Genomic DNA, 223,612 nt, shown 5'->3' on the forward strand with positions numbered 1-223,612 from the left:
CCTTTGGGCTAATAGATCTTATGTTCATGTATGCACAGGCTATTGTGGAATATTTTATGTGTGGAGCGGAGATAGTCTTTGGGTGGAGGAGGTTTCCTGGGGGAGTCCAAGATTTTTGGGTTGTCATCTTGGGCTTTGGAGGTAGTCTTTTTCCCCAGTTAGGGGGAATGCTTTCGTTGTTGGTCGGTGTGCAGGATAATAGATTTCTGGGGGACAGGTGTTTCCTGGATGGTTGTACTTGTCTGTAGGGTGCTGACAGTGTAGGGATTGGGGATATGTGGTATCCTGCTGTTTTCCAGTTTGTTAGGAGCAGGGAGAGCAGTTGCAGTAAGAGGATGAGCCTGTGTGTGTGGGTTGCCATTGTATTTAAGTAGGTAGCAGTTGTGTGAGAAGAGGTTCCTTACCTCTTGTTCTTGCTAGGCTGGAGCAGTGGCAATGCTCACTTGGTGGCAGTGTGCGGGACGGAGTTCCGAATGAACTGAAATAAATCAAATATTAAGCTCTTCATAAGAGATAGTAGAATATTAGATCCAGTGACGAAGAGACACGTAAAGCTTAGAACTATGAGAAATATTGAGTTCTGAGTGGTGGCGCTGAGGGTCTATAAAATGTTGTTATAGGTCGCTATACTAGCTATAAAAATCAATTCTAGCTAATTAGTGAGTTTGACCACTATGAAACAAAACATGCATCAAAGTTTTTGCAATTTAAAGGAGTGTTCAGATAAAATTGAATCTTTATGTCGTTGTCTGCGTTCTCAGCAAGACTAATTGACGAAAGCAAACTCAGAAAATGAAGCCTTAACCTTGCTAAGCTACAAGGTTGATTATGTGTTGGCTAAAAAAATAGAATTCCTATGAGCATTGGAGCAGTTACTGCCTCTGCTGACGCTAAAACCTACGCTACATGTTAGTAAAGGAGGGAGTTAGTTATTTCAGACCTTAAACAACAATTTCAGAAGCGATTTACTGATTTGGATGCCAATGCTAGGGAAATTAGATTGTTTCAAAATTCGTTTGATTGTAATGTTGCTGAAGTCCCGAGTCAAATTCACATGGAAATTACTGAGCTTCAAGCAAATGAACATTTGTGTTTTCTTCCTTGTATTTATCTTTATCAATTTTTGTACTCTGAACAGTTTCTAAATTTGAAGAAATTTGCTTGTAAATTTATCTCCATTTTTGGGACAACATATCTTTGCAAACAAACTTTTTCCTAAATGAAATATATCAAGTCAAGGATACAGGGCAAATTTATCTGATGAACATTTGAAGTTGCTACTGGTAATCAAAATTTGAACCTGTTTAATAAGATTTTAAAAACACAAAAACAGTTCCATCATTCACATTAATGGTTTTATTATAATTTGTGAAAAAAATATGAGAATTTGCTGGTAGTGTTTGTTGTCATTAATATATGATAATTTAATCTCGCATACTCTGTAATTAGTTTATAAAATTTTCTGCTTTCAATAAAACTCAAATGTTTAGAGTTATTTATCTTTTTTTTTTGTTTACTACAGCCTGCTGAAAATGCTGAAGTATCCAATGTGGCCCTCATGGCGAAAAGTTTGGAGACCCCTGTTCTAGAGGGATAAATGCTGGACTGGGATTTTGGCACTTTCTCTTCAGCCACTGAGCCAGTGTCCCACTTGGTCCAGCAGGAGGGGGAGGGGGAACAAGAAAGAGAGGAAGATTTTGCATCCTAGGCAGGCTGGGTGGGAGGGTATTATGGAAGGAGAGATACCAGATTGTAGGGGAGGGGGCACCTAATCAAAAGTTGGTTCAGGGTGCCAGATCCCTTGAGATGGCCCATTCTTGCTACACCCCTAGTTGACATGGTTGTAAATAAGATATTTTCCTACAATGGCTATAAAATTGAGATATGGCAAAGGGTGAAGCCTGGAGGCAGGACTGGGACATGTACTAAAATCTCTCCCTCAAAAATCGAGTTTCCTTGGCAACTGTCATTATGTGGAAATAAGGTTCAAGAATCAAGCTGCAAGTGATTCATGAAGTGATTTCAATAAGAGTATCTGACAAGCAGTGGCGTACCAAGGGGGGGGTGCGGTTTGCCCCAGGTACACGCTCCAAGGGGGTGCACAGCCAGCCACCCTCCCTATTCTGCTGCTGCTGCTTTCCTTAACCAGCAGCAGCGGCAGTAAACTTTAACTCAGAGGTGTCTGCGGCCCAACTTGTGCTCTCTCCAGCGAATGTTTCGCTTCAGGCCTGCTCCCCTGCAGCAGTGGTTTTTCCGTTTAAAGCTGCAACCATCAGCTCCTTGTGCGATCCACAGCTACGTCGGAAGCGTTCCCTCTGACATCATGACATCAGAGAGAAGGCTTCTGACGCTGCCGCAGATCACACGAGGTGTCGACGCCTGCGGCTTTGAATTGAAAACCAGCTGCAGCAAGGAACCGGCCAGAAATGCTGTTGCTGCACAGGGCAGTGAAGAGAAATGTTGCTGCTGCACAGGGAAGGGACCTAATTGGGGAGAGAGGGAAGGAGGGAGAAGGAAGACAAGGGAGAGGATCCAGAGTTGCGAAGTCCATGGGAAGGAGGGAAAGGAAAGAAGGAAAGGAAATACCAGACCATGGAGGGGGGAGACAGAGATGCCAGGGCATGGGGGGGGGGGGGGAAGGGAAGGAGACAGATGCAAGACCAGGGGAAAGGAAGGAAGAAGGGAGGGAGGAAAGGAAGAAGAGGGGATGCCAGATAATGAAGGGGGAGGGGGAGTTGGAAGGAGAGGAGAGAGATGCCAGACAATGATGTGGCGTGGGAAGGAAGGAAAGGAGAAGAGAGATGCCAAAGCATAGGGGAGAGGGTGAAGCTGAAATGAATCATGTACAAAGGAGAGAAGAAGCACAGGATATTGAAGGGACATAGAAAGAGGGAAGATGCCATATGGAAGAGAGTCGACAGTGGATGGAAGGGGCAAAGAGATTGAGGGCAGAAGCTGGGTGGAAGGGGCAAAGCGGGTGGTGCAGATGTTGCATGGAAGGAAGAGAGGACAAATGCTGTATTAGAAAGAAAAGAGTGAAGAAAAGATTAAAGCAGAAATGACAAAAGGTATAAAGATTTTTTTGTTGCTATACTTTCTTATTTCTCATTTATTTTATTTCTATTGTTAATTTGTAAAGTGGTGATTGTTATGTATCAGTTTTTTCAAATTTACATCTACTGGCTTTATATTTTGCACAGTATTAGGGGGACATGTGTCATTATTTCTGTGGTGTTGCATTGTATGTAGTCTGAATTCTTGGCTGTTCAGTTTAACTTTTGTCTTCATGTTTCTATTTTTAGTTTGTGATTATTCCATATTGGAGGAGGGTGTATCTCTGTTCTGTGTGTATGAAAAGAATATGGTTTTCTGTTGGTATTGACTGTACAGGATCAATTGACAGTGCAGGATCTAGCTTGTTTAGTTTTACAATGTATGTGTTGGTGCTCACTGCAGTGTTTAAGATGCTGCCTTTTCCTAGGTACACTCATATAGATGAGGGGGGTGTCAAAAAATGATGTGTCCCGGGTACGCCACTGCTGACAAGCTTTGGAGAGTTATCCTAGGTCTGACCTGATGAAAAGAAAATCCTTTTAAACCAACTTAATGTATCACCTGCAGATTGATTGTCGAACCTTATTTCCTTTTCAAATTTAAAATGTTTAAAAATTCACCAACGTAAATGAATTTGTATTCTACCCTCTAGAAATAATTACCCGAAGCATAATTTAAAAAATTTTACAAATCACAAGCAAGGAAGCTGTTAGCCCCTCCCCTTTCAGAAGAAACTCGCTTCAGCTCAGCTCAAGTAACGCTCTTCACACGCACGGTTTATTGGTACATGACGTCACGCCCCCAATGACGAGACCATCATGCTAGTCCCACAATGCAATGGGAAGACAGCTCCAGTAACGCCGGAGGGGGGTGGGGAGCGTGGAAATTTCCGCCTCCTCGGTGTGCTATAACTAGGTGGAAGCATCTCTTTTTCTCCCAGTCTCTTGGAGATGCGATTTTGGATTGTGGGAAGAAGTGTATGAGTAACGTGTACCTCTATATATTACGTTGATGTTTTGGAAAGTCCATATCTATAAGGAAGCGTAATACAAAGCAAAAGCGATTGTTGGAGAGCAAAGGACAGATCACCGTTAAACGTTGGCGCAGCAGTGTTATCAAGTAATATGGCCAATTACATCCATGTCCCGCCCGGCTCCCCTACTGTGCCCAGGCAGAACGTGACTGTGGAAGAGCAGGATTGCCGCGCAGGAGCGATGAGATTGCTCCAGGACCTGCGACCCCACTGGAAACCTGAAACAATAACCACGCAGGTATTGATTTGCCATTTTCCATTCACCCACGGATATTTAGCTTTGGGCATTTTCTAGTCGGGCACTTTTTGCCTTAATTCCCTATAGCTGGTGGTGTGGGAGGGGCCGGCTCTCTGCCTCGGAATCGGCTTTGAGAAAAAAAAAAAAGGTTTGGGTTGTGTGGTGTCTTATCAGTGCCTTTCTCGGCTGCTATTAGCGGGGCTGAGGGCTTAGTTGGGTAGAAAGGGACGACGAGCTGGTGCGGCGGCGCCACAAGCGTCAGAAAGCAGGAAAATAGGCGTGTCACACCCGGCTTCAGGCTGCTGACTGCGCCTTCCCTTCCTAGTCTGCGCGAGCGGAGCGAAGGGCTGAACTTCATGTGTTTCGTTTTACACGCTGTTTGGAAGCTGACGTTTCTCAATTCAGACGTGGTGTCTGTTATTTCGTTCTCGACTTTAGGGGCTCGAAATGTTCCGAATAGGTTCCGAGCTTTTCGTTTTCCTTAGTTTCCTTTGCTGTACATTGGTTAATCAAAATTTCGACTACTTTTCACTGGATTTGAAAATCTAAAATCGCCATTTTTATTCGTTTCTTGTACTGTATACCTTTTAAACTTGGGGCCTGGTTGGTAAAGGAAAGACTCACCCCCCCTCCTCAAATAGACAATAGCAGGCAAACTTGTATAAATCAGGCTTTTAGAAGAGAGGGTACTAAACATTGGATATAATAATCATAGTAACTTGGTTAGCCAGTATTATGAGGGAAGACTGTTATATGTTATGTATGCTAAATGTTTGTATTTAGGTGTGGTGTGTTTGTCTATACAAGAGTGTTATCCTGTTTTGTTTTTACACATAGTTCTATATTTGTGTACTGCTGTTTGCATTAAATAGTAACTTTGTGGCTGTAAAACTTCATAAAGGCAATAAACGAGTCCCAATCCCTTTCTTGAGGACAAGCAGGCTCTATGTTTTCACATGTGGGTGGTGATATGGAATCCTGGCATGGACAGACAAAGTGTACTTGTCACTTCAAATCTTTAAGAGCACCCATATTGTACTGGTGCCTTCCTACCCAATGTTGACTTGCGGGACCATCAGTTCTGCATGGATCCTGGAAGTGATTTGGGACGGTTATGCTCTGGAGTTTTCCTGACCTTTACCAGATCATTTCTTCTTTCCTTGTCAGGAAACTTGGAAGAAGAGGGCTTTTTGCCAGACACTGCTCAGGTCGCTGGACTTCAAAGCAGTAGTCTCGGTGCCTTCTCAGGAGATGCGTGCCGGCAGGTACTCCATTTACTTCGTGGTACCCAAGAAAGAGGGGTCTTTTCAGCCCATTTTCGATCTCAAAGGTGTCGGCTCTCCAAATTCCCTCTTTTTGTATGGAAATCCTGAAATCTGTAATTTTGGCGGTCCAGCCTGGGGAATTTCTGACTTCTCTTGACCTGACGGAGGCCTATCTGCATGTTCGATTCGGTCCTCCCATCAACGATTTCGCTTTGCGATCTCAAGAGAGCATTATCAGTTTTGTGTGCTTCCCTTTGGTCTGGCAATGGCGCTGCGAACCTTCAAGATTATGGTGGTGGTGGCCTTGCACAAGGAGGGCATTCTGGTACACCCCTATCTGGATGACTGGTTGATTCATACAAAGTCATTTCAGAAGAGCTCCTGGGTTACGTCTCGGGATGCGGAGTTTCTGCAGTCTCTAGGTTGAGTGGTCAACCTGTCCAAGAGCCATTTCGATTCTGTCTCGGCGCTTGGAGTATCTCGGTGTTCTGTTTGACACCAGTTTAGGGAGAGTGTTCCTTTCAGAAGCCAAGGTTTGCAACTTGCAGTCACAGATTCGCTTCCCTAATGGTTTGTCGCTGCCCTCTGATGGAGGACTTTCTGTAGGTCTTGGGGTTCTATGGCGGCCTCCCTGGAAGTGGTCAGGTGGGCAAGGGCTCACATACGTCTTCTTCAGTATGCACTTTTTCGGCGGTGGTCACCACAGAGTCACAATCAACTCTCCCGTTCCTCTTTGGGGGTTAGTTTGTCGCAGTCTGGGCTGGTGGCTATAGTCTTCTAATCTGATTCAGGGAGTGAACCTAGATCAGCCCCAGTGACAGTGCTTCTCATGGATACCAGTCACCTCAGTTGGAGGCCTCAATGTCTCGGTTGCTCGACTCAGGGCTGCTGGTTGCCAGTGGAGCCCTCCTAGTCAATTAATGTTCTGGAGACCAGAGCCATTCGGCTAGCATTGGTGGAATTCCAGCCCTTGCAGGAAGGCAAGTCAGTTTGAGTTCTCTCAGACAATGCCACAGCAGTGGCCTATGTCAGTCTTCAAGGGGGCACCAAGAGTCATCTAGTGGCGCTGGAGATCTCCTTCCTTCAAGGAATGGGCAGAGGCTCATCTTCTGGACATCTCGGCCTCCCACACTGTTGAAGTGGACAATGTCCAGGCAGACTTTCTCAGCCGTCATGCGCTGAATCCCGGCATGAGGTGATTCGGGCAGGAGGTCTTAGAGTTGATTGTTCAATCCTGGGGTTAGCTGATCATGGACCTCATCGCCATGAGTGTCAACGCCAAAGCACCAAAGTTCTTCAGTTGGCGCAGAGATTGCCAGGCCGAAGGGCTGGACACTGGTTCAGACTTGGCCTACGACAGGCCTGCTATAGTGGGAAGAGTTCTTCGGATTGCCTGGCACGCAGGCAGCGTGATCCTGGTGGCTCCGGATTAGCCCAGGGGCCCGTGGTACGCAAATCTGGTTTGTCTGCTAGTGGCAGATCTTCTCTCGTTGCCCCTATCATCTGATCTTCAGTCTCAGGGTCCCATTCAAATGTTTGATCCGGGTCCCTTCTGTCTTACAGCTTGGCTCTTGAAAGGGCTTTCCTGAGGAAGAAGAGATATTCGGATAAAGTGATCTCCACTCTATTAGGGTCTCTGTGATAGGCCAAATCTTTCAAAGGATCGTAAGTGATCAGGGGGAGGTCATTCTGGTTGCTCCAGACTGGCCATGCATACCGTGGTATGTGGATTTGGTGCATCTTCATATGAGTCCTGGTGCATCTAGACCTTCTTTCCTAGGGTCCAATATTCATAGAGGATCCGGATCGCTTTGTTCTTATGGCTTGACTCTTGAACATGGAGCATTAGTGCATAAGGAGTACTTGAAAGTGGTTGTTACCACTCTTCTCAAGTCTAAGAAGCCGACCACGGTTTTGGCCTATGCTAAGGCATGGCAGACTTTTCAGCAGTGGTGTGCCCAGGAAAAAGGTGGAGCTGTTTTCAGCTCCAGTTTCTGTGATGTTTGCTTGCTTCTTAGCTGGTCCTGACAAGAGACTTACGGTGGCTTCCCTTCGGGTCCAAGTTGCCAGTCTGTCTCGTTTTAGGGCTCGAGACTGAAGAAATACGCTGGTGTTTCATCCAGACATTTCCAGATTTTTGAAGGGTGCACTATGCATCAGACCACTGGTCAAAGGCCTCGTTCCTTTTGTGGAATCTTAATGTGGTTCTGTGGTACCTCGGCCAAGCTCTGAGCTGCTTGCTGAAGGATAGTTGATGGACTTGACGCTCAGGATAGTTTTTTTGATGGCTGTGAAGGCAAGACGGATCTCGGAATTTAAGGCTCGCTCTTGTAGGGAGCCTTTCCTTAAGATCTCTGATGCTGGAGTCTTTATGTACCATTCCTTCCTTCTTGCCGAAAGTGGTTTGGGCATTTCATGTAAATCAGGCAGTTCGATTGCCAGCATTCTAGTCCACAGGTTCCAGGAAACAACAGTTTTTAAAGAAGTTGGATGTTCTCCAATAACAAGTTTAAAGCTCTCTGACTATCTTTTTGAGCTGACTAGTCCAACTAAGCAAGGTATGCCAGCTTCTAAGGCCATGATTTCCAGGTTTCAAGTTTATTAAGTATTTGATTAATTGCTCCAAAGGGCCATTTTGTTAGCATACATTGTGGGATACAATCCCCTTTTCCATGAAGGCGCATTTGACCAGAAGTGTAGCTTCGTCATGGGCTGAAGCTAGGGCAGTCTCTCCAGTGGAGATTTGTAGGGCGGCGGATCAGCCCACTTTGCATACATTTGCTAAGTTTTACAAATTGGATGTGGCAGCAAGGGAGGACTCTGCCTTTGGCTCCTCAGTGCTACGTGCAGGAGCTGTCATGCTGCCCTAGATTTCTAGGACTGCTTTTGTACGTCCCACTTGTCCAGAATGACACAACTATTACACTGGAAAAAGATTATGTGCTTACCTTGCTAATATATTTTCCAGTAGATAAGTGTTTCATTCTGGACACCCTCCCTGTCATTTCGTTTCTGCGCCTGTCTACTGTCTCATTAGGAGCGTTCTTCTCCAGTTCTGTTCTTGGAGGCTAGTTAGCCCTGTGGGTCATGAAGAGTAGTCTATTACTAGTATACTTTGGGTTACTATTTGAGCTCCTTTAATGCTTCTGCTGGCATGTTTGTTGCTCTGTTTGAATGCTCATAGTTCTATTACTTTGAGCAGAACAGACTTGTTAGTTGGGGAAGTTTTCCCATATCTCTAGTTCAGTGTTTTTCAACCGCTGTTCCGCGGCACACTAGTGTGCCGCGAGATGTTGCCTGGTGTGCCGTACGGTGAAGACACTGATTAGGCCTCAGGCCGGGTCCCGCACACGCTCCCATGAGACTCCCCCGGTCCCCGCTGCTGTTCAGTTTCGATCTTCTGCTCTGACGCAACCGGAAACAGGAAGTTGCAGCAGAGCAGAAGATTGAACACTGAGCAGCCGCGCGTGCATGTCGCCGAAAAACAAAACCTACAAACTAAGGTGAGGCGAAGGGAGAGAGCTGGCTAAACAGTAGGATCGATTGGGCAGGCGAGTGGTGGCTGCAGGGACCGTGCGATCGCTCGTGTTCCCGGCTCAAATTGGAAGGAGGGAGTGAAAGGGAAAAGGATTCTGGCCCAAGGGGATGAAGACGGAAAGAAAAACCCACAGCAGGAAAGAAAGGGAAGGACAGGCAGGTGAGCCAGATGCTAGAAGCAGGGGGGGGGGAAGAAAGAGGGAAAACAGCTAGATGGGGTTGAAAAGAAGAGACACACTGGTATGGAAGAGGAAGATAGGGGAAATCTGGACACAGGAAGGTAACAGAAAGAGGGGAAATTATGTGCATGGGGCATAGGGACAGAGACATAAAGGGGACATGCCATGGGGATGGTATATGGACACAGGGGGGGGGGGCAATGACAGATACATAGGGGAGATATTAGAAATTGAGAAAATAGGAGCACAGAAGCGAGATGGTTTGTGGAGATGGGACAGGGACCGAGCTCACAGGCTCCAGTGGCTTGCACAAATTACATTGTAACGTGCCATGAAAATAAGAGGGAGGAAGTTAGATAGATAAGCCACGTGAGAGGAGCTGAAGGGTAGTAGAAAGGAACAGATGGTAAAGGAGGGAGGGAAGGGTGGTGGTGGAAAGGAATAGGACAGACATTGAAGGAGGGTGGAGAGGAACAGACCCCGAAGGGAAATGTGGAAGACAGAGTGGGAAGAAGACAGATGCCAGACTATGGGGGAGCGGAGGGAAGAAGATGGGTGCTAGACCAATTGGGGGGGGGGGGGTGAAGGGAGAGGCACAGTAACAGCAAATGGAAGACGTAGAGAGAAGACACACAGTGGATGGAAGGAATTGAATGAGAAGATGTGGAAAGCAGAAACCAGACAACAAAGGTAGAAAAAAAAATTATATTTATTTATTTATTTTTTGCTTTAGGATAAAATAGTATATTAGTTGTGTTGATAAAAATTTATAAACAAAGCCCTGCCAGCTGAACATCTCTTTCTCTAGTTCAGCAGCAGGAACGTTGATTTATAAGAAAGGAATAAGCTAAATATTACAGTACTAAGGCTTATATGGATGCAGTGGGGACGGTGACAGGGCGGTGAATGGGATGGCAGTGGCGGTGACGGGGCAGTGAAAGGGATGGCGGTGACGGTGACGGGGCGGTGAAGGGAACGGCTGTTGACGAAGAGCTACGTGTGTGTCTTTCTTCGATTCCAGCCAGAATATCAGCTTTGTGTTCAGCCAAACAGGCCCAGGTTTCGCACTGAATAAAGTATTTTATAATTTTTCACTATTCTGTTTACTTAATATTTCATAATAAAGTAATTATAAAATACTTTCTTTGTGTTTATTTGATTCCTATTCAAGAGAATTACTTTATATATAGTCAATATAGGCACAGAGTTAAATTTTTTAACATTTTCTAATGGTGGTGTGCCTCGTGATTTTTTTCATGAAACAAGTGTGCCTTTGCCCAAAAAAGGTTGAAAAACACTGCTCTAGTTCACCTAACTTGGATAGAGCTCTTGCTTGCTTGGGGCCTCACTGTAGGTGGCAGTAGAGCTCTCAGTGAAGTTGGAAGGATACAGAAAAAAATCCAGAATGGATTTCTTCTGCAAAGTCTCGCTGCTATGGGGAGATTGTACCAACTTGTTCAGAATGACACATCTATCTATTGAAAAAAATATTAGCAAGATAACCTAATCTCTTTATACTTTCGGAACACCTGTATTCCTACCATTTTTCAAATGACCTACTACAAACAAGAAAATACATAGTGCATTCCACTTTGATGCCTTTGACATTGTTTCTCACACATCAGCAGTGTCGATTTCCATGTGTAAGCAAGCATGGCTCAGAATCTCTGATATTGATGCCAATATACAAGATCGCCTTTCAAATATTCCCTGCGTAGGAGATGATTTATTTGGAGATCGTATGCTATGTTAAAACGATATTTCTATTCTGCCTTTACCTTTTTAGTTCAAGGATGGATTACAGAATCAAGAGACCGGTTTAGTAGGCCCAAGAATTGCATTGTTTACGATACTAATTTTCATGAGAGGTTGTGAGATTTGTTAAACATTAAGGTTTATGGGCTAATTTTGGGCTAATGTGGTGTTAGTCCATGGTAGTTCCAAGATTTAAAATGGCTAGTTTATAGGTAGTTTGGTTTGGTGTGTGGGTTTTTAAAAAAAAATTTCATAGCAAGGTTTGTATAGAGCAGGTGTGTCAAAGTCCCTCCTTGAGGGCCACAATCCAGTCGGGTTTTCAGGATTTCCCCAATGAATATGCATGAGATCTATTAGCATACAAAGAAAGCAGTGCATGCAAATAGATTTCATGCATATTTATTGTGGAAATCCAGAAAACCCAACTGGAATGTGGCCCTTGAGGAGGGACTTTGACACTCCTGGTATAGAGGAAGCAACATAAGATCAAGAAACATGAGGATTATATGACACCTTATCTTCCTCCAAATCAACCCAGTCAACTGCCAAGAAAATATTCCAATACTTGGCGTTCCATTTATTCCAAGCATATATATAGCCAACCTTCCTCATCCTCTAGCTTTTACTAAGAGGCATCCCAGGCAGCAAAGAATGGAAAAGTCTGTGACAGCCTCAGTCCAAGCAATAACAGGTTTTGGACTCCATACTAAAGAGCATTGTCAACATTTTCTTAATCCTTACCTCAGACCTTTCCCATAGGAGGTCGACTCGCTCACTGTTTTCATTGATGGTCCCTGATGACATCAGATCACAGGGTCCTCCAAGTGGTGAGTTGGGGCTGTGCCCTTCGTTTACAGAAAATGCCTCCAAATCATCAAAACTCCCATCAGAAAACCCTCCTCTAGCTTAGTGCCATAGAAGAAGTATCTCTGCAGGAGAGGGGCCAAGGGTTTTACTCAAAATATTTCATCATACCAAAGAAGTTCAGAGGAGTGCACCCAATTCTAGACCTTTGTGCATCTTGAACTAATTGCAGTGGCCAACAGACTCTGCCTTCCAGACTTGATCACTCTTGCAGAACAGTATGCTGTATAGGAGCTGACCAAGTCTGCAGTGAATGAAGAAGACAGATGGTGAAGTGCTGACATATTTGGAGTTGGCCAAGTTTCATATTTAAAAAAAAACATTTTTAAGACACAGTAAATTGTCAGTGCATTTGTGTGAGTAAGTAGGGAGTTAGACAGTAGTACAGGTATTAAGACAGTTGTTTTTTATGGTATGGGTTATGGAATATTTTTAATAATTTTGTATGTTTTGTAAACCACCCAGGTTTTTAGGCAGTGTATACTGTGACAGGGCTGGAAATCACTTAACACTGGCATTAGAGAAATAAATGAAAATAGTTTGTGACAAAATAATCTTTTTATTAGCAGTTATTGCATGGTTCCACTTGTATTAAGCCACATAGGCAACTGGCTAAGCCTGCTTTGATGTAGGCTGTCTCAGCCCTACAATCCAAAACAAAAGAAGGAAAAACCACAATAGTCCAAAACTGGCTTCTAGCCACTCAAAGTCCAGCTGCTCCCTTTGTCTCAGTCCATGCAGCTTTTGGGGTTCAAAATCTCTAAGTCTAGGAATCCCTGGGCACCCGGGTAGGCCCTAGTGGTCTCCCTGCACTGGCTTCACTCATTCTCTCTCTCCAAATACAGTAGTTATAGCATCTAACTCCATGCATAAGGTATTCCCCAAGGAAATGAGAAACCTAAATCCACCCTATTAAAGTTATTAAAGTAACAGAAGGGGTATATCCCGCTTGACTTACTGATATTATACTTACACCAGTACCAAAAGCAGTGGCCAGTATACCTTTGCGAGGAATAGCTGACTAGGAAAATTTGTCTTTAAAAAATATATATATATTTATTGAATTTTTCAATATCCATCAAGCAAAATATCAATCTTCAACTTGATATAGAAAACAGGGATTACTCAAGGTAATATCAATAGAATATAATTTCACAACATAATAAAAAAAGAAATATCCCTTAGTTCCCAAGATTCAGGAGAGAGTAAAAAAATAATCAGTGAGGGATAATAATACCATGCATACAAAATTCCAAAGGTATATGGAGTCAGCCTTTACATTTAAGTCCGAAATTCAGTGATTCTTTGTCACTATCAGCCTGAATTAGATATTTAACATCAAGAAAAAACTGAAGGTGTTTTGAGTCAAAAACCACATACCCTGTATTTCACATTTTTAATTCTCACTGGAAATCGAGGAAAAAATTAATTCTCACTGGAAATCGAGGAAAAAAGTGCCACTGTTTTGTAATACTCTGCTCTGGAGAGAAAGGAACTGCTTACGCCTTTCCTGTGTCTCCCTGGAAACATCCGGAGAACATCATACCTGTTGACCATAAAACATTTTAGCTGGTAGACAGAAATAGATTCTTCAGACTAATGGGGCCCACAAGTACAAGGGGGCACTCGGAGAAGCTGAAAGGGGACAGGTTTAGAACCAATGCTAGGAAGTTCTTTTTCACTCAGAGGGTAGTGGACACATGGAACACACTGCCGGAGGCTGTGATAGGACAGAGTACACTCCAGGGTTTTAAAGAAGGATTAGATAAATTCCTGAAAGATAGGGGGATTGAGAGATACAGATAGAGGTAGAGATGGGATATAGAGAGAGTTTAGATAGAGACCAAGGGGATTTAAGGGTTCAGACAATGATCATCGTACAGGTCATGGGCCTGATGGGCCACCGCAGGTGCGGACTGCTGGGCGCGATGGACCTCTGGTCTGACTCAGCAGAGGCAACTTCTTATGTTCTATTGATAATGATGGCCTTTATCCCTCCCTGGTTCCTATCTTCAGGTTACATAAACTGTTAGGGCTCCTTTAAGGTTTTTTTTTTTTAGGCACAGAGACTTGCCTTAGCCATCCCCCAACATACTTTCAAAGCAGAAAGGGATTCTGGCTGGCTTATAACTAGTTTCTCAGCCCCACAGTCATTCAAGAAACATTCTTAAGCACTATAATTTCTCACACATTTTGACCATCATGAATTGTTTGAAACTTTACAATAACTTCCCCACAGACTTTCATTCACTCATCCAGTTCTCATCCACACTTACAGTTTCAGGGTCCCAATCCATCTCAGGGTTGCTGAATGTATCGGAATAATCCTGCCCTGCTTCTATGGACAACTCCTCCCTTTCTGAGCAGATGGATCCCCCTTTGCATAAAGCAGATTCAAAATAATTCTGTCCAAGCTGTTTGCCTAACCCCCTCTATTCTTTGTTTTAGAGCAGGATTCCTAAGAGCTCTGGTGCAGCCTTTAATGGTGTGCTTGCGAGGTGCAGGGACTGGAGCATAGTTCCTTGTTGTCCATTGTCTGCCTTCCCTGAGGCATTCTCTGCTGTGGGTTCCTGATTGCCTCCTGCTGAGATCAGCTAAATTCAAATTATCCTGTTGGGGCGTCAGGCCTACTCTGTCTCCTGGGGACACTCTGGAGCTTCTCCCTCTCCTTTCTTTAACCCTTGCTGTCTCTTTCTGCCTGCAAAGGGCTTTTGCCTGAGTGTTGGTGTTAGCTTTTGGAAAGGAATTATAGGGAAGTGGATAGAAACTCCTGCCTTTCTCTACAGTGTCCCCCTTTATGTAACATAGAAACATAATGTGCAGGTTTCTCTCCTTGGGCACAGGCATGTTTTCTTTTCTGGTTTGGTTTAAACCAGTGACAGGGACTTCCCTGCTACAATACATTTTTAAATAAATACTGAAGGAGAAATGTTATATGGTCTCTCTGGGAAACCTTGTTACTATTGCTAGAGAAAAATGATTGGCTCTGCTCTCTAGACCTCAAGGAAGCCTACACACTTATTTCAATCTTCCAGCCCACAGGAAATATCTCCACTTTTGAGTGAGTTCATGTCACTTACAGTCAGAATGCTGCTGCTTGGGTTGGCATCAGCACCCAGAGTATTTACAAAGGCCCGGATTCTCTAAACGGTGCCTTTTATTTTTAGGTGCCCAAGCTCAGTAAAAACACAGTTTAAATGACTTTTTAAATTAAATTTCAAGGTTCCTACCGGTGCCGGAATTGTGCCTCCTTAAGCACTTTAAAGCTGCCTAACATCACTGTGGGTGTGGCTAACACCAGAAGTGGTGTTAGGTGGCCTAAAGCGTCTTTGGAGGTGCTTTTCACATCAAAGGTAGGTCCTGGAAAACCCTGGCCTACATTTCCGGTGCCTACTTTCCTGGAAGTGCGATTCTGTAACTGGTGCATTGCATAATTAACATGCAGTCAGCAGCTGCTTTTAAGGTGGCCACCGACAACGGCGCAAGTTAGAGAATCCGGGCCAAAATGCTTAGATTAAAAAATTTTTTTTTAAAAAAAGCTCCCCCTATTATGGGCTCCTTTTACAAAGGTGCGCTAGAATTTTTAGCGCATGACCCGGATTAGTGCGCGCACGCTACCTGAAAAACTACCATCTGCTCAAGAGGAGGCGGTAGCGGCTTGCGCGTGCTGCATTTTAGCGCGCGCTATTCCGCGCGTTAAGACCCAATGCACCTTTGTAAAAGGAGCCCTATGTCTTGAATTTGTCCAAAATTTGAATGCAGAACTAGCACAGTATAAAAAAAAATAGTTTTCCCAAAATATCAGATCCTTAGTTGCAATAATAAGTCATTGATCTAGACCTCTTGTTTTGCTGGGTGCTGGTAGCATCATGCATAGCAGTGAATAAAATGTCATTTTTAGTTGCTCATAAAGCTGACAATAATAATTGATGAAATATACTATTTTTTGGCAGTCCAGCATAACTTTTTATGGTAGTTTCAGTGATGCTAGTATGAGCATCATGGATGAAAAGCCCACTTAAAGTTTACTCAAAGTGTGCCTTATAAAACTTGTCGCAGTTTATCATGACAGTTTATCAGCTACTATAGCTCCAGAGCAAAAGTAGATACAGACTTCAGATTTTTATCCTTGTACTGGACACTACACTGTCAAATTTGCAGCAGTTCAGTATGAATAACTGTATCAGAACATTCCTTCAAATTTTGCACTATTGACACAAGGGATGAAAATTGTCAATTTTCAGGGTCAATTATAAAATAAAAAGTCTGCCTGAATCTTTTTCTAACTAGTACCATCTGAAAGAGGAAATATTACTCTACAAGATTTATATTTATTTGTTTTGTAATTGCAACCCTTATTGAAATAAATTTGCTTAAAAATATGGATTATTTTGTGTGCAAGGCCCATGATATACACATATCATAAGGCTAGAAAATGTATTTGAAATAGGTGTTGGGTTGATCCATGGTGGCTTTGCCACTACTTATTTCCAAATGAGCAAACCAGTATCCCCATTGCCATAGGGGCCATGCCCAGTAGCCATGCAACAACAACCATGGGTGGATTTCTTTTCCACAGATTCCCAAGCCTGTTTGTGTGTGTGTGTGTGGAGGGAGGGGGGGGGGGGGGGGCTCCCGCAGATTTACAAGCTTGCATTATCCGGACTACTTGAACTTTCACATGAGGCTTCACTAATCTGCAGCTGATTGATTTCAGGAAAACTATACTGCTGACCAGATAATGTCACTTGTGGAGCTGGAGTAACTGCATTGATATGTTGCTCTGGAGCCCAGCAGATATCACTTCTTGAAGGCCAGAGAAAGGAACTTGCTGGGCCATGCAGATGGATAAAGCTTATTAGGCATCTCACTGTTTAGTGGAGGTTTCACATATGTTTCTAATCCACCATTCTGTCATAAATACAAACAATATATTGACCTGGCTGAAGGTCTAATCTAATCTTCCATTTGTGAGTCGCACATACCTATACAGGCTCAAGGTGACAGATCAAAGAGGAAGGGGAAAGTAATAGGGGAAGGGTGGCATGGAGAAGCAAGAGGAGGGACCTAGAAGTAGGGAGTGCTATACAGAAACTAAGACAGTTAATTGTCAGAGGTGAGTCTTCAGGCTTTTTCTGAATCTAGTGTAGTTTGTCTCTTTCCTGATAGTATCTGGTAGGTCATTCCAGATTCTACCACACCCAGATAGGTTAGCATAGAGTGGAAAATTAGTTTGTAGTGGAGGTATTTTGTGGATGGTAGGTTTAGTTGGACTCTGTTAAGGATTCTTTTTGATGTCGACCAAACATTAGAGAATAATTGGATGAGAGGAGCTGCTGAGCTTCCATATAGGATCTGGTGTAGGATACATGATGATTTGAAGATTATTCAGGATGATATTGGGAGCCAATGTAGTTGCCTGATGAAGGTTGTGATTGAATCAAATTGATTTAATTTGTAGATTAGTCTAACGGCTGTGTTCTGGAGGAGTTGCAGTTTGTGGATAAGAGTAGTATTGATTCCAAGGTAGGTGGAGTTGCAATAGTTCAGTTGAGATAGGACCATCATCTGAACGATTAGGTCTTCTACTAGCATTCCTTTTTCACATTATCACTAATCTTTGCTAAAAATGATGTTGCATCATTTAAAACCCTGTTGACCTGAACTATCATTTCATTGATTGGCAAAAAATGATTATTTTTCTCTTGTTCTGCTAAGAGTGTGGCCATGATGGAATCTTTCCTCTTGCAACATTCTTTCTTGTTCAATTTGCTTTTTGCTGATGAAAACAAATTTAACTCCATGAATGCTTTCATTGCAAAAAAAAGATCTTTAAGGTGTGAGAATTTGGCATTCAAATGGACGCTGCAAGCTTGCTTATCAATTCTGAGTGTAAAAACTATTTTTAATACCTAGAAAATACAAATGGTATACATAGCAACCAACTGATAAATCTAGTGCTGCCTTTACTGGAGAATGAACAGCAAATGAATCACAAAATGTACCAATCACTAAATTCACCACCAGAAAAACACATATTACAATACTGTAGAAAAGGCATGTCCAACTTTGAGCAGATCTTTTTTCTGGCCAAAAGTTCCGGTGATCTACAGCCTCACCTCCTATGGTGTGCCCAACCAGTATCTGGCTACCCCTTCCTAAAAAAAAAGTCCAGAATGGCGATAGGAGCCACAATTGTTCACTGGCCTTGCATTGAAGTACACTGGTTTATTAGAGCCTAGACCGGGGTAAGGAACTCTGGTCCTCGAGAGCCGTATTCCAGTCGGGTTTTCAGGATTTCTCCAATGAATATGCATTGAAAGCAGTGCATGCAAATAGATCTCATGCATATTCATTGGGGGAATCCTGAAAACCCAACTGGAATACGGCTCTCGAGGAACGGAGTTCCCTACCCCTGGCCTAGACAGACAACTCATTATCCCTGTTATATGATGGTTGGTTCAAATCTCACTATAACCAACTCCATCTTTATGTGAAAGACTTGATGTATGCCAGTCATAACTAGGTAACCCTATCGAATTATATAACATTTATAGAGTCTAGGATTCAAGCTACCAATTCAAAGATCCCAGAAATATTTTTGCAACATGAAGAAAACTTTTGTCTACACGCTGTAGTAATTAGCCAACTTCAATTTTGTTGCAAAAAAAGTTTGAACCATGATACTGATTGTTTGAAATCTGATGGCATAAAAAAATCTGATTAAAGGCAATTTGCTCTTGTTTCAGCTGAAAAAGGTTTCAGTAGAAACATTTTTGTTTATGAAACTCTTAACCTTGCAGGTCTTTACAGATGGAATTACAAATAAGCTAATTGGATGCTATGTGGGCGATACAATGGACGATGTTGTCCTGGTGAGGATTTATGGAAATAAAACTGAATTGCTAGTGGATCGTGATGAGGAGTTGAAGAGCTTTCGGGTGCTACAGGCCCATGGATGTGCACCACAGCTCTACTGCACTTTCAACAATGGGTTTTGTTATGAATTCATGCAAGGAGCGGCTCTGGACCCAGAACATGTCTGCAACCCAACTATTTTCAGGTACTTCAGTGGCAAAATATACTTTCCTTCTATTTTTTAAATACATTTTAAAATTTTCATGCATTATAAAAATTTAAACTACTTAAAAAGAAATAAATACGAGCATATAACATCCAAAGCTAGGTAGTAACTTACCTGGGTAAATTGCTAATAAAAAGCAATCTTTATCTTAATTATAACTGTTACCCCCAACATTGCAAGGGACAGTCATTATTTGATTACTAAACATGAAATATTACCTCTTCCGGTTTCAAGCATATTACCTTCACTGTTGACAGGTGCATCGATTTACACTGCACCACTGTGTTTATTTTTAGTGCTATTTTTGAGTATTCTAAGCGGACTCAGTGTATGTTTTATATATTAGTTTGTTACGTTCTTTACACGCTTGCTACATTAGACTTCATGCAAGGTTTTGTGATATTTTTACTCTCCATGCCTTGATTCTTTGCACCATATTATACTTTTTTGTTACAATTTCATATGATTCATGCTTGGTCTAAGTTAGATCTTTACTGTTTTGCCATAATTTTGTGCTTTCATTATACAGTGGTACCTTGGATTACGAGCATAATCCGTTCCAGGAGCATGCTCGTAATCCAAAATGCTCGTTTATCAAAGCGAGTTTCCCCATAGGAAATAATGGAAACTCGCTTTGATGTGTTTTCCCCCCCCCCCCCCGAGAACCGGCATTGCTCCCCTCGAAGGCCCCCCCCCCCCGCGATCAGGCCCACCCCCCTGCCTCGAACCGGCACCCCCCCGCCACGATCCGAAAACCCCCCCCCCCCCCGACACAATTGGGCACCCCCAAGCTGCTTCTTACCCTCATCTGGGCACTCTTGAAAATCGGCCTTCTCCTCTGCTGGGCCTTGAGCATACTCAGATGCTCAAGGCCCAGCAGAGGAGGAAGCCGATTTTCAAGAGTGCCCAGATGAGGGTAAGAAGCAGCGGGGGGGTCGGATCGTGGCGGGGGGGTCGGATCGTGGAGGGGGGGTGCCCAATCGTGGTGGGGGTTGCCAGTTCGAGGCAGGGGGGGTGCCGGATTGCGGGGGGGGGGGAGTGCTCGTAAATCAAGCCATGCTTGGTTTCCGAGGTACTGATTTTGCAAATGTTTTGCTCGTCTTGCAAAACACTCGCAAACCGGTGCACTCGTAAACCGAGGTACCACTGTATATGCTTAAGAACATAAGAATTACTGCTGCTGGGTCAGACCAGTGGTCCATCGTGTCCAGCAGTCCGCTCATGCAGCGGCCCTTAGGTCAAAGACCAGTGCCCTAACAGACTAGACTTACCTGCTTACGTTCTGGTTCAGCAGAAACTTGTCTAACTTTGTCTTGAATCCCTGGAGGGTGTTTTCCGGAAGAGCGTTCCAGTTTTCTACCACTCTCTGGGTGAAGAACTTCCTTAAATTTGTACGGAATCTATCCCCTTTTAACTTTAGAGAGTGCCCTCTCGTTCTCTGTACCTTGGAGAGGGTGAACAATCTGTCTTTATCTACTAAGTCTGTTCCCTTCATTATCTTGAATGTTTCAATCATGTCCCCTCTGTCTCCTCTGTTCAAGGGAGAAGAGCCCCCAGTTTCTCTAATCTCTCACTGTACGGCAATTCCTCCAGCCCCTTAACCATTTTAGTCGCTACCTTTTCCAGTAGTACTGTCCTTCATGTACGGCGACCAGTGCTGGATGCAGTATTCCAGGTGAGGGCGTACCATGGCCTGGTACAATGGCATGATAACCTTCTCCGATCTGTTCATGATCCCCTTATTAATCATTCCTAGCATTCTGTTCGCCTCTGCCGCGCATTGCGCAGATGGCTTCATTGACTTGTCAACCAGTACTCCCAAGTCTCTTTCCTGAGGGGTCTCTCCAAGTACTGCACAGGACATTCTGTATTCGTGCATATGATTTTTGTTACCGACATGCATCACCTTACACTTATCCACGTTAAACCTCATTTGCCATGTCGCGGCCCATTTCTCGAGCGTGTTGTCACGTTTCAGGTCTTCGCAATCCTCCTGCGTCTTCACTACTCTGAATAACTTCGTGCTGTCTGCAAATTTAATCACCTCACTCGTACCAATTTCCAGATCGTTTATAAATGTTGAAGAGCACAGGTCGAAGCACCAAACCCTGCGGCACTCCACTGGTGACGCTTTTCCAGTCCGAGTATTATCCATTTATCCCCACTGTTTCCTAGCAACCAGCCAGATTTTAATCAACGTGAGTATTTCACCCTTTTCCATGGCATGCAATTTTCCGAAGTAGTTGCTCATGTGGAACTTTGTCAAATGCCTTCTGAAAATCCAGATATACAATGTCAACTGCGTCGCCTTTGTCTATCTGCCTGTTTACTCCCTCGAAGAAGTGCAGCAAGTTCGTCAGGCAAGATCTGCCTTTACTGAAACCGTGCTGGCTGGTCCTCATCAGATCGTGTCCGACAAGGTGATCAATGATGTGGTCCTTTATTAGCGCCGATGATATACAAATACTCCACCCCATAGATCCAATGACTCAAAAGCAATCCAAAACATCAACCAGAAACTGGAACAGATAAGCTGATGGTTCGACGAAAATGTTATCCTTAAACACATCCAAATAAAAAATAATGCTCTTTCCCTGTGAAGATAAACATTCCGTATCAACACCAGTATATCTCAAGTTAATACTTATGCAAACAGTCCGTACTGTAAAAATCTTAGGTGTAACATTCGATCAAAAATTGAGTTATCATAATCACATCAGTACTGTGGTGCAAAGTTGCTTCTATCGCTTATGAATGATATGCTCTATAGCAAATTTATTAGAAACCTGTTTACTAAATATCCTTATCTTCTCTCTCATCATATCTAGACTAGACTACTATAATGTGCTCTACAAGGGAATCGCTCAGAAAGAATTAAGAAGACTATAGATAGTACAAAACACGGCAATCAAACTATTAAATCAAAAAAAATCCGTAATGCCATTACTTATAATAGCCCACTGGTTACCAATTTCATGTCGAATCACTTACAAAATTATTTTACTAACATTTAAATCCAAAACCTCCAATAAACCAGAATTCATAAACAGATTAGTAATTCCTTGCACACCTAATAGAGTACTCTGATCTCAAAATCAACATCTACTAGTTGTACTATCACCACAGCAGATAATACATGACACTATACGTTCATCTATATTCTCCACTACAGCCTCTCAGTTATGGAACTTGGTACCTAATCACCTTCGGGAAGAATCCAACCTTGAAAGATTTAAATCAAACCTTAAGTCTTTTCTATTCAAAGATGCATTTGACCTATAACATCTGACAATCTGCTTCCATCCTCTACCTCAGATGTGAACTCCCCCTCCTACTTTTATTACCCTTCTACATCTTACATAGTAACATAGTAGATGATGGCAGATAAAGACCTGAATGGTCCATCTTGTCTGCCCAACCTGATTTAATGTAAAAATTTGTTGTTTTTTTTTGTTCTTAGCTATTTCTGGGCAAGAATCTGCCCGGTACTGTTCTTAGGTTCCAACTACTGAAGTCTCTGTCAAAGTTCACTCCAGCCCATCTACACCATCCCAGCCCATCGAAACCCTCCCCAGCCCATCTTCTACCAAATGGCCCTATACAGACACAGACTGTGCAAGTCTGCCCAGTACTGGCCTTAGTTCTTCAATATTTACTATTATTTTCAGATTTTAGATCCTCTGTGTTTATCCCATGCTTTTTTTTTTTTTTTTCCAGTTCAATAGTTTTTTATTGAGTATTTTTAGAAAATACAGGAAGCAGTTCAAATACATGAAGTCAAAATAAAGCTTTCTGTATAAAGAGCATATAAATCTATATTTAACTATAGAGGAACATAACATAACATGTCATCCCATGCTTTTTTGAACTCCGTCACTGTCTTCATCTCCACCCCTCTCCAGGCACCCACCACCCTCTCCTATCCTATTCATAATTGTATTTCTCCCTTTGTACCTCCTGTAATTATTGTAAGGCCGTAATGTCCATGTAAATTTATATATTTTGTTTAATGACGAATGTATATCCCCCATATTTAAAATTTTATTGTAAAACTGCTTAGAAATCTGATAAGCGGGATAACATATTTTAATAAAACTTGGACATAGCCTCTGACCAATGGCATGCTGATTTCAGAGATGACAATGTAGTGATGCTGCTGCCCATGTGCTCAATCTGAAAACCTTAAGCGCCAAATCAGATTTAAATTTATTTTTTTATTTTTTTAAATCAACATGGCGACTTGGTATCTGGGGGTTTGTGGAGCTCTGGTTTAAAGTATACAGATGGGGGTGGAGCTTTGGAGCCAAGAGTAGGAGGCAAGGGGTTAGAAAAGGAGTAAAATATAAGTCGTCATTTTTTAAAAAATAATTTATATTCCTCATATCCTACAATTCTATTCAGATTACAAATTATTCAAGTACTCAAGCATTTTCCCTAACTGTCCCGGTGGGCTCCCACTCTATCTAATGTACCTGAACTTGAAGTGGTCCAGAGGAAGGCAACGAAAATGGTAGAGGGTTTGAGCCAAAAGGCATACAAGAGACTGGAAGACCTGAATATGTATACTCTAGAGCAGTGTTCTTCAACCTTTTTACACCTATGGACCGGCGGAAATAAAATAATTATTTTGTGGACTGGCAAACTACTAGGACTGAAATTTAAAAACCCCGTTTCCGCCCCGTCCCCGTGAGCTCGGTCCCCGCAAACCATCTGATCTTATCCGCACAAGCCTCAGTTTTTATTTTATGTTGAATGTATTTTATTAAAGTATAAAAAGAAACAATATTCTGTATAATTGTCATTTTATAAATACAAATAATACAGAGCAAGGATCAACAAAACCCTGTTTCCCCTCCCCTTCACATTTATTTCCTCTACTATCAAGAAATCTGAATAAGCCAAATTATTACAGAATGCTACACAGAAATATCATGTTAACAGAATACCGCAGTCACACATGACAGGCATAGTATTAGGGGAGTGCAACTAGGGCAACTTCCCCCTGGTCAGAGAGAGCCCTAAGCCAGCTGGAAGCTAAAGAAGCACTGCCTGGGCTTTGCAGTCCCCAGTTATGTCTAACACCAGCTCTAGCAGGATATATATTTCAAATCTGATAGAATTAAAAAAAAAATTTCTACCTTTTGTCTCTGGTTTCTGCTTTCATCTTCTTTTCACTCTTTTCCTTCCAGCATCTGCCCTCTCTGTCTCTTCAATCCAGCATCTGCCATCAATCCATCCACTGTCTGCCCTCTCCCCCTTCCATATGGTATCTGTCTTCTTTCTATGTCCCTCTCCATCCAGCCTGTGCCCCCTCTCTCCTTTTTACATGATTCATTCCAGCTTCACTGCTGTCTTCATTTTTATCTCTCCTACACCAGATCTAGCATCTTTGTCCCTCTCTGCTTATTTCTCTGATGACCCCCTTCCCAGCATCAGTCTCTCTACTTTCTCATTCCTGTCTCTCCCCTTTCTGTCATCTGATCTCTTCATTCCACCCTGACCCTTCCCTTCCTCTAATCTCCCTGGCAGCTGTTTCCTTCCTTTTTTCCTTCTCCCTTCCCTCCGCCCCCTGTCCAGCATTAACTCTTCCCTTTCCCTCCTCCCCTCCCAGCAGCATCTCTTCTTCTCCTTCCCTCCAGGTCCAGTAGCCGCTGTCCCTTTATTTTCCCTTGTCCAGCAGCTTCCCAGCCTCCTTTCCCTCTTCCCCTCTCAGCAGCATCTCTCCTTCTCTCTCCCTCCAGGTCCAGTAGCAGCTGTCCCTTTATTTTCCCTTGTCCAGCAGCTTCCCAGCCTCCAACAGTGGCTTTCTCCCCTCCCAGCAGCTTTCGGTACTTGCTAGTGCAGCGATTCACTAAGATAGCCTTGGATCCTTTGATGGGTCGCACCGCCTCTGAGGAAAGAGGAACTTGCCTCTGAGGAAAGAGGCGACTCAGCAAAAGCCCCAAGGCTGCTGAAGTGAATCGCTGCGCTGGCAAGAATCGAGAGCTGCTGGGAGGGGAGAAAGCCACTGTCGGAGGTTCCCCATGATCTCGCCGGCCCTGTGCGGACCGGCAGGAATTTTCTGCGGACCGGCATCGGTCCACAGACCAGTGGTTGAAGAACACTGCTCTAGAGGAGAGGAGGGATAGGGATGATATGAGGGATAGGGATGATATGATAGACGTTTAAAATACTTGAAAGGTGTAAATAGAGAACCAAATCTTTTTCAGAGAAGGGAAAATGGTAAAACTAGAGGGCATAAATTGAGGTTGTGGGGTAGTAGATTTAGGAGTAATGCTATACCAGTGAAATGAAATTTATGGGTGAAATAAGCAGTTCACAATCCCCTGACAAAGCCATAAGTGAAATGGGTCCCCGTAGGTACAAGTTAAGTGCTTGCCTAAATTGCTTCACAGTTAATTTGTTTAGAGTTTTGTTTGAAATTGCCTTGCCTTGATCTAAAGATTGTTCTGTTTGATTGGAGATTTTTTGCCTATGATAGAAACCAGTCCTGTTTAGTGTTTGAAATTCAGTTATGCTGTCCACACTTGGGCTTTTGAGGCTTTTTCTTCCAATTTTTATATGAATGTGCTTTGACTTCCACCTTTTATTTTATGGTAGAACTTTCTTGGACATAAAATCTCTTAACTGATAATGAAATAGTCAGGTGTACCCAACCCATATTCCTCCTGAAGGACTGTAAAGGGTATTAATTATTTACCTATCTGTCCTAAAACGTGTAATCCTTATCTGGACCACTGATGAAAAATGGGAGTCAAGGTCCCTGGCAAAAATCCTAGAGCAAATTGTAAAGGAGTATTCTTAAAATAAAGCTGTCTGGGGAAAAAACTGCTTCCGCACCTCTACCCAAAGTCTTAAATGTACGGGCTATCCCTGATGGGCCCCCAACCCTTAAGCCTAAACTTCATCCAAAGCTAACTAGGGTAACGTGTAAAGAGAGCGGTCCCATCAATGCTTGTTCTAATTGCACCCATCGTTTATCAGGATGTGTCCCCCATTCCAAGAGTGCTTTAAGTTGAGCAGCCTGATAATTTCATAACATAAGAACATAAGAAACGCTTTCGCCGGATCAGACCTAGGTCCATCTAGTCCGGTGATCCGCACACACAGAGGCCCAGTTAAGTGCTCCTTATTGGAGACCCGGATTTCCCGTATCCCCCGATATGATTTGCAAGAAGGTGTGCATCCAACTTGCGCTTGAAACCCAGAACAGTAGTCTCTGCCACAACCTCCTCTGGGAGAGTATTCCAAGCACCCACCACTCGTTGTGTGAAACAGAACTTCCTGACATTTGTCCTGAACCTGCTGCCACTCAGTTTCAGGCTATGACCTCTTGTCTGTGTCACATCTGAAAATGTACTCAACCACTATATTAGGCAAAAAAGTCCTCGTGTGAAGAACAAATCCAACCAACGCATAGGAGGACTAAAACAGAGATCAATCCTTGCTGGTTATAATACCGCTCTCACACTGTAGTGTGAGGACAGTACAGGTCTCTGAGAGCGGTATTATAACCAACAAGGATTGATCTCTGTTTTAGTCGCATCTGAAAATGTCAATAATGCTGCTTCCTGGTCTATGTTGTCAAATCCTTTTAATATTTTAAGTCTCTATCAAATCTCCTCGCAGTCTTCTCTTTTCGAGGGTGAACAGTCCCAGTTTTCTGAGGCGTTCTTTGTAGCTCAAATTATCCATACCTCTGACAAGTTTCGTGGCTCGCCTCTGCACCCTCTCCAGCAGAGTTATATCCTTCTTAAGGTATGGAGACCAGTGTTGGACACAGTATTCTAAGTGTGGTCTGACCATTGCTCTGTAAAGTGGCATTATGACGTCTTCCGATCTACTCGTGATCCCCTTCTTAATCATGCCCAACATCCTGTTTGCTTTCCTCGCAGCCGCCACACATTGAGCCGATGGCTTTAGGGTTCTGTCTATCAGTATCCCCAAATCCCTTTCTTGTTCTCATTTGGCTAATGTCACACCCAATATCCTATATTCATGTTCTTTGTTTTTCTTTCCCAGATGCATTACCTTGCATTTGTCTGTGTTAAAATTCATCTGCCACTTTATCGCCCACTTTTCCAGCTGGTACAGATCCTTCTGAAGATCCTCTCAGTCCCTTTGAGAGCCAACCACCCGACATAGTTTTGTATCATCTGCAAACTTGATTATATTGCATGTTGTCTCCTCTTCCAGGTCATTTATAAAAATATTGAACAAGATGGGCCCAAGAATCGAGCCCTGGGGCATGCCGCTAGTCACCTTCTCCCAGTCCGAGAATTTCCCATTTATGCTTACTCTCTGCTTTCTGTTCTCTAGCCATTTGCCGATCCATCTGTGCACTTCTCCTCCTATTCCATGACTTAGTAATTTACTCATAAGCCTTGCGTGCGGGACCTTGTCAAACGCTTTCTGGAAGTCCAAGTAAATTATGTCCACTGGATGTCCACTATCCATGTGTTTGTTCACCTTCTCAAAGAATTGAAGTAAATTTGTCAAACATGACTTCCCTTTCCTGAAGCCGTGTTGACTAGCTCTTATTAGGTTGTGATCTTCCAGGTGTTGTACAATGTTATCTTTAATTATTGCTTCAATTATCTTCCCAGGAACCGATGTGAGACTCGCAGGTCTGTAGTTTCCTGGTTCACCTCTTGATCCTTTTTTGAAAATTGGGATGACATTTGCTATCCTCCAGTCATCTGGTATTTGCCCGGTTCTAATTGACATGTTAGCTAAGGATTGTAATAGTTCCCCAATTTCCACCTTAAGTTCCTTTAATACTCTCGAGTGAATTCCGTCCGGTCCAGGGGATTTGTCATTCTTTAGTTTGTCAATCTGAAAGTATATCATGTCCAACTCCACATTTACTGTTGCAAGGCTTTCCTCTATGCCTCCGGTGAATATCCTCCCTGTTTCTGGCATTGTTGCAGTGTCCTCATTTGTGAAGGCAGAGGCAAAGAATGAATTTAACCTATCGGCAACCTGTTTGTCTTCTTTAATTGACCCTTTCCTTCCTTGGTCGTCGAGAGGGCCCACTGTCTCTCTTGCTGGTTTCTTTCCTTTTATATATCTAAAAAAGGGCTTAAAGTTTTTGGCTTCTTTCGCTATCTTTTCTTCATAGACTTTTTTGGCGTCTCTTACCACTATATGACACTTTTTCTGGTCGATTTTGTGACAGTTCCAGGCCTCCATCGTTTTTTCTCGTTTCCATCTTTTAAATGATTTCCTCTTTTCCCGGACTGCATCCTTCACCTCTTTGGATAACCAAGCTGGTTCTCCTTTGACCTTTTTTCGCCTTCCTTTGGATATCTTCGGTATGTAAAGATTCTGTGCTTCTATGATGGTGTTTTTCAGAAGAGACCATGCTTGATCAACTGTTTGGATTTGTGCTTTCCCCTTCTTGAGCCGTTTTCTAACCATGGTTCTCATGCTGTCATAATTCCCTTTTTTGAAGTTAAAGGTTGTGGCTTTAGTCTTGATTGGTTTCCCTTTTCCGATGCCAATGGGAAAATTGATCATATTGTGATCACTTGTCTCCAGAGGGGCCGTAACCTCTACATCTGTTGTCCTTCCAGTAATGCCATTCATGACCAAGTCCAGGATTGCGTTTCCTCTTGTCGGTTCTCCCACCATTTGTTCAAGGAAGCAATCTCCTATCGTTTCCAGGAATTTTATCTCCCTGCCGCAGATTGACATTGCCAGTTTCCAGTTTATCCCCGGAAAGTTGAAGTCCCCCATGATCGTTACATTTCCTGATTTACATCCACGGTTAATTTCCTCCATCATTTCTTTGTTTCCTCAATCTGTCCCAGGGGTCGATAATAGAGGCCAATTTTTATGTCTGCTTCTTTTTGTCAGGGAATCTTTATCCAGAGGGACTCTAGTTTACCATTTGCTTCCGTCTCCCCTTCTCTAATAGACTCTATTTCTTCTTGGACGTACAGGGCAATACCTCCCCCTTTTTGCCCAATCCCATCTCTTCTGTATAGTTTATATCCTTTCAATGCCGTGCCCCATTCATTCTCTTCATTCCACCATGTTTCTGTTATTCCTATGATATCCAGTTGTTTTCTTTTTGCTAGCTCTTCCAGTTCGCCCATTTTGTTTCCTAAGCTTCTGGCATTCGTGTACATACATTTAAGATCCTTTTGTGCTAATTTCCTGGATTTAGTGGTCCTCGCATCCCTTTTTGTATCCATTTGATCTTTTTCATTGCCTCTTGTAGTTTCATCATGTTCTTGCCCTATATCTGTGCGGTTGCTTGAAGTTTCCTCCTCAGGATATCCTGGTGTCTGGGCCATCGACTAGTTGTCGACTGTCGGCTCTCCCCTGATCTTTAGTTTAAAGCCTTTTCAATGGACTTCTTCATTTTCTCAGCCAGGACTCTCGCTCCCTGTTTGGTGAGGTGTAAGCCTTCCTTTCTATAGTACCTGCTTCTTCCCCAGAACGTTGTCCAGTTTCGCACGAAGTAGAAGCCCTCTTCTTCGCACCATCGCCTCATCCATGAGCCCAATCTAGGTACATCCTGGATCTCTGCACCCATGGTGGTCTGTTTCCAAATATATCAAAACATTTTTTGTAATTGGAGTGGAAAGCATTTGGGAATAGGTAGAGGTAAACCAGCAAATAATTATAAGAATTTGGGGAGGACTATCATTTTAATAGCCTTGATGCAACCAAGCCATGAAATCCACAATCCCCACTGGTCCAAGTCTGCCAAAGCCAAAAGGGATGAATAATTTAAGAGAATAATTTTGATAAATCAGCAGGTATATTAACCCCCAGATATTTAATATACGTAGATTTCTGTTGAAACTGAAACTGTTTTTGCATTTCTCCGTCATAAGGTTAAAAAGTTCAAACTTAGACACATTTTGAGCTGGAAGCCCAAAACTTTACCAAAGGCTAACAGTCAGTAAAAGTTCTGACAAGGATATTTCTGGACTACCGTATTTTCGCGGATATAACGCGCACCATTGTAAAACGCGCACAGGGGTATAGCGCGCAGAAATCACGATGATATGTACAAAAACTTTTCTATACCGCGCTCAGGCATATAACGCGCATGCTGCCCGACTCTCCTTTCGCCCGCCCTGACTTTCCGTGCGCTGTCCCGACTCTCCGTTCACCCCCCCCCTGACTTCCGTGCACTGTCCTCCCTTGAAGTCCTGTCCCCCCTTGAAGGTCTGTCCCCATCCTGAAAGCCTGATGCCCCCCCGACGTCCGATACATCCCCCCCCCCGGCAGGACCACTCGCACCCTCACCCCGAAGGACCGCCGACTCCCCAACAATATCGGGCCAGGAGGGAGCCCAAACCCTCCTGGCCACGGCGACCCCCTAACCCCACCCCGCACTACATTACGGGCAGGAGGGATCCCAGGCCCTCCTGCCCTCGACGCAAACCCCCTCCCCCCAACGACCGCCCCCCCCCAAGAACCTCCGCCCGTCCCCCAGCCGACCCGCGACCCCCCTGGCCGACCCCCACGACACCCCCACCCGCCTTCCCCGTACCTTTGTGTAGTTGGGCCAGAAGGGAGCCCAAACCCTCCTGGCCACGGCGACCCCCTAACCCCACCCCGCACTACATTACGGGCAGGAGGGATCCCAGGCCCTCCTGCCCTCGACGCAAACCCCCCTCCCCCCTGGCCGACCCCCACGACCCCCCCACCCCCCTTCCCCGTACCTTTGGAAGTTGGCCGGACAGACGGGAGCCAAACCCGCCTGTCCGGCAGGCAGCCAACGAAGGAATGAGGCCGGATTGGCCCATCCGTCCTAAAGCTCCGCCTACTGGTGGGGCCTAAGGCGCGTGGGCCAATCAGAATAGGCCCTGGAGCCTTAGGTCCCACCTGGGGGCGCGGCCTGAGACACATGGTCGGGTTTGGCCCATGTGCCTCAGGCCGCGCCCCCAGGTGGGACCTAAGGCTCCAGGGCCTATTCTGATTGGCCCACGCGCCTTAGGCCCCACCAGTAGGCGGAGCTTTAGGACGGAGGGGCCAATCCGGCCTCATTCCTTCGTTGGCTGCCTGCCGGACAGGCGGGTTTGGCTCCCGTCTGTCCGGCCAACTTCCAAAGGTACGGGGAAGGGGGGTGGGGGGGTCGTGGGGGTCGGCCAGGGGGGTCGCGGGTCGGCTGGGGGGGGGGGGGGTTTGCGTCGAGGGCAGGAGGGCCTGGGATCCCTCCTGCCCGTAATGTAGTGCGGGGTGGGGTTAGGGGGTCGCCGTGGCCAGGAGGGTTTGGGCTCCCTTCTGGCCCAACTACACAAAGGTTCGGGGAAGGCGGGTGGGGGTGTCGTGGGGGTCGGCCAGGGGGGTCGCGGGTCGGCTGGGGGACGGGCGGAGGTTCTTGGGGGGGGGGCGGTCGTTGGAGGGAGGGGGGTTTGCGTCGAGGGCAGGAGGGCCTGGGATCCCTCCTGCCCGTAATGTAGTGCGGGGTGGGGTTAGGGGGTCGCCGTGGCCAGGAGGGTTTGGGCTCCCTCCTGGCCCGATATTGTTGGGGAGTCGGCGGTCCTTCGGGGTGAGGGTGCGAGTGGTCCTGCCGGGGGGGGGGATGTATCGGACGTCGGGGAGTCGGCCGGGCAAGAGGGCTTGGGCTCCCTCTTGCTCTGATCGTGGATGCGGGTGCGGGTGGGAGCGCGTGCGAGCGGTCGTTCGGGGTGGGGGTGCGAGCGGTCCTGCTGGGGGGGTGAATCGGGCGTCGGGCGGGGTGGGAACTATGTTTAAAAACTTTTGTATACCGCGCTCAGGCATATAACGCGCGAGGGGTATGCGCGGTACGTAAAATCACGTATAACGCGCGCGTTATATCCGCGAAAATACGGTAGTTACAACAAATAACGCATCGTCAGTGTATGGAAGTTGTTTGTGTTCCTGAGTCCTAACTACTACTCCTTGTATCTGTCTATTATCCCAAACATATTGGGCCAAGGATTCTTGAACCAAAGCAAAGATTAAAAGGGAAAGCAACATAAGAATAGCCTTACTGGGTCAGACCAATAGTCCAACAAGCCCAGTAGCCCGTTCTCACGGTGGCCAATCCAGATCACTAGTACTTAGCCAAAACCCAAGGCATAGCAATATTCCATGCTACCGATAATAGGGCAAGCAGTGGCTTTGGGAATTGGGAATAAGATTGTACATCCCCAGTTTATCTGAAGACTAACCACTGGTTCATTGTAAATGAATGACGGCCAAGTCCAAAAAATTTCCCTCAAAACCAAATTCATGCAATGTAGCTTTCATAAAGACTAGTATATGTCAACAAAGGCCTTCTCTGTATTGATAGTTAAAGCCACTGCCAGAGAAGACCCCCCCCCCATTGCACTGACCATATCAGTGTCAAAAGTCATCTTTAATATTATCTATCGGCTGTTGCCACAAAGCCAGACTGATCCCCATGCACCAGAACTGGCAAATATCAGCCCCCGATAGAGAGAGGTCTTTCTGAGGAACACTGAGTAGGATTCTTCTCAGGCTTCATCAAAAAAGTAATGTCAGCTTGTAGGAACGATAATGTTAGAGCTCCTTCATCAAGAAGGGTCTTAAACATGCATGCAAGTGGTTCTGCAATTAAAGAAGCAAATGTTGTATATTAATGATTTGGTTTTCTATGGAATATTGCTACTACAATAAAACCTTGGATTGCAAGTAACTTGGTTTGCAAGTGTTTTGCAAGACAAGCAAGACATTTTATTAAATTTTAACTTAAATTAATTATTAGAAAATCATGTAGGACTCTCTTATGACACTATATTATTTGGTACAGCAATGAGAGTTCAGAGTCCGATTTCTGCAAATAATAACAAGTTATTATTAATATTGACAGGGGTCGCCATGCAACAAATTACTCAAAATTGGAAAGATTATACTAAGTTAAATTATACATTTTGGTGGAATGCAGTTTGCCACATATATAAGATGGAAAAGATGATAGCGTTACAACAAGGAAATTTTCATAATTTAAAAAAAATATGGGGACCATTGACTATTTACTCTAATGATCAGATATCTTAAGCACATGGTTAGTTTATATTTGGGTTGGGATGGGGACTATGTATCATATGGTCATGGGAATATTGATAAAGGGGGGGAATCAGCTTGTCAAGGAACCAACAAGAGGAAATGCTACTCTTGACCTAATCCTCAACAGAATAGGGGGACCTGCAAAAGAAGTGGAAGTAGTAGGACCACTAGGAAACAGCGATCACAACATGATCCAGTACAAATTAGGAGTAGGTACAGCAAAAGGGAAGAGAACCACAGTGACAACGTTCAACTTCAAGAAAGGGAACTATGATGCTATGAGAGCAATGGTAAGGAAAAAACTCAGAAACAGCTCAAGGAAAACAGAAACTGTAGAGCAAGCCTGGTCTCTATTCAAGGGCACAGTGCAAGAAGCACAACATATGTACATCCCCAGATTTAGAAAAGGGTGCAAAAAAACCCCGAACAAAAGATAAACAATGAGGTGAAGAAAGCGATAGGAGACAAGAAAAAATCATTCCAGAAATGGAAAAAGGACCAAACTGGGGAAAACTGGAATGAACACAGGAAACGCCAAAGAGAATGTCATCAAGTGGTTAGGAGAGCGAAAAGAGAATACGAAGAGAGGCTGGCCAGGGAGGCAAAAACCTTCAAATCATTCTTCAGATATGTTAAGGGGAAGAAACCGGCGAGGGAGGAAGTAGGACCTTTGGATGATGGAGACAAAAAGGGAGTGATAAAGGAGCAAAAAGAGGTAGCAGACAGGTTAAACAAATTCTTCTCGTCAGTCTTCACAAGCGAGGACACATCCAGTGTACCAGAACCCGACGTGATCTTCCATGGTGGTCAAGAAGAAAAACTGTCAACAATAGAGGTAAGCCATGAGGATGTCCTCCAACAGATAGATAGATTGAAAAGCGACAAATCACCAGGCCCAGACGGAATCCACCCTAGGGTACTAAAAGAACTAAGAAATGAGATAGCGGGAATACTCCAACGAGTTTTCAACCTATCCTTGAAAACTGGAGAGATCCCAGAGGACTGCAAGATAGCAAATGTTACACCTATCTTTAAAAAGGGGTCAAGAGGAGACCCGGGAAACTATAGGCCGGTAAGTTTGACATCGGTTCCAGGCAAGATGGTAGAAGCACTGATAAAGGACAGCATCTGTGAGCAAATCGAAAAAAATGGGCTGATGAAAGTGAGCCAACATGGCTTCTGCAAGGGAAGATCGTGCCAAACAAGCTTACTGCACTTATTTGAGGGGGTGAACAGCCAGTTGGACAAAGGGGAACCCGTAGACATCATTGACTTCCAAAATGCCTTTGACAAGGTACCCCATGAGCGGCTACTTAGGAAGCTGTGGAACCACGGGGTGGAAGGGGACGTACACAGATGGGTCAAACACTGGTTGGCAGGCAGAAGACAGAAGGTTGGAGTGAAGGGTCACTACTCGGGCTGGAGGAAGGTCACGAGCGGAGTTCCGCAGGGGTCTGTACTCGGACCACTGCTGTTCAATGTATTTATTAATGACCTGGAAACGGGGACGAAATGTGAAGTTATAAAATTTGCGGATGACACTAAACTCTGTAGAAGGGTTAGAACTACGGAAGAGTGTGAAGACCTACAAAGGGACCTAAACAAACTGGAGGAGTGGGCGAATAAATGGCAGATGAACTTCAATGTAGGGAAATGCAAGGTCATGCATATAGGGAGAAAGAACCCGATGTTCAGCTACCAAATGGGGGGATTAGTATTAGAGGGAAGTAACCTTGAAAGAGATTTGGGTGTACTGGTGGATACAACAATGAAGTCAACGGCACAATGCGCAGCAGCCGCGAAAAAGGCAAACAGAATGTTGGGTATTATTAAGAAGGGTATTACGACCAGAACAAAAGAAGTCATCCTGCTGTTGTATCGGGCAATGGTGCGCCCGCACCTGGAGTACTGTGTTCAGTATTGGTCACCGTACCTTAAGAAGGATATGGCAATACTTGAGAGGGTCCAGAGGAGAGCGACACGAATGATTAAGGGCATGGAAAACCTTTCATATACTGAAAGATTGGAGAGGCTGGGGCTCTTCTCCCTGGAAAAGCGGAGACTCAGAGGAGACATGATAGAAACCTACAAGATCATGAAGGGCATAGAGAAAGTAGAGAGGGATAGATTCTTCAAACTTTCAAAACATAAGAACAAGAGGGCATTCGGAAAAATTGGAAGGGGATAGATTCAAAACAAATGCTAGGAAGTTTTTCTTTACCCAGCGTGTGGTGGACACCTGGAATGCACTTCCAGAGGACGTAATAGGACAGAGTACGGTACTGGAGTTAAAGAAAGGATTGGACAATTTCCTGCTGAAGAAAGGGATAGAGGGGTATAGATAAGGGGCTACTGCGCAGGTACTGGACCTGTTGGGCCGCCGCGTGAGCGGACTGCTGGGCACGATGGATCTCGGGTCTGACCCAGTGGAGGCATTGCTTATGTTCTTATATGATTGTAATTACAAGTGATTTGTGAAAATTGTTTTATTATTTATAATTCACTTGATGTAAGAATTAAAAATGAATAAAGATTTATAAAAAAAAAAATTTTAACTTGAGATACAAGCAAGGTCTTGCAATACAAGTACATACAGTATACACACATCTCAACTGAGCCAATGGTTCTTCTCTCCCTGGCTCTGCGGGAGTGTAGTGACTGTTCTAAACAAGCAAAGTCTTGCAATATGAGTACATACAGTATACATGTGTCAAATCATCACAACTGAGCCAATGGTTCTTCTCTCTCTGACGCGGGAGTATAGTGATTGTTCTAAATGAGTGAGGTCTTGCAATACAAGTATGCACAGTATTTTGTATTAAAGTTTTGGGGTTGTGTCTGAGTTTTCATTATTTCCTATGGGGAAATTTGCTTTGATATACGAGTGCTTTGGATTATAAGCATGCTTCTGGAATGAATTATTCTTGCAAACCAAGGTTTTACTGTATTTGGGTTTGTCTGGTTTTGTGACCTGGATTGGCCACTGTGGAAACAGGATACTGAGCTAGATGACTGGTCTACTAAGTATGTTCTTATGTTCTTACATTTGAAGTTGCATTAAAAAAATAAACGCCATTATGAATGAAAATAAAGCCAATATTAATGGAATTACTAGTAGTTCTGCAATATTTGATACTACTTATGTAACACAATTAAACATTTACATGTAAAAATTCTAACTTATGTACCTGTACTATGGACGAATTAGTAAAATATGTGGTAAGAAAAATAATTTTATTACTGTTCATTTCTATTTTACAGGCTTATTGCAAGGCAGCTTGCCAAAATCCATGCAATTCATGCACACAATGGCTGGATCCCAAAATCTAATCTGTGGTTCAAAATGGGGAAGTATTTCTCTCTTGTTCCTACAGAGTTTGAGGATCAGGAAGTGAATAGCAGGTAATGTGTGTTGTTTTTTCTTTTTATAGTAATGAACTGTTCTTTATATCGGGAGCAGTGGGTTTTTTGCGTCCTTAGCCACCAGGCACTTTAGAAAGCTTCAGATGATTGAAGTCTTAATTCCTTCCTCTGCTAGCATATCCTGGAGCATGCCCCTTGGACACCAGTTTTGCTTTCTACATTCCTAGCATGTAGGAGCTGATCTCTTCTGCTCGTGTTTTAGGTATTTCATTTGTGGTTTTCCCTCGTGCTGTGTACGTTCCCTGCGGGGCCATCCTTGCAGCGGGAGATCGCAGATGGTTGTAGAACATTTGCTTCTGGGGGGGTTCCCTGCGAGGCAGTAAACATCCTGGACTGCCTGCAGGACAGATCGGGGCTCTGGGATTGGGTGCTAGCTCACCCCAAGTTCGTCCGCTAGTGGATGTAGCACAGGTTGAGCGGTTCCGTGGAGGCACAACTGGGTTCGGAGCCAGACTATGTGCCTTCGCAAGGTGGTTGTGCGATGTATCCTAGGGTGGCGGAGGTCACCGGCAGTGGTGGTAAGGCTGGTGGGGCAGTCAGAAGACTTGAAATCCAGCTTTACAGCGGCGGATGGCTGTTGGAGGCGCAGCCGTGTTCCACGTGTGCTGCAGCTGCGAGGGGGGGGACAACATTTGCATGGATGCAGTACCTTTCTCCTCAGGGGAGACCCGCCTTGTGCCCCAATTTCCACGAAAATTGCGCCTGGGGGCTCTCGGGAGAGCACTGGCAGCATTTCAGTGAAACGCAAGGGCTCTCGCCACAGGAGACCTTTTCCCCCCAGAATTTGTGCATAGGCTCTCTCAGGCATACTTGGTCAAGAAGTCCATGCCTGTGGTCATCCCACTGACATCTGGGCCTTCCGTGGGGATGTCGCCGCCGCTCGGCCAGAGTCTTTCACTTGGTTCCCCGGTAGGAATCCTGGAGCGTAAAACGGCGATATCCGCCAGTGTTTCGGGCACTCTCGATCCCTCTGCTTTTGCAGGGAGGTTCGGCTGCAGCCACTGATGTGGAATGTTTGACAGAGCTCCGCGAACAGGCTCTGTGTGGGTCCCAGGACCTGGTTGACAATACCACAGCAAACAGGTTCTTCAAACCTGCTCGTCTGGAGGACCTCATCACAGAATCTCTAAAGGAATGGACACTGCAGCCAGATCAGCTGGTCCAGGAGGAATGTTATCTCATGAGTGATTAGAGGTTACTAACTGCCTCCTGTCCTGTCGGAGATTTGGGATAACTTGGAGGGTCCCCTGAAATGTGCTCGGGCCATGGCACAGCTTTGTCCCATGGTGGGCGGTTTTACCAAGCGCATTGCTTCTCCAAATATGGATTCAGCAGTGGCTCAGGTCACCAAACATACTTCCCTCCCTCCTGACGGAGGAGTGGTCCTGAAGGATGTTCAGGACAGGTACAGTGTTCCCTCGGTCACTCGTGGTCAGCGGTTCGCGGTATTTTCCAACCGCGATTGCCGACCAGAAGACAGCTGGAGAGGCAGGAGAGAGCAGCTGGAGCACCGGTGAGTGAAGGAAATCACTCGCTGTATGCTCCGACTGCCTCTTCCTGCACTAAAGTCGGGCCTTACCAATCAGGAGCTCAGAATAGTTTACATGAATTTATTCAGTACTCAAGTATTTTTCCCTGTCTGTCCTGACAAGCTCACAATCTATCTAATGTAGCTGGGGTAATGGGATTAAGTGACTTGCCCAGGGTCACAACGAGCTGCGTGAGTTGAACCCACAACCCCAGGGTGCTGAGGCTGTAGCTTTAACCACTGCACCACACACTCCCAAAGAGTACAAAGAGTTTTACTCCACTACCTGAAAGGACCAATGATTCTTGGCTTTTTGACCATCTTTTTGTTCTAACCAGTCAGTCAAGATGAGGCAAACCAGCATCCAAGGCTTTTATTGCCAGATGGATTTGTCTGGCAATTTTGTCAACATATATTGGCTGTGTAAACAGCCACCTATTTCTTTCAAAGCTCATTCGACTAGGTATGGCGTCTTCATGGGCAGAGTCCCGGGCACTTCCACCTGAAAAGATCTGCATATCTATAGAATAGATCTGCAGATCTACTCTCCATACCTTTACAAGGTTCTACAGAGTGGACATGGCAGCTTATGAATTCTCAGTTTTGCGGGTAGGCTCATTTGTTCCACCCTAGATGTCTGACACTGCTTTGGTACGTCACCTAACATACAGACCCCTGTAATTGTGTAACAGATTGAAGATTAGGTTCTTACCTAAATAATCTTCTTTCTGCAATTTGCTGGTTTTCTGCCTATGGTCTGGAACTGGAGTTCTTCGCCTGTCATTTGGATGAGCACATATGAATAAATTACTAATAAAGTACTGAGTTTGTTGAGCTTTGGAGCTTCTTATGTGTTAGTGCTAGTTGCACACAGCAGGTTGGTTTATGGATCTATGTTGCAAGTTCATACTAGTTGTTCCTTTTCATTAGTTATAGAGCAGAACAGAAATGTACAATAACTCTGGGGAAGTTCCCCGTGCCCCTCCTTCTCTCTTCTGTTACAGTAGAGATTGGTTGGTTTGAACTGAAGAGGGCACTGTACTCCACTGGTGAAGGAAGAGAAGCTCCTCCATAGCCCCAGGTACGTTAGATAGATTGTGAGCCCACCGGGACAGATAGGGATAATGCTTGAGTACCTGATTGTAAAAACCGCTTAGATAACCTTGATAGGCGGTATATAAAATCCTAATAAACTTGAAACTTGCTGCTCATCTTCTCACCTAAACCTGCCTCCTCACTTCTCCCATTCTCTGTCTCTGTGGATAACACTCTCATCCTCTGTAAATGCACTCAGCTGCCCCTCACAATCTCTCTTCACTTATTTCCCCCTATGTCTGTCCCCCCGCAAGCTCTGCTCAGCTGATAAGTACCTCCCATCTGTGCCCTTCTCTTCCTCTGCCAACAACAAAGGATTAACCCACTAGGGGACCCTAGGCAAACAAGCATGTTGGGCCCCCTTTGAAATATAAATATATTTTAAATCTTCAATAGACAGGGGCGCCTCTTGTTTCGGACTTCAGAAGACAACCAGCATAGGATGCAAGTAAGTAAGAAGTACTACTCTCTGATTTCTCCTGCTGACCAGAGGGCATTAAAACAAAGAGGGGAGACTAGACGGACCTCTATGGGCAAAGGTTGCTCTGCTTTCTCACCTGCAACTCTTCTTTCAGCCAGCAGCTGACATACCAGGGCAAAAATATACCTTGGGAGCTTTCGAATAAGCACATCTCAAAGGACCCCTCATAAACATCTGGTCCCTAGGCACATGTCTGGTTTGCCTGTGCTTTAATCCTGCCCTGTCTGCCAACTCGACTCCGTCCCTTCTAGTTTGCTGTTCTGTATTTTTGGAACAAGCTGCCTGAATTCCTACAGTGCGCTCTGTGTCTGGCAGTGTTCAAGACCCAGTTAAAAACCCACCTCTTTGAGACTGCCTTCAGCTCCTAACTCCCCTTGGGTTCTGCATCTTTAACTGTATTTGTCTGTCTGTCCAAGTTAGATTGTAAGCTCTTCTGAGAGGGAACTGTCTATTAAATGTTAAAAAATATACAGTGCTGCATATGCCATTCAGCATCATATAAGTGATAAATAGTAGTAGTAGTAGTAGTAGTAAAATAAGTAGTAATACTATTGGGGTCCATGGGGGCTCCCTGGAGGTTGTGCTGTGGGCCTCTACAGGAGTCCCTTCTGTCTCGCTGGTCCCCTCAGTGTCATCCCCTTCAGATGCCACTCCCATGGATGGAACCTATGTGGAGCAGCTTCTGCTGGTGGATTCAGGGAGATGCCCTAGAAGGGCATGCCCCTTCACATTACATACTGGATTACTCTCATGACCGATATCAGTCTTTCTGGCTGGGGTTTTCATTGTGGAGACTCCTCCATCCAGGGCCAGTGGACTGCTCATCAGAAGGCTTGGTTGATCAACCGTCTAGAGCTTTGAGCAATCTAGCTGGGATTGAGAGCTCTCCAGAGCACCCTGGAAGGGAAAGTGGTACAGTGGCATATATGAATCAACAGGTGTGTGTTTGTGTGCACCAGAAGTACTCACTTGAGTCTTGAAGCATGGATGCTATTCCAGTGGGTGGAGGTGCACCGTCTATCTCTCTCCACAACTCGCATGGCTGAAGTGGAAAATGTGCAAATAGACTTCCTCAGCCACCAAGCTCTAGACCCAGGAGAGTGATCTCTCTCGCAGAGGGCATTTTGTCTCATTGTGCAGGGCAGTCTGGAGAAATGACGGACGAGATTAAACGCAACTGCAAGGGAGGCAACACAGTTATCATGGGTGACTTCAATTATCTGGGGATAGACTGGAACCTAGGCACCTTCGGCAGTGATAGGGAGACCAAGTTCCTGGATGCTGTAGGCGATTGCTTCCTGGAACAACTTGTTAAGGAGAATACGAGAGGAAACACAATTCTGGACTTAATTCTAAATGGACTACGAGGACCGGCACAAGGTGTAGAAGTAGAGGGGACACTGGGAACCAGTGATCACAATATGATCCACTTCGACCTGGACACAAGGGTGAAACATCGATCCAGAATGACGGGCATGGTGCTGAACTTCCGAAAAGGGAATTACGAAGGGATGAGACTCATGGTGGGGAAGAAGATTAAGAAGAGGATAAGCACTGTAAAGACACTAGAACAAGCATGGTCCCTTTTTAAGGACACAGTCATCGAGGCACAAAATCTATATATACCACATATCGGCAAGGGATCCAAGAGGAAAAAGAACAAGGAACTGACGTGGCTCACTGTAATGGTGAAAGAAGCGATCAGAGACAAGAAGACATTTGTTTAAGGAATGGAAAAGGTCAAAAATGGATGAAAATTGGAAAAAGCACAAACAGCATCAAAGCAGGTGCCATAAGGCAGTAATAGGGGCCAAAAGACTACAAAGAAAAAATAGCCAAGGAGACGAAAAACTTCAAGCCATTCTTTCGATATATTAAGGGGAAACGACCTGCAAAGGAAGTGGTGGGGCTCTTGGTCTTGGATGACCATAGAATAAAGGGAGTGCTCAAGGAGGACAAAGCCATCGCCGACAAATTGAACACATTTTTTGCGTCTGTGTTTACCAAAGAGGATATACACAACATACCGGAAGCCGACAGGCTATACGCGGGAAATGAAGACGGGAAACTGACTGGGTTGATGGTCAGTCTAGAAGTATGCAAGCAGATTGATAGGCTTGAAAATGATAAATTCCTGGGACTGGATGGCATCCATCCGAGGGTAATCAAGGAATTGAAAGGGGCTATAGCTGAACTTCTTCAACTAATAGCCAATCTGTCAATCAAATTGGGAAGGATTCCGGAAGACTGGAAGGTGGTGAATGTTACGCCGATCTTCAAGAAAGGTTCAAGGGGTGATCCGGGAAACTACAGACGGTGAGTCTGACCTCGGTACCAGGAAAGATAGTAGAGGTGCTGATAAAGGACCGCATTATTGAGCACCTTGACGGACACAATCTGATGAGGACCAGCCAGCACGGCTTCAGCAAAGGAAGATCTTACTTGATGAACTTGCTGCACTTCGAGGGAGTAAACAGGCAGATAAAGGCCCGGTCGACATTGTATATCTGGATTTTCAGAAGGCGTTCAACAAGGTTCCGCATGAACGACTACTTTGAAAAATTATGAGCCTTGGAATCGAGGGTGAAATACTTGCGTGGATTAAAAACTGGCAGGGGGTAAATGTACAATACTCGGACTAGAAAAGTGTTACCAGTGGAGTGCCGCAGGGTTCAGTGCTTGGCCCAGTGTTCTTCAACATATTTATAAATGATCTGGAAATTGGTACGATGAGTGAGGTGATTAAATTTGCAGACTATACTAAGTTATTCAGAGTAGTGGAGACGCAGGAGGATTGCGAAGGTCTGCAATGTGATATAAACACACTTGAGAAATGGGCCACGACATGGCAAATGAGGTTCAACGTGGATAAGTGTAAGGTGATGCATGTCGGTAACAATCTTATACACTAATATAGGATGTCCGTGGTGGTACTTGGAGAGACTCCCCAGGAAAGAGACTTGGGAGTGCTGGTCGACAGGTCGACGAAGCCATCCGTGCAATGTTCGGTGGCAGCGAAAAGGGTGAATAGGATGCTAGGAATGATTAAGAAGGGGATTACGGATAGATCGGAGAATGTTATCATGCCGCTGTACAGGGTCATGGTACACCCTCACCTGGAATACTGCGTCCAGCACTGGCCGCCATACATGAAGAAGGACACGGTTCTACTCAAAAGGGTCCAGAGAAGAGCTACTAAAATGGTTAAGGAGCTGGAGGAGTTGCCTTGCAGCGAGAGATTAGAGAAGGCCTCTTCTCCCTTGAAAAAAGGAGACTGAGGGGGGAAATGATCTAAACGTTCAAGGTACTGAAGGGAATAGACTTAGTAGATAAAGACAGGTTGTTCACCCTCTCCAAGGTAGGGAGAACGAGAGGGCACTCTCTAAAGTTAAAAGGGGATAGATTCCATACAAACGTAAAGAAGTTCTTCTTCACCCAGAGAGTGGTGGAAAACTGGAACGTTCTTCTAGGGGCTGTTATAGGGGAAAACACCCTCCAAGGATTCAAGACAAAGATAGATAAGTTCCTTCTGAATCGGAATGTATGCAGGTATGTCTGGTCTCAGGGCACTGGTCTTTGACCTAGGGACCGCCGCGGGAATGGACTGCTGGGCAAGATGGACCACTGGTCTGACCCAGCAGCGGCAATTCTTATGTTCTTATTGAGTCAGCCCAAAGTTGGACTTGATGACTTCAGCCAAGAACTCAAAAGTCAGGTGATTCTTCAGTTGAAGAGCAGGGCCAGGAAGCATAGTTCTAGATGCGTTGGTTCAGCCATGGATGACTCAGGAACTCCTTTACGTTTCCCACTTTGGCCCTTGGTGGGTCGAGTCATATGCAGTATCACGACACATCTAGGTCTTGTTATTCTGGTGACCCCAAGCTAGCCTTGCTATCTGTGGTATGTGGATCTCATTCGCATTCAGTGGGACAAGAAATTTGGGCTCCCTCTTTATTGTAACCTTTGTCAGGGACTGGTTCCTGTGGACAACCACCAGTGCTTTGGTCTTGCAGCATGGTTCTTGAGCGCAAGGCCTTGATTCAATGGGGCTGCAATGATGTAGTCATTACCACTCTTAAGGTTCAAGAAGCCCTCTACTAGGGTGGCTTACACCAAGACTTGGAAGGCTTTCCTGCAGTGGTGTGCCAGAGATCAGGTGGAGCCTTTGTGTGCTCCCATTTTGATGGTCTTAGCTTTCTTGCAGGCTGGTCTAGAAAAAGGCTTGACGGCAGCATCCCTCAAGATATAGGGTGGCAGGCCTTTCCTATTTTAGAGCACACAGCGGTTCCAGTTCCCTTACGGCTCACCTGGATGTAACCAGATTTCTCAGGGGGGGGGGTGCTTTGCTTGCGACCACCCCTGTGACAGCCTTTTCCTATGTGAAATCTGATTGTTGTGCTGAAGAGACTTGCTGAAGCTCCTTTTTAACTGCTTAAGGATACATGTCTTCTAGATCTTACGGTTTAGACATCATTTCTCATGGTGATTTGTTCCTGCAAGATGTATTTCTGAACTGCAGGCTGTTTTTTGTAGAGTGCCCTTTCTCTGGATCAGGGAGACAAGGGTTTCCCTATGTACAGCTCCTTTCTTTCTTCCAAAAGTAGTTTTGGATTTCCATGTCGGACCAGGAAGTTCATCTACCTGCTTTTTATCCCAAGGGATCAGAGCAGAAGGATAGGATCTTACGGAAACTGGATGTGCGAAGAGTCTTACTCCACTATTGGAAAGGAATAATGAATTCTGTCTTTCTCATCATCTGTTTGTCCTAACTTGTCAATCCAAGTGGGGTAGACTGGCGTCCAAGGCCTCTATTGCCAGATGGAACCGCATGGTCATTTTGTTGACTTAACATCCCCTGTGGTAAGCAGCTGCCGGTTTCTCTCAAAGCTCAATCGACCAGGGGTGTCGTGGCTTCATGAGCAGCATCTCGAGCAGTTCATCTGACTGAGATTTGTAGAGCGGCTACTTGGTATTCCCTTCATTCCTTCACGAGGTTCTAAAGAGTGGATGTGGCAGCCTAGTCTGATGCCACTTTGGGACCTTGGTTTTGCGGGCAGGCAGTTCTGTCCTGCTATTTGGTACGTCACCTACTTTATAGAATGGAAGATTAGGTTCTTACCTTTTGGTAATCTTCTTTCTGTTAATCCATGGAAGAGTCTATAAGGCCCACCCTCTGTTTACTCTGATTCTTTCTGTGTCACCTGCATTTTCTACCTTAGATATTTCTCTTCAGACAGAAGTGTTTTCCAACCAGCAGATGGGCCCTGCGAAGAACGATTCTATATAAATGAGTACATATCTAGCTGCTGGCTAAGTTCGAGTTTGTGCTGGTTGCACACAGCAGGTTAGTAGTTCATGTTGTTGCAATGTTCATGCCTGTTTCCTGTTGATTGTTCTCTTGTATGTTGCAGAGCAGAACAGTTATGTTGCGGGGAAGTTCTCGGTGTCCCCCCCCCCCCCCAGATGTGTATGCTTTGTTCCAGTGATGTTCAATTGCTTTTGGACTCAATTTGTAGGGTTCTCTGTGTTTCTCTGCTAAGTAGGAGGAGCAGAAAGCAATATGTGAGGCTTTCTGCAAGACCCGGTTCGCAGGTAAAGATAGAACACATACTTTACAGACTCCGTGGATTAACAGAAAGAAGATTACCAAAGGTAATTAACAGAAAGATTACCAAAGGTAAGAACCTAATCTTCCATTGTAAGTTTTCTGAAAACAGGAGGCTTGAGCTACTTCTGACGCAAAAGCACAAGCTAAATTCAAATAAGAACATACACAAGAGAAGTTTATAAAAATCATAAGTGAGGCAGAATGGTAATATATGAACCTGTTAACTTCATACATTAATAGTATGCAGTATACAGTTTAAAGCTATAGAATCTGTTGCTGGAAGATGTGGTCAGGTCATGAAAATTTAGCCAGTTAGACTTAGGAGAGTCAAGGAGAGTCATTGTTTAGCCCATGATATGAACCGAGACATTTTGGGATTATTATTTATTTTTATTTTTTTATGTACAGGTTACTTGAGACCTGGATTGATCATGGTTGGAGACAGAGTGCTGGTTTAATGAGTCAGTGTTTTTTTAATGTATATGAAAATAAAAAGTTGAAGCAAGGTGTTAAGCTGCTCCTAATTTACTTCTTAATGCATTTTTAAATATAGGTTTTTAAATGAAGTTCCAAGTTTTCAAGTGCTTCAGGAGGAGATGGCCTGGATGAAGGGCAAATTTTCAAATCTGGGATCTCCAGTAGTACTTTGCCATAATGACCTTTTATGTAAGAACATTATCTACAATGAGAAACAAGGTAGGTATTGAGAACACCAGTAAGTAAACTCTTATTGTACGTTTTATCAGTCTAGCTTTAAAAAAAGACTAAAATTAATGTTATGTCTTTATTGTAGGAACAAATTAGTAATATATATTCCAGCGCAATAGGTGAGACATTCTAGACCAGGGGTAGGCAATTCTGGTCCTCGAGGGCCACAGGCAGGTCAGGTTTTCAGGATATCCACAATGAATATATATATGAGATGGATTTGCATTGCCTCCTTGAGATGCAAATCTATCTCATGCATATTTATTGTGGATATCCTGACAACTTGACCTGCTTGTGGCTCTTGAGGACCAAAATTGCCTACCCCTGTTCTGGACATTAGGATTATTTCCCTAAAGCCACATGCTGCTGCAGAAGGAATCCACTCCAGATTTTTCACTCTGCCTCAGTTATAGTTCACTGGGCTCTCTAACTCCACTTTCAGTTCTTCTGCACGCATGCCTGCTGAAGTATTTGTTCTGCTCTCCCTATTTTATTATTTTAATTTGATGTAATTTCATACCCTTTTCGGGTAATTTAGTTCTTGGAGCGAATTTGAAGCTTTGCCTGCTTGAGAATTCACAGACTTGGGTTTGTAGCTGACAGACCGATCCCACTGGGTACCTAGGAGGCTCAACAGGGTCTCGCAGGGTGCCGGCTGCATTGTTGTACCTCCGCTTGTCCCTGTGTGCATTCAGTGGTCCATAAGACATAAGAGTCTGACTGGCAGCCTGAAGATCAGCTTTCCAGAGCCATTCCCAGCATTTGTAAGAGAGCTGAAAGCAGGTTGCAACACAGCTTCTCTCAGGTCACAGTGAGTACAAAGGCTGACAGCCTGCGAGAGGCATCGGGGGAGGTTTGAAAGTGGGGTTTTTAGGGTTTCTGGATGTTCCCTGTGTTCCCCCTCCTGAAAAATCCTAAAATCACAGTTTTTATAGTTTAGGAAGTGTGAAAAATATCTCTATTTTGATGCGTATTTCTCCGCAGTGGCCTTCTTGGATTTTTAGCTATTTTGATTTTTTTTTTTTTTTCTTCTAAAGCTCCCTGCTTCTTCAAAACTGTAATTTTTGCCTAGAAACTTGCTGGGATGGAGTCCTTGGCTCTCATGTGGATTCTTGCCAGAATTACGCAAATTTACCACGTTTAGAATATTATTTAGTGACATGCCGCAGTGTCCAGCTTAGCCTCTCCCCTGAAGAAGCAGGTGACTAAATGCTCATTTAGCCAGGCGGGGAGGCCTGTGTGACTTTCGGGGCAGCATGACTGGTAATTCCTCCCGCCAGGTTATGGATCCTTCACAGTCTAAGAAACGCAAATTTTAGTTACCTAAGGGTTGCCTCTATGCCTTAGGAGCCAGACACTTATTTCTGACTTTTGAAAATTTTGTGATCTGAATCTCAAAACCATTGTTCTTCCCCTGCGCAGTTCCAATCCGCCTCCACAGTATCTCTCAGTGGCGTTGCTCCTTTGGACACGTCCTCGCTTCACCTGCCTGACCTTAGTATGGGGGATCCTGATGCAGATGACTTGCTTGCTCACCCCTTATTTGCAGGTGCAGCACTTTCAGGGGTGGGAGATCAGGAACTGTGTACCGGATCTGGGGTTTTTGGAGCCTGGGAATGCTCTCACGATCCTGTTTTATTTGAGTCTGAGGCTTTGCCGAACCTTATTTCTGCGTCTTTGCAGGTGTTCGGCTCCATCCACTTCTTCCTCCTGGCTTTGTGGTGTGAGCTTGCAGTATGCTATCTTCCCCTGGCACCCTGATATGTGTATTCTGGTCTTGGAGCAGTTTGACTCTCCAGAGTCTCTGAAAATTGCTAGAGCTATGTCACGCTGGTATCCTCTGGCACAGAAGTGTCGGCAACTTTTGGATCAGTCCAGGTGATTTCTTTGGTGATGCAGGTGGCTAAACGCACTGCTCTCGCCCAGTATGGGTGGTTTAGTGTTAGAGGATATGCAGGACCACCGTGTGAATGTGGTCCTCAGGAAACTCTTTGATGCAGCTGCTTTAGGCATTAAAGTTGCTTAGGCGATGTCTTTTGTTGTACTCGCCCGTTTCTCTCAAATGCACCCCCCTGGAGAGTGAAGCAGTGGTTCCTCCTCCAACTTTTTAGCTATATGGCAGAGGCATTGTGTGACCTTTATGTGGGTTTGGTAAAGGTGTCGGCGTACTGTATCTCTGCCCGCAGAATGCTTTGATTCAGACAGGGGACTGGTGATTCCAATTCTAAGGCTACTTTGGCTGGACTAGTTTTGCAGGAGCAGTTATTCTTTGGCTATAGTCTGGACGACCTCATGGATTCTAGAATGGACCGTTGCCCCAAGGTTCTGCCTGATAGCAGACTCGGACCCTTCTGGGGTTCTGGTCATTCTAATTTCGTGGCTCACAATGATCCTGACTGTATGCAAGTGCCACATTGCAGATTTCTTCACAGGGCTACTGATGATGCTATAATGGCTACAGGCGTTCCCTGCTTTCCTCCAGTTCTGTGCCCTCTGCTGAAGAGGCAGAATGGCGCCAGGGTGAGGGATGCTCCTCTCCAGATAGGGGGCCAACTCCAAGTCTGTTTTTCCACCTAGATGCACATTACGTCTGACAAGTGAGTCTTGGATTTTCTTTGGTCGGGCTACAAGCTGGAATTTGTCCAGCCTCTGCTAGATTGGTTCATGGACTCTCTTACAAGTTGCCCAATAACAGCACTCAAGGTTCAGTGCTGGCAGGATATTCAAGCTCTAGAGCCAGGGTCACCCAAACTCTTGTGCTCAGGCAGATAGATACTCTACATACTTTCTCATGCCCAGAAAGGCTCAGATCTTCAACTTGTGAATATGGCTCTCAAAGTTCCACACTTTCAAATGGAGGCAGTCATTGCAGTAGTGGCCCAAGGGGAATTTCTTGCATCTCTGGTTCTCATGGAAGCATATTTGCACATTTACATTATTCTGTCCCATTGCAACTTTTTGTGGTTTCATGTTCTTGAATAGCATTACCAATTCTCAGCTCTGCCTTTTGGGCTGGTGACAGCACCCATGACCCTGCACCAAGGTGATGGTTGTCATAGCGAGTTACATGCAGCAAATTAAAAAAAAAAAAAAAAGCCATCTGATGATTACGCAGTCTCTGGAATACCTGGGAATTCTTTTTGACTTGGCTGCGGGCCGCTTCTATCTACCAGTAGCCCGTTGGTAGAACCTGTATGCCCAGGTTTCTCTCCTTCTTAGAGCGGCTGACTACGTCAGCATGGATTTATCTTCAGTTTCTGGGATTCATGGTTGCCCCCACTAGATGTGGTTCCTTGAGTGAGGGTACACAGGCGTCCTCTTCTGCATGCTTTGCTTTCTCACGGGACTTGGCACAGGGATGCTTTGCAAGCCTATCTACCTTAGACTGTTGAGGCCGAGCAAGCATGGACTAGTAGCTTCCCCCGCAATTGCTCCGCTGGAGTATACTGCTACACATTACCTTCTAGATTGTGGTGCTGTCAGATGTGAGCCTTCTAGGCTGGGGAGTCCATTGCAATTGCTCTCCTGTTCAGGGGAGTTAGATACCCTCTCAGCGAAAGTGATCCCTCAACCAGTTAGAGCTCAGAGCCATTTGGCTAGTTCTGATGAGATTGCAGAAGACTTTGGAGGGCCAAGCGGTCAGGATCTTCTCTGGCAATGCGATGGCAGTAGCCTAAGTCAGTCGCCAAGGAGGGTCCAAGAGCATTCCTCTGGCTCAGGAAGCCCACCTTCTTTTTCTTTGGGCGGAGCGTCATCTCCTAGCACTGTCGGCAGCTCATGTGGTTGGAGTAGACAACATTCAGGCTGATTTCCTCAGCAGACATACTCTAGATTTGGACGAGTGAATTCTGTCCCTAGAGGTGTTCCAAGCGATAATGGGGCACTGGGGACACCCTCGCTTCAATCTTATGGCCACGGCAAGAACCAAGAAAGCAGATCACTTGTCAACGATCCAAGCCTAGTTGCGTGGGACTCGAAACTATGGTGCAGCCATGGCCTCAGGAGATTCTCTTGTATGTTTTTCCTTCTTAGCTGATGATCAGCCGGGTCATTTGGAGGTTCACAGATCATCCAGGCTGTATCATTCTGGTATCTCCAGATTGGCCTCACAAACCCTGGTATGCAGATTTGATGCGTCTGCGCAAAGGTTGCAGCCTTCGGCTGATTGTCTCTCCAGGCTTTCTCTCACAGGGTCTGCTTTCCATTAAAGATCCAGGTCACTTTTCTCTTACGGCATGGCTATTGAGCGCGCAGTTTTGGAGCATAAAGGATATTCTGCCCTGGTTGTTAATACTCTTCTGAAGTCTAAGAAGTCATCAACGGTGTCTGCTTATGCAAAGGTGTGGTAGGTCTTCCACCATTGGTGTGCCTAAGACCAGGTGGATCCAATTCCAATTTCGCTAATTCTCGCCTTTCTTCAGGCTGGGTTGGATAAAGGCCTTACTGTGGCTTCTGCTAGGGTCCAAGTGGTCCAGCTTTCCTGTTTTAGATCCTGTTTTAGATCGTTTTACCTTGGTGTCTCGTTTCTGATGTCGCTGGATTCTTGAAGGGGGCTATTCGTGTCCGACCGTTGATTAAGCATCCTTTCCCTTCCTGGGATCTTAACTTGGTGTGGTCTAACCTTTTCAAGGCTCCTTTTGAGCCTCTTTCAGCCTCTTTGAGATCTTTTCCTCTTGGATTTGATGCTCAAGACCATTTTTCTGGTTGCCATTACTTTGGCACATCGTGTGTCGATATTGCAGGCTTTGTCTTGTAGGGTCCCTTTACTCCGTATTTCGAAGGCAGGGGTTTTCCCTTTGGACGGTTCTTTCCTTCCTACCGAAGGTAGTTTTGGTTTTCCTTGTTAATCAGGAAGTGTGTTTGCCTGCCTTTCAACTGACAGGTTCCAAGATACAGGACCGCCTGTTGAAGAAACTGGATGTGCGCAGAGTTCTTCTGCGTTCTCAGGAGGTCACCCACAAGTTTCGTCTCTGACCATCTGTTTGCGCTGACTCATTCAGTTAAGCGGGGCGCTCCCACTTCCAAGGCCATGATTTCTAGATGGAACCGTAGGGCCATTTCATCAACCTACATTCTTTCACGGAAGCAGACTCCTGTTTCCGTCAAGGTGCATTCTACCAGGAATGTGGCTTCTTCGTGAGCCGAAGCTAGATCTGTCTCTCCTGAGGAGATTTGCAGAGCGGTGACGTGTTCTCTTCACATGTTTGCCAAGTTCTACAAAGTGGACATGGCGGCAAGACAGGACTCTGCCTTTGAATCCTTGGTCTTAAGGGTTGATGCAGCAAGCCCACCCTAGTTTTTTGGAGGGACTGCTTTTGTATGTCCCTACTATCTAGAATGTCTCACCTATTGCACTGAAAAAAGAGATTATGTATTTAACCCTGGTAAGCTCTTTTCCAGTAGATAGGTGGAATGTTCTAGACTGGCTCTAGACTATGGTCTGGACGACCAGTCCTTCCTGTGCCTGTCTACTGTTTCAATCTGTTTTATGCTTCTCCAATTTGACTCTTGGATGCCTGTCAGCCATTGTGGGCTGGGAAGAATTTGTATATATATTTTAATTTACGAGGGAGTAGTTTCTGAGCTCCTTTGAAGTCAGTGTTAGCGATTAACGGTTCCCTGTCTAATTTTGAGTAGAACAATTTGTTTAAGCCTGTTACAGGTGCCTCTACTTCACGTGTATTGGGTGGCTCTACATGCTTGGGTATTAACTGAAGGTGGAGCTAGAGAGCCCAGTGAAGTACAACAGAGGTAGAGTGAAAAATCAGGAGTGGATTTCTTCTGCAGCAGCATGTGGCTATAGGGAAATAACCCTAGTGTCTAGAACAGGGGTGCCCAATACGTCGATTGCGATCGACCGGTAGCTCAGGAAGGCAATGTGAGTTGATCGCGAAGCCCATCCCGGGCTCCGTGATAGACTCGTGTTGCCGTCCTGATCTACCGGGCCGATCAGCCTTCCTCTCCAATGTTCTCCCTAGGGCCTTTTAGCTGGGCGGTCCGCCTAGCTGATATCTGCTGCTGTTGCCGCCGCTGAACATTAAAAAAAACAAAAACAAAAAAACCCGGCTTGGAGATTTCAGCCCGCAGCGAACTTATGCTCTGGGCTCTAACGTGTGTGTGCCGGCTTCCCTTCTCGTCCTCCGAAACCGGAAGTTATGTCCGGGGGGGGGGGGGGGGAGAAGGGAAGCCGGCGCGCACATGTTGAGAGCCCTGAAGCAAGCGTTCGCTACGGGCTAAGGCGGGAGACAGGTAATGAAGCATTTGCTCTTCTTGCTGCCGGGTCCTGCTTACTTTCTGTTTCCGCGAAGGCAGGACCCGGCAGCATTTCCCCCAATAGGTCGATCGCGATCTTGGGCGATCAGCCTTCCTCTCCCCGACGGCAGAATTGACGTCGGGGAGAGGAGTGCTGGTCGGCCGAAGCAGGGAGAGCTTGGAGTGGCGTCGGCTTTCGGGCTTGTTATTGGTGGCGGTTTGGGTCCTGGTCCTGGTCCCCAATGGCAGTGGCAGTGGCTTGGGGGAGAGCAGGGAGAAAGAAAGAAAAAGGGCAGGCAGGGAGACAGAAGGAAAGAAGAAAAACAGGAAAAAAAAGAAAGGGAGGCAGAGAGAAAGAAAGGGCAGGGAGAGAGGAAGGAAGAGTTGGGGGAGGGAATGAGGTCTGGAGGAGAGGAAGCATACAGGCTAAAAGAAGGGAAGAAAGATTGGATGCACAGTCAGAAGAAGAAGTGCAACCAGAGACTCATGAAATCACCAGACAAGGTAGGAAAAATGATTTTATTTTAAATTTAGTGATCAAAATGTGTCTGAATTTATATCTGCTGCCTATATTTTACACTAAGGTCCCCTTTTACTAAACCACAATAGAGGTTTTAGCGCAGGGAGCCTATGAGTGTCGAGAGCAGCGCTGGGCATTCAGCGCAGCTCCCTGCGCTAAAAACTGCTATTGTGGTTTAGTAAAAAGGGAGGGACGTGGGTATTTGTCTATTTTTGTACGGTTGTTACTGAGGTGACAGTGCATAGAGTCATCTGCTTTGACCTCTTTGAAAAAACCCCGGAATAGGAATGATAATTAACAATTCTATGCCTACAGTGTGCTTTGTGTTTTTTTAAAATTTTATTGTTGGTAGATCATTTTGACTTGGTCATTTTAAAAGTAGCTCGCAAGCCCAAAAAGTGTGGGCACCCCTGGTCTAGAATGTCTCGCCTATCTACTGGGAAAGAGCTTACCAGAGTAAGTACATAATCTCTTTGTATAGTTTACAGTAGCAATCTGTAATAAGATTGGTGCAAAAAGACAATGCCTTTCTAAAAAAAAAAAAAGCCAATTTGTGTAATTTTAATAGTTGGTATTAAAAATTCCTAGTAAAAACTGCTTTCATTTTTACTTTAAAGTTAATTTGCTCATCATTTGAGTGAGTTTTTTCTGCTTGTGAAACCTGATACATTTATGGTGCCTTTAAAATTTTGGAATATCTTTTAAGAATGTATGCTAAGTTGAAATAATGTATGCGCATATACTGTATTAAGGCACAGTTATATAACCTATTTTGAATTATTTTCCCCATGATTCAATGCTTGCTACAAGCCAAGAGAATATTTTTCTTCAAAGCAGCCATTCAAATCCTTACATAGCATCCCTGGAGAAATCAGAACAGCAGAAGGTCCCTAATAGATTCTGTATAAGGTTAGCACAGTGCTTCTCAAATCATCCTTGGGGCGTTGTGCCAGACATCCTTTCAAGCTATCCATAATAAATACATATGAGAAAGAGGTGCATGCACTAATGTGTTGATATACAAATCTATCTCGTGCATATTCATTATGGATAGTCTGAAAACTTGACTGGTTGTGTTGAGCCCCAAGGACTGGTTTGAGAAGCACTGGTTAGAAGCCTTTTTTAATGTGTTATATCAAAAACAAAGTCCCAGATTTGTAGAACAAACTTACATTTCCTTTTCATTTACTGGATCAGTTCAGATCAGTAGGTTATGCTACTCTACCAGCAGATGAGGCTTCAGCAGTGAAGACTCTATCTCTGACCTTTTTCCCTGTGTGACTTGGCCTTCCAGTGCACAAAACTTGCATCAGTCATCACCACCACCCAGTCTTGCAGGTCTAATGGGATCCCATTAGGCCAGCTGCTTCAGTGCTGCTGAAAGCAGTAAGCTAACCTCGAGTTGCTGGAACTTGAGTATGCAAAAGAGCAGAGCATGCTACAAGGGTCTTATGTGAGCTCTTGCCCAGGGAATCGCCTTCAGAGTATGTATCATAGAGCCAAAAAGCTGAAGGTTATCTCAGACTCTTAGTCCATTATGCAGAAAAGACCTTCAACCAAACCAAATACTTGTCCACCCTCTCCTGGATGATAAACACTGCCCCTAGTCTTGAATCAGTGTGACATAGTGGTTAAAGCTATAGCCTCGGCACCCTGAAGTTGTGGGTGAATCAGTGTGACATAGTGATTAAAGCTACAGCCTCAGCACTCTGAGGTTGTGGGTTCAAACCCATGCTGTGCCTTGTGACCCTGGGCAAGTCACTTTGTCCCTGTGGGCTCACATATAAGAACATAGAACATAAGAACATAAGTGTTGCCTCTGCCGGGTCAGACCAGGGGTCCATCGTGCCCGGCAGTCCGCTCCCGCGGCGGCCCCCCAGGTCCATGACCTGAAAGTGTTCCCTACCTAACCTAAAATATCCATACCCTATTCGCTCAATGTACGGTAAACCTCTATCTGTACCCTGTTATCCCCTTTGCTTCCAGGAAGTCATCCAGTCCCTTTTTGAACCCCAGAATTGTACTCTGTCTTATTACCTCTCCGGGAAGCGCGTTCCAGGTGTCCACCACCCTCTGAGTGAAGAAGAACCGCCTTGCATTCGTTATGAATCTGTCTCCTCTCAGTTTTTCTGAATGACCTCTTGTTTTAGTTGTCCCTGCTAGTCTAAAGAATCTGTCCCTCTAAAGAAGGACTAAATTAGGACTAAAACAAGAGGTCATTCAGAAAAACTGAGAGGAGACAGATTCATAACGAATGCAAGGCGGTTCTTCTTCACTCAGAGGGTGGTGGACACCTGGAACGCACTTCCCGGAGAGGTAATAAGACAGAGTACAATTCTGGGGTTCAAAAAGGGACTGGATGACTTCCTGGAAGCAAAGGGGATAACAGGGTACAGATAGAGGTTTACCGTACATTGAGCGAATAGGGTATGGATATTTAATGTACCTGAGGCAATGGGGGGATTGTCAGGGAAAAATGCTTAAGTACCTGAATAAATTCATGTAAACTGTTCTAAGCTCCCCTGGGAAAGCAGTATAAAAAAATTGAATGAATAAATAAATAAATAATCAAAACATAGCCCTCATATAACACAGGACCTGCACCGGAACTAAATGGCTCATGAAGTACTTCTCCATCAACTCAGGTGTTTTGTCAGCTCTCTCATGCTGGCCATCACTGAGAGTCCACCTCTGAATGGGCACAGATTGGCCAGTCACCTAAGTAAGGCTGACCTCCAAATTTTTCCTTGACTTATAATCTGCCATGGTGCTATTTTAGCCATATGATCAATAAGGGCAGTTGATAGACTCTCCAGAGTTGCATCTCTTTCACTAGCAGGATGCTCTTGGGGGAGGGACTTTGAGGAACTCAGCATAATTTAAACCCCCCCCCCCCCTGCTTCCTAGTTAACTAAGTGGATAAAATTAGGACTGCTTTTGCAGAATGTTGCCACTATCCGGTTAACTGCCTGGATAGTGCTGCAGTAGTTTGAGGGGGGTATTCAGCAGTGGAGGATATTCAGCACATTACCCATTTAGCTAACTAGGTTGTGGCTTGAACTTCATCACTATCTGATTATCTATTCATATAGTGCCACCAGTGATTAGCAGGATATTTCTTAGCATCAGAACAGATGGATCCAGAAACTTATGGGGTATGACCATCTACTAGCAGGTGGGGGAGAGAGAGCAATACTAAATCACCAAGAACCTCATTGTCCTACATGGTTGAGTTCAGATCTGTACTCCATCTCTGGCAGGCAGTGAATGGTCTCTCAAACTGCACTGATGAGACCAGGAGCTTATCTCCTGATTTGGTTCACGAGCTTGAGGGTACAGCTTCTGCTAGTGCCAGTCTTGGGGTGCACCTAGTGGTGCTATAGGTCCCTTCCCCCCTTCTATCACAGTTTTCTCCTTCAACATTGCTTAAAAAAAAAAGCAGTGCTAGGTTATAGAAGTTTTGCATGGTCAGTGGATCCTGCCTTAGGAGGAGGTTGAACACTCATAACTTCAGAAATCCCTTGCAGAGAAATTTCCTTTTCCTACTCTTTCTCTTTTCAGCATATTTGGGGTGAGTACACATTTAAATTTTGTATTACCATTGGGTGATTGTCAATTGCAGTTCCTTTTACTTTTATTTTTTTATTGCAGCTGGGTCTGTTAGGTACTGCTCCCATTGTGGAGCACGGAGAGCAGCATCTGGGCACTGTGCAGCATGTTCTGGGGCTCTGGAATCGGTGGTGGTAGTTGTGAGATCCACAGATTCCTGCATAGGAAGCAGCACGTTGGTTTCTCCTCCAGGGCACATTTCTAATGCCTCTGTGTAAGGTGCTGGTGGTCATTTTGAATTCTCGTGGCTTTTCCTTCTACTGAGAATCTCTTCTTTACAGCTCCAGGTAATGCCTCTTTCTTTTTGCCTTGGGGGCTCAGGCTGCTTCTCCTGCTTCTCAGGATTCATGGGATCAAATTCCTTTCTCTCCAAAGTTTGGTTTACTGATGCATCAGGCTTATCTTAAGAGCTAATACTGTTCCAGATCCTCCTTGGGAGAATGTGTCTTCTCACATGAATTCTTCTAAGAGTTCACGGTTGGCGTCTTTAGCAGATTTCCTCCACCCTGCCTCTCCTCCTTCCCCTGTTCCTTTAGTAAGAGGCTTTCCAGCTTCAGTATATTCTTCCAGTACATTAATACCATTTACTAAAATCACTTTTTTAAAAAAAACCTATCTCAAAGCGCAATGTACAGTAGAAATAACTTCAAATTAAGAAAGAAACTCTCTAAAAATATAGGAAAGCAAACATTCATGAAAAAAGATTATCATACATCTTAAACAGCAACCTTAGTGGTTATCAATCATGTTGTAGGCAAGAGTAGGCCATATATCCCGTGTAGATTGTTGGAGAAGTGTTGGGGAAAGCCTTAGAAAATAGGTATGTTTAAGTCTGCTTTTAAAGTTTTTTAGTGAAGATTTTGAATGAAGAGCAAAAGGTAAGGGGGTTCCAAAGTAGTGGGCCACAAAATAGAAGACACTCTTTCTGGTTGGTTCCCAGGATTAATATGAGGGTGGTTTGAAAAGTTTGGCAAAAATGCAAGTTAAATAACGTAATCTTCATGTTGTCTAGCGCGTTTCCAGTTTTTTCATATCATAGGGAAAAATAGCTTATCCCAGGACAAGCAGGCAGTATATTCTCACATGTGGGTGACCACAGAGCCCTGATGAGGACAGCTGCAAAGCTTTGATATACCTTTGAACTTAAGAAAGTTCATGAATGACCACACCGCGCATGTGTGAGTGCCTTCCTACCTGACGTAGGTGCGCATCTCTTCAGTTTTCTGTTTTCCGCAGAGCTAAGAAGTTGTCTTTTCAAATGCTCTTCTCTTTGTTGCCTTGCCTTTTCCACTCATGCGTATTTTCTTTTTAATTATATTTATTTTAGTTTACCCTTTTGCTAAAGGACTTCATTTTTTTTTTTTAAATGAGTTTCTTTCCCTAGTGGGCTTCTCATTGGCAGGGCCTCTTTACATCGCCTCAGCCTCGGATTAAATTTTGGCTGCGGCGGTTTCCTCGTCAATGTCTTGCCTATTTTTGGGAATCTTCATTCTTTAAGAAGACTTATGTCACTAGTCATTATGGCATTGAGTCTATTCGTGCAGACTTTCCAGCGACCACCTTGCGACTCGCCTTTTTTCAGCGAGGGTTGCATCTTATTCTTAGCTCCTGCTTTAGTCGAGTCGTGACATTTAAGGTACCGTTAGACAGGCCTAAAAGGTACCAGTGTCTTACACCCCCATGCTTATCTGGTGCTACTATAGTGGAGGATCTAACATGGGTGTAGAGCCTGTAAAGTTGGATTCCTCTTTCTGATTACAGACTACCTTATCTAGCAGATGTCGGACTGCCTCGACCTTTTACGGTCTACACTGAGAAATCTAACCTGTCTGTAGAGGCTATAAGTTAGATTCCTTCAACTATTTTCCACATACATTGGTCTGTTTCAGTGTTGGTGGTGACTTCCAGAGCTTCTTCTATGCCTAAGACCATAAAGAGACTGGCATGCCTTTCTGGATGTTCATGTTTCCTTTCAATTATGATTACTTTATGAACACTCAAGGCATGTTCTGGCGGGAACTTACATTGGTGTATAGCCTGTCAGTTGGGCTCCCGCCACTTCAGAATCATGCTGCCACTGCATCACCAATGTTAGCCTGTGTCTTTTTTTTTCTCCTACAGGCGTTTCTAGTTGTTCGTTTCCCTTTAGTTGTTATTTCTTTATGAACACTTCAGGTATGATATGTGGAAACTAACATCGGTGGACAACCTGTCAGTCTTCCGCCACCTCAAAATCACTTCCTCACAGCACTTTTCTCAAGGATGTTTACATTCAAAGGGAACATATTTTTTCTGACAAATATGTTCAGAAGCAATTTTTCAACCTCACGAATGGACTCTAGATTCAACAACTCTCCATTCCATCTCCTTTATATGGGAGACTTCACAAGTAGATTTCCATGTGTCTCCCCACAATGATCAGCTACTCCATTTTTACTCTAGGCTGTATGCGCTTCATTTCCCAAGAAGTGGATGTTCTCCTGAATTGGATGAACAAGTTTCAGATGTGTCCCAGTCTTTCTCTTCTTTTCAAACGCTTGTCCGGCTCAATTGGGAGATTGCCACCATGATTCTGATAGCTCCTCGGTGGCCCAGACGACCTTGATTTTCCTTCTGTTTCAACTCAGTCGAAACAAATACCTCTGTCAATTACATTACATTACATTACTGGCTTATATTCCGCCTGTACCTTTCAGTTCTAAGCGGATTACATCAGAACGATAACTGGACATTTCCAGGAAGAGAAATACAAATTACAATTAAGGCGTAAGGTCTAAAGCAATTTTGATGAGTAGATTCTAAGAGGGGGAGAGAGGGGAAAAGGAAGGGATTAGGACATTTGGGTGAATTTCTTGAATAGTAGGGTCTTGATTTCTTTGCGGAAAGCCTTGAGGTCAGTTGATGCTGTCAGTAGGTTGGTGATGGAGGGGTCCAATTTAGCTGCATGTGTTGCAAGTAAGTTGTCATACATCTTTTTGCGTTTAGTTCCTTTAAAATGGGGGAAGGAGAAAGGGGATTGGGTTCTCCTCTGTCTGGTTGAGGGGTTCCTGTTTAGACGGTTGTTTAGGTGGGTGGGTGCCATTCCGTTTAAGGTTTTGAATAAAATACAGTATAGTTTGAATTGGATGCGGGCTTGTATTGGAAGCCAGTGTGAGTCTAGGAAGGCGTTGTTGATGTGGTCAAATTTTCCAAGGGAATAGATCATTCTGAGGGCAGTGTTCTGCACGGTCTGTAGTTGTTTTATTAGGTAGGTAGGACAAGAAAGGTAGAGGATATTGCAGTAATCCAATAGACTTAGGACTAGGTATTGAACTATGAGTCTGAATTGTTCTTTTTCAAAGAATTTTCTGATTTTGCGAAGGTTGCGAATGGTGAAGAAAGCTTTTTGTGTGATTTTGTTGATTTGCACCTGAAGAGTGCAACCTCTGTCTACTGTTACTCCAAGGAGTTTGAGAGTGGGTTGTAGGGGATATATGGTGGTTTTTATTTCTAGCTCAGTTATAGAAGGGGTTTTGTCCTTTTCAAGCAGTAGAAATTTAGTTTTATCTGGGTTGAGCTTCAGTTTATGTTCTGTCATCCATTTTTCCACTGCTTCTAGAGTTTTTTCCAGGGTGCCTGATTTGGTGGGGTCTTGTGTGTCAAAGGGGAGGAGTATGGTGATATCGTCTGCATAGCTGAATGAAGTTACTTTGAGTTTGTCTAACAGGGTACCGAGGGAGGAAATGGAAAGATTGAAGAGCATGGGTGACAGTGGGGAACCTAGGGGTACTCCGCAGGGGTTGGTCCAAGGCTCCGATATAAGATCCTTTGTTTTTACTCTGTATGTTCTTTTTTTAAGGAATCCTTGAAACCAGTTGTATACTTCGCCTGAGATCCCTATTGCTTCTAATATCTGAAGAAGTATGGTGTGGTCGACCAGGTCGAATGCGGCAGAGAGGTCGAGTTGAATTATCAGCATCCTTCTTCCTTTGCTAAGGTGCTGTCTGGCTATATCTAGAAGGGAAGCTAGCAATGTCTCGGTGCTGTGGTTAGATCTGAACCCCGATTGAGTTGGGTGGAGTAGGTTGTGGTCTTCAAGGTAGTTGGTGAGGTATTTGGCAACCAGACCTTCTATTAGTTTAACATATAATGGAATTGAGGCGATGGGTCAATCTTTCCATCTATTTTTACGCAGAGTCAAGGTTCGGTTCTATGTTCTGAGAAAAGGGAGTTTAGTGGGGGAGGAAGAGCGGAGCTCTGTGCTCAGATGTCTGTTCAGGTGCCAGCCATCACGTGACCCCCCTTGGTTCTACATTCCAATCTTCAGCTTTAGCACCTAACAGTTTGGTATTTCTCAGGCTGAGTTCGCTCTCAGCTTATTGCATTGATATTAAAAGCTTCCAGAACACCAGCCATTCCGCAGTGTTACCAGCAACAATGGACGCCTTTTATTTTTTTGCTTGGTGTCTTATTCCTCATGAGGATCCAAAGTCATCTCTTGGTTTTTTTTTTCTCTGATTTTGACTTATCTCCTATATTTGTTGGACTCTGGTCTCAAATTCATTTCTATTGGAGTCAATCTTAGTAATTTTACTGCCTTTCATCGGCCAGTGGATAGTAAATCTATTACTGCTCATCCTCTCATTCCTAGATTATGAAAAGACTTTTCCATGTAAAACCACCTCTCAGTGGTATGGGATCTCATTGTGGTTCCTGCCCAATTGCGAAAATTTATATTTGAATCAGTGTCTACCGCTTTCCTACTTGGAAAGTTCTCTTTCTCATGTCTTGCACTTCTGCCAGAAGAGTGAAAGGACTTGAACCATTAGTAGCAGATCCACCATTTACAGTGTTCCACCATGACAACATTGCGCTTCATACTCATTCAAAGTTCTTATAAGAGTTGTCACTGAATCCAAATTTCTTATCATAGATTATCACTGAATTTTATCCCAATCACTTGATTGTGCTACTAGTAATTTTTCCAAGTCTTATTCTCATCTAGGAGAATCGACTCATACTCTAGACTGCAAATGAGCATTAGCTACTTAATTGCAGAAGACTATATCATACAGATCATCTCCACAACTTTTTGTCTCTTGACCTTAACAAGTTGGGGACATCCTGTTTCCAGGAGATTACTATTCAACAAGTTGGCTGCATGCATCTTATTCTGTTAGCTGGGTTGCAACTAGAAAGTCAAGTCACAGCGCTCCAAAAGTTCGAGTTTGGCAACTTCAGTATTTTTTCTCACTCTATTCCAATTGACAGAATAGGTAAAACTGCTATATTTTCTCCTCGGTTCATATCTTTCACCTTTCATTATTGTCTGGAACTTTGGTCCAGACAGGATGGGCTCTTTGGCCAATCAGTATTACAAAATGTATTTTTCTAAAAGGCCAACACTCCCACCATCCCATTCTGGTTAGCTTGGAAGTCACCCATATGTGAGAATATGCTGCCTACTTGTCCTGGGATATAAAGCACAGTTACTTACCATAACAGGTGTTATCCAGGGACAGCAGGCAGATATTCTCACAACCCACCCATCTCCCCTTTTTGGCTTATTAGTTGGCTATCTAAACTGAGGAGATGCGCGATGCGGTTAGTCAAGAACTTTCTTAAGTTCAAAGGTATATCAACGCTTTGCAGCTGTCCACATCGGAGCTCCATGGATGACATCACCCACATGTGAGAATATGCTGCCTACTTGTCCTGGGATATAAAGCACAGTTACTTACCATAACAGGTGTTATCCAGGGACAGCAGGCAGATATTCTCACAACCCACCCATCTCCCCTTTTTGGCTTATTAGTTGGCTATCTAAACTGAGGAGATGCGCGATGCGGTCAGTCAAGAACTTTCTTAAGTTCAAAGGTATATCAACGCTTTGCAGCTGTCCACATCGGAGCTCCATGGATGACATCACCCACATGTGAGAATATCTGCCTGCTGTCCCTGGATAACACCTGTTTCCCAGGAAAAGCAGGCAGCATATTCTCACATGTGGATGATGTCATCCATGGAGCCTCGTAGCGGACAGCCTCGCAAGCAGACTTGTTTGAAGAACTTTCAAAAAGTTTGTGAGTGCTGCACTGCGCATTCGCGAGTACTTTCCCGATGAACGTAGGTTGTGCGTCTCCTCTGAGGTACCTCAGTTCTCGTTTTTCTGCGGAGCCAAGAAGCACCTGTGTTTCTCAGCTCTGCCCGACTTTGAGTTCTGCCTTCGCACACCGGGGCTTTTCTTTCTTAATTTATTTTCTTTCGTAGTCGCTGTGCGGCTCGTCTCTTAAAAAAATGTTTTCATCTTTTTTTCGTCAGTTCTCGTCCGGCGGGGCTTGGGCTCTGGCCCTGCCGCCAACCCTTGTTGGGCTGCGGCCATCTTTTTTTCTATGTCCCGGCCTGTTACGGGCTTCAAAAGGTGTAGCCAGTGTAACCGGGCGATTTCACTCACTGACCCACACCATTGGTGTATTAAGTGCTTGGGACTCGAACATAGTCCTGAGTCCTGCCCACACTGTGCTACCCTTCAAAAAAGAGCTCTCCGGAGATGTCGTGTCCAGATCCAGCAGCTCTTTGGTTCCATGGAGCTGTCTGCAGAAAAGGCGTCATCCTCGGCCGCGACCTCGGTGGGGGCCTCGGCGGCCAAGACCTCGAGCAAGTTGCCCTTGTCTGTGAAGGCCTCGTCTGCTGTGCCTTCTAAGGTCTTGTCCTCAGGCAAGTCTGCTCTTCCCTCTGCAGGTACGCTAGCTAAGAAGCCTCCAGCTGAGTCTCAGGCAATCCAGGCAACGAGTGCAGTCGTGCCAGCCTCTACGAGACCCCCCTCCGAAGCGTGCTTCCAAAAATAGGGAATACTCATCCTCGAGGTCGCACTGCTGCACCTTCTAGACCAAAGTCATTGTTCTCGGTGCCTGTCTTTGAGGACATGCTGCAAGCAATATTGACCAGGTGCTCACCTCTGTCTTTGCCAAGCTTGCCCCGACTTCGACCCTGCTTTCTGCGAGCTAATCTGAGCATTCTGTCGAGGCATAACGAGTAAAACCTCTTAGGTCTCGGCCTTTGTCCTCCAGTGACTCCTTGTCCTTCCAGGTCCGGGTCTCCAGCTACTCAACATGCTTGAGAGGGGGTGGAGAAGCCTTGAACGAAGTCTCATTCAAAGCATTCCTCGTCATCGAGGCACCTATCTTCGAGGAAGCATAAGGAGTTTTCTCTACCTTGTTCTTCGAGGCCCATCGAGACCCCTTCAAAAACCAGGCATAGGTCTCGAACTCCAAAGCTTTTAACGCCTCGTGCTTCTCGGTACTTGGACAGCTGCTGTTCAATGTATTTATAAATGATCTAGAAACAGGGATGAAGTGCGAAGTAATAAAATTCGCAGACAACACCAAACTATTTAGTGGAGTTGGAACTGTGAAGATTTACAAAGGGACCTGAACAAACTAGAAGAGTGGGCGACGAGATGGCAGATGAAATTTAATGTAGAGAAATGTAAAGTCTTGCATGTAGGAAACAGAAACCCGAAGTACAGCTATACGATGGGAGGGCTGGTAATGGGTGAAAGTACCCAAGAAAAGGACTTGGGGGTAATAGTGGACAACACAATGAAGCCGTCGGCACAGTGCACAACGGCCTCTAAGAAGGCGAATAGAATGCTGGGTACTATCAAGAAAGGTATTACAACCAGAACGAAAGAAGTTATCCTGCCTTTGTATCAGGTGATGGTGTGCCCGCATCTGGAGTACTGCGTCCAATATTGGTCACCGTACTTTAAGAAGGATATGGCGATACTCGAGAGGGTTCAGAAAAGAGCGACACAATTGATAAAAGGTATGGAAAACCTTTCATATGCTCTTTTCCCTGGCGAAGCGGAGACTTAGAGGTGACATGATAGAGACTTGCAAGATCATGAAAGGCATGGAGAAAGTGGAGAGGGACAGATTCTTCAAACGTTTGAAAACTACAAGAACGAGAGGGCATTCGGAAAAATTAAGAGGGGACAGATTCAGAACCAATGCTAGGAAGTTCTTCTTCACTCAAAGGGTGGTGGACACCTGGAATGCACTTTCAGAGGGTGTGATAGGACAGAGTACGGTTTTGGGGCTCAAGAAAGGATTAGATAATTTCCTGAAGGAAAAGGGGATAGAAGAGTATAGATAGAGGATTACTATACAGGTCCTGGACCTGGTGGACCGCCGGGCATGATGGACCTGGTGGACTGCTGGGCGTGATGGACCTCTGGTCTGACCAGCAGAGGCACTTCTTATGTTCTCCATCTCGAGGCTCATCCAGGTCCCAGACTTCTCTGTCGAAGCATGCTGTAAGAGATCCTCGTTCGTCTGTTTCTACAAGGCACAAGTCGAGACATTCAGTTCCTCAGACTCCTGGGACCTCTCCATCGAGACATCTCAAACGTAAGCACTCTCTGACTCCACCTATATCACACAGCGGAGCTTCTTCTGTGACTCTTACGTTGGATACAGATGTACCTTCTCTGTGCTCCAGGGAGGCTTCTACTTATTCAGCAACGCCTTGGTCTTGCTCCACTTCTCCTCCTGAGGGCTTTTCATCTTCGAAATCCACATTTTTTCAAAATTCATATTTGACATGATAAGGCTCTTCAAATTGATCTTCAATCTGAGTCTAAGTATACTCTTGAATATTTGACTGAGATAGAATTGCCCCATCCACCAAAGGACACCATGAGACTTCCCATGAATCCTGTTTTGAAGCAAACTTTCCTGAGAAATCTTGAGACTCCTTATTCCATTCCGGCTATACCCTCAAAAATGGAATCTCGTTACCATACGGTTCCTTGTAAAGGGTTTGAGGAGCCGCAATTGTCTCACCAATCTTTGGTGGTAGTATCTAGAGAATGACACGATGACAAAATCCATCACCATTCCCGTCCCCGCGGATAACCGCGGGAAACCATCTTTATGTCATTCTTTAAGGAAAGAGGGAAGAATCAGAGTATGAATGGCCACAACCACTGACCCGCAAGATTTGCTTTGAATAATGCTGGTGTAGAAGGACAGAGGATGAAATAGACACTAGAAAATGACATGGGTTTATTTCCCGTGGTTATCCGCGGGGACGGGAACGGTGATGAATTTTGTCACCGTGTCATTCTCTAGTAGTATCATCTCTCAAAAAATCTAATCCCACCAAAGTCTATGCTACAGTTCCTCCAGGCAGCGGAGGATGGACAATGGATAAATTTGGACGCCATCTGTATCAAAATTCCTTGATGACAAACAGGATTTTGAATTACAATTTCATGTTCACATCTTATCTGAAGTACTGCATAAACACCATGCCTTACTTCTCCGACTTACCTGAGCAGCGGTTGCCTGAGTTTCAACAGCTCTACCATACTCTATCACAATTACGTCTTTTTATGCTTCAAGCAACTTATGATGCATTTGAAATGTCATCTCGAGTCACTGCTTTTTCTGTGACAATGCGACGTCTGGCTTGGCTATGCATTGTGGACATGGATCCTAACTTTCAAGATCATCTAGCCAATATACCATGTCAAGGTAATGAGCTGTTCGACTCCATTGAGGCTGCCACCAAGTGTCTGTCAGAGCATGAGCCTCTTTGATTCAACCTAAACCTAAGCCTCCAGCTTCTAAGCCTTTTAGGCCACCTCCACATTGTTATCCACAGAAACCTACTCCAGCTTACTCCAGGCCTCCACCCAGGAAATAGCCACAGCAGCACCGTCAACAAAAACCCTAGCCTCCTGCTGTAGCTAAGCCTGCACAGTCTTTTTGACAATCTAAATCTGAGCATAACGTCCATCTTTATCCATCAGTCTTCTGTCCTCCCTATAGAAGATCGTCTCCATCACTTACCAACAGTTGGAGCAGATTACATCAGACCTCTGGGTTCTCACCATCATCAGAGAGGGTTACTAGCTCCAATTTCTTCAAATTCCACCAGATCTCCCTCCAAAAGAGTTTCCTTCCAACATGTCACAACTTCCCCTTCTTCTTCAGGAGGCTCAGGCTGTTTTTTGCCTCCATGTCGTCGAGGAGGTTCCCTTGACCCAACGGGACACGGGATTTTATTCCCGTTATTTTCTGGTCCCAACGAAGACGGGGGATTTACGACCTATCCTGGACCTCAGAGCTCTCAACAAATTTTTTATCAAAGAGAAGTTTTGGATGCTCTCTCTTCCAACCCTGTATCCCCCGATTGATCAAGGAGATTGGTTAAGCTCCATAGATCTCAGAGGCTTACACTCATATTCCAATTCATCTAGCCTCTTGCAGATTCCTAAGATTTTGGGTGGGGAATCTTCATCGTCAGTACTGAGTCCTCCCTTTCGGCCTCGCATCATCTCCCAGAGTCTTCACAAATTGTCTGGTGGTGGTGGCTGCAGCCCTGCAGATACAGGGTCTTCAAGTCTTTCCATATCTGGATGACTGGCTCATCAAAGCCTCGTTGCAACAGGAGGTTATTGTAGCGACCCAACGGACTATAGCATTTCTCCAAAGTCTTGGGTTCAAAATCAATTTTCCAGAGTCCTAGTTACGTCCCTCACAAACTCTTTATTGTAACCATCCTGGACACTGTTCAACTTGGAGCATTCCTGCCTCAACCACGCCAAGATGCTCTCATTCACCTTTGTCAACGAGTGTTTTCCCTCACGTCAATCTCGGCAAGACACATGATGGTTAGACAGTAATGCTGGGGGCAACTTTTTTATTAGCCTACCCCTGTAAATGTTTAGTTAAGTACCTTGCAGTTAAATATGGAGTTTTTTTTTACCTGAACACTTGCGTGCATTTCTTGATATGAAGAAGTTGTCTACTGCTAGTGTTAACTAATGTTATATAGGGAACCGTCTGCTAAGCCTATTCCTATTATATATCAAGTTACTGCTATAATTATAGTTTCTCTTCACATTTTCTAGGAACTCTCTAAGGATAGATTGTGGTCTAAGAAGGTTTAATTTGTTTTCTTTGAGAATTGGTTTAACTTTTGTATTTTTACAGCTGTTTTTCTTGAACAAGGTTATCTTGTGTTTATTTTGAAAATTCAATAAAGATATAAAAAAAGACACATGATGGTTCTTGGTCACATGGCATCTACAGTTCATATGACTCCTTTTGCCAGACTTCATCTCAGAATTCCTCAGTGGACCCTGGCATCTCAGTGGCAGCAAGCTTTCAGAATTCCTCAGTGGACCCTGGCATCTCAGTGGCAGCAAGCTTTCAACCCATTCTCTCAACACATTACAGTGACTCCTTTGTTGAGACAGTCTCTCCACTGGTGGATGCTCTCTTCCAATCTTTCCAGAGGTTTGCTATTTCACACACTACCTCATCAGAAGATTCTCACGACAGATTCCTCGACATACGCTTGGGGGGGGGGGTGCACCTAAATGGTCTCCGTACTCAGGGTCACTGGTCTAGCGTAGATCGTCGATGTCGTATCAATCTGTTGGAACTCAGAGCGATCTTCTATGCTCTCAAAGCTTTTCAGCATCTTCTCCACAACACGGTAGTCCTCATTCGAACGGACAATCAGGTCGCTGTGTATTATGTGAACAAGCAGGGAGAAACAAGATCTCTCCCTCTTTGCCAAGAAGCTCTAAAGCTTTGGAATTGGGCAATTCTTCACAACACCTTCCTGAGAGCTGTCTACATCCAAGGGCAGCAAAACTTTCTGACGGACAAATTATGTTGGAATGGACACTCAATTCCTCGCCTCTACATCACATTTTTGTTCATTGGAGAACTCCTCAGATAGACCTCTTTGCATCTCCCCACAACAACAAACTGCCTCAGTTCTGCTCCAGGATATACTCTCCTCACCGCCTTGAGACAGATGCTTTTCTTCTGGACTGGGCGAATCAGTTTCTCTATGCGTTCCCTCCATTACCTCTGATTCTCAAGACTCCTGTCAAACTCAAGAAGGAGCATACCACCATGATTCTGATAGCTCCTCGGTGGCCCAAACACCATGGTACTCCCTTCTACTTCAACTCAGCACCAGGGAGCCTCTACTTCTACCAGTATTTCCCTCTCTGCTTACACAGAGTCAAGGGTCTCTGCTTCATCCCAACCTGCAGTCTCTACACCTAACAGCTTGGTACCTCTCAACCTAACTACCACTATACAGTTCTCTCAATCTGTACAGGACATTCTAGAGGCTTCCAGGAAGCCATCCACTAGGCAGTTACACCCAGAAATGGACTAGATTCTATGCTTGGTGTACTATTCATCACAAGGGGCTGCAATCTACCTTCTTGTCTTCGGTTTTGGATTACCTGCTGCACTTATCTCAATCTGGCCTCAAATCCACATCCATTAGAGTCTACTTCAGTGCTATTGCTGCTTTTTATCAGCCTATCGAAGGGAAACCTGTGGTTTCCAGGTTTAATAAACGACCTTTTTTCAATGTCAAACCACATCTCAGGCTGCCTCCAGTAGTTTGGGATCTCAATGTTGTTCTTGCTCAATTAATGAAGCCTCCTTTTGAACCAATAATTTTGCTCACCTTAAATATCTCACTTGGAAAGTGGTTTTTCTCATTGCGCTCACATCTGCTAGATGAGTCAGTGAGCTACAAGCTGTAGTCGCAGGTCCAACTTTCACAGTATTCCATCATGACAAGGTGGTCCTCCGTACTCATCCTAAATCCTTACCTAAAGTGGTTTCAGATTTTCATCTCAGTGAATCCATTGTTCTTCCAGTGTTTTTTCCAAAGCCTTATTCTCATCCTGGAGAAACAGCTTTTCATACTCTGGACTGTAAACGTGCTTTGGTTTTCTACTTGCAACGCACTCAACTTCACAGAACTGCTCCTCAACTTTTTATCTCCTTCGATCCAAATAAGTTGGAACATCCTGTTTCCAAGCAAACCATCTCCAAATTGATGGCTGCTTGCATCTCTTTCTTCTATGCTCAGACTGGTCTCCCTCTACAGCAGGGGTCTCAAAGTCCCTCCTTGAGGGCCGCAATCCAGTCGGGTTTTCAGGATTTCCCCAATGAATATGCATGAGATTTATGTGCATACACTGCTTTCAATGCATATTCATTGGGGAAATCCTGAAAACCCGACTGGATTGCGGCCCTCAAGGAGCGACTTTGAGACCTCTGCTCTACAGGGTTGAGTCACGGGCCATAAAGTTAGAGCTATGACGGCATCTGTAGCTTTCCTCAGATCAACTCCTATTGAGGAAATCTGCAAGGCTGCCACTTGGTCCTTAGTTCATACATTCACCTCTCATTATTGTCTGGATACTTTCTCTAGACGGGATGGCCATTTTGTAACATTTATTCTCCTAATTTGCCAACGCTCCCACCATCCCATTCTGTTTAGCTTGGAGGTCACCCACATGTTGAGAATATGCTGCCTGCTTGTCCTGGGATAAAGCACAGTTACTTAGCTAGCTATCTGAACTGAGGTACCTCAGAGAAATGCATGACCTACGTTTGGTGGGAAGGCACTCGCGCATGCGTGGTGCAGCACTCACAAACTTTTTGAAAGTTCTTCAAGCAAGTCTGCTTGCAAGGCTGTCCACTGCGGGGCTCCGTGGATGACATCACCCACATGTTGAGAATATCTGCCTGCTGTCCCTGGATAACAGCTGTTAACGGTAAGTAACTGTGCTTTACGGTAAGTAACTGTGCTTTCTTGTACAATCTCACCCTATTCCTGAACCTTTAGGGTAGTCGATCCCTTCTCGCGAGCTCTCTTGTGGGACGCTTCATTTGCATACTTTTGCAACTCCTCTCTTACCTCTGGACTGCCCTCCAATTCCCCAGTTGTCTTCCTACAAGTGATACAGTAGGAGTTTGTCTTATCTGCATGTGTATATTTTACTTCAACCTTTTCTGGAAAATTTGCATGTTGTAGAGGATCCCTTTTAGGGGACATCTCTAGCTGCAGGAAACCGCAGACCCTGAGGCAAAGGGTTGGTTGCTTTGCAGTGCATCTCTTGGACATCCTGTACTTACAGATTGGGAGCTCAGGGACTGTTCCCTTGGTAGCATAGCTCACCCAAAGTTTGTCCACTAGTGGGCTTGAGCGCAGGTAGTGTGACTCCGTGGCGATCCAGGATCAGGACCGATTGCATTCTTCCTCACAATTGAGTGTGCGGGCACCAGAAAGGGTCGAGGTCTCAGGTCGGGAGGTTAGACCTGAGAGGCAGTCAGAAGACACAGGCAGTCCAATTTCCAGGCTTATTGTAGCAGATCATCTTCCTGTAAGCTGTTTCAGCTTCCATCTTGCAGCACACAGTGAGTAACATAGACTGACATCCTGAAAGCTTGATTTTTGGGGGGATCTCAAAAATTGTGTTTTGGGGGATTTCAGGGTTAGTCCTAGGTCCCCACACCATAAAAATCCTAAAATTGCTATTTTAAAAAAATTTTTTTGGGGGTGGCTTCCCTGGGCTGTATTAGTGCTAAAATAACTGCTGCGGTAGCCATCTTAGATTTCCCAATATCATTTAAAAAGCTTATTTCTGCCTCAAAACACCTCCTTTGTGCTCCAGAACAGGTGGGATGAACTCCTCAGAGTAGGATACTTCTGATTCATGTCCTATTTGTGGCAGATGGCAATTGGAAGAGCATTCATGTTTCATATGCCATACAGAATGTTTGGGTGGGGCGGGAGCCACTACCTTGGGCCCCCCTCCCCCCCCCCCCCCAGTTCCTTGGGGGATTCTGGGCCTAATCTGCCTGAGGACCATTCAAAAAGTCAAAATTTGAACCTGGGAGCAGCATGAGTTTGTTTTTGGCAAAGCATAGAGGCTGAATCACACAAAAGTACAAACCAGGACCACAGGTGCCCTCTGCCCCTTAGAATGCCAAAGGTTTAGAGCAGTGTATCACAAACTGTGCGCTGCAGCAGATTCCAAGTGTGCCCTGAGATGCCGGCAAGGAGGAAATGTGCCGGCTGACTGTTTACAGGAAATGTCTCTCATGGGGAGAGGCACATCCTGTAGTCAGTCAGCCTGCGCCTCTCCTCCTTGCTGGTGCCTCTGCTCCTTCTTACCTCTCCTTCTGCACTACCATCACCACCATTGGTGGTAATAGGAGGCTCAGGGACGCAGCTGGAGGACATCCACGTGATGTCATCTTGTCAGCCGCACATTTCCAGGTGCCCTCTAGCCACAGCCCCGAGATTAATGTGCCATAGCTTAAAAAGTTTGCAATACACTGGTTTAGAGGGTCCAGGTGCCCGTAATCATCAGGAACTCGCTTTAGCTCTACCTAAGAAAAACCAAACCAATTATGACCCCGGCTGGGGGCCGATCCTCTGTGCATTGCAGGGAGACTTTCAGTGTTTTTAGAAGAATGGACAGAGATCATCACTGAATACTGGGTGCTGAACATTCTCAGTTCTATCATCCCCTTCCAGATCTTTTCCTGGACTCCCCAGTGGGAAGACTAGACAAGGTGGCAGAGATCAGGGCAACAGTCCAGAGATTGCTGGATATAGAAGCCATAGAGCCACTTGGGCTTTGGCAGATACTCAATATACTTTATTCTACCAAAAAGAGGTTCTGAAGACTGAAGACTGATCCTGGATCTCAAAGCAGTCAATGCAGCTTCCGGATAGAAACAGTGAGGACAGTGATCGCATCGGTCGCACCTGAGGAGTTTTTAGCCTCTCTGGATTTAACAGAGACCCAACTGCAGAGCCTCATATTTCTGGAGCACATGGAATTCTTGAGATTCCACATCTTGGAATAGCACTTCCAGTTTGTGGCTTTGCACTTTGGGCTGGCTACAGTTCCTCAGCCCTTCACCAAGGTGTGCATGGTAGTCACAGCCCATCTGTGCAGACTCTGCATTTGAGTCCATCCGTAGCTGGATGATTGGCTCTTCGGAGTCCAGGCCGAGTCAGAGGGACACCTGTTGCTGCAGAGGCTAGGCTGGATGATCAACTTTCAGAAGAGTCATCTCATTGTGTTGCAGGAGTTGGAGTATTTGGGTGTCTATTTCATCATGGGAGTGAACAATATGTGGCACTCAAGGAAAAGGTTCTCCAACAGATCTGAGCTCTTTTGAGCATGCCCACTCTAGCCTGTCAATACTTTCAAGTGCTGGGGTCGATGGTTGCGACAATAGATGTTTTATCTCTTGTGCCAAAACCCATATATGGCTGCTCAAGAGGGAAAGCTTAAGACTAGCAAATGACCTGGGGACAAAATTTATTCTCATCCCTGCCCTGTCCCTGTGGACTCTATCCTCATCTGCTCATGCCTCAAACATTTATGATTTTATATTTAAATCTTTTTATTAAAGTATAGAAAGGGACAATATTCCATATAACTGTTTGTAAATCACAAATAGAGCCTTCCATTTTGATCTGGTTTTGGTGCAGCCTTCCCAAAGAGTTGGTTGTCTGTGTTTCTATATCATCTGAGAAGATAATTGGATTGTCTTTCAGACTTGGGTATAGAAGAGCACCAACCCTATGTAGTGGATGAACAGAAAAATAAGTGCCTTCTAAATGTTGGAAATGCTCCTTGATGCCAACTTGAAAGGATGAATCAGTCGCAGTAAGATGCTTGAACTGGGCACATGATGGAAAGACGTTTCAGGTGATAGGAGTCTGATTAGCGGACAATTCTCTCTTGTCACATCAAAAGCAGTACTAACATTAGTTCATTTAAAACTAAAAGTAACTTCATCAGTTGTTTTTAATCAATTTATTCAGTTGACAGTTTAAGATGTGTTAACTTTTACATTTTGACACCATCATTTTATTGATGCTGTTCCATCTAGTTGAAACAGCTTGTTTAAGGTTTGTTTCAAGCTTTTAGAGAATGACATGAGAACACAATTTGTCCCCATGAGCTCTACTTCAGACCAGACTGCAGGCAGCAAATGTGCAATGCTGCTGCTGAGGAGCAAAAGAAAACCATATTTAAGTTAGACTGGTGTGAGCAGCTGATGATGTTGAATTGCGAGAACTCATGGCAGCCAATTGGTTAATGGCTCTGCACGGGCAGGAGCGAAGGAAGGTTGCTCCTGCTGCTGTTTACCGCTGGACCACCATGGATTCTAAAAGTATGTGGCTGGGGCAAGAGGCAGAAGGGATTCCTGCTGTCCCGGCCCACCGCTGGACTACCAGGACTTATGGCAGGCCTGGTGAAGGCTTACAAGACATCGGGAGGGGGGACAGAGTACAGAAACTGGCAGGACAGTGAGGGATGGGAACTGGGTATAGAGACAGGCAGGGGAGGGAGTGAGTGAGGGGGCTGGATGCAGAGCCTGGCAGAGTAGGGAGGGAGGGGGAACAGGGGGAACGTATAATGTACTGTATTGTGGGAGGTAGATTTCTGTCACATTAGCCTCTGGAGAGGGACAGATAGCCTTCAGAATGGGCAGCCCCCCCCAGGCAGGCAGGGCAGCTCCGGGCCTCCCTCACCTCCACTGTTACGTTTTTTACATTCTGAGGCCCTCCCTCACCGGACGCAGCTGCCTGGAGCACTGACAGCAGACGTGGCTTCCTCTGAGTCCTCTTCCCTTGCGGCAGAACATAAGAACATAAGCAGTGCCTCCGCCGGGTCAGACCATAGGTCCATCCTGCCCAGCAGTCCGCTCCCGCGGCGGCCCAAACAGGTCACGACCTGTCCAAATCACCAGAAGGGGCCCCCATGCCACCTTGGTTTCCTATTGAGTCCTATCTTACCATCAAAGTCCTAGCCCTCCGGTCTTGCACATGCACGACCTGGTCGGGTTTCTATACTTATTTTCTGGTTAGCTTTCTCAGTATCCCACGATCCCTTTATCCCTCAGGAATCCGTCCAGTCTCTGTTTGAATCCTTGTATCGTACTCTGCCCAATCACGTCCTCCGGTAGCGCATTCCAAGTGTCCACGACCCTTTGGGTGAAAAAAAACTTCCTTGCATTCGTTTTGAACCTATCTCCCTTCAGTTTCTCTGAATGCCCCCTCGTACCTGTTGTCCCCTTCAGCCTGAAGAATCTGTCCCTATCTACCCTCTCTATGCCCCTCATGATCTTGAAGGTCTCTATCATATCACCCCTGAGCCTCCTTTTTTCCAGAGAGAAGAGCCCCAGCCTATCCAACCTCTCGGCATATGGGGGCAGTGTTCCAGCCCTCTTACCAGTTTCGTTGCTCTCCTTTGGACTCTCTCGAGTACCGCCATGTCCTTCTTGAGGTACGGCGACCAATATTGAACGCAATATTCCAGATGCGGACGCACCATCGCTCGATACAGTGGCAAGATGACTTCCCTCGTCCTGGTTGTTATGCCCCTTTTTATGATGCCCAGCATCCTGTTTGCTTTTTTTGAGGCCGCTGCGCACTGTGCAGATGGCTTCAGTGATGCATCCACCAGCACTCCCAAGTCTCTCTCAAGACTGCTTTCTCCCAACAATGCCCCCCCCCCAATTTGTAGTTGAACAACGGGTTTTTTTTTCCCTATATGCATGACCTTGCATTTTTCCACGTTAAAGCGCATTTGCCATTTGTTCGCCCAGTCTTCCAGCTTGTCTAGGTCCCTTTGCAGGTCCTCACACTCCTCCCTGGAGCTAACTCTGCCGCACAGTTTGGTATCGTCTGCAAATTTTATAACCTCGCACTTTGCCTCCTTTTCCAGGTCATTGATAAATATGTTGAAGAGTAACGGCCCCAGCACCGATCCCTGCGGCACACCGCTCGTGACTCCCCGCCAGTCAGAATATTGGCCCTTTACTCCGACCCTCTGCAGTCTACCCGACAACCAGTGCTCTATCCATCGGTGCACATCCCCTCCCACCCCGTGGTTCCACAGCTTCCTAAGCAGCCTTTCATGTGGCACCTTGTCGAAAGCCTTTTGAAAATCGAGGTAAATGATGTCGATGGGTTCCCCATTGTCCACCCGACTGCTTATTCCCTCAAAGAAGTACAGAAGGTTCGTTAAGCATGACCTTCCCTTACAGAATCCGTGCTGGCTTGTTCTCAGTAGGCCATTTCTCTCAATGTGCTCGCAAATGCCTTCCTTTATCATAGCTTCCACCATCTTCCCTATAATTGAAGTCAGGCTCACCGGCCTGTAGTTCCCGGGGTCACCCCTCGATCCCTTTTTGAAGATAGGTGTGACATTCGCCAATTTCCAGTCCTCTGGTACCTCTCCAGTTTTCAAGGATAGGTTACAAACATGCTGGATTGTGCCCGCTATTTCTTGTCTTAGCTCCTTCAGAACCCTCGGGTGGATCCCGTCCGGACCCGGTGATTTGCCGCATTTTAACCTGTCTATCTGTTTGAGGACATCCTCCTTACTTACCTCTATGTGCTCCAATTTCTCAGCCTGTTCCCCACTCATGAGCTCCTCTGAGTCCGGTATATTAGCAGAGCAGTGCACAAGGCTGCCGGCCTGGTCCCGTGCTGCTTCCCGCGAAAACTCTCCTATTAAGAACTCTCGCAGGAAGCAGCACAGGACCAGGCCAGCAGCCTTGTGTGCCACTCTGCCGCAAGGGAAGAGGACTCAGAGGCAGCCGGGTCAGCTGTCAGTGCTCCAGGCAGCTGCGTCCAGCGAGGGAGGGCCTCAGAATTTATAAAAGGTAATGGGAGGGGTTTGGGTATTTGCTTCATAAGACGCACCCTTATTTCCACCCCCATTTTTAGGTGTGGAAAAAGTGCTTCTTATGGAGCGAAAAATACAGTATATGTAACTGAATGTTGGTTTTGATATCGTCTGTGCCTCTTCGTTCGTTGTTCTGTTCTTACCCAAGGCATGGTACCTTCTTTTCTGTTGTTTTCTCCATTTCATCTTGTCATGTTCTCAAAACCACCTCTGATGTGTGAATGGTGGTTGTTTTTTTTTGCGCAAAACGCATTATGGTTTCCACATTTCTATTCATGGTTTGCACTACACCTTCAAAGCCCTCAAAGTCTGGCCAAGATTTTTTCCAACAGTTATTTAAAGTAGCCTGTGCGATACCATCCCAGGCTATGCCAACATAGTCAATTATGTTGCACATTGTCACTGTCTTCCAGTAATTGAGCATGGTGGTGATTTCATTGTCTGCTTGTATAGCTTCACAGCCTTTGCTGTAAAGCTCCTGCATATAGTAGCACTTGTAAGTCTTTATTATGCCCTGACCAGGGGGCTTGGATGTTGAATGTTGTGTTCGGAGGCATGAAGAGAATATCAACATCGGGGTGTGCATTTTCAGGGTCCTGGTGACAGTTTACTGGAGTATTATCCAAAATCAGCAATACCTTAAAGACAAGGTTTTTACAATGAAGATGTCATTCAATTTATGGAACGAAACAGCTGTTGAGCCAATCCAAGGATAATTCAGACATCATCCAAGCCTTTGTGGTTCCATCTCCAGTGGACCGATACACACTGCAGTTCAGGTTCTTTCCTTTAAGTAACAAGAGTTTGGGCTCTGCAGACCACAAGAGACTTGCACTTGAAATACCCTTGGTTGACATTGGCTCACAGTAATGGTGGCATGAACTTTAAATGCCTTAAAGCTAGGGGCTTTGGCTGCCATTTTCATTATATTTGTCTGTTTCCCAGTCTACTTGTAAAACATTGAAGAGCTGTTCTGGCACATAACTCTTTTCCTCTATTACACTTTAGCAGGTATTTTTTAAATTCTTCTGCAGCTTCATTGTCAGCTGAACCTGCCTCTCTGGAAAGGCTTACATATTTTAGCGTATATCGCCTTTTGAAATGTACAAGCCAGCCAGAACTAGCAGAAAAGGGTTTCACGTTTTCCCGACCTTTGTGATGTGTTTATAATTCTTTTTGGCTTTCGTCCACAGACCAATACTGTCTACTGCTTTTTTTTCTGATCTACCATTTGCATTGCCCACAAATTTAGCCTCTCTTCCATTGACTCATCATGCACCACAGATGTTTTGGAACTTTGGGTGCGGCTTCACAAACAGATTGACCAATGTCGTCGTCTTTTTGCCGGATGTTCGGATTGTTGATTCATTAATATTAAACTTGAAGCCAACAAACACTTGCCAGAATGAAGCCTGTCTAGTACACAAATTTTGTCACTAAAATCACGTTTGTTTATTTAAGGATTAGTTTCTTGCAACCTGCTCCCTTTCTTGGTGGCCATTTTCAGAAGTAAATGCCAAAACTGCAAAAGAAGGCTGTTTATTAAATGCACATGTCCATGAAAATGTGAGCAAAGCAACATGAATGGTGAATAATCACAATTCACATACCCATGGATGTGTGAAATAACGTATACTGAATGTGTGAATAGCGAAAACGCACTGTAATGTGATAAGCCAAAAAAAACTTTAAAAGAAGCCATATAAGCAAAACCTAGTACTAAACAATTTCAAATATATACATTGGTGGTAAGTATTTAAATATATGCTCTTGTCCCAAAGAACTTAGGTGTCCTTTTATTAAGGTGTGCTAAAGATTAGCGCGTGCTAAATGTTAAGGCATCCATTATATTCTATGGGCACTTTAGCATTTAGCGAGTGCTAAATCGGTTAGCGCACCTTAATGAAAGGACCCCTAAAAATCTAAATGGGAAATGCCTGAAGTCACGAAGGGTATTAAAGGCAGAAGTGGGAATTAAACCGTAACTTGCCTAGCTCTTGGTGCACTGCTCTAACCTGTGGGTCATATCCTGTGAAGGAGTCAATTGGACCACTAGACACAAAAGGGTAAAAGTGCTCAGGGAAAACAAAGCAGTAACTAAAAAAACCCTACATTTTCTGTTTGGCCTTTGAAGAGGTCATATCAATACTGGAAACCTTTTTTTTTTTTTTTTTTTTAGTAACAATCACCAGGACTGGATGGTATTCACCTTAGACTTCTGAAAGAACTCAAAATGATATAGGTTACATTAAAAATGATCAAGGAGTGAAAGAGTGGCCGATGTATCATCAGTTTTTATTTTTAAAGTAAATTTTTTTTTATTGAATTAAGGTGAAAGACAAGTAAAAACATTCATGGTAAACGAAGAAACCAGGTAATCAATATTTGTATTTTTCATATAATAACCCTCTGTACATAATGATACACCAAACCTGAATTAGTGATTAAAACAGCAGTGGATTTTTAGGGATTTGCAGAAAGATCTTGTAAGATTAGCAATCAGCGTAAAATGGTATACTGTATATACTTGAATATAAGTCGATCTAAATATAAACTGAGACCCTCATTTTTCCCCCTAAAAGGAGGAAAAATAGTTGACTCGAATATAACTTGGACGGCTTAATATTCAAGTGCCCTCCCCCGTCAGGCTCTGCACCCTATCCCCTCTCCCTGCTCTGTCCTCGTACCTCCTCTGCCGATCCCTGGTGGTCCAAAGGTGCAGTGGACAGGAGCGATCTTTCCACACTCCTGCCCCATTGCTAACCCGGTCGGTGGTGGCTGCCATGAGATTGGGTTTCTTCAGCTGCTGAGCGGCACCAAGCAGGAGCATGCTTTGACACTCCTGCTCAGCAATGAGCTGCTTATTGACTGGCTTCCGTGAATTCTAACTAGAATTCACAGGAGGCAGTCAAGAAGTGGTTCAGCGCCGAACAGGAGCACCAAAGCATGCTCCTGCTTGGTGCTGCTCAGCAGCTGAAGAAACCCGATCTCGCGACAGCTACCATTGACCAGGTTAGTATCGGGACAAGATCGTGGAAAGCTTGCTCCTGCCCGTTGCACCTCTGGACCACCAGGGATCGGCAGAGGACAGGGCAGGGCGCAGAGCCTGGCGGCAGCCTGCAATAATCTTGGGAGGGGGGTGCTGGCCTGAATATAAACCAGGATCCCCATTTTTGGGTCAATTTTTTGGCCCCAAAATCCCGGTTTATATTCAAGTATATACGGTACATAAGGAAAAATACATATACTGAGTGCTAGGTGTGGTGCTAGGGGTGATTACCGTATTTTCACGCAAATAACACGCACCCGTATAAAACGCGCACACGAATATAGCGCGCAGAAATCACGATGATTTGCACAAAAACTTTGATATACCGCGCTCACGGGTATACCGCGCATGCTGCCCGACGCTCCTTTCGCCCGCCCTGACTTTCCGTGCGCTGTCCCGACTCTCCGTTCACCCCCCCTGCCTTCCGTGCACTGTCCCCCCTTGAAGGTCTGTCCCCATCCTGAAAGCCTGATGCCCCCCCCCCCGACGTCCGATACATCCCTCCCCCCCCCCCGAAGGACCGCCGACTCCCCAACAATATCGGGCCAGGAGGGAGCCCAAATCCTCCTGGCCACGGCGACCCCCTAACCCCACCCCGCACTACATTACGGGCAGGAGGGATCCCAGGCCCTCCTGCCCTCGACGCAAACCCCCCTCCCCCCCAAGAACCTCCGACCGCCCCCCAGCCGACCCGCGATCCCCCTGGCGACCCCCACGACCCCCCCACCCCCCTTACACCGCCGACTTCCCGACTTCCCGACAACACCGCCGACTTCCCGACAATATCGGGCCAGAAGGGAGCCCAAACCCTCCTGGCCACGGCGACCCCCTAACCCCACACCGCACTACATTACGGGCAGGAGGGATCCCAGGCCCTCCTGCCCTCGACGCAAACCCCCCTCCCCCCCAAGAACCTCCGACCGCCTCCCAGCCGACCCGCGATCCCCCTGGCGACCCCCACGACCCCCCCCACCCCCCTTCCCCGTACCTTTCGTAGTTGGGCCAGAAGGGAGCCCAAACCCTCCTGGCCACGGCGACCCCCTAACCCCACCCCGCACTACATTACGGGCAGGAGGGATCCCAGGCCCTCCTGCCCTCGACGCAAACCCCCCTCCCCCCCAAGAACCTCCGACCGCCCCCCAGCCGACCCGCGATCCCCCTGGCGACCCCCACGACCCCCCCACCCCCCTTCCCCGTACCTTTAGTAGTTGGCCGGACAGACGGGAGCCAAACCCGCCTGTCCGGCAGGCAGCCAACGAAGGAATGAGGCCGGATTGGCCCATCCATCCTAAAGCTCCGCCTACTGGTGGGGCCTAAGGCGCGTGGGCCAATCAGAATAGGCCCTGGAGCCTTAGGTCCCACCTGGGGGCGCGGCCTGAGGCACATGGTCGGGTTGGGCCCATGTGCCTCAGGCCGCGCCCCCAGGTGGGACCTAAGGCTCCAGGGCCTATTCTGATTGGCCCACGCGCCTTAGGCCCCACCAGTAGGCGGAGCTTTAGGATGGATGGGCCAATCCGGCCTCATTCCTTCGTTGGCTGCCTGCCGGACAGGCGGGTTTGGCTCCCGTCTGTCCGGCCAACTACTAAAGGTACGGGGAAGGGGGGTGGGGGGGTCGTGGGGGTTGCCAGGGGGATCGCGGGTCGGCTGGGGGGCGGTCGGAGGTTCTTGGGGGGGAGGGGGGGTTGCGTCGAGGGCAGGAGGGCCTGGGATCCCTCCTGCCCGTAATGTAGTGCGGGGTGGGGTTAGGGGGTCGCCGTGGCCAGGAGGGTTTGGGCTCCCTTCTGGCCCAACTACCAAAGGTACGGGGAAGGGGGGTGGGGGGGTCGTGGGGGTCGCCAGGGGGATCGCGGGTCGGCTGGGAGGCGGTCGGAGGTTCTTGGGGGGGAGGGGGGTTTGCGTCGAGGGCAGGAGGGCCTGGGATCCCTCCTGCCCGTAATGTAGTGCGGTGTGGGGTTAGGGGGTCGCCGTGGCCAGGAGGGTTTGGGCTCCCTTCTGGCCCGATATTGTCGGGAAGTCGGCGGTCGTTCGGGGTGGGGGTGCGAGTGGTCCTGCCGGGGGGGGGGGGATGTATCGGACGTCGGGGAGTCGGCCGGGCAAGAGGGCTTGGGCTCCCTCTTGCTCCGATCGTGGATGCGGGTGTGGGTGGGAGCGCGTGCGAGCGGTCGTTCGGGGTGGGGGTGCGAGTGGTCCTGCCGGGGGGGGGGATGTATCGGACGTCGGGGAGTCGGCCGGGCAAGAGGGCTTGGGCTCCCTCTTGCTCCGATCGTGGATGCGGGTGTGGATGGGAGCGCGTGCGAGCGGTCGTTCGGGGTGGGGGTGCGAGCGGTCCTGCTGGGGGGGTGAATCGGGCGTCGGGCGGGGTGGGAACTATGTTTTAAAACTTTGGTATACCGCGCTCACGCATATAACGCGCGAGGGGTATGCGCGGTAGGTAAAAACGCGTATAACGCGCGCGTTATATGCGTGAAAATACGGTACTGGAGGCATTGTGGAGAATAGGTTGAAATTTTCAGTTTAGTATGCTGAGATTGGCAAACAAAATGTAAACAGAATTTTAGAAACCATTTGGAAAAGAATAGAGCAAAACAGAGACCATGTTTGTTTTAGCTGTGACCGCTACTCCTTTAGTATTATTTGTATATGCAGTTCTGATTGCATCATCTCAAATGATACATTGGAAGTAGAAATGCTTTAGAGCTGTCCTGGAGGACCACCAGGCCATTTGGATTTTTGGGATAGCTCTAATGAATATGCATGAAAGAGATTTGTATAGAATGGAGGTGACAGGCATGCAAATCTGTCCCATGCATATTCATTAGAGTTATCCCAAAAATCAGACTGGCCTGGTAGTCCTCCAGGACAAGGTTGGGGACCACTCCTTTAGAAAACAGAAATAAAAATGATAGTGATGGAACACCTTTCTTACTGAGGCAAGCTGGTCAGGATAGGACTCGTCAGCTTGGAGAAAAAATGACTGAGGTATTAACTTTTTAAAAACATGAGTGGAATGGACAAGTGAATGGGGGCTGTTTGTTTTCATCTTTGAAAGATTAGCAGACCTTGGCATAAAACTAACTAGCAGATTGAACTTAAAGAAGGTGTTTGATTATGCAGCTCACAAGCCGAGGAATCTGTTGCTGGAGAATGTGGTCAAGGAGACTTAATAGTGGGGCTCATGAGAGGTTTGGATAAGTTTCTGCAGTACGAGTCAATTGAAAAAAGAAAAATTAGCTGAGTAAACGTCTAAGACTCTCGCTTGCCCCTTGAAATAAGTTTTGAGAAATTAGATCTACTTTTTGGGATTTTTCATGTACTTGTGATCTAGACTGGGTTCTGCTGGAAACAAAACGCTGGGCTTGATGAACCTTGATATAACGCAGCATGCGTTTTCTTATGAAGATGTGAACTTTTTTGGATTTAAGTCATATTGATAGTTACTATGTGATAATAAATTAGATATTTGATTGGTTTATCTATGAAAGTGTTTCTCAACTTGGTTCTGGAGTACCCCCTTGGCAGTCAGGTCTTCAGGATATCCACAATGAATATGCAAAAACTTGATTTGCATACTCCCTCCATTATATGCAAATTTATTTCATGCATATTCATTGTGGATATCCTGAAAACCTGACTGGCAAGGGGGTACTCCAGGACTTAGTTGAGAAACACTGATCTATGATTCATCTGTAAGTACTGAGTATTGCAATCAAAGATTTAACTTAGTGATTTTATTTTTGATTATTTCAATTGTGCATTGTAACATTTTTTAGTATACAGTATTGGTACTAACATATAAGAGGTTCAATGTGTTTATACTAAAATCTAATTAAAAATCAGGAGAGAATTATGAACAAAAATGTGTATAAACTTTATAATTCTGCATGATCTATTTGTTAAAATGAGACAATATTAATCGAGTTTATTTTAAAATGCAATACAGAAAGTTACCCAGATGCAGAATTTGTGTGTGCAGAACTCCATAAAGTGTACTTTTTAAGAGTAGATAAAAATCATAAGGTTGTACTTTCCACTGTCTCATCCTCCTTTTTATACTTGATCCCTTGGCTGCCCACTCTTCTTTTAGCTTTCCAGACCTGACCACCATTTCTTCTCATCTTTACCAAGCTTGATGCTTTGTTCTCCCATCCCCCCCAATCTCTTTTTCTACTCCTATCCATCCCCCTTTGCCTCTCCACTCATCTTCATTTTGCTGTGCTTGCTCTTTTCTCCTCTTTCCTGACCCTCCCTCTACTCACTCTCCTCCTCTCTCCTCTTTTTCCTTTCTATCCCCAGTCCTTCCTTTCCTGGCCCTACTGCTTTGTTTCTCTCCTTCAGCCCTGACCCCTTATATTCCTCCCCTACTTAAACCTTATCAACCTCATGGACTGATGTGGGCTGAAGCTACCCCTGCGCCAGCCAGTGCTGACATAGCTTCCTTCCTGCCACAGGGCCAGATGCTGTCACCGTGTCCTGCCTGCCTGTGTGGCCAGAATGCAACATGGCTTCCCGCCTGCCCGCGTGTGCAGACGTTGATGCCCCTTGTTCCGGGCGAAAGCCACCGTCGATGCTGCATACCTCCGGCTACGATGGGTACATGATAGGATGCCTTTCTTGCTTTGTGGCCCATTCGCCAACCTGCAGTAATTTTCAGCACAATTTTCACATTTTGCGCAGCAGGGGTATTCTTTTCAAATTTTGCATAATGCAGTTGAACAGAATTACCTCAGGCCTAATAGATGTATTTGAATAATGTGACGAGTGGATTTACAACTAATTTATAAACATTCTACATGTTTATTATAACATGATATTTTGCTGACTAGATTTACCCTCTGGTTGTAAAATGTATTGATTTGATATCATATTTTAGAATCATTAGCACTAAAGCTGAGTTTAAAAATCTTTGGTTTCTAAATCATGCTGGTCAACTTTTTTTTTTTTTTTTTTAAATAAAACTTGCATTAATATGCAAAATAAACTGCTGTTTTGTGTATATTCTTATGTAAAGTTCATGCCAAAACATTTTACAGTCTTCTAATGGATTGTCTCTTGCATGCATTTAAATACAAATATTTAGGGGCAGATAATATAGAAGAATGCTTGTCTTAACGTACATACTCTTACACCTATTTTTTCCTTAAATAGATGATGTACAGTTTATCGATTATGAATATTCAGGCTACAACTACCAGGCATATGATATTGGAAATCATTTCAATGAATTTGCAGGTAAAATCTAAATTGTTCCTTTGCTGAAGGGAAATCACTTGTTAGAAACTTTAGTGCAAAAGGCGCATGAGCCTTGACCATTGGGTTGTGTACCTCTACTCGTGAGTCTGTGTAGAAGATGTCACCTCTATTTTTTGCCTGCTCCTTCTCTAACACTGCTCTGTGCTTATCAGTTCATCCTTCTAAACGCGAGTTGAAGGTATATGTTTTCACTGCTCTGTTCTTCGGTTTTTCCTTTTTGGGTTTTTATATAAATTAGGAGGCTTTCTGGTGCAGGAGAAGCTCCCAGGTTCCCTGGGACAGTTCTGCCTTGATGGAACCAGTCACTCTCTGGGGTGGTCTGTAGTTAGGGGGGTGTCACTCTGCTTAGGGCACCTACCTGGCTAGCCTACACTTAACACTGTAAGGCTCCCTTTGTATTCATGCTTTCCCCTTGTGTCTGTAGACATTCTTGGGGCTGAGCGCAAGCTGGTTGGTGCCCATGACAGTCCCTGGGACTTTATCAGGTGCCAGCTGCATTCCCCACCTCCCCAAAGAGGAGTGAGGAGCTGGGGGGGGTCAATGGATTCGGGCTTTAACCCAGTCTGAGTAGCAGCCATATTTCCTCCTAGGTGATACGCTAGATGCCAGTCTATTTGGCTGGGGAGGGAAGGGGGCTGGGGGGGCATTATAACAGCTATCCAATTCAGGATTGGTGGTCGCTTTCCTAGCTGAAATGGTCCATAAACAGATTGATGCAAGAGGCTAGGTGGTGGTTCCTTTGGGCGGAAGCTCACCTGCTGGCACTGTCTGCAGTGCACATGGCAGGAATGGATAATATTCAAGCTGACTACCTCAGCAGACGCTGGGTCCAGGGGAGTGGGTTCTATCCCGAAAGGCATTCTTCATGATAATATGACATTAGGAGAGAGTGTGGTGCAATGGTTAAAGATACAGCCTCAACACCCTGAGGTTGTGGGTTCAAACCCACACTACTCCTTGTGACCCTGGGCAAGTCACTTAATCCACCCTTTCCACAAGCACATTAGATAGTGAGCCCACTGGACAGACAGGGAAAAATGCTTGAGTACCTGAATAAAATTCATGTAAACTTTTCTGAGCTCCCCTGAACTTATTTCTAGAATGAGCAGCATAAAATTTATTTTACTACTTGGGATCTAGTTAGGTACTTGGGACCTGGGTTGGCCACTGTTGGAAACAGGATACTGGGCTTGATGGAACTTCAGTCTGTCCCAGTATGGAAATTCTTATGTTCTAATGGTATAGAAAATTGAATGAATGAATGGATAAATAAATAGGCTTGATTTGATGGCAACTGCGTCCATCAAGAAAGCTGCTCACTTCTTCAATCGCAGATGCAAGCAAGGAAGTAGTGCTGTGAAGCACTAGTACACCCATGGCCTCAGATAGGTATGTTGTATGTTTTTCCTCCTTGGCTTCTGATAAATGGGATCATCCGGAGAATCGTGGACTATCTAGGGCTGCATCATCTATGCTATGTGGATCTTGCCAGGCTGCAGAGGGATCAGTGAGTTTTGTTTCTTCTGCATCCAGGGATTCTATTACAGGGTTCAGTAGGATGTGTTTTTTTTGGCCTCTTGACTCGACCTCACTAGATTTTTGAAAGGAGCTTCAAGACTGAGGTCGCCAGTGCGGGAACATTTTCCGGTGTGGAATCTTAACCTTGTCCTGCATTCTCTGTGCATAGTTCCTTATGAGCCTTTAGTGGAGGTGGCAGTAATGGATATTCTTACGTCCGTTCTGGATTCAGTACATTGCGTGTTCAATCCCTTCCTGCAATCTGAGAATTGCAGAAATCCAAATGCTTTTCTGAGCACTTGCTTCTCCCATCTCAGAGAGAGAATAAGAGCCCCCTGTAATTTTTTCACATAAAGTTTGTTTTTTCAGTGGCTTGAGTGCTTTGAGACCCCTTTGTGATGGTCCTCTGTCGGAGGAAAGGATGCAGTCCTGCAGAGTCAGACTGCTGCTTCACTGAAAAACTTCAGTGGATCTGCTGTGTGTCACTTTCCTGGACTTTGGGTCCATTCCTCTTGAGGATTGCTTGCCCACTAACCTTGTCAGAGGTTTAAGCGCAGGCTGTATGTGTCCTGAGTAAAACTCCTCCGGGTTTCAGGGTGTAGGCTGCGTTTCCCGCCCCCAGTCACATGGAAAGGATCTGTGTCCGTCCAACTGGCAGTCCGAAGATCTTCAAGTCTGGTCATTTTGGAGCTATTCTGAGGCAGAAAATCTTTTTCCTCAATTCAGCTGCAGTGAAAAGGGCTGACAGGCAGGCACTTCAGAGACTGAGTACACCTCCATTATTTCCTATGGGAACTTTTGGGGGTAGACACTTGGAATGCATTACCGGAGGAAGTGATCAGGCAGAGTACGGTCCAGGGATTCAAACAGGGATTGGACGGATTCCTGAGGGATAAAGGGATCATGGGATACTGAAGGAGGAGCTGGGATGTAACACAAGTATAGAAAGTTAACCAGGTAATGAGTAAAAACCAACCAGGTCGTGCATGTGAAAGACCGGAGGGCTAGGGCTTCGATAGGAAGGCAGGACTTAAATGGGAAGCCAAGGTGGCAAGGGAGCCCCTTCTGATGATTCTGACAGGTCGTGACCTGTTTGGGCCGCCGCGGGAGCGGACTGCTGGGCGGGATGGACCTGTGGTCTGACCCGGCGGAGGCACTGCTTATGTTCTTATGTTCTTATGTTCTTTAGTCTGAAACTCTCTAAAACTCATTTTTGAGAGTTTCCGAGGGTAGGGTTTAGGTCTCCTACCTCCCCAAATCGCTATTTTTCTCTCTCTTGCACAAAACTCAATCTGGTTTTAGGCCTCAGTTTAGCACTGAGACAGTAATTGCGGCTATCCTGGACAATGTGCGCTACCTGTTTAGTAAGGGCCTCAACGCCCTAATCATGCAATTTGACATGAGCTCTGCCTTCGACTTGGTGGACCATGGGAAACTATTACAATGCTTAGACGCAATTGGAATCAGAGAAGAGGTATTAAACTGGTTTTGAGGCTTCCTTATATCACGCACCTACCAAGTCCGATTTAATTACGATCTCTCTGATACATGGAGCAATCCATCTGGCGTGCCACAGGGATCACCATTATCCCCACTGCTCTTCAATGTTTACATGGCCTCATTGGGTGCACAGTTGTCCCAACTGGGGATAAAACTATTCAGCTACGCTGACGACTTCACAATAATTATCCCATTTACTACCTCTGTCTCAGAAGTCAACCCCAAAACAACAGCAGCACTAAATCGGTTGAAACAATAAGAACATAAGAAATACCTCTACTGGGTCAGACCTGAGGTCCATCGTGCCCAGCAGTCCGCTCACGCGGTGGCCCAACAGGTCTAGGACCTGTGCAGTAATCCTCTATCTATACCCCTCTATTCCCTTTTCCAGCAGGAAATTGTCCAATTCCCTCTTGAACCCCAGTACCGTACTCTGCCCTATCACGCCCTCTGGAAGCGCATTCCAGGTGTCCACCACACGCTGGGTAAAGAAGAACTTCCTAGCATTCGTTCTGAATCTGTCCCCTTTCAACTTTTCTGAATGCCCTCTTGTTCTTTTATTTTTTGAAAGTGTGAAGAATCTGTCCCTCTCTACTCTCTCTATGCCCTTCATGATCTTGTAAGTCTCTATCATATCCCCTCTAAGTCTTCTCTTCTCCAGGGAAAAAAGTCCCAGTTTTTCCAATCTCTCAGCGTATGAAAGGTTTTCCATCCCTTTTATCAGACGTGTCGCTCTCCTCTGAACCCTCTCGAGTATCGCCATATCCTTCTTAAGGTACGGCAACCAATATTGGACGCAGTACTCCAGATGCGGACGCACCATCGCTCGATACAATGGCAAGATAACTTCTTTTGTTCTGGTTGTAATACCCTTTTTGATGATGCCTAGCATTCTATTTGCCTTCTTAGCAGCCGCTGCGCACTGTGCCGTCGGCTTCATTGTCAAGTCCACCATCACCCCCAGGTCCCTTTCTTGGGTACTCTCATTTAAAAACATCCCTCCCATCGTATAGTTGTACCTCGGGTTTCTGTTTCCCACATGCAATACTTTACATTTCTCAACATTGAACTTCATCTGCCATCTCATTGCCCATTCCCCTAGTTTGTTCAAGTCCCTTTGCAGTTCTTCACAGTCTTCTTTAGTCCGAGCTCTACTAAATAGTTTGGTGTCATCTGCAAATTTTATTATCTCACACTTTGTCCCTGTTTCCAGATCATTTATGAATACATTAAATAGCAGCGGCCCTAGTACTGAGCCCTGCGGGACCCCACTCGTGACCCTCCTCCAGTCCGAGTAGTGGCCCTTTACTCCCACCCTCTGTCTCCTACCCGCCAACCAGCTTCTGATCCATCTATGTACATCTCCTTCCACCCCATGGTTCTTCAGTTTCCGGAGTAGGCGTTCATGAGGCACCCTGTCAAAGGCTGTTTGGAAATCAAGATATATGATGTCTATGGGGTCTCCATTGTCCATCCGTTTGTTAATTCCTTCGAAGAAGTGCAATAAGTTCGTTAGGCAAGATCTTCCCTTGCAGAAACCGTGTTGACTGGTTATCAGAAGTTCGTTTCTTTCAAAATGTTCCTCAATTTTTTCTTTTATCAGTGTTTCTGCCATTTTCCCCGGTACCGAGGTCAGACTCACCGGTCTGTAATTTCCTGGGTCGCCTCTTGATCCCTTTTTAAAGATGGGCGTCACATTGGCTATCTTCCAGTCCTCCGGGATCACGCCTGTTTTCAGGGATAGATTGCAAATTTGCTGCAGTAGTTCCGCTATCTCCTCCTTTAATTCCTTCAGAACCCTTGGATGGATTCCGTCCGGACCCGGGGATTTGTCTGTTTTTAATTTATCTATCTGCCTGTGTACATCTTCAAGGCTCACTTCCATGGTTGTTAATTTTTCTGCCTGATTCCCATTGAAGAATTGCTCAGGTTCCGGAATGTTGGATGTGTCTTCGTTTGTAAATACAGATGAAAAGAACGCGTTAAGTCTTTCTGCCACTTCTTTCTCCTCCTTCACCACTCCCTTCTTGTCACCGTCGTCCAGCGGTCCCACATCCTCCCTAGCCGGTTGCTTCCCTTTTACATATCTAAAGAACGGTTTGAAATTTTGTGCTTCCCTGGCTAGCCTCTCTTCATACTCTCTTTTGGCTTTTCGAACCACTCGGTGACATTCTTTTTGATACTTCCTGTTCTCTTTCCAGTTCCCCTCAGTTTTGTCCTTTTTCCATTTCCTGAATGAATTTTTCTTATTGCCTATCGCTTCCTTCACTGTCTTGGTTATCCACGCCGCGTCCTTTATTCGACTCTTTTTGCACCCCTTTCTGAATCTGGGGATATATAGATTTTGCGCCTCGCTCACTGTGTTTTTGAGAAAAGACCAGGCAAGTTCTACCGTTTGCCATTTTTTTGAAGTGTTCCTAAGTTTCTTCCTTACCATTTCCCTCATTGCTTCGTAGTTTCCTTTCCTGAAGTTTAAAGTTGTCGCTATGGTTCTCTTTCCTTTCGGTATTCCTACCTCAACCTTGAACTTGATCACATTATGATCGCTGTTTCCCAACGGTCCCACTACCTCTACTTCTTTAGCAGGTTCCCTTAACCCATTTAGGATTAGATCCAGAGTGGCATTTCCTCTCGTCGGTTCTCTGACAAGCTGCTCCATGAAACAATCTTGTATAACCTCTAAGAATTCTGTCTCCCTAGTGCAATTTGAGCTTCCAAGACTCCAGTCTATCCCGGGGTAGTTGAAGTCTCCCATAATAACCGTGTTACCGCTTTTGGATTCTCGCTTCATCTCGGCTTCCATTTCTTCATCAATATCTCCGGATTGCCCAGGCGGACGATAGTATAAGCCCATCTTTATTTCAGGCCCTTTCCTTCCAGGTATTTTAACCCATAGCGATTCTAGCTTGTTGGTCGTTTCTGCTGTGTCCATTTTTGTCGATTGTATGCTTTCTTTTATGTAAAGGGCTATTCCACCTCCTTTTTGTCCTGACCTGTCCTGGCGATAGAGCTTGTACCCCGGCAGTGCTGTATCCCATTTGTTTTCTTCATTCCACCACGTTTCAGAGACTCCAATGATGTCTATGTCCTCTGCATTGGCCATGGCTTCTAATTCCCCCATTTTGTTTCTTAGGCTCCTTGCATTAGTATATATGCAATTTAGATCCTGGTATATCCTTGTCTTTATTTCCTTTCCCTGTGCTTCGGTCTTTAGTTTCTTCTCTGTTGTTACAATCCTTATAACCTCCTCTTCTGGGTTTGTCGACTCCTGTGATTTGTCCATTGTTTCTTCCCAGCCTTTTTTCCCCTCGGTATCTTCACGGGATACCGTCTTCCGAATCATCGACGCTTGGTCGACTGTCGGCTTTCCCCTTCTTCTTAGTTTAAAGCCTGTTCTATTCCTCTCTTGACGTTGTTCGCTAGAAGTCTTGTTCCCGCTGCGCTCAGATGCAGTCCATCTCTCCTGTAGAGCTTGCTCTTGCCCCAGAACGTTGTCCAGTTCCTCACGAAGTGGAACCCTTCTTCCTCACACCATTTCCTCATTCACGCATTTATTGATTGTAGTTCCTCTTGTCTTTTCACATCTGCCTTCGTTACTGGTAGGATCTCTGAGAACGCTATCTTCTGGGTTCTCATCTTCAGCTTCCTTCCCAGAATCTTGAACTGTTCTATCAGCGTGCTTCTCCTGTAGTCTTTCCTGCTGACATTGTTCGTCCCGATGTGGATCATTACTGTGGTCTCCTCCGTCTCCGCTCCTTCCAGGATCCTTCCAATTTTGTCCACGATATCCTTGGTTCTTGCTCCTGGAAGGCAGGTCACCAGTCGATCCTCTCTCCCTCCTGCTATGTGGCTGTCCACATGCCTCAGGATCAAGTCTCCCACTAGGATCACTGACTCCCTTCTTTAGGTTTCTCTTCGGTCTCAAATCAATGTCTTCGGTGTGCTTTGCTGCTTCCTCACCTGGGCATCGACTAGCCCTGTTCTCCCTATCATGTGATGTTCCTCTGAAGGTGTCTTCTATGAGGTCATCTGCTTGTTCTACCTTCCATGATGGTGTTGGTGTAACTTCATCTGCATTCTGAAGTTCGTTCTCTTCCACCCGTCTCCTGTAGGCTTCCTCAATGAAGTCCTCGAGCTCCCTGACTTCTTCCTCGATGTGTCTCTCTCTCATGAAGATCTCAGCTGTCCTGTTTGGGTCCTCTGTGATGTGAAGTCCTTCCAGTTCCTGTATCTTGTCCTTCAGTTGCTTGACTTCTTTCTTCAAGCTTTCCAGCTCCTGACACCGACCGCATACATACGACTGTCTCCCCGAGGGGATGTAGTCGTACATATGACAGACAGTGCAGAACACTGGAAAGCTCATCTTCTGGATTCCCTCTGCTTCCATTGGTGTCTGTCTTTTTGGGAGTTCCCTTTTTTACTTTACTGGTTCTTTCTGCTTGTGTGAGTGTGTGTATTGTTCTGTGTCTGCTTGCTACTTCTTTATGCCCTTGTTTTATGATTCGGTCTGTATCTACTCCTAGTTGTGTCGTGTTTGACTGATAAAGAGTAGTTTGGTGTTCTGTGTTAGCTGATGTTCTTACTTTAAGTTAGGAGTTTACTTGTGTCTTGCTGATGTTACGTATGTAAGTGCCCTCTGTGTCTGTTTAGTTTTCTCTGAATTCAGACTAAAGCTGAATTCAGAGAAAACATTTTTTATAGCATCGCCACGCCCACTTGACACTGATAACCTTACTTATCCCATTCAACCCACTTTGAAGATATTGGGAATAACACTGGACCAGAGCCTGACCATGAAAGACCAGATAGATTCCCTGATTAGAAAGATCTTTCTCACCCTCTGGAAGCTTCGGTCCATCAGAGCTTACTTCAATGTCCCATCATTTAGAATTCTGGTACAATCTCTCATACTGAGCCAACTCATACATCGCCTACCTGGCACTCTCCCAGAAGACCTAACTTTGTTCACACACCAATATAGTGAAAAACACCCAGTAATACACACTCAGGTAATTCTTATACTTAATGAGTATTGGGAGTTCAGATTCCTCCAATTCAAACGAACTGGAATGGAGTGGTGCTCTTCATAATTCCATTTTATAATTTTTGTTTCTAGTTTATAACTTAATTTTCTTTATAACTTATGTAGTTTAAAATTTAACTTATCTTTTTAGTCCTTCCGGTTCCCCTTCCCGACGCGTTTCGAGTATCTTTATCAAAGGTCGGGGGAACTGCAATAAATACAAAAACCACATATCTTCAAATACTCCCCTATTTTCAATATAATTATCAAAAAACAACAACCCTTACCTAAGGATAAGCAAAAGCTTGTTCCATTTCTCACTGCTGCTGACGTTCTAAGATGGCCACAGTAGCAAACCTGAGCCTTAAATAAGCCCCTCCCCTGATGTCCTCATCATACCGGCTAACAGCCTATCACACAATCCCTCTATCTCATTCATACCAATCCTAATCAATCCTGATCCCCTCATGCATCCACTTGGGCCATCCAGTCCGAGACTTCGTTCAGACCAGTAGGGGCTATTGTTTCCAACTGAAACATCCATCTGAGTTCTCTTAGATTTAACATGCGCTCTGTTGCCACCCTCCCACCCTACTGTGATCATATCAAGTACCCTCCACTTTAAATCAGCAAAGTTATGATTACAAACCTTCCAATGTCTAACCAAGGGAGATACCTCACTGCTAGTGTTGACCCGGGATTTATGCTCCGTTAAGCGTACCTTTATTGCCCGAGTAGTACGTCCAACATATAGTTTTGGGCAGGGACATTGGATCAGATAGATGACATGATCCGAATTGCAGTTCGTATGATATCTTGTTATATATTTTTTCCCCGAGGTGGGATGAGTCCAGCTTTTCCCAGCCATAACATAAGGACACCATTGGCACCGCCCGCAAGGAGCATGACACCCCACGTTGCGGGTTTCCACATCTCTAAAGATATAATGCCCAACACTTTCACCTAAATTTTTTCCCTTACGATAAGAACAAATAGGGTTTTCAGTTAGGGTGGGAATGGCCAGTTGGGCAGTATGCCAATGCCTACGAATGATCCGTGCAATTTCTTGAGCCAGGGTAGAAAAGCATTGCACAAACGCTACTGTTTCAGTTTCCCCATTATTGCTATTAGACTTAGTTAGTAATAGTAATTCCCTTTGAGCCAAGGTACTTTACGGCTTAGCCCCTAAATATATAACAGACCTTTTCTCCTTCACAACCAACAAATTCAGAAGAACTTCACATCCGAACTTTGTCTCTCCACCGGTTAGAGGTTGTAAATTTAAAAGTTATCACCAACATCTTTTCTCACATCAAGCAGCACTATGGGGTAAAGACTTGGAACAACTGCTCGTGCCTACTACTTATAGGGAATTCAGGAAACGCCTAAAAACACATCTGTTCCTGAAGTACTTAGGTAACTGACCTATACAATCTTAGTCCTCAACAAATGATCTTTAGAACTGTTATTCACCAACTCTGAACTTTGTTTATTCCACTTGATCTGTAATACCTTTTAATCATTGTAAACCGCATAGAACTTCATGGTACTGCGATATATAAACTGTTATTATTATTATTTAATTTTTTTTTCAGATTTTGTTTTTTTGGTGCAAATTTGCCATCTTGGATTTTTATTGATCTTTTTTCAAAGTTTTTTTCTAAAATTTCTGCCTCAAAACCCCTCGATTTGATTAAAAATTGAATGTGTGCATTGATCACACCAGATCAGCAACCGTATACCACATGCTGCAGTGTACTGGGGGAGGGGGCGCCTCATTCGGGTTTCGCCTCCTTCGGGTCCTCCAGGGCTGAGGAGCCGGCCTGGGTCTGTGATTTCGGAAAAATATCTCACTCAGAGGCTGTTGTAGAATTTGGTGCCAAATGCCTACATTCCAAGTCTGGGGGACTCTTGGTGCGGTTTGAGCGCCTCAGCACAGCCCTGCAGTGTGAATTTTCACCAGACTTTTTTTTTCAGCTCCGCTGGAAAGTATATTATTCGGACTCAACTCATTGGACGCAGCCGGTGGACATATCACTTTCTTCTAAACCAGTTGAATCAGTGGCAGAGATCCCCTTTCAGGAGCCCTGTCGTCTAGCTATTTCAAAGCTCAATTGCATTATGCCATACAGATATTATGCTGCTTTTGTCTCCTGACACTGCTTTTATTTTTGATCCAGCTGATAACCTTGCTGGGATTAGTCAGCACAGTCACCCTGAGAGTCCAGATTTGGGTGAGGACCCTCAATCAGCAGACTTTTTAAGTATGGCTTTGTCCACCATTTTATTGCTGGGGTTCTGAAAGAGACAATAAATTGAAATCTTCTGTTCCCACATCACAGTGTTCGGTCATGGACCGTTCTAATGTGCTGTCCTCTTTTTTTTTTTTTCCCCCCATTCCATCCACACCTTCTTGGTCTGGTTACAGAACAATAGGATACCCAGGCTGTTCTTTTCAGCTCTCTCAAGCTATGTCTAAGCTTTATCTGCTGGCTCTTGCTTTTCATCAGTTTTGAGCAACCTAAGGCAGCTCTTCCCTTTTGGGTTCTTGATAGCTCCCTGCAGTTTTTCTCCACAGGCAGGGTGTCTAGGTCCATCCTTTCTTGGATGACTGGTTGATCCGGGCTCTGTCTTGACATGAGTGTGCCCCTACGGTGGAGATGCTGGTCTCTGCTACAGAGCTTGGGTTGGATTGTCAACTTCAAAAAGAGCCGTCTCTGACCTTGGAGTATCTGGGCCTTCTTTTTAACTCTCAGCAGGGTAGTGCATTTCTTCCTGAGCCATGCAGTCCAAAATTTCAGCAGCTGACCTTAGATCTCCTGAACTTCCAGCTCCCACACCCTGGCATTATCTGCAGGTGCTGGGGTCAATGGCAGCCTCCTTGAAGGCAGTCCTCTGGTCCATTGTGCACATGTGCCCTCTAATCTTAGTCCTCAAAAAGCGATCTCTAGAACTGTCAATCACTAAGTCTGTACTTTGTTTATTCCACTCAATCTGTAACATCTTTAATCATTGTAAACTGCATAGAACTTCACGGTCCTGCAGTATATAAATTGTTGTTGTTGTTGTTGTTGTTATTGTTATTATTATTATTATTATTATTACAGGAGTCCCCCCCCCCCCACCTCTTGGGTGGTCTTCACAGTGTGTCATCCCTTTCAGATGCCATTCCCCTGGAACGGAACCTGCATACAGACGTCTGCGTTGGTGGTTTCAGGGTGAGGCTTTCTGCCAGGGCAAGTTTCTTCGGATCCCAGCCTGTTGGGTTGGGGTGATCACTGTGGGGACTGCTCCATTCAGGGGCAATGGTCTCCTTGTTGATCAATTGTTTGAAGCTTCAGGCGATTTGCCTGACCGTTACTCGCTTCCAGCCCAATCTGGAAGGCACAGTGGTGCGAGTGTTCTCAGACATCACTACAGCGGTGGCATATATAATTCCTCAAAGGGGCACAAGAAGTGCTCCCTTTGGCTAGGAGGCTTGCATGCTGTTTCGCTGGGTGGAGTTATGTCTTCTGTCTCTCTAGGTAACACACATGATGGGAGTCTACAGACTTCCTCAGTCGACAAATCCTGGACCCTAGAGTGTGGTCCCTTTTGTGGACAGTTTCCATCTGATCGTCCAGCGCTGGGTTCAAGGGTCGGGTAGTTCTTCAGTCAACGAATAGAACATGGAAATTTAGGGCTGGATGCCTTGATTCAGCCCTGCCAGCTCACAAGCTCCTTTGTTTCCCTTCCATGTTCTCCGGTTGGTTGGGTCATCCATTGGATGGCAATGCTTCCCAGCTTCGTGATTCAAATTGCTTTGAACTGGCCTTGTCATGAGTGATTTGTGAATTTCATTAGTCTTCAGCGGGTCAGGCAGCTCAACCTCCTTCTCCCTGGCAACTTTCTCGGTCAGGGTCCGGTGCCCAAGGAAACCCACAGCACTTTGGTCTTCCAGCATGGCTTTTGAGTGCTCAGCTTTGATGAGGTGTGGCTCTTCAGAGGAGGTCTTCTCGATGCTCTTGAAGTCCACGAAACCCTAACCTTTGGCTTCTTTGCTTCCACCTGGAAGGCTTCCTAACAGTAGTTTGCTAAGGACCAGGGGGTACTGAGTGGGCTCCCATTTCGGTGGTCATGGCCTTTTTTCAAGCAGGCTTAGATAAGGGTTTAGTGGTGGCCTCCCTTAAAGTTCCAGTAGCAGGCTTTTTGTGCGTCAGGGCACACAGGGGTTCTAGTTTGCTTCCTGCTCATCCAGATGTGACCAAGTTTCTGAGAAGGGTGCTTCGTTTGCAGCCTCTCTTGCTTCATCCTTTCCCTTCGTGGAATCTTACTATGTCATTCTACAGGGCCTTGTTGAAGCCCATTCAAGCCACTGAAGGCTGCTACTCTTCTGGATCTGATGATCAGATTGTCTTTCAGGTCGCCTTTGTTTCGGCATAACATATTTCAGAGCTTCCAGCTTTTTCTTGTTGAGACCTTTTCTTCGTATTTCAGATGCCAGAGTTTTCCATACTGTACGGGGGGACACTGTACTGCTAGGGGACTTCAACATGCCCGATGCAGCCCGATACAACTTGGCTTTTCAGTGCTCGATGGACGAAATCTCCCATGCGTTTGAAGTCAGTGCCTCAAAAGTTGAGTACTTTTGTTGTCGTGCTTGATCTAGTGAAGCCTTTCCTGAGGTTGAACCATACCATGTTATGGTCGCTGGAGGCTAGCTTATCACCCACCGAAACCTCCGAGATGTTTTCTCCGTTGGTGAGTACCAGGTCCAGTATCGCCTGGGCCCTAGAGGGCTCCAATACTAATTGTTTGAGTTGTGCTCCATTTATGGAGGTTAACAGCCTTCTGCTGCCGCTGGTTGTTAGAGCATTGGTCCTCGACCTGGCAACTGGGATTCAAAGCTAAAAAATGTAAAGTCATGCACCTTGGCAACAAAAATCCGTGCAGAACTTACACCTTGAATGGTGAGACCTTGGCTAGGACTACGGCAGAACGAGATTTAGGAGTGATCATCAGTGAAGACATGAAAACTGCCAATCAAGTGGAGAAGGCTTCATCCAAGGCTAGACAAATGCTGGGTTGTATCCGTAGAAGTTTCGTTAGTCAGAAGCCCAAGGTCATTATGCCTTTGTACAGAACCATGGTGAGACCTCATCTAGAATACTGTGTACAATTCTGGAGGCCACATTACCGTAAAGATGTGCTGAGAGTTGAGTCGGTTCAGCGAATGGCCACCAGGATGGTCTCGGGGCTCAAGGATCTCTCGTACGAGAAGAGGCTGAATAAATTGTGGCTATACTCCCTTGAAGAACATAGGGAGAGGGGAGACATGATTGAGACATTTAAATATATCACAGGTCGTTTCGAGGTGGAAGATGACTTTTTCTTTCTTAAAGAACCCTCGGCCACAAGAGGGCATCCACTGAGAATCAGGGGCGGGAAATGTCATGGCGACACCAGGAAGTATTTCTTCACCGAAAGAGTGGTTGATCATTGGAATGAACTTCCAGTACAGGTGATCAAGGCCAGCAGCGTGCCAGATTTTTAGAATAAATTTGATGCACATGTTGGATCTCTAAGAGGGTAGAGTTAAGGGGAGGAGTCATCAGAGTGGGATCTCCAAGAGGGCAGAAAGGGGGAGGGTCAATTGAGTGGGCAGACTTGATGGGCTGTGGCTCTTTTCTGTCGTCATGTTCTGTTTCTATGTACCTTCCTTTCTACTGACAGTGTTTCTGCTCTCCATGTCGCCCAGGGGGTTTGTTTGCCTGAGTTTCATTCCACAGACGCGGAGCGCAAGGATCAGATCTTAAGCAAGTTGGACATCAAGAGAGTCTTATCCATTTTTGGAGAGGACTAATGATTTTCATATATTTGATCTCCTCTTCGTCCTGACTGCTCTGCCTTGGCCTAGTCAGTCGGCATCTATGTCCTCGATCCCCTTATGGATTCATTTGGCCATTTCCGTAGCTTATGTCACCCGCAGCAAGGGGCCACCAGTTTCCTTTCAGGCCCATTCCACTAGAAGTGTTGCTGCTTCAAGGGCGGAGTCTTGCATGTTTAATCCAAATGAAATTTGCAGGACAGCTCCTTGGTCCTCTCTTCCTACCTTTGCCCTTTTTTTCTGGATAGATGTGGCGGCTTGCTCGGATGCCGCTTTTGGGATCTTGGTATTGTGGACAGGACCTTCAGTCCCTCCCTAGACATAACAGAATGGAAGATAAAGTTTTCACCTTCGATGATCTTTTTTCTGTTAGTTCCTGGAGGATTCAGTATAGCCCATCCTCTCAGTTCTGCATCACCTGCTTTCTTTGGCCTTAGTTATTCTCCTTACAGGCTTGAGGATCTTCCAGCCAGTAGATGGGTCCTGTAGGGAGTTTGCTCTTCTGTGAGTAAGCATATTACTGAAGGCTGCGTCATGTGGGTGCTTGTTGCACTGAGGTTAGTTCTACATTGTTCTTCAATGTTTTTCTATGTTGCCTTTATGCCTGTTAATTACTTGTTTTTTTCATCTTTTGCAGAGTAGACCAGTTCACAAATTGTTTATGTTGCTGGGGAGCTTCCATGAAACCCCCTTTCCTTGTCATGGATTTGTTCAGGTATGTTGCTTGGCTTTGGGACTGAACTACAGGGGGCTCTAACTATCTCTCTCTGAGGTGGGAGGAACATGTACTCAGAAAAGTGTTTGGATTTCTGCAACTCCTGGATTGTGTGAAGGGATTAACAGAAAAAAGACTATCGAAGGTGAAAATCTAATCTTCCATTACTATCAAGGCTATTTTACTGGTGGCTATTGCCTCAGCATGAAGAGTTTCAGGGCTTCAGGCTCTATTGTGCAGGGAACCCTTTCTTTGGTTCACTGAAGTGGAGATGTCTCTTCGCAAGGTGTTTTCTTTCCTTCTCAATTTGTTTCTGTCTTTCATATGAATCAGGAAGTGCAGCTGCCTGCTTTCATTTTATGGGCTCAAAGAAATGGGTCAAGTTGTTTGTGGTGCCGGATATGTGTAGAGTGCTTATCTGATATCTGGAGGTAACAAATCCCTTTCACCTTTTGGATCATCTATTTGTGTTGACTAGTCCTAGCCGTTTGGGGAGACCAGCTTCCAAGGCTTCCATTGCTAAATAGATTTGTGCAGCTGTTTTCTCGACATATATTGGTAGAGGTAAACAGCCTCCATTGTCATTGCGGGCACACTACACTAGGGATGTGACTTCTTCATGGGTGGAATCCTGATTGGTACTGCCTGAAGAAATTTGTAGGGCGGCCACGTTGTCCTCTATCCATACCTTTTCTAAATATTATAGGGTGGACATGGTGGCCCGAGCAGATGCAGCTTTTGGGTCCTTTGATAGGGTCCTTGGACCTGGTCAAGACTCGTATGCCTTTTGCATTAGAAGGGAAGATTAGGTACTTATCTCTAATTATCTTTCTAGTAGAAAGGCATTTAAGTCTTGACACTCTTCCCTGTTAGATTTCCATTTCACCTGCTTACAGTCTCAGACATAGATTTCCTGTGCCACTGCTTGGTCTTCTGATGGTCCGGAGTCCGCAGAGCACTGACTAGGCAGCGCTGCAGTTTTCAGATGTGCACCTCATCTAGAGGCAACCACTTTCCAGCTAATAATCCTTGTGTTCAGCACCAAGAAAAGAAAAAAATACTGATGTGAGAGCATGATGTTTTCTCAGTGTTAGTGACTATTGCTCTAAGGATGGGGGCTTGTTTTGGGCTTTCTTTGTTATGTTTTGTCTAATTGTCCTTTAGGGTCATAACAGACTTGGGCTGGTTTTAGAGTTCCCTGTACCCCCTCATCTTTCTCTATTTGCCTATATTTCTTGACTGCTTTGGTACAAACTGAAAAGTACAGAGCAGTGTCAGAGAAGGAGGAACTGAAAAATGCAGGTGACCCCCTTCTACACAGACTCACAAGTAGAGGTACATAAGCTACTGGTCAAAACTCGTATGTCTTTCTTCTAGAGAGATTATCAAGGTAAGTACCTAATCTTCCCTTCCTTATGTGTGTTTGTTTTGACTTTTTTGCTTGTTTGTTTGTTTTGTATTAGCAATATTATTCATTCCTGTAGGGTAAAATACAATGATTTATGAGGAGGTGCTGACAAGTTGTCAGCCAAGCAAAAAGAGAATGACATGGATATGGTTCAAACGGGATCCGGAAGGTTCGCCCCCCACATTTCGCCCCCAGCAATTCGCCCCTCACATTTCGCCCCCCACATTTCGCCCCCAGACACATTTCGCCCCCACACATTTCGCCCCCGCACATTTCGCCCCCCGGATGTTTCGCCCCCACACATTTCGCCCCCGCACATTTCGCCCCTGAGTGTCAGACTATTCCTCTCGCAGGCGATTTCTTTGCCGACACGACGGCAGGCTACAAATTCAAAGTGCACAGCTGGCTGTTCTCACTGCCTCTAATGTCGGCCCTGCAGCTCCGGACTTCCCCACACCTGCTCTTCCCCCCCCCCCTATTATTTTAAATGTTATGGCAGCCGCGGCGCTGTATCCATCGGAGGAGACTTCTAACCTCGGCCTGCCCCGGAACTCTTCCTGCAACAGCAACTTCATGTTCCTGCCTAGGCGGGTGGTGGCTGCAGGAAGAGTTCCGGGGCAGGCCGAGGTAGCGTGCACTGTCTGTCAATTCTATCAACCAATTACAGTTAAGGGGGTGCAGATGAGCCTGTTCTTGCCACGTCTCCTCCTCCCCTTCCCAGTCTTTTGAGCTTTGAATCTAAAAGGAGCGACACGCTTACTTAAGCACAGCGTCTGCCTAGCCTGTCAGCCAGTCAAGGTAGAGGGGAGGGGCGGGACCCTGTGGCACCATCCCCCCCCCCCAACGCGGGACCCTGTGGCACCAGGGGGTGCAGATGAGCCTGTTCTTGCCACGTCTCCTCCTCCCCTTCCCAGTCTAGCGACACGCTTACTTAAGCACAGCGTCTGCCTAGCCTGTCAGCCAGTCAAGGTAGAGGGGAGGGGCGGGACCCTGTGGCACCATCCCCCCCCCCCCAACGCGGGACCCTGTGGCACCAGGGGGTGCAGATGAGCCTGTTCTTGCCACGTCTCCTCCTCCCCTTCCCAGTCTTTTGAGCTTTGAATCTAAAAGGAGCGACACGCTTACTTAAGCACAGCGTCTGCCTAGCCTGTCAGCCAGTCAAGGTAGAGGGGAGGGGCGGGACCCTGTGGCACCATCCCCCCCCCCCAACGCGGGACCCTGTGGCACCATCAGCTCTTACTCCCTCTAACGCCGGCCCTGCAGCTCCGGACTTCCCCACACCTGCTCTCTTCCCCCCCCCCCCCCCCCCGATCACTATTATTTTAAATGTTATGGCAGCCACGGCGCTGTATCCATCGGAGGAGACTTCTAACCTCGGCCTGCCCCGGAACTCTTCCTGCAACAGCAACTTCATGGCCGAGGTTAGAAGTCTCCTCCGATGGATACAGCGCCGTGGCTGCCATAACATTTAAAATAATAGTGATCGGGGGGGGGGGGGGGGGGGGAGAGAGCAGGTGTGGGGAAGTCCGGAGCTGCAGGGCCGACATTAGAGGCAGTGAGAACAGCCAGCTGTGCACTTTGAATTTGTAGCCTGCCGTCGTGTCGGCAAAGAAATCGCCTGCGAGAGGAATAGTCTGACACTCAGGGGCGAAATGTGCGGGGGCGAAATGTGTGGGGGCGAAACATCCGGGGGGCGAAATGTGCGGGGGCGAAATGTGTGGGGGCGAAACATCCGGGGGGCGAAATGTGCGGGGGCGAAATGTGAGGGGCGAATTGCTGGGGGCGAAATGTGGGGGGCGAAACTTCCGTGAACCGGTTCAAACAATGATTTGAAGCAGTCAAAATGGAGAATTTTTTTCTGCAAATTGGCACTTAATGAAATAATGCTCTTTTCAGCTACAGTAGCAAAATAACACTCAAAATTTAGTAAGTTGGTTGGGCTGACAACTTTTCAGCACCCCCTCATATACTAAATTTGGAAAGATCAATTTTCAGAACAATTTATATAAATTAAAATCTTTCTTTAGATGGGGTGGGGGGATTTGGATAGGTAACTTCAGGGCTAGGGAATTTTAAAACAAAGATGCGCTTTCCAGCGAGCTCTGCTGCACTTGTGCAGGAGTTTCAACATTAGCAACATGCAAGACTACCTCATTTCTCCCTACTCCCCCCAAACACAACCTAACTGACCAACCTTTTACATACTTTGACTTTGGAGCTCCCGTTTCACTCCTCTTTGATTTATAAAAATCCTAATTCTAGTGCAGTGTGTCTAGTAGTCCTGAATGCTAGGGTTATGTCCCTGAACCTGCAAGTTGTTACAGAAGGATGTTGCACATCTTTCCGCCTCCTTCAGTGGGGCTCTCTTATGCCTCACCAGTTTTCCCTTCTGCAAGCAAATTGAGAAGGTGTTTTTCTGATTTGTTCTGATGTATTTTATTATTTTTAGGTTTAGTTTTTGATCTGAATTTCGAGTCTTGGTGCCTTAAGGTTCCCACTAGTCTGGGACCTCTGCCTGGGAGAAGAAGCAGACTCGCACTGAATCGGCAGCTAGCAGGATCAACCTTCCAGGATACCTGTCTTGCCAGCCTGCTTTAATGTTTCTGGAGCTCAGGAGTCTGTTCCCCTAGTAGCGTGCTCGCATCCCTGATTTATCTAGAGATTGAGCACAGGTTGGCACTGTATTCAGCTGTTTGGACTTTATCAGAAGCCTGCTGCATTTTTTCCTCCTCCTCCTCCCAATCATGACACGAGGATTTGAGAGGTATATTTGACTTGCTGATTCCAAAAATAACACCAGTTTTCTCCTATCAGCTCTAGTTTTTGAGATACAGAACATGTCATATACCACTCTTCACTAAGCTCGCCTATTAAAAAATCAGGATATTTTAATGTAGTGTTTAATATCTTTTAAGCATGAAGGAAACATATTATTAAAAATTAAAAGAAAAGTGTACAACAAGCATGTCAAACTTGCATCCCACAACAAACATCTTTGCGGCCTAGCCAATGTAATCCAATAAGTCATAACTAGAGTCGCAAAATTTCTCCCACAATCCATTGGCGCCAAGCAGTCACCCAGCTAAAAATGATAACGTACGAGTATAACCAGTTGCTTATTCTTAATAAGTACTATGATGCAGACACCTTTGCTACCCGAGACAAGTTTGCGCCTCTAATCATAATGCACCATTTCCCTCCACTAATACTAGCAGTGAATCAGACGATAATACCTACCATGCCATTAGTCTTGCTTGGTGCACCTAACAAGAAATATTTCGCCTTCAGAGTACAATAAAAATACGAGTATAGGTTTATTTATGTTACACTTATTAATTTGTGCAAATATTCTCTGTCTGGTAAGTTAATATTTAAGAAAAGATACTGATTTTTATTGAAATTTTTGGGTGTGTTAATGATTACTCATTTATTTCAGCTCTTTGTATTCAGTATGTCTTTATCGAAACCAAGTGGTAGTAAAACTAAACAAAAAATTGCTGATAAATATCGAAATTTCCAAGAAAAGTAGGAATTGGAGTATTTTTGCTGTGAAATAAAAGATAAAATAATTTGCTTGATATTTAATAATGCTATTAGAGCACCAAAGAGCTCACCCAGCTCACTCAGTTGTTAAAAGACATAGCTGTCTCCAGTTGTTATCCATAAAGTTCCTGGTGCATGACACACTTTTATCCCAGGACAAGCAGGCATGATATTCTCACACATGGGTGACGTCATCTACGGAGCCCCAGCGCGGACAGCTTTTTAAGCAAACTTGCTAGAAGTTTCAAGTTTGCACACTGCACCACGCATGTGCTAGCCTTCTCGCCACTAGAGGGCGCATCCCCACCTCGTGGTCCTCAGTTCGTTTTCATCCGCGGAGCCAGAAGCCCTGTGGATTATCTGTGCTAAGATTGCCTTCTGTCGCCGCGGCTGTGTTGCATTTTTTGACGCGGTCGCTGCGTTTTTGGTTTATTTCTTTCTTTCTTTCCTTCTTTCATAAAAAAAAAAAAAAAAAAAATATTTTTCGTTTCCGCGCTCCGGGGGCTCCCGGGAGCCGTGGCCGAGGAACCTCGCTTGTTCCCGGCCTTGTTTTGGGCCCATGTCCCGGCCCGTAACGGGATTTAAGAAGTGTGGTAGGTGTGATCGACTTTTGTCCATCACTGATCCTCACAGGTGCTGCCTGAGGTGTTTGGGGCCCCATCACCCGACAGCGTCGTGCCCTAAGTGTGCCACCTTCCAGAAACGGGCTCTTAACCGTCGAAAGGCCCGGATGGCTGATCTCTTCGCCGTTGATACCCCGGCGGGGAAGGCCTCGAGCTCGGCCTCGGCTTCGGCCCCGGCCTCGACCTCGGCCTCGACCTCGGACCCCTCGGTTCCCTCGAAGCTGGTCGCTTCGCAGAAGCAAGCCTCGGGTAAGTCTCCACTTCCTTCCTCAGCTCCATCTGTCAGGAAGCCATCCTCGGGCTCTTCGTCGGCGGGACCGCCGGCCTCGACCCAGACCAAGGGAGGAAGGAGTGTTTCTTTGAAACATGGACCGTTTTGGGTCTGGGTTCTCCAACCTTTTTGGATACAAACTGTTTCATGTTCATTTTTATGTTTGTTCATTAAAGACTTTGGCGTCTTGTACACCATTCATGCAGTTTTTTCCTTTGTTCCTTGCCAAAGTTATATAACATTAAACGGCACTATGAACAGCATAAATAAAAATATGACAATTAAGAAGGATTAATGAGATGAGAAAAGTTGAAAGAGCTCAAATTGGGACTGAAAAAAATAACAGTTCATATTTACTAAAGTATCACAAGAAAGTGAAGCGGCGATTCATGCAAGCTACGCCTTGTCAGAGTTGATAGCTAAACACTCGAAACCTTTTACCAAAGGTGATTTCATCAAGGAATGTCTAAAGCCACAGAAATTGTTTGTCCTGGAAATGTGAAAGTTTTTCAAACAATCTCTTTATTTTGAAATACAGTTGCAGAAAGAATTACTGATTTGGCCAGCTATTTAAGAGATCTTCGAAAAAGCACAATTCCAGCTTATAGTACAATCCCTAATCCTAACTCTACTAGATTACTTCAACATCCTCTACCTCCCCTGCCCTGCTACAATGACTAAACAACTACAAACAATCCAAAATACAGCTCTGAGACTCATCTACTCATTGAGAAAACATGACCATATTACAGAAGCATACATCAACTCATTGGCTACCAATCCAAGAAAGAATACTATTTAAATTCTACTGTATGTTATTTAAAGCCTTAAATGGAGACAGCCCAACCTACCTGAACAACCGCCTCATCCAAACCACCTCAATCAGACAGAAAAACACACACCCCATTCACACACCCCTCGATCAAATAAGTAAAATGAAAAAAACTATACGATGGCCTCCTGGCCACTCAAGCAGCTAAACTAGATAACCAAATCTCCAATCTACTGATAACGACACCAGACTACAAGACGTTCAGAAAAGAAATAAAAACTACATTCTTCAAGAAATTCCTGAAACAGCCCTAACTTCAAACTTACCGTCCTTCCCCCCTCCCTCTTCCCGCACACAGAAACTACATAACCTATTCTTTACCTCTCTAGAAACGACAAATGTTCTTCCATTGTAACCCTCTGTTTTTTCTCTCTTGTAATCCGCCTTGAACCGCAAGGTAATGGCAGAATAGAAATCTCTAATGTAATGTAATGTAATCAGATCAAAGCAAAATCATCTCGTTTCAAAACTTTTTTCCATTGCCTGTGACAAGAGTACAGATATTGGAGGCGTAGCTCAATTAGCTGTTTCTTCATGCTTGCAACACAAATTTCAACATTTTTGAGGAATTATTGAAACTGGTACCGATGTGTGGCACTACAATGGAACAAGATATATTTATTTATTTATTTATAAATTTCAAATTAACAAGTCAAGATAAATCTTGTACAGAAAGTGATTACAACAAAAGAACAAAGAAGGACCTCATAAATTTACATAGAAACCAAATATTGTATAATCTCTCAAGTCCACCATATGATCCATGATGTAAAATAAACGGAACTAACAAAGAAATATTAATTAAAGATAATTGGTACGTGGTTAACTGATGTTCAGGCGTCTAATATCTTGAAGCCCTCATTCTTTCCCCTTCTCCAGGTGGGACAAGGAGAGAAGGGCCGTCAATTGGTTTGGCTCAAAGAAAACATATTTCTGAGAATTATATTGAACTATGCATTTGCAGGGATGGCGAAGATAGTTCCCCCAAGAGCCAAAACTCCAGGTTTTAGTAATAGAAACTCCTTTCTACGTCTTTGTGTATCTCTTGCCAAATCTGGGAACATCTGTATCTTTAAATCAAGAAACTTTTTCTCTTTGTTTTTGAAGAATAGTCTCAAAAGCCAATTTTTATCCAACGTAATAGCCAGGGTCACAATCAATGTAGCAGGTATTGCAACTTCTTTATCAGATAGTTCAAGTAAAGCAGATACATCAATAGGTCCCTGAGTTTTTTCTTGAAGATCCTGATTTTTATTAGGTAAATAATAGACCTGGGTGAAAGGAGGTAATGAATCTTCCGATACTTCCAATATCTCCAGCAAATACCGCTTTAACATTTCTCTTGGAGTCACTGTTGATATTCGTGGAAAATTAATCAGTCTTAAGTTATTATTCCTAGAGAAATTTTCAAATGTCTCTATCTTCCTTCTTAGATTAATATTATCCTTAATTAAAGTGTCTTGTAGCAACTTGGAAGATTTAAGTTGATCTTTAATACTCTGGATATCTAACTTTGATTCTCCCAGGTCTTGTTTTATCTGTAGAACTTCTTTCTCCTGAGTTTTTATTTTCCCCTCAATTTGAAGGTGATTAGTATTTACTGTTCTAACTAGATTGGCAGTCAAATCCCACAAAGCCTCCAATGTAACTTCTTGGGGCTTTACAATATTAAAAGTCTGCAAGTTTGATAGTAAGAAATTAGGCTCACCAGCCAAAGGATCCTCTCCTCTCCGTTCCTCCTGTGTCAGGGTTGACCCCAGCGTTGTAATGTCCTTGTGTGCTCTCAGGCTCTGCTGCAATCCGTGCGAGCCTGAGTCGATGTTTGTCTCGCCGTTCCCTGCAGCCTCTGGGTGGGAGCTCATGCCGACTTCCAGCTGCCTCTCCACTCCCGGGGAACTGGCGGCTCGAGGGTTGGGAGGAGGGATTCTTACGTCGGGGCTCAGCGAGATCTCATGAGCCCGAAGAGACGCCTCCAGTCCGTTTCCAGGAAGTGTCTCAGGCGGGAGCGACACCGACGTTCCAATGGCGCCCTGCATCCGTCTCAGCAACTCCTCAATGTTGCCAGGGGAGGCTACTCCGGGACACCGCGAGGTTGAAAAGGCTCCCTTTCCTCTCCTCTTTGGCATGATCAAAAGTCTACAGCGAAAAAACGCCAGAAAACCAAGTTCCCTAAGGTAAGGTTTGCGGGCGGTTGCTCAGTGAACCACGACCGCGGCCATCTTGGATCGTCCTCGCCGGAACAAGATATATTTAATTGTGTTTATGAACTTCTGCAAAAATACAATATACCTCTGTCAAAACTAACTTCTGTAGCTACAGATGGAGCTCCTTCAATGGCCAGAAAAAACAATGGCTTTGTGACATTACTGCGAGAAAACAAAGTAAAACTTGTGACGGATCCAAGATTCATCATATGCATTGCATTGCACAAAGGTAATAAACATGAAAAATGTGACATTTGTTTAAAAAAAATTATCAATTTCTTAAGGTCTCAAGCAAAAGTCAACGACAGTTCTCTGCTTTCTTAAGTGAATTAGAAAGCAAATATTCCAGTTTGTCTTGCTTTACTGAGGTACGTTGGCTATCTGCTCCAATGTCCTTAAACAATTCTGGGACTTGAAAGAAGAAATATGTCAGTTTTTAATAACTAAAAATCAAGACACAAGACACAAGATTTATCCTTCATGGTTAATATTAAAAAAACAAACAAACACTTAAACGATTTAAATTTAAAACTGCAAGGAAAAGATCAGATCATTCCGAACATTTGTGATCAAGCTAAAGCATTCCAATATAAGCTAGCACTTTGGGAAAAGCAGTTGAAAAATGAAGATTTAATGCACTTTCCAACATGCAACATAAACAAAACAAGTTTAGGTGAAATTGCATCGTATCAAAAATACGCAGAAAAATTTTTAAGCCTTAGAACTGAGTTTGAAACAAGATGTGCAGATTTTAAATCTTTTAAAGAAAAGTTTTTTTTCTATGTTTTCTTCGGTTTTCCCAATATATATAGAATCAGTACCTAATCATACGCAAATGGAAATAATTGAGATCCAGTGCAATTCAGATTTGAAGACAAAATACAGTGAAGTTGACTTGCTTGAATCTTACAAATATTTGCCAGCCAGGTTTGAAAATACCATATTTTTTGGTCCATAAGACGCACTTTTTCCACCCTCATCTTTGACTGCAGCCAATCACAGAGTGGTGCGGAACCAGGCAGGAAGCACAAAGGTCACACTCCTGCATTGTGTGTCACTCTGCAAGGAGAAAGGCAGCCGTCCAGCAGGAGACCGCGCTGTACCACCGTACTTAAAAAAGGTACCGGGGGGGGGGGGGGGGCTTTGGGCTGCAGGCTGTTTTGGGCTGTGGGCTTCCCAGCACTAGACCACTAGATGCACCTATGTGCAGGGAGGAAAAACCAAGAAAAAAAATTCTGAACCAAATTTTTTTTTTCTTGGTTTTTCCTCCTCTACAGGTGGGTGCTTATGGACCAAAAAATACGGTAAATTCACATATGAAATTATTTACATGTGCGAGCAGTTATTTATACTTATGAAAAGAAATAAGTCTCCTATCAGATCCAGAATTACCAACGTTCACCTTGGGGTCAGTTTTAAAAGTAATCACTGCGGACAATATTTCCCCCCCCAATAGGAAAAATAGTAGCAGGGAAGAGATGCCAAGTGTCAGGAAGAAAGCATTAATTTTATTGTTGCTCTTGTTCTTTTTTTTTTTATACTGTACTTTTCTAAATCTAAGTTTCTATTAAAAATGATGTTTTTGCGGCCCACATAAACTTAAACCTTGTTTATTTGGCCCATGTCAACCTTTGAGTTTGACATGCTTGGTGTACAACATGAAAATTTACTTATTTCATACCAAAAGTACAAGTTTATGATACTAATTTTCCAGTCATTCAACACACAAAAAGCTTCTTCTATAAGACTTCCAAGAGTGGGATCTGCAAGGACAATCCTGCATAAGATTCCAACAATAGTCTTCCATCATGTGTGCATCCCATCTTCCTTGGTATATGGCTTCCATTGTTTTTATGTCTTGGTGAAACCGTTTACCTTGCTCTTCGCTTAAGTTACCAAAGTTCTCTGGAAAGCGGAAGTAAGGAAGAAGTATGGAATTATAGGCCAGTAAGTCTGACTTCTGTGGTAAGCAAATGAATGGAAATACTTTTAAAGCAGAGAATGGTCAAGTTTCTGGAATCCTGTGGATTACAGGACCGCAGGCAACATGGATTCACTAGAGGTAGGTATTGTCAGACAAATCTGATCAATTTCTTTGAGAGGGTGACCAGAGAATTGGATAGAGGATGTGCGCTAGATGTGGTATATTTTAAATTTTAGCAAAGCCTTTGACAGTGTTCCACACAGACGTCTAATAAATAAACTGAGTGCCTTCAGGATGGGTCCCAAAATGACAGGCTGGGTCAAGAATTGGTTGAGTGGAAGGCGACAGGGTAGTGATCAGTGGAGATTGCTCTGAAGAAAGGGATGTTACCAGTGGTGTGCCTCAAGGTTCTGTTCTTGGGCCTGTTCTTTTTAACATTTTTATAAACGATATTGCTGAAGGGTTGTTGGGTAAGATTTGTCTCTTTGCGGATGATACCAAAATCTTCAATAGAGTAGACATGCCGGATGGTGTGAATAACATGAAGAAAGACCTTGCGAAGCTTGAAGAATGATCTGAAATTTTTTCAGCTAAAATTTAATGCTAAGAAATGCAAGGTCATGCATTTGGGCTGCAAAAACCCGAGGAAATGGTACAGATTAGGGAGTGAAGAGCTTATGTGCACGACAGAAGAGTGGGACTGGGTGTGATTGTATGTGAGATCTTAAGGTGGCCAAACAGGTTGAAAAAGTGACTGTGAAAGCTAGAAGGATGCTAGGTTGCATAGGGAGAGGTGTGGCTAGTATGGAAAAGGAGGTATTGATGCCCCTGTATAAGACTTTGGTGAGACCACATTTAGAATATTGTGTACAATTCTGGTGGCCGCACCTTCAAAAAGATATTTTAAAAAATGCTATAGGGTCTTCTTCATAAGGCGTATGGGGACAGACTTAAAGATCTCAATTTGTATACTTTGGAGGAAAGGCAGGAGAGGGGAGCTATGATAGAGACGTTTAAATACTTACGTAATGTAAATGCGTATGAGTCGAGTCTCTTTAATTTGAAAGGAAACTCTGCAATGAGAGGGCATAGGATGAAGTTAAGAGGTGATAGGCTTCGGAATAATCTAAGGAAATACTTTTTTACAGAAAGGGTGGTAGATGCATGAACAGTCTCCCAGAAGAGATGGTGGAGACAGACTGTGTCTGAATTCAGAAGGGCCTGGGATAGGCACATGGGATCTCTCGGAGAGAGAAAGAGATAATGGTTACTGCGAGTTGGCAGACTAGATGGGCCATTTGGCCTTTATCTGCCATCATGTTTCTATAATGTAAGTGACTCTGCAGATAATGGACTTAACATTCATGTTACAGCCAAGCCTGTTGAAATGAAAGAGCATATCCTCTACTAATTGTGTGTAGTTGTCTGCCACTTTGTTGCCAAGAAAGTTTTTCACAACAAGAACAAATGAATACCAGGCACATGATTTGATTTCATTTATTGATGCTTTGAAATGTGGGTCATTTATAAGTTGTCTAATCTGTGGACCACTGAAAATTCCTGCCTTCAGTTTTTCTTTTTTTAATTCTTTATTTATATTTTGAAAATTTATATAAGCATTTACAACTTGTTCAAAAAAAACAGAGAGCATTACTAATCAGGAATAAATCTTTAATTCAGAGACAAAAAAAAAGAAAAAGAAGAAAATCTTTACTCTTCCAAAGACCACCCAAAAAAGTTATGGGGCAGTGGTCAGAAAACAAGAACTAGAAGGGGAAACAAATAAGGGAAAGGCATTAAACTGATATTTATCCACCTATCATTCACAAGTCATACATTTATTGTTCAATCAAGACCACTGGAGATTTTCTTAATATCAGTGAAGACCCTCAAATGCTTCGGATCAAAGAAAACATATTTTATACCCAGGTATCTTATTTTACATTTACATGGATATGCCAACAAATATTATCCTAAAGCCCAAATTTCTTCCCTCGGCGCCAGAAACTTCTTCTATCTTGTGTAATTTTAGTCACATCTGGGTAAATTCAAATTTTTTGACCAAAAAATGGAACATGAGAATTACGAAAAAATAGTCTCATCACCACATTAAGGTATTGCTCAAAAACAAAAGATAACAGAAGTGTTGCTTGAACACTTACTTCTGATAATGAATCTTCTGATAGTTGATAAATCCTGAAAAACAGCATCTCTCTCCTGGGCCTGGACCTCTTTGACCTGGGCTTCCTCCAGAGTTTGTAAGAAACTGGCCAGAAGTGTATCTGATTTAAAAGTGGAATTGCTGTACAAGAAAATTTCAACACTTCTACAAGATATTTTTTTTAAAGATCCAAAGGAGGTTTAGGGAAGTTCAGAACCTGAAGATTGTCTTCTATTAAGTTTCTCAATTTTTTCCATTTTCTGGTGCAAAATTGTATTATCTTTAATTATGGACAACACATTATCCTTAAGCTCTTTAGTTTCCTTTTTTGTTAGATCAATATCTGAAGCATATTCCTGTTTTAAAGTCTCCAGTGACTGAGAAAGAAGATAACTACTCACAATTAAAGATGTTTCCTGGGCAAATTTTACTAATGTCCCATTTAGCTTCTGAATAGCCTTCCAGATACTATCCAGAGTTACCATCTCAGGGTTACAGAAATCCAATATGGTTCCTTTAGCTCTTTGTTTGGTATTTGATTTATTGGGTCTCGCTCCATTGCCTAGAGTTTCCTCTCCCATGATAGACGTCAGGAAACTACCTATTCCACTCGTTCAACACCTGGAGGAGATGAGATGTCTTGCCCCCAGAAACGCTACTACTCCTTTCAATGCAGGGCTTCGCTTTCAAGGATCTAGAGGTGGAACTCTAACAGCAAAATGTCCAGGGTCCGCTGCATTGGGGAGGAAGCTTGGACAGCAGCAGCTGCATCTTCACACTCCCCTTACGCTTTGTTTGGGGCATATCTGCAAACAAGAAAACCTGCTGCAGGAGCTCTCTTCAGCAAAAGAAACACAGTCAGAGATTGTCTGCTATCTTGCTACGCCCTAGTTGCCTGCCTTCAGTTTTTCCATGGTAAATCTAGGTAACATATGTGCTATATATTCAATGCATAAACTGTCTTTATTCAGAGTCTTTACAAATTGTTTCAGCAGGCCTATCTCGTGCTACCAAAGATTGATTGATTACATTTTGTCCTCCAACCTCCATATATTCCCTTGGAGGCCAATCTATTTTTGTCCAATGTTCATGTTTGGCTCTTTTAAATAGTGGTAAAAAAATTAATAAATTCAACCATATCTAAGAAACTAGAGCTGATGTGGTCTATCCAATGCAGTTTTCTGAATTGGCGCCCCAAATAACCCCAGGAACAGGTTAAAAAGAAACCCAAAAACCAAGGCACCAAGAAATTTTTTTTGTTGTTGGCCTGTTAGTAGCAGATGCTCTTTATGACATTAATAGTCTTTTTATTTTTTTATGTTTTTAGTATTTATATACCACTTATAACCTAAGTGGTGTATATAAGCATTTTTCCCTGTCTGTCATGATCAAAGTTTCCGTTTATTCTATCTCCACTTGCAGAATGCTCTGGATCAGGCAGTGGGTGGGAGATTCGGCTTTTAAGGCCACTCTCAGTAGACTTCCTTTCAAAGGACAGATGCTTTTTGGCAAGGGCCTGGATGATCTTATGGCTAGCATGACATGTCATTTCCCTAAAGCTCACAGTATGCAGATCTTGAGCCGCTAGGGACTATGGGCATAGAAATTTTCAGGACTTTCAAAGATTTTGGCCATACTCGGGTAATTATACCTCTGAGGCCTACTCAAGGGTCCAGACAGAGGTCAGATAACTGCAAGCCTCTGGTTCTCGATCATCTCTAGCCTACATGAAAGCCCAATGATGCCAGCTCAGCAGCCACACCCTCCCACATAGGGGGCAGATTGTCAGTTTACTGGAGGACCTGGGCACAGATATGCTCAGACTGCTAGGTTCTGAAGATCATTCGAGAGGACTACAAGATCGAGTTGTCATTCTCCATATGATAGTGCCCAAGAAAGACTCAAATGATTGGAGACCAATCCTGGATCTCAAATCTATCAATGCATTGCTTCAAGTGCCTGATTTCCATATGGAGACTGTGTTCGGTTATCACAGCAGTAACACCTGGAGAATTCCTAGTTTTCCTGGATTTAACAGAGGCCTTTCTATATATTCCAATCTTTCTGGGTCACAGGAGATTCGTAAGTTTCGATGTTCTGGAATGGCATTTCCAATTCTCTGCATTGCCCTTTGGTCTAGCAATGGCGCCACACACCTTTACCAAGGCAGGAATCCAGGTGCATCCTTGGACAATTTGGCTGTTTGGAGCCCTGTCCAAAGAGTAAGGAGAGCAAGCAGTGACACAGGTAGTTCATCTTCCGCAGGAGCTAGGATGGATAGTCAATTTTCAAAAAGAACTATTTGGTTCCAGCCCAATGCCTGGAATACCTGGGAGTCTGTCTTGACACGGCAGTGGGCTGTGCTTTTCTTCCAGAGCCAAGCCACACAGAAGATCATGGAAAAGATAATGGACCTTTTGCAGAGGGCAGCTTCTGCGTGACATTACCTTCAAGTGCTGGGGTCTGTGGCAGAGACCATAGATATGGTTCCTTGGATGAAAGCTTATATGCATCTCCTTCAAGACTCTCTGCTGTCCCATTTCCATGGAGGAAGGAGGCGCAAAATAGCTTGAGGTGGTGGCTTTAGCCAGCTTCCCTCTCTAAGGAAATACTACTTGTACATAGACTCCTGGATAATATTGATGACCAACGCCAGCCTTTTTGGTTGTGGTGGTCATTACAACGGGCAACCTGTTCAGGGCAGTTAGTCTCAAAGAAAAAGGTCCATAAATCGCCTGGTGCTATGAGTAATTCATTAGGCGTTGTTGTTGGCATCATCCCTAGAAGGCAAGGCAGTTTGAGCCTTTTTGGACAGTGTGACAGCAGTGACTGGCAAGGAGGCACCAAAAGTGCTCCATTGCACCTAGAGGCTCAACTCTTGCTGTGATGGGCGGAAGCCTACCTGCAGGCAATCTCCACAGCTCATCTAGCGGGAACGGAAAATGTTCAAGCTGACTTTCTCAGCTGGCAGACCTTGGATTGGGGTAGTGGCCACTATCCCCATAGGCATTTGACTGCATCGTTCAGCGTTGGGACCTCTAGATGGATCTGATGGCATCAGTGATGAACAACAAGGTGGATTGCTTATACATCTGAAGATCTGACCTTGGAAGCACAGTGTTGGACGCGTTAGTTCAACCTTGGTTGGAGAGAGGGCTCTTATACGTGTTTCTCCCTTGGCCCATGTTAGGTTGTGTCATCTGCCGTATTGCAAAACATCAGGTTTTGGTTGTTCTGGTAGCACTAGATTGGGCCTTCAGGCTGTGGTACGTAGACATGGTTTGTCTGCAGAAGGACAAGAAACTCTGCTTACCAATATACAAGGATCTCTTGACTCAAGGTCTGGTCCCCATAGAGAATTCAGAACACTATGGGCTAATGACATGACTCTTGAGCGGGCAGCCCAAGGTTATTTGGAGGTGGTTATTGCCACTCTCCTTAGAACAAAGAAGACTTCGACTTTGGCTGCCTATGCTAAGACCTGGAAGATGTTTCAACACTGGTGTGCTAAGAATGACATTGAACCTTTTGAGGGTTCCAATATCGGTGGTCCTAGCTTTTTTTGCAAGTAGGGCTTGAGAAAGGCCTAGTAGTGGTTGCTTCTTTGAAAGTGCATGTTGCAGGTCTCTCATGCTTCTGAGCTTGAGGGGATAAAGATTCATTGACCTTTCATCCTGATTGGCAAGATTCTTAAAGGGGCACTTCAGTTGCATCCTCCTTTTCCATTCTGGAATCTTAATCTAGTACTCCAAGGGCTCAATAAAGCCCTGTATGAACCTTTACAGGAAGTTTCTCTACTGGACCTTATGGTCCAAGACAAATGTTCCTGGTGGCAGTTTCATCAGCAAGAAGGGTTTTGGAATTGCAGGCACTCTCATGCAGGGAGCCATTCCTCAAAATTACAGAATCACATTGTATAAAAATTTCCAACAATAGGCTATTTCTATATGCACATTCTAATTTCCAGACCAAGGTGGCATTAGATTTCTAACATAAGCACTCAGTTGCCCTTAGTGTTTTTCCATAGGCTACCTATTCATGAAGGTGACATTGTCTTGCATGCAGAAGAGCCTTAGCTTTATACTTGGAGTGTTCTAATGCTTAGTCTACCTAGCTTTCTATTTCTTAAATAGGATTTTGAAATTGTACAGAATTACAATATTAAATGAACTTAGCTCATATAGGCCTCCTTTTATGAAGCAGTGTTAGGCTTTTTTATTGCCGGCCATGGCGGTATTAGCTCTAATGCTCATAGGAATTGTATGAGCATTGGAGCTTTTACCGCCGTGGCTGGCGATAAAAAAGCCTAATGCGGTGGGGATAATATTTTACATTAATAATTAAGATGTCATCAATAGAAGGTACAAGTTGACAGTAGAGGGAAAAGGGGGCACAGAAATAAAAGCAAAAAAAACCCCTAAAACCTAATTAAGACTCTCAGCTAAATCAGCATATTATAAATTGCCTCCAGTCTTACTCAGCCAGGTGCAAAAATTTGGGCAAGGCTTTAAGAAATTTTGCAATACCTTCCCTCCCTGAAGAAATTTTAACTGATTTCAGCATCTAAATGTCAGATGAAATTTAATGTGGAAAAGTTCAAAGGAATACATACTTGGAAAAATAAGCTTGACTATAGGTATAGAATGCTGAGCTCTGAGTTAGGAGTTACCATCCCCCCAAAAAATATTTTAGTCTTTATGGGTAATATATTGAAATTTTCAGCCCAGTGTTGCAACTGCTAGAAAACAAATAGAATTTTGGGGATTATTCTAAAAGGGTAAGGAAACGGAATATCTTCGAGCCTCTGTAGTAAGTTCGCGGTTCATCCATACCTTGAGAACTGTGTAAAGTGCAGGTCACTCCATCTAAACAAAGTTTAGAAGGGTGACAAAAAGAATGAAACATCTCCCTAATAAGGAGAGGCTAACAGGTTTGTACTCTTTAACTTGGAGAAAAGAAAGCTGAGAGGGAATATGACAGTTATAAAATCATGTGTGGGATAGAATGATTAAGTAGGGCATGGTGGTTTAATCTGTCAAACACAAAATTAAAAGGACATTCCATGAAACTAATGACCAGCAGATTGAAATAAACCTGTAGAAAGATATATATTTCTTCATGTGATGTAGTAGTAAGCTGTGGAATCTGTTGCTGGAAAGATGTATGAAGGCGACCCAACATAGTAAGATTCAAAAGAAGTTTGGACAAGTTCCTGAGGAAATTCTATTAAAAAATAATTAGCCAAGTCAGTTTGGGAGAGCCATGACTCATCCTGAGAAGTACTAGCCACTGCTGGAGACAAGATGTTGGGCTTGGTGGACTCAGCATGGCACTTCTTATGTTCTTATCTGGAACAGTTAATATTTGTTCCCTTGTTACTTAATTCTGTACTTACCAGGGAGTTAAAGAAACAAAAAAAGTCCCAAGAAATATCTTTAGCATAGAATTAGAACATAAGAATTGTCATACTGGGGCAGACCGAAAGAATAAGCAGTGGATTTCCCCAAGCCATCTCAATAATGGCCTATGGACTTCTCTTTTAGGAAATTATTCAATCCTTTTTAAAATCCTGCTAAGCTAACTGATTTCACCACATTCTCCGGCAACGAATTCCAGAGTTTAATTATACGTGTGAAGAAATCTTTTCTCCAGTTTGTTTTAAATCTACTTAGTAGCTTCATTTCATGCCCCCTAGTCCTAGTATTTTTGGAAAGAGTGAATAAGCAATTCACATCTACCCTTTCCACTCCACTCGGTATTTTATAGATCTCTATCATATTAGATAGATTAGATCAGTGGTCCCCAACCCTGTCCTGGAGGACCACCAGGCCATTCGGATTTTCAGGCTAGCCCTAATGAATATGCATGAAAGAGATTTGCATATAATTGAAGTGACAGGCATGCAAATCTGCTCCATGCATATTCATTAGGGTGATCCTGAAAACCCGATTGGCCTGGTGGTCCTCCAGGACAGGGTTAGAGACCACTGGATTAAATCATATCACCCCTGAGTATCTCTTCTCCAAGCTGACTAGCAGGAGCAAGTTCTGGAAAAGCATTCATTTTATATTCATGAAAAGTAATATCCTTGTCCTGAAACACTTGCACATGTGGATGTTCTGCATGGTATATTTGTTCTATCTGAATGTAAATGTTTGGTAATCCTAAATTTGATACATGCTATGCTTTTAGGATTAAATGAAGTGGATTACAGCTTATTTCCTGACAGAGCGCTGCAAGAGCAATGGCTACGGTCTTACCTAGAGGCCTATAAGGAATATAAAGGCTTTGATAAAGATGTCAGTGAAAAAGAAGTGGAAGTACTGTATGTACAAGTGAACCAGTTTGCATTGGTGAGTTCTGAACACATAAGCTTCCTTTGTATTCTTCTGGACTAGAGAGTTGCGCGGGGACGGGAATCCCGTCCGTCCCCACACGTCCCTATAAACTTCAGAAATAGTTATTTCATTTAATTATGCTACTGAATTAAAGGCTCTGGAAGAGACCCATTTACAAATAAGCAAAGAGACTATTAATTTGGAAATATTAATTGGGAAGAATACATACTTTGTAAACAGGTTTCTACCAGAGCCTCTAATGTAAATATAAAATATAAATGCTCAGCTGATGAGAACCTCCAAGCTGTCAGCTGAGTACTTCCTTTGCAGTTGGCCGGGGGTCCCTTTTGCCAAGCTTGGCAGGCAGCAGTAGTGTCCCTGAGTCACAGATGCTGGCACCTCAGTGGCTCATGGATGCTGCCAGTGACTGCTGTGCTTGGTGGAGGGGAGTTCTGGCCGTCTCTAGAGGAGGTCCTCTGCTGGCGGTACTTGGGGATCCCCACCAGTCACAGCAAGGGTCAGCAAGTACTTCAACACTGTAGAAATAAAACCAGAAATGCATTTTCTTTTCTTTTGAACACAATACAAAGATATCTGCTATATACATTTCCCAAAGCTAACATATTTTAGTCAATAAATTCTGTTTTTTACCTTTGTTGTCTGGAGACTTTTTTTTCCATAAAGTTTGACCCCGTTTCTTTTTTCCGCTTTCCCATCTTCTGTAAATTCTTCTGATGCTGTCTATTGGTTCCTCCTACCATGATGCAGCATTTATCCCTTTCTCATCTTTCGTGCCTGCCCACCAGCCCCATGCCCAACATTTCTCATTCTATCACTCCTCTCCAGCACCATGCCACATCTCTCCCTCCATTCCCTTCACCACTATGTCCAACATTCCTCCCTCTTGCATCCATTTCAATCTGTCCCACTGTTCCCTTTCCACCACAATATTTCTCCCTCTCATCTGTACCTCACTCCCTCCCTATGACCAAAAATCTCCCTTTTTTCCATTCCCGTGTACACAACCATCTCTTTCCCTCCATTTCTCTCTCCCAAGTCAATGCCTTCTGTGTCCAAAAACGCATTCCCTCCCTCACCTCAGCATCTCTTTCCCTCCCTTCCTCACTCCCAAGTTCATGCCTTCTGTGTCCAAAAATGCATTCCCTCCCCACCTCAACATCTCTTTCCCTCCCTTCCTCCACCCTCTTTCCCAAGTTCATGCCTTGTGTCCAAAATGCACTCCCTCCCCCACCTCAGCATCTCTTTCCCTCCCTTCTTCCATCCTCTTTCCCAAGTTCATGCCTTATGTCCAAAACGCACTCTTTCCCCCAGAAAATGACAATATCTAATTCTAAATCTAACTTAAACTCGCAGAATGAATGCTGTTTGCAAACATCTGTCTTCATCTATTTGTGTTCAGTTCCTAATCCTTTGAATCATTTTTACTTAAACATATGATTTAGAGACAAATGCTAACTGATATGTTTCTTCAAAGGAATTTTTTAAGTATTTCAATGTGACTGACCAGCTGCTGAAATATTTCTTTGGGGTATTGAATGCAATTGTACAACCATAATGGAGAATCTTTGGTAATACTGGAAAAATATTGGCCAAAAAGGATAATAAAATGAAGAGCCAGTATCTATGGGGGTTTATTCACCCTTTATGAGGCTGGAAATGAGACAATTCTCCCCCCTTTTGTGTTCCGCCTCCCAGCCCTCATCTGCAAGCAAATTACCAGCAAAATGGAGCTCGAGCCGTGAGGCTCGTCTTCTATTTCCTGCCTGTGCTGCCCCAGCACACATAGCCGACCGGAAGTCTTCCCCGATGTCAGCGCTGACGTCGGAGGGAGGGAGGGATTTGCCTCGCGGCTCGAGTTGCTTCAAATTCCGCAGGATCCCTGCGACCTAGGGGGTGTCCCCACGGGATCCCCGTGACCCAAAGGGGGAACCCGCAGGATTCCCGTCATCCCCGTTCAGCTCTCTATTCGGAACCCACAGAAGTTGGAAATAGTTGTATAAAAGGGTTCAGATGTCTTTGCAGAAGTTTGCAGAAGTTTTCTCTCATGCTGTTAAACTTGCCGTGTGGAAGGAAATAAAAACAAAATTTTGAAATTGATAACAGTACCAACAAATAGAATATGGAGTAATTTTCATATTGTTCTTGTTCAGTGGACAGAGATGAATCAGTTTGGAAATTTGCATGGTCAGACTGTCAAATAGTTGTCCTACTAAATTTATGAAAACCGCCCCATTGAGTTTTAAGGTCATGACCAATTGGTAAAGAACCTTTGTCATACTAGGTAGATTTCCAGCTTCACTGGGAGAATTTATTCTTACTCATAATGAAGAATATAAGAGTCTCAAACAAATGAAACATATAGACCAGTAGCTTCAGTTCCTTTCAAGTTTCAAGTTTATTGATTTTTAATATACCGACCATCAACGGGTATCTAGCTGGTTTACAATAAAAGATAAAATACAGTAAAATTATGCTTGTAGATTGTAAAACTAAATAAAAGAGCAAAAGGGGAAGTGAACAATTCAAGACATTGACAATGACAGACATGAAAGTGGGGTTGACGAGGGAGGGATGGGGAAAGTTACATCATTAGTGGTGAAAAGAGTGTAAAAGAAAAAAAAAAGTTTTGAATATGAGAGGGAGGGGGAAGAAGGAACAGAAGGGAGTGAGGTCGCTTCATAAAAGCGGTTGGGTGAATTGGAAATGGGAGATTCATGAGCAATAGATTGCATCTTGAAATAAGAAGGTTTACAGATTAGTCTTGAATTTCTTCTGTTAAACTTATGCAGGGTTTGGTTACAGTACAATATAGTGATAATTTAAATAGATTTAACATCCCTCACAATTCATTTGAATTTTGTACAAATTTCAGTACAAAAACAGTACTAGGTACATTATTTTCTGAGATCAAACTACTGATGAGAACTGGGTAAAAGGCTCTCATCATGAAGTTTGACCACTAATGCATTTGATTTAGTGGATCACAATTTATTACACATCTAGCCCAGTATCCTGACAGTGGCCAATCACCCAAATAGTATCAATATTCCATGCTACTGATCCAGGGCAAGCAGTAGAAACATAGAAACCAAATGGCCCATCTAGTCTGCCCATCCACAGTAACCATTCTCTTCCTCTCTCTAAGACAGGGGTGTCACACTCAGTCACATTAAGGGACCGAAATCCAAAACAGGCTAAGTCGCGGGCCAGATGCAGCCAATCTCCACCCCAGACCCCGCCCCCATAATAGTACTAATTGTAACACAATTTTTTCCATTCATTTTTCATATATACACACACACAGATACACAATATAATCTTATTAACAACACATAATGGTTAACCACAAAATTAAACTACACAAAACACACTATATGCTTCTCAACATTCATTCCTACCAGAATATTTCCTATGCAAATACAGGACCAAAAACTAAAAGTACTAATATATACAAAGGAAACCCTAAGATTTAAGACTCTGCATGCAGTACCATCCCAGAGAAAAAGAAACAAATGCATTTCTTCCTGAACAGTACAAAATATAGACAGCAGATGAAAATTCTCAAAATTGACACAATTCAATCACTAAATTGAAAATAAAATAATTCACCATACCTTTGTTGTCTCTCTCCCTCTCTCCATGTTGTGCATTCGCTAGGTGCCTTCTTCCGGTGGGTGTCTTATCTTCTGGCCGGCTCCCTCCTGGCCTTTTTATGCAGCCCGCAGTACAATGTGCATTTTCATTGCTGCCACCGGTGTTATCTTTTGCCGGCTCCCTCTTCTTCACTGCTGTAGTGTGCATAAAGCTGCGGACTGCGGCTCCTCACATCCTGCACCTCATCTGGAAACATTCCCTCTGACGTTGCGACATCTCTTCAAACCCCCCTTCCCTCCCTCTGTGTACTTCTACACCAGGACACCCCCCCAAAGGCCTGTATATTCCCCCCTTCTTTTCAGTGTCCTCTGGCTTCCTGGTCATACTTTCAGCTAATTACGGCAGCCTGCAGACAGGATTGCCGGTGCTGTAGTGATCCTAGTAGGCTGCCATCAGTCTCTGTCGTGGTCCCACTCCTCCTCTGACATCAGGGGCAGGATTGCGGCAGAGGGAACGTGCTGCAGAGGATGACGGCAGCATGCAAGGATCACTACAGCACCGGTGATCTGCAGGCTGCTGTAATTAGCTAAAGGTAAGACCGGGAGGCCGGGGGGAAGCCGGAGGATGCTACAAAGAGAGTACCTAAACACTGCAGCACTTCCCACATGACCCGAGGTGCCCCCTAAAGCAGGAGCGGCAGCGGCAGAGAATAGCCAGCAAGAGGCAGCGCTGCCGCTCCTGCTTTAGGAGACCTGGTCAAATCGAGAAGCCCAATTTTTATTTTTATTTCATTTTTTAAACGAATCGATTTGAATCAATTCACCAAAGTGAATCAATGAATCGATTTGAATCACGAATCAGGCAGCACTATTCTCATCTTCTGAAACGCAGAAAGTTCCTGAGACTTCATGTCCTGGAAAATCATTACCAGTTCTCAGCTCTACCCTTTTGGACTGGCAACAGCTCCTCGTACCTTTTCCAAGGGGTTGGTGGTGGTAGCTGCCCATCTATGCAACTTGGGCTTGCAGGTTCACTCATACATGGTCAATTTGGACTCGAACTTTGTGATTGAGATAGTAGGTAGGCACAGGAGATAACTGATAGGGCGGGGGTTCGGCATGACACCCGTATTTCCTGCGCATACCTACTATCTCGATCACAAAGTTCGAGTCCAATTTGAAATTTGGATGTCAGTCAGTCCTTAGGAGTATAAAGAATGAACTATTACTATAACATATTGGGGTTATCCTTGAGCTCCATAAATGTTTGTTTTGATTGTTTAATGGCAATGTTTAACATGTTTATTATGATTCCAGACTACATAAAGGTTTGTTGTTTCCAGTATATAAACTAAAAATGCAAACCAATAATATTGTATAAGTCCCGTTTACAAAGGAGAAAATATTGCAATCCAATCCTCACAATTTCACTGAAGATATTTCAGTTATATAGAACCATCAGAAGCGGCAGTCCAGGTACACAAGATACCAAACTTATGGAACTAAACGCCACTACACTTTATCAACTCATGGATTAATGAATGGAATATTATTGTGAACTAATGATCTTTACATGTTAAATATTTGAATAACTTATATTATAAATTCTTATTAGACTTATCTGTAAAGTCCTGGTAAAGTCTTTAGCTTATACCAAGAGGTAGACACCAATACTGTCTTCAAAATAGAACAGCAATTGCGGTGTCCCTCAAGGCTCGCCATTGTCGCAACTACTCTTCAACGTCTACCTAGCTTCCTTGGGTGACCATCTTAGTAGCCTAAATGTCTTACAGTTACGCTGATACCATCACTATCATCCTCCCTGTCACCACCAGTCTCTCACCAGCCGAAATTCATAGAATAGAATCCATCCTCGCTACAATAGAAAATTGGATGTCTTGTTTCAAATTAAAGCTAAACACCAAAAAAACAAAATTCTTTCTAGCGACAACCTCTAACTCTACGTTACATTCTTCAACCTTGAAGGGGACTATATATCCTTTATCACCAACAATCAGAATCTTAGGTGTGCACTTGGGACAGACAGCTATCTTTGACTGCTCAAATCAATCATGTTACCCGCAAAGGATTTTCCACTCTTTGTAGACTTAGATCCATCAGGAAATTTTTCGACCAAGCGCCTTTTACTCTCCTGGTCCAATCGCTAGTTCTCAGTATCTTGAACTACTGCAACAACATCTACCTATTTGGACTTCACAAACATTTCCAGAAATTAAGCATAATTCAAAACACTGTAGTAAGGCTGATATTTAACTTGAAAAAATTTGATCACTTAATACCTTTCTGCAACAAACTCCACTGGTTAAAAATTGAAAATCGGGTATTTTTTAAATTCGGCTGCCTCTTCTGTAAGGCCCTATATGGTTTATTGCACAATTACCTCACCAATCATTTCTTATTTTCCAGACCCGGGAGGACCTCTTGACCCCAGTCACTTTCTTTTCATCAGTTAAAGGTTTCTTGCATAAGAGATTCATCAATAAATTATTATCCTACTAAGCAGCTTCTAAAGATCCAGAATGGAGTCATCTGGTCAGTCATTCTACATTATACATGTATTTTAGGAAGCTCCTGAAAATACACCTCTTCCCCAAACCTGACAACCTAGTTTTAAATTAATCCTTGTTGACCCAAGACTAGACAACTTTCACTCATCTTACCCCATCACAAACCTCAATTTTTCATTTGTTTTTTATGTCTTTGTAAAACTGTATTCTAATTTGTTAAAAATTATTGTTCCTTATGTTTTTTCACTATCCTGTACACCGCCTTGAACAGAAAGGCTAATTCGGTATATAAATAAACATTTATATTATTATTGTTTGCATCTTTAGCTGATAAATTATGATTTCAGGGCAGAACAGAGTTGTAGTTTAGGGAGTTTCCCCATACCCCTCCTTCACATGTGTTTCTATGTTGGGCTATTACCTGCTTTGGTACAAACTGAAGGGGGCAGCAGAGCCCTCTAGTGAAGGAGGGATTCAAATACTGGAGTGGATTCCTTCTTCATGGCATGTGAGCATGGGGATATTACCCATCTATCCAGAATGACACACCTAACTACAAGAAAAGTTATTAGCAAGGTAAGAACCTAATCTCTTTTTTATAATCCAAATACACCTTTCCAGATTTGCAAAATATATAAAGGCACCACAGATACACGCAAGGAATATTAATATTTCTCTATCTTTTAATTTCATTTTCTTTAACGGATTCTTGAAATGTTTTTCAGATTACATTTTTCTTATTGGTTGCTATGTCAAATTAACATCTGTTGCCTTTTGCAGGGCAGATTAAGCCCTTGGTAAACTTTGTACATGCTCTGTGTCAATATGTGTATGGGGAGGAGTAGCAATTATAACCTCCCGAGTGCTAAGCACAACTGTCTTCTGACTTTTTTTTTTTTTATACACGTTTATGACCAGAAAATAAAATGATAGGTAATATGTCTGGGTATGTTCTTATCTACAGTGTTTTTTTACACCATTCCCCCTCCAACCCACCAGTAGAGATTCAAAGTTTCCTGTTTTTCTGGGTCATCTCCCACATTTCAGCTCAGGAATCATAAACGCCCACTCATTGCCTAGTGTAGTATGGCAACCTCCTCCTTCCTCAGCAGGAGATATTAATAAAACATCATTTCCTGCTGCCAGTTCTTATTACAATAAGAGATGTGAAATTTTTCATCTTTTATCACGAGATTGCTCCCACAGCAGCAGGAGATGATTTATTGACGTGTCTTCTGCTGCTGCTGGAGGGGGAGGGGAGAATGTTAGTGGGTGCTTTTAGTCTGTCAGAAGTAGGGAGAGAGCACTGAATTGGTGGAGGTGAAAATGACCATTCAGTAGGTAAATGAGGGTAATCTCTAGGTGTAGGAGGAAGGTCTCTAGTGATGGAAGGGTACAAAAAATGTGTTATCGGCAAATATAAACAATCACTGTCTGCTTTCTTATTCAGATTTTTTTTTGTACTTAAGAACTTGGTTTCTATTTGCTGTGTTTTAAGATAAATGGTTACCAAGTTAAAAAGCAGAGGGATCAATTTTCTCTTCAAGCTGTGTAGGACTGTTGCCTCCATTCCATCACCCCTGCAGGCATTCTCTCCCTTCTCTTGCCTTGTTTGGTTTAAGCCAAAGAATGGCTGCAGAAAGCTCATGGAAGACTCATGCACTGTTTTGGTGAATATTGAAAGAAAAACTACAAAACTTTTTCAAATATATTTTGAATGAACTTTTCTTATGTTACAAATATTTTCTGATAAACTTTTCCATGTGTTTTCTCCTCAGGCTTCTCATTTCTTTTGGGGATTATGGGCTTTGATTCAGGCCAAATATTCCACTATTGACTTTGATTTCCTTGGGTAAGTGGTATTATATATAACATTCACATGAGAGAACTGATTTTAAGAACCCTCATTGAGTCCACATGACAATAATTTATTCCAGGTATGGTTTTAGGAATATTTTACTAGTTCTCAAAAATTCTACCAAATTCCTACTAAACTAAGATGCCAATATTATACAGACCTCATCCTTTGTTTCTCCACAGTGCAGCTTCATTCCTTATTTGTGTTTTTAGCTCACATCTTTTCAATAGTAGGTCAAGGCCAGTAACATTTGGGTACAGCAGGTAGTTTTTGTCTAGAGAAAGAATTTGTCTTCAGAAGAGCTACTAAAAGCCCCTCCCCCCAAAAAAATCCCTGCTCTTCTTTTAGTCAAGGTATAAACCTACTTTACAGTACACCCTGTAGAGCTGGATAGGGGGAGGTGAGATTGCTGGGGTCCCAGGCTGTAGTCAGCATAGAAGGTCCTGCAGGCCTCTGTGCACCCTTCATGTAGGCCAAGCAGGCTGACAAGCCAACACTACATAGCTTTTTTCCTCCTTTCCCTGAAAGAAGTTTAAGTAAATGGATGAGAAGTTGCTTCTTTACCTTGAGAGAATTTTGCCGTTTTTGTACAGAGTGATTTGGCTGAAGCACTGGTCTTTTCTGCCAGCTCAGTTGACACACCTGAAGTTTGGATCCAGGTGCATTTCTGGATACTTCAGAGGAATCTAAACCTCCCCTCATCCCTGCTGGGGTTTCTTTTTCTTCTGACAAGAAGGGGTGGAACTTTAGCAGTCAGCCAAAAGAAGTCCTGGAAAAATTCCTTGAATTAAGTTGTGGTCTGTGCAGTGTATGGGCAGTAAGAATGGAGCTATCATTTTTAGGAATCTGTTTATTAGTGTTTCTTGTTAAAGGACCCAGCATGCTCTCCCCCCCCCCTTTTTTTTTTAGGTAAATCTCTGTTTATTAAAAGCAAATACAACGGATACAAACAGAACAGGTCAATACTTTTCCAAATTATTCTGTGATCCATGATCCACTTTACTCTTAGTTCCCCCATGTTACAAACAGGTCTATTCCCCTCCAGATCCTCCATCCCCCCCTAAACTTCCCAACTCAAAATATGTATCTAGGTACAATGGCTCCAGGTAGGTACAAGTACAATTATAAGCTATACAATACTTGACTACAGCTTAGAGATACCAAGATATGCAATTTTACAACCAAACCAGTGCAGAATCTCACCGTCTTCTGCAAAAATGAGAAGGTGGTCTCGCTGCTCACCCCAACAGTTGAAGAAGTTGAACCCACTTGGTTAAGTGACCATGAACAAGCATTACAAACAGAAAACAAAAAACAGTATCCCAGAGGGTGTGAAAGGGGAGCAACAAAAAATAAAAATACTAATTTACAAAAGTCCCTCCAACACACCACCCCAATCCCTACAGCCAAATGCAACAAGAGCGGACACCACCATGCTAAGATAAGGCTCTGATCCAGTCGGTGAAGCCACCAGCTACGTGGTTTGTGAACAATAGCAAAGAGACCAGAACAACAGTAACAACAGACCTCCCCATACAGTTCCCCTCCCCCCCCGAACCATATATTTTTATTATTTTTTTAAATTCTCCATCTCTCGTTAGAGAAATAACTTAGGTTCAAGAAAACTACATAGCTAACATCAGGTATGGCAGAGTCTGTGCAGTTCAAATTCTTATCAGTTTATAGATCACTTATATGACCCCATTCTGGAGGGTCTGTCGGGGCCCCAAAGCATTTCATGATAACAAGTACAATCAGTGCTCATTAAAGAAAACAATACAATCCACACAAAGGAAAATAAAGAAAATATTACAAGAAATCAAGGTTATTCCATATTCTTCCTGGTCAAAAACATTTAAATATCTGCCTGTAATCATACTGTCTCAGTTCCCTATCTAACAACAATCTTTTTAATTGTTCTGGTTCAAAGAAAACATGATTAGCATCAAGAACTATAACAACACTTGGAGTAAAAGAAAAAGTAGTTCCAAGGGCTAAAACCTAAAGTTGCCTAAAGTTGAAAAACTACTTATGTCTAACTTGCATGGCATTAGAGAAATCAGAAGAAATTTGAAGTCCTCCTCCACCAAGCATGAAATCTTTCTTTCTGAAATAGTTATTCTTTGAAGTGAAGGCAGCTAAGGAGAGTAGTATAGGATGCTGAGTAGATTCTAGACATTGAATCAGATTTAAAATGTAAAGATTCATTTACTGTATTTTTCGCTCCATAAAACGCACTTTTTCCACCCCCAAAAAGGGAGTGGAAAAGTGGGTGCTGCTTGAAACAAATACAACTCTGCTGCTGCTGCCTCCCCCCCTCCCAGCATTCTGCTGCTGCTCGTCACCCTCTTACCCGCTTGCCACAGCAAAAAAGGAAGGGAAGGACCGGCGATGTGCAATTGGGCCCACAAGTCTTCCCCCGACGTCAATTCTGATGTCAGAGAGAGGTCCTGGCCAGCCAATTGCTGTCCTGTATCTTATCTCTAACGGCAGAATTGACGTTGGGTGAAGGCTTGTGGGCCCGATTGCACGCCACCAGCCCTTCCCTTCGTGGAATTGCAGCAGCAGTGGGTGAGCAGCGGACCAGGGAGGAGGAATCGACACGGCATACTGATACTGACTTATTTTCGGTGCTTTGGAAGCTTCGCACCATTAAGAAATATTTTGAGGAAGCTTCTTTTCGTTTGTTAGTGCAGTCTTCTATCTTAAGCATTCTCGACTACTGTAATATTATATATTTGGGTGCCTATAAGAAAATTCTAAAAAAATTTAGTGGTTCAAAATACTGCAGTCCAACTCATTTTTGGTTTTTAAAAAATGGGAGCATATTACTCCTTTTTATCAAAAACTCCACTGGTTGGCGATTGAGTCTAGAGTTTTGTTTAAATTTTCATGCATTTCTGTTTATGTATCCCTCCACAAAATTCTGTCGTTTATAAGAAGTTTCTTGAGAGAACCCTCTCGTTTCAGGCTGCTAAATTGAATGTATGGTTTGGTAAAATTATGTTAGAGGTCACTTCTTATTTTGATTTTAGAAAATTGTTAGATAACCACTATTTTACAGGCTTGTATCATAATATTTCATGTTTATTTTTTAATTGAGACCTTTATATTCATAATTTGATGTACTTTTATCTGCTTTGTATGTACCAGCTTCATTTGTTGTGAACTGCCTAGAACCATTTTGGTCTGGCAGTATATAAGAATAAAATTATTATTATTATACCCGTTTTTTCTACCATATTGCTAGCAATAGAAACCTTAAACAAAGAGCGATAAATATTCCCCCATCCTTTACAGCATAACTCTTGCCCCAAATCCTCTCCCAATGTTGCCTATATTTCAGAGGAGGAGGAAGGTGTGCTAATTGTACCTGATAAAGCTTGGTAATACTTCCCCTACCACTACCCCCTGTCACAGCCTTCCCCAAGGTCAATTGCTCAGAGGTGATCAGATCAGGAAGGGCCTTACGTCTAAGAAAACTTTCAATTTGTCTATAATGGAAGAGATCCCTGGGCAGCAAACCATATTCCTCCATCAATGCAGGGAAGGGGACAAGCTGCCCATCCTCAAGCAATTGGTCCAAGGTTCAAAGCCCCTTCTTACCCCAAGAGCGAAAAGCCGGATCAATCTCCCCCAGAGTAAAGTGGGGGGCATAAATAATGGCTGTACCCAAAAAGTAAATCTGCCCACCAAAGCATCTAGTGCACACCCTGACCCACAGAAGGAGTGTATGGCACAGGATGAGTTTATCAGTCTTGGCAATATAATTTATCAAAGGTACTGGGAGCCAGGACAACACCCACAGTGGTGTTCTACCAAGAATCTCCTGTTCCATACGTACCCAAGTTTTTCCTCTATCCCACTTCCAATTGGTTAAATAGTGAATCTGAGCAGTCTGATAGTAATAACGAAAATGAGGGACCGCCATACCCCCCAAATGGCTAGATTGATAAGAGTATCATACGAGCCACCCTCGGTCTTACTTTTCCAAATATACGCATACACCCTTTATTCCAACCAAGGAAAGAAATTCTTCGGCAGAGATATAGGCAAAGCAGAAAAAAAATAAAGAAGCCGCGGGAGCACCACCATCTTCATCGCATGTACTCTACCAAGCCACGAAATATTAAGATGTTGCCATTTCTCCAGGTCCCTCCAAATAGAGCCAAGGGCAGCTGGATAGTTAGCAGCATACAATGAATGTAAATTTACAGTGAGATTGATCCCCAGATAGCGTAGAATCCCCGGTGCCCATTGGAACCTATAAGTAGCAGAGATCAACTGTCAGTCCACCCCAGTCAGAATAAGATCAAGAATTTCTGATTTAGACATTAATTTAAAAACCTGACACCCGACCAAAGCTATCCAAAATCCCTACTACTGCTGGTAACGACAAGGCCGGGTCCTTTAAGGTAAAGAGGATGTCATCCGCAAAGAGGAGAAGTTTGGTATCCAGACTTCCGCAAAAAATACCTTTTACAAGCTGCAATTGTCAGACCATTTGCGCCAAAGACTCTATTGCCAGCGCAAATAACACAGGCGAAAGCACACAACTCTGTTGAATACCCCTACCCAGGGCAAAACTAGCCGTATAACCTCCATTAATATTAAGCTCAACCAGGGGTGCTGCATATAGCGCCCGAAGCCAATGAAAAAAAAGTCCCTGTTATACCTATTTTATCTAAAACTTTAAACAGATATAGGGCCAGTAGACCCTATCAAATGCCTTCTCGGCATCAATTCCCAATATAAAAGTCGAATTTCTCCCCCTATTTGCCTCCCAAATAAGATGGCACACGCTTCGAATATTATCAAACGTTTGACGTCCCCTAAGAAAGTCCGACTGATCATCCACCACTAATTATGGCATATAAGCTTGCAGGCGCTTGGTCAGAATTTTTGTAAAGAGTTTATAATCAACATTAAGGAGGGATATAGGCTAGAAGAAGACACAGGAAGACTGGTCTTTGCCAGGTTTCAAAATTAAAGTGCCAGACACCATGAATGCGGTAAAGACTTCTCTGCAATGGTGTACCAAGGGGGGACGGTCTGCCCCGGGTGCATGCCCCAAGGGGGTGCACAGCTAGCCACCCACCGGGGAATAGGCTGTTGCCGGGGAAAGGCTGCCACTGCCGCCATCGGGAACAGGCCGGCGCCGAGTTTTCCCTTCCTGCTTTTCTTCCCCATGGGGCTGACCAACTCTCGCCACCCAATGTCAATTCTGACGTCGGAGAGGACTTTCCGAGCCAGCCAATCGCTGCCTGGTTGGCCAGGAACGTCCTCTCCGACGTTAGAATTGACGTCGGGTGGCGAGAGTTGGTCGGCCCCGCGGGGAAGAAAAGCAGGGAGGGAGAACTCAGCGCCGGCCTGTTCCCGATGGCGGCAGTGGCAGCCTTTCCCTGGCAGCAGTGGCAGCAGCATGTTTCCCAATGGCGGTGGCATGGGGGAGGGCAGGGAGAAAGAAAGAAAGGGGGTATGGAGAGAGAAAGAAAGAAGGGGGCAGAATGAAACAAAGAAAAAGTTGGGGGAGACTTTAATTTCTATGAATGAATAGAATGAAAATGATATAAAATTACTTGCTTGTTTTTATGTGCGTGCGCTGAAGGAAAGTGGAGAGAGAGTGGGCTGAGGACGCTGAAGGGAAATGGGGAAGAGAGTGGGGAGAAGACGCTGATTTATAAATTGACAATTGTACAGAATATTGTTTCTTTTTATACTTTAATATAAGTTCAATATAAAACAATTCAAGGCTTGTGTGGATGGAATCAGGTGTTTTGCTGGGATGGGGATCAAGCTTACGGGGATTAGTCCAATAAAATGGTATTTTCTTATTTCTTATTATTTGTTTTATTTTTATTTGTTAATTTGTAAAGTAGTGATTGTTATGTATCAGTTTTTTCAAATTTACATCTACTGTCTTTATATTTTGCACAGTATTAGAGGACATGTGTTACTGTTTTTGTGGTGTTGTGGTATTGCATTGTATGCAGAGTCTGGTTTCTTGGCGGTTCAGTTTAACTTTTGTCTACATATTTCTATTTTTAGTTTGATTATTCCATATTGGGCGAGGGTGTATCTCTGTTCTGTGTGTATGAAAAGAACATAGTTTTCAGTTGGCATTGACTGCAGGATCAATTGACTGTGCGGGATCTGGCTTGTTTAGTTTTACAATGTATGTGTTGGTGTTCTAGTGCTCACTGCAGTTTAAGATGCTGCCTTTTCCGAGGTACACTCTTGTTGTGCGATATGTGGATTGTTACTAAAAATCATATTTTTCATATAGATGGGGGTGTGTCAAAAAATGATGGGCCCTGGGTGTTACATATGCTAGATATGTCACTACTCCTCTTCCATTATTCCATTCAAAAACCTTAAGAGCGGTGGTGTCGAAGCTGTATGGAAGATCTTAAAAAATTTTGCAGTAAAGCCATCCAAGCCTGGTTCCTTACCCACCGCCATATCTTTAATGGCCCGCGTCATTTCATTTGCCGAAATGGGCAGTGATAGTTCATCCGCTTTTCCTGGTGTAAGGCGGGGCAAACAAGCCTGCTCCAAAAAAGCCTGAATATCCAGGACAGAAGGCCTATGCTCAGGTTGATACAGGGTGTGATAAAATTGTGTAAACGCCCACTGCATTTGCTCAGACGTAGTGTAATTTTCCCCAGCAGCTTCCTTAACTTGAGTAATCACGTTCCGAAGCTGATCTTTTTCAATTTATGGGCCAGCAATCTACCCACTCTATTAGCCGACTCAAAGTATTCTTGTCAGAGGGATTGCAATTGAATGCTAATACAGTCGTCTCCAATTCAAGCCCTTGCAAATCCAGCTTAAGCTGTTTCAGTCTAGATTTTTTGTCTGGGGGAAGCCTGCAACCCTTACGCTCCCACTCTAGGGCATAGATTTTGTCCCTAAGATCCCCCACCTTCTGCCTCCTCTGCTTTTGTACATGAGCCCCCAACCTTATAATTTTACACTCAATTACGGATTTTAAGCACTTCCACAGGGTCTCAGGTGAAATGTCGGGAAGATCATTAAATTTAAGATAATTTCCCAAATCCTTTTCCAATTTTTGCACATTATTTGGATCAAGAAGGAGACCATCGTCCAGGCTCCAGTACCTCTGGCCCCCTATTGCAGGTTGCATAGCCAGACTAAAGCAAATGGGTACATGCCACACCCGTGTTTCAATAGTAGAGGAGCAGATTTCAGAGATTAAATCTTTACCCACCAACCATAGATTGATCCGGGAATAAGAGGAATGCACTTCAGAGTGATAAGTATAAAATGTCTCGCCCAGGTGTTGATGTCTCCACATATCAATAAGATCCCAGGCCTCCACAAAGAGGCGCAACTAACACCTCTCAGATTTACCATATCCCACACCCAGAGTGGAATTATCCAAAGCTACTTTCAGGGTGAGATTAAAATCTCCCTCAATAACCAGACGCCCTTTAGCACGCTGTGTCAAAAGAGCTCCCACCTTTTTATAGAAAGGACCCTGGTCTGAATTTGGGGTGTAGACATTCAAAAAAGTAGCCGCTGGTAACCCAGATATGATGAAAAACCAATGTATGATAGAGTAAACACTTTCAACACTGAATATGAAAATATCCAAAAATGTAAGACAGGAACAGCATAGACCTAAATGAATCAAAAAAATGAAGGAAAAAGCCTCAGAAAGGGCCCTCCCACCTCACCAAAACGGCTCAAAGAGGTGGTTGAGCGTTCACCTCACTAGCAAAAAACCTTCATTATGTGATAGTCTTATGCTGTGCTGTAATGTGCCAACGAAAATTAAATAATAGAGGAATTATTCCACTTATCGGTACACCAACGGTGGCCAAAGTTTCACAAATTCATGCTGCCTCAGGGTGTATCCCGTCCGATCAGGTTTCTTTCAGAACAGGACGCCAAACCGCCTCTTGCATGAATTTGTGAAACGCTGGCCACCATTGGTGTATCGATAAGTGGAATAATTCCTCTATTATTTAATTTTCGTTGGCACATTACAGCACAGCATAAGACAATCACATAATGTCTTTGCTCCCCCTCCCCTTACATGATCTCTCTCCTATCTCTCCTCTACCTTCCTTCCCTCTCTTTATTGCTGCTTTTTATTTTTGATAAAACTCTGTTTATCGCTCCCACGCTCCCTTTCTTTACTGCTGTAACTCTGCTCAAAATATTGTAAATCCGTGTGTCAGCACGGATCTTAATTAATGGATGTGAACCGCCTAGAACTTTTTGGGGTGTGGTGGTATACAAGAATAAAATTATTATTATTATTATTATTATAATGAAGGTTTTTTGCCAGTGAGGTGAACGCTCGACCACCTCTTTGAGCCGTTTTGGTGAGGTGGGAGGGCCCTTTCTGAGGCTTTTTCCTTCATTTTTTGGATTGAGTTAGGTCTATGCTGTTCCTGTCTTACATTTTTGGACATCTTCACATTCAGTGTTGGAAGACATTCAAAAAAGTATACAGTTGCCCACCAAATAAGCCTTTAGTAACAAAAATCTCCCCTCTTTGTCCCGCACTACAGCTTGCACTTGAGCAAAGAGCGTGCTAGCAAATAGAATAGCTACCCCATTAATCTTAGACGTTATCTTATTAGATGCAAAGAAAATATCTCTCTAGTGAGCATGAGAAAAAACTTTTTCATGAGCAGGCAATAAATTAGTCTCCTGCACAAAGCCTATAGCCGTATTCAACCTCCCTGCCTCCTGAAAATAAAGTTGTGTCTTACAGGGTGTATTAAGGCACCAGACATTCAATGACTATCAAGGGATGTTTCAGCTCTGCTCTCTTGTAAAACTGACCCTGATGAGCCCTCCATCGTTTCTGACGATTCAGGGAGATCCGCCATTACTATCGCCATGCAGCACGGAGCAGGATCAGGGTTGTAGGCGAAGACTTGCAGGTCTGCTCTCGTTTTTCCCCACCATACGGCAATCGCTCACTCGCTCAAGCCGGCCACTCAAAACACGCTCTCTGGTACAGCTAATTTTTGCTAATGAAGCTGGAGTGAAGGGAAGACTCACAGTCAAGCTGCCATTGCAAACAGTGACGTCACCAGAAGTCATGTGGAGAGCCTTTCTGACAAGACCGGGTCAATTAATCTGATCTGATCTTATTCTCTGAAGTTCAACCTAAAATACTAATTTAAACACTTTTTATGTAAAAATGCTAAAAGACTCTCTAAAGACTACATTACACATCTATCATATCTCCTCTCTCCCTTCTTTCTTCCAGAGTATACATATTAAGTTCTCTAAGTCTGTACCCATATGATTTATGGCAAAGACCACTAACCAGTTTTGTAGCAGCTCTCTGGACCGACTCCATCTTATTAATATTTTTTTGAAAATGTGGTCTCCAAAATTGTATATAGTATTCCAAATGGGGCCTCACCAGACACTTACACAATGACATTATCACCTCCTTTTTCTTCCAAGTTTATTATATAATTTGATTAATCGCCTATCAGTTTCTAGGCGATGTACAATTTCATAAATAATTAAATACGGGTAACAAATCAAGCAAACAATAGTCATATCAAATTAAAATAACAAATACAAACATTCCTATACATAGTTTAACCTATACATATAATATCAAAACAAAGGGAAAATTATTAATGGGTTACAATCAATATTTAATTTAAATATGTTTAAGGAAAAAACAGTAGGAGGGGAAACAGATAGAATTTGTAATAAAATATAAAGTAAAAAGAGACCGAATCTTTGAATTTATTCACTAAAAGCATCTATAAAAAGGAAACTCTTAAGTTTGGACTTGAATTTGTCTAAGTTCTTTTCCTCTCTAATAAATAGTGTGAGGTCATTCCAAGACTGGGGAGCTGTTATTGAGAAAATGGTGCGACGCCTCGTATTGATAACTTTCAATGAAGGAATGGCCAATAAGTGTTGATCTTGTGATCTCAACTGTCTTGAGGTAAAATGAGGAATTAGGACTCTAAAAATAAAAGCAGGGGTTTTAAATAGTAATGATTTAAAAGTAAGCAAGCATAATTTGAATAAGATACGGTGTGCAACTGGGAGCCAATGTGCCTTTTTAAGTAATGGAGAGACGTGATCAAATTTTTTGGCTTTATAAATAATTTTAATAGAGGCGTTCTGAATAATTTGAAGACGTCTGATTTCTTTTTGTGGTAGACCTTTAAATAGTGCATTACAATAATGAATGAATTAAAGAATGAATTAAAATATTCAGAGATTTTGCACATAAAAATTTAGCCACTGAACGAATTTGGCGGAGTCTGTAGAAAGTAGATTTGACCACATGGCTTATGTGATCGTGGCCATTCCTCTCCTCATGCACCCAAGCATCTTCCTGGCTTTCACCATCACTTTTTCTACCTGTTTTGCCACCCTGAGATCATCACACAGTCATCCCCAAGTCCCGCTCTTCTTTCATGCACAGTTCTTTGCCTCTTATACTATACCGTTCTCCTGGATTTTTGCAGCACAAGTGCATGACCCTGCATTTTTAGCATTAAATCTTAGTTGCCAATTACCAGACAATTCTTCAAGCTTCGCCAGATCCTGCCTCATGTTATCCATACCCTCCGCAGTGTCTACTCTGTTACAGAGTTTGGTATCATTCGCAAAAAATACAAACATTGCCAGACTTTGCCAGAATATCACTCACACAGTTGTTAAATAGAGCCGACCCATACAGATCTCTGTGACACTCCACTAACAACCTTATCCTTTGAGCAAACTCCATTTAGTACTACCCTTTGTCTCCTTCCATTTAACCAGCTTTTATATCAGTTTTGTCACTTTAGGTCCATGCTGCATGCATTCAGTTTATCAATCACCTGTGTGGCACCATGTCTTTCCAAGGTGATCTCCTCGCTTCTTTGTGAAACAGGAGGTTTATCTGCTCTCCATTGTGGATGAGACTCTAATTACCAGAAGGTTTCACAAATGAGATATCCATAGAGTTCTGCTCAAATATTTGTAAGAGACTAACATATTTCACTTCTCAGATCATCTTTTTGTTCTCTTGCATGGCTCTAGGAAGTGCCAGGCAATGTAAGTCCTCCATTGCATATTGGTTCAAGGGAGCCATCAAGGCCACTTATATATGCAGGAACATGTGAGTGCCTCCAAGATTGAGAGTTTACTCGACTTGGGCTCGGGTAACCTTCTGGGTGGAGGCCCAGGTGGCTTCTTTGGAGAGTGGATGGGTAGTCTAATGGTTAGTACAATGGGCTTTGATCCTTTAATTCCTACTGTAGCTCCTAGTAATCTTGAGCAAGTTGCTTAACCCTCCATTGCCCCAAGTACAAAAAAATACCTTGGATTGTGAGCCCACTAGGGACAGAGAAGTTACCTGCATATATTGTGTACAGAGCTGCATATGTCTAGTAGTGCTATAGAAATGATAAATAGAATATCTACTGGGTATTGATGTGGTTGTCACTCCACTCCTTTGTAAAGCTTTGCAGACTCAATGTGCTAGCTACCCTGTTCGGACTTTGACGGAGCTGTCATTCAGGGGATCTTATCTTCTCCTACCCAGTGAGTTCTGCATTGGTATATCCTAGTAGTTCAGGATAGTAAAACCATGATGCTAAGGAAGGTGAGATTTAGTCATACCTTTTTAATTTCCTTTCCTTTAGTTGGGCTGTACCATCCTGAGATCTTCTTTTGGAAGACTGTGGTTGATGACTCATGGGAATCTGTTTTTCTCCAATGGTGGTGTGCAAAAAACAACCACCCCCCAGAAATGGAAATGGAATTTATTATAGTTTCAGTGGTTAATAGGGCATGGATGTGATTTCTGGGATCTTTCCTCTGCTTTGACAGGCATACAGGCAGTTGTGGTGTTAGAAATATTTGGAATGACAGCAGTCAACTGCTCTATTCCCCTAACAACCCCACCCCCTACCCTGAGACCTGGTCATCTGATCTGTTTCCCGTCTTTCCCATCCCAGTCCCATCTATCTTCTATTCTGTTCAACTCCTCCTCCAACAATCCAATCCATTTTCTGTTCTTTCCAGGATCTAAGAACATAAGAACATAACATAAGAACATAAGAAATGCCATCTCCGGATCAGACCTTCGGTCCATCAAGTCCGGCGATCCGCACACGCGGAGGCCCTGCCAGGTGTACACCTGTCGTAATTTATAGTCCACCATATCCTTACATGCCTCTCTTAAGGAGATATGCATCTAGTTTGCTCTTGAAGCCTAGGACGGTCGATTCCGCAATAATCTCATCTGGGAGGGCATTCCAGGTGTCAACCACTCTCTGAGTGAAGCAGAACTTCCTGACATTAGTCCTGAACCTGTCCCCCCTTAGCTTCATTACATGTCCTCTAGTCCGTGTCAAATTGGACAACGTAAATAATCTTCTCTGCTCTATTTTGTCGATTCCTTTCAGTATTTTGAAGGTCTCGATCATATCCCCACGCAGTCTCCTTTTCTCAAGGGAGAATAATCCTAGTGTTATAAGTCTGTCCTCGTATTCCAGTTTTTCCATACCCTTCACCAGTTTTGTTGCTCGTCTCTGCACCCTCTCCAGCAGTTTTATATCCTTCTTTAGGTAGGGAGACCAATGTTGGACGCAGTATTCCAAGTGTGGTCTGACCATTGCCCTATAAAACGGCATTATAACTTTCTCCGATCTACTCGAGATTCCTTTCTTTATCATGCCCAACATTCTATTTGCCTTCTTTGCCGCTGCCGCGCTTTGTGCCGACGGCTTCAGGGTCCTATCTATCAGTACACCCAGGTCCTTTTCTTGTTCACTCTTCCCCAGAGTTGCACCTGACATTGTATACTCGTATTCCTTATTCTTATTTCCTAAATGCATTACCTTGCATTTCTCCACATTGAACTTCATCTGCCATTTCTCCGCCCATGTTTCTAACCGACACAAGTCGCTCTGGAGTTTCTCTCTATCCTCATGCGATCTGATCGCCCGGCATAGTTTTGTATCGTCTGCAAACTTGATGATCTCACTGGATGTTCCTTCCTCCAGATCATTGATATAAATATTAAAAAGGATCGGCCCAAGTACCGAGCCCTGGGGTACACCACTAGTCACTTTCTCCCAGTCGGAGAACTTCCCATTTATGCCCACTCTCTGCTTTCGGTTTTCCAGCCATTTGCCTATCCATCTTTGTATATCCCCCTCTATGCCATGGCTTTGTAGTTTCCTGAGAAGTCTTTCATGTGGAACTTTGTCGAACGCTTTCTGGAAGTCCAAGTATATTATGTCCACCGGCTTCCCACTATCAATTTGCTCGTTCACGGTCTCAAAAAATTGGAGTAAATTCGTCAAACATGATTTCCCTTTCCTGAATCCGTGTTGACTGGGTTTCATCAAGTCGTGTGCGTCCAAGTGCCGGACCATGCTATCCTTGATCAGTGCTTCAACCATCTTGCCGGGGACAGACGTAAGACTCACAGGTCTATAGTTGCCCGGTTCCCCTCTTGATCCTTTTTTGAAAATTGGGGTGACGTTCGCTATCCTCCAGTCGTCCGGTATCTGTCCAGTTCTGATTGTCAGGTTTGCAAGTTTTTGCAATAACTCTCCGATTTCAACCTTCAATTCCTTTAAGACTCTCGGGTGAATTCCATCCGGTCCAGGGGATTTGTCACTTTTAAGTTTGTCGATCTGATAGTATATCTGGTCTAAGTCCACTTCAACTGTGGTGAGGCTGTCTTCTATTTCTCCTGCAAACACTTTCTCCGCTTCAGGTATTGTTGAGGTGTCCTCCTTCGTAAAGACGGACGCAAAGAAGGAATTTAGTTTGTCTGCGATTTGTTTATCTTCCTTGATGTACCCTTTTCTTCCCTGGTCGTCCAAGGGTCCGACTGCCTCTTTTGCAGGTTTTTTCCCTTTCACGTATCTAAAGAAGGGCTTGAAGTTTTTGGCCTCCTGGGCTATTTTTTCCTCATATTCCTGTTTTGCATCCCTCACCGCCTTGTGACATTTCTTCTGATCATCTTTATGTTTGTTCCAGGCTTCGGTTGTCTTTATGTATTTCCATTTTTTGAAAGAGTCCTTCTTTTCTTTTATGGCTTCCTTCACCTGTTTGGTAAGCCATGCCGGTTCTCTTTTGCTCTTTGATCTCCGATCTTTGGAAATCCTCGGAATGTAGAGATCTTGTGCTTCTGTGATAGTATTTTTCAGTAGGGACCATGCCTGATCTACCGTTTCAAGTTTGTCCACCTTCTTTTCGAGTCGTTTTTCTACCATGGCTCTCATGCTATCGTATTTACCCTTTTTAAAGTTCAATGTGGTGGTTAAGGTTTTGGCATGTTTCCCTTTCCCGATGTCAAGTTTAAAGTTAATTACATTGTGATCACTCGTTCCCAGTGGAACCATGACTTCCACTACTGTTATCGGTCCCGTGAGGCCATTTAGGACCAAGTCCAAGGTGGCGTTGCCTCTTGTCGGCTCTTTTACCATTTGTTCCAGGAAGCAATCCCCTAGCACCTCCAGGAACTTGGCCTCCTTGCCGCAGTTGGAGGTTGCTAGTTTCCAGTCTATCCCTGGGAAATTGAAGTCTCCCAATATAATTACATTGCCTGTCTTGCATTCTTGTTTGATTTCCTCCATCATTTCTGAGTCAGTTTCCTCCGCCTGTCCTGGGGGACGATAGTAAAGGCCAATTTTCGTATCTGCTCCAAATTGACCAGGAATCTTGATCCAGAGTGACTCAAGCTTCTCTTTCATTTCTGTTGTAACCATTTCAACAGAATCTATTCCCTCCTTAATATATAGAGCAATACCTCCACCTTTCTGCCCTACTCGATCTCTTCTATACAGCTTGTATCCCTGTAGTACTGTGTCCCATTTGTTTTCTTCATTCCACCATGTTTCTGTTATGCCAATGATATCCAATATGTCATGTCTTGCTATTGTCTCTAGTTCCCCCATTTTGTTACCTAGACTTCTAGCATTCGTATACATACATCTAAGTTCCCTACGTGTTACCTTTTTGGACCTTCTACTCTTGGCCGTCCCTGTAGTTTCAATTACGATATCCTTAACTGCTCCTGTGTTATCACCCTTGTTTGCTGTGTGGTCGTCCCCTCCTGTGTCTGATTTGTCACTTCCTGCTTTTTCTCCCTTATTTGCCGTGAGGTCGTCTTCTCTTGTGTAGGAGTAGTTTTCCTTGGCTTCTTCTTCGGGGCATCCTGCTATCCGTGCTATCCTGCTATCCGTGCCATCAAATAATCTCCTGATTATTTGATATTTTTTCTCTATTCTTGTACACCATTCCTCCCTCCATGTCCCTCTCCTGCCATCTGTGTTCCTGTGTCTGTCTGTGACCATGCACCTCACCCCAGGACCAGCATCTCTCCTCTTCCACCCCCCACCCCCTTCATATCCAGCATATCTCCTCGTCTCATCCACTGGTCTTTTCTCTCTTCTAATCCCCCCATGCTAGTATTACTGTCTCCCATTCCCTACTCCCATCATGTGGCATTTCCTTTTCCTTCTTCCTCCCCCCCCCCCAGTCATTTATGACTGAGGTCTCTCTCTCTTTGTGTTTCAGTCCTCCTGGCAATGCCAACAATCAAGGCAACATTTCTGTTTGTAGTGCCCCACCTATGTGGGAACAAGAATTTGTGCAGAGATAAGGCTTCTGGGGCCTTCAGGAGGTGAGATGCTAATGGGTGACTGGAGGACTGCTGTTCAATGGGAGGGGAAGGGAGAGAACTACCAAGACTACAGACTGGATGGACCGTTCAGGTCTTTATCTGCTGTCATTTACTATGTTACAAGGAGGGGTGTGTGGCATGCTGGCTAAGTACATATGCGCACACTGCTTACACTACTGGATTAAAGTTGTGCCCATCTTTTCACAATAGGCTACTCCTCCAGAATGTTGCTAAGTTCCAAACATATCTACTGTATGTCCTCCTTAGCACCATTGTTGCATACATATATTGAGAATCTGGAGCTCTACCTTCCTATTGGATTCTGTGCGTGGAAGAGAACATTTCTGAAAATACTACTCTGGAGGGTCTAGATTTCAACTTTCTACTTAAGGCCTAAATGTTAGCTTCCATAACCTCCCTCCACATCTTCCTGTGTCATTGGTACTCACATGTACCAAAACAGCAAACTTCTCCCCAGCACTGTCTCTAAAATCTTATCTAGGTGAAGAATTAGGTCTGCCACCTTTGCATCCAGAAGGCAAGTAATTAAGTGATCCACTATTCAAATCACAAACTAAAATATCTGTCTCTATCCTTTCCTCGTGGGCATAAGCCCCTGGAGAGATGTCCTTGATGTGAGAGGATACTGTAGCACCTAGAATGTAGGTCTTGCCTACAGATGACCTCCCTCCTTCAAGGCAGCACAGTGGTTGTTAGACTGGAGTTGAGACGTCTCTGTGGGTCTCCTTTAAATACTTTTGTCTGTGAGCTTCACTGTTGTAACAACTGAATCATTTTGTTTCAGTTACAAATACCTTCACTGGTTACTCCTTTCTCCTGATTACTTACAAATTTGTTAAAACAACTAGATCCTACTGCACTGGGCGCAAAGAAATGGCCTAAATTTTCTGTCTTTCATCCAGTTTTTAGTTTCGGAATAGACAAAGGGGCTATTATTTCTGTAACTCCCTCTTGGCCAAGACTATCTTGGTTTGCCATTGTTTAGGATTTACCCATCAAGAAAGCAGTCGGCTGCAGTTTTTAAAAAATCTTGTTGCAGAACTCTGGAATCTGATTTTATCTCTACTTTCAATCTCTTGCCTTTCATGTCCTAGGCATTCCAAGTTTTAAATATTTTATTGATCTTTCTAATTCATTGTCTAAAAGTACTACTTATTACCATACTATAAATTGAGGAGATTTGCTATTTGAGTTATATGCTTTTCTTATCCCACAAAATTTCTGCTTGAATTCAAGTATCATGAACTTTAAATCTGCCACTATACAGCTTGTTCTGTAGAACGGAGGCCAATTTGTATACAGTCCTAGTCTTAGATTATAAGAACACTTCGCCTTGAATGTCAAGTAGCTTAAAGGCCTTTCAAAGTTCATCTGTGGGGGAGGGGGGAATTTGTTCTTTAATAAGCTTAAGATTGCTTTATCAAAGAGAATTTTTAATCAGATATCCTAGAATATGTCTCAGCTCATCATGTCATTGTGACCTTGAGAAATTTGCCTTATGACCTTGAGCAAGACACTTAACCTTCTATTGCTTCAGGTACATATTTAGATCATAAGCTCTCTGGGGACATAGAAATGCCTTCTGTATCCAAATGTAACTCAATCAAATCAACCTCCTTTTTGAGAGAGAAAGATAAGCAGAACTATGATAAGCAGAACTTTTTGACATGTCAGAAAGTTGAGCTAATGTTATAGAAAAACATGGCAATGAAAAGAGCTTTGCTGAAGAAATCTGATGTTTTAATCATATTTATTTACCTCCCATTTACAGATACGCAATTGTTCGTCTTAACCAATATTTCAAAATGAAGCCAGAAGTTACAGCATTAGTCATCCCAGAATAAAGAAGTGCTGGTGTCATCTTCTGTAGGCTCTTCATCAGACAACATGAATAGATATTGTGAAAATAATTTTCCTTAAGTTCTGGAATGCTCATTTGATTGTCTTGTTTTAGACTAATACCACTAAAAAAAATATCTTGGAAACAATATTGGAAGCCTAATACTCCAAAAGCCTGATGTAAAATTGATAAATATTAGAAAGGGCTGTATGTGTGACACCTTTTCTTTGATTGGTGGGTGGGTTAAATAATTTAAATTAATTATTTATTATCAGCTCAACATAGTTCATTATGGCATCTTCATTCTTTTTGTAAGAACTGAATGGGGATCAGTAAAGTCATTCCAAAGGAACATTACCTCTTGCCTTCTTTTATTTTAATATTTTTTTAATACCATGTACATTAAAACTGTACATTGGGGATTTAGTTTTTGTTTATAATAAATGTGAATATTTTACATGAAGAGTAGTGAATAATTAACATGTCTTTCCCTACACTGGTGTATTGGCATGCTATATTATACATGTATGAACAGTTTAAAACCAGAAAACAATAGGGGCTGTGCAATCATTATGATAAACTGTTAGAGAAGCTTTTCAGAATTAAAAAAAAAATAATAATTTGGGCCCAATTGAAACGGTCATGTAAGTGTTTGAGAGTCATATTGCTGTCTGATTAGTCAGGAGGGTGACACAGATCTACTGGTCGAAGATAACATTCTTTGAGATCTGTATGGAAACCCAAATAGAAAGTGCATACTTGCAATCTGATCTTATTTTACAATATGGATTTTTCTGTAATTGAAGGGACCTTTCTAAAGCAAGATTTTTGTAGTATGGTAGCTAACCACCTCCCTTTTCTCTCAGCTCCTAGTGTTCATTACTACATATTTAATATTTAAAAATGTGAAGGTTCTATTACTTGTTGCTAGAACAAGTATAAAAGCCAGACAGTAATGAATGACATATGTTGACTGGAAATGTATAGTTCATACCTCAGCTTTTCTTGTGCTGTGCCTTGGTGTAAAGAATGAGGTCTTTCTTTACAATAACTTAAGACCAGACAATAGACAATTATCCAATAAAAAAAAAAAAATTCACAATTTATATAATGTGTGTAGATTATACGAGTACCTGTATCCAAAGCTGCTAAGTTACTTAATTCCAGGAAAGAGACATTTTAGCCAGTCCTGGTTTTGATCTTGTGTTTTCCTAGTGGTGTTGATTCCACCTATTGTAATCAGGCCTATATATCACATAATGAAGGGTTTCAGAAATCCAGGACTGCCTAAAATCTCTCTCCTGGAAGTGGGTAGCTTTGCAGCTCTGTATAGCTTTACACATACATTTTCTATTAGTGAAGTGAAATCATCTTATGCTGTAAATCTTTCAAATACCCTTGGTTTCGCTGGTCATCTCTAGTAAACTAGACTGATGGGTAAATGCTTTCCTAGTTTTATTTCATCTTTTCAGTCTTTTTTTTTTTTTTTTTTTTTGGGGGGGGGGGTCCTGATTTCTAAAAATCTGACTCCATAGTCTAAAAAAGTGAATATCTGTTTCATTCCAACTTTCTTCTTTCTTGTGACACTGTTAAATAACGCTTGGCAGCACAGGTTAGACAATGTTTATAATATGTAGCTTTTTACAAATAAAACATTTTTCTGCTCCAAAAATATTTTGCTTTCTAACAGAAAATCAGAAGAACCTCCCAGTTTCTTTTTCTTTAAAGTTGAGTTGTGCTAAATGGTTTCCAGCACTCTAACTGCCAGCATCTACTTTGTTTTCAGTACAGTATGTTGCTGAATCTGGTATGCAGCTGCATTGTATCCAAATTTCCACTAAGTTGCTTATCTTTTTAGGAGAGTCCAAGAGGAAACTGATAAGAGACATTTTTGTATGCAGATTTTTTTTTTTTTCTTTGTTTCACTTCAGACATTCAAAGTGTAAGTTGGAAAAGCAAAACACACGCTTGTAGTTAGGAGAACAGATATATATTGCTGAGGGTAATGAAGCAGCTTAATACCAGAGGCAACAGTTTTATAGTTAGTACTCTGAAAAGTTTTGCACTTTGGTACAGTGTATCTTAAAAATTGAACAATTTATGAGACTCCTGTACAGTTTATTGGAAGAAGATGTATATCTGTGTATCTATGTAGAGAGAATGATATACAGATGTATATCTAGATATTTAAATGTAGTTATTTTCATCTCATCCACATTTCAATATTGGCTTTTAAAAATCTTGAATTTTTTGGAGTACTTGAAATAATTTAAATAGCTTTTGTTTTGAATGCTCTTTCAATAAAGTTTATTATAAGAATGCAGATATACAGCAGTTTCATAAAAGAACTGTGTACATTACTTGATTTAAAATTCACATTTCATCCTTTGTTTGCATCCTGTTATTAAAATAGCAATTTATAATTGTTGAAAACAGTTCCATAATTACTTTTACCATGAATTAGTAAATACTTCCTTATATTAAGCAGATTGGCTTGGTTGTTTAATTTTTTAAAAATAAGCCAAATCTGAAACCATATGATACTTTTCTGGATCTTTGAGTATGTTTCTACAACTTATAAAATGTAATTTTTGAAGTAGTGCAGCCCTGTTTAATTTTCCTTTTGTTATGTTTAGTTTAATTACAAATTTTGATAAAGTCTTTTGACCATAGGCATAGTGTAGGCTTGGCATGGGGGCGGGATCCCATCCAAATATTGTGGGATCTAATTTCAAGTTGATCACCTCCACTCCCATGTCTATATGCCTTACCTTGCCACCCAAAATAAGTAGCCAAGCCACATCTATGCTTTTGATAGAACAGTGGTATACAATAAAACAGCTTAATGATACTCTAAAAATAAATACAATAGCAAGCATAGCAATGCAGTGCACAATAAAAATTAACTCAATGGGTTAAAACATCTTTAATTAATTATATATTATAATACACAGACAATAAATATAATCTTTTCAAGAAGAAATTATATAAAGCCCTGAAATGTATTATAGTCACTGGTTAGAGATGCCAATCTCTCTTCTTTTTTTCTTTTTGAGACTCAAATATTGTATCTAAGCTCACTGTAGTGAACTGATATTAAGAGTAGTGAGCATTGGACTCATCCATGCACTTTTAGTTGTTAGACCACAGTGACCTTTTGTTTTTGAAAAACTGAACTTTTTTGGACATATTTTGTAGTATACTGTATATAGACAGTGTAAATGCTTTGTAAATTAGTGTGAATTACTTGGATTGTATATACTTGTGTATTGTCTTGTGCTCTGCCCTTTTGTAGAAACTTTACTTTTAAAATTGTAATGGTTTAAAATTCCAAATATTGTATAGCCATTGGGGGCAATGCATTGGAATAGTCCAAATATATATAAAAAGGATTAGACTCAAAATTATTTGGCCTTTGTACTGCTAGTAATACATTTTAATGTTGAAGACTTATTGGTGGCTCAAACCATAGACTTAGAGGCTAATTTTCAAACCACTTAGGCACACAAAGCAACATAGAAACTTATGGTACTTTGGGTGTCTTAATTGCTTTGAAAATGAGCCCTTTAGGGGAGAATTCATGAAAGGGCAATAAACACATTAGCGCACCTTTAGTGGTTAGAGCGTGCTAATGCACTGAATGCCCTTTCATGAATTCCCCCTTGGTAGCATTAAAATGTTTAGTCATTTTATTAGTTTATTCTTTTCTGTAAAACAAGAGTAGATAGACTAAACCCTAAAGTAGTTTTATTTCATATTTAAAGTGTCTTTCATGGGTTTAAAGAAAATTCCCATATACAGTATGAGAAATAAGGGGTGAAAATAACAGGCATTCCACTCTTATGGACACATCACATCTAGGATATAATGTGTCATAAAAGTTCAAAACAAATTATCCATATAGACACAGAAGGGGGAGAAGTCCTCAATCAGAAACCTGCAGCTTTTGCTTGGATGCACTACCAAGATGCTTTCATTAGCCACATCCTTCATAAAAATCTACAGTTTTTTCAAGTGTTCAGTTCTGTCTACGGTTGTTTACTTCTATACATTAGAGGTTTTGGTTTGTACACTAGTTGACTTTTCTCCCAGTTTTCTTTATGGATAGATCAGTTGAAGATACTTTATGATGCATCTACTATAGGAACCTTTTTGTGTTAGAGAAAAATTGTGAAAACATACCTAAATCTTTAGAAAACCCAGCAAATGGGTAAGACTTGCTCCAAACACCAGCCAGACTGAAATGTTCTCTGTTTTCATACAATGGCAAAACTTAGGGATATGTCTACTAAAGGGCATTAATCCTAATTTGCCCTTAGCACATGTAAAAATGCTTACCATACGATGAATTAAAACATTTTGCGGTAAGTAAGTTGGTTTTTTTTTCCTGCTTTAACCTGGGGGCTTGGCATGGGTGAAGAAGCATTAACCAGATAGCGTGTGAGCCCTTAGTATTTCCTTAGTAGGATGTGATAAGTACTCCCTTGGTAACTTTTTCTTTTTTTTTTCTTCAAATAGTGGGTGCTAATGCAAACTGCCCAGCCTGAAGAAAAAAAATCATTGAAAGTGCCCTACCCTATAGTCCGGTCATGAGTATACAGCACGTGCTAAGCCCATTTCCTAGTGCTCTTTGTTAGACATACTCCTTAATGTTAGCCAGGTAGCCTGTGGCCTCTGCAGGTGGACTGTTTGCTCAGGTGACTGGGCTGCACTGCACTGAAAATGGGGAGCTGAGGAGCAGGAAGACCACCACCCAAAAGAGAAAAAATTAACAGTACTAGGTACAGCTAGCATTAGAACATTTTGTGATTTTAACAAAATACAGAATATCCTTCAGTATAATTCATACTATAGTAATTTAGCATCTTTTTCTCATTCCTGTACAGCAAAAAGAAAAAGAACATGTATGTTGATACACTTAAGCATACAAGTACCTCTGACTTTGTAAACTATTACTTTATGGGACATGCCCACACGGTCTGTTAACCGTAGCTTTTGCTTACTCTAATACTGTTTAGCCACTGTGGTAGTTTAAAAGATTTAGCTTAAACAGATTGGAATGTTCTTGAAAATCTGGACAAGATTGTACTATGGTTCTGCTGTACTTTTCATATTGCCCTCCAATATGTGATGATTATTTCTTGAAATGGTATTCTTTTACAGAAGAAAAATGCATCTGTATTTTAGAATTGTGACAATTCTACATTTTGCATGTCTTTCTTGAAAAATAATTGATACTTTTTTAAACTGTGATTTAAATAAAAAGTGTTCCAGAATTATCAAGATGTGAAATGCTTTTCTTTATACTGTGTTGATAGTACATGGTCTAATTAAAATACAGTGGTACCTTGGATTACGAGCATAATCCGTTCCAGGAGCATACTCGTTTATCAAAGCGAGTTTCCCCATAGGAAATAATGGAAACTCGCTTTGATGCATTGCTCCCCTCGAAGGCCCCCCCCCCCTGCGATCAGCCCCCCTCCCCCTGCGATCCGGCACCCCCCCTGCCTCGAACCGGCACCCCCCCACCATGATCCGACCCCCCCCCCGACACGATTGGGCACCCCCCCCCCCCCGACACGATCCGACATCCCCCCGACACAATTGGGCACCCCCTCGCCGCTTCTTACCCTCATCTGGGCACTTTTGAAGATCGGCCTACTCGTCTGCTGGGCCTTGAGCGTCTGAGCATGAAAAGGGAAAAAACACGACCCTTACTGTAATGCAACAAAAGTAGTCAATGGACTCCATACATCATTAAAGGACTTACTAGTCCCCAAACATTCCGCCATCATTCTTTCATACTTATATGTGGTACACACTAGAGAATGACACGGTGGCGGTTTACCCGCCAAAACGGGGAATGAAAAATAGCAGCTTCTGCGGGGATGGGGACAAGACCATTCACCACCCCGTGGAGCGGTGAATGGTCTTGTCACTGCAGTGAGGCATCAAGGATTGCGTGGTCCCCGGAGCCCCCACCTGCCCACCCGCACGCCGGCTTGATCGTTTAACCAGCTTCTTCTCTCCACCTCACCTTAGTTTTCCGGCTTTCTTTTCTGCGACTGGCACGCTTTCAAAGAGCCGCGCATGCGCGGCTGCTCAGTATTCAATCTTCTGCTCTGACCCAACCGGAAACAGGAAGTTGCAGCAGAGCAGAAGATTGAACTTTGAGCAGCCGCGCATGCGCAGCTCTTTGAAAGCGTGCCGGTCGCTGAAAAAGAAAGCCGGCAAACTAAGGTGAGGTGAAGAGAGGAAGCTGGTTAAACGATCGAGCCGGCGTGCGGGTGGGGGCTGCGGGGACCGCGTGTTCCCGGCTCACACAAGGAAGGAGGGAGTGAAAGCGAAAGTTTCTCTTCCTTGGAAATAGATTCTGAAGTGACCTCATCAAAGAAGACCAGCACCAAATGTACAAGAAATCCCTTAAACAATGTCAAAAGAGCCCAAAAGAGAAAACTGCTACTGCCATGAGACTCCATTATTGAAGGAATCAACTTGAAATCACAGTTCAAGAGACAGGAAAAGGTTAAATGTCTCATGGAATCCTCAGCCACAACACAAACCAAATTGTGAATGAAATCAGAGCAGACAGTAAGAATTATAAAATTGATGTCTAATGCTGAGGCATTAGAAATAATGCCTCAGCAATACAATTTTCAAAAGTTCTATTTGCTCATGGTAAGGGAGAAGAGAGACTGCTAGTGATGGTGGGGGGACTGATAGAAGATATGAAAGAAGGGTGGTAGAGAGAAACAGATGGTAAAGGAGGGAGGGAAGGGTGGTGGTGGAAAGGAATAGAACAGACATTGAAAGAGGGTAGAGAGGAACAGACCCTGAAGGGAAATGTGGAAGGCAGAGTGGGGAGAAGACGCTGGAAGGGAAGAAGACAGATGCCAGACTATGGGGGAGCTGAGGGAAGAAGATGGGTGCTAGACCAATTGTGGGAGGGGGTGAAGGGAGAGGCACAGTAACAGCAAATGGAAGACGCAGAGAGAAGACACACAGTGGATGGAAGGAATTGAATGAGAAGATGTGGAAAGCAGAAACCAGACAACAAAGGTAGAAAAAAAAATTCTATTTATTTATTTATTTTTTGCTTTAGGATAAAGTAGTATATTAGTTGTGTTAATAAAAATTTATAAACAAAGCCCTGCCAGCTGAACATCTCTTTCTCTAGTTCAGCAGCAGGAACTTTGATTTATAAGAAAGGAATAAGCTAAATATTGCAGTACTAAGGCTTATATGGATGCTACGGTGACGGGGCGGTGAATGGGATGGCAGTGGCGGTGAAGGGAACGGCGGTGACGGGGCGGTGCAGAGGATGGTGGGCCGGGTCGGTGCAGTGACGGGGACAGATTTTTTCCTCGTGTCATTCTCTAGTACACACATTTACCCACCAAAACGTATAATTAATCCTGTCATAGTTCTTCCAATTATGTGTGATCAGTTGAACAGCTATTCCTGTCATCAGGAAAAGGCGACTTTTATACTTGTCTAAAGTAGGCTTAAAATGAAGTATCGTACTACATATTACTGCCTCATAGGATAAGGAAAAAGGGTTTTTGATCTATTGATTGTCTCTAATAGTTGTTAGGAGTAGTAAATCTTTTTTAGCCTCCAGGGTGGCTTTTTTTTATATTCTTTATGCAGATCCTTCCATTTTGACCTGCCACTGTTAAGCCTGGATTATGTATTCTTAATTTTAGAAACTAGCACATTGTTCTTTATTGTAAGGCCTGGAAGCCAGTGGTGACTCACTTCAACCCCAAGTGTAGATCCATGATTCTCCATCCTCATCTTCTCCAGAACAGTTTTTTTGTTTTCCCAGCATAATATGGATTTTTGGAAGTTTAAACATAGAAACATGATGGCAGATAAAGGCCAAATGTCCCATCCAGCCTGCCCATACGCAGTAACCATTATCTCTTCCTCTCTTTAAGAGACACAGTCTCCGTCTCCACTGTAGTATTTCCTTAGATTACTCCTGAGCCTATCACCTCTTAACTGCTTCCTATGCCCTCTCATTCCAGAGCTTCCTTTCAAATGAAAGAGGCTCGTCTCATTTTCCCTTGCTGATTTGATTTTGCTGCCTTAGCTTTTAATCCCATTATGTGTGGCAATGCTAACACTAGTATTCTATAATGGAATCTTGGAAGAGATCCTTACTTTCTCTCCCCCCCCCCCCACCAGTTTGTGGACTCTCAATTCATGGCACAACCTTCTGGTTCCTATATTGGTATGGAAACCTCTTCCACCCTGACTACTGGCATATACATTAATGGCTTTTCTTGTTATTTCCCAAAGGCAAAAATAGGTGTGTTGGCTTGCCTGGCACTTCATGATTGTTCCACTTAATAAAGTATAAATCATAGATTGGTCCTATGATATGAAAGTATAGTTAACTTACATACATGACCAAATTAGTTTGATAGATCCATTAATGATAAATTCTTAGTAGTTAAATAACACTTATTTGCTTAACCTATTGGGTAAGCATAGTTGCTGGGTTGCTATGACATGGTGTTCATGTATCCTTCAATCAATCATAGCTTGGATCAATAATACTGCTAGCTCAGTTCTTGTAATACAGTTCAAGCCTGGTTTGATCAGCTAAGTTGCAAAGCCTAATTGCCACCCCAAAACTAACCTTAACCCTATTTTTATGTTCGAATCAGAGAACATGGTAATACAGAAATGATCAAAACTAGAGACTTGTGGAGGGTCGACGTCCAAGATGAAAGGTTAATAATACTCTGTGTATTAGGACCTAGACATTTCCATGTGGATTATTAAGTTGTTTTAATAAAGCCTTCATCTTGGATGTCAACCCTCCACAAATCTCTTGTTTTGGTTGGTTTCCCTTTTTATGAAGGAACTAGGGTCAACTCTTATTTTGTTTAAATACAGAAATGATAACAGAAAATGATCTGTTTGGTCCATCCAGTCTGCCCAAAAAGGCAGCTAGAGCTGAATCAACTACTCAATAAGTAGAGGATTATAGTCCTTCATGATAAAACACCGGTAACACAAACAGCAATTTGGAACCTTGCCAACCACATATAGGCAGCTATATGAAGCAGTCTTGGAACACAGTGCCACAATGGTGTGCCAAAATGTACATCCCCAAGTTATTTATTAAAGTTTGAAGAACCAGTCATATTCTGACCAAAGGTTTGAAAAGAATTGAGAGATTATTGAGTGAAGGATATTGTTTTAAAAAACACTAAGCTGTAGTTTATACATTTTACAAGGGAAACATGCACCTATGCATCTTAGATCTTTTTCTATATTATACTTTGTTTATAATTACATTTATAGTTGGATTTGTTATTGCTAATTAAAATTGTTTGAATAGATTTAATTTTAGGGGTTACTTCAAAATTTTCATTTATTTGTGTTTGAATATAAGTTTCCATTTATTTCTACTATATTAAGCCTATGAGAAATCCTTATTTCTGTTTGAAAGAACGTTTGCAGTTGGTGTAGTGAAGAAGTTCTCAAATGACATAAACATATTGTCAATTTCACCACTGTTGTAGAGACGTCGCCCTGTATTATTTATTATGTATTGTGTTTATCGCCACTCCTTTGCACAAGTTTTATTTATAATTGTAATCCACCGCGGCATTATCTTCAATGCTATTGCAATGTACACACTTTTTTAACATTCGTCTTACACTGGCGCTGAATATTTATTCCGCCTGATATATTTGAAGACTAATTGAAACTTTTATCCACTGTCGTATGTTTCAATTGATCCGTTACAGAAATTTAATCCTGACGTGTCTGTTAATTCTCTAAGATAGTATAAATCTATTCTTAACTTTTTCATGCATACTTATTTATTTGTTTGTTTTTAAAAAAGGTCTTGATTAAATCTGCCTGGCACCATTGTAGAGATGTTGCTTTGCATTTGTTGTCACTGCCCCATTGCACAAATACAGATGGATTATCATTTCATCTTTTTTTAGCATATTTTAACTTGGTCAGACTGCATTGATTTAGCCCTGCTATTTCCATTATTAACACCACATATACTCTCAGTGATATCATTTCTTATGAATTTAACATTATGTGGTGTCGTTTTTAACATTTTGACTCTTTAATATTTTGATTTTTTTCATATTTTGACCGCAATATTATCATGTGGGTTGGATTTTATATAATGTTTTTAGCCTGGTATATGTTATTGTTGGTCAGTTTTTCTGTATTATCATATTGATTTTTAAGATTGTTGACATCATCTTTTATGAATTAGAAATTGTTATATGGCGATGAATTTCAACATCATCATGAGGGCTGGTTTTTAGACATAGTTTTTAGCCAAGTATATGGCATCCTCTATCAGTCTTTTTGATTTTTTGAACTCCTAACTATAATGGTTTTCAAGATCTGTTTGAAATAAAATATTGTATTTTGTTATATTTTCAAATTTAGAAATATGGAACCTATAAGTTTTATTATATACTTAATGCCTATACAGGCTTTAACATCTAGTAGTTTCTTTTCTTTTATACAAAAATATGCTCATATGTTTTCCAACTTGGAGCTAATTCAACTTCATGTTTTTATTTGGTGTTAATTTGGCTTTGTTTTTTTTATATCAGTTTTGATATCTTTTTTTGTGGTTCGTTCACACCTTAACCACCATGGTAGGTCTTCTTCAGTCATTTTCCATTCACATGTCACTATTTCACCCACATAGTCATAGTTTTGAATATGAGATTGGCATGTTGCACTTTTATTTCATTTTTTCGGTCACTTTTTGTGATGGTTTCATTTTTCCATTTTCATTTTTATTTTCAATTTTCATTACTTATCCTAATGTTTATATACATTTCTTTAATATTTAGTGTTACTCTTCATATTATGTTATGCATGTTTCGACTATCTTCACAGCATTGTAGTATCAATATCATCGTACAGCTTCATAACAACATAGGGATATTGGTCTTCATGTATATTGTGTAACACATAACTCGATCACTGTCATAATCTCACGTTTCTGCATGGTGTACATAAACTATCGCAAAAATAATGTAAAATACCACTTATGTGGAGCAATACACATCAGTATTGTTAAGTCCTTGTCATTTAGGACATACTATACGGCCTCAGAAATGGAGCCTACGCACAGCAATGTAATCACAAGCTGAGACAATCCGCGTAGTTAAAATACTCCTGCTCCAATCATTGGCTACTACATACTTATTTAAAGTGCTAATTTTTAGCTTTTTTTGATAAATTTAGTGTTTAATTTACGACTGATATAAGCCCTTAACCACTCAATACTGAAGAAATGATACTATAACTGTGATACTTTTTCAAAAAATCTTCTTCAGATACTGTGTGTATTATCCAGATTTGAAAAACTAGACCACAAAAACATCTGCTTTGTTTAGTAGTCTTCACTGGCGGAGTCTTTATAATAAAACCTCGATACATGTCCATTTGCCAACGCGGCCAGCGTTTCGCAGGAATTACATACATTCGCTGCGTCAGGGCCACCGGGACATTAACACACCCACCCACACTGAAAATAAATACAGAAATTAATACATTCACACTCAAGAACTGAATAGCACAAAAAAATTTTTAAAAGTTAAATAGTACACCACTCACATCAGTGCATTCGGTCACAGCTTTTCAAACAGTGCCAAGATGGCAACTACATCTTTTTATAACCTGAGTAACGTAAACAGCGTGCTGACGTAACCAAAACGTGACACATGCACGCTTCACAACTCAAAGAATGACAGTTGGTAAAAATGTTGCCATTCAAAGGACCTATTCAGACCCTTGGGCCAAAGAGTATCTAATCTATTAATCCAGCGCTGTTCTCGTTGTGCAAGATAACGCCTAAAATCACCCCCTCTACTTCCCGGAATAACCACTTCCAAAATCAGAGCTTTTAAGGACCAAAACTCATGATCATTTTCAATACAATGTTTGGCCAAAGGTGCCCCAATTACTTTATTTTTGATGTTGCTTTTATGTTCGGTAAGCCTTATATTAAATTTCCTCGAGGTCTGCCCTACATAAATTTCCTCGAGGAAATTTAATATAAGGCTTACCGAACATAAAAGCAACATCAAAAATAAAGTAATTGGGGCACCTTTGGCCAAACATTGTATTGAAAATGATCATGAGTTTTGGTCCTTAAACGCTCTGATTTTGGAAGTGGTTATTCCGGGAAGTAGAGGGGGTGATTTTAGGCGTTATCTTGCACAACGAGAACAGCGCTGGATTAATAGATTAGATACTCTTTGGCCCAAGGGTCTGAATAGGTCCTTTGAATGGCAACATTTTTACCAACTGTCATTCTTTGAGTTGTGAAGCGTGCATGTCACGTTTTGGTTACGTCAGCACGCTGTTTACGTTACTCAGGTTATAAAAAGATGTAGTTGCCATCTTGGCACTGTTTGAATGCACTGATGTGAGTGGTGTACTATTTAACTTTTTAAAAAATTTTTGTGCTATTCAGTTCTTGAGTGTGAATGTATTAATTTCTGTATTTATTTTCAGTGTGGGTGTGTGTGTTAATGTCCCGGTGGCCCTGACGCAGCGGATGTATGTAATTCCCGCGAAACGCTGGCCACGTTGGCAAATGGACATGTATCGAGGTTTTATTATAAAGACTCCGCCAGTGAAGACTACTAAACAAAGCAGATAAGTTTTTGTGGTCTAGTTTTTCAAATCTGGATAATACACACAGTATCTGAAGAAGATTTTTTGAAAAAGTATCACAGTTATAGTATCATTTCTTCAGTATTGAGTGGTTAAGGGCTTATATCAGTCGTAAATTAAACACTACATTTATCAAAAAAAGCTAAAAATTAGCACTTTAAATAAGTATGTAGTGGCCAATGATTGGAGCAGGAGTATTTTAACTACGCGGATTGTCTCAGCTTGTGATTACATTGCTGTGCGTAGGCTCCATTTCTGAGGCCGTATAGTATGTCCTAAATCACAGTTCTTCAACCGCCGGTCCGCAGAAAATTTCTGCTGGTCCGCGCAGAGCCGGCGAGATCAAGTCGGCAGTTAAATTTCCTGCCGACTGCTGTTCCTCCTGACTGCGGTTCCTGCTGATTAATGTTCCTCCCAGCCTCAGGCGATCAAGATAGGCTGCCAACGTCGGGGCCTTCCCTTTGTGAGTCTCGCCTGTTCGGAAACAGGAAGTTGAAACAAAATAGGCGGGACTCAGAGAGTGAAGGTCCCGACGTCGGCAGCGTGTCTTGATTGCCACCCCTGCCGAGTTGCTGAAGAGGGCCGCGGGGAAGTTGCGATTAGACCGGAGAGAGCTGCAGATTCAGGTGCAGGTGGAGGGAGATGGTCAGCAAGTACGAACAAGATCCTGTGGAGCCTTCACAGTGGCTGTCTCCCCTCCCACCAGCTCTCCAATTTGCCAGGGCAGTGATTTACCGGCAACTTCCTGCAGGCAAGTACCGAGAACTGCTGGAAGGGGAGGAAGCCACTGTAGGAGGCTGGGAAGGTCTGGAAAAGGGAGAGCTGTTACTGGACTTGAAGGGAGTTAGAAGGAGAGATGCTGCTGGGAGGGGAGGAAGGAAAGGGATGGGAAGAGAGTTAATGTTGGATAGAGGGAGGAGGGAAGGGAGAAGAAGTAGAGATGCTGATGGAAGGGGAGGAGGGAAAGGGATGGGAAGAGAGTTAATATTGGATAGAGGGAGGAGGGAAGGGAGAAGAAGGAGAGATACTGCTGGGAGGGGAGGAGGGAAAGGGATGGGAAGAGAGTTACTGTTGGATAGAGGGAGGAGGGAAGGGAGAAGAAGGAGAGATGCTGCTGGGAGGGGAGGAGGGAAAGGGATGGGAAGAGAGTTAATGTTGGATAGAGAGAGGAGGGAAGAGAGAAGAAGGAGAGATGCTGTTGGGAGGGAGGAGGGAAAGGGATTTGAAGAGAGTTAATGTTGGATAGAGGGAGGAGGGAAGGTAGAAGAAAAAAAGGAAGGAGGGTAGGGAGAAAGAAAAAAGGAAGGAAACAGCTGGCAGGGAGATTAGAGGAGGGGAAGGGGGTCAGGGTGGAATGGAGAGATCAGATGAGAGAAAGGGGAGAGAGAGGAATGAGAAAAGGGGTCAGCAGAGAAATGAGAGAGGGATAAAGATGCTAGATCTGGTGTAGGAGAGATAAAAATGAAGAAGGCAGTGAAGCTGGAATGAATGATGTAAAAAGGAGAGAGGAGGATGGACAAGGAAGAGGGGCATAGAAAGAAGTCAGATACATATGGAAGGGGGAGAGGGCAGACATTGGATGGAACGGGCAGATGCTGGAAGGAAAAGAGTGAAAAGAAGATGAAAGCAGAAACCAGAGACAACAAAAGGTAGAAAAAAATAATTTTATTTCTATTTTGGCATTAGAATATATCAGGTTTGAATTATATATCCTGCTAGAGACATAACTGGGGACTGCAGTATTCTGTTAGCATGATATTTCTATGTAGCATTCTATAATAACTTGGCTTGTTCAGTTTTCTTGATAGTAGAGGGGATATATGTAAAGGGGAGGGGAGACAGGGGTTTTGTTGGTCCGTGCTCTGTATATTTGTATTTATAAAATCACAATTGTTCAGAATATTATTTCTTTTTATACTTTAATAAAATACGTTCAATATAAAATCATAATTGCGGCTTGTGCAGATGGGATCAGATGGTTTGCGGGGACCGAGCTCGTGGAGATGGGGCGTAAACGGGGTTTTTAAATTTTAGTCCTAGTAGTTTGCCGGTCCACAAAATAATTCTTTTATTTCTGCCGGTCCACGGGTGTAAAAAGGTTGAAGAACACTGTCCTAAATGATAAGGACTTAACAATACTGATGTGTATTGCTCCACATAAGTGGTATTTTACACTATTTTTGCGATTGTGATATATACTTCTGGGTTGTATGACTTTAGGTTGTACATAAACTATCACCATGTCACACCATTTTGATTCGTCATTTCGTATCTCTAAGCATATATTATCTCAGGATTTATATTTATATTCATTAGGACCCCTGATGAAGGCGTGTTATCCGAAACACGGACAGTGTCGGGTCCTTTGGTTGGTAATAAGGTTGTATATTTAATAAACAATGCCTGTATCTTGTACATAATCTGCAGTTTGTGTGTTGTTTTCTAACAGACTCTAAACACTATATCAAAATGTAATTTCCAAGACTGATTTTTTTTAGTTCCGTGTGTTTGTTTTTAGTAGAGAGGGTAGGTTATGACTTCTCTTAGCTGTGGAATCTCTCTAAAAATCAGAGCTGCCCAGTGTATTGGCCTGTGAATTGAACAAGCTTTTTCAATCATTAAAAATGAAAAAATCTTCAACCATCACATTTTCCTGTTCATTTGTAAAAAGCCTGCCATAAGAAAATAATTTAATTAAACTATAGGTTTGAGCTAAATGATGCTATTAACAGGGCTCAGAATTTTACATCTAATAAACAGGTCAGAGAATTAATTCATCTTGATTAGCCTTGCCAGCCTACTTATTTAAGGAATAAATAGTGATTAGCTAGTCACACTTCATTAATCATAACATTCTCTTTGCAGACTATTTTTATCAGATAGATGGCTTCGAATGGAAGATGGTGCATATTTGAATTTCAGCTAATGTATACAGCTTGTTCCATAACATCACACCCACATCCATCTCTAATCCTCACAGCCTTGAACTCCCTCATTAGTCTGAATAATTGACTGTGTGTTATCCATTTCACTGGAAAGTGCAGATCTGGTTGATAAAAACACTTGTAACAGTTTCATGGAATAAAAGCACAGATCTTATATGTGATTGCTAATGATATCTGTAATTACACAAAGTAAAGGAGGTACTATTGTCCTGGCAGAGGTCCCTAGGGAGATCCTACCATTTATAATGGGATCTCAAAGTCCCTCTTTGAGGGCCGCAATCCAGTCGGGTTTTCAGGATTTCCCCAATGAATATGCATTGAAAGCAGTGCATGCACATAGATCTCATGCATATTCATTGGGGAAATCCTGAAAACCCAACTGGATTGAGGTCCTCAAGGAGGGACTTTGAGACCCCTGAATGAATTTATTCATGTATGCAAGCATTTTTCCCTATCTATCCCAATGGGCTCACAATCTAATGTACCTGAGGCAACAGGGGGATTAAGTGACTTGCCCAGGATCACAAGGAGCAGCGCGGGTTTGAACCCCACAACCTCAGGGTGCTGAGGCTGTAGCTTTAACCACTGTTACACTCTCCCCCTTTGGTTGGTCTAAGGCAGGGGTAGGCAAACTTTTTGACTCGTGGGCCATGATGGGTTCTTAAATTTGATAGAGGGGCCGGACCAAGAGCATCTTTCTATTCCTACCATCTCCATGTGCAGCAGAACCCTTGACCAGCTTCTATCCTTCCCTCCCTCGTGCAGCAGAACCCTTGAGCAGCCGCCCCCGCCACACAGCTGAACTCCCGCTGACCATCCTTCCCTCCTCGCTGACCACAAGCCCTATGTACTTCCCTCCAGAGCAGCATCAGGCTGGCAGCACTCTAAACAGGCTGCTTCGTGGCCTCTCGGTGCCTTCCGTGTACCACGCTACTAATGACATCATCAGTGATGCAGCATAGGAAATTCCCTGAAGAGAGAAGGCCACACAGCAGCCTGTTTAGAGTGCTGCCGGCCCGACACTGCTCTGGAGGGAGGTATGTAGGGCTCATGGTTGGCGAGGTTCAGATAGTCAATGGGCCAGATTAAAAAACTAAACGGGTCAGATATGGCCTGCGAGCCGTAGTTTGCCCTTGTCTGGTCTAAGGCCACAAGCAAGCTGGGCCCCACATCATAATAGAAATACATTTTTAAATGCCCACAAACAGGCAAGAAGTGAGCAATGTGATGTGCCAGCTAATGCCTGCTATGGTTCCCGGGGTGTCTGGGAAGCTCCCATGGCCAGGAAAGCTAGGGCTGTGGTTACTTCTACGCTGTCGGCTCAAGATATTTTTTCCAGCTGGTTGTAGAAGTGTATTGTCTCCTTATTAAACTCGAACCTGCACACACATTACTCCTTAGGTCTGTGAATAGTACTCTAGACCTGTATACCCTCTGCACAGGGCTTCTGTCTCCTTTGTTATCTTTTACATCCTATGAGCCAATGCCCACAGCAGCACCACTTCATTTCCATATGCTTTAGTGCCCAAACAATTACATCCGGTACTCACCACCAGTGGTAAATGATGGCTAACACCAACTATGGCACACATATAGAAAGACATGGTTACAAAATCACAGACAAGACACACACCCACAACAGGCACGGACCTCAGATTTTTAAGGATGTATGGGTTTAGATCTGCGAGGTCTGTCAGCTCCATGAGGTCTGTGTTTTACCCCTTCGCTTTCTAGGCTCCTAGTCCTAACATTCTCATTTAATCTTCAGCTGGGTTCCACCACCCCTACCCACTAGAATGGCCACTGCCTTGATCTTGTCTTCTCCAACTGCTCTATCACAAATTTCTCCACAGCAGTCCTTCCCCTCTCTGACAATCATCTGATAACTTTCATAATCCATCACCCTCCCCTCCAACCCTGGCCAATCTCTACCTGTACTTTTAGGAATCTTCAAGCCATCAACCCCAGCACGCTCTCCACTGTTGTTTCATCCCTCCTCTCTACCATTATGCTACACAAGTCTGTAAACGAGGCTTTCTCCTACTATAACACCACTCTCTCCTCTGTTCTAAATACCCTTGCACCACCTTGCCCCCACTCTGTAAGGCACCTCAGTCCTGGTTAAACTCTAAAATCGGTTACTTATGCTCCTGTGCTAGGTCTGCTGAACAACTCTGGCTCAAATCCTGTACTCATGCTGACTTCATTCATTTCAAATTCCTCCTGACCTCTTTCCAATCTGCTCTCTCACTTGCCTAACAAGATTACTACTCCTACCAGCCTGACTCTTGGTTCCAACCCTTGCTGCCTATTTACCACACTGAACTCCTTAATCAATGTCCCCGTACCTCCAACCTCTTTGTCACTCTCCCCCCAGACTATGGCAGAGTACTTCTATGATAAAATTAATCTTGAGTTTTCAACCAAACCCCTCCCCCTACTCATTCTTTACCACCTAATCTTCCTTTCCTGAAATTACTGAGGCGGAAACAACACATTTTCTTACCTGCTATATCCCTATCACTCTCCACCACAATTGTGCCTGATGCCTTCAAACATGCTGTAGTTACACCACTCCTCAAAAATCATTCCCTGGACCCTTCCCGCCCTTCCCACTATCGTCCTGTCTCCCTCCTCCCCTTAGAACATAAGAACATAAGCAGTGCCTCCGCCGGGTCAGACCATAGGTCCATCCTGCCCAGCAGTCCGCTCCCGCGGCGGCCCAAACAGGTCACGACCTGTCTGAATCACCAGAAGGGGCTCCCTTGCCACCTTGGTTTCTCATTGAAGTCCTATCTTCCCATCGAAGTCCTAACCCTCCGGTCTTGCACATGCACGACCTGATTGGGTTTCTATACTTATTACCTGGTTAGCTTTCTATACTTGTGTTACATCCCAGCACCTCTCTCAGTATCCCATGATCCCTTTATCCCTCAGAAATCCGTCCAACCCCTGTTTGAATCCCTGTACCGTACTCTGCCTGATCACTTCCTCCGGTAGCGCATTCCAAGTGTCCACGACCCTTTGTGTGAAAAAAAACTTCCTTGCATTTGTTTTGAACCTATCTCCCTTCAGTTTCTCCGAATGCCCCCTCGTACCTGTTGTCCCCTTCAGCCTGAAGAATCTGTCCCTATCCACCCTCTCTATGCCCCTCATGATCTTGAAGGTCTCTATCATATCTCCCCTGAGCCTCCTTTTTTCCAGAGAGAAGAGCCCCAGCTCTTACCAGTTTCGTTGCTCTCCTTTGGACTCTCTCAAGTACTGCCATGTCCTTCTTGACCAATATTGAACCAATATTGAACGCAGTATTCCAGATGTGGACGCACCATCGCTCGATACAATGGCATGATGACTTCCCGCGTCCTGGTTGTTATGCCCCTCTTTATGATACCCAGCATCCTGTTGGCTTTTTTCGAGGCTGCTGCGCACTGTGCAGATGGCTTCAGTGATGCATCCACCAGCACACCCAAGTCTCTCTCAAGACTGCTGTCTCCCAACAATGCCCCCCCCCCCCAATTTGTAGTTGAACAACGGGTTCTTTTTCCCTATATGCATGACCTTGCATTTTTCCACGTTAAAGCGCATTTGCCATTTGTTTGCCCAATCTTCCAGTTTGTCCAGGTCCCTTCGTAGGTCCTCACACTCCTCCCTGGACCTAACTCTGCTGCACAGTTTGGTATCGTCTGCAAATTTTATAACCTCGCACTTTGCCTCCTTTTCCAGGTCATTGATAAATATCCAAGCTACTTGAACGTGCTGTCTTGACTTTCTTTCATCTCGAGCTATCCTTGCCTTACTTCAATCAGTCTTTCACACTCTTCATTCTACAGAAACTACCCTTACAAAAGTCTCCAATGACCCGCTCCTGGTCAAATCCAAAAGGCCTCTATTCTGTCCTCATCCTTTTTTATCTATCTGCTGCTTTTTGGCATGGTAAATCCCCACCTACTCATCGATATGCTGTTCTCGCTTGGATTTCAGGGCTCTCTTATCACATGGTTTCGTATGCAGTGGTGGATCCTCCTCCACTGCCATCCTGCTATTGGTCTGTGTACCTCGGGGCTCTGTCCTGTAATAATTTCTTTTTTCCATCTTCCCTTGGTACTCTAATCTCCTCCCATGGCTTTCAGTATCACCTCTATGCTGAAGCCTTGTACATCTATCTTTCTATACCTGAAATCTTGACAGACATTCAGTTCTGTGTTTCAACCTGTTTGTCTGACATCGCTACCTGGATGTCTCACTGCCATCTAAAATTAAATATGGCCAAGAGTGAGTTCCTTATCTTTCCTCTTAAACCCATCTCTCCTCTGCTCCCATTCTCTATTACTGTGAAAAACATCCTCATCCTCCCTGTCTTGTTGGCTCCCAACCTTGGGGTAATCTTTGACTCATCGCTCTCCTTATGAACAAGGAATGTGGGGAAGGCTTTTTTTCTTTGTAGAAATCTGGGTCTGTTGGGTGGCTGGAGAGAGCTTCATTCTGAGGTCAGTTCACTCATGTCTCAGAGTAGATTAGACTACTTGTTGGTTTTGGAGTGCTACTTTTTAGGGGTGGACAGCCAGAAAATGTTTGTTTTGTTACATTTTCCTTGCGTACAGGAATTTTTGTTTTATATGGACATTTTATCAGTTACAATCGCACAGGCTGTGTTGTTAATATTTCTTAAGCCACTGCAAATGACAGTCTATCCTTCATGGTTATGGAATCCCAATTTGAATGGTTAAACAGCTGCATAATGACTACTCTGATCTCCAGCGAAACTGTGCTGATACAGATGGCATACTGCCTTCCTTTCACAGGAAGCCTTTAGACTCAGTTTGCATCACGTCATTGCATCAAGTAACAATCTTATCTTTGTTTAGTCCCACTATCATGCCTATCCGCTTTTAATCTCTGTCAGAATTTCACTCTTGCAACTATGAGGTCAAGGCTCATGTTGATTTGGAAAGGAAATCCTGATGACCGAAATCTGATAATACTGATGGCAGCAATAAATTCTCAGTCTCTAAAAGAACACCAATGAATCGGCTCTTATAGGAGCTGCTAGACTATTCACAAATATATATTTTCTATTGTTCAAACTATGTGTATGTAATGTTCCAAAAGTTACTTCTGGGGTGAAAATAAGCAGGTATCTGTGAGGAACAAAGAAACATATAAGACAAATCTTCAGGGGTAACTGGCATGAGCATAGCACTAGTCACTTGATTGTCTAGTTCTCCTATGTTTATACACTTCTCCCTCCGTATTTGCGGTTTCACATTCACGGTTTCAATTATTCACAGTTTTTAGCTTGCTGGCTCCTCTCCCCAAATTACATCAGCTTGCATAGAGAAATTGCTGATTCAAAGCATTTACAGAGAAAAATCGCTGATTCCCAACACTTTCTTCACCGTGTTTTGTCTCTCCTTCAGGAACAGGCCAGGTCTCCCACCATGTTATTCACGGTTTCACCATATTCACAATGTTTTTAAATAGGAAACAGCAAATAACATAATAAAAAAGTTTATTTGTGGTTTTACAGTATTTGCGGTTCTGTTAATCCCCTATCACAGCGAATACGGAGGGAGAAGTGTATCAGTCTTAGGTTAAACAGTCATCATCAATTATTATATATAAACCTCTCTCCCTCATCTCAATGCATTGCCATCATATAAGAACCAACCAATAGCCCCAGGGCCCTTGGTTCTTATAGGCCCCGGAAATAGAAAGCAACAGATTCCCTACTCCCTGTTAGCCTGATGCGGTCTCCCAGCAAAACAAAAAAAATCAGTAATAATCAAACTGCAGCTAACAGAAGAACCATCCATTCATCCACCCACTACCAAACCACCAGCCCCCACCCCCCCCCCAAAAAAGAAAAAAAAAAGAAAAAGGGGAAGAATAAGAAGGGGGAAGCAACCAGGTATCCCAGAAAGACCTCTCAGTCTGTTTATATCAGTTTTGATAAACTGCTTTGTTTATTTTTTTCAACAGCATTTATATTAAGGTCTATTTTAACATTTTGTTTAAAAATGGCCATTGTTGCAACAGAATTTCATCCACCAACTTTCGGACATGAAACTACAGCATGGTCTTGGAATTCATATTGAGCAATTAGAGATCATAAATACTTATCAAGGGAAGCATGTGTAGCTCTCTTGGTCTCCAGCCATGCTGCCTTATGCTGCAGTGAAGACTTTAAGGCTGTCCTAATTTTCCTTTAAGTCTTACTAATCTGCATTGTGCATTATCACTTACTAACATAACCGCAGTTATTGGCCTCTTCATGAATAATGCTCTGTTATGCTAAAGGCATGCAGTAGTAACGTATGCGGGCGTTTACAAAGGTACACTGACGAGCAGTGCATGCTAAATACTGAGCTGCCCACAGGAATAGAATGAGTGGCCTGGCATTTAGGGTGCACTGCTTTGGCTTGCAGCAAGATGCCGCTCCCTTGAGAGTGCTGAGGTCACCGCCTTAGTTGGTGTTTCTCTGCCCGCAGGAACCCTGTTGGCCCTTTTACTACTGGCAATTTTTGGGGAGGCCACAGCCCTTGTGGCCTCCCCTGTGGCAATGCCTATGTGTACCATTTTTGTCACCTTCTTCAGCAATACCTCAAGTCATTTTACATCCTTGTAGAAAGCTCCAAAACTGGACACAGTACTCCAAGTGGGTTTCACCAACAACTTGTACAGGAGCATCAATACCCCCTTTCTGGTTACAGCCTAGTATTTTTCGAGCAACAGCCACCACCTTCGGAGGGAGAGCCAAGGCTAGCGTGAGCAACAAGTCAGAGCTGTTGCTTGCGCTGGCAAAGAATTGCAGGCCAGTGGGGAAGGGAAGGTGTACATGCAGTGGAGATGGGGCCGAAGGACAGGGGATGGAGAGAAGGAGAGGTTCTGGTAGTCTGCGACATAGCCAATTACCACTAACATTCAGTGGCTGGCTGATTAAGGCAAGTAGCAAGATGGACCTGCCTAAAAAGCAGGTCTATCTTTGGCCGCAAGGCCTTAGCCGGCCAGCCGCTGAATATCAAATTGGCCAGCTAAGTCTGCAGTGACAAACCTTGACTTGAATATTCAATGTTGGTGCTTGGATGAGGCCTTGGCATTGAATATCTGGAATTGCGCTGACTGTGGGAAGTAGCTAGGCTACCTTCCGCAGTCTCAATTTCGGGCCAAGTGTTTTTATCCGTCTTTATTTTTGTAGGTTTGTATGTTTCTATAAAAACATACATTGAGGGGTCTGATTTTATAACTGGATGCTTATATGAGAATTCCAAAAGTTGGTAGACATAGGATGATAAGATCTCTCGCAAACGTTCTGGACCCCCAATCCCTCAACATTCTTATTCACTCTCTTATTATATCTAAACTTGACTGTAATACATTATATAAAGGTATCTGCCAAAAAGATACCCGCCGGTTACAACTAATACAAACACTGCCATAAAAATTATTACTAATAGGAAGAAATTTGACCATGTTACTCCTCTGTTTAAAAGTGCGCATTGGCTACCAATCCCACAACAAATTTTGTATAAAATAGCCATTGTTTCCTTCAAGTCCCAAAACACTAACAAACCAGCCTTTATTCATAAGCTCCTTATTCCACACGAACCTTCAAGAGTCTTAAGATCCTCATCTTCTTTATACACCATCCCTGAAAATCATCAGCACTCGTTGGGCCACTTCATTTGCAATTATGGCCCCTACAATATGGAATTCCTTGCCACTTCATATTAGGGCGGAAAAAAAACTTAGATAAATTTAAGGGAAATCTAAAAAGCTACCTCTTTCAAGATGCTTACAACTGCCAAGTAGACTTAAAAATAGCCAAGGTTATTAAATAATAATCTTCATTCTCCTACTTCCCCATTGTAGTTTACCCTTTACATTTTCTTTACTTTTAAATTGTAGTTCCCCCTCCCCCCTCCACTTTCCTATCGTTTCACGTTTGTGATGTATTGTTTAGTCGGTGTATATACATGTTTAGTGTTTTCCCCTTATTTTAATACAATTTGTAAAACACTTAGAAGTCTTGATTTACGTTTTATCAAAAATTTTAATAAACTTGAAACTTACATTATAAAGACAATATAAGTGTCTATGGGGGTCTTTTACTAAGGCGCATTAGCCGATTTAGAGTGCGCTAAATGCTAACGTGTCCATATAATATAATGGATGTGTTAGCATCTATCACGCACTAAATCAGCTAGCGTGCCTTAGTAAAAGACCCTCTATGTGCCTTCACCAAATAAAATCCAGTAATGTGCAAATGCTAATACACAAATTTCCACCCACTCTGTAAGTGGAAATATGTGTATGTACATGTGCATGTTATAAAATATACTGCAAATCACAACCCCGCCTCTACTCTGCCCAAACACCACACCTGGGAGCACCTACATTCAGACTACATAAAACCAGGCAGATACTTTAAATGCATGTACTTGTGTACAAGTGGATGTAGTCGCACAATTTTATAAAACAGACTTTACATATACAAAAACAACAACAAGAACTTTATAAAATTACTCCCTTAAAGATGCATGGCTAGTTCTGTTGTCAAGTCGTCTTATTTTTCTGGGTGTGAGAAGAAAGGATTAATGGCCAAGTACCAGTAAGAAAGAATCCATTCCAGATAAGGAGAGGAGATGAGTGGAAACCAAGCCAGTAGTAACTAGGCATTTTAGCACCCAGTACAGGAAATCATATCAGTGTCTTCATACCTCCTTTCAGCCCAGCAACTCTCTTCTTCCCACCCCTCCACTCTGATCCACAGTCCCTTTCCCTCTCTTTTATTCCTTTAACGTTCAAGATGGTAAAATGACAGTAGTCCTTTTTGTAGACCACTCCGCCTCCCATCTTACACCGGGAGCAGCGGAGATGGAGCGGGAGCAGTGTCCATCCCCCTCCCCCTCGATGTTGCACCGCTGAGCCAGTTGGAAGGCTCAGCGGGAACGCTTCTATAATTCAACTTTTTGCTTCGGACTTTCTCTGCCCAACTACCTCGGACCACTCCGCCTCCCATCTTGCACCGGGAGCAGCAGAGACAGAGCGGGAGCAGTGCCCAAAGCACCCAGGGCATGGGAGCGAGCTCCGCCCCTCCCCCTCGATGTTGCACCGCTGAGCCAATAAAAGGCTCAGCGCCTAATGGCGCGCCATCTAAGGCACATGTCAAAGGCGCTCGCCTTAGCGAGAGTGCCTTTGCGAAGCAACCAAGAAGCGACTTCCCACCCAACCGAATACACTAACTCAATGACCTAATCTCAGTGAACCACAGAGAACCTAATCACTGAAAAACCACAAAGAACCGGTCACAGCACAGGATCAACTACCTAATCACAGAGAACCTCCCCCCCCACTACCACCAAAATGAAGCAAATCCCACAAACACTCACACAGGTCATCCTACTACTAATCCTCCTCATTACTGGAAGGCAGTAGCGAATAACATCCCTACCCCTCCTACTAGCTCAATTCCCCCAAAATCCTCCACCAAAACAGGAGAATTCCAACAGTCAGAAGCTCCAATCACCAAACCAGCATTCAACATCCCATCTCCACAACATGGGAAAGAAGACCTACACAACCCAAGACCAAACTTCAACACCTAACTAAATCACTCACCTACCCTAAAACAACTCACAACCACCAAACAGAAATCACCACACTAACATGTGCCTACCTAAACATCAGAGCCTTAGGCCCAAAAACAGATCATATAAAAAAACTGGATAAAAAACGAGAAGCTAGACTGCCTCTTCCTTACAGAAACCTGGCTAACATCAGATACAGATCCCAGAATAACTGAAGTCTGCCCTCAAGGATACAAAATAACAGTGACTTGCAGAGAGAAAAAAAGAGGAGGAAGACTAGCAATCATAATCAAAGACTCCTTAACCCTAAACATTCTTGAAAAAACATCCACCCCATACATGGACCTTCTAGCATGTCAATTCTCAAGCACCACTCTAAAATCCACACTAAATTGCATGCTCTGCTACATAATGCCGGGAAACTGGACCACAGTAAGACCTGAATTTGAAAACTTCATATATCAAAACTCACTAACAGCAGCATACAACCTTATCCTAGGAGACATAAACCTACATCTTGAAGACCAAAAATCCAAACCAGCAGCTAACCTTCTATCATTTCTCAATGCCTTGTCTTTCCAAATCTTAAACCCACAAACTACTCATGAGAAAGGACACCAACTTGACATCGCAGCCTTCATGATCCATCAACCATCCACTTCTGAAATTCAAACATCTAATGGAACCTGGTCCCCTTCCCTTTCGTCAGACCACTACACATACACCTTCAACATCAACTGGTACAAAGAAAAAAATAACCACACCAAAAACCAAAAAAGTAACTTATACCTCATGCAAGCACATCGAGCCCACCAAATTCTGGACAAAAATAGATGAAACAATCCTGGAATGCAACACTAAGGACTTCATCTCATATTGGAGCAATTTGAGCACTAACACCCTTGATGAGCTAGCACCACTACAAACCAAAACTAGAACCAGCAGATGATCAGACCAATGGTTTGACAATGATCTACTTCTACTCAAAGATAATGCCGAAAACTAGAAAGAAAATGGAGGAAAAATAATCTAGACCACACAAAAACCGCCTGGAAAAAAATCAACAAAGAATACAAACTACAACTAAAGGATAAGAGAAAAACATACTACACCAATCTAATAGGCACAGAAACCCAAGACACCAATAGACTATTCCAAATATTAAAACAACTAACAGACACCAAACCCCTCTTGACCATTAACAATACCCCCCTCAGCCACCCTCTTAGCAGAACACTTCAAGAATAAACTCATGAATGCAAGAGCTACCCTCAACTGCACCCCGTTCCACCCAATTGAATTCACAATACACACCACAGAAAAAGAAGCAACGGCCGCAGACAGAACTTGAACCCAATTCCCCAATATACAATGGCCCGAATTCAACAAACTCTACAAAAAGTACAGCCATGCATCCTGTGACCTCAACCACTGCCCTCCATATCTCCTAACTACATCAAGTACAAAATTCCGTACTCTACTCCTTCAATGGATACAAAACATGCTCACAGATGGCCTTTTCCCAACTAACCTCAGTGAAATCATCATCACCCCAATCCAAAAAGACCAACAGACCAACCTTCCAACTACAGACCCATCGCCTCAATACCTCTGTCAAACTAACAGAAGGACTAGTAGCTAAACTCCTCACCAACTACCTAGAAAACTATAACATACTCCACCCCACGCAATCTGGCTTCAGGTCCAAATTCAGCACAGAGACATTACTAGGCTCCCTTATTGACAAAGTTAGACAACACTTCAGCACAGGAAAAAGAATGCTTCTCATACAACTGGACCTGACCGCAGCATTCGACCTGGTAGACCATAACATTCTACTGCAAATTTTGGACACAATAGGTATCTCAGATAAAGTACTCTAATAGTTTGAGGGTTTCCTAAAATCAGAACCTTGGTCCAACCCCTGCGGAGTACCACAAGGATCCCCACTATCCCCTATACTATTCAACCTATATACTGCCTCCCTCGGGTCATACCTGGACAAACTAGGCATAACCTCCTCCAGTTATGCAGATGACATCACCATCCTCATACCTTTTGATCAACCAAAGACCACCATAACAGACACACTACACCGAACTCTGGAAACAGTAGTGAACTGGATAGAAGGCCACAAACTGAAACTCAACCCAGAAAAACCAAAATTCATTCTCCTCGAAAATAACAAAACCCCAACTATAACCAACATAGAACTCAACTCAACTCAATCAAATACCCCATCCAAACCACCCTAAAACTACTAGGCATGACAATAGACAGATGCTATACCATGCAACCAGAAATAAACAAAACAATACAGAAATCTTTCGCCATTATGAGAAACCTAAGACAAGTCCGTAAATTCTTCGAAAGAACACAATTCCAGCTCATAGTTCAATCCCTTATCCTGGGTATACTAGATTATTGCAACATCCTTTATCTCCCCTGCCCTGCAACAATGACAAAACAACTACAAACAATTCAAAATACAGCCCTAAGACTCGTTTACTCCTTAAGGAAACACGACCACGTTACAGATGCATTCATCAACTCACACTGGCTCCCAATCCAGGAAAGAATACTATTCAAATTCTACTGCATACTATTTAAAACTATAAATGGAGACAGCCCAGCCTACCTGAACAACCGACTCATTCTTAATACCTCAACCAGACATAGAAAAACCCACAACCCATTCACACACTCACCAATCAAAGAAATGAAACAGAAAAAACTCTACGACGGCCTCCTGGCCACTCAAGCAGTGAGACTCAATAGCCAAATCTCTAATCTACTGATATTAACCTCAGACTACAAGTTATTCAGAAAAGAAATAAAACCCATACTCTTCAAGAAATCCCTGAATAGAAGTAGAAATCTCTCATGTAATGTAATGTAAAGTCATATATTCACACTTATATTTCAATCAATTTTCCACAAGCTTTGCTGCCTGTGTGGTAACTGCTCTCATCCACCCCTAGTTCTGGCCCTGCTGGTGGTTAATCTGTACCACTGAATCTATAGTTTACTAGAGCCCGTTCACGTCACCTGCCTTCATAAGAACATAAGAATAGCATACTTGGTCAGACCAATGGCTCTTCTATTCTAGCCCAGCATCTTGCTTCCAACAGTAGCCAATCCAGGTCATAAGTACCTGCAAAATCCCAAAGATTCCATGCTACTGATTCCAGGGATAAGTGGTGGCTTTCCCCATATCTATTTTAATTTCTATTCTGTATGAAATTTGGTAGTTATGCACCACCAGTAAGATAAGAGGTTTGTGGAAGATGAAGACAGATCTACCCCACACTGCCTGTTAGCAGTTTGCTTGTGTCTCCATACTGATCACACCTATCTGTAGCAAAGCAGCACAAGCCTCTATAAACCAATATGATTTTTATTACTTCTCCAATCTTCCCCACCCCACCTTTATCCCACATGAAAATGCACACATGCAGCCAAATTTTAATTCCTGTCTCTTGCATGTGACCTTGCCTCTTATCACTCTCCTTTTTCCATCCATCATTATCTTCCACTTTTTTCCACTTAGAGGAGGATGTAACAGCAATCAGCATATCTACGTTTAAAAATGGTTGGACAAGTTCCTGGAGGAAAAGTCCATTATCTGCTAAAACTGGGTGAACAACCTACCCGTCACCAATTTCCTTATGACCATACAACAAAATTAACCCAGAGCCAGAAATAGAGTTAGAATTTGGAAGCAGGAGAAGGGATGCCCTGTTGTAAATATGGAATAGAGCTCTGTAATGTCTGGGTTTGCTTCTGTGCCTGAATAGTTTGGATCCAAACTCCAGTCCTTGAGACTTTCAAATAGCTTTAGTTTTCTGGATCTTTGCAATCAATATTCAAAAGATATCTGCATACATTCAATGTGTGAGCCTGGTTAGAGTTTGCATTTTTTAAACAACCCTATAAATCATATCTGTCTGGAGTCCTTGAAGACCTTTGGGGAAAGCCACTAGCATATACAGTACTTCACTTACTATTGACAGTTCAGCCTTGAACGCAATGACTCGTTTGTGTATAGTAGTGTTGCATTCTTCACATGTTATCAGAACACGGGATTGCCTTTTAGTAGCTGCAATAAAAGTGGATCATATTGTACGTCTTCATCCTTCTCATGGATTTATTGTTTAAATTCCTGTGCTGATCTCTCTACAATTCAAAGAATATTTCTACTTGCTTCAGCAAAGAAATGTGACTGTGCATGATTATGTATGTTTAAATGATTTTTATTATTCCAGCAGTAAGAAGCAATTACAAACAGTAGTACCAGTCAGGAAATAACATTTTCAACAATATAATCAGTTCCCCTCCCCTCCCCAAGAATCCATGGCCAGTCCAACAGCTGAGAGTGGGAATAAAATCTTAAAGATTCAAAAGTCTACTGTGAGCACGCGGTGTGAGGTCCTGCCAGAAATGCTCCCACACCTGACAAAATTTGCAACCCGGGCCAAGAGTCAAGTCTCCCACCATGCATCTCTCCAGTGTTGCGTGCACTATCATTAGGGATCTCCATAGTGCATATGACGGGGGATCACGGGAGAGCCAGTTTGTGAGGATGGCTTTTTTTCCCATCAAAAGGGCTCTGGAGATAAATGCTGACATTCCCCTGGGTTTGGGCGAGGCTATATTATAAAATCCAAATAACGCCCTCGGTTGCGGAAGCCATCGCCTTCCCCAAAGCGATGTGGTATATAGGCCAAGATGTCTCCAAAACTGTTGGATTGCGGGGCAGGCCCAAAACATGTGATTCAAAGATGCGTGAGCCTGATTGCATTTCGGGCAAGAATGCGACGCAGTAATCCCCATCCGGGCTGCACGTTCCGGTGGAATGTAAAGTCTAAGAACAATTTTCAATTGCATTTCCCAGTGAGTAATATTGGGTGACACCTTCTGAATGTTCTTCAGGACCTGTTGTAACTGTTGAGCAGTCAACTGGCAATGCAAGTACTCAGCCCACGCTGTCGCTAATATATCCAGATTCGTACTTGGTTGGCAATCCCGGATCCCCACAATATGAAATCGTAGAGAAATCTTCTGTTGGGCTGAAAGGCTGAAGAGTTCCAAAAGTGCCTCCCTGCAGACTTCAGTAAGGGCAGCCACTGGGAGGGACTGAACATAGTGACGGATCTGGTAATAGGCAAAGAGATCATTAGCCTGTAGGTCAAAAGTTCGTTGCAGCTCGGCAAATGTGGCCAGGCTCCCCTCCTCCGAAAACAGGTGAAAAAGATATTGTAGACCTTGTGCTTGCCACCTAAGAAAGGTGGCATTTTGCATGCCCGGCTGGAAAGCTCCATTGCCCTGTATAGGCAAATATAAAGACACCCTAGAAGACAATTTGGCTGTTTTACAGACCCATCTCCGTGATGCATGATTATGTAATAAGATCAATAATAGGAACTAGTGTAAATAGTACTAGCTTTTAATGTTATATCATTTACTTGCAGCATTTTTTTATTGCCCCAAGAAAGAGTAGTTTTTTTGAAGTCATAAGAACATAACAATAACCATACTGGCAGCATTTTGAATTAACTGAAGACTATGGATCTGATAGCCAGGCAAACCTACAAGGAAGGAGTTAACAATAATTGAGTTTGGATAAGACCAAGGAGTGGAGAAGAAAATTAAGAGAAAAAGGTTCTAGAAGGAAACAGATTGAGCAGATTTATTAAAGAGTAAAAAGAGAAGAGGATACTACCTTTGAAATTGGAGTGAAAAAGAAGGTAATACCCAGATTTTTTGTAGAAGTAGAGTAAGGGAGAGGGTGATCTAGAATAGCAACCTTGTGAATTATTTTGTATTTTCAGATGACAAATGTGCATAGAATACAGACTCGCACATTCACCCAGGAATAGGATATGCTAGATCAGTGGTCTCAAATTCTGTCCTGGAGGACCACCAGGCCAACTGGGTTTTCAGGATAGCCATAATGAATATGCATAGAGCAGATTTGCATGCCTGTCACTTCCATTACATGCAAATCTCTCTCATGCATATTGAATAGGGCTAGCCTGAAAACCCGATTGGCCTGGTGGTCCTCCAGGACAGGGTTGGGGACCACTGTGCTAGATAGCTTTTAATATAATGCCAATAGAATAATCAACTCTCACAGCTTCTGGTTACTGGTAGGTGGGTACTCATGGCAATTTCTAGCCTTCTTTGCTTGGGGGTCAAGGGCTATGGCTATGGCAGGAGGATTCAGAGACAAAGCAGTGTTCACAGAAGAAAATCCTGGAGAAGGACCGAGATTGTCTGGCAAAGTTACACGAGAAAATGGAGTAGATTCTGCGCCATTCACGGAGGAAGGTGTTTATGAGCAACTTGAAAAACTGAAGGTGGACAAAGCGATGGGACCAGACGGGATCCATCCCAGGATACTAAGGGAGCTCAGAGAAGTTCTGGCGAGTCCTATTAAAGACTTGTTCAACAAATCTCTGGAGACGGGAGTGATTCCTGGGGATTGGAGGAGAGCGGATGTGGTCCCTATTCATAAAAGTGGTCACAGGGATGAAGCAGGAAACTACAGGCAGGTGAGCCTCACTTCAGTTGTTGGAAAAATAATGTAAATGTTGCTGAAAGAAAGGATAGTGTACTTCCTTGAATCTAATGGGTTACAGGATCCGAGGCAACATGGCTTTACAAAAGGTAAATCGTGCCAAACGAACCTGATTGAATTTTTTGATTGGGTGACCAGAGAGCTGGATCGAGGACATATGCTAGATGTAATTTACTTGGATTTCAGCAAAGCCTTTGATACAGTTCTTCATAGGAGGCTGTTGAACAAACTTGAAGGGCTGAAGTTAGGACCCAAAGTGGTGAACTGGGTCAGAAACTGGCTGTCGGACAGACGCCAGAGGGTGGTGGTTAATGGAAGTCGCTCGAAGGAAGGAAAGGTTGAAGGAGAGTGTGGCGCAATGGTTGAAGCTACAGCCTCAGCACCCTGGGGTTGTGGGTTCAAACCCCACACTGCTCCTTTTGACCCTGGGCAAGTCACTTAATCCTCCATAGCCCCAGGTACGTTAGATAGATTGTGAGCCCACCGGGACAGATAGGGAAAATGCTTGAGTACCTGATTGTAAAACCGCTTAGAAAAAACCTTGATAGGCGATATATAAAATCCTAATAAACTTAAACTTAAAAAAAACTTAAGAAAGGTGACTAGTGGAGTCCCTCAGGGTTCGGTGCTGGGGCCAATCCTGTTCAATATGTTTGTGAGTGACATCGCTGAAGGGTTAGAAGGAAAAGTGTGCCTTTTTGCAGATGATACCAAGATTTGTAACAGAGTAGACACCGAAGAGGGAGTGGAAAATATGAAAAAGGATCTGCAAAAGTTAGAGGAATGGTCTAATGCCTGGCAACTAAAATTCAATGCAAAGAAATGCAGAGTAATGCATTTGGGGATTAATAATAGGAAGGAACCGTATATGCTGGGAGGAGAGAAGCTGATATGCACGGACGGGGAGAGGGACCTTGGGGTTATAGTGTCCGAAGATCTAAAGGTGAAAAAACAGTGTGACAAGGCAGTGGCTGCTGCCAGAAGGATGCTGGGCTGTATAAAGAGAGGCGTAGTCAGTAGAAGGAAGAAGGTGTTGATGCCCCTGTACAGGTCATTGGTAAGGCCCCACTTGGAGTATTGTGTTCAGTTTTGGAGACCGTATCTGGCGAAAGACGTAAGAAGACTTGAGGCGGTCCAGAGGAGGGCGATGAAAATAATAGGAGGCTTGCCCAAGAAGACGTATGAGGAGAGACTGGAAGTCCTGAATATGTATACCCTAGAGGAAAGGAGAGACAGGGGAGATATGATTCAGAAGTTCAAATACTTGAAGGGTATTAACGTAGAACAAAATCTTTTCCAGAAAAAGGAAAATGGTAAAACCAGAGGACATAATTTGAGGTTGAGGGGTAGTAGATTCAGGGGCAATGTTAGGAAATTCTACTTTACGGAGAGGGTAGTGGATGCCTGGAATGCGCTCCCGAGAGAGGTGGTGGAGAGTAAAACTGTGACTGAGTTCAAAGAAGCGTGGGATGAACACAGAAGATTTAGAATCAGAAAATAATATTAAATATTGAACTAGGCCAGTACTGGGCAGACTTGCACGTGGAGAAAACCACCAAAAAGTAGAAAAATACATGGGTGTTGTGAGAGATTCATGGGTTCCCCCTCACTAATAAAGCAGTTATGTCATTGGGCAGCAAGGGCATAGACAAATCAAAGAAAACTACATATCCCAAAATGCCCTGTGATTTGCTCTCAGCATTGAGTCAGAGGGGCAGGACTCAGGCAGGGAGGAATACTTCTGCCCCAGCCTGGAATCATTTAGAGAGATCCCACAGGGAGTAGAAAGCGCAGAGGGATGAGAAGAGAAGAGGTGTTCTAACCTGATATTCTAAACTGTTTCTACATACTACCGTACCTGGCTAAAGTAAGCCACTGTTTGTGGAGTTATGAACTTATTTCCAGGGTCTAGCTAGAACCAGACCTGGCTGATTGAGATAAGACTGCTAACCTTGTGTTTGAGGCGTGGCACGGTCTGTGTCTGTGTATGGCCGTTTGGTGGAGGATGGGCTGGGGAGGGCTTCAATGGCAGGGAGGGTGTAGATGGGCTGGAGATTTCGGCAGTTGGAACCCAAGCACAGTACCGGGTAAAGCTTTGGATTCTTGCCCAGAAATAGCTAAGAAGAAAAAAAAAAAAAAAAAAAATTAAATTGAATCAGGTTGGGCAGACTGGATGGACCATTCGGGTCTTTATCTGCCGTCATCTACTATGTTACTAAAGGTGGGCATGTCAGGTAAGAAACACAGATGTAAGGCCAACAAGGCAGAGGCCTCTGGAAATTCCAAATCACAGCCTATGTGGGTCCAAGTTCCACTGACAAAAGCCAGTTTGTTCCATTCTGTATCATTCTATCTCTTGGAAATAGTGGTCACAGCTGTGCCTTATGCAGTAGATTGGGCATCTGATTATAAGCAAATATATCATAAGTAGAAAAGTCAGGAGTAAGACTATGAGGGCCGTTTTTGATATGACATCCAAATCTGAGTTTGGATGTTTTGTACCATGTCCATTTTCAAAATTGAAAAACGTCTATCTTGCTTTTTTTTTTTTTAAATGGCCATCTTTCAGATGCGTGTTTATCTTTTTGAACCATTAAAAAAACCCCAAAAAAAACCCAACACAAGTCCATAAGAAAAATGCACAAAACAAACCATTGTGATGTAGGAGGGGCCAGTATTTTTAGTAGACTGGCCACACAGAACAGTAGAGCACCTCAGGGGCATTGAGGTGAACTTCACAGAAAAGGTCCCAGGTACACATCTCACCATAACCCTCCAAAACCCACCCAAAAACTACTGGACCCAACTGTACACCACAACAATAAGTATCACCTATGCGATGGTCCAGTAGGTTTTGGGAGACTCATGTGCTCCACCACTGACTAACAGGCTACTCCAGAGACCTGCTTGCTGCTTTAAGACTGACCATACCATCTGAAGCCGTTTCATTTATTTATTGGGATTTATGAACTGCTTTTTCATGAAGAGATTCACCCAAAGTGGTTTGTAGTACATTGAATAGTAATCAGGTATTTTTTTCATATCTGTCCTGGCAGGCTCACAATCTAACTGTGGTACCTGAGGCAATGGAGGGTAAATTGATTTGCCCAGTGTCACAGGGAGCAGGCTGGGATCAAACTCACAACCTCAGGGTGCTGAGGCAGCAGCTCTAACCATTAAAACACTCCTCCCCTCTTTATATCTTTTTTTTTGGGGGGGGAGGTAGGAGGGGGGTCAGTGAGCATTGGGGGAGTGTGGAAGGGTCATGCCTTCATTCCTCCAGTGGTCATCTGGTCAGTTTCAGCAGCTTTATGCTACATGTTTGTTGTTAAAATAGTTCTAGCCCAGGGGTTTCAAACTTGCGGCCCGCCAGGTACTATTTTGAAGCCCTCGGTATGTTTATCATAATCACAAAAGTAAAATAAAACACTTTCTTGATCATATGTCTCTTTAGCTATAAATTACAATATTATTATTAAGACTTAGCCGAAAGGACAGATTTATAAACTATAAAGAGTTTTACCTCATGCAAAATTGTCATTTCTTTAATAAGACATTAACTATTTTTTCTGAGGCCCTTCAAATACCTACAAATCCAAGATGTGGCCCTGCAAAGGGTTTGAGTTTGAGACCACTGGTCTAGCCCCAAATCTCCAAATTGTACTCTGGATGTATTCTAAAATGTTCGATTATGGCAGAAAAACCATCCAGGTCATAATGCACCAACTTATATGATCTCTTTAATATGATTTCCTGTGGTTGGAAAGTACTCTTTACTTGTAAGAACAAAATCTCCATTTCAGTTTCCAGAGATGAAAGGAAAGAAATATACAAAACTATATTCTCCAGTGTTTACATATCAAACTGCTAAATCTTGGAAAAATTTGCCATTTTCTTCTATGCGAGTTTGTGTAGGGAGTTTGCTTCTTAACAGTCCAATCACAACTTTCCAGCAAACAAAGAAAATTCTGTACAGCCTTTCCCCACCAGAATGAACTGCCATAAAAAGTTTACAAAATAATCAAAACATTGTCTTCAAACCTGCAGACAAAGGAGGTGCTATAGTAATTATGGGCACACAAAATTACATTGGAGAAGGACACAAATTCTCAGATAACACATATTATAAGAAACTGTCCACAAAAGATTATACTAAACAGCTAAAAAAAACCTCATCAAAACATTTCCAAAGCAAGTACAGCTCCATTTAAAGAAACTCATACCTAACCATCCTTCTGTGGGCACATTCTACATGCTACCAAAAATCCATAAACCCGGCAACCCTGGAAGACCAATCATATCTGGTATTGGCACACTTGCATAATAAATATCATGGCCATACATCAGGAACGTTACAGGAATTTTATGGATGTTTGGGAGCCATTGGCTAAATTTTGTAAGGAATGATAACTGATTTTATTTCTTTGACCTCCCACATCCAGGGTGGGTGGGAGGGAGTGGGAAGGGAGTTGTACTGGAATTTGATTAAGGGAATTTATGGATAGTTTCTTGAAGGTTTTTATTTTATTTGAATATTAGGTGGGAGGGTGGGGGTAAATATAATTGTACATTAATGTATGAAAAGTTTATTGTGTTTTTCTTGTAATATTATATGTATATGAATTACTTGTTGCACAATTGTAATTTGAAAATTCAATAAAGATATAATAAATAAATAAATATCTGGATATATAGAAGGGATTCTTAAACCCTTTGTGCAAAGCAGAAAGAACTTCATACAAGATACCTCAGACTTCCTGAACAAATTAAATACTACTGAGTAGGTACCATCCAGAACACTTCTAGTCACATATAAAAAGATTCATTTTACACAGCCAAGTCACATGATATCACCGTATCTGCTCTGACTCAAGAGACAGAAATAAACACCTTGAAACCCTGACCGAATCCTTCAAATAAAAAGGATACAACCCTAAAATAATCTCCAAGAATATTGCCTCATTCCTTAAAACACCCAGAGAAAACCTACTGCACTACAAAGACAAGAAAATGACAGAAAGGACCCCCATAGTAGTGACATACAATCCAGAGCTGGAAAAACTAAGAAAAAATTATAAGAGATTTACAACCACTACTCCAAGAAGATGAATTACTAAAAGAAATATCCCCAGCTCCAACTGTGCTGGCCTTTCATCAGTCATAACATAACATAAACATTTACCGTATTTGCCGGCGTATAAGACAACTGGGCGTATAAGACGACCCCCCAACTTTTACAGTTAAAATATAGAGTTTGTTATATACTCGCCGTATAAGACTACCCCTTCTTCCCCTCCCAGCAGCATCTCTCTTTCTACCTCTCTCCAGATGCAGTAGCAGCTCTCCCTTTATCCATCAGCTTCCCAGCCTCCAACAGTGGCTTCCTCTCCTTCCAGCAGCTCTCAGTACTTGCCTGCAGCAGTGATTTCCTTAGGCAGCCTTGGGTCCGTTGCCGCCTCTGAGGAAAGGGGAAGTTGCCAAAGTGAATCATTGCCCTGGTAAGTACAGAGCTGCTAGGAGAGGAGACAGCCACTGTTGAAGGCTCCCCATGATCTTACTCCTGCTGTGCCCTGCACATTCGCGACCCCCCCCCCAAGCCGGCAAAAACAGCTTTGCACCGCAGGCCCAGCCGCCCAAGACGAGTCGGAGGCCCCTACCCGCCGCATCCTGCACGTGGGCAGACTCAGCACAAACGCTGCTGATGGCCCCAATCGACACGCTGACCTCCCCGCGCACGCTGACCATCTTCTCTCTGCCTGCACTTTCCCCGCGGCCCTCTTCGGCGACTCAGCAGGGGCAGCGATCAAGACAGGCTGCAAACGTCGGGACCTTCCCTCTCTGAGTCCCGCCTATTTTGTTTCAACTTCCTGTTTCCGCATAGGCGAGACTCACAGAGGGAATGACCGCCTGTCTTGATCGCCCGAGGCTGGGAGGAACAGAAGATTTCTGCAAACACCATCGGGGCAGAAAATTTAACAGGTCCATCTTGCCGGTCCTGTGCGGACCGGCAGGAATTTTCTGCGGACCGGCACCGGTCCGCGGACCGGCGGTTGAAGAACTGTGATGTAAACAGTACCCGGCGTATAAGACAACCCCCGACTTTGGGGAGGATTTTAAGGTACTGAAAAGTCGTCTTATACGCTGGCAAATACGGTATTTCTATACCGCAGTACTATTAAATTCTATGTGGTTTACAAAATAGAATAAAAAACTGCACATATATAGTTGAATGTAATACATTAATTTCCTAAAAATCTTGTAAACAAATACATTTTCAATTGTCTCCTAAAATGCTGATATGAGCAAGAGGCCGCTATTAGAGAATTTAAATCTTTATCCCAAACTGCAGCTTGAAACAACAGAAGACGTTGATATTTTTTATATTGACTGAAGGAAAAATAAATACAGCATGTGTGCATTGAGAGTGTTTTGAATTTACAAATGTGAACGAATCCACAAAATAATTAGTTGCAAGGCCGAACAGTACCTTAAAACAAATGCAACCAAATTTAAATTTCATATAAGCCTCGACTGGCAACCAATGCAATTCATGGAAAAAAGGGATCACATAATCAAACTTTTTCAGAATAAAGATCAAGCTCCCTACACAAACCTACAAAGAAGAAAATGGCACATGTCCTTGTGGTGTGGCAAGCAGCAAACTGTGCGAGCACATCTCAAAGGATCCCATGATCACTCATATGGGAAAAACATTCAACATAAGGGGATCCTTCACATGCTCATCTTCCAATATGGTATATATCATTCAATAAAAAAAGTGCTTTATTAATAATCTTAATAGCTGTGTTTTGGACAAGTTGCAAGCAATAGAAGTCATTTAATCTAAGTCCTTTGTAGAGGAAGTTGCAGTAATCAAATTGACTAATGACTAGGAAATGTATGAGTATGTTGAGAGCCAGTGGATGAAGTTGAGATTGACTTGAGTGGATTAATTATGGTTTAAAGAATGAGATAGTTGAGGGTCCATCTGAAAGTCTGTTATCAAGAATTACTGCAAGAATTTTTGTACTATTAGCTTAGGGCACAGGGGCATTTGTAATTCGCTTTCGATGTGAACCGCCTAGAAGTCGTCTGACTATGGCGGTATAGAAAAATAAAGTTATTATTATTATTAGAAAGAAACACTGGAAAAGTAAGGGAAATCACGTCACCAGTGGCAAAAAAAGGGTTTTGGATTTATTTGGGTTTAGAATTAGTTATTTAGTGATTTGGTGATTTAGGTAAGATTGTAATAAATATTAGAGCTCTCCTGTAGTTTAGAGTCAAGGGTGCCTAAATTATAAGTGCACAAATATTCTATTAGTCTAGTATTCTATAAAGGAAAGTAGGTGCTTGCATTTCTTTACAGAATAATGCCATAAGGGTACCCTCTGGACACCTATATATTGTATCCATAGAGGATACTTCTATAACAGCATGTCTATGTTTAGGCACCAAGAAGGCAACTATTTGAAAGCACCTAGTTTTGTTTATAGAATACGAGCATAACAGGACAAATGTGTATATTGCCAAGAAACACTTCCCCCTTACTAAACCCCCATTGCCACCATAACACACAGCCTCCCTTCCCCCCTTCTGGACCCACCCATCAGCCAGCGCTTCCCCCCCCCTTCCCCTGGGCCGACTTCAGGTGCCCTGGTGGTCTAGTGCAGTGTTCTTCAACCTTTTTACATCTGTGGACCTGCAGAAATAAAATAATTATTTTGTGGACCGGCAAACTATTAAGACTGAAATTTTAAAAAAACCATTTCCTCCCCGTCTCCGCGAGCTCGGTCCCTGCAAACCATCTGATCCCATCTGCACAAGCCGCAGTTATGATTTTATATTGAATGTATTTTATTAAAGTATAAAAAAAACCAAATATTCTGAACAATTGTGATTTTATAAATACAAATATACAGAGCACGGACCAACAAAACCCCTGTCTCCCCTCCCCTTCACATATATCCCCTCTACTATCAAGAAAACTGAACAAGCCAAGTTATTATAGAATGCTACACAGAAATATCATGCTAACAGAATACTGCAGTCCCCAGTTATGTCTCTAGCAGGATATATATTTCAAATCTGATATATTCTAATGATAAAATAGAAATAAAATTATTTTTTTCTACCTTTTGTTGTCTCTGGTTTCTGCTTTCATCTTCTTTTCACTCTTTTCCTTCCAGCGACTGCCCTGTCTCTTCAATCCAGCATCTGCCCGTTCCATCCACTGTCTGCCCTCTCCCCCTTCCATATGTATCTGACTTCTTTCTATGCCCCTCTCCCCTGTCCATCCAGCCTGTGCCTCCTCTCTCTTTTTACATCATTCATTCCAGCTTCACTGCTTTCTTCATTTTTATCTCTCCTACACCAGATCTAGCATCTTTATCCCTCTCTCATTTCTGCTGATCCCCTTTCCAGCATCAATCTCTCTCTACTTCCTCATTCCTCTCTCTCCCCTTTCCCTCATCTGATCTCTCCTGACCCCCTTCCCCTCTTGTAATCTCTCTGCCAGCTGTTTCCTTCCTTTTTTCTTTCTCCCTTCCCTCCTTCCTTTTTTCCTTCTCCCTTCCCTCCTCCCCCTATCCAACATTAACTCTCTTCCCATCCCTTTCCCTCCTCCCCTCCCAGCAGAATCTCTCCTTCTACCTCCCTCCAAGTCCAGTAGCAGCTCTCCCTTTATCCAGCAGCTTCCCAGCCTCCTACAGTTGCTTCCTCCCCTTCCAGCAGTTCTCAGTACTTGCCTGCAGCAGCGATTTACTTAGGCAGCCTTAGGTCAGTTGCCGCCTCTGAGGAAAGAGGAAGTTGCCATGAATCACTGCCCTGGCAAGTAGGAGAGCTGCTGGGAGGGGAGACAGCCACTGTGAAGGCTCTCCAGGATCTTGCTCGCACATGCTGACCATCTTCCTCCACCTGCACCTGTACTTGCAGCTCTCTCCTTTCCACTTGCACCTTCCCAGAGGCCCTCTTCAACAACTCGACGGTGCGGTGATCAAGACAGGCTGCCAACATCGGGACCTTCACTCTCTGAGTCCCGCTTATTTTGTTTCAACTTCCTGTTTCCGAACAGGCAAGACTCGCAGAGGGAAGGCCCCAATGTCGGCAGCCTGTCTTGATCGCCTGAGGCTGGGAGGAACAGCAGGCAGCAGGAACAGCAGTCGGCAGGAACCGCAGTTGAGAGGAACCGCAGTCGGCACGAAATTTAACTGCCGACTCAATCTCGCCGGTCCTGTGTGGACCGGCAGAAATTTTCTGCGGACCGGTATCGGTCCATGGATCAGCGGTTGAAGAACAGTGGTCTAGTGCCTAACTGGGACCAGAGCGATTCACAGTCTCTCTTACCCCAATCCTTCTCTGCCACCAAAATAGCTGCCATGGTCTTAAGTGACAGTCTCAAAAGACTGCTGCTGAAGATCTCAACAATTATGTTGGGATTGGAGCCAGTATAAGCAAGAGTGATTGATGCCATATGGCCAGCTTCCCTTCACCTGCACCCCAGCCACCACACATAGCCTTCCTTCCTCCTCCCTCCTGGACCCAATCATCAGCCAGATTCATCTCCCCAGGCTTCCTACCTATACCAGCTGCAATCCCAAGATAGGCAAGTCACTTAACACTTATTGCTCCAGGTACAAAATAAGTATCTGTCTAAAATATGTACGAGTGGTATATCAAGTCCCAACCCTCTTTACCCCCTTTATGGAAAACTAAATGTGTTGTAACACACTGCTGCTAAAGGCAACGCCGGAAATGTTGGTGGCAGAGATAGCTGAGGTGAGAGGGACTGTGAATTGCTCTTGTTCTAGTTAGGACATTAGATTATTAGGATGTCTGAGGTATGCCTGGGGGGGGGGAGGTATATGGCTGACAGGTGGGTCTGTGAGGGGGGAAGGAAGGCTGTGGTGGGTAGTGGTGGTGGTGCTGGCTGGTTTTGGTTTCAGTTTCTACCAAAACCAAGTGGACAATTTCAGTCGTGGATCTGGTTTCAGCAGAAATCAAAGCTCCTGGGTTCAGTTGGGCTCTAGTGTACAAGTATATTTCAGCATTTACATGTGTTCTTGGTGGCTAATTAGGTGCACAGTTGTAGCATTACTTTGTTTGTGCAAGGGCATGCTCCCCAACTATACATACAGAGGGTAATTTAAGAACATAAGAATAGCCATACTAGGTGAGACCATCTATCCTGTTTCCCATAGTGCTCAATCCAGGTCATAAATACCTGGTAGAATCCCAAATAGTAGCAACATCCCAGGAAAAGCAGTGGCTTCCTCCATGTAGTGTACAAACCCACGTTGTTAATATCTTAATCATTTACACATAGTTGTAAATTAGCTCATATAAAATGCAGACTAGTGCACTTTGAAATGATGGTGCATACTTTGCTGCTGATGGTATACAGAGGTGGAATTTGGGTTGTATTCTAGGGCTAGAGTAAATTTCCATGACTGCCACTTACACTAGTATTTTATAAAGACATGAAGACGTCTACTTGTCTTTATAAAATAGGCTTCAGAAAGATATCTTAAATGGCATTTTCACTAGGTATCCCCTTATCAAATAAAACCATTTAGCTGTGTATATAATGGCTGAATATGCTACAGACGTAGCTGCCAGTCATCAGTGGCCTATACATATAATCAGCACTACTGACCATATAGATTTTTGAACATTATGGTGTTGGTTCACCCGAGCTAAGTACCACGCTTTCACAGCAATATAATATAGCATTTAAATAATGCAGCATTAATACCAATACCAGCTTGCAATATGCTACATATATAACAAGTAATTGTCTGGATAAAAATAGAGTTCTCTTTCCTTTTCAAAAAGACGCCTCAGCCCCACCACTCCACCGCTTAAAGTATTTCATATCGCGGGAAGCATATTGTGGTGCTTCATCATTGGCTGTCAATTTTTGAAAATTTTTTTATAAAGTTTTCTTTCAATTTTAATTAGTTTATCATTGAATAAATATTTCAAGCTAGTTTTACTTAGTGGTATCCACTTATATCCTTTGGAAAGTAAATAGTACTTAGTACTTATCTCAGCCAAAGACCCAGGGAGTCAGACCCGACATGTTTCACACGTCCTGGTGTTTTATCAAGGGTCTCCCTGCAAAATAAATAAAAAGAGCTACTACATGCAATTGTGTACTGCCCTTAATAGGTGAAATATTATGACTTATAAATACATCCAAAAAAATCGCTCACCAAGGGTGCCGCTGTCATCCGACTCCTATAGTTATGAGAATAAGATGGCGGCGGCGTCCTTCGGACAAAATTTAAATAGTCTCCTTTTCAATACAAACTCCGCCCCCTGCTATTCGATTGGTCCCAGAAAGAAATTACAATGTCCCCCATTCGATCTCACTGTTGAGCCCACATGGCTCAACAGTATCCAACGAAAAGATGAATCTCTGCTCACTTTCATTTAGTTTACTTTGATCACCCTCCCCAGCCCATCCCGTCACTCTTTTTATGACACGCCATCTAAAATCGGAAATGGAGTGTTTACACCGCATCCAATGATCTACCAGGGGTGCATGTATGTTCTCATTTAGAATGCGAGATTTATGTTCAGTCAATCTCGTCTTTATTTTTCTGTTAGTACGTCCCACGTATACGAGGTCGCAGGGACATACAATAATGTAAATGACCCCCTGCGAATTGCAGTCCGTCTTGTGCTTAGATTTTAAAATAATCGATCTCCCAGGGACCTGCCAAGAGTCCCCTTGAATAGCAAAGGGACACCATTGGCATCGACCACATATACCATGGTTACCCACCTCCCCTTCCTCAGGACGCACTCCGTATTTATGGAAATTGCATCGTTGCCCTAAGGTAATGCCTCGTGTGTATGCTATCCTGGGAAAAATTTCCAGGGATTTGTGGGGTTGTACTATAAACCAGTACTTCCTAAACATATCTACTACTGTTTTCACTGCTCTTGAATAAGGAAGGACACAAGTGAGTTTGTCAGTCTCATCTGGCTCACTAGATGGTTCCTGCAGCAACAGATTTCTGTGTGCAAATTTGGCTCTATAGAAAGCTTGCTTTATAGATCTCTCTGGGTAGCCTCTATTGCGGAGGCGTACCTTCAATTTAGCAGCTTGTACCTTAAACTCGTCTAGAGTGGAGCAGACCCTGCGTATCCGCAAAAACTGACCAACAGGTAAGTTGAAGCGAAGTTTAAAAGGATGAAAACTGGTGAAATGCAATATGGTATTGCGAGTGACTGGTTTTCTAAATAAAGAAGTATTGATTTTGCCCCCTTGTACTCGAACAGTAATGTCTAAAAAATCAATTTTAGTTTGGTGATGTGTCATTGTGAATTTGATGTTCAAATCCACTGAGTTCAGATATTCAAAAAAAGCTTCAAGATCTTGTTTATTGCTATGCCAGATGAAAAAAATATCATCAAGAAATCTGCCCCAAAAACAAATATGAGGGCTCCATACAGATGGATATACCCACGTTTCTTCAAACCGTGCCATAAATAGGGCAGCTACCGAGGGGGCCAAAGTGGCACCCATCGCCACCCCCTGGGTTTGTTGGTAAAACTGATGGTGGTGTTGGAAATAATTATTCTTAATGACCCATGTGGCCAAATGCATCAAAAAATCGGTGGATATGCGGGGGTTGGTTCTATTTTGCAATATCTCCCTGATCACTGTCAGCGCCTCATCTTGGGGAATCTGCGTGTACAATGAGACGACATCGAGAGTCACTAGCCATTTGTCTGTCATGTCCAGTTGGAGTGTGTCCAAAGTCTTCAAAAAGTGTGAAGAGTCCCTAATATATGATTTTATTTTCGGGACCTCATCCCTAAGGAAGAAATCCACCATCTTAGATAGGGGTTCTAGTATAGACAAACGGGTATTCACTATAGGCCTACCAGGAGGATTCATGAGAGTCTTATGTACCTTTGGGACGAATGAAATACTCGGTACCCTGGGATTTTTTTCAAACATAAAAGAATATTCTTTTTTAGTGATTTCACCCCGTTGGTGATAAACATTCAATAGTTTGAGTATTTCTTCCCCTAGTGCCTTCGTGGGATCTCCATCCAGGTGTTCCTAAGCTTGTGTATCCGCCAATTGGCGTGTGGCTTCGATGTTATATTCATCTCTGTTAAGAATGACCGTGGCCCCACCTTTATTATAATTATATCATCGTTTGACTATAATTCATGAAGTTTGGCTATTCTCTGACTCCTCCTCCGATGGTTGGAGTTGTTCGTCGTCGCTGGACAGCCATATTAAATAAATGCTCCAGAGACCTCATGATTCTCTTGGTAGAGACCACGGAAAATACCGAAAAGGAATTATGTACAAAAGTCAGTACCATTGAGAATGAATTACAACAAGGACTAGATACAGGAGATTTTGATCGAAAATTGAAAGACTTAAAGACATATATGAAGAATTTTAGGGAAGACATTAGGACCAATAAAATCAAAAAGTTGAAGAGAGATCAAAGAGACTATGCACAAGATAGGGTATACTCATGGCAGAGAAAACCCTCTACATTCACACAAAAGAAAAAAGTGACATTTGATAGCTCCTCAGCCGAGTCAGATACTTCTTCTGAAGCCTCCACGGAGGTTGGCACGGAAAAACCAGGGGATTCAACCAATGCAGAATCCCGCGGACGAGGACGGACACGACAACAACGAGCGAGGGGCAAAACTCGGATCACAACGCCTCGACAGTGATAAATTTATCCTCCCTTGACCTGACGGCCCCACAGATGGAAATATTGGAGAAGGGACTGGGATTTGTTATGTCCCACCCTCCTGATTTTTTTAAATTACATGCTGCATTACATTCATTTGTTAGGAAGATGCAATGTAAAGTCTTTTTTCAAGATAAAGACGGCGAACAACTCCAACCATCGGAGGAGGAGTCAGAGAATAGCCAAACTTCAAGGGTTGGAGACTCTATTTCAATATGTAAAGTAAAATCGCATTGGATTCCCCCGGGCCCTTGATTTTTACATTTCGGGAACTTCTTAGTAAAGACCTTAAGGAGCTTCAAACTAACTGGCATAATACAGGCCCCTATAACACCACGAAGGCCCAGTTACACGGCTTTCATGAATTATTGTCAAACGATGATATAATTATAACAAAGGCCGATAAAGGTGGGGCCACGGTCATTCTTAACAGAGATGAACATAACATCGAAGCCACACGCCAATTGGCGGATACACAAGCTTATAAACGCATGGATGGAGATCCCACGACGGCACTAGGGGAAGAAATACTCAAACTATTGAATGTTTATCACCAACGGGGTGAAATCACTAAAAAAGAATATTCTTTTATGTTTGAAAAAAATCCCAGGGTACCGAGTATTTCATTCATCCCAAAGGTACATAAGACTCTCATGAATCCTCCGGGTAGGCCTATAGTGAATACCCGTTTGTCTATACTAGAACCCCTATCTAAGATGGTGGATTTCTTCCTTAGGGATGAGGTCCCGAAAATAAAATCATATATTAGGGACTCTTCACACTTTTTGAAGACTTTGGACACACTCCAACTGGACATGACAGACAAATGGCTAGTGACTCTCGATGTCGTCTCATTGTACATGCAGATTCCCCAAGATGAGGCGCTGACAGTGATCAGGGAGATATTGCAAAATAGAACCAACCCCCACATATCCACCGATTTTTTGATGCATTTGGCCACATGGGTCATTAAGAATAATTATTTCCAACACCACCATCAGTTTTACCAACAAACCCAGGGGGTGGCGATGGGTGCCACTTTGGCCCCCTCGGTAGCTGCCCTATTTATGGCACGGTTTGAAGAAACGTGGGTATATCCATCTGTATGGAGCCCTCATATTTGTTTTTGGGGCAGATTTCTTGATGATATTTTTTTCATCTGGCATAGCAATAAACAAGATCTTGAAGCTTTTTTTGAATATCTGAACTCAGTGGATTTGAACATCAAATTCACAATGACACATCACCAAACTAAAATTGATTTTTTAGACATTACTGTTCGAGTACAAGGGGGCAAAATCAATACTTCTTTATTTAGAAAACCAGTCACTCGCAATACCATATTGCATTTCACCAGTTTTCATCCTTTTAAACTTCGCTTCAACTTACCTGTTGGTCAGTTTTTGCGGATACGCAGGGTCTGCTCCACTCTAGACGAGTTTAAGGTACAAGCTGCTAAATTGAAGGTACGCCTCCGCAATAGAGGCTACCCAGAGAGATCTATAAAGCAAGCTTTCTATAGAGCCAAATTTGCACACAGAAATCTGTTGCTGCAGGAACCATCTAGTGAGCCAGATGAGACTGACAAACTCACTTGTGTCCTTCCTTATTCAAGAGCAGTGAAAACAGTAGTAGATATGTTTAGGAAGTACTGGTTTATAGTACAACCCCACAAATCCCTGGAAATTTTTCCCAGGATAGCATACACACGAGGCATTACCTTAGGGCAACGATGCAATTTCCAAAAATACGGAGTGCGTCCTGAGGAAGGGGAGGTGGGTAACCATGGTATATGTGGTCGATGCCAATGGTGTCCCTTTGCTATTCAAGGGGACTCTTGGCAGGTCCCTGGGAGATCGATTATTTTAAAATCTAAGCACAAGACGGACTGCAATTCGCAGGGGGTCATTTACATTATTGTATGTCCCTGCGACCTCGTATACGTGGGACGTACTAACAGAAAAATAAAGACGAGATTGACTGAACATAAATCTCGCATTCTAAATGAGAACATACATGCACCCCTGGTAGATCATTGGATGCGGTGTAAACACTCCATTTCCGATTTTAGATGGCGTGTCATAAAAAGAGTGACGGGATGGGCTGGGGAGGGTGATCAAAGTAAACTAAATGAAAGTGAGCAGAGATTCATCTTTTCGTTGGATACTGTTGAGCCATGTGGGCTCAACAGTGAGATCGAATGGGGGACATTGTAATTTCTTTCTGGGACCAATCGAATAGCAGGGGGCGGAGTTTGTATTGAAAAGGAGACTATTTAAATTTTGTCCGAAGGACGCCGCCGCCATCTTATTCTCATAACTATAGGAGTCGGATGACAGCGGCACCCTTGGTGAGCGATTTTTTTGGATGTATTTATAAGTCATAATATTTCACCTATTAAGGGCAGTACACAATTGCATGTAGTAGCTCTTTTTATTTATTTTGCAGGGAGACCCTTGATAAAACACCAGGACGTGTGAAACATGTCGGGTCTGACTCCCTGGGTCTTTGGCTGAGATAAGTACTAAGTACTATTTACTTTCCAAAGGATATAAGTGGATACCACTAAGTAAAACTAGCTTGAAATATTTATTCAATGATAAACTAATTAAAATTGAAAGAAAACTTTATAAAAATTTTTTCAAAAATTGACAGCCAAGGATGAAGCACCACAATATGCTTCCCGCGATATGAAATACTTTAAGCGGTGGAGTGGTGGGGCTGAGGCGTCTTTTTGAAAAGGAAAGAGAACTCTATTTTTATCCAGACAATTACTATTTTTACATCAATAAAGATATAGTAATAATTTTCTGCCACATCTTGTAGACATATATAACAAGAACATAAAAAGCTCTTAGAGAAAATAAGACTACATTCGATGATAGCTCAATCGAGGGTTTAACTACCAAGATTTGTTCTGGGGTTAACTTTGGGCACTGGAGAAATTTAGTCTTCATCTCTATACATTGAGCTGGGGCCACTTTTGAGTTGTGTGTTGGTCTTATTATATGAGTTTAACTGAGGTTATTATTTTGTTTGAGTGTGTAATTTAAATACAAAATTACTGACTGTAGGAAGTGAAAATTGACTCATTTAATTCTGATTACAGTAGAGTCTTAATTATCTGATATAAACAGGACTGTCAGGTGGCTGGATAATTGAAAAATTCAGATAATACAGAAAAAAAGTGGATGACAGATAAAAGAGAGGTATACTAAATGCATGTTTCAAAAGAGGAAGCGGTAAGAAGAGTTACAAACTAACCCCCTCTTTTATTGTTGGTATGTATTTTCCTTTATGCATAATCAATTTTTATTTTCAAAAATGAAATCCAGCCCACAAACACAAGCAACCATAGAATACAACCAAAGACAACCAGAATACAACGATACAGCTCCAACACCCCATCCCTCCCCCCACCCCAGAACCGGATGCAAAGCATATACCACAAAGCAGTAGACTTGGACTCTGATAGCCCACTGCCAAGGCATGATAGCCCACTGCCAAGGCATGAAACCCCAGTCTCCACAGTCCCCCAAAGCCACAGTGTAAAATAAAAGAAAAAAAAGGGGGGATAGGGAAAAAAGTTAAAGGAAATAAATAAACAAATGGTTCCCTCACGCATCCTGGACCCCCCCGCACCAACCGATCACCAAAGGACTGGCGTGGAACAAGGTTAGAAGGAGTTCAAAATGTCACTCCGGAATCTCAGGGCTAAGACTGAATATAGGGATCCTAAATTTGGAGAAACTGTCTCTTTTGTCGAAGACTGTGACTGGCCGCCTTCCGTTCCAGGAGCAACAGAGCATGCAAGCGGTTCCTCCAGGCCCAAAAGGAGGGCAAAGTATCACTGATCCAAACTGAAAATCAGGGGAGGGAAGTTTCATGGCGACTCCAGGAAGTACTTCTTCACCGAAAGAGTAGTGGATCATTGGAACAGACTCCCACTCCAGGTGATAAAGGCCAGCAGCGTGACGGATTTTAAGAGAAAATGGGATACTCACGTGGGATCTTTAAGGGAGTAAATTCAGGGATACTTGGAATGGGCAGACTTGGTGGGCTATAGTCCTTTTCTGCTGCTTGTTTCTATGTTTCTACTTTCTTCCCCAAGCCACCCACCCGCCTCATGAACTGCCGCTGATTTTTAATTTATTTATTCAATTTTCTATACCGTTCTCCAAGGAGAGCTCAGAATGGTTTACATTAATTTATTCAGGTACTCGAGCATTTTTCCCTGTCTATCTTGTGTACCTGGGGCAAAGGGGGGATTAAGTGACTTGCCCAGGGTCACAAGGTGAACCCACAACCCCAGAGTGCTGAGGCTGTAGCTTTAACCACTGCACCACACTCTCCCCCTCATACTTATCAAGTAAGATGTTAACCCCCTCTTTTATTAAGCCATGATAAAGGTTTCTACAACAGTCTGGAGCGATAAATGCTCCGACGCTAATAAAATTCCTATAAGCATCACAGCAGCATTGGAGCATTAGAGCCTCGAGCTGCGGTAGAAACCTCTATTGCGGCTTAATAAAAGAGTCCCTTATTGTGTCAAAGAATCTTACCTCGCACTGCTGTTAGATAAGCAAAGGCTAGATAAGCAAAACTCTATTTTAGTAGCTTTTTTCAGTTTCTAAAAGCAGTTATTATAATATTCACTAGATGGCACCACGGACCTGATAAAATATTTCAAGTAACTGCAAAGCTTTTAGGACACATTATTAATGAATATTAAATGGTATCTTGACAAATTTATGCTGATAAATTGTGTGAATATAAGACATAAATCAAATCCTTTAGCCCCCGACGGCTGCAAACATGTCAAGCAGTCAGGCTATCCACTATGACTATTCAAATCTTTTGATCTAAAAGCTAAATTTGCATAGTTTGATTACTCTAAAAAAATAAAAATAAAAATACTAGTTTACAGCTTTCAAAAACCGGCATTGTGGCACCTCTGTTTTACAGGCTCCTTCTGTCTTAATGACATTTTTGCATTTTCCAATAAAATGTGCAATTACCAATATTTATACCACATGCAGTTTTACCATTTTGTGTTTCCAAAGTTTACTTTACAGGAAATGATGACTTATCCTAGATTGCCAAGAAACACATGTAAATTATGGGATTCTACAATATGAAACAGGGGATGATAATGTCTCTGCATAAATCTCTGGGGAGACCTCATGTAGAGTACTGTGTATAATTTTAGAGACTGCACCTTCAAAGAGACCTCAACAGGATTAAGTTGGTGCAGAGGGAGCTGCTAAAATGGTCAGTGTTCTTTGTCATATAACATATTGGGATAGATTTAAAGATCTCAATTTGTATAATTTGGAAGAAAGGTGAGTGAGGGCTTCCATATCCTATGAAAATTACATTCTATTAGAGCTTATTTTGGCACAACTGCATTTAAACTACTAGTTCAATTGCTAGTGTTAGGCCATTTGGATTATTGTAACGTCGTGTACTTGGCCGGAGCAAAAAAAGACTATTTCTAGGCTGCGAGTTATACAGAATGCTGTGGTCAGACTTATTTTGGGTTTAAAGAAATACTCCCTTCTATCGTGAATTGCATTGGTTGCCGGTAGAGGCACGTATTATTTTTAAGTTGGGTTGTCTCTATTATAAAGTCGTGTCGGGAGAATCTCCATCTTATTTGATTAATTTATTTTCCTTTGCTACTCAAAAAGGTTCACGTAAAGCTCATGCTTTTTTTGTTTATCCATCAGTGAAGGGTTGTAAGTTCAAAAGATTTCATGAATGCATGCTTTCATATCAGGCTGCCAGTTGGGATAAAGAATTCAAACAATTATCTCTTATATCTTTCTCATATCCGGAATTTAGAAGGCGTTTCAAAACTTACTTATTCTCGAGATTTTTGGGTAATTAAATTCCGTGATGATCGCTCGGTTGTAAGTTGATGTAATCATTTGTAAAGATTAATCATCTGTAATCATCTGCAAGGTTAATCTAGAAGTTGATTAACCTTGCAGATTAACCTTGCAGATTAACCAGAAGTTGATTAACCTTGCAGATTAACCAGAAGTTAATCTAGAAGTTGATTTTTATGTTATGTTATAGGGGAGGTTAAATAATTCTATGGCAGGGGCGCCCACAATTTTCTGGCTTGCGAGCTACTTTTAAAATGACCAAGTCAAAATGATCTACCAACAATAAAATTTTAAAAAACACAAAGCACACTGTATGCAGAGAAAATGTTAAGTATAATTTATATTCTGGTTTTTTTTTCAGAGGTCAAGGCAGATGACTTTAAAATATGCACTGTCACCTCAGTAACAACTATACAAAAATAGACAAATATATCTCTTCTCCTTTTACTAAACCGCAATAGCGGTTTTTAGCACAGGGAGCTGTGCTGAATGCCCCATACTGCTCCCGATGCTCATAGGCTCCCTGCACTAAAAACCATGAGTGTTGGGAGCAGTGTGAGCTATTCAGCCTAGCTCCACGTGCTAAAAACTGTGAGCACAGTTTCGTAGAAGAGGGGGTATGTGTAAAGAGGGCACACTTTTTCAAAATAGTAGAACCAGCATACTTGCATGAGCAAACTTGTGCATGCGTATGCGACCTATCGGGGAAAGTGTGCCCTATTCTTAAAACCGTGCTCTCTCTTTCTACGTGGTGCACACTATTTCCAAAAAGTTGTAGTATTATTGACAAAATAGCCAAACAAAAAAAAAAAAAAGAAAATTCTCATAAATAAACACCCAAAATTTTTCTGGATGCCCACCCCTACAATGTAACACTGTGTATGCTCATTCCTTAAAATACAAATCATGAGGTCTTATAGTCAAAGCAAATTTTGCATTTTGCAACAAGTAGAAAATGCATAACTCATTAACACTGGCTTTAACAAAGCCGCGGTAGAGGTTTCTACTGCGGGCCGATGAGACAGTGGCATACCAAGGGTGGAGCAGGGTGGCAGACCGCCCTGGGTGCACGCCCTAGGGGTGTGCACAGCCGGCCGAGTCCAGAACCTCCTGGGACCTGTACTTCAGCGGGGCTGCCGGTCTACTCCCGCAGCCAAAAAAAAGGCTAAAAAGCCGGCGGGAGTGGGGAAAGCTTCCTTTAAGGAACACCCTCCCGATCTGGCTCTATCCCGCTCCCTTCGTGAATGCTACCGGACAGCGTTCTCAGCCATTGGTTGACCTTCACTGGGCGCTGCGACAAATTACAGTGAACGTTCCAGTTGTTAAGGATCACTTTAAGAGCCAAAGCTAATAAGATATCAAATGGTCTAGCTTGATCCTCAGATAATGCATCCAATAAAACTGCGCTCCTCCAAACAACAATTGACAGGGAGAGCTCAATTTTAAAAGAAAAAATCTGGGAAACAATAGACCACACTGAAACCCAAAAAGGTTGTAAAGTTGTACAAAGATACTGCATATGAATTAAAGTACCACATTCAGCCTTGCAATGCCAGCAAACATCAGACGACAACTGCCCAATATGAAACATTTTTCTAGGTGTCCATAAAGCTCGATGAGCAATAAAAAACAATGATTGAGTTAAAGATGCCGACATAGATGTCTTGAAAGAATGGGACCAAAAAAGACCCCATTGCAAGGACGTCATATGGGATGCTAAATCTTGTTCCCAGACTGATTGTAGAGCAAGCAATGGAGAATCACCAGAAGAATGCAGATGTTTGTAGATTTTAGAAGATAAGTGCCGTGGATCCACCAAAGCAGAGAAGTAACAACACAAATGAGGCAAGACAGATACCAGTTGGAGCTTACTTTTAGTGAGATGCTGCTGTCTCTTACCCATGTTCAACAGGCAGAGCTCTAATGTAGCTTTACACACTAGAAAAGTAAGAGAACACTGTAACTGGCACTCTTTACAGCAATATTGCCTTGAAATCCAAATTAAGCACTATTTGATTAGCTTTTAATGTCTCTCATCATCTGACAATGTACTAATATATAAGTTGAATGACATTTTCATGACACTAGTCACTTTTTAAAAGTTTTATGATTTATGTTGTTATGCTATTTATGTTTAATATTGTAATATGGTTTTAAAATATGTTCTATATGTGTTGGATGAATTTTTAACTGATTTTTTAAATATCTAATCAATCAATCAATTAATTAAATTTTAACATTTTTATCCCGTCTATAACCTAGGCGGGTTACAAAATAATATACACATAATGAATCAAACAACACATAAAAACATACTTCTGTCTTCAATAACATACATAAAAATTCAAACAGGAACCCCAGCTTCTGTTGCATAATCAGCAAAACAAGCCTAAGCAAATAAATGTGTTTTTAATAAACGTTGAAATTTCATGTTCCTACATAAGCACAAGCAGCCTGGCAGTGTAATTCTGATATCCACTTAATAGTAATGGATTGTAATTCTGATATCTACTTAATAGTGTGCCCCGACACAGTCATGGAGGGAAATAGAAGAAAGATAAAATCCAACAATGAAAGGAAAAAAGTGAGACAAAAAAAGAGGGGTCCGTGTGGAGTAGACAAAAGTCTTTAATAATCGATCCATCAATCAATAATTGTGGCACAGATGGGAAGACTTGACACTAGGGTTACCATATTTGTGAAGACAAGAAAAAGAGGACATATGATCCTGCCCACACTCCATCTACAGCCCTACCCACACTCCACCAATTTCCATGGTTCCCCTCCTCATCCACTGTACCCTTATAGTGCTTCTCTCTCCCTCTCTTCCTTCAACTCTCCTCCCCTCTCCTGTGTGTGCATTCTTTCTTTATCTCCTTATAACCCATTTCCCCCCCACACAGGTGCCCCTCCTCTCCTGCTATATCTGTCTTTCCCCTCCCATCCAGCATTACCGTACTCTATGCTTTTTTCTCCTTCACTCTCTTCTTTCCATAATGCTTTTCCAGCCATTCCTCCTTCCTTCCAGGCAATGTATATTTGTTCCCAGAACGCTCTGTCAGCACACTTCAAAACACAAACATGTCTATCATTTTGATCTTTAGATGAGGGTAATAAAAGGTACTGTTGATTAGCATATCAAGCTAAGATATGCTTTATGTATCACCTTCATTGGATAATCATGGGCTTTCTTGAAAAACTATTAGTGTGACAAATCTGATGGATTCACAGACAATGCATGTGAAGGAGTCTAGAGGATGCTGCCACTTCCCCTTAAATATATTCCTTCACAGTGTCAGAGCTACCTTAAAACCCATAGTCCTGTTCAAGGTGGAAGTGACACAGGAGGGATGGAGCTAGGAGGGTATAGTCCAGGAAGGGGAGGGGGTAAAACGCGGACCTGATGGATCTAAAACTGCACATCCTTAAAAATCTGAGGTCCGTGCCACTTGTAGTTAGTTTCTGGCTCTGACAGACCTCGATGACAATATAGCGCTGACGGATCCGTTTCAGTATAGGGAGGGAAAAGTATTAGGATCCATCAGCTCTAAAATGTCATTGAGGTCTGTCAGAGCCGCTGACCTCAGATTTTTAAATGTACTGGAACTGCAGGAAACCGGTTTACAGGATTCGTTTTAGAGCCGCTCCAGCACTAGTCTCTGGCTCTAGGACATTTTAGCGCTGACGGATCCTAATACTTTTCCCTCCTTATACCGAGATGGATCCGTCAGCATTAAATTGTCATCGAGGTCTGTCAGAAGCAGAAACTAACTACAAGCAGCATGGACCTCAAATTTTTAAGGACGTGCAGTTTTAGATCCGTCAGGTCTTTGAGGTCCGCGTTTTACCCCTTCCCTCCAAGAAGTATAAAAACCTAGAGCACAGCTAGGTTCAGGAGGCCCAGAGGGGAGTAGTGATGCCTAATTGCATTTGCCTCCATTATCTATGTGTGAAATGCAACTGCTATAGTCAGTCAGCCCAGGCTCAACTTTGCAACTTTGGATTTTGACCTAAGAAACTGCTAGAGACTATACTGGTGAGTAGGGTTGCCAGATTTTCCAATCGGAAAATCCGGACCCCTAGTCCCGCTCCCAGACCTGCCTAGTTCCACCCATCCCTGCCCTGTAACACCCTAATCCCACCCCCAGATCTACCCTAGTTCCGCCCCATTGCCTGCTCTTGTCGGGCAGGGAGTAAGTCCGTGCATGTGTGGATGGCGTGTGATGTCATCGCATGGCATCCGTGCATGTGCGGGCTTCCTCCCTGCCCGATGCAATTTGAGGAGGCTTTTCAAAACCCGGACAAAATGCCGGGTTTTAAAAAGCCATCCGGAGCCCCAGACATGTCCTCAAAAGGAACACATGTCTGCCGGCCTGAGAAACACATAATGTATGAAACAGGCCAAGGGAGAACCTAGTTACATTTAAAGAACATTTCTGTGTTTATTTTCTCTCCCTTACCTGATACTTATAATAAACGGTATTTTCTTTCACCTGCATTTGCTGTGTGAGTCAGTTGTACCTGAGTTCTGGGCCCACCCTTGTTCACGTTCCCACACTGCCCATTTGGCAATGATTTCTTAAGCTGGGTAGGATGATGGCTGACAAATTGCAAGAAATTATTTTATCCACCAGCTTCCTATAATTTGGGATATAAAACTTTGTAAAGCTGTTCTGATCACTTATAAATCAAAATATCTAAAACTATAAGAGAGATATCTAAGTAAATAGATATAAATACTAGATATGTATCTAATCCATTTAACTATTGTACAAACGCGGCCTGCGTTTCGCAAAGATATCTTTCACTGCCTCTGCATCAGGGAATTTTTGTAGCAGCGATATTTTCTTGGCTAATAATGGCTATGCTGATTCTTTCTGCCGATTCTGATAAAAACACAAAGAATCAGCATAGCCATTATTAGCCAAGAAAATATCGCTGCTAAAAAATTCCCTGATGCAGCAGGAGTAAAAGATGTCTCGGTGAAATGCAGGCCGCGTCGGTCAGTGAAAACGGAGCAGTGGTTACTGCTGAGCAGCAATGATATATTTCAGCGAGAGATGAAAGGATAAAAAGAGTCAAGATCCTCTGAGATAAGTAATTGGTTTAATTGCTTGGCTAGAACTGAGTTTAACAATGGAGTTTTTAAGAAGCTACAATGCTGCAATAGTTGACGGTTCTTTTTAATATGAATAGTCTGTAAGGCCAGATTAATTGAGTCTGCTGCAGAAGACATAGGTGGTGGACAGCAGTCCAGTTGCAATCTGCTACTATATTGCTATAAATGATAAGTATGAGGATTACATTCAAGATAACAGATTATTAAGAAAAAATGGAAATAAAGGAGATAAAAATAATTAAAAATAAAATTAAAATAAAAAAATTAAAAGTCGGCCGAGTTAGCGGTTCCTCTCAAACATGACGACGTTAAGTAGTTGACGTTTCCTTCTTCTCTTTCCCTTCTCCCTTTCCTCCTCTCGGCTTCCTCGCGGAGTCCGCCCGGGTTTCAGGTCTACGGCTTCGTAGATTTGGCTTCCCTTCGTAGCCGAACAGCAGGACGGCACCATGAAGTACATCTTGGGAATCGGCGGCGTTACCAACGGCGGGAAGACGACTCTTACCAATAAACTTGCCAATCAGTTACCTAACTGTTGCGTAGTACATCAAGACTGGGGCTGTTCTCCCTGGAAAAGCGGAGACTCAGAGGAGATATGATAGAGACCTTCAAGATCCTGAGGGGCATCGAAAAGGTTGACAAAGACAGATTTTTCAATTTGAAAGAAACCACAAGAACAAGGGGTCACTCGATGAAATTGAAGGGAGACAGGTTTAAAACAAACGCAAGGAAGTTCTTTTTCACACAGAGGGTGGTGGACACATGGAACACCCTTCCGGAGGCCGTGATAAGAAATAGCACAGTACAGGGTTTCAAGGATGACCTGGATAGGTTCCTGGAAGACAAAGGGATTGAGGGGTACAGATAAGAGCAGTGGAAGGTTTAGAGATAAGTGTAGAGGTAGGCATAAAATTAGTCAGGGACCGCTGACCAGGCAATATGCCTGATGGGCCACCGTGTGAGCGGACCGCTGGGCTGGATGGACCTCTGGTCTGCCCCGGCGGAGGCAACTACTTATGTACTTATGTACTTAAGACGATTTCTTTAAGCCTCAGGACCAGATAGCAGTTGAAGATGGATTTAAGCAATATGATGTTATCAATTCATTGGATATGGAAGCTATGATGAGTACCATCGAAGCCTGGATAAAAAACCCAGTCAAGTTTGAACGTTCACATGGAGTCAATAATACATTGAATACTGATGTTTCGCAACAGTCAGAGGAGGAAGATGAAACTATTCATATTCTTATTGTGGAAAGTTTTCTTCTGTACACCTACAAGCCACTAATTGATATATTCAACCAACGTTACTTTCTTTCTATTCCCTATGAAGAATGCAAAAAGAGAAGAAGTTCAAGAAACTACACTGTTCCTGATCCACCTGGACTGTTTGATGGCCATGTCTGGCCCATGTATATTAAACATAAGAAGATAATGGAAGATCTCAGTGTTGATGTGGTGCAATTAGATGGAACAAAATCTAGAGAAGAACTGCTTAATACAGTATATGGAGACATCCAGAATAAGCTTGATGAACTGCTGAACATAAAGAATATATGCCTGCCCTGGATAACACCTGTTACGATTTAAGTGCCGCACTTCAGCTTCTCTTCTACAAAAAGATGTCTGCCGCAAGTTATAATGTGTTGTTACCTATTTAAACTCATCTTTTCAGCTTGTGTCTGTTTTAATTTGCGATCAAAGGCGTCTTTTTATTCTTAAGTTTTTTTGTTCAGATAAATGGATTGGCAACTGGATGGCTCTCTACTAAAAAGCACTCCACATCAATAAAGCACCTGTAAAATAAAAAAAATAATAATAAAAAAAAAAGAATGTATTATAATGATATAAAGGAGGACTGGAGGGAAATGAAATAAAAAAAAAATACAAAATCACTCCTGTGTAGAAATATATCGTTTATGCCCCAGTAAGTATGATACTAAAGGAAAAGAAAAGCCTCAGATCAACGGAGAGGTATACCCACACTCTTCCACCCTGACATCACAGGCAAAAACTTTCGCAAAAGTTAAATATTGGCAGATGGGAGCCTAAAAATAGCCAAGCTGTGTATAGAGTCACACTTAGCAGTGCCTAAGAGGACTTAGGTGTTGTTAGGTATCCTTGACATAGGCACCATTCCATTAGACCAGCTTTTCGCTCACCTAATTTGGCAGTGCCTATGTCAGATGCCTAACGATGCCTAAGTCAACCACGCTGATTCTCCACTTATAACCATGCTTACTTTTTAACATAGACATTGTTATGCCTATGGCCAGGGGGTAACTGAAACTCAACATACTACTAATATGTCTCCTCAAGTCTGCTTATCTGACCTCTGTGACCTGGGTGTTGCCAAGACAACATCAAAAGGACAGTAAAACCAGATGGGAAGCTGGTTTCTGCAACAAGTATCTGCTATCTTGACCTCCTTGACCTGGGGGTTGCCCAAACAACATCAAAGGGACAGTAAAACCAGATGGGAAGCTGGTTTCTGCAAAAAGTATCTGCTATCTTGACCTCTTTGACCTGGGGGTTGCCCAAACAACATCAAAAGGACAGTAAAACCAGATGGGAAGCTGGTTTCTGCAACAAGTATCTGCTATCTTGACCTCTTTGACCTGGGGGTTGCCCAAACAACATCAAAAGGACAGTAAAACCAGATGGGAAGCTGGTTTCTGCAACAAGTATCTGCTATCTTGACCTCCTTGACCTGGGGGTTGCCCAAACAACATCAAAGGGACAGTAAAACCAGATGGGAAGCTGGTTTCTGCAAAAAGTATCTGCTATCTTGACCTCTTTGACCTGGGGGTTGCCCAAACAACATCAAAAGGACAGTAAAACCAGATGGGAAGCTGGTTTCTGCAACAAGTATCTGCTATCTTGACCTCTTTGACCTGGGGGTTGCCCAAACAACATCAAAAGGACAGTAAAACCAGATAGGAAGCTGGTTTCTGCAACAAGTATCTGCTATCTTGACCTCTTTGACCTGGGTGTTGCCAAAACAACAAAGAACAAAAGACCAGGACCGGGTGTGCCTGAATCGCAGGACCAGCTGTTCATGCTTTTGAACTCAGCAGCTTTGCTTTCACCCTTTATAAGGACGGGACTCTGCCCCTAACATTAGAATCCAAGACGTCTAAAGGGACAATCTCCCGTGTCTACCCACCTATCAATTGCAGGGATTCCCAATTGTGAAGGACTGGTCGTTGCCTTGGAAACGGTGAAGCTATTTATTCCTTATATTTATATAATAAAGGGCTATTGTTTATGCTTTTATATTGTCTGTGTGCTTTTCTGAGTGTCATTGATCATCCCATCTAGCAGAAATAAGTGGCGGAACATATTGGTACCAGAAGTGGGGTGATCAATGTGGTCAGAAAAGCTACCTAGAAAACAAGGAGTTGAGGAGCAGGCTCCCAATCCCTCCATTCCAGATTGGAATGACAGTATAGGTAAATTAATGGCCACTGAGTGGTCTGTAGAAGCAGGATTATGTGAATCCTGTACTTTTGGAAGTGGGGATCCACATGAATTATGTGCCTCCTTACAAAAGGTGAAAATCTCAAAAGGAGAAGAGCAAGAAGGAATTTCTAGACAAGGAAGGATGATTTTGTCAGATTGGAGGAATTTGCATGAAGCTAAACATGAATTACAATTGAAATTAGGAGAGCTGGAAAAGAAAAGGTGTAATCAACAGCATGCCATTAAAATGCTACAATGTCAGAATAAGTTGTTAATGGATAAGGTAGACACCTATCAAAATGTAACAGAAAAGGCAGTTGTGCGATGTGCACGATATAAATACAAGAAACGGAGGTGGAAAGTGAGTTACAGAAAAGTTAAAATCTTAATTTATCATCTGCCGGATGATTGGAATCCAAACAAACGGGATGGGGATATTTGGGATTCAAATTCTAATAACAGTGAGGAGGATATATGTGTTGAAGGAGAACAGGCAGAAAGTTTAGAAGCAAAGCCTGTGAGGAGACAAAGATTACAGGGAAATCTGCAGACAGGAGAAAATCTGACTAGAAATAATGTTATGGAGGATGTTACTCACCAGGAAGTCATGGATATGATGGCACGCTTTACACAGCAGCCTGGGGAACCACTAATACAATGGGTAATTCGGGTGCAGGAGCTGGGCGCAGCAGGGATTATGTTGGATGCCACAGATGCCCCTAAATTTGTTCAAATTAGTCAAGAAGTAGCAGTACAAAATGCGTTACGGGAGGATCCTTATCCTGCAAAAAATGCCCAATGGTCTTTATTAGAGATAATTTGTAGGGGTGTCACGAGGCGATATCCACTTGAATCTGATTGGCCCTCAAATGATAAAATTTGGTATACATTAAAAGATGCTCAAATGAGAATTAAGGAGGAGGCTATGAAGGTAGCCTTAGTAATAGGTCACGCTGACACATATATGTCATTACCTTTTACAGTGTCATAAGAACATAAGAACATAAGAAGCGCCATCTCCGGATCAGACCTTCGGTCCATCAAGTCCGGTGATCCGCACACGCGGAGGCCCTGCCAGGTATACACCTGGCTTACCCTACAGCCAACCATATCTCTATATGCCTCTCTCAAGGAGATATGCATCTAGTTTGCCCTTGAAGCCTAGGACTGTCGATTCTGCAATAATCTCCCCTGGGAGAGTATTCCAGATGTCAACCACTCTCTGTGTGAAGCAGAACTTCCTGATATTAGTCCTGAACTTGCCCCCCCTTAGCTTCATTTTATGTCCTCTTGTCCGTGTCAAATTGGACAATGTAAATAATCTTCTCTGCTCTATTTTGTCGATTCCTTTCAGTATTTTGAAGGTCTCGATCATATCCCCACGCAGTCTCCTTTTCTCAAGGGAGAACAATCCCAGTGTTTTAAGTCGATCCTCATATTCCAGTTTCTCCATACCCTTCACTAGTTTAGTTGCTCGCCTCTGCACCCTCTCCAGCAGTTTTATATCCTTCTTTAGGTAGGGAGACCAATGTTGGACGCAGTATTCCAAGTGTGGTCTGACCATTGCCCTATAAAGCGGCATTATAACTTTCTCCGATCTACTCGAGATTCCTTTCTTTATCATGCCCAACATTCTATTTGCCTTATTTGCCGCTGCCGCGCATTGTGCCGACGGCTTCAGGGTCCTATCTATCAGTACACCCAGATCCCTTTCTTGTTCACTTTTTCCCTGAGTTGCACCTGACATTCTGTACTCGTATTCCTTATTTTTACTGCCTAAATGCATTACCTTGCATTTCTCCACATTGAACTTCATCTGCCATTTCTCCGCCCAGTTTTCTAACCGACACAAATCGCTCTGGAGTTCCTCACTGTCCTCCTGCGATCTGATTTCCCGGCAGAGTTTTGTGTTGTCTGCAAACTTGATGATCTCACTGGATGTTCCGTTTTCCAGGTCATTGATATAAATATTAAAAAGGATCGGCCCAAGTACCGAGCCCTGGGGTACACCACTAGTCACTTTCTCCCAGTCGGAGAACTTCCCATTTATGCCCACTCTCTGCTTCCTATTTTCCAGCCATTTGCCTATCCATCTTTGTATATCTCCCTCTACGCCATGGCTTTGTAGTTTCCTGAGAAGTCTTTCGTGTGGAACTTTGTCGAACGCTTTCTGGAAGTCCAAGTATATTATGTCCACCGGCTTTCCACTATCAATTTGCTCGTTCACGGTCTCAAAGAATTGGAGTAAATTCGTCAAACACGATTTCCCTTTCCTGAATCCATGTTGACTGGGTTTCATCAAGTCGTGTGTGTCCAAGTGCTGAACTATGCTATCCTTGATCAGTGATTCAATCATCTTGCCGGGGACAGACGTAAGACTCACAGGTCTATAGTTGCCCGGTTCTCCTCTCGATCCTTTTTTGAAAATTGGCGTGACGTTTGCTTTCTTCCAGTCGTCTGGTATCTGACCAGTTCTGATTGACAGGTTTGCAAGTTTTTGCAATAACTCTCCGATTTCAACCTTCAATTCCTTCAAGACTCTTGGGTGAATTTCATCCGGTCCAGGGGATTTGTCACTTTTAAGTTTGTCGATCTGATAGTATATCTGATCTAAGTTCACTTCAACTGTGGTGAGGCTGTCCTCTATTTCTCCTGTAAACAGTTTCTCCGCTTCAGGTATTGTTGAGGTGTCCTCCTTCGTAAAGACGGACGCAAAGAAGGAATTTAGTTTGTCTGCGATTTGTTTATCTTCCTTGATGTACCCTTTTCTTCCCTTGTCGTCCAGGGGTCCCACTGCCTCTTTTGCAGGTTTTTTCCCTTTCACGTATCTAAAGAAGGGCTTGAAGTTTTTAGCCTCCCGGGCTATTTTTTCCTCATAGTCCTGTTTTGCATCCCTCACCGCCTTGTGACATTTCTTCTGTTCATCTTTATGTTTGTTCCAGGCTTCGGTTGTCTTCGTGCATTTCCATTTTCTGAAAGAGTCCTTCTTTTCTTTTATGGCTTCCTTCACCTGTATGGTAAGCCATGCCGGTTCTCCTTTGCCTTTAGTGTCCATGAGAAATAAAATTATCAAGTATGCTGCACCGGCATACAAACAGGTAATGATAACTTTGTTGATCAATCAAATAGACAGGACTATTTTGGAAGCCTTAGAAGCGGTCCGACAGTTAGGAGATCGGGGGGACTGGGGACCTCAAAATACTTTTGATAAAAAGAGAAAAGGACAATCCAATTCAAACAGGGCTAATCGGGTGTCTCAGAGGAATATGTTTTTGGCATTAATAAAAGATGGTGTAAAGAGGGAAGAAATAGATGGGAAAGATACAGGGACGTTATGGGAAATGTACAAAAGTAGAGGACTGGGAAAGAAATCTATGTCTCAAGCACAAGTGAACAAAGGAGAGAGGGAGGATATTTTGGTGCCAACGACTCTCCCTGAGGAAAATGCTTCCATTCTTTATCCTGATTTAAAAAGGGTAGAAGTGTTGGGAGGATCAATGATGTGAATGCCAAGCCTTAGTGTTTGCCTGGACCAAATTAGAACAGCGTCCGCATGTAGAGATAAATATTTAGTGGAAATCTGGGGAGCAAAAGGTACAAGCTGTAGTGGACACTGGGGTGGAGGAATATAAATATCAGGATTGGGGGGAAAATTATACAAGCGGGAAGAAAAAAAAAAAAATTTTTTTACAGATTTTAAAATTGGACAATTACCAATTTGGGAATATAAAATATAATAGGGCTAGATATCCTAAAAGGGTTAACATTACAGCTTTCCGATGGAATCTATAGTTTTAGTAAATTGCCAGACATTCCTATGAGATCAGTAGTGGTGGGGAAATTATCCAAACCAATAGTAGTACCGATCTCCACTAAAATTGTAAACATGAACCAATGCATTTTTTACTATTCCTATAGTGGAGCAATGTCCAGAACAATTTGCATTCACTTTGCAAGGGAGGCAATATACATCTACCAGACTACCACAAAAATACTTACATAGTCCCACCTTCTATCACAAGATTATATCAGAATTATACCTTACATGCAGGAGTAGAACTATCACACTATATTGACTAAGTGGGCAAAAGGATGCCGAGAGGTGATAGAGAAAGTTAAACAGAAGATTGTAAACTTCCCTTCTCCCCAAAGAAATAAAACCAAACTTGGGCCTTTTCGGATTCTGGAGGCAACATATTTCACATCTGGGGTGACATATGGGGTAGGTTGGACAGTAAAAGAGTAGAAATATTGCTAAGTGACCTTTATAATGTATAAAGTTTTGTTAGATAGTATAAGGAAGTTGCACTCCAAGTGATTTTGCAAATGTGTCTTTTACCTCAAACACTAACATTGTGAACCACTGTACCTGCACGTAAACCTCTCTTGTATGTTTTATAGATTAAAACGTCCCTGCTTGCGTTCTCTTATGATTGTGTGACAGAGCTTGGAAATGGAAGAAGATAGAAAGGAGACCAGCAAAACTATAGAGCAATTAACTTAAGTTTCTATCTCTCTTTCTTTTAGAAGCTTAGCATCCAGACATGGTCATTAGAACTAATTTCACTGTGCCATATTTAAAATACTTCCAGCACTGTGACCTGATAGTGGGAATCCAATGGATACCAAATTTGTTTATGACTCTTTTGATTAATAGTGTGCTTATTTACAGATTAAATTCAACCCTGAATCATTGCCGATGGAAGAAAGCATGCCGGAGCTCTGTGTTTGTCTGTTTCTGTTATGTGTTGTCTGTTTTAGCTTATGGGGTACCCCAATAAACATTGCACATTGGCCATTTCCAGAGTTTTTCCACCCCTTCTATTAGTCCAAATGGTACCATATCCCTTTTCAAAAAAGATTCCCCCACATACAAGAAAGTTTCTTATGAAAACCATGCTCACAATGATTTTATGCTATGGTTCATACAGCCCAATTATAATTTAGTTAGGGGTTATATTATAAGAGGATATCTGAAGAGAAAAAATTAGAAAGCTTTATACCTGGTAAAATGGTGCTCATTGATATTTGATATTTGCTAAATAAAATAAAAAATGGTCTCTCTTTATTTAACTTACCAGGTATAAACAGTGCAGTGCACATCTCTGACATAAGTTATTTTGGTATTACCATCAGTACGTGTTTATGGTCTCTCTTAAGTGACATAATAATTATGTCCAGAACATAAAAAGGTGTATTTTCTGAATGTCCTACAGAATACCTTTAAGTGCATTAGTGTTGTTTCTCTTATCTCAAACAAATACTACCTTACACACAAGTATTGTGTCATATGTTATCACATTCTGTACATAAAGTGGTTTTCCTCCTTTTTCTTTTTCTTATCTTTTCTTTTATCACTAGGGGTGTTTATTGTAACTAAAGCATTGAAGCTAAACAGTCATGATGAAATATTTTCCTTGGAAAATCACGTACTGGGAAATGTTATTCCATATAGACTTTCATCCCTTTGTGATAGAATTGGTCAGCTCTGCTCTCTTATTCTTATGATTTGGCTAACATGCTGGGTTAAGAGAAAATTTCACCAGATCGAGAAGATGATGACACGCAACCAGACATACAGTGCCGTGCCATGACGCTATTATGTGGCACCGACTTGGGAATAGAAGTGAGCCTATATCCTGCCACTTCACATTAGGGCTGGTCTCTGGGGGTGGTGCACTTGACTCTTACGTGAGTGAAGGCATGTGAGTGGCATAGCAAGCCTATTGAAACTGGAGCATAGCCAGACCCTAACCAAAGCTGCTAAGAAAAACGGGATACCAGATAACTGCAGTGATCGATGGTGAATATGAAGCTACCCTAAATGTATGTAAGCCATGAGTAAGAGCACAAATATAATATTAATAAGATTATTAATTTCCATGATTCCCTATATGTGATACTTTCAAGTAAAATGCCTAATTAGCAAGAAATATTAGGGAATGCAAGAATACCAGGTTTAGAACATAAGGAAATAATTTAACCTGAGGTATAGTAAATACTATTGTTTCTGAAATACTGGCTGGCAAACAAACATATTTTGGCTCCAGAGTAGCAGATGTATTTAGATGAGAAGGTGAAAGGGTGCCAAATACTGTACATAATCATGAACTAACACTACAATATGATCAATTAATGTTACATGTCGTCAATGATAACTGTGTTTTGTTTTTTAAAACCACATCACATTCTGTACCCTTAGATAGAAAATGGTGTAATTTTGAAATGAACCAATGTGTCCTTTTACGGTGATGCCTTTGACATTGGGACCCCCAATTAGGGTTTCCCACTTGTCATGGGCAACAAATAGATGAACAAAATAAAACAAACGTGTCATCTATGAACCATGTTCTTTACAACATACCTACAATTTGTGCCAATAGACCATTCCACCGCAAGGTTATACCTTTATACAAGAAATATCACATAAAAATGTTTGTGTTGCTAGCAGTACTGTTGAACTTGTGATTCCTGCTATTCAAGCTCCCTTTTCAGTATGTTTATATCAAATGTAAATATTAATTTTTCTTTTGCCGATGTACTTACTCCAATTATTTTATTGCCATCTATAAAGAAAGCCATGCAAAATATAGCAATCCTAAATAATTTTGACTTGCATTCTGTGGCAGATCACATTGAAGCTACCACTGCACACCCTTGGTGGGATGCTTTTACTAGAGGGAGGGCTACGGCACAAAAGGTGTTTCTTCATTTCTTACTCTATATTTTTGTTTAACTATCCTTATGTTAACATTTCTTAATTGTGGATTTACCTATTGTGTATACAAACGAACACTCTCTCCCTCTATTCGGATGACTTCTTATTCGGAGGTGCAGACTTGAGGATCCAGGGGTGGACTGTTATGCCTATGGCCAGGGGGTAACTGAAACTCAACATACTACTACTATGTCTCCTCAAGTCTGCTTATCTGACCTCCGTGACCTGGGTGTTGCCAAGACAACATCAAAAGGACAGTAAAACCAGATGGGAAGCTGGTTTCTGCAACAAGTATCTGCTATCTTGACCTCCTTGACCTGGGGGTTGCCCAAACAACATCAAAGGGACAGTAAAACCAGATGGGAAGCTGGTTTCTGCAACAAGTATCTGCTATCTTGACCTCTTTGACCTGGGGGTTGCCCAAACAACATCAAAAGGACAGTAAAACCAGATGGGAAGCTGGTTTCTGCAACAAGTATCTGCTATCTTGACCTCTTTGACCTGGGTGTTGCCAAAACAACAAAGAACAAAAGACCAGGACTGGGTGTGCCTGAATCGCAGGACCAGCTGTTCATGCTTTTGAACTCAGCAGCTTTGCTTTCACCCTTTATAAGGACGGGACTCTGCCCCTAACATTAGAATCCAAGACGTCTAAAGGGACAATCACCCGTGTCTACCCACCTATCAATTGCAGGGATTCCCAATTGTGAAGGACTGGTCGTTGCCTGGGATACGGTGAAGCTATTTAATTCTTATATATATATAATAAAGGGTTATTGTTTATGCTTTTATATTGTCTGTGTGCTTTTCTGAGTGTCACTGATCATGCCATCTAGCAGAAATAAGTGGCGGAACAGACATTGTTATGTGTCCTTAGATGTGGGGAGGCGCCTCCACTTAGGCTTCGCTAGGTATCCTAGAGTTTGGTGCTGAACTCTTAAATTGTTTAATTCATTTTTATAAAATAAAAATTGACTGAAACCGGCCTGGTCAATTAGCATGCAGTGTGGCCAATTAAAAGGAGCATAAGACTTGGTGCCCAACTGTTTGTTTCTGCGGCTGACAGAGAACGCTATTACAAGTTTGCGTTACAAGCCTACTTTGCGCCCAATAGGGCTTTTGGGGCACATTTAATACCTGCAGATATGTGCCTTAAGTGTGGTGCACCTCATGCCACCTTGGGACACTTGTTCTGGTGTTGCCCCAACATAGTGGCATTTTGGAGTCAGCTTACTTCCTGGATTGGACACCTTTGGAATTGTACCTGGAGAGTGCATCCTACTTCTCTTTTTACTTTGACCTTCACTGTGGTCCCGGTACGCTCGGGATGTACAGCATTTGCTCATAAAGCCTATTATGCGGGTATTAAAGCAATTTTACAATGCTGGTTGACGTCTTCAGCTCCTACTTTTGCCCATTGGAGGATTTTAATGATTCAGCAAGCTGGACTGGACCACCAGGCGATTCGAACTTTGGACACTAGACAGGGTAACTCTTACACTGTTGAATACCATTTTGTATGACTTTGACGCATAGGGCTCGTAGTAAACTGTTGAATTAATTAATGCAGACTTTTTAGTGTTGGTTACTAGTTGCTGTTCCTGGGGTGGGGGTTGCTAAGTCATGGGTAGAATGGTTGGTTTGCTGTTCACTTTACTTTTGCTGTATTATTCTTTTTGAACTGAATAAAAATGATTGAAAGCAAAAAGTAAAAGTTAGGCGTGGATCCTAAACTTAGATGTCGCTAGTCAGCTGCAATTAGGGCACCATTTATAGAATCTGGCTTTTAAGTTCAATTTAGTTTTAAATATATAATTTCTTTATGTAAAATCTTGTACGTTGAAATTTGCATATGAAGAAATCACTGGAAGGCTAGATAGACTTCACTTATCTTTTGAAAAACGTTCTAGGGGGTTTCAAAAGATAAGTGAAGTCTATCTAGCCTTCCAGTGATTTCTTCATATGCAAATTTCAACGTACAAGCTTTTACATAAAGAAATTATATATTTAAAACTAAATTGAACTTACAGGTCTCAGAGAGTAATTTCAATATGAAGTTTGCAATGACTGGCTGGCAAACTCTTAAATATAAGAGTGGGTTACCTCCCCCTCTTCTGGAGTTTCATATCTCTGAGCTTACCATATAATACTCCCTTGAGACCAGTTTTTCACTATAATCGGTTTGTTCTTGATCTATCCAACAAGCTTTACTGACTCTCATTTTTGGATATATATTCCCTGTTTTAATTGGAAACAAAGATGGATGTATGGCAGAAAGTGAAGGAGAGAAAAATAGCAAATGGATAAGGTGCCCTGGTACACAGTTAAGAGCAGCCAGAGACTGGGAAAGATGGTTTGAAAACCAAAATCACCAGGCAACAAAGGTATGGGGAAATCATTTTATTTTCAATTTAGTGATTGAATTGTGTCATTTTTGAGAAATTACATCTGCTGTCTATATTTTGCACTGTTCAGGAAGAAATGCATTTGTTTCTGATTCTCTGGGGGTTATACTACATGCAGTCTTGCATCTTAGAGTTTTATTTGTATATATTAGTACTTTTAGCTTGTGGTCCTATATTTGCATAGGGGTTATCTGTGTTCTGCATGTGTGACCAAGGCCAGGTGTTCTGGTAGGAATGAATGTTGAGAAACATACAGTGTGCTTTGCGTAGTTTAATTTTGTAGTTAACCGTTATGTATTGTTAATAAGATTACATTGTCTGTATATATGAAAATTGAATGGAAAAATGATATTACAATTAGTACTACTATGGGGGAGGGGTCTGGGGTGGAGCTTGTGGGCCCCCCCAAACAAAAAAGCTTTCTGCTGCCTACAGTTCAATGAACAATAATAAAGTGTAAATCTCATGGGGTTTTTTCTCAGATACTTTGTCTGTTTAATAAACATGGGCAAACCTGATCTCATAAGTCTGTGATAGTACCACTATAAATACAACTTCACCATCAACTGGGAACATACCAAAAACAAACCCACTCCCCTCAAAACAAGCTACAAGACTAGACAGAAAATCGAACCAAACACATTCTGGAGCGCAGTGGACCCAGAAATAGATTCCAGCAACCCTAGTGAATTCATAAACACCTGGCGGTCTCTCAGTGAATCGACCTTGAACAAACTAGCACCACTAAGAGAAAAAAACAAAATACATAGACAATCAGATAAATGGTTTGACACCGAACTCCTACAACTAAAAAGGAAATGTAGACAACTAGAAAGGGCATGGTCAAAACAGAAACAAGTTATTACCAAAATAGAATGGAAAATCCAACTCAAGCAATACAAAATCAAATTGAAGGAAAAACGCAAAGACTACTACTCTAACCTCATAGGCACCGACAAACCAGACACAAAAAAACTGTTCAACCTAGTAAGAAACCTCACCGACACTAAACCATGTCTAGCCACCCAGGAAAACCAAACACCTACAGCCTCTCAATTAGCAGACCACTTCAAAAATAAAATCATCTCAATTAGAACAACATTCAACAACCCACAATACAACACAGACAAGATCCTAACAAAACCCACAACAGCCGAAGCAATATCAGCAGACAGGTTCTGGACCGACTTCCCTAAAACCCAATGGACCGAATTGGACAGGCTATACAAAAAATATTGCAAATCAGCATGTGATCTGAATAACTGCCCACCATACCTACTAGCAACAGCTTCCACCAACTTCAAAGCTTGCTACACATTATGGCTACAAACCACACTCAGGGAAGGCCAGTTCCCATCAGACCTCGGAGAAATTATAATCACGCCAATACTGAAAGATCCCAAAGGTCTAACAAACAGCCCATCAAACTACAGACCAATCGCTTCTATCCCAACATACGTCAAAATAATAGAAGGACTAGTCGCACAACAACTGTCCACGTACCTTGAATCCCACAATATCTTACACCCATCCCAATCCGGATTCAGAACCAACTACAGTACCGAAATTCTACTGGTATCTCTACTAGACATAGCTCGAAGTCACCTCAGCCAAGGAAACAAACTGCTAATCATCCAATTTGATTTATCAGCTGCATTCGATCTAGTGGACCACGATATACTCCTCCAAATATTAGACGCAATAGGAATTTCAGGTAAAGTTCATAACTGGTTCAAAGGCTTCCTCAAAAATAGAACATACAGAGTCAAATCTAAAGACATTCTATCTGAACCATGGTCCAATCCATGTGGAGTACCACAAGGCTCTCCCCTCTCTCCCACACTTTTCAACCTATTCATATCCTCCCTAGGCACCGTCCTAGACGCCCAAAATATTACTTCTCTCAGCTACGCGGACGACATTACCATCCTCCTTCCATTTGACATACATAACCCAATCTCCACAGAACACCTGAAAACTACATTGGAAACAGTGGATAAATGGATGATAGATCACAAGTTGAAGCTGAACTCTGACAAAACCAAATTCTTATTACTAGAGAAAGACAAAAAACCATCCCTAACAGAACTGGAAGTAAACTCAATCAAGTACCCTATACAGAACTCCCTCAAAATTCTTGGAATACACTTAGACAGATGCTGTACAATGCAAACACAAATCCAAAAAATCACCCAAAAAGCATTCTTCACTATGCGAAATTTAAGAAAAATCAGAAAATTCTTTAAAAAAGACCAATTCAGGATCATTGTCCAATCCATGGTACTAAGTATCGTCGACTATTGCAACAGCCTCTACTTACCCTGCCCGACCAACACAATAAAAAAACTACAGACCATCCAGAACACAGCCCTCAGACTCATATATTCACTCAGCAAATACGACCACATTACCAATGCATACCTAGAATCCCACTGGCTACCAATAAAAGCAAGAACACAATTCAAACTCTACTGTCTCATTTTCAAAGTAACCCATGGCACGGCACCCAGTTACCTAAATAACCGTTTTCATTACTACCACCCACCAAGAAAAAGGAGAACACAGAACCTCTTCACCTATCCACCACTCAACGGTACCTGTCGTAAGAAACTCTATGACAACCTCCTGGGGACACAGGCAGCCAAAATAGACTCTGACATCTCTAAATTACTGACCAAAACAACAGACATAAAAGAGTTCCGCAAAGAAATAAAAACACTACTGTTCAAAAAATATCTCCCATCACTCTAACCACCGCCCAATGAGTTCCCATTCAACGACTTCGGAATCACTCATCCATATTATCTCTTTGTCTGTGATCAAGAATGTACTGTACCTCTCCTACACTACACCCGACTTAACTGATCGAGTTAACATATATTACCTCTGCAAAATGCATTATCTTCTGCTATATGTACTATCTTCTGTAATAAGTAATATACTCTGCGAAATTGTAATATCATAACTCTTCACTGTTCCTGTAACTTACTCCTATCCTGAAATGTAATTCTACTGGAATGTCCCAGATACTTTCTATATTGTAATCCGCCTAGAACCGCAAGGCACAGGCGGAATAGAAATCCGTAATGTAATGTAATGTAATGTACTGTAGATATTTTTTTAACATTATTTTCAGTCTCTGAAGGGCATACTGCATTGTGCTATACCATGTTAAGTTCCTTGGCTGGAAGACAAACAACAAGAGATCTGAATCTGAACTTCTAACCTTCTTTATGTTCAAGATCTATAATCATTTAGATTTTACTTATGCTTTGGATAAATATGTCAGATCTCTACTATGTTTGTGTTAATATGAGTGTACATCATTCTGCTTCACCCAGCTGTGCTAAGCTTCTTTTCTCACTTACAAATACTTTTATTTACCAGTATATATTTCTGATTCTTTCTTTCCAAATGATTAACAGAATTATACACCCAATTACAGTATTTCCATATTAACAAATGTTATTTTCTAAACATATTATCATCAAACGTTAGATTACAGTTTATTTGCATTCTGTATTTTCAGTTTTCTTAGTAAATTTAGCTCTCTATGGGCTCCTTTTACAAAGCTGCGCTAGCGGTTTTAGCACGTGCTTAACGTGTGCTAAATTGCCGCGTGCCTAGATGCTAACGCCAGCATTGAGCTAGCGTTAGTTCTAGCCACGTAGCGTGGGTTTAGCATGCGCTAAAATTCTGCGTGCGCTAAAAACGGTATCGCAGCTTTGTAAAAATGGTAGAAATGGAATATAAAGGTGCAATTAGCAGTCACGAGAGAAATTATTAAAAATTCTCCTGTCACTGATGCCAGTGTCTCTATGAGATCATCTTTGTGAATGGTATGCCAGTTTAGGTCCATGGAGTCTTCACATATGCCATATACTACTGTAATATTATTTTTCAAAACTTTTTTCCTCAGGACCTTGCTGGATGAAAAACCTATCTCCCCATTTTAAATAGTACAGTATATAATTTAAATGTGGAAGAAAAAGATAAATATAGTAGGTTGTGTCACGTATATTTAATGGGCTGGGTGGACCTGTCTGTTCTCATAGTCCAATGATCTCCAACTTTTTCAATATAAAAGGTCGTAATGTGAATACAAGAAAGCTGAGGGACACCAAAATATTCCAAGCTTACACATTCTACTAATTTTGTAAACCGTCTTGATTTTCATGTTCAAACTGGGTATTAAACATTAAAAATGAACACTAATATTGATTTTACAACACTTCAAGGATATATTTTAAAAGCTCACTTTATTTTGGATTGCCAATGGTAGAAAATTCCATAAATGAGACACCTGACTTACACACTTAAGAGATTGTTTGAAGTTCCTATATAACAAATGGGTAAGATTGAAATTAATGCATTTACAGGATTTGAAGAGCATTTCGGTCAACTGTTTGAGGGCTGCGATGGAGGACTATGGGGGCCGCAAGTGGAGACCACTGTTATAGTCTATTCCTAATTTGATTCCAAAGATGAACATATGACTTTCAGATGGCAGATACTGATGTCCATCCAAACTGCTTTTACCACTGTGTATCATTTCCCAGTAATAGGCACGCATAAGGGGAGGCAATTAGTGACTTTCTCAAGAAATACCTCCTTCATCCGGCCCAATTAATGCTTTTGTGAGTAAATCGGGAGCTCAGCCACAGAGATTAGAAAGACACCTGTTGGAGACACCTTGAGTAATCAAATAACCTGAGGACTAGTTGGGCCACATGTTACACTAAGCCCCAATCTTCAAGCTCTTCTGCCACAGCCCTATTCGCTGAACTCGCAGGTCCTGCCTGCCTTTGTGTCTATGATGGAAGATGCCAAGAGTGAGAGATGAGACCAGCTTGGAGGGTCTGGTGTTTAGAATCTTAGTGCCTATGAGAGTAGTTGGTGCTGGTGAAGTAAGTGGAACATAAGAACGTGAGGTTTGGCAATGAGCAAAGAGCCATTTATACTTCCACTGGTACCATCGATTGCTATGGCAGCAACTGTAGGAGGAAGAACTTTGTCACAGTTGTTTGTACCTTGATGTTTGCAAATCCATCATACGGTGGTTACTCTAGAGATGCTATTGTGGAGGCCATAGTGGATTTGACCAAAGCTTTAATTCCCCAGATGTATGTGCTGTTCCAAATTCTAAGTTTGGTTCATTGACAAGCTGAAAATAACTAGCAGAATTGGAAAAGCTGATTACTCATGTGGCTAATTTGGAGAAAGATAATATAAAACATGTACCAGCTGTATTGATTAAAGATTTGACCAACATCAGAGTTAAGACTGAGGTTTTAGAAAACATGACTTAGTGGAAAGAAGATGCCAGGGCCGACTACAGGACAAGCTGTGAATCGGTTCCACCACCCGGCAACTTTTACAAGATATTCAAGGTAGATGTTGGGGAAGGGGGAAGGGAAGGGGGAAGGATTAGATGTTGGGGAAGGGACGTGGCAGAGAGAGCCAACAGCAAAATGAGAGTGCCAAGGTTACCACCTCGGTTGTTGTTTCAGGATTCACGATCTTGTTACTACCAACAGCCCCATGCCCATTTCTCCCTCTATCATCCCTCTCCAGCACAATACCACATCTCTCCCTCCATCACTATGTCCAACATTCTTTCCCCTTGCATTCCTTTCAATCTGTCTCTCTGTTCCCTCTCCACTACATCCAACATTTCTCCCTGTCATCCTTCTATTCCCCATGCATCTCTATCTCACTCCTCTCTCTCTCTATGCCCAATTTTCCTATTTCTTCCTTTCTCCATGTGCACCATCTCTTTCCCGCTCACTCACACAAAACTTTTCCCTTTCTTTTCCCTCCCTTCTATGTCCCATTAGTGCTCCCTTCCTCCCTCCCTTCTGTCCCTTGTTCCTATGTCCCATCTTCATGCCCCCTACCTCCCTTCTGTGTCCCATGTTCATGCCCCCTCCTCTTCCCCCTCCCCTACCTTCCAGCCTTTGCCCCAAAATCATGCCCCTTCCATGTCCCAGCATGCTCCTTCCCCCCTTCTTTCTCCCTATGTCCCAGGTCATGTCCCCTTACTTGTTTGAGCCGCACTCGCTCCTTCTGCCTTCAGGAAAACTTGTTTGGGGGTCATGAAGGCAGCGGTTCACACTTTACACATGGCTGACTCACAAGCCTTCCCTCTGATGTCAGCTCTAATATCAGAGAGAAGGTTTCCGGGTCAGCTGCGTGCAGCATGTGAACCACTGCCTGCATGATTCCCCCAAGTGCAGCTGAAAAAGGTAACTGGGACCCCCCCCCGCTGACCCAGAAAGCTTTCCTCTGACGGGCAGGAAGGAGGAATTCCTGGCAGCGGCTTCAGTGGATGTGCAGACAGGAAGGAGGGATCCCCAACAGTGACTTCAGCGGACGGGTGGATAGGCAATAACTTTGGTGGTAGCCAGTGCCATGTACCCCCAAAGTAGCTCATGTACCCCCAAGGGTATGCGTCTCATGTGTTGAGAAACACTGCTCTAAACTGATGTTATCTTATGTTCTGAAATACTACCTAAAACAGAGATTGCCAACACACAGTATGCGTACCCCAGAGGAGGTGGATAGTCACGTAGCTGGAGGAAGAGAGGACCGGCTAGTGACTTGTCTCCCGGGGGCCAAGACACGAGACATCACTGATAGGATCGAGAGGATCCTGGACGGAGCAGAGACAGAGGAGACTGCGGTGATAATCCACGTCGGAACGAATGATGTGAGCCGGAGGAACTTCAGCATGGCCACACTGACTGACCAGTTCAGGGTCTTGGGACGAAAGCTGAAGCGGAGTACCCGGAGGATAGCATTCTCAGAGATCCTGCCTGTACCGAGAGCAGATGCAAAGAGGCAGGCAGACCTCCAGGCTGTGAATGCATGGTTGAGGAGATGGTGCCAGGAGGAGGGCTTCCGCTTTGTGAGGAACTGGACGTCCTTCTGGGGAAAGAGTAAGCTCTACCGGCGGGACAGCCTGCACCTGAGCACAACGGGAACTAGACTACTGGCAGCCAATGTGAGGAAGGAGATCGAGAGGGCTTTAAACTGAGGAGAGGGGGAAAGCCGACAGCCGATCTGATGTTGACGCTTCGGACAACAGTATCCAGAACAGATGCTGAACGGGCTGACTGCAAGGAGGAAGTAGAGAGACCGGTGGATCTTACGATCAGACAGCGAGGGAAACACCAGGTAAGGGGAGCTTGCTGGGAGGAGACTAAAGGGCATGGAGACACAAGGGGACTGGGTGGCATGAGGGCAAAAGCTGAGAGCAATATAGAGGTGCCACAAGGCGAGGGGGATTAAACAGAGGCTCAAGGGATGATAGCCCAGGAGGGGGCCGGTAGGGCTAGAAAACCCAGAGGAAAAGCGGGGAAGTGGGGTGGCGGGGATGTGGAGAAGCTGAAAGCTAAGAGGGTAAAGGCTGAGGGCAAAGCAGAAACACAGGGAACGGAAAAAATGCCTGAAATCCAAGAGCAAGTGGCCCAGGTAAATGCAAAGGTGGAAGAAAAACGACGGAACCTGAGGTGCTTATACGCAAACGCAAGAAGCCTCATGGCCAAGATGGGTGAACTAGAAGTCGTGGCCAAGGGGGAGGACCTGGATATAATTGGAATTGTAGAAACCTGGTGGACAGAGGAAAATCAATGGGATGTGGTGCTGCCGGGGTACAAGCTTTACAGGAGGGACAGGACCCACAAGAAGGGAGGAGGCATAGCACTATATATAAAGGACTCTATCCACTCGGTCGGGATGGACATGGCAACAAAGGCAGAGGGGCTGGAATCACTATGGATCAAATTACCCGGAAACAAGGGTGCGGGCATAAAACTGGGGCTGTACTATCGACCACCTGGTGCGCCAGAAGGAGTCGGACACGACTTGGAAGCAGAACTGAGACAGGAATGCAGGACTGGAAGTGTAACAGTGATGGGGGACTTCAACTACCCGGGAATAGACTGGAGTACGGGTCACTCCAACTGCACTAGGGAGACAGGATTTGTAGAAACTGTGAAGGATTGCTTCATGGAGCAACTAGTCAAAGAACCGACGCGAGGGGGTACTACTCTTGACCTCATCCTAAACGGATTAGGGGGGCCTGCTAGAGGGATAGAAGTGGGAGGACCACTAGGCAATAGTGATCACAACACGATCAGATTCACATTAGAAAGAGAGACACCCATAGTAAGGAGGACCGCAACAACTGCGCTGAATTTCAAGAAAGGGAACTATGTTGCTATGAGGGAAATGGTGGGGAGGAATCTCAGAAAAATCTTTAGGATGGAGACTGTGGGAAGCGCCTGGACCCTATTCAGGGACACCCTGCAGGAAGCACAGAGAATGTATGTCCCCAGTTTCAGGAAAGGCTGCAAGAACAATCGATCAAAGGACCCGGTATGGATGTCAAAAGAAGTAAAGAGGGCGATAAAGGACAAAAAGGTATCCTTCCGGAGATGGAAAAAGGACCCAACGGAGGAAAATCACCAGACGCACAGGAAATGCCAAAAGGAATGCCACCGGGAGGTTAGAAAAGCGAAGGGGGAATACGAAGAGGGGCTGGCCAGAGAGGCGAAAAACTTCAAGGCATTCTTCAGTTACGTTAAGGGAAAGCGACCAGCGAGAGAGGAGGTGGGGCCGTTGGACGATGGGGATAGGAAGGGAGCGATTAAGAAGGATAAAGAGGTAGCTGAGAGGTTGAACACGTTCTTCTCGTCGGTTTTCACGAGCGAAGACACATCTAATATACCGGACTCAGAGGAGCTCATGAGTGGGGAACAGGCTGAAAAATTGGATCACATAGAGGTAAGTAAGGAGGATGTCCTCAAACAGATAGACAGGCTAAAATGTGGCAAATCACCGGGCCCGGACGGGATCCACCCAAGGGTTCTGAAGGAACTAAGACAAGAAATAGCGGGCACAATCCAGCATATTTGCAACCTATCCTTGAAAACTGGTGAGGTACCAGAGGACTGGAAATTGGCGAATGTCACACCTATCTTCAAGAAGGGATCGAGGGGTGACCCCGGGAACTACAGGCCGGTGAGCCTGACTTCAATTATAGGGAAGATGGTGGAAGCTATGATCAAGGACGGCATTTGCGAGCACATCGAGAAGAATGACCTATTGAGAACAAGCCAGCACGGATTCTGTAAGGGAAGGTCGTGCCTAACGAACCTGCTGTACTTCTTTGAGGGAATAAGCAGTCGGGTGGACAATGGGGAACCCATAGACATCATTTACCTCGATTTTCAAAAGGCTTTCGACAAGGTGCCACATGAAAGGCTGCTTAAGAAGCTGTGGAACCACGGGGTGGGAGGGGATGTGCACAGATGGATCAAGCACTGGTTGTCGGGCAGACTGCAGAGGGTCGGAGTTAAGGGTCAATATTCTGACTGGCGGGAAGTCACAAGCGGTGTACCACAGGGGTCGGTGCTGGGGCCGTTACTCTTTAACATATTTATCAATGACCTGGAAAAGGAGGCAAAGTGCGAGGTTATAAAATTTGCAGACGATACCAAACTGTGCGGCAGAGTTAGGACCAGGGAGGAGTGTGAGGACCTACAAAGGGACCTGGACAAGCTAGAAGACTGGGCAAACAAATGGCAAATGCGCTTTAACGTGGACAAATGCAAGGTCATGCATATAGGGAAAAAGAACCCGTTGTTCAACTACAAATTGGGGGGGTATTGTTGGGAGACAGCAGACTTGAGAGAGACTTGGGTGTGCTGGTGGATGCATCACTGAAGCCATCTGCACAGTGCGCAGCAGCCTCGAAAAAAGCCAACAGGATGCTTGGCATCATAAAGAAGGGCATAACAACCAGAACACGGGAAGTCATCATGCCATTGTATCGAGCGATGGTGCGTCCACATCTGGAATACTGCGTTCAGTATTGGTCGCCGCACCTCAAGAAGGACATGGCGGTACTTGAGAGAGTCCAAAGGAGAGCAACGAAAATGGTAAAAGGGCTGGAACACTGCCCATACGCCGAGAGGTTGGATAGGCTGGGGCTCTTCTCTCTGGAAAAGAGGAGGCTCAGGGGAGATATGATAGAGACCTTCAAGATCATGAGGGGCATAGAGAGGGTGGATAGGGACAGATTCTTCAGACTGAAGGGGACAACAGGTACGAGGGGGCATTCGGAGAAACTAAAGGGAGATAGGTTCAAAACAAACGCAAGGAAGTTTTTTTTCACCCAAAGGGTCGTGGACACTTGGAATGCGCTACCAGAGGAAGTGATCAGGCAGATTACGGTACAGGGATTCAAACAGGGATTGGACGGATTCCTGAAGGATAAAGGGATCATGGGATACTGAGGGAGGAGCTGGGATGTAACACAAGTATAGAAAGCTAACCAGGTAATGAGTATAGAAACCAAACCAGGTCGTGCATGTGCAAGACCGGAGGGTTAGGACTTCGATAGGAAGACAGGACTTAAATGAGAAACCAAGGTGGCAAGGGAGCCCCTTCTGGTGATACAGACAGGTCGTGACCTGTTTGGGCCGACGCGGGAGCGGACTGCTGGGCAGGATGGACCTGTGGTCTGACCCGGCAGAGGCACTGCTTATGTTCTTATGTTCTTATGAATGTGTACTGGTAACAGGGGGTACGCAGTTCTGGAATGTCTTAAGCTGCCACTGCCACCATTTTGTCTTCCCTCCTGACTAGCAGCAGTACACTTTTTATTGTAACTTGCCTCAGAGGAGGCCTTTGATAGCCCGTGCACACCTCTAAGAAAAGAGTAAGTTACATCATCGGAGGCAGGCCAAGCCTAGCAAACACCCTGAGGCTGCTGGAGGGAATTGCTGTGCTAATTCTGGCAAGTTATAATAAAAGAGAGCTGTTGCTAGTTGGGGAGAGGGAAGGGGGAGAGGTGGTTGTACTGCTGGCTGGGGGAAGGGGTGCTGCTGGAGCTGTGGGGAGAGGGAGAGGTGTTGCTGGACTTTGGTGGTGGGAAGGAGAGGTGCT

The 223,612-nt window shown here is 43.3% G+C and overlaps 2 protein-coding genes across 4 annotated transcripts; both read left to right on the forward strand.

Moving 5' to 3' along the window:
* Nucleotides 1–3,850: 3,850 nt before the first annotated feature.
* ETNK1 (ethanolamine kinase 1) lies at nt 3,851–148,809 on the forward strand. Of its 3 annotated transcripts, XM_033951574.1 has the most exons (9): nt 3,851–4,325; nt 18,729–18,988; nt 36,290–36,430; nt 45,717–45,859; nt 83,290–83,481; nt 83,987–84,070; nt 117,872–118,032; nt 125,938–126,011; nt 143,462–148,809. In XM_033951574.1, the coding sequence occupies exons 1-9, from the start codon at nt 4,179–4,181 to the stop codon at nt 143,532–143,534; spliced, it is 1,275 nt and encodes a 424-aa protein (XP_033807465.1). In that variant the 5' UTR covers nt 3,851–4,178; the 3' UTR covers nt 143,535–148,809. The 3 variants fall into 3 exon arrangements, with proteins under 3 accessions (XP_033807465.1, XP_033807467.1, XP_033807466.1); XM_033951575.1 differs by lacking the exon at nt 83,290–83,481 and having other exon boundaries at nt 3,859–4,325; XM_033951576.1 differs by lacking the exons at nt 83,290–83,481; nt 83,987–84,070 and having other exon boundaries at nt 3,857–4,325.
* A 52,299-nt stretch (nt 148,810–201,108) lies between these two features.
* LOC117364075 (nicotinamide riboside kinase 2-like) lies at nt 201,109–201,701 on the forward strand. Its single transcript, XM_033952876.1, has one exon. The coding sequence runs from the start codon at nt 201,185–201,187 to the stop codon at nt 201,662–201,664; it is 480 nt and encodes a 159-aa protein (XP_033808767.1). The 5' UTR covers nt 201,109–201,184; the 3' UTR covers nt 201,665–201,701.
* Nucleotides 201,702–223,612: the final 21,911 nt, after the last annotated feature.

The sequence above is a fragment of the Geotrypetes seraphini genome, chromosome 7 (genome assembly GCF_902459505.1).
Source record: "Geotrypetes seraphini chromosome 7, aGeoSer1.1, whole genome shotgun sequence".
NCBI classification, from domain to species: domain Eukaryota; kingdom Metazoa; phylum Chordata; class Amphibia; order Gymnophiona; family Dermophiidae; genus Geotrypetes; species Geotrypetes seraphini.

What these genes read in the sequence shown, in the direction of transcription:
- ETNK1 (XM_033951574.1), top strand. Translation starts at nt 4,179, where the DNA reads ATGGCCAATTACATCCATGTCCCGCCCGGCTCCCCTACTGTGCCCAGG. An exon ending in CTGAAACAATAACCACGCAG is followed by an intron (nt 4,326 to 18,728) that starts GTATTGATTTGC and finishes TTAACCTTGCAG; the next exon opens with GTCTTTACAGATGGAATTAC. An exon ending in ATTGACTTTGATTTCCTTGG is followed by an intron (nt 126,012 to 143,461) that starts GTAAGTGGTATT and finishes TCCCATTTACAG; the next exon opens with ATACGCAATTGTTCGTCTTA.
- LOC117364075 (XM_033952876.1), top strand. Translation starts at nt 201,185, where the DNA reads ATGGAAGCTATGATGAGTACCATCGAAGCCTGGATAAAAAACCCAGTC.